Source organism: Hyla sarda, chromosome 1 (genome assembly GCF_029499605.1).
Source record: "Hyla sarda isolate aHylSar1 chromosome 1, aHylSar1.hap1, whole genome shotgun sequence".
NCBI lineage: Eukaryota > Metazoa > Chordata > Amphibia > Anura > Hylidae > Hyla > Hyla sarda.
The window spans coordinates 536,990,533-537,278,890 of record NC_079189.1 but is presented as its reverse complement, the minus strand read 5'-3'; the positions used below and the strand labels follow the sequence as shown (position 1 = coordinate 537,278,890).

General features: G+C 43.8%; 1 pseudogene; it reads left to right on the top strand.

The window, feature by feature from the left end:
• Window positions 1–149,894: 149,894 nt before the first annotated feature.
• LOC130344115 (U2 spliceosomal RNA) lies at window positions 149,895–150,098 on the top strand (annotated as a pseudogene).
• Window positions 150,099–288,358: the final 138,260 nt, after the last annotated feature.

The window sequence follows — 288,358 nt, the reverse complement described above, 5'->3', positions numbered from 1 at the left end:
GTCAGAGAGGTTGAGCCGTTGCTAGTGGATACGACCTGGTCACTACCGCCGCAGCAAGACCATCCCGCTTTACGGCGGGCTCTGGTGAAAACCAGTAGTGACTTAGAACCGGTCCACTAGCACTGTCCACGCCAATCCCTCTCTGGCACAGAGGATCCACTACCTGCCAGCCGGCATCGTGACAGTAGATCCGGCCATGGATCCCGCTGAAGTTCCTCTGCCAGTTGTCGCCGACCTCACCACGGTGATCACCCAGCAAGCCCAACAGATTGCCCAGCAAGCCCAACAGATTGCCCAGCAAGCCCAACAGATTGCCCAACGAAATCACCAGCTGGCATACTTGACCACCGTGACACTGCAACTTCAGTCACAGATGCAGCAGCTGCTGCCACAGACACAGCAGCTGCAACAACCATCTCCTCCGCCGGCTCCTGCAACTCCTCCGCAGCAACCGGCCGCTCCTAACCCCTGCTTGTCCCTGCCAGACAAATTTGATGAGGACTCTAGACTCCGCCGTGGTCTCCTTTCTGGAAAGGCCTTGTCTGGGGCCACACCACTCTGGGACCGCAATGATCCTGCCACAGCCACAGTCCAGTCCTTCTTCGCTGAGGTCCGTGGTGTCTTCGAGGAGCCTGCCCGAGCTTCTTCTGCCGAGACTGCCCTGCTGAACCTGGCCCAGGGTGTTTCTTCCGTTGGCGAATACGCCATTCAGTTCCGTGCTCTTGCTTCCGAGTTGTCCTGGAATAGTGAGGCTCTCTGCGCGACCTTTAAAAAAGGCCTATCCAGCAACATTAAAGATGTTCTGGCCGCACGAGAAACTCCTGCTAACCTACATGAACTCATTCATCTTGCCACTCGCATTGACATGCGTTTTTCCGGATGGCGTCTGGAGCTCCGCCTGGATATGGACTTTGTTCGCACGAGGCGTTTTTTCTCCCCGGCTCCTCTCTCCTCTGGTCCTCTGCAAACCGTTCCTGTGCCTCCCGCCGTGGAGGCTATGCAAGTTGACCGGTCTCGCTTGACACCTCAAGAGAGGTCACGACGCCGCATGGAGAATCTTTGCCTGTACTATGCCGGTACCGAACACTTCCTGAAGGATTGTCCTATCCGTCCTCCCCGCCTGGAAAGACGTACGCTGACTCCGCACAAAGGTGACACAGTTCTTGATGTCAACTCTGCTTCTCCACGCCTTACTGTGCCTGTGCGGATATCTGCCTCTACCTTCTCCTTCTCTACTATGGCCTTCTTGGATTCCGGATCTGCAGGAAAAATTTTTTTGGCCTCTCTTATCAACAGGTTCTACGTCCCTGTGACCAGTCTCGCCAGACCCCTCTACATCTATTGTGTTAACAATGAAAGATTGGACTGTCTCGTGCGTTTCCGCACAGAACCCCTCCTAATGTGCATCGGACCTCATCACGGAAAAATTGAGTTTTTTTTCCTCAGGTTCTTTGGCCCCAAGAAGAGGGGGAGACCCAAGGGGGGGGGGGGTACTGTTACGCCGAGCGCTCCGGGTCCCCGTTCCTCCCCGGAGCGCTCGCCTCATCCTCGTGGCTGCAGCGCCCCGGTCAGATCCACTGACCGGGTGCGCTGCGGTACCGCCTCCAGCCGGGGTGCGATTCGCGATGCGGGTGGCGCCCGCTCGCGATGCGCACCCCGGTCCCCGTACCTGACTCGCTCTCCGTCGGTCCTGTCCCGGCGCGCGCGGCCCCGCTCCCTAGGGCGCGCGCGCGCCGGGTCTCTGCAATTTAAAGGGCCAGTGCACCAATGTTGGTGCCTGGCCCAATCTTCCCAATTAGCTTAATTAGTTTCCACCTGTGCACTCCCTACTTATACCTCACTTCCCCTGCACTCCCTTGCCGGATCTTGTTGCACTTGTGCCTAGTGAAAGCGTTCCCTTGTTTGTTCTAAGCCCGTGTTCCAGACCTCCTGCCGTTGCCCCTGACTACGATCCTTGCTGCCTGCCCCGACCTTCTGCTACGTCCGACCTTGCTTCTGTCTACTCCCTTGTACCGCGCCTATCTTCAGCAGTCAGAGAGGTTGAGCCGTTGCTAGTGGATACGACCTGGTCACTACCGCCGCAGCAAGACCATCCCGCTTTGCGGCGGGCTCTGGTGAAAACCAGTAGTGACTTAGAACCGGTCCACTAGCACGGTCCACGCCAATCCCTCTCTGGCACAGAGGATCCACTACCTGCCAGCCGGCATCGTGACAGTATGCACTGATGAGGGCAGAAAAATGCGGTATAGTACGCTTAAAAAAACATATTTTTGCACAATACCAGCAGTACACAACAGTGCTGCTGCACAAAAAAGCTGTGTACTAAACACAAAATTGCACTCTGTCATAGACTATCAGGAATGGACTGCTTTGTATTATACCGTCTACCGACTAGTATAACCAGCAGATAATTTGTTGTGGAACAAAGACACAGAATTGCGCTGAAAAATTATTCCTGCCTCCTCTGCTAAGGTTTCTGAAGTTGAGGCAGCTTGTTGAAATGTATGAGGCAACACACAGCTCTCTGCCGCTCTCTGTAATACTGTGCCAAAGAAAGTGACTGAAAGGTTAATGGCTGCAGTAAAAATACTTTTCAGTGAAAAAAAACACTGCTCTCTGTCCACCAGAACGCTGATGTGACTAGGATGTGAAACGCTGCTGGAATGAGCTTTTCTGTGTAACACACACACAGTGATGTCCACCCTATCTCTATGCAGTGTAATGAATGATATGGCGAGCCGCAAATCGGCTGCCAAATATATATGGTTGGGACATCACAGTGGTGATTGGCTGCTGATAGGCTGCATCTTGCATGTGATTCAGGGTCATCTCCCTTCTTCCCTTCCCGCCTTGCCTTCCCGCCTTCCCAGCGTTCCTTGCCCAATGTACTGACATGTGGATCCACCATTTCAGATGTCCCGGAGCCTGCACCACAGTAAATGGAGTTTAATTAAGTTTGCACGATATACGCGATATTCGCATTCATTGTGAATCACATATTTCATGAAATTCATAACGAATTTGGGTTCATCAGCTTCGATTCGCTCATCTCTAGTGACTTCCAAACGAATGGGGCGATGTCTGATACTGCAGCTAATCCCAATCTACTTGAATATATGAATGCCCCTATATATTTCTGAAAAAGGAGCATCAAAGGGCCCCAAGTAGTCGAGCCTTCAGTGTAACCACGGGAAGACTTATGTTCACATGTTCCTTACTTGGGACAGATTTCACGCACAAAAAAACCACAGGAACTCTTATAGCATGAAATTCACACTCATAACCTGCCTAAAGATTTCACACACGGTTTACCTGAAGATTTTCATGTGTGAAATCTGAAGCAAGGAGAGTATGTGTGAACACACTCTTAAAGGGGGACTCCGGGGGAAAACTAATGTTTTCAAAATAAATGGTACCAGAAAGTTATACAGATTTTTAAATTACTTCTATTTAAATTCTTAATCCTTCCAGTACTTATCAGCTGCTGTGTGCTCCAGAGAAAGTTGTATAGTTCTTTCCAGTGTGACCACAGTGTCAGGAACTGTCCATAGTAAAAGCAAACCACCACAGTAAACCCCTCCTGCTCTGGACAGTTTCTGACACAAACAGAGGAGGCAACAGAGAGCATGTGGTCAGACTGGAAAGAACTACACAACTCTCTCTGTAGTATACAGCAGCTAATAAGTACTGAAAGGATTACGATTTTTAAATAGTAGTAATTTACAAATCTGTTTCACTTCTGCCAACAGTTGATTTGAAATCATTTTTTCCCCACCAGAGTACCCCTTTAAGGATATGGTCACATTTTGTGGATATGCGGATATTCAGCAACTGACCTCCAGCATATCTGCAGTTGACCTTAAATACATGTTTTGGTGTAGAAACAGTGCACAGTGTCTACAACTGACCTGCAGCAGATACCATAAGAATGAATTCTACTGTACACAGATGACACTCCTTAGATACCTTGCTGTAGTTATGAGTTACAGCACTTTCTATGCATTCATAATCTGAAGACATGGGGTTTCTTATTGTATTTGTCTTCTCTCTTTTCTGGCTCATGTTTCATATCTACATATCATTAGGAAATGTACTAAGCTTTGGCAGGTCATTCAACCGCAGTAGAACGGTTCTTGTCTTTTTATTCCTATTGGATTAATTATTTACCAGTTGAACAAACATTATCTGTCAGATTCACTTGCGGTTTCAGTGAAATTGTATTACTGAACTTGTGCGTGGAAGGAATGTCAAAAATGTAAAAAGGTCATAAGATCTTGTTATCAGGTGCTCTCGCTCAATGCATTTTCAATGGAGGGAAATCCTCTAGCTAAAGTCAACCCCTGCGGCCAGTTTTGTCTTAGTATGTGGGTGTTTTATCCAAATACCTTACCTCCTCCAGGTGAAAGTCAGATATGAACTTGTTGAAGAGCAGCTAAAAATGTTCTCATGGGAATGTAATAAACAACATCAATATTTTGTATGGTACAAGTGGTGGGATATATATATATATATATATATATATATATATATATATATATACATAAAGCAAAATCATCGGTAGTTGCAGTATCTTGTAATACCTTTTTTATTGGACTAACAAGATTTTGTAGAGACAAGCTTTCGGGATTCCTCCCTTTATCAAGTCATAAGCATTTCTGAGCTCACAAGGAGAACACACAGGTTCTATCTCACAAAATATGCAGGGGTTAAAACAACATTAGTGGAGAATGGACATTAAGTTGGGCCAACTTAATGTCCATTCTCCACTAATGTTGGCCCAACTTAATGTCCATTCTCCACTAATGTTGGCCCAACTTAATGTCCATTCTCCACTAATGTTGGCCCAACTTAATGTCCATTCTCCACTAATGTTGTTTTAACCCCTGCATATTTTGTGAGATAGAACCTGTGTGTTCTCCTTGTGAGCTCAGAAATGCTTATGACTTGATAAAGGGAGGAATCCCGAAAGCTTGTCTCTACAAAATCTTGTTAGTCTAATAAAAAAGGTATTACAAGATACTGCAACTACCGATGATTTAGCTTTTTGCATCACTGGACTAATACGGCTACTCCTAACTAATCTATATATACATATATATATATATATATATATATATATCTATAGAGAGAGAGAGAGAGAGAGAGAGAGAGAGAGAAAGAGAGAGAGAGAGAGTCTCTGACACATATAGAAAATATGTCATATTATAGTCAGCTGCATATTAATTTACTCATTCACTTCCCTCTAGGTAGTCGACCTCTTTAATATAATATTTGATAAATAACATTTGAATTGGTTGTCAGATGTATGACAGTTCCCATTTAATGCAATTTTAGCTAGTAGAAAAGGGTCGTTAGCCAATTTCTTCTAAAATGCAAAATTATTTTTTTGCAATCTAAAAAGAATATGCTTTTGAAAAATAGAAAAAGTAGCATAAATATCACGACACCCAACCTGAGTGATTTATATGGTCACCATCACAGCTTCAAGTAAAGTTGTCATATAGTTTTTGTTTGTTATAAAATGCAATTCCGCCTATTCCTCACCTCAAAAGGTTACTTTTACATTTCCAGGGCTGTACTTTTTACTAGGCACCTGAGGGCCTATGCCTAAGGTGGCAGTATGGGGGGGGGGGGGGGGAACTTGAGTGAGAAATTAAATTGAACCAGAAATAATAATATTTGATCTACATAAGTCAAAACTGCTAGGAATTTTACCTGAAGATTTGCAGTCACAGCCGCTCATCATGTTGTGGATTTTTGATTGACTTCACCACTTTCTATGGATAGGGGTGAATTTGGGGTGTATTTTCAAAAAAAATATGCATAAATAAAAAGAGAAAGCACAACTATACCAATAATGTTTAAATAATAATTATGATTCTCTATTGAACATATACAAAAAAATTTAAAATAAATACAATAAAAGAACAGCACCAAAACCAACCCCCACAAAAAAACACATACACCTAAGGCAAGAAGAAGGAAAATAAAAAAGAGTAGATTATGAACTACTCACAGGTAACAAAAAAGAGGGGGAAAAAGGACACATAGGAAAGTAGGCTACTATGAGACCAACAAAATCGTAAAGGCATAATAATGCAAAGTGGACATAAAAACAGCCAGCATACCGAATAAAACCCACCAAAAGATGTTACCAAATATGTGCCATGTGAGGATCCTTACCAAAGGGTGCATGTGATGCTAATAAAACTGTCATTAAGGATGATTGCTTACGGTATAAAATCAGCTTACGTGCCTTTTACACAAGATAATTATAGGCTGAATGAGGATTTACAGGAACACTTGTTGCGGATAATTGGCCGGTGAAATTTGGCCAATGGTCAGCCGATCAATGAGAACATTTTTATTTGTTGGTTGATTGAAACGTTTACAGAGGCCTGAAAATCATCCCTTGTAAATGGATGATGTACTGCTGTCAATGATGAAATTAAAGGGCCAGTGATTGATCATGTGTCCAAGTCTTCATTATAATTTAACCTTCTAAAGGTTTTTTAAAGAAGCGCTGATCAACAAGATTGACACTTCTTATTGTGACTTGCTCGCCCTGTCTAAAAGGACCTAAAAGTCTCTCTATAATGCAAATCTATGATTTGTCTGATCAGCTGAAGGGATTGGTGCTAATTATGTATACTCCCTGTGTACAGTTTGCAATGTGTGTGGAATAGTATAAGAGGATGAGACAGTAATATGAGTTATCATGATTGACTTCATTTTTAGAAGGTGTCTACACCGCCTTGCAGTAGACACGTTAAAAGGGGTATTCCAGGAAAAAACTTTTTTATATATATCAACTGGCAAATTTAAACAAGCAACAAAAAACGTGGTCTCAAATGGCTGGAGGTGCTCAACCCCAAATGCGGTTGTGCATTTATACTGGGGGAGCAGATCCTGCCCTTGTAGTCCGTTGCTAGGGGCGATCCCCAGCATAAAAATGCATACAATGGAGGATGCCTGCAGCGGACTACAAGTGCCACAATAGAATCCTACACCAGATAAACGGTGTGGATGTGTAACAATTAGAATACAATACAGGAAATACAGTGCACCCTTATTCCTGTATTGTATATATCAACTGGCTCCAGAAAGTTAAACAGATTTGTAAATAAATTCTATTAAAAAATCTTAATCCTTTCAGTACTTATGAGCTTCTGAAGTTAAGGTTGTTATTTTCTGTCTAAGTCCTCTCTGATTACACATGTCTCGGGAAACACCCAGTTTAGAAGCAAATTCCCATAGCAAACCTCTTCTAAACTGGGTGTTTCCCGAGACAAGTATCATCAGAGAGCACTTAGACAGAAAATAACAACCTTAACTTCAGAAGCTCATAAGTACTGAAAGGATTAAGAATTTTTAATAGCAGTAATTTACAAATCTGTTTAACTTTCTGGAGCCAGTTGACATATATAAAAAAGTTTTTTTTTCCTGGAATACCCCTTTAACCCCTTAAGGACTCAGGGTTTTTCCGTTTTTGCACTTTCGTTTTTTCCTCCTTACCTTTTAAAAATCATAACCCTTTCAATTTTCCACCTAAAAATTTATATTATGGCTTATTTTTTGCGTCGCCAATTCTACTTTGCAGTGACATTAGTCATTTTACCCCAAAATGCACGGCGAAACGGAAAAAAAATCATTGTGCGACAAAATCGAAAAAAAAACGCCATTTTGTAACTTTTGGGGGCTTCCGTTTCTACGCAGTGCATATTTTGGTAAAAATTACACTTTATCATTATTCTGTAGGTCCATACGGTTAAAATGATACCCTACTTATATAGGTTTGATTTTGTCGCACTTCTGGAAAAAATCATAACTACATGCAGGAAAATTTATACGTTTAAAAATGTCATCTTCTGACCCCTATAACTTTTTTATTTTTCCACGTACGGGGCGGTATGAGGACTCATTTTTTGCGCCGTGATCTGAAGTTTTTAGTGGTATGATTTTTGTTTTGATCTGACTTTTTGATCACTTTTTATTCATTTTTTAATGTTATAAAAAGTTACCAAAATACGCTTTTTTGGACTTTGGAATTTTTTTGCGCGTACGCCATTGTCCGTACGGTTTAAATAATGATATATTTTTATAGTTCGGACATTTACACACGCGGCGATACCACATATGTTTATTTTTATTTTTTTTTACACTGTTTTATTTTTTTTATGGGAAAAGGGGGGTGATTCAAACTTTTATTAGGGAAGGGGTTAAATGACCTTTATTAACACTTTTTTTTTACTTCTTTTTTGCAGTGTTATAGGTCCCATAGGGACCTATAACACTGCACACACTGATCTCTCATCCTGATCACAGGCGTGTATTAACACGCCTGTGATCAGCATTATCGGCGCTTGACTGCTCCTGCCTGGATCTCAGGCACGGAGCAGTCATTCGTCGATCGGACACCGAGGAGGCAGGTAAGAGCCCTCCCGGTGTCCGATCAGCTGTTCGGGACGCCGCGATTTCACCGCGGCGGTCCTGAACAGCCAGACTGAGCAGCCGGGATACTTTCAGTTTCACTTTAGAAGCGGCAGTCAGCTTTGACCGCCGCTTCTAAAGGGTTAATACCGCACATCGCCGCGATCGGCGATGTGTGGTATTAGCCGCGGGTCCCGGCCGTTGATTAGCGCCGGGACCCACGCTATATGATGCGGGATCGCGGCACGATCCCGCTTCATATCGCGGGAGCCGGCGCAGGACGTAAATATACGTCCTGCGTCGTTAAGGGGTTAAAATGTGCAAATGGGATTGAGGATTTAAGTTCCAGTGAAAACTTTCGCAACATCTTATGGCAAGTGTAAGGCTAAGTTTCCACTTGTTTTTTTTTTCTGGCAGTTTTTGAATACTGCCACTGCATTTTGTGAGCCAAAGTCAGAAGTGGATCCATAAGGGAGGAGAAGTGTAAGTCCTTCCTTTATATGTCCTATTCCTTTTGAATACACTTCTGACTTTGGCTCAAAATCTGCAGTGGCGGCTATCCAAAAACTGCCAAAAGAAAAACAAGTGGAAACTTAGCCTTATAGAGGTAGAAATGTTATGAAAATTATATAATAGCATAGCAGCATAAGTCCCTTTCTTCATATGTAGATGGTTGACAGCTGGTTGTGCAACCTGACCTGAAGTCTGCTTCATATCCAGAAGTAGGTAATGATCTGGCAGTGTTGGATCTTTGTGCTCGATCATAAATTAATTTTGGATATAGTCCCTCCTTTGGCCAATCCTCAAAAAGTGTCTGTACACCCTCCCTATCCACCAACTTACAAACTAGACACGGAAGACGCCAAGGGTAAGCTTGATGATCTGTGTTTGCTATAGTCTGGTTGACACAGTTCTAATAAGGCCACATTTTAGCATCAATATTAAGGCTGGAACACCCACACACATTTGTGACAAACAGAATCATGCCAACTGCTACTACAATATTGAGTGTAATCCACCAGTTCCTTTACATTAGCACATTAAAGAACCACAGCAAAACCCTCACTCTCACTTGGAACTCTACCTACCAGCCATAAGCTGGCAATACACATAAGATAAATTACATTGCATTGATTGATGACATTTTCCCAATGAAATATGTGTATCTCCATTCCTAGATTCTTTATTTCCCTATAGCTAGCCATACACCTGAGAATTTAATTGGTATAATGGTACAATGTGACCAATCAAAGCCATTTGATTGAAAGAGTATTAACAATTGGGACAAAACATACCAGGCAAAACTGGCAGATCAGTGCTGTGGCAAATGATCATCTGAAGATGGGTGATCAAGCCAAACACTGGCTTTTTCACATACAGTCGGCTAAAAAAGAAATGCAACATGAGGAATAAGACTTTTGCAGGCATAAGTCTTCCATCGGCCATCACAAACAATGTTTCGTGCATAATTTACATATGATGGTTGGACGAATTGGCTAAAATTGATGTATGCCCATCCATAGAGACTTGCTTTAGAGCATGGATGGCTTATTCCTTTCTTACAGTCATGGCCGTAAATGTTGGCACCCCTGAAATGTTTCTACAAAATGAAGTATTTCTCACAGAAAAGGATTGCAGTATTGTGTGTATTGGAACTAAACCAAAAAAGGAAGGAAAAAAAGCTAGTTGAATATAATGTCACCCAAACTCCAAAAATGGGCTGGACAAAATTATTGGCACCCTTTCAAAATTGTGGAAAAATAAGATTGTTTCAAGCGTGTGATGCTCCTTTAAATGTACTTGGGGCAAGTAACATGTGTGGGCAGTATAAAAATCACACCTGAAAACAGATAAAAAGGAGAGAAGTTCACTTAGTCTTTGCATTGTGTGTCTGTGTGCCACACTAAGCATGGACAACAGAAAGAGGAGAAGAGAACTGTCTGAGGACTTGAGAACCAAAATTGTGGAAACATATCAACAATCTCAAGGTTACAAGTCCATCTCCAGAGATCTCGATTTGCCTTTGTCCACAGTGCGCAACATTATCAAGAAGTTTGCAACCCCTGGCACTGTAGCTAATCTCCCTGGGCGTGGACAGAAGAGAAAAAATTGATGAAAGGTGTCAACACAGGATAGTCTCAATATTCAAGCTGTCCCACAGGCTTAGGGAGCATCAGTGTCAGCGCAAACTATCCATCAACATTTAAATTAAATTAAACTCTATGGCAGGAGACCCAGGAGGACCCCACTGCTGACACAGAGACATAAAAATTCAAAAATGAACTTGAGTAAGCCAAAATCCTTCTGGAAAAACGTCTTGTGGAGAGACCAAGATATAGCTTTTTGGTAAAGTACATCATTCTACTGTTTACCGTAAGCGAAAAGAGGCCTACAAAGAAAAGAACACAGTACTTACAGTGAAATATGGTGGAGGTTCAATTATGTTTTGGGGTTGTTTTGCCCCCTCTGGCACTGGGTGCCTTGAATGTGTTCAATGCATCATGAAATCTGAGGATTACCAATGGATTTTGGGTCGCACTGTACAGCCCAGTGTCAGAAAGCTGGGTTTGCGTCCGAGATCTTGGACAATGACTGATGAGTTCAGATCTAAATCCCATTGAACACCTGTGGAGAGATCTTGCTGTTGGGAAACGGTGCCCTTCCAATAAGAGAGACCTGGAGCAGTTTGCAAAGGAAGAGTGGTGCAACATGCCGGCTGAGAGGTGTAAGAAGCTTATTGATGGTTATAGGAAGCTACTGATTTCAGTTATTTTTTCCAAAGGGTGTGCAACCAAATATTAAGTTAAGGGTGCCAATAATTTTGTCCATCTTGTTTTTGGAGTCTGGTGTGACATTATGTCCAATTTGCTTTTTTTCCTCAATTTTTTGGTTTAGTTCCAATACATTCAAAGGGAATAAACATGTGTACAGCAAAACGTGTGTTACTGCAATCCTTTTCTGTGAGAAATAATTCATTTTGTTGAAAAATTTCAGGGGTGCCAACACTTACGGCCATGACTGTACATTACAATGACTATGAATTTCCAAGTATGTATGTTTGTGAGACTCAGCAGACATAATAGCACCACTGAATGAAACTTTAATGTCATTGTGGAGAAACCACAGTGCAGGTTAAGCAGCTGGAACATTTTATGTGTTATGGATATTAGAAGGCGCGGAGGAAAAGGTGGTCAGTAAAGGTTCTGGAAAAATAACCCCTACATAAAACTGGAAAAATAAAAACTTTATGGGGAAGATAAAACCTGTGCAGAGGAAAAGTTACCCATAGCAACCAATCAGATTGCTTCTTTAATTTTGCACAGGCCCTTTTAAATATGAAAGAAGCGATCTGATTGGTTGCTATGGGCAACTGGTCAACTTTTCCTCTACACAGGTTTTGATAAATCTCCCTCCATTCTGCTTAATTTTATTGTCAGTTGTCCTGGAGAAACCCCAGAACTCATTCAGTACTGAAGGACAATTATGGGGGACATTTATCAAAACCTGTGTAAAAGAAAAGTAGAGGTGTTGCCCATAGCTACCAATCAGATTGCTTCTTTCAGTAAAAAAAAAAAGGCCTCTGAGAAATTAAAGAAGAAATCTGATTGGTTGCTATGGGCAACTGCCCCATTTTTCCTCTACACAGGTTTCAATAAATTTCCCCCATTATTGTCTTTTAGTACTGGATGAGCTCAGGGCAAGTTAACCTGACCTAGGCGAAATGAACAGTACTATATAACAGCTTCATATTCCTATTAGTAGAATGCAGGAAAAAGAATACACATGATTTTAGTAGAAAATAAAGCGGGGAATGAGCGGATTAATAAAAGGCTATGAGCTACTGTATGTGACTCTCACAAGGATAAAAGGAAGGGCACGAGCTCTAATTTACTATAGTGTTCTTCTCGGTAACACAGTATTAGGAATTGTGGCCTATTATTCTTTCGGCTAAAAATAAACCTCACCTAAAGTAGACACCAGAGATTGTAAGTGCAATGACTTATAATAGTCATGTTTACACCTTCAATTCTTGCCCGACACGTTTATTATGTGCTGTAAAATCCTCTAATGTCTTGAGACATTACAAGTCATATCATCATCATCCTCCTGGTCAGAGGTAATAGGTTAATAACTAAAGTTCAACAAGTTTTACGCGAATCGGCAACCGCTCAAGCTTTACGTCTACGGTAGTGTTTCCAAACAGTGTAGCTCCAGCTGTTGCAAAACTACAACTATCAGCATGCCTGTACATCCTTCGGCTGTCCGGGCATGCTGGAAGTCGTAGTTTTGCACCAGCTGGAGAAGCAATGGGGGAGATTCTCAATTAATTTTGCGCCCAAAAAAATCAATTTTGTATCTATCACATTTTCAAAGAGCTTTGTGCCGCGGTTTACACTGTTCACCTCAGTTTTGTAAAAGTGGGCGTATCCACGTATATTGTCTGCTTTACATTATATTTTCAAAGGGGTGAGAGTCCAGTTTACATCAAAAATTTCACACCAGCTTTTTGAAATCACAGAAATGGTTGTAGTTTTATTGTTTTTTCTTTTTTTTTTTCTTTTTTTTTGGGGGGGGGGGGGTGTTATTTAAGTAATTATTTAAAAAAAAAAGAAATAATTATGATTGAAAAATATTATACTTTTTTTTTTTCTCTTGGTCACTGCGCCTGCACTCACATTTAAGCTCAGAAATGTTTTATTTATACAGTTATCGCTTGTCTGGGCAATAGTAAACTAGTAACCATGGAATATTTTGTGAGATGTTTCCGCCAGAAAATTTATGGGATGTAAAATATGGTGCAAAAATCGGCAAATATGGTGCCAAAAAATCCAATATGGCTGCAACAACAAAAAAATGTTGGGGTGAAAAACAACAAAAGTGGCGCGAAAATGAATTTTCACATATTTTCAAAGCAGCACAAAAGACCTTTGAAAATGTGAGGGGAAAAAAAAGGTGTGAATAATATCATTGGAACAGAAATGACAGTAGATTTTTGAGAATCTCCCCCACGGTTTGGAAAACACTGGTCTACAGCTTCCAAAAATCAACACAGGTGTTACGCCGAGCGCTCCGGGTCCCCGCTCCTCCCCGGAGCGCTCGCTACACTCTCTCCGCTGCAGCGCTCCGGTCAGATCCACTGACCCGGGGCGCTGCGATTCTGCTTCCAGCCGGGATGCGATTCGCGATGCGGGTAGCGCCCGCTCGCGATGCGCACCCCGGCTCCCGTACCTGACTCGCTCTCCCTCGGTCCTGTCCTGGCGCGCGCGGCCCCGCTCCCTAGGGCGCGCGCGCGCCGGGTCTTTGCGATTTAAAGGGCCACTGCGCCGCTGATTGGCGCAGTGATTCCAATTAGTGTCTTCACCTGTGCACTTCCCTATATCACCTCACTTCCCCTGCACTTCCCTGCCGGATCTTGTTGCCATTGTGCCAGTGAAAGCGTTCCTTGTATGTTCCTAGCCTGTGTTCCAGACCTCCTGCCGTTGCCCCTGACTACGATCCTTGCTGCCTGCCCCGACCTTCTGCTACGTCCGACCTTGCTTCTGTCTACTCCCTTGTACCGCGCCTATCTTCAGCAGCCAGAGAGGTTGAGCCGTTGCTAGTGGATACGACCTGGTCACTACCGCCGCAGCAAGACCATCCCGCTTTGCGGCGGGCTCTGGTGAAAACCAGTAGTGACTTAGAACCGATCCACTAGCACGGTCCACGCCAATCCCTCTCTGGCACAGAGGATCCACTACCCGCCAGCCGGCATCGTGACAGTAGATCCGGCCATGGATCCCGCTGAAGTTCCTCTGCCAGTTGTCGCTGACCACACCACGGTGGTCGCCCAGCAGTCACAACAGATAGCGCAACAAGGCCAACAGCTGTCTCAATTGACCGTTATGCTACAACAGTTACTACCACAGCTTCAGCAGTCATCTCCTCCGCCAGCTCCTGCACCTCCTCCGCAGCGAGTGGCCGCTCCTGGGCTACGCCTATCCTTGCCGGATAAATTTGATGGGGACTCTAAGTTTTGCCGTGGCTTTCTTTCCCAATGCTCCCTGCATCTGGAGATGATGTCGGACCTGTTTCCCACTGAAAGGTCTAAGGTGGCTTTCGTAGTCAGCCTTCTGTCCGGAAAAGCCCTGTCATGGGCCACACCGCTCTGGGACCGCAATGACCCCGTCACTGCCTCTGTACACTCCTTCTTCTCGGAAATCCGAAGTGTCTTTGAGGAACCTGCCCGAGCCTCTTCTGCTGAGACTGCCCTGTTGAACCTGGTCCAGGGTAATTCTTCCGTTGGCGAGTATGCCGTACAATTCCGTACTCTTGCTTCAGAATTGTCCTGGAATAATGAGGCCCTCTGCGCGACCTTTAAAAAAGGCCTATCCAGCAACATTAAAGATGTTCTGGCCGCACGAGAAATTCCTGCTAATCTACATGAACTTATTCACCTAGCCACTCGCATTGACATGCGTTTTTCCGAAAGGCGTCAGGAGCTCCGCCAAGATAAGGACTCTGTTCGCACGAGGCGTTTCTTCTCCTCGGCTCCTCTCTCCTCTGGTCCCCTGCAATCTGTTCCTGTGCCTCCCGCCGTGGAGGCTATGCAGGTCGACCGGTCTCGCCTGACACCTCAAGAGAGGACACGACGCCGCATGGAGAACCTCTGCCTGTACTGTGCTAGTACCGAACACTTCCTGAGGGATTGTCCTATCCGTCCTCCCCGCCTGGAAAGACGTACGCTGACTCCGCACAAAGGTGAGACAGTCCTTGATGTCTACTCTGCTTCTCCACGTCTTACTGTGCCTGTGCGGATGTCTGCCTCTGCCTTCTCCTTCTCTACCGTGGCCTTCTTGGACTCTGGATCTGCAGGAAATTTTATTTTGGCCTCTCTCGTCAACAGGTTCAACATCCCAGTGACCAGTCTCGCCAGACCCCTTTACATCAATTGTGTAAACAATGAAAGATTGGACTGTACCATACGCTTCCGCACGGAGCCCCTTCTAATGAGCATCGGATCTCATCACGAGAGGATTGAACTTTTGGTCCTCCCCAATTGCACCTCGGAAATTCTCCTTGGACTTCCCTGGCTTCAACTTCATTCCCCAACCCTGGATTGGTCCACTGGGGAGATCAAGAGTTGGGGGCCCTCTTGTTCCAAGGACTGTCTAAGACCGGTTCCCAGTAACCCTTGCCGTGACTCTGTGGTTCCCTCAGTAACCGGTCTCCCTAAGGCCTATATGGACTTCGCGGATGTTTTCTGCAAAAAACAAGCTGAGACTCTACCTCCTCACAGGCCTTATGATTGCCCTATCGACCTCCTCCCGGGTACTACTCCACCCCGGGGCAGAATTTATCCTCTCTCTGCCCCAGAGACTCTTGCCATGTCTGAGTATGTCCAGGAAAATTTAAAAAAGGGCTTTATCCGTAAATCCTCCTCTCCTGCCGGAGCTGGATTTTTCTTTGTGTCCAAAAAAGATGGCTCCCTACGTCCTTGCATTGACTACCGCGGTCTTAATAAAATCACGGTTAAGAACCGCTACCCCCTACCCCTCATCTCTGAACTCTTTGATCGCCTCCAAGGTGCCCACATCTTTACTAAATTGGACTTAAGAGGCGCCTATAACCTCATCCGCATCAGAGAGGGGGATGAGTGGAAAACGGCGTTTAACACCAGAGATGGACACTTTGAGTATCTGGTCATGCCCTTTGGCCTGTGCAACGCCCCTGCTGTCTTCCAAGACTTTGTCAATGAAATTTTTCGTGATCTGCTATACTCCTGTGTTGTTGTATATCTGGACGATATCCTAATTTTTTCTGCCAATCTAGAAGAACACCGCCAGCATGTCCGTATGGTTCTTCAGAGACTTCGTGACAATCAACTCTATGCCAAAATTGAGAAATGTCTGTTTGAATGCCAATCTCTTCCTTTTCTAGGATATTTGGTCTCTGGCCAGGGACTACAAATGGATCCAGACAAACTCTCTGCCGTCTTAGATTGGCCACGCCCCTCCGGACTCCGTGCTATCCAACGCTTTTTGGGGTTCGCCAATTATTACAGGCAATTTATTCCACATTTTTCTACCGTTGTGGCTCCTATCGTGGCTTTAACCAAAAAAAATGCCGATCCCAAGTCGTGGCCTCCTCAAGCGGAAGACGCCTTTAAACGACTCAAGTCTGCCTTTTCTTCGGCTCCCGTGCTCTCCAGACCTGACCCTTCCAAACCCTTCCTATTGGAGGTTGATGCCTCCTCAGTGGGAGCTGGAGCTGTTCTTTTACAAAAAAATTCTTCCGGGCATGCTGTCACTTGTGTTTTTTTTTCTAGGACCTTCTCTCCGGCGGAGAGGAACTACTCCATCGGGGATCGAGAGCTTCTAGCCATTAAATTAGCACTTGAGGAATGGAGGCATCTGCTGGAGGGATCAAGATTTCCAGTTATTATTTACACCGACCACAAGAACCTCTCCTACCTCCAGTCTGCCCAACGGCTGAATCCTCGCCAGGCCCGGTGGTCTCTGTTCTTTGCCCGATTTAATTTTGAGATTCACTTTCGTCCTGCCGATAAGAACATTAGGGCCGATGCTCTCTCTCGTTCCTCGGATGCCTCAGAAGTTGAACTCTCTCCGCAACACATCATTCCACCTGACTGCCTGATCTCCACTTCTCCAGCCTCCATCAGGCAAACTCCTCCAGGAAAGACCTTTGTTTCTCCACGCCAACGCCTCGGAATCCTCAAATGGGGTCACTCCTCCCATCTCGCAGGTCATGTGGGCATCAAGAAATCTGTGCAACTCATCTCCCGCTTCTATTGGTGGCCGACTCTGGAGACGGATGTTGTGGACTTTGTGCGAGCCTGCACTATCTGTGCCCGGGATAAGACTCCTCGCCAGAAGCCCGCTGGTTTTCTTCATCCCCTGCCTGTCCCCGAACAGCCTTGGTCTCTGATTGGTATGGATTTTATTACTGATTTACCCCCTTCCCGTGGCAACACTGTTATTTGGGTGGTCGTTGATCGATTCTCCAAAATGGCACATTTCATCCCTCTTCCTGGTCTTCCTTCAGCGCCTCAGTTGGCTAAACAATTTTTTGTACACATTTTTCGTCTTCACGGATTGCCTACGCAGATCGTCTCGGATAGAGGCGTCCAATTCGTGTCTAAATTCTGGAGGGCTCTCTGTAAACAACTCAAGATTAAATTAAATTTTTCTTCTGCATATCATCCCCAGTCCAATGGACAAGTAGAAAGAATTAACCAAGTCTTGGGTGATTATTTGCGACATTTTGTTTCCTCCCGCCAGGATGACTGGGCAGATCTCCTTCCATGGGCCGAATTCTCGTATAACTTCAGAGTCTCTGAATCTTCCTCCAAATCCCCATTTTTCGTGGTGTACGGCCGTCACCCTCTTCCCCCCCTCCCTACCCCCTTGCCCTCTGGTCTGCCCGCTGTGGATGAAATTTCTCGTGACCTTTCCATTATATGGAGAGAGACCCAAAATTCTCTCCTACAGGCTTCATCACGCATGAAGAGGTTCGCGGATAAGAAAAGAAGAGCTCCTCCCGTTTTTTCCCCTGGAGACAAGGTATGGCTCTCCGCTAAATATGTCCGCTTCCGTGTCCCTAGCTACAAGTTGGGACCACGCTATCTTGGTCCTTTCAAAATTTTGTGTCAAATTAATCCTGTCTCTTACAAACTTCTTCTTCCTCCTTCTCTTCGTATCCCTAATGCCTTTCACGTCTCTCTTCTTAAACCACTCATCCTCAACCGTTTTTCTCCCAAATCTGTTCCTCCCACTCCTGTTTCCGGCTCCTCGGACATCTTCTCTGTCAAAGAGATCTTAGCCTCTAAAAAGGTCAGAGGGAAAATTTTTTTTCTAGTGGACTGGGAGGGTTGTGGTCCTGAAGAGAGATCCTGGGAACCTGAGGACAACATCCTAGATAAAAGTCTGCTCCTCAGGTTCTCAGGCCCTAAAAAGAGGGGGAGACCCAAGGGGGGGGGTACTGTTACGCCGAGCGCTCCGGGTCCCCGCTCCTCCCCGGAGCGCTCGCTACACTCTCTCCGCTGCAGCGCTCCGGTCAGATCCACTGACCCGGGGCGCTGCGATTCTGCTTCCAGCCGGGATGCGATTCGCGATGCGGGTAGCGCCCGCTCGCGATGCGCACCCCGGCTCCCGTACCTGACTCGCTCTCCCTCGGTCCTGTCCCGGCGCGCGCGGCCCCGCTCCCTAGGGCGCGCGCGCGCCGGGTCTTTGCGATTTAAAGGGCCACTGCGCCGCTGATTGGCGCAGTGATTCCAATTAGTGTCTTCACCTGTGCACTTCCCTATATCACCTCACTTCCCCTGCACTTCCCTGCCGGATCTTGTTGCCATTGTGCCAGTGAAAGCGTTCCTTGTATGTTCCTAGCCTGTGTTCCAGACCTCCTGCCGTTGCCCCTGACTACGATCCTTGCTGCCTGCCCCGACCTTCTGCTACGTCCGACCTTGCTTCTGTCTACTCCCTTGTACCGCGCCTATCTTCAGCAGCCAGAGAGGTTGAGCCGTTGCTAGTGGATACGACCTGGTCACTACCGCCGCAGCAAGACCATCCCGCTTTGCGGCGGGCTCTGGTGAAAACCAGTAGTGACTTAGAACCGATCCACTAGCACGGTCCACGCCAATCCCTCTCTGGCACAGAGGATCCACTACCCGCCAGCCGGCATCGTGACAACAGGAATACAATATAAAAATGGCTTCATATTTTAACATAGTCTAAAGTACCTTTGAAGGTGTACAGCCTCAAAGGGATGGAAGTACTTAGAGTATGTTCGCACAGTGGAAAGTCTGCAGACAGCAGAAACCAGCTCTAGGACCGCTCGGAAATGCACCCTCTCCATGGGCATAAATGCATTTACAAGCAGATCCTGATAAAATAAATGACTTATCAATTCTTTTGGTGGAGGCTGGAATCGGGACATCTGATATGGAAATTCCACCATGTGCAAAGTGAAAGAAAATCCTATTGAAAGCAATGGGATTCTGCTGCAATGGAATTTTTGAGCTGAATTTTTCCTGGCGGATTCTGCTTGGAAATTCCACCATGTGAACATAGCCTTTTGGTGCGGATTTGTTGTTGGAGCATTGGAAAATATGTTAAGGTAAAAGTAAAATGAAAAAATGAAAAAAAAAGTAAATAAGGAAAATTTATCAAAAGTATCTAAATGAATTACTGTCTTTGTTGCCTATAACAACCAGAACTCAGCTTTCATTTCACTGCTACATTGCTATGAAATGAAAGCTGAGTTCTGGTTGCTATAGGCAACAAAGAGAGTAATTCATTTAGATACTTTTGATAAATCTTCCTTATTTACTTTTTTTGATCTTAATTCTTAAATTCTTAAATTCAAAAATTCTTAACATGTCATCCACACTGCTGCAAATTTTACACATTGGAAAATGTGCTACAAAAATCCTGATTCCGGCCTCCGCAGAAAAACTTGACAATGTTAATTCTTGTTGATCCACTTAGAAATGCACTGACGTCCATGGAGACAGCAAATTTCTGAGCGGTCCTAGTGTCCGCATGTTGTGCCGACGTCCGCTGTTTGCATAGTGTCAATATCTGCTGGAAATTTTTGGGGCGGACATTCACCTAAAATGTAACCGTGTGAATATAGCCTGAATATAGCCATCTGTCAATGTTTTGTTTTTCTCTTCATTGAGGCAGAGCTGCAGCTATGCTTCAGAGGGAAATGTTTACACGCAGAGCTGACGTTTCATCATTACACCTCTCATTCAGAGCTCCGTGGGAAATTTGTAAACCATTATTGAACATCAAAATATCCATTGTGATCAAAGCAAATGGGAAGCCTTAAAATGTAGCGTATGAGTCCTCGCTTCTATAAATATGTCATGAGTATTGCTGATCATGTGATCGTCTCGGGATAGTGATCATAGGTTACTAATTACTGGCTGAAGTGACATCATGACAATAAGTTTACTTTTTACTAGGTAAGGAGGATTGTGGAAGGGCTTTGATCTCGCCTTTTAAAGCTTTGTGGATGTAAATCCTAATAACAATCTCGGCTTTGCTACTTTACGAAGAGCTTTCTGGTTTTTCAGGACAACAATAGAATTTTCTCACTGTACATCTGAACATTAATTTTATAGTTATTGGATGTTAAAGGAGTATTTCAGATGCTATAATCTTTTATATTTTGCTGGGGCCGCAATGAAAAAATAAATCAACATATACTCACCTATCTCGCCTCCTTATACGCCCCCCCCCCCCCCATGATGTCATTTGATCCACCGCTGAACGCTCTTGCTTCTTCTCCCAAAATGGTCTTGTCTCAATCACTGGCTGCAGCGGTGTCTAAAATATTGTCATGATTTTAAAGATTCATACAAAGAAATCTTATTTGTTTTATATTAAAAGTAATGCAACTCTGAGATGCTTTTTTGCATTACATTATTTTACTTATAAACAAACATTAAACAAAGATCTTGAAAAGGGCGAGGAACTGGAACACAAAGCACATGTAAAAGCTGTACAATGTTTCATTAGATAGTTATTAAAAAGGGTCGCCTTACCATAAAAACCCCTGTACACATGTTCCACTAAGAATAAGCAGCTGCTGCACTGATGCACTTGGCCTGTCCATATATTCCATAAATAGCCATTTATTTCCACCTCTTAAGGACCCGGGGTTTTTCCGTTTTTGCATTTTTGTTTTTTCCTCCTTACCTTTAAAAAATCCTAACTCTTTCAATTCAAATCCACATGATGGCTTATATTTTGCGCCAGCAATTCTATTTTGTAATGGCGTTAGTCATTTTACCCAAAAATCTATGGCAAAATGGAAATAAAAAAAATAAAACAAAAATGCCATTTTGTAACTTTTGGGGGCTTCCGTTTCTACACGGTAAATTTTTCGGTAAAAATGACACATTCTCTTTACTCTGCGGGCCCATAAAATTAAAATGATACCCTACTTATATAGGTTTGATTTTGTCGTACTTCTGAAAAAAAAATCATAACTACATGCAGGAAAATGTATACGTTTAAAATTGTCATTTTCTGACCCCTATAACTTTTTTATTTTTCTGCGTATGGGGCGGAAAGAGGGCTCATTGCACCATGATCTGAAGTTTTAGCGATACCATTTTTGTATTGATTGCTTTTTATTCATTTTTTCATGATATAAAAAGTGACCAAAAATACGCTATTTTGGACTTTTGAATTTTTTTGCGTGTACGTTTTTGACCATGCGATTTAATTAATGATATATTTTTATAATTCGGACATTTTCGCATGGGGCGATACCACATATGTTTATTTTTATTTACACAGTTTTTTTTTAAATGGGGAAAAGGGGGTGATTCAAACTTTTATTAGGGAAGGGGTTAAATAATCTCTATTAACTTTTTTTTTCCACTTTTTTTTTTTTTTTTTTTTGCAATATTATAGCTCCCATAGGGGGCTATAACACTCCACACACTGATCTTTTACATTGATCAATGGTTTCTCATAGGAAACCATTGATGGATGATTCTGCCGCTTGACTGCTCATGCTTGGATCTCAGGCACTGAACAGTCATTCGGCGATCGGACACCAGGAGGCAAGTTAAGGGACCCTCCTGCTGTCCAACAGCTGTTCGGGATGCCGCAATTTCACCCCGGCGATCCTGAACAGCCCGCTGAGCTAGCCGGGAAGTTTACTTTCACTTTAAACACGACGTTGAACTTTGAACGCTGCGTCTAAAGCGTTAACATCATGCGGCACCGCGATCAGTGATGTGCGCTATTAGCCACGGGTCCCGCCGGGCCCGACCTGCGGGGCCACGAGCGGACTCAGGATATACAGGAACACCCTGGGTCCTTAAGAGGTTAATGGTTATGATGTAATACTACACTTCACCTGTAGGAGAAACACATGAGAAACACATGAATGGCTGCAACTCCCATTGGAAAATATTGGTGGTTTCAGGAGCTGCACTCCAGGCGATCAGCTGATCTTTTTTATGATGCATTTAACCCCTTAGGGACTCAGCCTATTTTCACCTTTAGGACAAATTTTCATTTTTGCTTCTCTTCTAAAAATCATAACGCTTTCAATTATGCACCTACAGACCTAAATAAGGGCTTGTTTTTTGCATCACCAATTCTACTTTTCAATGACATCACTTATTTTATAATATAACCTGCGTTGAAACAAAAAAAAAAAATAATTGTGTGGGATAAAAAAAAAAAAAAAAACAACACCATTTTGTAATTTGTTTTGGGGGCATCCGTTTCTACGCAGTGCAATGTTTGGTAAAAATGACAACTTATCTCTATTTTGCAGGTCCCTACGGTTACAAGGATAACCAATTTATATTGTTTTTATTTTAATATTTAAAAAAAACTATAAACTACATGCACCAAAATGAGTTAGTTTAAAATTGGCATCTTATGACCCCTATAACTTTTTTTATTTTTCCGTGTACAGGGTGGTATGAGGGCTCATTTTTTTGCAACGTCATCTTTAGTTCTTATCACTACCATTTTGTTTTGATGGGACTTTTTGATCACTTTTTATTAATATTTTTATGGTATATGAAGTGACCAAAAATGCACAATTTGGACTTTGGTATTTTTTTACGTGTACACCATCGACCGTGTGGTTTAGCTAACCTAATATTTTAATAGTATGGACATTTACGCACGCGGCGGTACCACATGTGATAACTTTCATGCTTTATTACATAATTTTATTTAAAAAAATGGAAAAGTTGGTGATTTAAACTTTTAATAGGGATGGGGTTGAAGGACAACTGCAGCGGAATTACACTTATCCCCTATCCACAGGATAGGGGATAAGTGTTTGATCGCGGGGGGGTCCGACCGCTGGGACCCCCCTCGATCGCCCTAACGGGGTGCCGGCATTAGTGCCCATGATGACGTAGCGTCGACCTAGAGGTCGACGGTGATGCCCCGTCTCCTCCCCGTCCCCATACAGTTCTATGGGGGATGCGGGGAGGCACGAATGCTGCCTCCCCGCATCTCCCATAGAGATGTATGGAGGAGGCGGGCCAGCCGCAATGTCATGCTGGGCTGGCACGCCCCCTGCACGGGAGAGCCGCGGCCCCGTACAGGAGATCGCCGGGGGCCCCAGCATTCGGACCTCCTGCGATCAAACACTTATCCCCTATCTTGTGGATAGGGGATAAGTGTTTGTACTGTTGCAGATGTCCTTTAATGAACTTTTATTAAAACATTTTTACACTTTTTTTTTTTAGCACCCATAGGGGGCTAAAACATGGAATCTTTTGATTGCATACACTGATCAGTGCTATGCCAATGGAAAGCACTGATCAGTGTAACCGGCGATCTGTTGCTCTAGCCTATTGCGCAGGCATGGAGCAGTAGATCGCCGATCGGACAACGGAAATGCAGGTGAGGACCCTCCTGACATCCGGTAAGCTGATTGGGACATCGCGATTTTGTCGCGATAGTCCCGTTTAGCTCCGCTGAGCTGCCGGGATTCCTTTACTTTTGTTTTTGACACCGCAATCAACTTTGATTGCGCTGTCTAAAGGGTTAATGCCGGGATTCCGCCCGATCGGCCGTGCCTGGAATTAGCCGTGGGTCCTGGCTGCCCGTAGGAATCGGGACCCACTGGGTTTAACCCATTCTTTGCCGGTGAGACCGGTTTAAACCCTTTATACCAGACCAGGGCGTACAGGTACGCCCTGAGTCCTTAAAGGGGTACTCCGGTGAAAAACTTTTTTTTTTCAAATCAACTGGTGCCAGAAAGTTAAACAGATTTGTAAATTACTTCTATTAAAAAATCTTAATCCTTCCTGTACTTATTAGCTGCTGAATACTACAGTGGAAATTCTTTTCCGTTTGAAACACAGTGCTGTCTGCTGACACCATGAGCACAGTGCTCTCTGCTGACATCTCTGTCAATTTTAGGAACTGTCCAGGGTAAAAGGAAATCCCCATAGCAAACATATGCTGTTCTGTACAGTTCATAAAATGGACAGAGATGTCTGATAAGATAAGATGTCTGATCGTGGGGGGCCCACTGCTGGGACCCGCCGCGATCTCCCTACTGCTCCCACATTCTATGCCGGGCTGCATCTCCAGTTTAGGAAACCTCTGGGTTTCCGGGACTGGGGGAGTGATGTGACGTCACGCCACGCCCCCTCCATTCATGTCTATGGGAGGGGGCGTGATGGCCATCGACATGAATGGAGGGGGCGTGGCGTGACGTCACGTCCCCAGTCCTTTGAATAGGGCAGTGATTTAGAACCTTTTTGAGCCCAAGTGCCCAAACCGTGATGCACACCAACTTTTTTCCCCTCAAAGTGCCCTCAAATAGAAATCATCCCCAGTCTGTGATGTCCCTCCCCCCCTTATCCCAAGCCCATGCAGTAAGTCCCCCTTCACACATAGTAATCATCCCCCGTCTGTGATGTCCCTCCACCCCCTATGCCCAGTTCGTGCAGTATTTCCTCCCTTCACACATAGAAATCATCCCCAGTCTTTGATGTCCCCAAATCAACCCCCAGCCCTTATCCCCAGCCCGTGCAGTATGTCCCCCTTCACACATAGAAATCATCCCCAGTCTTTGATGTCCCCCCCAACCCCCATCCCTTATCCCCAGCCCGTGCAGTATGTCCCCGTCACACATAGAAATCATCCTCAGTCTGTGATGTCCCCCCCAACCCCCACCCCTTATCCCCAGCCCGTGCAGTATGTCCCCTTCACATATAGAAATCATCCCCAGTCTGTGATGTCCACCCCCACTTATCCCCATCCCGTGCAGTATATCCCCCTTCACACATAGAAATCATCCCCAGTCTGTGATGTCGCCCCCCCCTTATCGCCAGCTTGTGCAGTATGTCCCCCTTCACACATAGAAATCATTAGGCTGGGGAGATGAGGAGCCATGTACATCCTCTCTCCCTTGCTCTGCCTTCTTTTCCCTGTGGAAAATGTTGTCCTCTGAAGGCAGAGCAGGGGGAGATGAGAAGCCATGTACGTCCTCTCTCCCCTGCTCTGCCTTCTTTCTGCCATGCAGACCTGCGTCCTCCAGGAGGGGGAGATGAGGGGGGCGTGGCTTGTTGCGTGGCTTATTTCTCCTGTGGAGACCTGCATCCTCCAGGAGGGGGAAGTGAGGGGGGCGTGGCCTGTTGCATGGCTTCTTTCTGCAATATACAGACCTGCATCCTCTAGGAGGGGGAGGTGAGGGGGCGTGGCTTGTTGCATGGCTTCTTTCTCCCTTGCAGACCTTCATCCTCTGCTCTGCCTTCCCTCCCCCCAGCTCTAGCTTCGGAAACCTTCAGAGAGCTGAGGGGAGGAGCGGTCGCAAGTCTGCAAGGGTCGCATTGCGAACTATGGCCGGGTGCCCACAGAGGGGGCTCGGCGTCCCCTCTTATTTGTTTATATAAAAGTGTTGGCACTGGAGGGGGGGGTTAGGCCACTAAAACAACATATTGCTTATCAGCATGGGCGAGTGTCTCTGAAAAACTTTGGAATATTATTTGTATGCACAGTGTGGAAAATATCTTAGTCTTGCACTATTGACTCACAGTATGCATTTTGCCATAACCCATTGTGATTTATATATGCTTGTATACATTAAGCATTGCCCCAAGCAACATATACTGTATGTATCTTTCAAAATTGGCACTATTCACTTTCACTTTGTAGTTATTATATTTTTGAATTTCTGCTTCTTACTTCACATTACAATTTTGTTATCTTTTTTATTTTTAACTATAAAGTGTATTGTATTTATACTAGTGTAGTGTGATTTATATGACTCAGTGTTTTTGCAATGTAGTATACATATATATATATATATATATATATATATATATATATATATATATATATATAGATTAGGAATTTAGCTCTAGGGATCACCCTTTTTGGTCAAAGGAACACATTTCTCCTCTCCAACAAGCAGGTCCACACCGATTTCTTTCAGACTGACACTCAGTTAGGTTTATTGGCAGGAAAACAAAATCAGTGACAGTTCACACTGGAACAAAATGAAAGTCCTGATATGCACAGCCGCCTGCTGTGTGTTACCAGAGAGCCACTGCTCTCTTTCAGGGAGTCCACGCTTGTGTCCTTCGCAGCCCTTGCTGTGCCCGCCTGGCAATGCACACAATGTCTCCCCCTCTAACAACCACTTCTGTCTAAGGGAGAGCCCAGATTATTCTGTTTTTCAGCTTTCACACGCTAGTAGCTAGCAGCTACGTTTTGCGAGTTACGCTAACCATTGCGAGTTACGCTACCATTGATTTAAATGGGTCCACGGACAGTCTGCAAATCTGACACTATTGCGAACTGGACCCATTCAAATCAATGATAGCGTAACTCGCAGCAGGTTTCCAGCAGCGTGAAACCCGCTGCTACTAATAGCGTGTGAATGCACCCTGAAACAGACTTCCCCTCTCTGCTGCCTCATTGATTAGGCCCGAGGTTGAGGTTTCTCCAGGATCAGCTCAGGAGATAAACCCTTTCCTTGCCACATTGTCACAATATATATGTACATATATTATGTTCTGTTATCCCCTGTCCCTGGGAGAGGAAAAATTATAAAACCCTTTAATAAAAAACATAACATTGAACTGGTGCAAAGTATGTATTACAAATGACCCACTAGCTAGTGATATAACACTTAGCCTTGGATAAACTGCCTGGGATATGTTTCTGAGTCTGGTGCCAAGTTTCTGTAGTTCTATAATATCTCTGTTACTATTTGTGCCCAGTAGTAACTGCAAAGAGCTACTGGTAAGGGAATACAGGTATTATCTTGAATTGCATTACAGATTTATTAAATAACCATTAAAGGTCTTTTCACACATACAGTAACCTGCGCATACACCATGCATAGGATTTGAAGCTGCAGATTTTAAGCTGTGTTTAGTCATTAAATCTGCAGCTTTAAATCCTGCCCATCAAATATGCACTAGATACTGTATGTGTGAATAGATGCTTAAAGTGAATCTGACCACTGATTCACCCGCACTAAACATAATACACAGAGTAATAGTGCAGGTGAACATGAGTAAAAATATGTATTACTCACTCCAAACCATCGTCCCATTGTAGACTTGGAGCCTCCTTTGCTAATATGCAAATATGCCCCATTGTGCAATGGAGGTGGAAGCCAGATCTCCGAGCTTCCCTACCTCCATCCTCTCTGCTGCCATATGCACACCTCTTTTCAGGGTGGTCACATCCAAATGACATGAAAAACATATTCCCACATGACCGCTCCAAAAAGGTTATGCTTATTCAGAGGTGGGCGCATATGTAGCTAGAGAGGGGACGGAGGCAGGGAACCTCAGAGAGCCGGTTCCTGCCTCCATTGCGCAGGAACATATTTACATAATAGAAACACAGGTTCTAAGTCTACAACGGGACCACAAATCGAAGTGAGTAATCATTTTGCTCAGGTTCACCTGCACTATAACCCTGTGTATTGGATTTAGTGCAGATGAACCAGCTACCAGATTGACTTTAATTGTGCTGAAGGACATGTATAATTTTTGTGACATTTTTCTTCTTGTCACTATACACAAAAAAAACCCAACATATTGAAATATTCCAGGCTTCACAGTAGCCACTACAGCAGAAAATATGGCTGACACCTCCTTTTTCTTGTAGCTCACTTATCTGCTTTGCTTTATAGACCGTGTCAGATGGGGCAGAGTCATCTTGGTATCATTAGAGGCTGGACAGGTTTATTACAGCTTTATTGGGTTTCTGGAGCTCTAGATATTCAGTCAGGAGAGCAATATAATACAACTAGATTACACTCTCCATGTCAGTGTTTCCCAACCAGGGTGCTTCCAGCTGTTGCAAAACAACAATTCCTAGCATGCTGGACAGCCTTTGACTGTCCGAGCATACCAAGAGTTGTAGTTATGCAACAGCTGGAGGCACCCTGATTTAAAAAACACTGCTCTATGTCACTCTCTGTGGGAGAAGATGTATTCCATCCCTTCATGGACACTGCAGATATCTATATGAATATCATGAATACACAAGTGCAGATTTCCAAATATAATACACCTTTCTTTAAATATATGAAAGCACAGAAATAGGATAATGCATGTATGCAGATATTGGACAAAAGGCCTGAAAGCAGCAAAGGTTGGAAAACATAATACATGCATTAAGAATAAAAACACTAACATCATATAATCCACTAGGGTATATAGACCATTGGGTCAGGTCCTGCAGCCATCGCATTGAGCCCACCCATTGGACAAACCCCCAAAACAGATTGCAAAGTGTTGGTGAAACCTATACAAAATAAATATAATAGTGCGTAAATAGGAAGGCAAGTAAAACATCACCATAAAAAGGGACATAAGTAGTTAAAGAAGAACCGACAAATATCGCCACCCGTGGCTTCCTCAGGGGTGATTATTGTAACAATCTATGGTATAGATAGATTACACATTTACACTTAAGAAATAAAACCAAAATTGAATAAATTTACATTTGTGCTCTTATGTGTCTCACATTGGCAGGGCTACCTGTTTTGCCCTGTACTCTAAGATGAAGGGAGAGGCAATCTACTGTACTTATACCCAGATTAGGCTTGTTTTCCAGTAAACAGTTGATAAGGGTAAATACCTTTCCTTCCTGCCCAGTCTTAAGTTACTTTCATTAATATTCAGCAAACAGAAGACTTTATTTGCTTAGCTGGTATGAGGAATTCCTTCTAACTTACTCTCATATTTCCTATCTGCAGCTATGATGCAAGTAGCTGATAATTCATGTGGAATGCGCCTAGAAAGGTGATGTAGATTCATAGGTGTAGCTGGTGCAATACCCTGGAAACCTTATCGCTACTGAGTGTTTTCCATAATAAAACATCACTGTTGCTGTCAATACAGACATACAGTCAGAAAAAAATAATGAGTAGTAGTATTATGAGGAGTTTATATTTATCCATTCACACTTTGCATTACCTTGACTTCTACATCATTAGAAAATGCAGGGGAAGGTCTCACTTTAGACGTAGGATTCTGAATGGGAGGTGAAATTCTGAAAATGATGAGCACTTCATCAAAATGATGCATGTGTGGCTTTGATTAATCCACAGATCTATAGGCTGGATTTACACTACAGAATTTCTGACCAGAATTTTGCTTAGGAATTTCAGTCAGAAATTCTGATGCAGAAGAATCCTATTGCTGGCAATGGGATTCCGCGGCACAGTGCACACTACGGAATTTCAGTGGTGGACATTCTGGCGCTGAAACGCCGCTTCCAATAGACTTGTCTTCTTTATTCTTCAGGTGAAATCCGCACTGAAGATGTTGCCATCTAGGGTGAAGTCAATGCCCGTGCAGTCCTTGAACCACTGATTCAGTTTGTGCTGGCAGCACTTGGAATCTCTGGAATGTGAGGACGAGATATGAGGATGGGATATGTGGTCGGGATGTAAGGACAGGATATGGGGTTGGGATGTTAGGACAGGATATGTGGTCAGGATGTGAGGATGGGATATGAGAGGATATTAGGACGGGCTATGAGGACAGGATATGATCATGGAATATGAGCACGGGATGTGAGAAGGGGATGTGAGGATGAGATATAAGGATGGGATATGAGGTTGGGATGTAAGGACGAGATATGAGGATGGGATATGTGGTCGGGATGTAAGGACAAGATATGGGGTTGGGATGTGAGGACAGGATATGTGGTCAGGATGTGAGGATGGGATATGAGAGGATATTAGGATGGGCTATGAGGACAGGATATAAGCATGGGATATGAGGACAAGATTTGTGGTCAGGATGTGAGGACGGGATGTGAGGATGGTATATGAGGATGGGAATTAGGACAGGCTATGAGGACGGGATGTGAGGAGGGGATATGAGGATGAGATATAAGGATGGGATATGAGGTTGGGATGTAAGGACGAGATATGAGGTCGATATGTGAGGACGGGATGTGAGGACGGGATATGAGAACAAGATATGAGGACAAGATATGAGGACGGGATATGAAGATGAGATATGAGGTCAGGTTTTAAGGTTGGGATATAAAAACAAGAGCTTCATTGTTGCTTTTCCTCTACAAAGTTTATGTAGTAAGACTGGGCGACACTGGCTACTGGTATTATGGGGTGTATACATATATATATATATATATTTTTTTTTTTATTACAGATATGGATGAGCAAATTACATATATTTGAATGTACTAATGTTACTTGATCAAACATTATCTTTAATTTAGTGGAAGTAGCCTACACATTTTCTTTTTAGCAACAATTTGTTGCCTTTTCGTGTTAGAGAAAGTGTAATAACACTTCATCAGTGTCTTCTCACTCACCTTCATACTACTAAGATTTGAAAGTGCTAAAAGAAAGCTTGATACTGATAATCAAGTCCTTGTCACTACTGAGGTGAAAATGCAAATTCTAACCCATAAGCGACAGAATTTACATATATGATGTGGTTACTGCTCCCAGAACATGATAGGCAGAGGAAGGTGGACAATTGTGGTACTTTGTATTTATAAAACCTCTTGTATTCTTTGAAACACATGTATTCAGATTGTATTTAGATTAGATGATTTTTTTTAGTAAGATAATGGATATGAAGAAATAATGACACTTACCATAGATGCTGTAAACCCGAACACATCTTTTATTCCAGATTGATGGCAGAGCATTATAGCAGACCAGCAAGGGCAGCTGATGCAAAGGTCTGTTTCGTAGTAGTTACTTTAGAGTACTCTTTATACTAAATGGCCCGTCGCATCAGCATAAGTCTTTAGTACAGATTTTTTAAAATTTTGTATTGGAAATTTCTATGGTGTATTCATGGGTCAAGCCCTGTGGAAAAAAGTGTGAGAACTCACCAAAGAGTTCCTCTCAAGGGTGGTCCTGCCAGACTCCTGCTAATGGGACAGTGTTCCTGCTGCGGAAAAAGTGCCTATGTGTTCCTGCAGGACTTGAGCCCTGGGTGTATTGCATAGTTCTGCCTATTGAATTTTCTGTTCATGTTGCTGTCAGATATTTTGTGTCCTTGTTGTCCTGTTATGTGTTTGTTGTTTGATAGCTGTTGCCACTGATATCTAATGGTAAGTTGCCATTTGTTTATACTTGATAAAAGCTTGCATGCATTTACTGTTCGACTGCTGATTGGTCCCACTATTCGAGTATATACTATATACTAAACTAAGTCCTGGGGGTATCTGATTACTATAGTATTAGAAAAGTGACTGCTGGGGTAAAGCCTGATTCTGCAGTCTAGCGACCCATCGGTGTTGTAACACCTAGATAGAGTATGCATTATTGATGCCTGTCTATATTATTTGTGGACATCTTCTATCTTCTATGAACTGTATAAAAAGAATCTGACAGCTCAGGATAAAAATAACCCAAGCCTATAGAAAGTTTTCATTAGCATGGTACACAAAATAGACATATAGGTCATCTACTCAGTTTTTGGTGTGTTACACGTCTGCTTAAAATAGATCTATTTTTAAAAGCAATGTTATGATTCTTTACGATCTAAGGTTTTTGTCCTGTCTACAATGCCAGAAGACAGAGGTGTGAAAGGCTTTATAATGTCTGCCTTTATAGTTCATATTGTGCATTAGTTACTGTATACATCTCATTTCTGAAAGAATTGTATTTCATACTGTGTAACCTGAATATTGTGTGATGACTTAAGGGGTTAGGTTAGTTCTATTTATAAGACACCGTTTCCTTAGATAGTTATGCACTTCCATTGCCTTTCTTTAACTGCATAGACTTTATGGTCTAGCTGTGGTTCCAATCCATTTACTTCTCAGACATTTTTTTATTTTATTGTTATGACAATAAACAAACAGCTGAAAGATATTACTGTAAAAGAAAAATCTGTTTATGACGTAAAAGACATTAACAAAGTGGAGTTACACATTAACTACATTCAATACTTAAATGAGGAATTCAAGACAATATAGTCGGTGGCATTTTTATTGTCCATATATATGTTTCTATTTGTTTAGATGTCTTGAGAAACTTTTGAAAGAGGTTATGAGAAGGTTAGTGTCACAAATGAAGATGCAGTCTGCGAAACAGCTGTGCAAAACTTATGATCATTTATTTTTAAGCATAAATTTACGATCATTTATGTTTAAGCAGTTGTCAAGGCATTAGGGATTGCCCCATCTTCGCTAGGGATTGGCTAAAAAAAATGGACTTACCTCCTGCGGCTCCCCTGATGCCTCCGGTATCCTGAAGATTGCAGTAGAGGCCGGGAGTTGGATACCAAAGGAAGTGGTGGAGGTAAGTCCAGTTGCAGGCATTCAGGACAGGTTAAAAAGAAAGTTGCATCCTGGAGTACTCCTTTAGTTTTTATTGTCCCCCAGCCACATCTAATTGTTTTATTCCCTGAAATACTCTTTTAAGCTGAGATTAGAATTCTAAGTAAACATTAGAAATACTGGTTGACAACACTGTGGAGAAAAGCAAATTTGTACCTCGAAGCTCTATGGTCTTAAATGCAAAATCTGTAACAGGGCCCCCCACCTACCAAGTGCTCAGAGGAAGATCACACAACTACTGTGTCATTTGCCAGCCATTTCATGGCAGAAACATCTGCTGTGGAAATTCAAATTCCATACTCTACAGAAAGAATGAATATGTCAATTATTTCTGCTGAACTCACTCAAAAATGCATTTCCGTCTATGGAGAAGGTGCATTTTCGAGCGGTCCTAGCGCTTGTGGTGCCAGATCCTGTTGCCTGTGGCAGGATTCTGGGCAAATATTCTGCCATGTGAATAGGGGTTCCTCAATGACTTCTATATACCTCAATGAAAGTATGGAAAGACAGAGAGTATATAGAAGTCCAATTAGTTTGGAAAAAGCAAGACCTCTCTTGCGACTTCAGCTTAGATATCTCCATTAGCATAGGTTGGGTGGAATGATCGACTGCCCCTGTTGAATAATGTAAGTCATTTTGATTGTTTCATGTATATATGTGAGTCGTATCACTTTGGAATTCTGAAATATTATAAAGTTATAACAGCTTTCCCTCTTCTGTAAAGATTTTCTACAAATTTCTGGTAGTGTCTATTGGAAATGATGCCCATTTATCCAAAAGAGCATTTATGAGGTTAGACATTGATGATGGATGAGAGAGCCTGGCTCACAACCCCTGTTCTAGTTCCTCCCAAAGATGTTAGATCGGGTTGAAGTCAGAGTTGTATGCAGGTCAAGTCCAGTTATTCCATTTCACCCACCCTTGCCTTTATGGACCTTGCTTTGTATCATGCTGGAACAGAAAATTTCCACAAAGGGTATGTTCACACAGTGGACTGTCTGCGGCATTTCACTGCAGCAGAGCCCCATTGATGTAATGGAAATGCATTGTCGCCTATCAGATGGCGCATTTTCGAGCGGTCCTAGCGCCCGCCAAATTCTTCTGGACGGTCTTAGCGCCTTCCAAATTCTTTAAATGTGCAGAAGGCCTGGACATTCCACACATATTTACATGGACAAAGTTGGAAACACACAAATGTCTCAATTATCTTTGCATGCAGCTGCTCAACCATGGAGACCCGTGTCATGAAGCACAAGATTTTGTACTTATTTTTATACCAGATGCAGTTTGGAACTCTGTGGTTATTGAGTCAGTGACTTTTATGCACTATGCGCCTAAGGACTCGGCAACCCTGCTTTGTAACCTTTCGTGGTCTCCACTCCCAGCTGATCATGAACGATCTAAGAGGTAAGATATATCACAAAGTGACTTGATTAAGTGGTGGCTCCTATTACAGTACGACGATGGAATTCAGTGAACCCTTCAGAGCGACCCATTCTTTCACAGAACTGCATTAGCAAGAACTGGAGTCTTTACACCTGTAGGAATAGGACTGAATGAAACATCTGAAATCAATGATAAAGATCCCAATACTTTTGTCCATGTATTATATATTCATCCCTTGGTGGCAGTTATGCTGCTATCTGTATACCTAATGTACAGGGTACAGAGGAGGCACCCTGCCTTTGCTAAAGGGCACTTTGGAATCTTAATTAAAGCCAGATGGTAATCAAACCTTATAATATGTCCTCAATGTACAATAACACAGAATTTTATAATGCAAAATAAAGAACCTGCCTAAGTGCTCTAGAAAGTTCAGGCCCTAAGGCTAGGATTCCACTTGGTTCTTTTTCTGGCAGTTTTTGGAATACTGCCACTGCAGTTTTAGAGCCAAAGTCAGAAGTGGATCCATAAGGGAGGAGAAGTGTAAGTCCTTCCTTTATATGTCCTATTCCTTTTGGATACACTTCTGGCTTTGGCTCAAAAACTGCAGTGGCAGCTATCCAAAAACTGCCACAAAAAAAACAAGTGGAATCCTAGCCTAAGAATTGTTTTCTCTGGTGGGCCCAATGAACCTTTTTCTCTCATTCTTTCAAATTCCCAACATTTAATAAATCTCATATGGATTCTTCATTGAAGGGGTTATCTAGAAATAAAAAAAATTTAGCTACTTTCTTTTTAAAACGCTCCATGTCTGTCTCCAGGTTGTGTGTGGTATTACAACTTGGCTCCATTCACTTCAATGGATATGAGCTGCAGAACCACGCCCAACATGGAGACAGATGGGGAGTGGTTTTTGAAAGAAATTAGCTCTGTTTTTCGATTCCTGGATAACCCCTTTAACGTCGCTTTTTTTTGTTTCTATACATTTTTTCTTCCACCGGCTTAAAGGAAATCTGTCATCAGTATCACCCACACTAACCTGTCCTACAGGCTTGTAGTGTGGGGGATACTGATCAAAATGATACAATGTCCTGAATGGCCCAGCCGTTGCACTGTTATTGCTGTTTTTCTTTTCATGTAAATGTTTATGTTTATGTAATTCCCGCAGCAAGCAACGAAGTGTGAGGATGCATGAAGGCATGAGGGCGAATGAGGCTGAAACTGATGCCGCTTCCAGGTGTACTCTGGAAGGGGCGCATGCACCACAGCGAAAACCTGCCGCAAGAACAGGGAGGGAGCTCCAGAAGATCACGGAGCTCCGGTCCTAACTCTGCCCATGCCCGAGGGACCTAATTTACATAAAAAGAAAAACAGCGATAACGGTGCAACGGCTGGGCCATTCAGGACATTGTAAGTATCATTTTGATCAATATCACCCGCACTACAAGTCTGTATGACAGGTTAGTGCGGGTGATACTGATGACAGATTTCCTTTAAGAATAGCAGAGGAAGCGGAGGGTTTGGCAAGCAAATCAGGTCTGCTCTTTCATTGGATTTGCAGAGAACACTTGTAACATCTTGTTGATTAGATTGCAGGTATAGTATAAGTGACTACAGTCTATAAAGTATAAAAATAAACCAATAATATGTAATACAAAACAAAAAGTAATTATATTACTGTCATTCCATTGTAGAAAACAGTAAAAGGCACTGTCTATAGGTAGTCCAATGGTACATGATAACCAAGGTTGTATACCATGTCAAGCTAAAAGAGATTTATGGAAATGTATTGCTAAAGTAAGTTAAAGCATCATTCTTTAACTTATAAACCACCTTATTTTTCCCTGTAAAATAATAAAGGCAAGAAGGTAGGAAGAAAAACATGGCATGCATATGAATAGTTGGCATCAAAAGCAAAAGGGTATCATGAAAACGTAGTGCCTTATGCTTTACAACATTAAATCAATGAATTCCTGCAGATCGTGTGCACTTTATAATGATGGAATGATTGCTATGTCTGGCAGTTTGTTTGGGTGTGGTAAAAGGACAAAGAAAAACATATCTGCAATAACTAGTAAAAGGCCATTTCTAAAATACTTCTCTGTCCCATTGTCAATTATCCTAAGAAGCTGAGGCATGGCTTTACTTTTCTGGTGCTTGCAGAACCAAACAGGTCCAAATTTGTGTAAAGTCCAAACAATTTACATGTTATTGTATATGAGTCCAATTTACATGTTACCTTATATACATATAGTTTTAGTAATGCATTCTATCAAAGGTTGCAGCTGCATCCCCCTTCTCTCTCATCCCCCTTCTTTCTATTTAATGTATAGGAGACTGAAGGAATTTACAGAAGGGCCTCCAGGCAGGAAGGGTAAGTATGGGCTGCTAGGAAGGAGTCACATTTCCCTATAGGTGAGGAAGATGTTACTTTTCCCTTTTAGGTTTGGGTCATTACAGATGTAAAAATACTAATAAGGTGTTTTTATTTAAAAACTATTTCAATTATGACTAGCAAAGTGGTCCCCAATCCAGTCCTCAAGGCCAACATTTTCTTCAGTTACTCCATTGAAATAAAACAGGGAAAATTCAAGTCCTGGACTATTTCTGGGCTTGGAGGATTGGGTTGGGTACCTCTGCACTAGGGAACCTGACTAAGCAATTGCCTAACTGCTGGTATATTACATTTCAAAACTTATGTAATTCTGGCAGAGCCATGTCCAAAGCAGCAGCTAGTCCTGGCACAGGTAATGAACAGTATAGTACCACTCTATACTGTAGGGAGGTGCTACTAGGCAGCAAATCACTACATGTACATAGTAATACAGAGGGTTTACCAGTCAAATGCCCACTCTGAAAGGTTGGATCATCCAGCTATTCACATAAGCCACAGATCCTAACTGTTTATGGTAATCTATGTTGAGTTTGGTCCCCATGGTCCAGGCAAGATCATTGTATGTTGAAAATATTTTAACCTAAGGCCATTGCAAGTGGAGGGATCACTGTATTAAGCTGATTTGAAAAAAAAAAAGACTGAAAGAAAAACCTGTTTACGGTTTTTTTAATTGACCTTCAATGACAAAATTGGACCTCATGAATTAATTACTTTCTAAGAAAAAGGTTTATTAACAACTCGGTCATCAGATGAAACCTGGAATGTGAATACTTGGTATGGGCAACACTGGCATTATATCAATGAGGTTAGGCATAGGCTCTTCTGCCGCAGTAATTCCTTACTTCCATTTCATATAAATTAGAATTTCTACAGTAAATGCTGCTGGTCCAAGTCCAAGTGGAGTCAGCCCAATGTCAATGCAGCTATCTTGTGTCCGGGAGGAATTGTGCTGCACACTACATATCAACTGACAGTAGCAAGATTATTGTGAATGACCTTCACTGAACAGCAATGCCATCAATGAGTAGTCAACCCATTGCTGTTATTAGATATACAGATGTAGCACTAATTTGGTTAGCTGTCCTATGTTTAGGTATATACAGTATCTCACTGGCCTCCCTGTGGGGCCTGTGGTTGAGTGTACTCTGGAAAGTGCCCAGTTTCATATTTGCTTTGATATTTATGCCGTTTAACATGTTTCCACTGTTTTATAATGTTTTACATGGTTTCAACTGTTGGTACCACTGTAATGTACCCAGCATGGCAGAGATTAATACACAGAAATGCAGTGTCCCACTGGGAGCCCTATGGGCTTGTTGGTTGGGTGCTGTCAGCAAAATGCAGAATTCTAAGGTAAGGTTCTCAAGAATTGTGATTCTATGATGAATGCAAGTATTTACTTAAAAAAATGGTGAGGTAACCGATCCTGTGGTGTTTTTGATAAGCTCTAGACACCAAGAAATGGCATTTCATTTTGTGTGATACATATACAACACTCAATAGGCACTGTAAATACTATAGAGCAAACAACAAGAGCTAATATGCGACCATAGCTACAATGTCTAAAGCAGGGAAGCTGAAACTAGCTGATATGCACTATATTTGTGGCCAAAGCAATAAAAACTAAGGCCGTAGTAACACAAATACAAACTAAGATACTGCATGATTTCTTCACTGCGTGTTTAAAATAAATAAATAAATAAAGACTGAAACTTAGGTACTGGTTGCAATAGGGTTAATTTTTGTAAAACCTCATCTACTGTACTTTTATGCTACTGTAATCTGCTGCAGATTTTACCAGATCTTCCATCTCCCATGGTGTCACCCAAAGTTATAGACGTAGATTGTTAAAAGTAGAAGAAAACTTGGCACTCAAGGTAGGTGAAATATAGGTGAATTCTTATTAGCAATCTTTTCTATAAAAGCTGATGTTTCGGTCCAATTCACTGACCTTCCTCAGAGTTCTGCAAAATTAACATATATACAAAAATTTGTGTGACAAAAGCATAATAAATAATACTAGAAATGCCGCTTACATATATCTCACAATTTGACTTAGGAGAATGTTCCTATATAGTATAGCTCTCTTTATCTCTCATGGGCATAATATACATAACATCGGTATAAAGTAAAAAGGCATAAAATATGCATGAATATAATAGAAAAAAATAGAAATAAAATACTGGTAAAGTAAAGAAAGTATATACAGTATATCATACAAGCTCCCATACATCCATGGTAGCACACATGATTCGGAGGAGAGTCCAGCAACAAGGTAGGTTTAGAGTCATCTGACTAATTTATAAGGAAGGTAGATAGGTAATGCAGTAAATCAGACAATGAATGCTAGTAGTCAATGTACGGTATGCTGTCCAAACAGGGTAAACCGTGCTATAGTGGATAAACATACTTACAGATTGCTGCGGAGGTAGCAGGATTATATTTAAAGGCTTATTCCAGTGATAATTTTTAATTTTTTTTCCATATCAACTGGCAAGGAAAAAGATTTGTAAATTACTTATTTGTGTACTTATCAGCTGCTGATGTTGAGTTGTACTTTTATGTCTGACAACTCAACTTCAGCGGCTGATAAGTATTGGTAGGATTAATATTTTTTTAAAGAAGTAATTTACAAATCTGTTTAACTTTCTGGAGCCACTTGATATACAAAAAAATATTTTTTTCACCGGAGTACCCCTTTAAGCCTCCTCCCCACTGCTGAAATTCACAGTAAATAAATCTTGTCCACTGCATAGTCAAGAATGAAGCACTGCATCTCACATTCACTTTTGCCAAAGTTGACTATTTTTAATTGCGCAATTTTTTTGCGCAAAAACTAACTGCACAAAAATATTGTGCCTAATTTCAGCCAATAAAATGTTAGGACTATGTGGGACATTTATCATTGGCTTTACACCACTTTAATGTTTTAAATGTCCCCGCAAATTTTGTGCAATTCTATTTTTTGTGCAATTTTTTTGTGAAATTTTTGGAAGAACAAATTTCAAAGTTGTCTACTGTTTGGTGCACCATACAACACTTTTTGCAGGGGAGCTGCATTTAATTAAATTTAGAAGTGTTTTTTTTTGCACAAAGCCTACTTTTTTTTGCGCAAACCTATACCACCTAATAGGACATGTACAAATGTGTCAAAGCACAAAGCTTAAAAGGGGTTATCCAGGAAATAAACTTATTTTTTATATATCCACTGGCTCCACAAAGTTAAACAGATTAGTAAATGATTTCTATTAAAAAAATCTTAATCCTTTCAGTACTTATGAGCTACTGAAGTTGAGTTGCTCTTTTCTGTCTAAGTGCTCTCTGATGACACGTGTCTCGGGAATCACCCAGTTTAGAAGCAAATCCCCATAGCAAACCTCTTCTACTCTATGCAGTTCCCAAGACAAGCAGAGATGTCAGCAGAGAGCACTGTTGCCAGACAGAAAAGAACAACTCAACTTCAGCAGCTGATAATTATTGGAAGGATAAAGATTTTTTAATATAAGTAATTTACAAATCTGTTTAACTTTCTGGAGCCAGTTGATATATATATATATATAAAAGTTTTCCCCTGGATAACCCCTTTAAACCAATGTCTGCCGCTCACTGGTTTCTATAATTGTGGAGAAATGATCAAGTCGTTGCACCATTTTGGTACATTTTGAAAAACTGTGTAAAAAAATACACTAAGTAAACAGGGGTAAAATCTCTACTACCTCACACCAACATTGATAAATGTCCCCCTATGTTTGGGCCACTTCCCTTTACTTATTTAACTAGTCTGAAAAGCACAGCAATTTGTGCTCTCTCTGTGATGTGACTTTCTGTCTCCTTTACACTAAGATTGTAAAGTCCCCATTGCTTCTCCTCCTCTCCCACAATGCACCCTGTCTTTGACATGAAGATTGGTGCAGTGGCATACATCGAACAAAGGGGGGCCCCTAGGAAATATCAAAATAAGAATCCTATTATGGTATGTGATTTTGCCCCCTACGAAAGAAAGGTCTGGTGTTTATTTGCCCTTGCTTTCCAAGACCGATTGGTCAATACTCCCCCCCCCACCCCCCCTCTATTATTTTGCTGACAGTGCAGTTCCTTGGAAAGAGGAGTTCTGTACAGCTTCTTCGTAATAGAAAAAGGAATTAAATCAACCCAAACAGGGACCCCTCTTTCCAAGTGCCCTATATTAACTATATGGTGTGCCACTATGGTACATATGCCCTTGGATTGGCAAGTTGTGAGATATGTTTCTATTATCGTATGTTATTTAAAGTGTGAATTCAGGAAGAAGACTGGTGCACATCTACAATCTTGCACAATGATCTAATTGCTTCTCAGCATAATTTCAAAAACTAACAGGTTGTTAGTATATACATTTTGATCAAAAAGTACAAAGCCCACTCGCCACGTCAAGGCCACCTATTTAGAGTGGGTCCCTAACGTCCCTAGCATAAAATGGCGTAGCACTGGGTGGCGACCACCACCGCCGCGACACCAGTGCCCACAGGGGGAACGACCCACTGGCAGAGCGGCCCCAATGCCACTCAAACCAGTCCATGGGTCGCACCTCCCCGCAGACACGGCGCCACGGCAGCAACAGACGCCACACAGCACCACACCAGTGGTAAAGTGTATCTATCATTTTCAAAAACTTTTATATAATGTAGATAATTACATTACAGTAGAATCTCCCAATAGCGGACACTCATGGGGAATGAAAAAGTGTCCGCTATTGAGAGATGTCCCTTATTCGGAAAAAAAGGCTCAAAAGTCTTCCTGAATGATGGAATACTGTCCTGTACTCACTACAGAGTGTAATTACCTATAAAACACAAAAAAAGCAATATTACAGTACAATCTCCCAGTGCAGTTTTACCATTTCATCCCCCCCTTTTATACCCTGTGCCATCTTATTCCCCCCCTTGCATTGTGCCAAATTATACTCCCATTACCCTGTGCCACATAATTTCCCCTTGATCCCCCTGAGCCATTTCATTCCCCCCCCCTTATTACCCTCTGTGTAAATTCATCACCCCCCTCTTTATGAAGTGGCACAGGGGGATAAAGGGGGAACGAAATGGCACAGGGTGGGGGGGGGAGTGGTAAAGAAGGGGTGATGAATTTTTGAATTTACATAGAGGGAAATTAAGGGGGAATGAAATAGCACAGGGGGTGTTGAACTGGAAATGATGTGACACATGGGGAATAAAGTGGCACGAGGGGGTTCAGGGAAGGAGGGGGGGGGGGGAAATGATGTGGCCGGCAGACGTTCAAAAGCAGGAGACCACTGGGGCTACTGCAGGGGGTGCAGCGGGGGCCATACTGGGGTATTGGCTGTACCCCCTGATGGTTGTTGCCCTGTGTACAAGGTAGGGCCGGCACATAAGCCTGGTTGTCCCCTATTGGGAGTGTTTTGTCCCCTAATGGGAGTGTTTTGTGCACTAATTGTCCCCGATAGGGTGTGTCCGTGTCCGGTATTGGGAATGTCCATTAATCTGAGGGGGCAAATACATTAAATCTTATGAGACTCTACCGAGGAATTAAAAACTGTCCACTATTGGGAAGTGTCCTCTATTGGGAGGTGTCCACTTAGGGAGATTCTACTGTATATGTATATTTGTTATATACATTGGTTAAAAAATGTGTATATTATTGAGTGAATTTTTTTTTGGTCACTGCATCTATTGCCTGTGTGTCTCTGCTAGGACAAAATGTGGGAAATGTGGGTGGGACAAGCAGGGCTCTGTACACTGAGGACAGGCCGGGCTCTATACACTGAGGACAAGCAGGGCTCTGTACACTGAGGACACGCAGGGCTCTGTACACTGAGGACACGCAGGGCTCTGTACACTGAGGACAAGAAGGGCTCTGTATACTGAGGACAAGCACGGCTCTGTGCACTGAGGACAAGCAGATCTCTGTACACTTAGGACAAGCAGGGCTCTGCACAGTGAGGACAAGCAGGGCTCTGCGCAGTGAGGACAAGCAGAGCTCTGTGCACTAAGGACAAGCAGGGCTCTGTACACTGAGGACAAGCAGGGCTCTGTGCACTGAGGACAAGCAGGGCTCTGTACACTGAGGACAAGCAGGGCTCTGTATACTGAGGACAAGCAGGGCTCTGTACACTGAGGACAATCAGTGCTCTGTATACTGAGGAAAAGCAGGGCTCTGTACACTGAGGACAAGCAGGACTCTGTACACTGAGGACAAGCAGGGTTCTGTGCAGTGAGGACAAGCAGAGCTCTGTGCACTGAGGACAAGCAGGGCTCTGTACACTGGGGACAATCAGGGCTCTGTATACTGAGGACAAGCCGGGCTCTGTATACTGAGGACAAGCAGGGCTTTGTGCACTGAGGCTCTGTGACACGCCTTAGGCTCACACAGCAGGATGATTGACAACCTGGGGTCTTGTCACAGCCCTGCTTGTCCTGCGCTCACGTGTATTTTGTCTGTGCACACAGGCAATAGCTATAGGAACAAGACAGCATTTTTTCACCTAGAAATATACACAGTTTTTTTTATATAATACAAATATACATATAATTTAAAAAAAAGTTTAGAAAATGACAGTGCCCATATAAAACAATTTAAAAAAAATGGTGGTTATGGGAAAGGAAAGATGGCCGTTTATGTTGTTGGCCACAGTATCTAACACAAGATTTTTTGGGGAAAAGCCTGTAGGCAGGCTACAAAAATGTGGTTGTGTCATCCCGAAGATTGCCACCGTGGAAACTGGCCTGTGTTCATCTGCAGTCCTCCTCTGCAGGAGAGGGCCACTGGCACCAATATGATGTTGCATTAGGTAAAAACACATCCAGGGTAAGGGCTCATTCATACAAGCGGATTTATTTGCAGGTTTCCCAGTGCGTGTTTGAAAGGGGGCAGGCTCTCTGCAGCTGTCCAGAGGTGATTTTCGGATGCGGAATTTCCAATACGGAAAATTCACCTCAAGTCCCATTGTAGCCAAAAGGGTCTGCGGCAGACAGCTGCGTGTGAACGAGCCCCAAAGGGGAACTTTTAAGTGCACCATGCTGTGCCCTGGCAGTCAAGAAGAATGCTGGGGAGTTGTCCTGGCATACCTGGGTCCCATCACTTCATCTGCCATTATATCCATATTGAAATGTATTAGAGGCCTAGTTCTAATAGAAGAGCCTGGATCTGATAGAAGAAAAACTTCCTCCCAGGAGTAGCTACAGCCGCCAGCTCTGAGAGACAGGCTTTGAAGAACTCATATCACCTTTTAGATAAAACCGCACATGTTCTCTTTCATCTGTGCATAGACCACAACAATCCCTTACACAGATGACTAAATTACACAGAGATCCTTCACAGTGTTCAAAGGTTAGTAATTATAGATTAGATAGAAAAGGGAAAATAACATTGTTACGTCTCCTCTGTCATATTGCTCATATTACAGATTGTTCATATCAGCTGGAGAGTCATTCTAGGAGGCCTCAGAGATGGCAGCCACAGATAGTAACAGGGCATAATAAAATAAGGCTCTGTTCACATCACGTCTGATCCTTTTGTTGACATTTTTCATTGCACTGAAAGGCTCTGACATACACCTCTGTATGTAGGCATCCTGTGGGATACCCATCACATAGGAAAATATGTATGTATACTGCACAGTATGGAATGGAATAATGCCGTCAACTACATTACTCCATACGATAACAAAAGGAGTGCATACCAACCTGACATGCCTAAGGCAAGTTTCACAGGAGTACATTATGAGTGCGTTTGTGTGTTAGTAAAAGGGGCAAGTATATAAACACCACTGTAGGTTTATTCAAAGCATCATAGGTAACAGTATAATAATTATTATTATTTTATTTATAGAACGCACACAGATTCTATAACACTATACACTAATTGGTCCCTGTCCCCATTGTGACTCACAATCTAAATTCACCTGTCAGTATGTTTTTGGAGTGTGGGAAGAAACCAATGTAAACACAGGAAGAATGTACAAACTAATTGCAGATGTTGTTATTGGTGGGATTAGAACTCAGGACCCCTATGCTGCAAGATAACAATAATAACCACTGAACCACCATGCTTCCTACCAACCCTCACTCAGTAATGCCTCTTACTTACTCCTAACTAGGTAAAGCCACCTTTTTTTGTCCAACTTTATAAAAATTGTACACCAAAGAAATTGTAGAGCTTACACTTAGATTAGTAAATATAAAATCCAATTTTTATTATAACATAACATAAAAATATGACATGGAACTTCACAGACAAGGTCTACCAATGTATACAATTGGAGCTTAGGGTCCAGTAATCTTAAATTATAGGCACGTTACCACATATATATCACATCCATATCTAGGAAAATATTATATCTCCCATAGCACTATAGTGTATATTTGTAAATATCCCATGCTTGTGCCTCTGATATAACGGAACACACTCCTATACAGGTGCAGGCAGGCCCACTGACCTAAAGCAATCCCACATATCAAGTGCATGAGAGCATAAAGTGCCGAAAATTCCTTACCCATTGTACTGGTACCTCACCGCTCCACTACTCCAACAGCTGCTGTTTCATATCCTTCTTCAGGGGATGGCAGTGTGTCTGTCTTCTTTTACCCCTTTTATATCGTGCAGCTCCAACCACTGCTTCCGGTGAGCTACACTCACTTCTCATGCAATGCACCTCGGCGTCTCTGCACTACTGCACATGTTCCAGCTCTCTCATAGCTGGACACGCACACAGCGCCTCAAGACATCCGAGCGCATCGCACTCCCGCTGTAATGTAAGATATCATATTACTTCTGGGGGAACTGCATTTACCAAAGTGCAAGTGCCTAAATAATCAATATTGCAAACAGTACATATGAACATATAAAGTGACAGTGCATGAGACCCGATTTACTCTAGAAACCTAATGGAGATCTTTTGTTAAACATTATCGGGGGTATTTATCAATTTTGCCTGTTGAAAGTTTCTTTTTACCCTTTTTTTTCACTTTGGTTTTCGTAGACATGCACCAAATTTATCATTTGGTGCAAGTTGTTAGTAATTTTGGCTCAAATGTTGAAATCAGCTGTTCACAGCGCCTTTTACACAGAACTTACCACCACAGAGGACAACGTATGTTACCCTGTAGAGCAGCCGTTTCGGAGTCCCCCCTGCAGTATATCAGCAAGCGACGTGAGTTATTTTCTTTTGAGGATTTATAGCCACCATGGGAAATGGATTTTACTTTCAACATTAATAGTTTTTTTTGGTTACTTTAGTGCTTTAACTTTCCTGAACCTGTGTGGCCATGTCCAATGCTGGCTCAACGGAGGGTGAAGGTCCCTCAGAGACAACTATGTCGCAGGATAGTATTGCGCAGCCCCGGAGGTGTTGCTGCTTTTACAAAAAAAAAAATTCATGTATTTTGACGCCTTTACATTTTCTGACATTGCTATGTGTGTTTTCCATGTGCAAAATTTCTTGGTGGTGAATTGCGCCAAAAAAAAACTAAAGGCGCAAATTATGAATTACTGATTAAAGTTAAAATCACACAGAGGACCGTGTGATTGTAAAAATGACAGTGGAGAAGATGCGCCAAACTTTGGCACAAAAAGACACTGCGCCAAAGTATTGCGCCAAAGTTATGGGAAAAAACACATAAATCCTTTGATAAATACCCCCCTATGGGAATAAGTTGGTAATATAAACCAGCATATTACATGAATCTCTAATCCATCCAAATACACAAATAATTATACTCTAATAATTCCACTATGGGAGAATACATAAATAATTTTTAAACAGGAATACAATATATTGGTCATAACATATATCTTATACCACTCTCTACCCCATTAATTGAAAATATTATATTTCTACTCATGTTATATTAAATAGAGTCATCACCAAAAATTAATCTCCAAATATAGTGACTATCATAGAAGTACACCAATGTTGGTGTCTAAAGTGCCCAATAATGTGACGTGACCATGTTTTTGGAGTGTGGGAAGAAACCAATGCAAACACAGGAAGAACATACAACTAATTGCAGATGTTGTCATTGGTGGGATTATAACTCAGGACCCCTTCGCTGCAAGATAACAGTAATAACCGCTGAGCCACCATGCTTCCTACGAACCCTCACTCAGTAATGCCTCTTACTTACTCCTAACTAGGTAAAGACACCTTTTTTTTGCCCTACTTTATAATAATGCCCCATTTTTTACCCCACTCAGTAATATGGTCCATTTTGTCCTACTTTATAATTATACCCCTTTCTTTTTTTCCCCCACTCAACAATGGTGCTCCCTTTGTGTCTCTGAAAGAAAAAAAAACAAAAAAAAAAAAAACTTTTACTCCCCTAACCTCTTTCCCAGAATAAGTTCTTCTTGTGGCTTCTTCTTCTCTGTGCCATCCTCTTGCAGGCTGCAGGCTGGTTCAGACCTACAACCTACAAAAAACTGGGTATCCTGGAGATTTTAGCAGTCTGTGTTAAAGGGGTACTCTGCCCCTAGACATCATATCCCCTATCCAAAGGATAGGGGATAAGATGTCTGATCGTGGGGGTCCCGCCGCTGGGGACCCCCCCACGATCTCCTTGCTGCATCTGGCATTCATTTACAGCGTTGGGTGCACCGCCTGAGGTTCGCAACGTCACGGCCGAGCCCCGCTCATGACGTCACAGCCACGCCCCCTCAATGTAAGTCTAAGGGAGACTTGCATTGAGGGGGCATGGCCATGACTAACAATGCCTCGGCCCCGCATTGTTAGTCATCCGGCACAGACCAAAGTTTGCTCTGTGCACCAGATATCTGGGGTGCCGCAGCTGAGATCGCCAGGGTCCCGAGTGGCAGGACCTCCGCGATCAAACATCTTATAGGAGATAACCCTTTACACCTCTGTCATCCTCACCCTGTCTTTAGTGTCTCATAGGCCTTAGGCTTAAACCAACCGATGTCCTATAAGAGTAAATGGAAAGGCTCTCTTCTTTGCCATAGTTTACCATTTAAAGTTATACTTTACCAGGCCACTGTGTAACAAAATCTTAGGCATGTGCCCATAAGCCAGGGACAGCCTTGGTTTCCCTGAGATGGCTATAAAGGAGATTTATCATTCTTTTCAATGTATGGCTTTTATATGACATTTTTTTTTAACTTACTTTTGCTTACATGCAACCTATTTATCAAATAGTCGCACTTTTGCTTACATGCAACCTATTTATCAAATAGTCGCACGACCTTGATAAATTGCACGTAAGCAAAACCCGGGAAACCCGCTAAGGCTGGGTTCACACTACGATTTTCAGAATACGATAACCGTATACGGTTTTCTGCAAATAAACGTATACGACAGTATCCGAAAACGTATGCATAGAGCATGCATTGTAAACCGTAATCCAAATGTTGTGTACGGTTGCATCCGTTTTGCCTCGGATACGATTTTGCTGATTTTTCAACCGTAGGCAAAAACGCTGTCGACCACGTTTTTGCCTCCGGTTGGAAAACCGTATGCGAACCGTATGCGGTTCTTTTAATATTGTTGTCTATAAGAACTGTACACAGAATTTCAGAATACGGTTGCACACGTTTTTTCTAATCTGTTTTTTGGAGTTGACACATGCGCAGAAGGAATTTCAATGGAACAATAGTAACTTTATTAAATTGCTTGAAAACTAATTCCAACAAAATAGCAAAACCGTAGGCAAAAACGGATGCAAATGGATAGAACCGTACATACGTTTTGGAACCGTATACGGGGAATAACCGTATTTGGAGTCATACGGTTGTATACGATTGCATACGGTTTTTGCCATACGTTTTTTAGCGGAAAACCGTATACGGTAACCGTATTTGAAAAACGTAGTGTGAACCCAGCCTTACAAAAGCATTTTATAAAGCAGAAAAGTTTTCCCTTATGTTAATAGCCAAAGTTCTTTATCTACCCTTTCTTACCAGTAGCGTTGCTAGAGAGTGACGGGGAGGGGGGCGTACCTCATTGGGTGACACCCTGACAGGCCTACCTGGCACTAAATAGCTGCACTTCAACTATCCCGCAACAACCCATCCACCCTCCTCAGAAATTAAAAAATATTAAAAACATACTATGAATATCCATACTCTGGATGCTTTTTTGTTTAATTTTGAGCCCCCATTTTGGAATGTTGGTGGGCGGAGTCTTGAGTTGCTGCGCTGAGGCCAGAGTTTACGTCAGGAAGGAAGACAGCGCAGCACCAACAGGCACATAAACAATAGTGAAGCCACAAAAAAAAAAAAAAAAAAAAGGCTCTGTACATTACCCACCCAAAAATGAGCATGAACAAAAAAGGAAAAATGTTTGTGCCACATATGGGTTATTTATGTAGTCTGTAAAAATTCTTACAAAATTATTTTGTGCCTTATTCTATTTTAACACAACATTAGTTTTAAAATTTAGTGGGTATGCCAGCATGTATATGTCCTAAAATTAACAAGGTGTGTACGAAGTGTGTATTTTCAACCTTAAAATTAATAGAGTCATTAGTTGTATAATATTTTTTTTCTATAATTAACATAAAAATTAATGTAGTAGCTTTGTTTCTTGATGCAGAACAAGAACAGTTGTTAAAGTGGGTGTTAATTTCCTTTTCTGTGGACGTATGCACTTTCTGTAAGCCAGGTTGGACCTGGAATACATATGCAACTTTTAAATGGAGATGCAACTTTTTTTCTTCATAAACAGTGACTATTGCATTTGATAAATACATGACCACTGCAAAGTAAAAAGAAAAAAATTACTACGTGAGCAGATTTCAGAAATGTGCTTTGGAATAAGCAAAAATCAAAGTATGTATAGAAAAGTACAATCAACTTTTTTATGCATAAAAAATCTACTATGGAGCTTGATAAATAATTACACCATTAATTCAGTATAAATGTTCATTATTTCAAGAATTTTATCAGTATTGCAGCTAGCCCTGATGTTTTACACACGTTGCATTCATAGTTTTGTACTCATAGCTGTAGACAGTTTAGACATATAAAATAAATAACAAAACATAGACCTGCATTTGCAAACCGAAGGCATTCTCATCAGTGAGATGTTGAGTGTACATAGCGTACACGGTGCAGTGAACCATAGTTAGGAATCAGCTCGTATGCTCCTTCGCTCGGTAGCAATTAAAAGCCTCCAGTGAGCGAGGAAATCACAATTAGTAATGCAGGAAGAATGGGAATGCTGATGAGATGCTAGAAAGTCACTTACTTGTTAATTCTGGGAATGCAGATGGAACATTTATTTAGTTATGCTACATTCGATTTGATTAAAAAAGGAATGGAAAAACAATTAGAACAAGGAGAACGACAATAGCCCACCCTGTCATTTGTAAGTATTATATGATTACATTAATGGACGCTAACAATACTGTAACTGCTTGGCATTACAAAATAAATGTATAGTGAAATAAGAGTCCATACATTGACCATATAGAGGTAGGTACTAGCACATCAGAGGTTCTGAAGACCATGTAGGTAATCACATACAGTTACATCTAGTGACTCACAGGTGACGTTTTCTTGATGTCTTTTTTTTTTTCTTCTCAACAAATATCTTAGGCGCTGCACATTTCCATCACATTCCTCACCTTTTCCTTCAGTACTCTGCACAGTAGGGAAACCAGGAAGACGCCACTAAATGTAACTGTATGTGAGCCTCTGGTAGGTAGATAGGTAATTTCAGCCCTATTATGTAGCAGTTCCCAGTAGATAGTTAGAGAATCCCCGCTATTAGTTAGAAGCCCCCAGAAGGTAAGTAGGGAATACTTCCTATATGGTAGATGTCTCTAGTAGATAACCCCCCCTATTAGGTAGAAGCCCCAATAGGTAGGTAGGAAATCCCCCCAATTAATTAGAATCCCCCAGTAGGTAGGTATGGAGTCCCCCCTATTAGGTAGAAGTCCCCAGTAGGTAAGTAGGCAACTCTCACCCCTCTCCCATTAAGGGAGATGGCCCTAGGAGGAAGGTAGTCAAATTATCAAAAATATCAAAACTATGACCTGTTGAATTGTAGACAAAGCCAATCAAAACAATTTACATCTGTTTCCGACTGTTTCCTCAGATATTAACAAGTTATTTTTATAACAAGATGACATTAACGCTTACCCTCTTACCCTCTTAAACCTTTGCCACCTGCCTTGACCTTCTGCTACGTTTGACTACGCTACAGCCTTATCCTTCGGTACCTCGCCTTGCCCAGTAACCTGTGTGGTCAAGTCATGTCGGAGGTAGCGACCTGGGTGTCGCCTGCAGCAAGCAAGCCCATCCTGCCTTGCAGCAGGCTCTAGTGAAGACCAGCTGCACCTTAGACTCTGCTCACCGATACGGTCCGAGTCATCAGCCACGCAGGTGGAGGATCCACTTCCAGGTTTGTGACAGCCTACATTCCGGTACGTGACAGCCATTGGGCTTTTGGAGAGAAAATTTGTCCAGAATTGAAGGCCACATGTGTTTACAAAGCCCCCATGGTGCAAGAACAATGGACCCCCCCACATGTGACCCCATTTTGGAAACTACACCCCTCACGAAACATAATAAGGAGTGCAGTGAGCATTTACACCCCACAGGTGTCTGACAGATTTTTGGAACAGTGGTCTGTGAAAATGAAAAATGAAATTTTTCACTTGCACAGCCCACTGTTCAAAAAATCTGTCAAACGCCAGTGGGGTGTTAATGCTAACTGCACCCCTTATGAAATTCTGTGAGGGGTGTAGTTTCCAAAATGGGGTCACATATGGGAGGGGGGTCCACTGTTCTGGTAGCACAGGGCTTTGTAAACGCACAAGGCCCCCGACTTCTATTCCAACCAAATTCTCTTTCCAAAAGCCCAATGGCGGTCCTTCTCTTCTGAGCATTGTAGTTCGCCCGCAGAGCACTTTACATCCACATATGGGGTATTTTCATACTCAGAAAAATTGTGTTACAAATTTTGGGGGCTTTTTCTCCTATGAACACTTGTAAAAATGAAAAATTTGGGATAACACCAGCATTTTTGTGAAAAAAATAAAATGTCCACGTCCAACTTTAGCGAAAATTTGTCAATCACCTGTGGGTTGTTAAGGCTCACCTTACCCCTTGTTACGTTCCTTGAGGTGTGTGGTTTTCAGTGTTTTATTTTTTTATTTTGCTGTTCTAGCATCATAGGGGCTTCCAAAATGCGACATGCCCCCCAAAAACTATTTCAGCAAAATTCGCTCTCCAAAATCCCATTGTCGCTCCTTCCCTTCTGAGCCCTCTAGTGCACCCACAGAGTACGTAACATCCCCATATGAGGTATTTCGTTACTTGAGAGAAATTGGGTTACAAATTTTCGGGGGATTTCTCTCCTTTTATCTCTTGTAAAAATAAAAAATAAATGGCTCTACAAGAACATGCGAGTGTAAAAATGAAGATTTAGAATTTTCTCCTTCACTTTGCTGCTGTTCCTGTAAAACACCTAAAGGGTTGACAAACATTTCTATAATGGGGTCATTTTTGGGGTATTTCTCACAGAAAAGCCCCTCAAATCCACTTCAAACTTAACTGGTCCCTGAAAAATTCAGATTTAGAATTTTTGGTGAAAATTTAGAAAATTGCTGCTATAATTTGAAGCCCTCTAATGTCTTCAAAAAGTCAAAACATGTCAAGTTTATGATACCATCATAAAGTAGTCATACTGTATATGTGAATTAATATATAATTTATTTGGAATGTCCATGTTCCTTACAAGCAGAAAGTTTCTAAGTTTCAAAATTTTCTAAATTTGGGGATTTTTCACCAAGAAAGGATGCAAGTAATGAAAAAAAATTACCAGTATGTTAAAGTAGAATATGTCACAAAAAAAAAACTATCTCGGAATCAGAATAAAAGGTAAAAGCATCCAAAAGTTATTAATGCATAAAGTGACAGTGGTCAGAATTGCAAAAAAGGGATGAGTCCTTAAAGGGGTACTCCTCCCCTAGACATCTTATCGCGGGGGTCCTGCCGCTGGGGACCCCCGGGATCTCGACTGCAGCACCCCGCTGTCTTTACTGCACAGAGCAAACTCGCTCTGTGCATAATGATGGGCGATACAGGGGTCGGAGCATTGTGATGTCATGGCTCCGCCCCTCGTGACATCACGGTCTGCCCCTCAATACAAGTCCACGCCCCCTCCCATAGAATTGCATTAAGGGGGCAGGCTGTGACGTCACGTGGGGTGGAGCCGTGATGTCACAATGCTCCGGTCCCTGTATCGCCCGTCATTATGCACAGAGCGAGCTTGCTCTGTGCAGTAAAGACAGCGGGATGCTGCAGCCGAGATACCGGGGTCCGCAGCGGCGGGACCCCCGCAATCTGACATCTTATCCCCTATGCTTTGGATAGGGGATAAGATTTCTTGGGGCAAAGTACCCCTTTGAGGTGAAAATGGGCTGAGTCCCTAAGGGGTTAAGGATGTAGTTTTGCAATATACAATAATTCACAGGTATTATAAAAGTATGCAGATTTATTAGTTATAAGGTTATAAACATAAATGAGTAATAAATACAATGATATATGCAAATGAATATCAATTAGATATGTTAGTAAACATTCCAAGTTTGTTAATTGACTACATAGAGTAGAACAATACATGTGAGTACTAAGTCACTTGTTACATTAAAACAAAAGTTACTAGGTTAGGAATATCATATAAGAATGAGGTTTATACATCACTCTGTCCAGAGGATACCTCATGATATCAAGATGGGCAATATCTAATCATAGACATCAATATGGAATGCTAAATACACTCCACCCCTTCTAACCAACTACACTACATGACTCCATGAATGGGCAAATCCATATAAGGATATATACATGGAAGAAATTTGATATACTTCCACCCCATTCTGGATTATTTTATACACGACTCTGGTAAGACTTTTAAGACTGATAGCAGAGATATATGACCTCGCTAGACTATATTTTAGGAGCAAGTTTCCTGTGTGGGAAATATACTTATAACACTGAGCTTTGCATTCTACCAGTATATAAAGCAATCGTTCAATGCTTTCTTATAGATCTGGAAAATAGACTCTTCTGCAGTTAGAATCTATAATACAGAACATCCTAAAACTATAATCTCAATATGGAGATAATTAGTTATTTTATTTAATTCATTTATTAATCTAAATGGTATAATTCCAACCACATTATCCAAATTAGTCATAATTAAATGGAATAACATTTTTGTGTCTCTTACCAAGTCTATGTAGGAAAGTTGAATGGTCCATCACAGCATAATGGATAGCCATTGGATCGGTATCGTGGGATCTTTACGGCCTGCTAGGATCTACGATATCATGGCTTTCATGGCTTCCATCTTGTGAATCTCTTTCAGTGGCAGACTTCTTTGTCTTTGTCTGTCTTTCTTATTTCCTTGTCTCTCTTTCTTTGCATCTAGTCAAATGGGTAATTAATTGTTATCTAGAATAACATTCACAAGACTGGCTAACTAACTTTGTACAAAAACTCATTATCAAAGTCTATACTTGAGACCTTCCCACCAGGTCTTAGCAATGCAAGCACCGAGCAATGCTCCCTGTGAGAACCATATATAAGATAATAGATATATACTGATGTCCTTTACAATACTATATGACAATATCAAATGTCCTACTGATTACCATATATATATATATTTATATATATAAAACTAATGTTCATTCGGATAAGACATAATTATTTCACAGTTTCTTATCTCAACCCCCCTTTTCTCCATTCATCCCCCTTTACCATGGGGGAATAGTAGTAGTGTCATCTAAGGAGTGTAACTAGCCCCCTTATCTGTCTTATCTAAACAGCCATAAATATCTAAGGAGACAAGAAGTAGTCTTCTCCCAGACTCGCACTTGTAGAGAAGAACTTTAGAATACACTGTGGTCTATTTAGAACATACAACATGGTGGAAACATCATGCTATTATTCTATTCAACATTGTGATTCATTTTTGGGGCCTACAATAGGTATGGCAGGTAAGAACTGTTCCTCCTTTGTGGATGACATTGCTGGACCATTTAGTACCATGTGTGTACAGTGTCTTGCTCCATCATTGCACATAACCACCAAGGGCACCCTAAAAGGCCATTAACAAGCACTTTCACATAGGGTGTGCCCAAGGGATCAGTAGCACCATCGCTAGTGTGGTCACACTTTAACTGTTCCAACCTACAAAGAGTAAGAGTTCCTGTGGAAGCCTTCTAACCATAGTGACCAGTAAGACTCAAACTAAGGCTTGAGGGCTACCAGCGTAAGCCATTCCATAGATCTTCTTTATTGCTCCCTCTCCCCTCCTTCTGGGCTGACTTCTTATGCCATCACATGTTGTTTTTATCACTCCTTTCTCTCCTTTGTAAGGTGGCAGAACCTTCTGGGCATTTCTTCCATGCATGCTAATTTACTATAATTGTGGAGTTGTGGAGTAGGATACCCTGATTGGGGACATGCAAACCAAAAATTCCCATGCGTAACTGATCTACGCCAAAACTATAAATACATCACAAAAATAGCATACAGAGATCATAATTAAGATGAAAATTGTTATTGACATAAATGCATTTGACATACAAGACAGAAATAAAATCACATAAAATGGTGCTGTGGAAACTGACAAAAGATGGGGCTATGCACGCTAGTAAGCCATGTGCAACATGCAAAAATTCAGCAGGGTATAAAAAACCTGCTCACTACTCTTTAACAGGAGGGAACTTAACAGCAGCATAATAACAGTTCACTACTCCTTTAAAAAAGGAGAACATAGCAGCAACATAGGTAAAGGTCATAATGGGAGGTATGTAAACCAACCTATAATCAATCACAGTAGTATAGCATCAATAATAGAATAAGGTGCATTAAGTAAGATATGTAGGCTGATCAATCATAGAACAAACATAAGTGCGAATTGGTACAAGATGTAAACATGGAGTACACTGGTTACCAATAGTAACAGCAAGTGCAGCGTGCTGGCCTCCAATACCCAACGTTTTGCTCCAAGGTTTCTTCCGACTTTTCACCTTAATTATGATCTCTGTGCCCTGATTGTGGAGTAGGATGCCCTGACAGATCAACACAGTACACAAGTAAAGGGATGGGACTAGACAGAGCTGGGCCATGGGGTTCTAAAGGGCTCCATCGCTCTAGTTAGTATGACTAAAATTACATCTCCTTAAAGATTATGACAATTTTTCTTACCATTACCATTATTAACTTTTTTTTAACACAATTTACCCCATAAACTGGCATCAACCGCTTGGTAAATTTGTGCCATTGTCTGCTAAGTGCTTGGGATGCATAACCTTTACATATCTACACTCGAGATAAGATAAACTCCCCTTTACAGGTCACCTGACTAACCCAGGAAGAAGTACAGTGCCGCCTACAAAAAATCTAAATAGACTAATTGCCAGGTCCAGATGGCATACACCCCCCGTGTTCTATAGGAATTAGGTACTGTAATAGACAGACCCCTATTTTTAATATTCATGGACTCTATAGTAACAGGGACTGTCCCACAGGACTGGCGCATGGCAAATGTGGTGTCAATATTTAAAAAGGAGACAAAAGGGGACCCCGGAAATTATAGGTCTGTTAGTTTACCCCTGTTGTATATAAATTGTTTGAGGGTTTTCTAAGAGATGCTATTTTGGAGTATCTTGATAGAAATAAATGTATGACATGATATCAGCATGGCTTTATGACGGATCGGTCCTGTCAAACTAACCTGATTAGCTTTTATGAGGAGGTGAGCTCCAGACTGGACCAAGGAGAATCGCTGGATGTTGCATACCTGGATTTTTCCAAAGCATTTGATATGGTGCCACATAAACGGTTGGTGCATAAAATGAGAAGGATTGGGCTGGGGGAGAATGTGTGTAAGTGGGTAAGTAACTGGCTCAGTGATAGGAAACAGAGGGTGGTTATTAATGGTACTTATTCTGATTGGGTGACTGTTATTAGTGGGGTACCACAGGGGTAAGTCTTGGGTCCTGTTCTATTTAATATATTTATTAATGACCTTGTAGAGGGGTTGAATAGTAAAGTAGCAATATTTGCAGATGATACTAAACTCTGTAAAGCGGTAAATACAATAGAGGACAGGGCACTGTTACAAATGGATCTGGATAGGTTGGAGGCTTGGGCTGGGAAGTGGCAGATGAGGTTCAACACTGATAAATGTAAGGTAATGCACATGGGGAGGAAAAATCCGGGCTGGGATTATGTATTAAATGGGAGCACACTTGGGACGACTGACGTGGACAAGGACTTGGGAGTTTTAGTTAAAAGTAAATTTAGCTGTAATGACCAGTGTCGGGCAGCTGCTGCCAAAGCAAATAAAATCATGGGGTGCATTTTGCCTTCCTCTGGATAAACTCAGTAGGGACTCATTAGGGATATAGGTTGAACTTGATGGACTCTGGTCTTTTTTCAACCTTATGAACTATGTTACTATGTTACTCCAGTAATCTGATGAAGGAGAAAAAAAAACTTGTGATCTCACTGCATTGAAAAAGTCAACATGTTAACTAAATTGTTGACTCCAATATCCACCAGAAGAATTGTGACCAATACACCATAATACTAGTTATAACTCAGTGCAACACAAGTTATTTCATGTACTTTCAATGCTATTGATATTAAAGTGTAAACTGTTCAGTGGTGAGTAACATAGTCAATAAAGAGTGTGGGGGACATCAGTAGCACGTGAGTCACAGTCGCATCATCCCACTAAACCACATCACGTTGGTCGGCTGCTGAATTCAGACACCTGGGTATTTCCATATCATTAGAACAAGGCCAGCAAAAAAGATGAAGGGATCATTTCTACAATCACTTCTAGCCTTTCATCTTTGGTAGAACATTGTTTTTCTTTTCTTTTTATGGATATATCAAAGCAGTGTTGAAAAGAGTGGAAATGGAAATTCTTCACTTTAGTTTTTTTTTAAAGTAAGGAGAGCGCTATTCACACTACTGTGTTTTCTAAACCTGCCGCCACTAATGAACTGGTCAGATATGATAGCTATCACCCTAAACACACTAAACATGCAGTGTCTTATGGGTAATTCACAAGGCTGATGCATTAATAAGATGTATTAAGATGCATTAATAGTGATGATACATCTTCTGACTAACAGGCAGCAGCTCTAAGTAAAAAAATTTGAAGACCGAGGATACCCCACACACTTTATTCAACAAGCAAGGAAAAACATTAGAATAGATATCATCTTCCCAAGCCCAATAAATAATGTGATTAGATCAGCTATATCTAGGAATTGGCAGATTATTGCCAATGATCCTGTATAGCTTATCACAGTCCACTGGTACCTTTTGTAGGTGTTGGAACTTGAAAGATTCTTTGGTTAGGGGTAGACTGGATAGTTGGCTGCAGAAGGTGACACCTGTGAGCAACCATACCGTAGGTGCGGTCAATTCTTGGTATCTCATTATATTCACTTAGGTCAGAATGAAGTAATAATTAAAGGGGTACTTCCCTGGAAAACATTTTATTATTTTTTTTTTTTTAAATCAACTGGTGCCAGAAAGTTAAACAGATTTGTAAATTACTTCTATTAAAAAATCTTAATCCTTCCAGTACTTATCAGCTGTTGTATGCTCCACAGGAAGTTCTTTTCTTTTTAAATGTCCTTTCCTTCTGAACACAGTGCTCTCTGCTGACACCTCTGTCCATTTTAGGAACTGTCCAGAGTAGGAGCAAAGCCCCATAGCAAACCTATCCTGCTCTGGACAGTTCCTAAAATGGACAGAGGTGTCAGCAGAGAGCACTGTGGTCAGGCAGAAAAGAAATTCAAAAAGAAAAGAACTTCCTGTGGAGCATACAATAGCTGATAAGTACAGGATGGATAAATATTTTTTAAATAGAAGTAATTTACAAATAGGTTTAACTTTCTGGCACCAGTTAATTAAAAAAATGTTTTCCAGGAGATTACCCCTTTATGGATTGTTTCATGTGGTGTACCTCCTATGCTATTGTTTGTGACTGTGGACGATTTTTATACAGGCAAAACGATTGGGTCATATTTTAAGCATTTTGGGGAACAGGTACGCTCCATACGAACAGGTGTGGGGTTACCGGGACATATGTGTGAGAGTCACGGAGGGGACTTTAAATCTATGCGATTTTGTAGGCGTGTGTGGGTCAGTGCATTAAACAATGGAGGTGATCATAACCAGGAGCTTCTGGAATAAGAAACAGATATTATTTGAAGAACGGAACCTCTTGGCCCACTTGGTTTAAATAGGAGAAGTGATATTATTTATGGCATATTTTGCCTTGTTTTGAAATAGTACTATAATGTCTGTTTGTAAAGTATTAATAAAGTTATTTAGTATTTAGGTATACTTAAGGGTTTGGGTGGGGATTAGTCATGTGATCATGTGAGGTGGCTGTTAAGAAGCTAGTGTATTAACGAAACAATTGTTGCCTTATATGTAACACCTACATTCAATAAAGTGAAATTGGACCAGGAAGAGTGTAACACCGCTTTATTTCTATATTTTAGATTTTATTTTATTAATCTTATATAAAAAAAGCTTCTGGGCATACTCAGAAGATTGCAAACTCCCATAGCGACTAAGACACTTAAAGGGGTATTCTGGGAAAAAACATTTTATCCCCTATCCAAAGGATAGGGGGATAAGATGTCTGATCGCGGGGGGCCTGCTGCTGAGACCCCCCGCCATCTCCCTGCAGTCCTGGAAACCTGGAGGTTTCCAAAACAGGAGATTCAGCACCCGCATAGAATGCGGGTGCTGAATCTCCAGTTTCGGAAACCTCCAGGTTTCCAGGACTGGGGACGTGACGTCACGCCACACCCCCTCCATTCATGTCTATGGGAAGGGGCATGGCGTGATGTCACGTCCCCAATCCTGGAAACCTGGAGGTTTCTGAAACTAGAGATTCAGCACCCGCATAGAATGCGGGTGCTGCAGGGAGATTGTGGGGGGTCCCAGCAGCGGGCCCCCCGCGACCAGACATCTTATCCCCTATCCTTTGGATAGGGGATAAAATGTTTTTGCCTGGAATACCCCTTTAAGGAAATATATATGATAGATTTTTGGTTTTAGGTAACTTTTTTCGCAGGTACAACAATGAACCAGACAGCTCTGAGTCGAATATTGTTTTAAGATAGAACAGAGTTGGTTTCCTGTAGGGTTCATGGGTTGCTGACTGGCTGTTTTCTCAATCACAGTTTTCTTTGCTGCCTTTCTCTTTCTGTAGATCTACTGATAAGCACTCAGAACCTGTGTGTGAAAGGAAAGGAAGCAGGAATTCCTTTTCGGAAAGGGTGACCAATCAATCCCAACCAAGCTTAGGACAGATGTTCTTGGCAGGACTCTACAGAGAGAACATTTTAAACCATGGATTACTGCCAAAGACACAATTAAAATTATTTTTTGGCCCTACATCCTCAACGTTTTTGTAAAAAAAAAAAAAAGTTGCATTGTGTGGTGTTAACACCTTTAGCAGGGGTGTTAGTGATTAGTGGAAGCCATTAAAAGGCTTGGCACTGCTCCCCACACCCACAGGTTTCCTTGCTGTCAGTCACTCCCTTCTCCTGTTATCAATCATAGCCGGGAACGCAGTTCTATTTCTTAATGACATTGGAAGTTAAGAGGGGCGTAGAGAAATCATAACAGTAACACAAGCTAAATGAAACCCTCTGGGTAAAATATATAGACACAGCTACCAGGGCGTGCGCTAGAATTCTTGTCATTTCTTAAATTTTTATTCCGAGAGCCCTGAAGGGAAAAAGTCACTTACTGCACATTAATTGTTTATTTTTTACACAAAGGCTCAGATGTAGTCAAGGTCAGGTAATAAAATTCTTTTAGCCTTTCTTTTATTGCTGTGCAGTCCTGTCGGAATGATCTGCTGGTTATATGTTGCAGATATTTATGGGCTTTTTCTTAAAGGGGTACTCCCCTGGAAAACATTTTTTTTTAATCAACTGGTGCAAGAAAGCTAAATAGATTTGTAAATTACTTCTATTTAAAAAAAATCTTAATTCTTCCAGTACTTATCAGCGGCTGTATGCTACAGAGGAAGTTCTTTTTCTTTTTGAATTTCTTTTCTATCTGACCACAGTGCTCTCTGCTGATACATCAGTCTATTTTTTTGAACTGTCTGGAGCAGGATAAGTTTGCTATGGGGATTGGCTCCTACTCTGGACAGTTCCTAAAATGGACAGATGTGTCAGCAGAGAGAATGTGGTCACACAGAAAGGAAAATTCAAAAAGATAAGAACTTCCTCTGTAGTATACAGCAGCTGATAAGTACTGGAAGGGTTAAGATTTTTAAATAGAAGTAACTTACAAATCTGTTTAATTTTCTGGCACCAGTTAATAAAAAAAAAAAAAAAAGTTTTCCAGTGTAGTACACCTTTACGCCTTTAGAGCGTAAGGTCCTCATGGGAAAGGGAAATACCCAAGGGAATAGCTAAGGGGGCTGCATATATATATATATATATATATATATATATATATATATATATTCCGTCACAAAAAGGGGTCTGCAGTCATTTTGTGAGATGGACTCCCAAGGCAGCAATGCCCCACCCACCCTCCATATTTTCTCATTAAAGGGGTACTCTGGTGGAAAACAAATGTTTTCAAATCAACTGGCTCCAGAAAGTATAACAGATTTGTACATTACTTCTATTTAAAAAAATCTTAATTCTTCCAGTACTTATCAGCTGCTGCATGCTCCTGAGGAAGTTGCGTAGTTCTTTCCAGTCTGATCACAGTGATCTCGGCTGATCCCTCTGTCCATGTCAGGAACTGTCCAAAGAAAAAAAGGTTTGCTATGGGAATTTTCTCCTGCTCTGGACAGTTCCTGACATGGACAGAGGTGGCAGCAGAGAGCACTGTTGTCAGACTGAAATGAACTGCACAACTTCCTCTGGAGCATACAGCAGCTAAGTACTGGAAGATTTTTAAATAGAAGTAATCTACAAATCTGTTTAACTTTCTGGCACCAGTTAATTTGAAAACATGTGTACCCCTTTAATATTTGTGATGGTTCTTTATATGTTTTGGTAATGAGATTGTTAGTATGGTGTGGTGTTGGGATTTGGCATGGCTTCCTGGAAAAGGACATGTGGGGGACCGGGACATCGTTAATTTTTCACAGCAGATTTTTTGGCAGTGGGTGGTCCTCCGAGTTGGAGTTGTGTTATTGGTCATATGACTGGCAGTAGCAGTTATGTCTGCTAATTGTAATTGGCATAGGAAAATGTGATCAGCTAAGAACAAACAGGTGTTCTTAGCTAGTTTCCATGGCTGTTTGGTTGGAGGACCTCGGGGTTGGTGTACCGGGGTTTAACTATTGTACCAATCACCCAATCACCTAAGTTCCAGTTGCTCTCCAACTGTTATAAAGCTATAACTCCCATCATGTCTGGAGATCCTCAGGCATTATGGGAGTTGTAGTTTTGCAACAGCTGGAGAGCCACAGATTAGGGTACATCATCACCTATCATCACTGCAAAACTAACAAGTGACTCCAGCTGATGGGACAGTCAGGAGAATACACAATGATATCAGTGACCTGAGTGATGTCTTCTCTGTTGTCTTTTCTTTTCTTCTTCATCTGGTCCAAACGCCAGGACTGTTATGATTTGGCAGGCTGGATGTGGATCCACTGTGTCAGCGAGGGATTGGCGTGGACCGTGTCGGTGGACCGGTTCTAGGGTTGCTACTGGTATTCACCAGAGCCCGCCGCAAAGCGGGATGGTCTTGCTGCGGCGGTAGCAACCAGGTCGTATCCACCGGCAACGGCTCAACCTCGCTGACTGCTGAGAAGGCGTGGGACAGAAGGACTAGGCAGAGGCAAGGTCAGACGTAGCAGAAGGTCGGGGCAGGCGGCAAGGTTCGTAGTCAATAGCAATAGCAAGAGGTCAGGTACACTGGTAAGGCAAACACTGTAACGCTTTCTCTGGCACAAAGGCAACAAGATCCGACAAGGAAGTGAAGGGGAAGTGAGAGTATATGAGCAGGGAACAGGTGGAGGCTAATTAGACTGATTGGGCCAGGCACCAATCATTGGTGCACTGGCCCTTTAAACTTTAGAGAGCTGGCGCGAGCGCGCCCTAAGGAGCGGAGCCGCGCGCGCCAGGACGAGACAGCCGGGGACCGGGACAGGTGAGAGACATGGGATGCGATTCGCGAGTGGGCGCGTCCCGCTATGTGAATCGCATCCCCGCCGGCAGTGTCAGTGCAGCGCTCCCGGTCAGCGGGTCTGACCGGGGCGCTGCAGAGAGAGAAACGCCGCAAGCGCTCCGCGGAGGAGCAGGGACCCGGAGCGCTCGGCGTAACAAGGACTTCTTCCAGCTCCATTTTCTCTGCAGAGTCTGATTACCGGACATCAACTCCTCACTTTGTGAGTAGATCCTCATCCTCTGTATGAAGACAATAATCATTATTATTCTGCTAAATACTGTACTCCCCTGAATATAATACTGCCAAACACTGTATCCCCTGAATATAAAACCACCATCCTCTGTACCTCTTGCATACAATACTGCCACCCACTGTACCCCCTAAATAAAATATTGCAACCTACTGTACCCCCTGAATATAATATTGCGACCTACTGTACCCCCTGAATATAATACTGCCTCCTACTGTACCCCCTGAATACAATATTGCCACCTACTGTACCCCTGAATATTATACTTTGACACACTGTAACCCCTGAATATAAAACTAACATCCACTGTACCTCCTGCATATAATACTGCCACCCACTGTACCTCCTGAATATAATACTGCCACCTACTGTACCCCCTGAATATAATACTGCCACCTACTGCACCCCCTGAATATAATATTGCCACCTACTATACCACCTGAATATAATACTGCCACAGACTGTATCCCCTGAATATAAAACTACCATCCACTGTACCTCCTGTATACAATACTGCCACCCACTGTACCCCTGCATACAATACTGCCACCTACTGTACCTCCTGAATATAATACTGCCTCATACTGTACCCCCTGAATATAATATTGCCACCTAGTGTACCCCTGAATAAAATATTGCCACCTACTGTACCCCTGAATGTAATACTTCCACACACTGTATCCCCCTGAATATAAAACTTCTATTTACTGTACCTCCTGTATATAATACTGCCATCCACTATACCCCCTGAATAATACTGCCTCCTACTGTACCTCTAAATATAATATTTTCACACACTGTATCACCTGAATATAAAACTACCATCCACTGTACCTCCTGCATATAATACTGCCACCTACTGTACCTACTGCATATAATACTGCCACCCACTGTACCCCCTGAATATAATACTGCCACCTACTGTACCCCTGAATATAATACTGCCTCCTACTGTACCCCTGAATATAATACTGCCTCCTACTGTACCCCCTGAATATAATACTGCCACCCACTGTGCCCCCTGAATATAATACTGCCTCCTACTGTACCTCCTGAATATAATACTGCCACCAACTGTACCCCTGAATATAACACTGCCACCCACTGTACCCCCTGGATATAATACTGCCTCCTACTGTACCCCCTGAATATAATACTGCCACCACCTGTACCCCCTGAATATAATACTGCCACATACAGTACATACACACATCATTCATACATACAGTACATACACACACATCATACATACACACGCCGCCTCTCCCCTCTCCCCACACATGCATAATACATATATAAACACACATCATACAGTACATGCACATCATGCATACACATATCATACTTACACCCGCCGCCTCCAGATCCCCCCGCATAATACACACATCATACATACATACATCTTGTTTACACACATCTATCATTCATACATACATACACATCATTCATACATCATACATACAGTACATACACACATCATTCATACATCATACATACAGTACATACACACACATCATTCATACATCATACATACAGTACATACACACACATCATTCATACATCATACATACTAGACTTGTGCACTAGAAAAATTTTCGTTTAATTTCGTTTCGTTTTTTCGTTTTGGAAAAAAATTTCGGTTCGGCAATATTTTCGGTTTAGATTTTTCGGATACATTCGGTATTCGGGTATTCGTGTTGTTTTTTTCGGATACATTCGGTATTCGGGTACATTCGGTAAATCTTTTTAGTCTTTTTTTTGGACTTTAGCGATCCTAATAAATAATGGAGATACCTTTTTTATTAAAATTTCGCAGGGTATCATAAAAAAATCATAATAAAAAAGATACAGTGGTGATGAAAAAAATTGTATCTAATGAAATGTATCTTTTTTATTATGAAATGTTTATTCATTTTTAAACAGGGATCAATTTATGTGAGCGGGTAAAGCACTAAAAATGTAGCCGACAATAATGAAAATGTAGTGTGTGCGTGTTTTTCACTTTTTTTAAAAACATTTTTTAGGTAGTACTACTACTCCCAGCATGGAACACACTCTTTCATGATGGGAGTAGTAGTTACCTGTACTAATTGACAGATTGCAGGGGTCCCTTGCGATCATCTTGTACAATGTATAGATGCGGCGGCTGCTCTTCTATGGTCCCCTGCACTCACGTATATGTACACATATTCATATTTCCCGCAGAGCTGTGATTGGCCAGATGGTTCCAGCCAATCACAGCTCTCTGTGAGAAATAGGAATATGTGTATATATACGGCTGTGCAGGGGACCATAGGAGAGCGGCCCCCGCATTCATACATTATACTGGAGGATCGCAGCGGGTGTCAGGAGTGATACCTGCAGTGATCTTTCCTTTACTACAAGTACTACCACTCCCAACATGGAGTACACTCTGCTCCATGCTGGGAGCTGTAGTACCTGTATTAATAGACAGATCGCAGCGGGTGTCAGAAGTTACACTCGCTGCCATATGTCTATTAATGCAGGTACTACAGCTCCCAGCATGGAGAAGAGTGTGCTCCATGTTGGGAGTATTAGTACCTGCAATAAGGGACAGATCCCAGGGATGTCACTCCTCCTGACACCCGCTGCGATCCTCCTGATGTCAATGTCGGGATCAGCTGTTCTCAGGGCTACAGAGCCAGGAGAACAGCTGACGCTGAGCCGTAGGTATACATCCTATATCTACTGCCCAGCAAGAACTTACAGTGAGCTTGCAATGTGTATACAGTATACACATTGCTGGCTCACTTAACCCCTTGCTGAGCTGTGCGCTATGCGCAAGCCCAGCAAGGGAAGAGTTAACTTACACTGCTGGACAGTGTAGGTTAACCCTTTGTGCGGTATACACTTTATACAGCTATCTATAGATAGCTGTATACAGTGTATACAGAAGACCAAGTCCAGCTTACTTCCCTCGAGTCCCGGGCCGGGTTCGTGTAGCTCCGCCCCCTAGTGATGATGTCATTAGGGGGCGGAGCTACAGAAGGGAACAAGGCTAGTTTATCTGAAGCTCTGTTCACATTGTACGTTTTGTATAATGTGAACAGACCCTTCTGGCAGTGTCTACCCAGACAGGGAGACTCCAGATGTTGCTAAACTACAACTCCCAGCATGCCCAGACAGCCAAAGGCTGTCTGGGCATGCTGGGAGTTGTAGTTTTGCACCAATTGGTGGCTCCCTGTTTGGGTAGACATTGCATCATGGGTGCTCTCCCCAGCGGACAGCGCCAAAAATGTCATAACCAATTTTTTGTTTTTTTTTTCTTCTCGTTTCAGATCCGTGTATGCAGAGGATTACTGCGGATTCGATGGATTACGGCGGATTATTTTTTTTCCCTTTAATAAAATGGTTAACGAGGGCTGTGGGGGAGTGTTTTTTTAAATAAAAGAATTTTTCCAATGTGTTGTGTTTTTTTTTAATTTTTATTAAATTTTCAGGGTTAGTAGCGGAAGCTGTCTTATTGACGGAATCCATTACTAGGCCAGGGCTTAGTGCTAGCCCCAAAAACAGCTAGCGCTAACCCCCAATTATTACCCTGGTACCCACCGCCACAGGGGTGCCGGGAAGAGCCGGTACCAACAGGCCCGGAGCGTCAAAAATGGCGCTCTTGGACCTAGGCGGTAACAGGCTGGTGTTATTTAGGCTGGGGAGGGCCAGTAACAACCTGGTAACGTCAGGCTGTTGCTGTTTGGTTGGTATTGTGCTGAGAATGAAAATACGGGGAACCCTATGCGTTTTTTTTTTTAATTTAAATAAAAAAATTTAAAAAAAAAACGCATAGGGTTCCCCGTATTTTCATTCTCAGCCAGATACCAACCAAACAGCAACAGCCTGACGTTACCAGGGTGGGCGAGGACCATTGTTACTGGCCCTCCCCAGCCTAAATAACGCCAGCCTGTTACCGCCTAGGCCCAGGAGCGCCATTTTGACGCTCCGGGCCTGTTGGTACCGGCTCTTCCCGGCACCCCTGTGGCGGTGGGTACCGGGGTAATAATTGGGGGTTAGCGCTAGCTGTTTTTGGGGCTAGCACTAAGCCCTGGCCTAGTAATGGATTCCGTCAATAAGACAGCGTCCACTACTAACCTTGAAAATTCAATAAAAAAATTAAAAAAACACAACACATTGGAAAAATTCTTTTATTTAAAAAAACACTCCCCCACAGCCCTCGTTAACCATTTTATTAAAGGAAAAAATAAATAATCCGCCGTAATCCATTGAATCCGCAGTAATCTTCTGCATACACGGATCTGAAACGAGAAGAAAAAAACACAAAAAATTGGTTATGACATTTTTGGCGCTGTCCGCTGGGGAGAGCACCCATGATGCAATGTCTACCCAAACAGGGAGCCACCAATTGGTGCAAAACTATAACTCCCAGCATGCCCAGACAGCCTTTGGCTGTCTGGGCATGCTGGGAGTTGTAGTTTAGCAACAGCTGGAGTCTCCCTGTCAGGGTAGACACTGCCAGAAGGGTCTGTTCACATTATACAAAACGTACAATGACTAATGACGTCATCACTAGGGGGCGGAGCTACACGAACCCCGCCCGGGACTCAAGGGAAGTAAGCTGGACTTCGTCTTCTGTATACACTGTATACAGCTATCTATAGATAGCTGTATACAGTGTATACCGCCCAAAGGGTTAACCTACACTGTCCAGCAGTGTAAGTTAACTCTTCCCTTGCTGGGCTTGCGCATAGCGCACAGCTCAGCAAGGGGTTAAGTGAGCCAGCAGTGTGTATACTGTATACACATTGCAAGCTCACTGTAAGTTCTTGCTGGGCAGTAGATATACGATGTATACCTACGGCTCAGCGTCAGCTGTTCTCCCGGCTCTGTAGCCCTGAGAACAGCTGATCCCGACATTCACATCAGGAGGATCGCAGGGGGTGTCAGGAGGAGTGACATCCCTGGGATCTGTCCCTTACTGCAGGTACTAATACTCCCAACATGGAGCACACTCTGCTCCATGCTGGGAGCTGTAGTACCTACATTAATAGACATATGGCAGCGAGTGTAACTTCTGACACCCGCTGCGATCTGTCTATTAATACAGGTACTACAGCTCCCAGCATGGAGCAGAGTGTACTCCATGTTGGGAGTATTAGTACTTGTAGTAAAGGAAAGATCACTGCGGGTATCACTCCTGACGCCCGCTGCGATCCTCCAGTATAATGTATGAATGCGGCGGCCGCTCTCCTATGGTCCCCTGCACGGCCGTATATATACACATATTCCTATTTCTCACAGAGAGCTGTGATTGGCTGGAACCATCTGGCCAATCACAGCTCTGCGGGAAATATGAATATGTGTATATATACGTGAGTGCAGGGGACCATAGAAGAGCAGCCGCCGCATCTATACATTATACAAGAGGATCGCAAGGGACCCCTGCAATCTGTCAATTAGTACAGGTAACTACTACTCCCATCATGGAAGAGTGTGTTCCATGCTGGGAGTAGTAGTACTACCTAAAAAATGTTTTAAAAAAAAGTGAAAAACACGCACACACTACATTTTTACTATTGTCGAATACATTTTTAGTGCTTTACCCGCTCACATAAATTGATCCCTGTTTAAAAATGAATAAACATTTCATAATAAAAAAGATACATTTAATTAGATACAATTTTTTCCATCACCACTGTATCTTTTTTATTATGATTTTTTTATGATACCCTACGAAATTTTTATAAAAAAGGTGTCTCCATAATTTTTTAGGATCGCTAAAGTCCAAAAAAAGAATAAAAAGATTTACAGAATGTACCCGAATACCGAATGTATCCGAAAAATCAAACTATATTCGGTCGTTTTCAGAAATAACGAATGTATTCGTTACTTTGCTATTCGTATTATCGTGGCTATTCGGGAATGTTCAAAATATGTTTTCGTGCATTCGGATCGGTCCGAATGCACGAAAACGGTAAAATTCGTTAATTTAGACATTCGTGCCGAACCGAATTGCACATGTCTAATACATACAGTACATTATTAATACATCATACATACAGTACATTTACACACACATACACATGCCGCCTCTGGACCACAAATTCTATGATTACCCCATGAACAAGCAGATGTCATTATTTAGGATGGCTTAACGTGTGCAGCCCACAAATCCTCCCCCTTGTGGACCTCAGATTCAATAGCTGCCTCCAACTCCCACTCCCCCCCCCCTCTCTCCTCCAGACCACAAATTCAATAACCCTCTCTACCCAAAACCCCACCCCCGCTCCTCCGGAACACAAATTCTATTCCACCTCCATGCCCATCAACCCCCACACCCCCGCACCTCTGTACCACAAATTCACCCCTTCGCTGCCACTCCACCGCTTCCTCATCTGCGGCTGCCATGAAGATCAGCGCTGAGGCCTGTTGGTGATCAGGTCTCGGTGGAGGTAGTGCTGCGCTGCTGTCAAGGGTGCATGCATGTAGTAGTATAGTGTAGTGGCAGGGGGGCCCTACGGGCTCACCGTGCTATGGGGCCCGGTCGCAATGGTGACCTTTGCGACCTCTATAGCTACGACACTGACTATTACTAGTACAGTGACTGCAGGTACAACGCACTACAAAACATTGAGGATGCTATGGGGGGTGCAGAGAGCTGGACCCTGCTCATGTAATATTTATGGCCATGGAAAGGCTCCTTTGTATAGAGCAATCAAAATCAAATTTTTATTGTCCTGTTTTTTTTTTGCTTAGATCGCATTATGGATGGGAATGGCAGTGACCTATATAGCAGTCATCAATCATGTCTAATAAAGAGCATGTAACAGAATTCTGGCAGAAGAAACCAAAGTAATTGTTCAGTAATAATGACTTCAGCTGATAATGACTCCATGCGGTGACTAAATCCATTCTCCAGGCAATAGGAACAGAATGATCATGAGCCGGCATCACATAAGTGCAACAAAAAACAGAAAGGCAACAACAACCAGGAGCAATAAAACGATATCAATGCAGCCACTAGAGATGAGCAAATTTACTGTGATTTGATTCGTCACAAACTTCTCGGCTCTGCGGTTGCTGACTTTAGCCTGCATAAATTAGTTCACGTTTCAGGTGCTCCGGTGGGCTGGAGACTCTCTCCTAGGACTGTATCCACCTTTTCTAGCACACTGGAGCACCTGAAAGCTGAACTAATTTATGCAAGCTAACGTCAGCAACTGCCGAGCCGAGAAGTTTGTGACTAATCACTGTAACTTTGCTCATCTCTAGCAGCCACAATAACAAGGGACCTGTAAGTAGGAGATGGTAAAAATGTCCCGGCATTTCTCAGATACAGAGCAGGTTTCCTCATGTGCTGTCATATAGGGACTCTGTGCTGCACTATAATATAAAGCATGTTCTCCCCTAGAGTACTCGTCATATCCCTCACAAAAATGTTATATGTTACTCAGTACCTTATTCTGGTCATGTACATATAAATAGCACCTATATTTCTCTCACAAATACCTTCTTAAATTGTCATTATTTGCTCTGGAGGGGACATGTCCTCACTCTGTATGACTCATCTTTCTTTCCAGTCAGCTGTGCTATGCTGAGTCTCTTCAGGACAGGAGTGCGCACAGTGCTACTCCCGCCCTCACTGACCATTGTGATAAGGTGGCAAGGAAAAGGTGTATTTCCTTGGCTCACCCTGAAGAATCTCACCTGCTTCTTAATTAATGAGGCAGCAGGGAAGGGAGGTGTATATAAGATGGAGAGTCAGTCTAATCTATGCTCTTACTGGGAAACAGCATGTCGCTGTAGGGGGAGACACTCGGACCCTGTTGAGGAAGCACACAGCTGAAGTGGTGAGTGGTCCAAGAAGTGGTGTGAACTGTGAGTAGCAGGTTGCAGGAGTCACATGTTTGACTGGCTGAGGGTAGCTCACCAGATAGTAGTCAGGGCATGCTGATATGTGTAGTCAGTGACCAGACGGTCTAGTATTTTATTTTGTTCCTGTGTTATGTTTGTTTTTCCCCTGCAACCTGTCTTAATAAAGCTGGCAAGGTGCCAGACTTGCATGACTAACCGTTGTTTGCGGGTTTGAGAGAAAACGTGTCCCGTGGCAAGTGACCAGGACAGTCCCAGAGCTAATCCTTGAGACAGAATGACACATTTTGGTGGAGGATGCGGGCACGCCATTGACAAGGGCAACCCATTGCCAAGGGCAACCAACGGGCGAGTTGGAGTGGAGCCATTGCTAGGAGCAACCCCCTGCAAGATTGCAAGTCAGAGGAGCCCAGCAGAGGAGTTTAAGCACAGGATGGTGTCTGTGGGGGAGCGTTACTAGGGGAAACTGATCGAGATATTTTTTTTTCTGGAAAAAGGACATCGGCAGGCTGTTGCTGGGGGCAACCGACGTGGACCACAACCGGTGGTCGCCAGGATGAAGCCGAGGTCCCCTGAGTTGTTGGTGGGCGGAATCCCACTGTGGGTGGACTTGGATTGTTGCCAGACTGTATCTCGGATTATGCCAGAAATAATTATCTTTGTGAAGTCCCACCCGGAGCCCGGTAAGACTGTTCAAATTACCTTTGATACATGTTTTGGGGAGGTAAGCAGTATTTCTGGCAGCTGTGGGATGCCGAGAGTGTACCTGAGAGTTCGCACCCAAAGGTTCCGGAAAACGTGAGGACTGGGGGGTCTCTACCGGACTGTGTGAATGGTGCTGTATATTGTGAATCCATGCAGGCTCATAATGTTTTTCTTGAAAAACTTATATTAATGTGTTCTGATGTAAAGAGTACTGTTGCCACCTCTTGCAGAACAAAAGAAAACCTGTGTGAGCTGGAAATAGAAGGTAAAAAGATGATGATTTTATTAGATCCAAAATGTGTAAAAAGTCTGGTAAAGACCAGCTGCAGAAATCCAGACCCTGCTGTAGTGTCTATACAAGCCGGTATCTGGGGTTATAAAACAGTTCATGTGTGTATTTCTACTCCCTATGGTACCATAAGTCATAAGGTTGCAATTGAGCCTACCTTAGAGTATGAAGTAGTGCTAAGGAAGGATTTTCCGTTTTTTAAGTAGTTGTGGGAAGATAGTCAGGTGACTAGATCAGGAACACCTGATAGGCTCACAACACTTGAGTTGCACAACATAGCAGGGTAAAGTCACTCTGCAGAGGCTGAGGACGGGGAGTGTCAGCAGACCCTAGGTACATCTCAGGTGGGAGTGTGCCAGACCACTAGGGGAGCTGAAGAACAGTCCGCGAGTCAAGATAAAGAGGTGACTGGAATAGAAGCTACGGAGATTGCTGTGGAAAAACCAAAACTCCGGAAGAGAGTACCGGTGGAGCTGGGGGCTGCACTTACGGTCACAGACAGAGTCCTAAGTGAAGGAGATGTGGCGTCTGGACCAGAGAGGGGTTGTAACCAGGAAGGTCGAACCGCTGGACCAGATATTGTTGCAGACCCAGGACCCCTAGTAGTTTTTGCCAGGCCATGGAGAGACTGTGACAAGACAAAAGAAAAGTCTGCCAAGGAGCCGAGAGACAGTTCAGAGGAACTGTTCGTCAATCACCCTGACTCGCTGGTGCCAAGAGCCATTGAAGTTGTTGCTAGGGGCAACGAACTTACTGTCAAGGAATTGCCGGTCCGACGGGAGTGTTAAGCAAGAGTCTCCAGAGTTGCCAAAGTGGTGGGAAAGGAAGAGTGCCAGGTGTCGATGGCACCTGTTGTTGATGATGATGATGAGGCACAAGTGGCCGCAACCCCGAAAAATGGGGAGACTTCATCTAGTGATGGAGAATTGCTGGGTCGAGTGTCTGACTGAGGACCAGAGGATGTCTCAAGTAGTGTTGAGCAGCATAGGCCATATTCGAATTCGCGATATTTTGCGAATAGATGGACGAATATTCGTCATATATTCGCTAAATTCGCATATTCGTAATATTCGCGTTTATATTCGCATATATGAAAATTCGCGTATGCGAAAATTAGCACGCTAGTCTCACACAGTAGTATTAGAGTCTTCTTTACACCACACAAGCTGGAAGCAGAGAGGGGTGATCACTGTGATGTGTACTGTGAAAAAAAAAAATATTCGTAATTACGAATATATAGTGCTATATTCGCGAATATTCACGAATTCGCGAATATGCGATATTCGCTAATAAAATTCGAATTGTGAATATTCGCGAGCAACACTAGTCTCAAGGTCTAACAGCGAGAGTGAGGAGACTGCTGTCAGTAAAAGGTCTCGGAAAAGACGAGCTGGCCTTGGAAAAAAACTGGAGCAGATCCAGAATCTGGAAGAATCCCTGCAGATGGTTTCTGTGAAGTTGACGGAGAAAGAAAAAGAGGTACATCGCTTGACAGAGGAGAGGGACAAATCGCTTGCTGACTTTAAGAAAGAGCAAGAAGCGAGGCTTCAGCTGGAAAAAGTCATGGATCACGACAGAAGTGAGTTTGTGGCTCTGCAGGATGAACTGTCCAGCTCCCAGGGTCTTGTGACCAGCAAGGAGAGTGAAGTGGAGAGTCTGGCCAAGCGGATGTCATTCCAGGAAGAAGAAGTGAGTCTTCTACATGGTGCATATCAGGCTCTGCGGAGTGATCACAAGGCTAGGCTGGTAGCCATGGAAAAAATAGAAAAAGAGAAGAATGACATGAAGATGGAAGTTGATGATCTTGCCAGCAATCTGGAGAGTGTCTCTACAGCTAAGAGACAACTTGAGGAAGAAGTCAAGGCGAAGACTGCCCTTGCACATGCTCATCAATCTACTCATCATGACAATGACTTGCTCCGTGAGCAGTATGAGGAGGCCCTGGAACAAGTTGAGACTCTGAAACATGAAAACAAGAACTTGCAACGGGAGAACTAGCTAAACAGATTGGTGAGAGTGGAAAATGTATCAAGGAGTTAGAGAAGACCAAGAAACAGTTGCTGGACAGTGAGAAGATGATCTCCGCAAAGCTCAAGAGTGAGCAGCTGAAATATATAAAGCTGGAAGATGACATGAAGATCTTAAAAGAGAGCCTGGAAGCGCAGAACGAAACGTGCAGAAGGTCCCACGTAGCTGCCTTGGTTTTGCTGGGAGCACAACTCTACGAGCAGGTGGCTGTGCTGGTGGACAATGAACAGTTGAGGAAACAATTGCTGTCTTCAGAAGATACTGTCAGGGACTTGACAGAGTTACTTGACAGTGAGAGGATGAAGTTCACTAAGCTCCAGTGTAAGCTGCGAAAATGCGAGAAAAAGGAAGGAGGACCGGCAAGTTCTAAAAGAGAGCAGAGACCAAGCTATGGTGGAATTGGCACAAGAAAGGCTTCTGGGGCAGAATTTACGGGATACAGGAATGCTTTCTTTGAAGCCCGGTAAAAAGTCCTCTAAAGCTAAGATTGAGGGGAAGCCCTGTAGGAAGTCCCCTGAAGCTAGGATTGAGCTGAAACCTGGTGGGAAATCCTCTAAGGTTGAGACTAAGGAGAAGTCCGGTGGGAAATCCTCTGAACCTGAGCAGACCAAAAATTCTGAACGTAATGCTGAGGCAGAGAAATCCTCTGAAGCAGAAGCTAAACCAGAGTCAACCTCCAAAAGCTGTGAGTAAAAAAAATGGCACAACTGAAGCTACAGGTGAAGAGAAGAGTAAGACTGAAGAAGCTGCAGAAAAGAGCCAAACCGTAGTAGAAACAGATTCTACACAAGAATCTGAAGGAGCCAAAGACTCTGAAGCCAAACCTGAGGAAGCTGGTGCCCCTGAAGAGAAAGCTGGAAGGGATGAGGTGAAACCATGTGAGAAATCCACTGAAGTCAAAACTGTGGTGAAACCAGGTGGGAAGTCCTCTAAAGTTGAAACTGAGATGGACCCGTGTTGGAGGTCCTCTGAAGCTACAGAGAACAAGACAGTGGTTGGTGAAGCCACTGAGGCTGAAAGATTCTCTGAAGCAGAGGCAGAGGTCCGGCAAGCCAGAAGAAGACAAAGGTTAGAAGAATTGGTCCTCTCGGTCCTTAATTTCAAGAACCCTGCCCACACCAAGGTGAAGAACCTGGTACTGGAGAGGTGTGACCGAGAGACTTGCAATTGGTGGCTGGTAAAAGTCTGGAAGAAGTCAAGGACTTCAGAGACTGTGGGACAAAAGTTGTCCAAGAGAAAGGAAAGCCAGATGGTTTCTGCCTTTCAAATACATGTGCTCCTTCTCGGTGGTCTGAGCAAAGGGGGGGGGGGGGGTATATGTGATAAGGTGGCAAGGAAAGGGTGTATTTCCTTGGCTCACCCTGAAGAATCTCACCTGCTTCTTAATTAATGAGGCAGCAGGGAAGGGAGGTGTATATAAGATGGAGAGTAAATCTAATCTGTGCTCTCCCTGGGAAACAGCATGTCGCTGTAGGGGGAGACACTCGGACCCTGTTGAGGAAGCACACAGCTGAAGTGGTGAGTGGTCCAAGAAGTGGTGTGAACTGTGAGTAGCAGGTTACAGGAGTCACATGTTTGACTGGCTGAGGGTAGCTCACCAGATAGTAGTCAGGGCATGCTGATATGTGTAGTCAGTGACCAGACGGTCTAGTATTTTATTTTGTTCCTGTGTTATGTTTGTTTTTCCCCTGCAACCTGTCTAAATAAAGCTGGCAAGGTGCCAGACTTGCATGACTAACCGTTGTCTGCGGGTTTATTGAATGGAAACGTGTCCCGTGGCAGTGTCCAGGACGGTCCCAGAGCTAATCCCTGAGACGGAATGTCACACCATGCATTCACTTACTTCTTGAGTCTACTGTGCTGTGCTGAGTCTCTTCATCAAATCACTGCATGCTACTCTGTAAACCCCCTCCTCCCTGTTTTCATGCTGTAGTCCCACAGAGGAGTACCAGTCCCACCCTCACTTCCTGGACTTTGCCTCTGCCTGTGCTTCAGCTAGGACAAAAATTATGCTGCAGCCAGACAGGATTATGTTTGTGGCGTCACGGCCCCGCCCCCCTCGTGGAGTCACGCCCTGCTGGCCCCTGCATCGTGAGTCATCAGGCACGGAGCAAACTTCGGCTCCGTGATGCAGATGACTAGGGGCTGCAGGAGAGATTGCAGGGGTCCCCAGTGGCTGGACCCCCGTTATCAGACATCTTATCCCCTATCCTTCGATAGGGGATAAGATGTCTAGGGACAGAGTAGCCCTTTAACAAGAAGGTTGAGCATAGATGTCATATGCTTGTGTTTATAAGAAAATGATGGCAAAACCACAATAAAACTGCAACATGTGAATGTTCTGTAAAGGGGTGATCCAGGATTAGAAAAAACATGCTGCATTCTTCCAGATACAGAGACACCCTTGTCCTCAGTTTGTGTGCGGTATTGCAGCTCAGTTCCATTTCAAAGGATTGGAGTCAGTGGCGGACTGACAGGCAGGTCCACTAGGACGCTGTCCTAAGGCTCGGCTGGGAAAAGGGCCCGCTGTCAGTCACCAGTCAATAAAAAAAAAAAAATCTAAATTGCCTGGGCCCGGCTCAGGGAAAGGGCCCGCCCTCTGCAGCCGCACAACCTACACCAACCCCTAACCCCCGCAGCCGCCGTGCGCTTATTCCACAACTACCATCCCTTCCCCCCCTTCCCGCCGGGCGCTACCTTTCATTACCCTGCACCGCTTTATCCACGCCACTGAGGACTTTGACAGCACCGCTGTGGCTGACTGGAAGATCGACGTCATGACGTCACAGGCGGCATCATAGAGAGGAGCTAGCGGAGCGGAGGGAGTCCGCTGCTCCTCTCTGTCAGGGAGAAGTCCTGTGCCACAGCCTCTGGGGCAGCTTCCAGGCCGCAGCGCACCATCACTCACCGCTGGAGTTGGTCCTGATCAGATCTGGACTGTGAGGTGAGAGGGAGAGGGGATTATTCTATTATGGGTAGTTGGGTATTATTCTATGGTGTGTGTGTGTGTGTGTGGGGGGGGTGGGTGGGGGGGTGGTATTCTATAGTGTGTGTGTGGGGGGGGGGGGTGGTATTCTATAGTGTGTGTGTGTGTGTGTGTGGGGTGGTGGTGGTATTCTATAGTGTGTGTGTGTGTGTGGGGGGGGGGGGTATTCTATAGTGTGTGTGTATGGGGGGGCGGTATTCTACATTGTGTGTGTGTGTTCGGAGGGGGGGGTGGTATTCTATAGTGTGTGTGTGTGGGGGGGTGGTATTCTAGTGTGTGTGTGTATGGGGGGTGGTATTCTATAGTGTGTGTGTGTGTGGGGGGGTGGTATTCTAGCGTGTGTGTGTGTGGGGGGTGGTATTCTATAGTGTGTGTGTGTGGGGGGGTGGTATTCTATAATGTGTGTGTGTGTGTGTGTGGGGGGGTGGTGGTGGTATTCTATAGTGTGTGTGTGTGTGTGTGGGGGGGGTGGTATTCTATAGTGTGTGTGTATGGGGGGGCGGTATTCTACATTGTGTGTGTGTGTTCGGAGGGGGGGTGGTATTCTATAGTGTGTGTGTGTGTGTGGGGGGGGTGGTATTCTAGTGTGTGTGTGTGTGTGTGGGGGGGGGTGGTATTCTATAGTGTGTGTGTGTGGGGGGGTGGTATTCTAGTGTGTGTGTGTGTGGGGGGGTGGTATTCTATAGTGTGTGTGTGTGTGGGGGGGTGGTATTCTATAATGTGTGTGTGTGTGTGTGGTGTGGGGGGGGGGGTGGTATTCTATAGTGTGTGTGTGTGGGGGGGGGGGGGTATTCTATAGTGTGTGTGTGTGGGGGGGGTGGTATTCTATAGTATGTGTGTGGGGGGGTGGTATTCTATAGTGTGTGTGTGTGGGGGGGTGGTATTCTATAGTGTGTGTGTGTGTGGGGGGGGGGTGGTATTCTATAGTGTGTGTGTGGGGGGGGGGTGGTATTCTATAGTGTGTGTGTGGGGGGGGGGGGTGGTATTCTATAGTGTGTGTGGGGGGGGGTATTCTATAGTGTGTGTGTGTGTGGGGGGTGGTATTCTATAGTGTGTGTGTGTGGGGGGGGGGGTGGTAGTATTTTTCTATAGTGTGTGTGTGGGGGGGTATTATTCTATAATGTGGGGGGTATTGGTATTATACTATGGTGTGTGTGTGTGTGGGGGGGGGATTATTCTATAATGTGGGGGGGGGGGGTTATTATTCTATAGTGTGTGTGTGTGTGTGGGGGGGGTTATTATTCTATAGTGTGTGTGTGGGGGGGGGGTGCTATTATTCTATAGTGTGTGTGGGGGTGCTATTATTCTATAGTGTGTGTGTGTGGGGTGCTATTATTCTATAGTGTGTGTGTGGGGGGGTGGGGTGCTATTATTCTATAGTGTGTGTGTGTGTGGGGTGGGGTGCTATTATTCTATAGTGTGTGTGTGGGGGGGGGTGGGGTGCTATTATTCTATAGTGTGTGTGTGTGGGGGGTGGTGCTATTATTCTATAGTGTGTGTGTGTGTGTGTGGGGGGGGGGTGCTATTATTCTATAGTGTGTGTGTGTGTGTGGGGGGGGGTGCTATTATTCTATAGTGTGTGTGTGTGTGTGTGTGTGTGCTATTATTCTATAGTGTGTGTGTGTGTGGGGGCGGTGCTATTATTCTATAGTGTGTGTGTGTGTGGGGGGGGGATTATTCTATTATGTGGGGGGGAATATTCCATAATGTGGGGGTATTATTCTATAGTGTGTGTGTGTGTGTGGCGGGGGGGGGGGGGGGGTGTTATTATTCTATAGTGTGTGTGTGGGGGGTTATTCTATAATGTGGGGGGGAATATTTCATAATGTGGGGGTATTATACTATAGTGTGTGTGTGTGTGTGGGGGGGGGTGCTATTATTCTATATTGTGTGTGTGTGTGTGGGGGATTATTCTATAATGTGGGGGGGGGGGATATTCCATAATGTGGAGGTATTATTCTATAGTGTGTGTGTGGGGGGGTGGGGGTGCTATTATTCCATAGTGTGTGGGTGTGTGTGTGGGGGGGGGGGGGGGGGGTATTATTCTATAGTGTGTGTGTGGGGGGGATTATTCCATAATGTTGGGGGGTATTCTATAGTGTGTGTGTGTGTGGGGGGATTATTCTATGATGTGGGGGGATTATTCTATAATGTGAGAAGGGAAGAAATTATGCATGTGAGGGGAGATAATTATGATTATTATAATCCTCCCCTCACATGTATGTATCATCTGCCCCTCACATATAATCTGATAATCCCCTCCTCACATGTATAATCCCCTCACATACAATCTGATTATGAGATTATATATGTGAGGAGGGGATTATCAAATTATACATGCGTGGGGATTATCAATGTGAGGAGGGGGTTATCAGACTATACATGTGAGGGGAGATGATACATATATTTGAGGGGAGGATTATAATAATCCCCTCCCTCACATGTATAATCCCCTCCTCACATGTTTAATCCCCTCCTCACATGTATAATTCCCTCCTCACATGTATATAATCCCCCACTCACATGTATAACCCCCTCCTCACATGTATAACCCCCTTCCTCACATGTATAACCCCCTTCCTCACATGTATAATCCCCTCCTCACATGTATAACCCCCTCCTCACATGTATATAATCCCCTCCTCACATGTATAATCCCCTCCTCACATGTATAACCCCCTCCTCACATGTATAATTCCCTCCTCACATGTATAATCCCCTCCTCACATGTATAACCCCCTCCTCACATGTATATAATCCCCTCCTCACATGTATAACCCCCTCCTAACATGTATAATCCCCTCCTCACATGTATAACCCCCCTCCTCACATGTATAACCCCCCTCCTCACATGTATAACCACCTCCTCACATGTATAACCCCCTCCACACATGTATAATCCCCTCCTCACATGTATAATCCCCTCCTCACATGTATAACCCCCTCCTCACATGTATAACCCCCTCCTCACATGTATTATCCCCTCCTCACATGTATAATCCCCTCCTCACATGTATAATCCCCTCCTCACATGTATAACCCCCTCCTCACATGTATAATCCCCTCCTCACATGTATAACCCCCTCCTCACATGTATAATTCCCTCCTCACATGTATAATTCCCTCCTCACATGTATAATCCCCTCCTCACATGTATAACCCCCTCCTCACATGTATATAATCCCCCCTCACATGTATAAACCCCTCCTCACATGTATAATCCCCCCTCACATGTATATAATCCCCCCTCACATGTATATAATCCCCCCTCACATGTATATAATCCCCCCTCACATGTATAACTTCCTCCTCACATGTATAATCCCCTCCTAACATGTATAATCCCCTCCTAACATGTATAACCCCCTCCTCACATGTATAACCCCCTCCACACATGTATATAATCCCCTCCTCACATGTATAACCCCCTCCTCACATGTATAACTCCATCCTAACATGTATAATCCCCTCCTTACATGTATAATCCCCTCCTCACATGTATATAATCCCCTCCTCACATGTATATAATCCCCTCCTCACATGTATATAATCCCCTCCTCACATGTATATAACCCCCTCCTCACATGTATAACTCCATCCTAACATGTATAATCCCCTGCTTACATGTATAATCCCCTCCTCACATGTATATAACCCCCTCCTCACATGTATAACTCCATCCTAACATGTATAATCCCCTGCTTACATGTATAATCCCCTCCTCACATGTATATAATCCCCTCCTCACATGTATATAATCCCCTCCTCACATGTATATAATCCCCTCCTCACATGTATAATTCCCTCCTCACATGTATAAGGCTCGGTTCACACTGATGAATCTCCAGAAGGAATTTCCGCCAGCGATCCCTTTAAGCGGCACTAAGACCATGCAGATCTTTCTGCAGATCCGCTCAGAAATGTCTGGCAGAAATTCCATCTGGAGATTCTTCAGTGTGAACCTAGTAATCAGATAATGTAATAAGTATTACTCCCTCCCCGTATGTATCCTGTACTGACCCTGCATTATACTTCTTGCTCTTAGATCCAGCATTAAATCTATGTGCATGTATGTTGAAACCATTGTATGTTTTTTTTTTTTTTTTTTTTTTTTTTGTTTCACAATGTTTTTATTGAATTTTATAAACATAAGAAATGTAACATATAACATATTATGACATCAGATGTGTCAGAGTTTACATATGAACATGCATAACAACCTTGACCGGTGGAGCATAATTGTTCATCTAAACAGTGTTATGCATATTCACAAAGGATCTATCAGGTCCAAAGGGACCTTAATTGAAATTTGAGAGCAAGAAAATAACAATAAGAAGGAAAACAATAAAACAATAAAATAGTGAGTCTCCATAACTTCTACAAAATCAATCAAAATTGCTGAATCAGACAGTTGTCTGGTATTTGGTAGAATTCAGAATCGAGGTGTCACAAGGGTCAGCCGTCTTATACACTCGAAGAACCTCTCTTTTGTGTGTAGTAAGCTAAATTGTATCATAACTTAGTTTAGATAGTAAGGGTCTATGGGGGTTTATAAAGCTTAATCCAGGATTCCCATGAGGCCGTACACTCATCTCTTTTTCCCTTTTGACCAAAAAATATTAGCTCATAGTTATAATGAGATAGCAGTGTATTTATTAATTCGTTAATGTGTGGAATCTCTTTTGATTTCCATTTGGAGGCTAGTAACATTTTATATGACAAACATATGTGTACAATCGGAGTTTGTATGTTTTTTGGGAGATCTTCCAGACCCAGAAGTAATAGAAGTAATTCATCTTTAGGTTGTGAGCAATGAGGGATCAATTTCAAAATCATACTTTTTACTTCTGAAACAAAGGTAACTATGGCCGGACAAGTGAGGAAGATATGTTTTAGGGAGCCTTGTTCCCCACAATCCCTCCAACATAGTGGTGACAGGTGAGGAAAAATCAAAGATAATTTTTTAGGTGTGTAGTACCATCTATTGACAAACTTGCAATGATGTTCCCATAAATTAGCACATACTGTTGCTTTTTTTATCTTTAAGGATGTATTCAGCCATTTAGATTCAGAGAAGGATTGTCCCAAGTCGGATTCCCATCGTACCATCCCCGAATTTTTGTTTAACCATTTGTCTTCATTAAAATAGGAATAAAAGTTTTTAAGTCCCTTTTCTTTCTCCTTTACAGGATCAAGGAACCAAGTATGGAGGCTTTTTGGGAGCGTAGAATAGGATTCAGGGAATTTTTGCAAGTGCTTCTGTAGAATGTTGTAATATTTTTTATCTGATTCGGGTATTTTGTAGTTTGACTGTAATTCATCAAATGATAGCATTTTGTTGTTCCTAAGTACATCAGAGATGTATTTAATGCCCAGATCCTCCCAATGTAGAATGTTCAGTTTAGGGAGAAAGAGCTGGAGAGATTGGAGTGGTATCGGGGAGTCCATGGTACCCTCAATTTTGTCAATGTTTATAATACTCGAACTCCACACTTTTCCCGCTATTGAGAGGGTTGGGGGAATTCCAGGTCTATTAAGTAATTGGAAGCGTGATTTATTTAATAGGGTAGTGCTCCAGTTCTCTATTTTAGTAATATTTGATTCAAGCTTAACCCATGGTTTCTGTTGTTCTAGGGGTATTAGCCATTCCAGGGATTGCCTGATAATAATAGATTTATAATAGGCATGATAATTGGGTAGTTCCATTCCTCCATGTTTAAAAGATTTTTGTAATGCCACTAGGGAAACTCTGGGTTTAGACTGACCCCATATAAATGATGTCATTTGTTTATTAAGACTGTTTAGTATGTTGGCTGGCACGTAAACTGGAAGGGATCGCATAACATATAAAACCCTGGGCATAATAAACATTTTGTATATGATGGAACGACCCATCCAACTCCATTCACCTTTCGTATATTTATCTAGAGAGGATTGGAGATCTGACTTTAGGGTGGAGAAATTTGTTTTCACCATGCACGAAATGTTTTTGTTTAAGATTATGCCTAAATATTTCATTTTCGGTGGGTCCCATTGGTATAAGAAGCGTCTCATTAATTGCTCCTTGGTGGGTGGGTCAATATGAATGCTTAAAATATTAGATTTAGGTTCATTGACTTTGTAATATGTGAGTTCGCCGAATCTGTGTAGAATATTTTGTACTATCGGGAGAGAAGTGAGAGGTTCAGATAGAGATAAGATTATGTCATCTGCGAATAATCCTATTTTCTGGCTTTCTTTAGATATAGGGATGCCTTTGATGGAAAGATTGTCTCTTATCATTTTTGCTAATGGTTCTAATGAGATAAGGAATAATAATGGAGATAGGGGGCAACCTTGCCTAGTTCCATTTGTTATCTGAAAAGGGACTGAAAGAATGCCATTGACCAGGACTGAGGCGCTCGGGTTGCTGTATAGGGCAAAGACGGATTTTATAATTTCATCAGGAAAGCCGAATGATTTCATTGCTTTAGACGCATAAGTCCAGTGGATCCTATCGAAAGCTTTCTCTGCATCTAATGATAAATATATGGATGGATGTTTATTTTTGTTTGACCAGTGAATTAAATCAATTATTTTCCTGACCCCATCATTTGCTTGTCTATTAATCATAAATCCTACTTGGTCATCGTGTATAATGTGGGACAGGACTAGCGAAATTCTATTAGCTAATATCCTAGCATAAATTTTCACATCATTATTTAGTAAGGATATGGGTCTAAAATTAGATGGCCATGACGGATCTTTCCCTGGTTTCGGAAGAGTCACTATAGTCGCCTCTAAAGATTCGTTAGGGAAATGTCCATTCAATTTTGATTCATTGAAGAATTGTTCCAAATAGGGGAGAAGTATGGACTCAAACGTTTTGTAATATTCTGACGTAAAACCATCTGGCCCAGGGGATTTATTTAGTTTCATGGAGGTAATGGCTTCTGATATTTCTTTTGGAGAGATAGGGTTGTTTAGTTCTGTAATGCAATTCTGTGGTAGTTGAGGGAGGTTGCATTTTTTCAAAAAGAGGTCTATTTTGTCTGGTAATTGGTTCTGAAGCCACCAAAATGTCATCCAAAAATAGGAAAAAGTGAGGACTAAAGAAGATATGTCATGTGCGATACTGTCTGCTAAGCCTGTGTATCTAAATCTGTCATATGTGATACTGTCTGCTGAGCCTATGTATCTAAATCTGTCATGTGCGATACTGTCTGCTAAGCCTATGTATCTAAATCTGTCATGTGTGATACTGTCTGCTGAGCCTATGTATCTAAATCTGTCATGTGTGATACTGTCTGCCGAGCCTATGTATCTAAATCTGTCATGTGTGATACTGTCTGCTGAGCCTCTGTATCTAAATCTGTCATGTGCAATACTGTCTGCTAAGCCTATGTATCTAAATCTGTCATGTGCGATACTGTCTGCTAAGCCTGTGTATCTAAATCTGTCATGTGCGATACTGTCTGCTAAGCCTATGTATCTAAATCTGTCATGTGTGATACTGTCTGCTGAGCCTATGTATCTAAATCTGTCATGTGTGATACTGTCTGCTGAGCCTATGTATCTAAATCTGTCATGTGTGATACTGTCTGCTGAGCCTGTGTATCTAAATCTGTCATTTGTGATACTGTCTGCTGAGCCTGTGTATTTAAATCCATTATGTGCGATACTGACTGCTGAGCCTGTGTATCCAAATCAGTTATGTGTGATACTGTCTGGTCAGCCTGTGTATCTAATCCTATCATGTGTCATACTACTGCTGAGCTTGGGGCTGGACTGGCCATGTGAGATAGGCCACAATAAGGGTCCCTGAGCGGAGGAGGGAGCAGTGGAGTCAGGAGGGTTTGAGGGTATGATGGGGTCAGAGGGGTCTGGAGTAGGACACAGTGGTCTTGGGACAGAGCAGTCTGGAGTAGGACACCGTGGTCTTGGGACAGAGCAGTCTGGAGTAGGACACAGTGGTCTTGGGACAGAGCAGTCTGGAGGAGGACACATTGGTTTTGGGAAAGAGCAGTTTGGAGGAGGACACATTGGTTTTGGGAAAGAGCAGTCTGGAGTAGGACACAGTGGTCTTGGGACAGAGCAGTCTGGAGTAGGACACAGTGGTCTTGGGACAGAGCAGTCTGGAGGAGGACACATTGGTTTTGGGACAGAGCAGTCTGGAGTACGACACAGTGGTCTTGGGACAGAGCAGTCTGGAGGAGGACACATTGGTTTTGGAAAAGAGCAGTCTGGAGGAGGACACATTGGTTTTGGGAAAGAGCAGTCTGGAGTAGGACACCGTGGTCTTGAGACAGAGCAGTCTGGAGTAGGACACAGTGGTCTTGGGACAGAGCAGTCTGGAGGAGGACACATTGGTTTTGGGAAAGAGCAGTCTGGAGGAGGACACATTGGTTTTGGGAAAGAGCAGTCTGGAGTAGGACACAGTGGTCTTGAGACAGAGCAGTCTGGAGGAGGACACATTGGTCTTGGGACAGAGCAGTCTGGAGTAGGACACCATGGTCTGGGGGGATAGAGCGGTCTGAAGGAGGACTAAGGGGTATGATGGGGGCAGAGTTTATAATTGCCCCCCACCCCTTCTTTTGTGCTAGGGATGTTTAGGGACCCGTTACTTACAGGTAGCCATGACGTGGCTTGCACTTCATGATGATCAGGAAAAAAACGTTAGTGTAATAATACATTTTGCTGAGGATCACTGTGCATGTTGTAGATGAGCAACCATTTCTGATTTTTTTTCCTCTATCTGAATTCACACACAAACACACACACACACACACACATTATATATATATATATATATATATATATATATATATATATAAATTTTTTATTTATTTTGGTGGAATGGGGGTGTGGCCAGGGCGGAGTATCACAGGGGGCCCTTGCTTTATTTGTTCCGGGGGCCCTGAATGTTGTCAGTCCGCCCCTGATTGGAGCCCAGTTGTAATACCACACCCCACCTAAGGACAGGTGTGATGCTGTTCCTAGAAGAAAGCAGACATGTTTGTTTGTTTGTTTTTAAATCCTTGATAACCCATTTAAAGTAAACCTGACACTTAAATGGGTGCACACTGCAGAATTTCTACCTGAAATTTCTAAGAGGAATTTATGTGCACATTCTACTTTTAGCAGCCTTCAATTGATTTAAAAGGTATTTTCCTACATAATTTACACTGCAGAATTTCCACTGTGAAAATTCTGGAATCTGTGTGGAATCTGCCAGGAACTGCATTGTCGTCAATGGGATCATGCATAAAGGGGTACTTATTATAATTATTATAATTCATTTTTTTTATTTTTTATTGACTGGTGCCAAAAATCTTAATCCTTCCAGTACTTATCAGCTGCTGTATACTACAGAGGAAGTTGAGTTGTTCTTTCCAGTCTAACCACAGTGCTCTCTGCTGACACCTCTGTCCATGTCAGGAACTGTTCAGAATAGAAGCAAACCTTTTCTGCTCCGAACAGTTCCTGACATGGACATAATTGTCAGCATAAAACACTGTGGTTAGACTGGAAAGAACTACACAACTTCCTCTGTAGTATACAGCAACTGATAAGTAGTGGAAGGATTAGGATTTATAAATAGAAGTAATTTACAAATCTGTATAATTTTCTGGCACCAGTTGATTTGACATTTTTTTTTTTTTTTTTGCACTGGAGTACCCCTTTAATGACACACAGACATAAAGCATGGTTTATGGAGACGTCTGCTGCAAGCGGAATCCACTGGGAAATTCAGCACTAAATTTCCGTAGTATGAACTAGCCCTAAGAAGCACATTGAAGAATATCACCTTCTCAGACTTCTATGGGCGCCCTATTGTGGTCCCTTTTTAGAGGCATAATAAGGCAGTGTTGGGTACATTAGCTTTTTTGGTTATTTTTTGCTCTTGACACCTTATAAAAGGAACCAAGACATCATTCTATACAGTTTTTATGAAATCTTTTCATGGGATGGTTAGTCAGTGAAGTTCAGCCTTATGTATTTACACAGGGGGATAAGAGAGGAAGCCATTACAGGACACATGGATATAATGAAGAAGAATTTCGGCCAAGTCCTGGGCCGTAGTTCAGCAAAGGGCACTCTGAGCAGGAAGCATTTACCCCGCATGACGTCAAGGAAACTTGGTGGAGTAGTGTTATTTTAGAGTACAAGAGAGCTCAGCAAAAAAAAATATTTTATTTATTTCAGCTGATAAATTTCCATTGTTGACAATAAACTTGAGGTTAATAATATAATTTTACCCTCAATTGTATTTAGAATTGTTAATGAAGTAAATTCTAGTTATAATCTATATAGGGCAGTGTTTTCGAAAAAGTGTGCCTCCAGCTGTTGCAAGACTACAACTCCCGGCATGCTGGGAGTTGTAGTTTTGCAACAGCTGGAGGCACACTTTTTCGAAAAAACTGCTATAGAGTGGTTAAGGCAGGGTCAGACATACTGGGGGTCGTATTCAAAACTCTTCAAGTAAAAAATGTTACATTTTGTGCCACAATTTTGGCGCAAAAAACTTCCCATCAGATATTCAAAGTGTTATTCAAAGTGTTTTACATGAGAATGATCCAAGGTTTACACTAGTCACACCAGCTTAGCGAAAGTGGGGGTGGTTATGTAAATTTCATGTTTTACATTATATTTTCAAAGGAGTGAGAGTCCATTTTACAACCAAAATTTCACACCAGCTACTTGCTAGTGTAGAAATCCCAGAAAAAAAGGTGTTTATTTATTTAACTGAAAAAGAAATAATTATTATTGGAAAATGTTAATAAAAAAATAATATATATATATATATATATATATATATATATATATATATATATATTATTAATTTAATATTTTTTTCATGGTCACTGCACCTGCACTCACATTTAACTCCTGGACATGTTTTATTTATACAGTTATGGCTTGTATGGGCATTGGTAATGATGGAATATTATGTGAGATGCGTCCTCCAGTATAACATAGTAACATAGTGCATAAGCTTGAAAAAAGACCAGAGTCCATCAAGTTCAACCTTTAACCCTAATGAGTCCCTACTGAGTTGATCCAGATGAAGGCAAAAAACTCTCATACTACAGAATAAATCCCTAGATCAACCTTCTGTACCTATAGATCTAGAATCCATAACCAGCAATGATATTATTCTCCAAAAATGCATCCAGACCCCTTTTGAACTCTTTTACAGAGTTCCCCATGACCACCTCCTCTGGCAGAAAATTCTCACTGCTCTTACAGTAAAGAACCCCTGTCTGTGCTGGTGTAGAAACATTCTTTCCTATAAACATAAACGATGCCCCCTTGTTATAGATACAGTCCTGTGTATAAATAGATGATGGGAGAGATCTCTGTACAGTCCCCTGATATATTTATACATAGTTATTAGGTCTACCCTAAGCCTTCTTTTTTCTAAACTAAATAACCCCAATTCTGATAATCTTTCTGGGTACTGTAGTCCTCCCATTCCCCGTATTACCCTGGTTGCCACTTCTTTGAACCCTCTCCAGCTCCACTATATCTTTCTTACACTGGTGCCCAGTACTGTACACAGTATTCTATGTGTGGTCTGACTAGTGATTTGTACAGCGGTAGAATTATTTCCTTGTCGTGGGCATCTATGCCCCTATTGAGGCACCCCATGATTTTATTTGCCTTGGCAGCAGTTGCCCAACACTGGTCACTACAGCTAAATTTACTTTTAACTAAGACCCCCGAGTCCTTTTCCATGTCAGTCATCCCAAATGTGCTCCTATTTAATGCATAATCCCAGCCCGGATTTTCTTCTCCATGGGCATTACCTTACATTTATCAGTGTTGAATAGTGTTGAGCAGCATAGGCCATATTCGAATTCACAATATTTCGCAGATATATGGACGAATATTCGTCATATATTCGCAAAATTCGCATATCCGCAATATTCGCTGCCTTTTTTACTATGCGCCATAAAATTTGCATGCGCATGTGCAATAACGCATGATAAAAGAGCTAAAAGAAGGGAGGGATCAATATGCGCGACGGGCGCCCTCCAGTCTGACACAGTAACTAGTATTGGAGCCTTGTTTACACCACAAGCTGGAAGCAGGGAGGGATGATCACTGTGATGTGTACTGTGAAAAAAAAGGGAATATTCGTAATTGCAAATATATAGCGCTATTTGCGAATTCACGAATATGCGATATTCATGATAAATATTTGCATTGAAAATATTCACGCACAACACTAGTGTTGAACCTCATCTGCCACTTCCCAGCCCATACCTTCAACCTATCCAGATCCATTTGTAACAATGCACTGTCTTCTATTGTGTTTACCGCTTTACAGAGTTTAGTATCATCTGCAAAGATTGCTACTTCATTATTCAACCCTTCTACAAGGTCATTAATGAATATATTAAATAGAACAGGACCCAAGACTGACCCCTGTGGTACCCAACTAGTAACAGTCACCCAATGAGAATAAAAATCATTAATAAACACTCTGTTTCCAATCACTGAGCCAGTTACTTACCCACTTGCACACATTCTCCCCCAACCCAATCTTCCTCATTTTATGCACCAACCTTTTATGTGGAACCATATCAGATACTTTGGAAAAATCCAGATATGCGACATCCAGCGATTGCCCCTGGTCCAGTCTGGAGCGCAACTCCTCATAAAAGCTGATCAGGTTAGTTTGACAGGATCGATCCGTCATAAAGCCATGCTGATATGGAGTCATACATTTATTTTTATCAAGATATTCCAAAATAGCATCTCTTAGAAAACCCTCAAGCAATTTACATGCAACGGAGATTAAACTAACAGGCCTATGATTCCCAGGATCACCTTTTGACCCATTTTTAAATGTTGGCACCACATTTGCCATGCGCCAGTCCTGGGGAACAGTCCCTGTCACTATAGAGTCCCTGAATATTAAAAATAGGATCTGTCTATTACATTACTTAATTCTTTTAGAACACAGGGGTGAATGCCATCTGGACCTGGTTATTTGTCCATTTTGATTTTTTGTAGGCGGCACAGTACTTCTTCCTGGGTTAGACAGGTGACCTGTACTGGGGAGTTTACCTTATCTCACTGTATTTCACTTGGCATTTAATTTTCCTCAGTGAATACAGTGGAGAAGAATTTGTTTAATATATTTACTTTTTTCCTGATCCCCGTTTATCATTTCTTCCTCATAATTTTTTAAAGGGCATACACTTAAATTTTTAACCTTTTTGCTATTTATATAGTGTGGTCAGACTGAAAAGAAATCCAAAAAGAAAAGAACTTCGGGGGAGATTTATCAAAACCTGTCCAGAGGAAAAGTTGGCCAGTTGCTTATAGCAACCAATCAGATCACTTCTTTCAGTTTGCAGAGGCCTTGTTAAAAATGAAAGAAGCGATGTTACGCCGAGCGCTCCGGGTCCCCGCTCCTCCCCGGAGCGCTCGCTTCACTCCCTCCGCTGCAGCGCTCCGGTCACGTCCTCTGACCCGGGGCGCTGCGATCCTGCTGCCAGCCGGGATGCGATTCGCGATGCGGGTAGCGCCCGCTCGCGATGCGCACCCCGGCTCCCCTACCTGACTCGCTCCCCGTCTGTTCTGTCCCGGCGCGCGCGGCCCCGCTCCCTAGGGCGCGCGCGCGCCGGGTCTCTGCGATTTAAAGGGCCACTGCGCCGCTGATTGGCGCAGTGGTTCCAATTAGGGTTTTCACCTGTGCACTTCCCTATATTACCTCACTTCCCTTGCACTCCCTTGCCGGATCTTGTTGCCTTAGTGCCAGTGAAAGCGTTCCTTGTGTGTTCCTTGCCTGTGTTTCCAGACCTTCTGCCGTTGCCCCTGACTACGATCCTTGCTGCCTGCCCCGACCTTCTGCTACGTCCGACCTTGCTTCTGCCTACTCCCTTGTACCGCGCCTATCTTCAGCAGCCAGAGAGGTGAGCCGTTGCTAGTGGATACGACCTGGTCACTACCGCCGCAGCAAGACCATCCCGCTTTGCGGCGGGCTCTGGTGAAAACCAGTAGTGGCTTAGAACCGGTCCACTAGCACGGTCCACGCCAATCCCTCTCTGGCACAGAGGGTCCACTACCTGCCAGCCGGCATCGTGACAGTAGATCCGGCCATGGATCCCGCTGAAGTTCCTCTGCCAGTTGTCGCTGACCTCACCACGGTGGTCGCCCAGCAGTCACAACAGATAGCGCAACAAGGCCAACAGCTGTCTCAACTGACCGTTATGCTACAACAGTTGCTACCACAGCTTCAGCAGTCATCTCCTCCGCCAGCTCCTGCACCTCCTCCGCAGCGAGTGGCCGCTCCTGGGATACGCTTATCCTTGCCGGATAAATTTGATGGGGACTCTAAGTTTTGCCGTGGCTTTCTTTCCCAATGTTCCCTGCATCTGGAGATGATGTCGGACCTGTTTCCCACTGAAAGGTCTAAGGTGGCTTTCGTAGTCAGTCTTCTGTCCGGAAAAGCCCTGTCATGGGCCACACCGCTCTGGGACCGCAATGACCCCGTCACTGCCTCTGTACACTCCTTCTTCTCGGAAATCCGAAGTGTCTTTGAGGAACCTGCCCGAGCCTCTTCTGCTGAGACTGCCCTGTTGAACCTGGTCCAGGGTAATTCTTCCGTTGGCGAGTATGCCGTACAATTCCGTACACTTGCTTCAGAATTGTCCTGGAATAATGAGGCCCTCTGCGCGACCTTCAAAAAAGGCCTATCCAGCAACATTAAAGATGTTCTGGCCGCACGAGAAATTCCTGCTAATCTACATGAACTTATTCACCTAGCCACTCGCATTGACATGCGTTTTTCTGAAAGGCGTCAGGAACTCCGCCAAGATATGGACTCTGTTCGCACGAGGCGTTTCGTCTCCTCGGCTCCTCTCTCCTCTGGTCCCCTGCAATCTGTTCCTGTGCCTCCCGCCGTGGAGGCTATGCAGGTCGACCGGTCTCGCCTGACACCTCAAGAGAGGACACGACGCCGTATGGAGAACCTCTGCCTGTACTGTGCTAGTACCGAACACTTCCTGAGGGATTGTCCTATCCGTCCTCCCCGCCTGGAAAGACGTACGCTGACTCCGCACAAAGGTGAGACAGTCCTTGATGTCTACTCTGCTTCTCCACGTCTTACTGTGCCTGTGCGGATGTCTGCCTCTGCCTTCTCCTTCTCTACAGTGGCCTTCTTGGACTCTGGATCTGCAGGAAATTTTATTTTGGCCTCTCTCGTCAACAGGTTCAACATCCCAGTGACCAGTCTCGCCAGACCCCTCTACATCAATTGTGTAAATAATGAAAGATTGGACTGTACCATACGTTTCCGCACGGAGCCCCTTCTTATGAGCATCGGATCTCATCATGAGAGGATTGAACTTTTGGTCCTCCCCAATTGCACCTCGGAGATTCTCCTTGGACTTCCCTGGCTTCAACTTCATTCCCCAACCCTGGATTGGTCCACTGGGGAGATCAAGAGTTGGGGGTCCTCTTGTTCCAAGAACTGTCTAAAACCGGTTCCCAGTAACCCTTGCCGTAACTCTGTGGTTCCTCCAGTAACCGGTCTCCCTAAGGCCTATATGGACTTCGCGGATGTTTTCTGCAAAAAACAAGCTGAGACTCTACCTCCTCACAGGCCTTATGATTGCCCTATCGACCTCCTCCCGGGTACTACTCCACCCCGGGGCAGAATTTATCCTCTCTCTGCCCCAGAGACTCTTGCCATGTCCGAATACGTCCAGGAGAATCTAAAAAAGGGCTTTATCCGTAAATCCTCCTCTCCTGCCGGAGCCGGATTTTTCTTTGTGTCCAAAAAAGATGGCTCCCTACGTCCTTGCATTGACTACCGCGGTCTTAATAAAATCACGGTTAAGAACCGCTACCCCTTACCCCTCATCTCTGAACTCTTTGATCGCCTCCAAGGTGCCCACATCTTCACTAAATTGGACTTAAGAGGCGCCTATAACCTCATCCGCATCAGAGAGGGGGACGAGTGGAAAACGGCATTTAACACCAGAGATGGACACTTTGAGTATCTGGTCATGCCCTTTGGACTGTGCAATGCCCCTGCCGTCTTCCAAGACTTTGTCAATGAAATTTTTCGTGATCTGTTATACTCCTGTGTTGTGGTATATCTGGACGATATCCTAATTTTTTCTGCCAATCTAGAAGAACACCGCCAGCATGTCCGTATGGTTCTTCAGAGACTTCGTGACAACCAACTCTATGCCAAAATTGAGAAATGTCTGTTTGAATGCCAATCTCTTCCTTTTCTAGGATATTTGGTCTCTGGCCAGGGACTACAGATGGATCCAGACAAACTCTCTGCCGTCTTAAATTGGCCACGCCCCTCCGGACTCCGTGCTATCCAACGCTTTTTGGGGTTCGCCAATTATTACAGGCAATTTATTCCACATTTTTCTACCATTGTGGCTCCTATCGTGGCTTTAACCAAGAAAAATGCTGATCCCAAGTCCTGGCCTCCTCAAGCAGAAGACTCCTTTAAACGACTCAAGTCTGCCTTTTCTTCGGCTCCCGTGCTCTCCAGACCTGACCCTTCCAAACCCTTCCTATTGGAGGTTGATGCCTCCTCAGTAGGAGCTGGAGCTGTTCTTCTACAAAAAAATCCTTCCGGGCATGCTGTCACTTGTGGTTTTTTCTCTAGGACCTTCTCTCCAGCGGAGAGGAACTACTCCATCGGGGATCGAGAGCTTCTAGCCATTAAATTAGCACTTGAGGAATGGAGGCATCTGCTGGAGGGATCAAGATTTCCTGTTATTATCTACACCGACCACAAGAACCTCTCCTACCTTCAGTCGGCCCAACGGCTGAATCCTCGCCAGGCCCGGTGGTCTCTGTTCTTTGCCCGATTTAATTTTGAGATTCACTTTCGTCCTGCCGATAAGAACATTAGGGCCGATGCTCTCTCTCGTTCCTCGGATGCCTCAGAAGTTGATCTCCCTCCGCAACACATCATTCCACCTGACTGCCTGATCTCCACTTCTCCTGCCTCCATCAGGCAGACTCCTCCAGGAAAGACCTTTGTTTCTCCACGCCAACGCCTCGGAATCCTCAAATGGGGTCACTCCTCCCATCTCGCAGGTCATGCGGGCATCAAGAAATCTGTGCAACTCATCTCCCGCTTCTATTGGTGGCCGACTCTGGAGACGGATGTTGGGGACTTTGTGCGAGCCTGCACTATCTGTGCCCGGGATAAGACTCCTCGCCAGAAGCCCGCTGGTTTTCTTCATCCTCTGCCTGTCCCCGAACAGCCTTGGTCTCTGATTGGTATGGATTTTATTACTGATTTACCCCCTTCCCGTGGCAACACCGTTATTTGGGTGGTCGTTGATCGATTCTCCAAAATGGCACATTTCATCCCTCTTCCTGGTCTTCCTTCTGCGCCTCAGTTGGCTAAACAATTTTTTGTACACATTTTTCGTCTTCACGGGTTGCCTACGCAGATTGTCTCGGATAGAGGGGTCCAATTCGTGTCTAAATTCTGGAGGGCTCTCTGTAAACAACTCAAGATTAAATTAAATTTTTCCTCTGCATATCATCCCCAGTCCAATGGACAAGTAGAAAGAATTAACCAGATCCTGGGTGATTATTTGCGACATTTTGTTTCCTCCCGCCAGGATGACTGGGCAGATCTCCTTCCATGGGCCGAATTTTCGTATAACTTCAGGGTCTCTGAATCTTCCTCCAAATCCCCATTTTTCGTGGTGTACGGCCGTCACCCTCTTCCCCCCCTCCCTACCCCCTTGCCCTCTGGTCTGCCCGCTGTGGATGAAATTTCTCGTGACCTTTCCATTATATGGAGAGAGACCCAAAATTCTCTCTTACAGGCTTCTTCACGCATGAAGAGGTTCGCGGATAAGAAAAGAAGAGCTCCCCCCGTTTTTTCCCCTGGAGACAAGGTATGGCTCTCCGCTAAATATGTCCGCTTCCGTGTCCCTAGCTACAAGTTGGGACCACGCTATCTTGGTCCTTTCAAAATTTTGTGTCAAATTAATCCTGTCTCTTATAAACTTCTTCTTCCTCCTTCTCTTCGTATCCCTAATGCCTTTCACGTCTCTCTTCTCAAACCACTCATCCTCAACCGTTTTTCTCCCAAATCTGTTCCTCCCACTCCTGTTTCCGGCTCCTCGGACGTCTTCTCGGTCAAGGAAATTTTGGCTGCCAAAAAGGTCAGAGGGAAAAATTTTTTTTTAGTAGACTGGGAGGGTTGTGGTCCTGAAGAGAGATCCTGGGAACCTGAGGACAACATCCTTGACAAAAGTCTGCTCCTCAGGTTCTCAGGCTCCAAGAAGAGGGGGAGACCCAAGGGGGGGGGTACTGTTACGCCGAGCGCTCCGGGTCCCCGCTCCTCCCCGGAGCGCTCGCTTCACTCCCTCCGCTGCAGCGCTCCGGTCACGTCCTCTGACCCGGGGCGCTGCGATCCTGCTGCCAGTCGGGATGCGATTCGCGATGCGGGTAGCGCCCGCTCGCGATGCGCACCCCGGCTCCCCTACCTGACTCGCTCCCCGTCTGTTCTGTCCCGGCGCGCGCGGCCCCGCTCCCTAGGGCGCGCGCGCGCCGGGTCTCTGCGATTTAAAGGGCCACTGCGCCGCTGATTGGCGCAGTGGTTCCAATTAGGGTTTTCACCTGTGCACTTCCCTATATTACCTCACTTCCCTTGCACTCCCTTGCCGGATCTTGTTGCCTTAGTGCCAGTGAAAGCGTTCCTTGTGTGTTCCTTGCCTGTGTTTCCAGACCTTCTGCCGTTGCCCCTGACTACGATCCTTGCTGCCTGCCCCGACCTTCTGCTACGTCCGACCTTGCTTCTGCCTACTCCCTTGTACCGCGCCTATCTTCAGCAGCCAGAGAGGTGAGCCGTTGCTAGTGGATACGACCTGGTCACTACCGCCGCAGCAAGACCATCCCGCTTTGCGGCGGGCTCTGGTGAAAACCAGTAGTGGCTTAGAACCGGTCCACTAGCACGGTCCACGCCAATCCCTCTCTGGCACAGAGGGTCCACTACCTGCCAGCCGGCATCGTGACAAGCGATCTGATTAGCTATGGGCAACTGGGCAACTTTTCCTCTGGACAAGTTTTGAGAAATCTCCCCCTTCCTCTGGAGCATCCTGCAGCTGATAAGTACTGGAAGGTTAAGATTTTTAAAAATAAGTAATATACAAATCTTTTTTAACTTTCTGGCACCAGTTTATTAAAAAAAAAAAAAAATGTTTTCCAGTGGAGTACTCCTTTACGGAAGTCATTTGTAAGAAAAAGGAGACTTGGGGACCCATAAGTTCATGTACAGGGGTAATTTCCTTTTTGTCTCTACTCCAGATTCATTGGCAGGTAAGTGTGTGCACATACATAGTTATCTCATAGCAATGCCAACATGAAAGTGCTAGCCACCAGCCCCCTTACTTTCTTAAAGGCGTTTGAGCATTTGGATCCCTTGCTAGTAAAAGGGTCAATCTACAATAAACTTATTAGAGGTAGTCCCGTTGCTAGGACCTACAACTATCTGATCTGCGGAAGGAATTGACATCGAGTGATCAATTCCCATACAGCCCCACCATGTGGATAACGTGAGAGAGAGAGAATTTTGTCTTTGCTGGAGATGAGAAACCTAAACAAGGGCCTCTCAGAATACTTATCTCTTTGGTGGCCTATGGTCAGAGTTAGGGCTGCCTTACTGTTGTGTTAGGGAGACTTCCCTGGATATATCCTTCAAGTATCATGTTGCAGGAACTATGCTGAGTGAGTAAAGGCTTCATTGGAACTTTTTGTAGCCCAGCTTTCCAGTTTTAAGAGGTACAGCTGCAGTACATAGTTATAAGGAGGATTTATGGTGGTATTACACAGACCTTTGCACATTTAGTATTACACAGGCCGAAAATAGGACTATTTTTAATCTGCTTAAAAGATCAGATGATGAACGAGCATTTTCCCTTTCATCGGTTGGTCACTGGACCTAATACACTGGGCAATTTTGGCCTATTCGGCCGTTAAACATAGGTCCACAAACAGCCCCATGTAGCCTGACGTTGTGCTGTCAAATGCTGACTACCAGACACTAGGCCTGGCTGGAAGACTTCATAGGGGCCCTAGGATAATAGCTACACAGACCTTGATTTTTCCTTGTCTCCACAGACTAGTTAAGAAAAAAAAAATATTTCTTTTTATTTGAACAGTTGTGTGTAGTTTAAGAAATTGTGTATGCAAAATTATAAATTGTGTGAATTTTTAGAAGGATGCTCAATGGGGAAAAGACATGCAACAGTTAACTTCCCACAACTTGCACCACCTAGGGTGGGGAGGATTATTGTGTAATTTGTTGAGCAAAAGTTTTGATTTTTAAACAAGTGATAAGTGAAACAAATCTATCTGTCCCACTTTTGCAAAAATACTAAATTGAAAAAGCGAGCGCAAGCTGCACAAAAACAGTCATAAGCAAGGTACACGGCCTTCTAAGCCGCAAGACCACTCAAAACAAGCACAAAAACAAATGTATAATAATAATAATGATAAATGTCCTCCAAAGGGTTGAAGACCTTCACAACTCCCTGCAATTTTTTTGGGAATCCTATAGAAAAGAAATGTATTAAGTACTACATCCTACATTTTTCTTCCTGTAATACAGGGGTAGAGAGGAGGCAGATAGTTGTGACTCACGAGAGTCTACATTGAATATAAATCAGCTGCAGAGGAGACATTTTACATCAATAAATAATAGGAATGATATTTTTGGTTAATAACAATTATTTTTCTCATTCACCCTATGACCGTGTGCTGCTCAGGGGTAGAAAAGAATATTTTATCCGAGCATATAAATCATCCTGTATCCACCGGGAATTGCTGCCTTTACCCGATCACTGTGTTGTGTAGAGGCAGCTGTATACTGTATGTTCTGTGTGTTTTCAAGTGAATATTCTGTTTACTTTACATTTCTAGGGTGAATGAAACAAGCTGTTTATGGTGCACTTGTGTACTGGTTTATCTCACAGTATGTTTTAACAGTATATATGTATCTATAAACAATATTATATATTTATGTATCTGGTGACTCTGTGGTTAGCATTAAAGGTTAGCCCCATCTCAGACAATCATGGGTGAGATTGGAAAACCCGTCAGAATGTGGGATTATGAAGCAGTTCAGTGATCTCTTCTATGCTGTTTCCATATTTCCCATAGATTAACAGATATGGAAATGGTGAAGAATAGGTTTGGGCCATTTACATAATTCAGGCACCTCTGTCTTCACCATCCAGGCAGGATCAGTTTGTAGGGGTGGAGTTGGGGTAGTGGGTTGTTATCCAGGGGCCAATGGAGCACTCTCTGTTCTACACATGCCCCGACTGCCTTGTCTTTTCTGAGCCTGTCCTGTGAAACAAACCTCAGGAGAAGCGGTGCTAATCCAAATTTGCATAAAAAGTGGAATTGTATATCAAGACAGGAGACATTCGCATTATGCTATTCTTTCTTTACTGTAGAATGTATAGCAGCAAAACATTAAACGTTTTTACAGTAAATATGAAGAAAAAACTTGATAGGTAGAGGTGTACAACCAAGAATGCTTGATTATGGAGCTCCTAATAGAACCCAATGAGCCCAATATTTACACTCAGTTTAGCAATAAGGTTTCCGTCTATCTGATTAATTTGGGTAGGATCACACCTGTGTATTTTCTGCTGCAGATCTGCCGTAGCAGATTTTGCTACCCTAAAGGAGATCTCTGTCGAAAATGTACTGATCCCCTAACCACAGTATAGTACTCCTTTAAATACTAAGGTATAAATAGTTAAAGGGGTATTCAGGGAATTTTTTAACTTGACTATGCTACAGGGGCTGTAACGTTAGTGTAGTTCATAATATAGTGTCTGTACCTGTATGTGACGGTTTTCTCACAATTCTTCAGTGATTTTCACCTCAATATTTATTTTTAACAGCATATAAAATGACTGCTGTCTCAGATTTTTCCCAGGTTGCAATGCGGCCGAGACCTGACTCACTAGTCAGCTGATGACAGGAAGCCTGTCTGCTTCAGTGGGTGGAGGAATCAATCTGCAACTAATGCAACAGCTGGAGGCACCCTGATTGAAAACCACAGGTCTTTGAATGGATGCAGCTCATTTATGTTTCAATGGGTGGGGTGGCTGATGTGTGGGAGAGAGGAAAATGGAATTGTGGGATTTGTAGTCAAAAAAAGAAAACTAAAACAGGAACTACCAGTTCACAAAAGGCTAGCCACAGTGTTATGGTAATCTCACAACATAGCCATTTAGCCCCAAGACAAGCACAGATCCTTCCTAAGCTTGTCCATTACTGTCTGCCAGGAATGTACTAAAATCACTGTATGGTGGATAACCCCTTTAAATGGGCTCTGTCAGATACAAAACCTTTTAATATGTTGTAAATCATGCAAAACCAATAGGTTTTGCAATTGCATTCATTAGGAAATGTTCAGTATTTCACACTGAAAAACCAGTCAAACAACTGCCCCCCCTGCCTGCTTGGACACATACTAGTCCTGCTGTGTCCATACATCATCACCTATGTCATGGACACACTTACTTGATTGACAGCTGTGAGTGCAGGGCTCACAGCTGGAGGAAAAATCCTCCAACTGTCAGCTTGTGTTCTGCTACTGTCAGTGAGGACAAGCTGGGAGTTGTAGTTTTGCTAATGCTAGGGGAGATGTGAGCAGACAGCATACTGAGGGAGGGGGCGGAGACCTGCACAGTGAGGCCACGCCCCCTCCCTTTGAGAGGAGTTCAGACTAGTGAGCTAAATTAAAAGTGTAATAAAAAAATAAATAAAGGTGCTAGACACAAAATAATTAGATGTACATGGTCAGGAAGAGGTACTGAGTGATATATTTAAAAAAAAATTTTTGTTGGTTCTGACGGGTACGCTTTAAGCAAATATTAAAACCTGTTATAATTAGGACACCCCAGACAACAAACTATATAAAAATCTAAATTTGTTTGGGCTGACCACATGTCCTCTTTCAGCTATACACTACCTCACCCAGAAATACCCCTAAAAGACCATAAATTGGAGATTTTACTATCCTAGGTGAAAGAAAATATAGATTTTATGAAAGTCAGGAGACAAGCATTATGCTATTCTTTCTTTACTGCAGAATGTATAGCAGAAAAAGATTGAAGGTTTTTACAGTAAATATGAAGAAAAAACTTGATAATGTAGGTACACCCAGGTGTACACTTAAGAATGCTACACATTAACAGGTAACCAATCAGAGTGTGACCTAGTTAATAAAAGGTACTGCGGAACATATAACTTCCCCTTTCTTAACTGCTTCGCTTAGACACAAAGAGAGAAGCGGGATGGACTTGCGGCAGGCGGCACCCAGGTTGCTAACCCTGGCACGGCTCAACCACACAGGCGACTGAGGAGATGTGAGGCACAGGAGGGATAAGGCAGGATAGCAGAAGGTCAGGGCAGGCGGCGCAGTAGCGCAGTCAGGAACGTAGCAAATGGTCAGTAGGCAAGCAGCAAGGAGCAAGGTCAGGTCACGGAGCAAAGGATCAGATACACAGCAAAGCAATACAGGAATGCTTTCTCTCAGGCTCAAAGCAACAAAGATCCAACAGGGAAGTGAGGAGGGTGGAGGAATTTATCAATGAGCCACAGGTGAATTACACTAATGAGCGTACTGGCCCTTTAAATCTTAAAGCTTCGGTGCATGTGCCCTAGGGGACAGTAACACACTCGCCAGAGCAGAGAGGCAGAGGCGGGGGCAGGAGAAACATCTGGTGAGTGACAGACTGGGGCTCGCATGCGGGCATGTCCCAAGACGCGAGTCCCAGCCCTCCCGGCAGCAGCAGGAAACAGGACCATGCGCTCACGGCCAGCATGTTTGTAACAGAGCTGGATGTGGATCCTCTATCTGTGTGGCTGATGACTTGGACCATATCGGGGAGCGGAGTCTAAGGTGCCGCTGGTCTTCACCAGAGCCCTCCACAATGCAGGATGGGCTTGCTGTGGCAGGCGACACCCAGGTCACTACCCCTGACATGGCTCGACCACACAGATAACTGGGCAAGGCGAGGTACTGAAGGAAGAAGCAGTAGCGTTGTCAACAAAGCAGATGGTCAAGGCAGGCGGCAAAGGTTCGTATTCAAAAAACGTAGCAGGAAGGTCTGTATACACGGGTATGGCAAACGGGCAATAGAAATGCTTTCTCTCAGGCAATAGGCACTGAAGATCCGGCAGGGAAGTGTGGGAGGTGCAACAACTTATAATGTGGTGTCAGGTGTATTCACTAATTATGAGCGTTACTGGTCATGCGCGGCAGGTCCCGGCTGCTGATAGCAGCCAGGGACCCGCCAGTAATGGCGGATATCCATGATTGTGTTGATGTCCACCATTAACCCCTCAGATGCCATGATCAATACAGCATCTGCAGCATTGTGGTCACCAAAATGGATGATCGGATTGCCCGCAGCACAGCTGCGGCGATCCGATCATCCAGAACGGCAGATGGAGGTCCCCTCACCAGAAGATGGCCGACAATACTGATCAGTGCTATGTCCTATGCATAGCACTGAACAGTATTAGCAATCAAATGATTGTCCCCTATGGATACTATTAAAGTGTAAAAATAAAAGTAAAAAAAAAGTAAGAAAAAGAAAGACAAATTTGAAAAAAAAAACCTCCCCCAATAAAAACGGAAATTGTCCCCTTTTCCCTATTTCACCCCCCAAAATTGTAAAAAAAAATATTTTATATGCATATTTGGTATTGTCGCATGCGTAAATATCTGAACTATTAAAATAAAATGTTAATGATACCATACGGTACGGTGTGAACGTAAAAAAAAAATGTCCAAAATTGCTGCTTTTTTTTTATAACATTTTTGTTCCAAAAAATTTTATAAAAATGTATTAAAAGTTTTATATAAGCAAATATGTTATCAATAAAAATTAAAAATCATGGCGCAAAAAACCTGCCCTCATACCGCCGCTTATACGGAAAAATAAAAAAGTTATAGGTCTTCAAAATAGGGGGATTTTAAACGTACTAATTTAGTTAAACAGTTTGCAATTTTTTTTAAGCGCAACAGTAATAGGAAAGTATGTTATCATGGATATCATTTTAATCGTATTGACCCAAAGAATAAAGAACACGTAATTTTTACCGTAAATCGTATGGTGTGAAAACGAAACCTTCCAAAATTTGCAAAATTGCGGTTTTCTTTTTAATTCCCCCACACAAATAGTATTTTTTGGGTTACGCCATACATTTTATGGTAAAGTGATTGATGGCATTACAACGGACAACTGGTCGCGCAAAAAACAAGCTCCGCCCTAAGGGACAAAGACGAGCGCGCTGGAGCTGAGACAAAAGGAGCTGCAGGAGCAGAGCGTGGTAATAGTCGGACTGGGATTCGCATGCGGGCATGTCCCGCGATGCGAATCCCGGCCCCGCTGGCGGTCAGGAACACGGGGACACTGCGTTCACGGCCGGTGCTTGCGGCCGGAGCACGGTGTGTAAGGAGTGTGCGGCCGGAGCGCATAACGTAACAAAGCTGCTATTTATTTCATGTCAATTTTTTTTTTCCTATTCTCATCAAAGAAAGAGAAAGTTATATGTTCCACAGTCTGATTGGTTACCCGTTAATATGTAGCATTCTTGGTTGTACACCTGTACCTATCAAGCTTTTTCTTCATATTTACTGTATTTACTGTATATTTACTTCATATTTACTGTAAAAGCCTTTAATGTTTTGCTGCTATACATTTTGCAGTCATGAAAGAATAGTATAATGCTCGTCTCCTGTCTTTCATAAAATCAATATTTTCCCGTCACCTAGGATAGGGAAATCTTCAATTTTCGGTCGGTTTTAAGGGTATTTCTGGGTGAGGTAGGGTATAGCTGAAAAAGGACCTGTGGTCAGTCTAAAAAAATGTAGATTTTTATATAGTTTGTTGTCTAGGGTGTCCTAATTACAACCCTTTTTCTTTTTTTTACTTTATTAAAATGCTTCCCTGTCCCCACGATATGGGGGTTTTGTTATCTGCTTAACTGTTTATACCTTAGTAATTAAAGGAGTATTATACTGTGGATTGGGATAAGTACATTTTTGACAAATATCTCCTTTAGGGTACATTCACACATGCATACTTTTGCTGCAGATTTGCTGCTGCAGATTTTGCTGCCCATTGACTACAATGGGTAGCAAAATCTGCTACAGCAGATCTGCAGCAGAAAATACACAGGTGTGATCCTACCCAAATTAATCAGATAGACGGGAACCTTATTGCTAAACTGAGTATGAATATTGGGTTCAGGGGGGGGGGTCTCCCTGAACATGATTAACACCCAATTTGGCAATAAAGTTCTTGTCCTTCTGACTATTCAGCAAAAAGTACAGACCAGTACTAAGTCATCCAAATAGAAAAACCCTTCAGGATCTTTGGGTCCTATATATCAGGAATAGGTGGGCATTGTGGAAAATAATAAAGGCACCTAGGCTATAAAATTGCAATAAAAGCTCAATCATTTATAATAATAATAATACTAGTAATAAAAATAATTTATAAAGCGCCAACAAATACCACAGCACTTTACAATTTTGGGGGTACAAATAAGGGCAAATGTCAGACATTGCAATATTACACACTAAAAAATTCAAACAGGAGGAGTGAGAGCCCCGCTAGCGAGAGCGTACAGACTACGAAGGATGGGGTTGAGACAGAAGGCAGACTGTGCATAACTGTGGATGTTGGGTAGAAGTCTGATGGTTTGGGATATTGTATTGTAGAGAAATGGTGCAGCACGAGTGAAGTCTTGGAGATGAGAATGAGAGGTTCGGATTATAGAAGATGTTAGTTTTAGACCATTAGCAGAGCGGAGAGAACGTGTAGGATGGTAGATGGAGATGAGGGAGGAGATGTTGGGAGGTGCAGCACTGTGGAAAGCTTTGTGGGTGAGAGTGAGGATTTTGTACTTTATTCTGGACTGAATAGGTCACCAGTGTAGTGACTGGCACAGGGGGGAGGCATCAGAGTAATGGCTGGAGAGGAAGATGAATCGGGCTGCAGCATTTAGGACTGAAGAGGGGAAGGTTTAGAGAAGGGAAGACTTATTAATAAAGTGTTACCATAGTCAAGGTGAGAAAAGGGGCGGATTCTGGAGGTGTTTTTGAGGTGAATCTGAAAGGGATTGAATATCGGAAGTGAAAAACAGAATAGGGAATATAAGACAGAGGGACCACAAATCCCCTTTCTATTTCCTGCAATTTGGTATTAAAATATTATTACTCATTTAAAAAAAATAATAATAATTAAACACCCCTCTTGTGGCTGGAAAGAACAAAAACTTCCTTCCACCTTCCTCCCCCTCCATTGTTCAAGCGATCAGTAGGCAATTCATAACCTGAGCCTCTATCTCCAGTTTTGTGTTCATAAATAACCCGTTGTATTATACTGTATTTCTCCACACACAACCAGATGTGTAAAATGTATGCAAATGAATGTGTCTATTCTAGTGACAAGTCATAATTAGCATATCAAGGCCCGGCTGTGATACTTTGTTTTTGCTAAGACGCCAGCCTGTGCTATACACGCTTTATAAATTTCACCTCTAGGAAATATTTAGGATTCTTAAAACAATGTAATTGTTTCCATAGCAACACATGAGTCAATCCCCAAGGGACGGACGAGAGATATATTTTTTATTATTTTATCCAGTGCTTAGCATTCAATGAAGCAAGAAATGATCGGTCTCACATAGACGGAACAGGCTGTTGGACGGCCGCAAAAATGATTTAATTGTGAAAAATGATCCTATAAAGCCATTGCTTATTCTCCAGGCTTCCAGCCGAACCTTTGTGAAATCTGCCTAGATCTTATGTTGGGAAAACAGCTTTAATATCTGTGAATGACAGCTCTGTTGCTATGATACATGACAAAGTCATTAAATATTCCGTACCCGAATCTGTCATGTTAACATACAGTCTTCTATGACCTGCTCATAGATCCTCTACAGCGTCAGCATTGGATATAGATAAAACAATAGACATTTGTGTGTTTTTATTTTAACTATAGTGTTGCCACATTATAACTACAGACACATTCTGCTATTAATATAAAGATTAGAGTCTTTACATTTTTCAAAATATGGAATACATAGAAGTAATCCCTATCACACTTTAAATAGGGCATGTGTTTTTAAATCCTTAAATCTAAAGAAAACATCACATTTTACAAAGGAAAACCTGTCAATAATGAACAGTGAGAAAATGCAGCATCCAAATGCTCTATAAACAGAAAAACAATCCCCTTTGGTTTCCTGTCATTCCCGTCTGTCTTTGTGCTCGCAGATGAGAAGATGGAGATCCCTGTGAGGGTATCATATCAGAAATAACAACCTGAATATTAAGCAAGACATTAAAGTGTCATTGTACACGAGTGTATTTTTAACTTTCCCAGTGTGCCGGTGATATCAGCCATCAGGTACCATTGTGTATAATGGAATGAAGTCATCAACGCTTTTATTTACCAATAAAGAATGATGCGGTCTTTGTTTCTTCTGCGCATTCAGTTTTTAATTTAGCCACGTGTAAATAACGTTTCATTTGTTGAATACCATTATAATCATTGGTGACACACTGCTGCATCCACTTCAATAGGAGGCATGTTTTGGCTGTGATAGGTGATTGGTGTGGTGTATTTTCCCCACTGGAAATAGAATAATCAAATGTGCAGGTTGTTCTTAAAGCTGTTATGCCAAGAGCCAAAGTTATCCCCTATTCACAGGATGGGGAATAAATAACTGATTGATGGGGTCCAACTGCTAAGACCCCAACCAATCACGGGAAAGAAGGCCAATTGTCACCCATATAAACAGAGCATCGGTGCACTTGCTAGACTGATACTCCATTCACTTCTTGTCTGACTTCACAATGTTTGGAAGCCCCATAAAGAACCAGTGGAACACTGGCCGTTCATACATGCTACCACTTTGTTTTACCAATTGTCATCCCTTCTTGGATTAACTGCAAGGGTATGTGCCCTGGGTGCTGAATTGCCTTGACCTGTGATATATATTTATACAGAGCTAGGGCATCAAACAGAACCTTTACCCCAAGTAAAAAAAATATAGGCTTTTCATTCCTTATCTTGTGGATAGGGGATCATTTTGGATTTTGGGATAGCCCCTTTAAGATCTATGTAAAATATGTATTTTATTATTTTCATCCCATATGTATTAAAACTAAGGTATAGTAGCAGTCAGTGCATTAAATCAGACTTATCCTGACTGCACTAGGGATAAATAGTAATGCAGTGTGGCTCTTTCAGTAGCCTTGACAGATTTATGGTGTTTATTGTGTGGTGCATTCAAGAGGGATTCCAGAGAATCTTTATTTAATTTAACTATGCTGAGTTGGCAGTTAAATAGAAAAAATATATATACTTACCCCCTCTCCCGCCCCCACTGCACCTGCTATTTCCATGTTGGTCCCCCACCAAGCTGCACTTTCTTGTCTCTGTCTCACACAAGGACCTTTCCATTTAGACAATCAAGCAGGACACAACTGCAGTGACTGATTGGCTGAGCGGGAATGGAAACAAATAAGGGCAGTGTGGTGGGGGACCAACAAAGAAATAATGGATGAGGCAGGAGTGCAAGGGGTAAGTATGTTTTTTTTTCTGTCTATCTATATATTTTGAATACCCCTTAAATTAAAATTATGTTTCACATCATTGTTCAATTCTTTCAGCCTTATGAATGTAGCTTCAGAATTTGAAAATCTTTTAAGAAAGATGTTTTTTCTTTTTTACTTTTCCTTCCAATATTTAACAGTTGTTTTCACTTCTCTTTTCCACCCCTAAATCTTTCATAGGGAGAGAAAAAGGGATTGTAGAAGTGTATTTTCCCCCACTTACAGTGTCCCTGTCCCTGGACAGAGATTGGTGAAAGAATAACTGCACACTTCTTCCCACTCGTTCTGAGACCCCAACTAACTAAATTTTTTGACGTGTTCCTTTAAAACTTTGACACATAATTTTAACCCTCAAGAGTTCACCCGTTCCCCTTCACATCTACTCGACCTGCATTTCTCTTTAAATGGATGAAAATAAAGCCTGAATTGGTGCTGGTGAGTGCCCTCATATCTTTTTTTGTTTTGATTATGTTTTGTAATCTTTGCACATATAGGACACATCCCTAATAAAGCTGCACATACATATTGAGTTATTGTCAGTTAAACACACTAATATCAGTGAAACTAGCTAACCATCTATTGAGTATGGCAGGTGTCTTAATAGGGGTACACAGGCTGAGATTTAAAAAAAAAATTGGCAATATGATGTATTAAGCCCCGGCCCCAGTCTTCATCCTGGTGTTGGGACTCAATACATCACATTGCCGCATGGCCAATCACTAGCCAAGGCAGGACACCACTCTGGACAACTTTCACTGAGCTGTACTGTGATGCATTGACCACCAGCACCAAAAAGTGAATCACATCAAGGACTTGGGCAGCGATACCAGAGGCACCGGGAGAGGGTAAGCAATGTCTGTCAACGGTTTACCCCCCCTGTCCTTGAACTTGCTTTGAACTCAGGGCCAGCTACAGCCATAGGCAGAGTAGGCTGCTGCCTAGAGCACCCCCTTGATGGGGGGCAACACCTGTGGCACAATTGTTTTGTGAAGGCAGAAGCGCTGTGCTGGCTCCTCTATCCAGCCATCCGGATAGAGGAGCCCTGCACTGCCACTGCACGCTCTTCCTTAGCACGATCATCCAGGGCTGCAGGACTGACCTTAGAATTGTTCTTACCTTTCCCTCTACCTTCCCCTCAAATCGGCATACTAGATGGTGAAGGTGAAGAACCTTTGATAATGTCACCATTTAGTGACCAGTTACATGTGGGGGCAGAGCTTAGCCGTGCAGCATAGGAGGGATAGTGGTTGAGGGACCTTTGATGCTGTGAAGGAGGTGGGGCTGAGCTAGAGTGGAGGTCACATTTTTTTCTGAACAGTCAATACTGTTGTGTCGTGTGTGAAGAAATCTACACCTCAGTGTCACCCCATTAGTAGGGTTATTACATGAGAAGGTGTGTCACCTCCGTAGTAAGGGGACTACACAAGGAGGTCGTTTGTTTCAGGGTGATTACATGAGTAGGAGGTTTGTTACAGTGTGTCACCCCAACAGTAAGGTACTTACATGAGTAGGAGGTTTGTTACAGTGTGTCACCCCAGTAGAAGGTGACTACATGAGGAGGTTTGTTACAGTGTGTCACCCCAGTTGTAAGGTGTGGCATGTCAAAGGGCAGAGCCAATTAGAAAGGTCAAGGGGGCAGCAAAATTACCTTTTGATTAGTGTGGCAAAAATCTGTGTTCCAGTCCTGTTTCAACACACAATTATTTGTTTCTGTAGTTTTGTATTTTTTGGCTACCATATGATAAAATACCTTTCTGTTCCACCTGTCTCGCCATAAAAAATAAACTTAAATGTCAACTACTAATACAGCTTGTCTCCTGCTGGACCTTTGATGCCCAATATCATGTAAGGGTGAGTGCCCATCCAATCCCTCCCTGAACTGTCATAACAATTCACCTTTCACACTACTCTGCATTTCTCCTTGATTTCCTTTTATGTGCTACAAGGTCCTTTAGGCCTCAAGAGCCAAAGCTCCTCTCTGCATCTCTATATGTGATATCCATGACACGCTCACTGTAGTAACCCTTACATATACATTATAAGCAGGTGCAGAGCATCAGCCATTGATATGTTGACATGTGTCAAGTCACGGAAATGCCTATTGATTCTAAAATGGACATGAATATTTGATACCGGTGCAGAGACGTCCTGTAGTAGATGACAGCGGACGTGGAAACAGGATTTGGCTTGTAATTATCAGCAGAGAAGAACTCAAAACGTTCCGCACATTTCCACTTGTCTGTCACTGACAATGTAGATGAACTTGGATGCCCTTAGTGTTCTCTGAAGCATTTTTTGCAGGCAAACTTGCCAATTTTTCTGATCTTGTGGAGGTTCATCTATAGTATATGGCAGTGCTTTCCAAACCATGTGGCTCCATCTGTTGCAGAACTACAATGCCCAGCATGCCCGGACAGCCAAAGGCTGTCCGGGCATGCTGGGCGTTGTAGTTTTGCAACAGCTGTGGGCACACTTTTTGGAAAACACTAGTGTATGAAAATATTCACTGTATGTTCATGACTGTCGGGTGAAGGTTGGTGGGAGGCAGGCCTGTACATCATTTAGGTTATTAACAATGAATCCATCAATCTTGAACTGTAAAATTTAGCATTATCAACATAATTCCTTGCAGGGGAAGACATATCATAGCTGCAGCCAATGCAGCAGCTCAGGGGTTCAGTATTAAAAGGGGTTGTCTCACCTCCTTGATTACTTCTCTCTTCTACTGCTGTCTGCTCCCACTTCTGGGATTGCTGGTGGACAGGCTGGGGTCAGAGCCAGGTGTCTTGCTTTTGTGTCTGACAGCTCCCAAGCTAAAGCTGGGTGCATTTACACCACATTTGCGAGATCACTGCCATTTAGCCCCAAGACAAGCACAGATCCTTCCTAAGCATGTCTAATACTGTCTGGTACAAAAGTACAAAAATCATCTAATGGTGGATAACCCCTTTAAACTCAAAGGGTTATTTATCCGTATGTGCTGTCAGAACAACCCAGATTACGAAAAGACCACAGGGTGGTCCAAAAATACCCTTGGGTTCCCAACTATCAAAATTTAAATAATATAGTGTTAATATTGTATATAGAGGACTTTATTAATTGGGTCCATAAACCAACTTAAATTTGTGAAAAGGAATCAAAGTGTGATTCCTTTTCACCAATTTAAGGGTGTTTATGGACCCAATTAATAAAGTCCTGTATATAAATTATTAACACTATATTATTTAAATTTTGATGGTTGGGAACCCAAGGGTATTTTTGGACCACCCTGTGGTCATATCGTAATTTATGAATTCGCCCTCCAACTGTTGGTCTCAATTTCAGATGTCAGAACTACCCAGGGCACTGTCATGGTTGGCCTTGCTTTATCTACAGCTTTAATGATTTTTTTTTTTTTTTTTAAAGAATACAAAATACAACAGATGAAATTTGAAATTTACAGAAGGATTTAAGATCAATTCATAATCCCGGGAGACGTAGAGGATTTGATAACATGTCCAGGATGCTTCCTGCAAGTCTCATCATGCTCCCAACAATGTCACTGCAAGGGCAGCAAACTGTGAGTGAATATGCTACAAGATCTTGTATCCCACTCATGACCTTTAGGAAGACACTGGACCTTTATGTAATGCTTATACTTACCACCATGTCCTCTTTAGTCCCGGAGGGCTGAGGTCATAGGGGACACTGATTACTTACATGTTACTTGTCTTTTTGGACAAGATAAGCAATATTTTTCCATTGAGGACCATGGAAAGCAGTAATTACATCCTGTCCATTCAGCTGCCTGCACGGACACATAGAGATATGGTGCTTTTGTTCCTGTCCTTTAAAAAAAATTAAAAAAAATTTACTATTTTTTGTTATAATTACTTACAGAAAGAATATAATCAACAGGAACCAATACAGGGGTCACAAACAGTGGCCATTGAGGCTGTTTTTTGCAGCCCACGATAACCCTAAACCCTGATAGTTCAGAAAAATAATGTCATCATTAGATGTTTGCTCAGATGACCATTCTTATCTGTACATGATGATATTCTCTCCTTATTGACACTTGAATCCCTATGGCAGTACCCAGTTTGGAGCTATAGAGCGTAGTGCTAGACATTTATGACATATACTATTGATAATGAGTTCCTTGCAAAACGCCTTGTCTATTATATTACAATAAGGCAGTATCCTTATTTAATCATCCCAGCAGAGTATTTGTGTTGTCCTTCAAGGGAGAACTGGCTCACTAACGTTGGTCTAACTACCTCAGGCGTCATCACTACATCCTGTTTTGGGACCCCACAGGATCCCAACCTTTACATGTATGTCTCAGATGTGAATATACATGGAACAGCAACTTAAAATTTTAATGTGGCCCCATAAAGTGGAGCAATTTGACAATGTAGCTCTTGGACCAGAAAAGTCAGTTCACCTTCAGAACCCCCTATTCATCAGTAGAAAGAAGCAGTGCATCTTGTTCTCACACTATGGATCCTACTCTGCAATAACCAACACCGTACTTGTCAAGTGCATATGGCTTTTACTGGTATTTTTGCTTTGCCTCACAACATAGCCTCATTCATTTGAATAAGGCTGAGATGTAGTACCAGACATAGCCACACCCACACAGATGGCACTGTGCTGGATATTGTGTTAAAGGGTCACTTTTAACTGGGCATCATAGTGCGACATGTGATCAGAAAGTGTAAATATTTCTACAAAGTTGGTTTAAAAAGGCAAATATCCCCTTTTTTATCTGACCTTAGGAGGTCTGAGCTATCTGATTTATATGCACAGAAGCAGGCAACAGATCGGAGCCAGGTCTCTGACTTATTTAGAGTGTGGTTTCCCAGTACCGCATTTCATACAGTACTAATTTATCTATGGGTCCCCGTAGCCAGAGTCCCTAGGACTTAGTATCTCTGTTAGTCAGTCCGCCCCTAGTCGCCTCTATTATAGTGTATAGATTTCTAATTTGTCCATACAATAATGTATATAGCATTATTTCTGCATATAAATGGTTAATTACTTGTTTCCATGGTGTTGCAGGGCCTTCGGGTCATGTGATGCGTTCCAAGCCTCATTCTGGATGCGTTCCAGGCCTCACTTTGGTATCTCTAGCCTCATTTTGGGTTTTGCAATGTATATAGATCCTGTGATGTAAGCAATCCCATGATACCATGTAAAGTGAGTGGCAGATGTTCAGACCAATCAGAATCGCCACGCCCCCTGCCCATATAAGGGAGCGGCGGCTATTTTATCGCTCACTTGTTCCTGGGATAGCAAGCAAGCAAGACCTGTATAGCAGTAATCACAGTGAGTTAGGCCTGAGCCTTGCGGCAACGACTGAATGATATAAATTATAGAGTGTGTCATCTCCTAAGCACTCTGCAGTATCACCGGACCCAATATTTCCCCTAAATTCTGACGGATCTGCACATCACTCCCTAAATTCAGAGGCTACAAGTTTAATGCAAGGTCCGCAACTTCTGCCAGTCACTAAGCAACCTAAGAACTGTTATATGAGACTGTTACTACGCATTAGATATTGCAAGCACTGCAGTAAAGTTATTCAAATTCACGTTAAATCTGCTTGTGGACCTTCAGTCATTTCATTGCACCTATCGCTTCTGGGAAGGGCGGCGATAGGCCGGAACACTGATTCAGCATACCAGCCCTCCCCCTAGCGTCACGAGTGACTGGGTTAATATTAACCCCTCATATACCAACACCATACCATCCCTACCATGCACCCCCAAGGGCTAACACAAGAGCACTTACCATACCATTACTATGAGATATGGATCTTGGCTCCAATACCAGAAAACGTTTAAAGTCTTGTGCCAATCGGATAAATCATTGTTTCTTCATGAACAGAGGGGGGAATAAATAAAAGCAGTCTGGTGTGCCCATAGCAACCAATCACATCCACTTATTTTACCAGGGAAATTAAGATATTAAGAAATGAAAGATGAGTTGTGATTGGTTGCTTTGGGAAAATCAGACAGTTTTTATTTTTCCACCTCAGAGTCTTCCAAAATGCAACTTTAGACAAACACTTTGAAAGACACCTAAAAATGCTTCCAAAAATGAGTTTCCAAACTGCTTTCAAAGAAAAGCATGTCACTCTGTTTTATGCAGTTTTGAGCAATCCCCAAATGAAATTTATGGGAGGCTTGGGTTGAACATTTTTAACCCCTTCCTGCAAATTGACGTTTATAAACGTCCTAAGTGCGGTCCCTGTCTATAACGCGGGGTCCCGGCGGGACCCCCGCGTCACAATGGGATGGTCCCGGCGCCTATTCACAGCCGGGACCCGCGGCTAATAGCGTGCGGCCGCGATAGTTCGGCCACGCACTATTAACCCTTCCGATGCGGCGCTCAAAGCTAAAGGCAAGGATGAAAAAACGAAAATGCAAAAACGTGAAATCGCTCAGTCCTTAAGGGGTTAAAGATGCTTTTTGGGTTGTATTTGAAGCTTTTGGGGGGGGGGGGGTTATGCCCACTTTAACAAACCCTAATAGTAAATTTGTCTTTGTTGCGCATAGCAGCTAATCTGAGCTTATCTTTTATACTTTAAACAGGTCTGAAATAAATGAAAGCTGCTCTCTGATTGGTTGCTATGGACAACTCAGACAGTTCTACTATTAGTGTATATTTCCAAAAAAACAGAGCCAAATCCTTCACTTTTATAAAAATATACAAATCTTTATTAGTGCAAACTCTTAAAAACACATTGGACCTCATTTATTAAGAGTGTCGGGTTTTTGCTAGTGGGAAATGTTGTTTCAGACCTGCAGGATTCATCTCTATTTACTGTTGGGAACAGTCGGGATCATTTTCTGACCAGCTTTTTCTAGGTGGAAATTTCCAGCCATTTATCCACAGGATTTTCTGTGAATTCAATAGTAAATAGGTCGGGTTGTGAAACTATGCCCCCTTTTGTGCCTGTCACGCCCCTTTGTGGCAGACCACACCCCCTTGTGGCGTGTTTGTCGGATTTTCCTGGCGCAGACATATCGCAGACACTCTGCGCTAAAATAACCAGACAAAAACTGGTTAGTTTTAACTTAGTAAATGAGGGCCAATATGTGAGGTACATTCAAATGAGATCCAACTAGCACAGAGAGGACAAGAAATCGGGTCATACCGGGAAAATAAGGCGGATCGGGGCTGTCCAAGACACCCACGATCCCCCTGAAGGAATAGGAGTGAGGTGGCAGGAGTGCCACCCCTCCTATCCCTGCTATTGGTTGGTCAGAAGCAACCGACCAATAGCAGATCGGGGGCGGCGGTTAAAGTTTGGTTCCCCCATTCTGCCCCTCCCACAGTAGTCTGGGCAGAACGGGGGAACTGTCCTGTGACCGACGCCGGAGGTCACTTACCATCGGCGGCGGTGATCGGCAGCGGGCGGCGATGACATGCGGCTGGCTCTTTGGTGCAGACTACGGAAGCCGGTCAGTTGCCAAGCAACATCTGGAGGGCTACAGTTTGGAGACCACTAAACTGTAGCCCTCCAGATGTTGCAAAACTACAACTCCCAGCATGCCTGGACAGCTGTTTGCTGTTTGGGCAAGCTGGGATTTGTAGTTTTGCAAAAGCTGGAGGGCTACAGTTTGGAGATCACTGTGCAGTGATCTCTAAACTGTGGCACTCTAGATCTTTCAAAACTACAACTCCCAGCAGTTTGCTGTCTAGGCATGCTGGGATTTGTAGTTTTGCAACAGCTGGAGGGCCACAGTTTGGAGATCACTGTGCGGTGGTTTCTAAACTGTGGCCCTCTAAATCTTGCAAAACTGCAGCTCCCAGCATGCACAAACAGCAAACGGCTGTCTTGCCATGCTGGGAGTTGTAGTTGCTTACCTCCCGCTGTTGCATAACTATATCTCCCAGCATTCCCTTAAGTGATCAGTACAGTGACCCCCCGACTTACGATGGCCCCGACATATGATCATTTCAACATACGATGGCCTCTCAGAGCCCATCGTATGTTGAAGGCAGCATCGACATACGATGCTGCTGTGTGTCGGGGCCATCGTAAAATCAGCTATCTGACAGCGCTGACAATTTCAGCAACTGACATATAGTTGTTTAATGTGCCCCGTTCTGCCTCCTGTTACTCACATGCTGTCCTGCTAACTCACGCAGGCTTCCACTGTGAGCTCCGTGTAAGCCCCGCCCCCCCCAGTGCAGCCATAGCCAATAGCCTGCAGCATCTTGCTGCAGGCATCCAATGGGCTGCTGGCTGCCCTCCCCTTCCTTTCCTATGGAGCTGTAGTCGGCAGGATCGTAATGGAGGACATTCTGTCCCCCCTGAAGGTATTTAAAGAACCGTACAGTACTGTATGCAATGTCACACATCACATACAATACATATACACACTATACATCTATGTTTCCCTATCAGTGTACCTCTAGCTGTTGCAAAACTATAACTTCCAGCATGCCCAGACAGTCAATGGCTGTACATGCATGCTGGGAGCTGTAGTTGTGCAACAGCTGGAGGCACCCTGGTTTGTTAAACGCTCCCCATACACTCCACATACAATGGTCATCCCAGAACCAATTATCAGTTTCCCGTAGAGATATATATTCAGCATACAATGGTTCCGAGGCCCCAGAACCAATTACCATTTTTACATAGACATATGTACTCAACATATGATGGTTTCAACATATGATGGTTCTCCTGGAACCAATTAATATCATATGTTGAGGGACCACTGTACATGCTGGGAGTTGTAGTTTTGCAACAGCTGGAGGCACACTGGTTGGAAAACCTTCAGTTAGTTAAGTTCTGTTATCTAATTCAGTATTTTCCAAACTGAAGGTTTTCCAACCAGTGTGCCTCCAGCTGTTGCAAAAGTACAACTCCCAGCATGCACGGTCTGTCAGTACATGAGTACATGCTGGGAGTTGTAGTTTTCCAACAACTGGAGGTTTGACCCCCCCCCCTCCCGATGTTTACAGTGAGTTTCCTGCTTCAAGTTTGAGCTGCGGCAAATTTTCCGCTGCAGCGCAAACTCCTAGAGGGAAACTCACCGTAAACCCTCGCCTGTGTGAATGTACCCTAAAAACACTACACTACACTAACAAATAATAAAGGGTAAAACACTACACATACATCTCCTTACACTGTCCTCCCCAATAAAAATGAATAATGTATCGTACAGCAGTGTTTCCAAAACGGAGCCTCCAGCTGTTGCAAAACAACAACTCCCAGCATTTCCAAACAGCCACTGACTGTCCAGGCATGCTGGAAGTTTAGCAACAGCTGGAGGCACCCTGTCTGGGAATCACTGGCGTAGAATACCCCTATGTCCACCCCTATGCAATCCCTAATTTAGTCCTCAAATGCGCATGGTGCTCTCTCACTTCGGAGCCCTGTCGTATTTCAAGGAAACAGTTTAGGGCCACATATGGGGTATCTCCGTACTCGGGAGAAATTGTATTACAAATTTTGGGGGGCTTTTTTCCTTTTACCCCTTATAAAAAGGAAAAATTTTACACTAACATGCTGGTGTTGTAACGCAATTTCTCCTGAGTACAGAAATACCCCATATGTGGGCGTAAAATGCTCTGCGGAGGCACACCAAGGCTCAGGAGTGAGAGCGCACTCTGTACATATGAGGCCTAAATTGATGATTAGCACAGGGGTGGCTGATTTTACAGCGGTTCTGACATAAACATAAAAAAATAAATACCCACATGTGACCCCATTTTGGATACTACACCCCATGTGCAAAAAATACCCATGTCCTAAAAGTGAAAATGGGCTGGGTACTTAAGGGGTTAATGGATTAATTTAAAAAAAATATATTTTTCTGTTTGGTAATGGATGGTGCGGATAGATAGTACTACATTCCACAATAGTGTATGATACACCATGAGTGTAAGTAAACCCTTTATAGTACCGCATCCTGGATATAATAATTCCCTTCCACTACATTATTGAGATATATAAGGACCATTTTTCTTTATATTCATTAATATCTATTTGGAAACATCTCAGATGTGGATTTTGAAGCTTCAGAAATGTTGAACTCTATACTACATGCCTCGGAGGTCAAACATCACATTATCATTCGAGGACATGTGCCATGAGACAGAACTAGGCCACATACAGTAATGGGCGACAAATGCGCTTCTGCTTGGAGCTAATGTTGTGTGTCGCTCCCAAGATATGCAAGAAAAAGAGCAGGTTTAGTGCAAGATGCTGCTACTCTTATCATGGCTCGGGATGATATATTGACATTATCTGGATATTATGCACTGTTTCCTGCTTTATGTTATTGTTTTTGGTATTTTGGCTTTAGGCTCCTTTAGAAAAATAACGTGAGATAAGATTATATTCGTGGCGATGCCGGCCAGTGATGGCCAAAGCAATGTTATTCTTACGTGCTTGTTATGTTTGTCACGTTCTGTACATCGCTAGCATAGTTTTGGTATGAGATATATGCATAGCTATTCAATGACAATATTTTGCTCCATTTTTAAGATAATTTTCCTCATTCTGTTCAGGCTTTTTTACTGTTGTATGTGTTTCTGGGAAAACAGGGTGGTGAACCAATATGGCGCCTGTTACGCCGAGCGCTCCGGGTCCCCGCTCCTCCCCGGAGCGCTCGCAACATCCTCGCATTTGCAGCGCCCCGGTCAGACCTGCTGACCGGGTGCGCTGCAATACCTCTCTCAGCCCGGATGCGATTCGCGATGCGGGAGGCGCCCGCTCGCGATGCGCATCCCGGCTCCCGTACCTGACTCGCTCTCCGTCGGTCTTGTCCCGGCGCGCGCGGCCCCGCTCCTTAGGGCGCGCGCGCGCCGGGTCTCTGCAATTTAAAGGGCCACTGCGCCACTGATTGGCGCAGCTGGCTTAATTAGTGTGTTCACCTGTGCACTCCCTATTTATACCTCACTTCCCCTGCACTCCCTCGCCGGATCTTGTTGCCATTGTGCCAGTGAAAGCGTTTCCTTGTGTGTTCCTAGCCTGTGTTCCAGACCTCCTGCCGTTGCCCCTGACTACGATCCTTGCTGCCTGCCCTGACCTTCTGCTACGTCCGACCTTGCTCTTGTCTACTCCCTTGTACCGCGCCTATCTTCAGCAGTCAGAGAGGTTGAGCCGTTGCTGGTGGATACGACCTGGTTGCTACCGCCGCTGCAAGACCATCCCGCTTTGCGGCGGGCTCTGGTGAATACCAGTAGCAACTTAGAACCGGTCCACCAGCACGGTCCACGCCAATCCCTCTCTGGCACAGAGGATCCACCTCCAGCCAGCCGAATCGTGACAGTAGATCCGGCCATGGATCCCGCTGAAGTTCCACTGCCAGTTGTCGCCGACCTCACCACGGTGGTCGCCCAGCAGTCGCAACAGATAGCGCAACAAGGCCACCAGCTGTCTCAACTGACCGTGATGCTACAGCAGCTACTACCACAGCTTCAGCAATCATCTCCTCCGCCAGCTCCTGCACCTCCTCCGCAGCGAGTGGCCGCTTCCGGCCTACGATTATCCTTGCCGGATAAATTTGATGGGGACTCTAAGTTTTGCCGTGGCTTTCTTTCGCAATGTTCCCTGCACTTGGAGATGATGTCGGACCAGTTTCCTACTGAAAGGTCTAAGGTGGCTTTCGTAGTCAGCCTTCTGTCTGGGAAAGCTCTGTCATGGGCCACACCGCTCTGGGACCGCAATGACCCCGTCACTGCCTCTGTACACTCCTTCTTCACGGAGATTCGAAGTGTCTTTGAGGAACCTGCCCGAGCCTCTTTTGCTGAGACTGCCCTGCTGAACCTGGTCCAGGGTAATTCTTCTGTTGGCGAGTACGCCATCCAATTCCGTACTCTTGCCTCCGAATTATCCTGGAATAATGAGGCCCTCTGCGCGACCTTTAAAAAAGGCCTATCCAGCAACATTAAAGATGAGCTGGCCGCACGAGAAATTCCTGCTAACCTGCATGAACTTATTCATCTGGCCACCCGCATTGACATGCGTTTTTCCGAAAGGCGTCAGGAGCTCCGCCAGGATATGGACTTTGTTCGCACGAGGCATTTTTTCTCCCCGGCTCCTCTCTCCTCTGGTCCTCTGCAATCCGTTCCTGTGCCTCCCGCCGTGGAGGCTATGCAAGTTGACCGGTCTCGCTTGACACCCCAAGAGAGGACACAACGCCGCATGGAGAATCTGTGCCTGTACCGAACACTTCTTGAAGGATTGTCCTATCCGTCCTCCCCGCCTGGAAAGACGTACGCTGACTCCGCACAAAGGTGAGACAGTTCTTGATGTCAACTCTGCTTCTCCACGCCTTACTGTGCCTGTGCGGATATCTTCCTCTACCTTCTCCTTCTCTACTATGGCCTTCTTGGATTCCGGATCTGCAGGAAATTTTATTTTGGCCTCTCTCATCAACAGGTTCAACATCCCGGTGACCAGTCTCGCCAGACCCCTCTACATCAATTCTGTTAACAATGAAAGATTGGACTGTACCGTGCGTTACCGCACGGAACCTCTCCTAATGTGCATCGGACCTCATCACGAAAAAATTGAATTTTTGGTCCTCTCCAACTGCACTTCCGAAATTCTTCTTGGATTACCGTGGCTTCAACGCCATTCCCCAACCCTTGATTGGTCCACAGGAGAAATCAAGAACTGGGGTACTTCTTGTTTCAAGGACTGTCTTAAACCGGTTCCCAGTACTCCCTGCCGTGACCCTGTGGTTCCCCCTGTAACCGGTCTTCCTAAGGCTTATATGGACTATGCTGACGTGTTTTGCAAAAAGCAAGCTGAGACTTTACCTCCTCACAGGCCTTATGACTGTCCTATTGACCTCCTCCCGGGTACTACCCCACCCCGGGGCAGAATCTATCCTCTGTCTGCTCCAGAGACTCTTGCCATGTCAGAGTACATCCAGGAAAATTTAAAAAAGGGGTTTATCCGCAAATCCTCCTCTCCTGCCGGAGCTGGATTTTTTTTTGTGTCCAAAAAAGATGGCTCCCTACGTCCTTGCATTGATTACCGCGGACTTAATAAAATCACGGTAAAGAACCGCTACCCCCTACCTCTTATCTCGGAACTCTTTGATCGCCTACAAGGTGCCCACATCTTTACCAAACTGGACTTAAGAGGTGCTTATAATCTCATCCGCATCAGGGAGGGGGACGAATGGAAGACTGCATTTAACACCAGAGATGGACACTTTGAGTATTTGGTCATGCCCTTTGGCCTGTGCAACGCCCCTGCCGTCTTCCAAGACTTTGTTAATGAAATTTTTCGTGATCTCTTATATTCCTGTGTTGTGGTTTATCTGGACGATATTCTGATTTTTTTCTGCCAACTTAGAAGAACACCGCCAGCATGTCCGCATGGTTCTTCAGAGACTTCGAGACAATCAACTTTATGCCAAAATGGAGAAATGTCTGTTTGAATGTCAATCTCTTCCTTTCCTAGGATACTTGGTCTCTGGCCAGGGACTACAAATGGACCCAGATGAACTCTCTGCTGTCTTAGATTGGCCACGCCCCTCCGGACTCCGTGCTATCCAACGTTTTTTGGGGTTCGCCAATTATTACAGACAATTTATTCCACACTTTTCCACTATTGTGGCTCCTATCGTGGCTTTAACCAAGAAAAATGCCAATCCCAAGTCCTGGTCTCCCCAAGCGGAAGACGCATTTAAACGTCTCAAGTCTGCCTTTTCTTCTGCTCCCGTGCTCTCCAGACCTGACCCATCTAAACCCTTCCTATTGGAGGTAGATGCCTCCTCAGTGGGAGCTGGAGCTGTCCTTCTACAAAAAAATTCTTCCGGGCATGCTGTTACTTGTGGTTTTTTTTCTAGGACCTTCTCTCCGGCGGAGAGAAACTGCTCCATTGGGGATCGAGAACTACTGGCCATTAAATTGGCGCTTGAGGAATGGAGGCATCTGCTGGAGGGATCAAAATTTCCAGTTATCATATACACCGATCACAAGAATCTCTCCTATCTCCAGTCTGCCCTACGGCTGAATTCTCGCCAGGCCAGGTGGTCGTTGTTCTTTGCCCGTTTTAACTTTGAAATTCATTTTCGCCCTGCCGACAAGAACATTAGGGCCGATGCCCTCTCTCGTTCCTCGGATGCCTCGGAAGTAGAGCTCTCTCCGCAACACATCATTCCTCCTGACTGTCTGATCTCCACTTCTCCAGCCTCCATCAGGCAAACTCCTCCAGGGAAGACCTTTGTTTCTCCACGCCAGCGTCTCGGGATTCTCAAATGGGGTCACTCCTCCCACCTTGCAGGCCATGCGGGCATCAAAAAGTCCTTGCAACTCATCTCTCGTTTCTATTGGTGGCCGACTCTGGAAACAGATGTTGTGGATTTTGTGCGGGCCTGTACTGTCTGTGCCCGGGATAAGACTCCTCGCCAGAAGCCTGCTGGTCTCCTTCATCCTCTGCCTGTCCCCGAACAGCCTTGGTCACTGATTGGTATGGACTTTATTACAGACTTACCCCCATCCCGTGGCAACACTGTTGTTTGGGTGGTCGTTGATCGATTTTCCAATATGGCACATTTTATTCCTCTTCCTGGTCTTCCTTCAGCGCCTCAGTTGGCAAAACAATTTTTTGTACACATTTTTCGTCTTCACGGTTTGCCCACGCAGATCGTCTCGGATAGAGGCGTCCAATTCGTGTCTAAATTCTGGAGGGCCCTCTGTAAACAGCTCAAGATTAAATTAAACTTCTCTTCTTCTTATCATCCCCAATCCAATGGGCAAGTAGAAAGAATTAACCAGGTCCTGGGTGACTATTTACGGCATTTTGTTTCCTCCCGCCAGGATGACTGGGCAGATCTTCTACCATGGGCCGAATTCTCATACAACTTCAGAGTCTCCGAATCTTCTGCTAAGTCCCCATTTTTCGTGGTGTACGGCCGTCACCCTCTTCCCCCCCTCCCTACTCCCTTGCCCTCTGGTTTGCCCGCTGTGGATGAAGTGACTCGTGATCTTTCCACCATATGGAAAGAGACCCAAAATTCTCTTTTACAGGCTTCATCCCGCATGAAAAGGTTTGCCGATAAGAAAAGAAGAACTCCCCCCATTTTTGCTCCCGGAGACAAGGTATGGCTCTCCGCTAAATATTTCCGCTTTCGTGTCCCCAGTTACAAACTGGGACCACGCTATCTTGGTCTTTTCAAAGTCTTGTGCCAGATTAACCCTGTCTCTTACAAACTCCTTCTTCCTCCTTCTCTTCGTATTCCCAATGCCTTCCACGTCTCTCTCCTTAAACCACTCATCATTAACTGCTTCTCTCCCAAACTTGTTTCCCCCACTCCTGTTTCCGGTTCTTCTGACGTCTTCTCCGTGAAGGAGATTCTGGCCTCCAAGACGATCAGAGGGAAAAAAAATTTCTTGGTGGATTGGGAAGGCTGTGGTCCAGAAGAGAGATCCTGGGAACCTGAGGACAACATCCTAGACAAAAGTCTAGTCCTCAGGTTCTCAGGCTCCAAGAAGAGGGGGAGACCCAAGGGGGGGGGGGTACTGTTACGCCGAGCGCTCCGGGTCCCCGCTCCTCCCCGGAGCGCTCGCAACATCCTCGCATTTGCAGCGCCCCGGTCAGACCTGCTCACCGGGTGCGCTGCAATACCTCTCTCAGCCCGGATGCGATTCGCGATGCGGGAGGCGCCCGCTCGCGATGCGCATCCCGGCTCCCGTACCTGACTCGCTCTCCGTCGGTCTTGTCCCGGCACGCGCGGCCCCGCTCCTTAGGGCGCGCGCGCGCCGGGTCTCTGCAATTTAAAGGGCCACTGCGCCACTGATTGGCGCAGCTGGCTTAATTAGTGTGTTCACCTGTGCACTCCCTATTTATACCTCACTTCCCCTGCACTCCCTCGCCGGATCTTGTTGCCATTGTGCCAGTGAAAGCGTTTCCTTGTGTGTTCCTAGCCTGTGTTCCAGACCTCCTGCCATTGCCCCTGACTACGATCCTTGCTGCCTGCCCTGACCTTCTGCTACGTCCGACCTTGCTCTTGTCTACTCCCTTGTACCGCGCCTATCTTCAGCAGTCAGAGAGGTTGAGCCGTTGCTGGTGGATACGACCTGGTTGCTACCGCCGCTGCAAGACCATCCCGCTTTGCGGCGGGCTCTGGTGAATACCAGTAGCAACTTAGAACCGGTCCACCAGCACGGTCCACGCCAATCCCTCTCTGGCACAGAGGATCCACCTCCAGCCAGCCGAATCGTGACAGCGCCATTACTGCTCCCACAGCGACAGTCCTATTGTTAGTTATGTACTAATAAGGATATGTAAATCAAGCCTTTTAAGTGTCTTGTGGCGTATTTTATTTAGCATGCACATTTTTGGCCATGTAAATGGATACAATGTAAAATAAAATATGTTGGTCAAGTGCTGTCAAAAAGTCAATGTGACAGTGAACTGGTGATTTCCTATGCCACCCCTGTGCCATCTGTGCATGCAATGGGCATCTTTTGTCCCACAGAATCACCCTACTGCCCCTGGCTTAAAAGCTTAAATTTCCAGTTTTGTGCGGCTGCAGCAAACATTTCCCATAAGTACCCGCAATAGTGTGCTGCTGTGTGGGCTGCACATTTTTAACATTTATCTTTAATCATTTAACCCAACCAACCCAATCCTCGCCCCCCGCCCCCCCCCCCATACCTTACACACATTGAAGAAGAGAGTCACGGCTGGAAGAAGTTGCCATTGCCATATGAGTCAAATAGAGAAGACAAGGCAAGGATTGATTACTTTGAGGCTGGAATTCCACTTGTTTTTTTTTTTTTTTTTTTTTTTTTTGTGGGGGGGAATGCCAATAAAAATGACAATTCAGCCGCATGGCGTTTTTTCGTCCAAAAAACGCTGCGGACAGATGTTAGCTGTAAATCAATGAGAAATCACAAAATTCTTTTTCCACTTGGCATTCTTCCTTTTGCCATTTTTTCACTCTTTTTTTGGCGTTTTTCAGGTCCTTGGCGGTTTTGCAAAATTGCAGCATGTTGAGCCTATGGCATTTTTTTCCCCCTGAAATTGTGGCGTTTTTCTCCCGTAGAAGTCTGTGGGAGTAAAAAAATGCCAAGAAAAACGCCATGTGGGTTTTAACTTTGGCGTTTTTGCAGGCTGTTTTTATTCTCTTGGCAATCCAAAAGAGTGATGGAGATACCTTTTTTAATAACATTTCGGAGGGTACCATTAAAATAAAAATCTAAAGAAAGATACAGTAGTGATGGAAAAAATTGTATTTAACGAAATTAATCTTTTTATAACAACATTTTTATTAATTTTTAAACAGGGATCAATTTATGTGGGCGGGCAGGGCACTAAAAATATAGCTGACAAAAAGAAAAAATGTGTGCATGTTTTTCACTTTTTTCTTATTTTTTTAGGTGGTACTACTACTCCCAGCATGGAACACACTGTTCCATGATGGGAGTAGTAGTACCTGTACTAATTGACAGATCGGCCATTGCGATCCTCCTGTATAATGTATAATGCGGCTCTTCTATGGTCCCCTGCACTTCCGTATATATACACATATTCATATTTCCCACAGAGAGCTGTGATTGGCCAGATGTTTCCAGCCAATCACAGCTGTCTGTGGGAAATATGAATAGGTGTATATATATACGTCAGTGCAGGGGACCATAGAAGAGCGGCCGCATCTATACATTATACAGGAAGATCACAGCGGGTGTCAGGAGTGACACTTGCTGTGATTTTTCCTTAACTGCAGGCACTACTGCTACTAACATGGAACAGAGTGTGATCCATGATGGGAGATGGGAGTAGTAGTACCTGCAGTTAAGGAAAGATCACAGCAAGTGTCACTCCTGACACCTGCTGCGATCGTCCTATCTATTGCAGAGATACGGAGCGGCTCTATACAGTACTCGCATCTCTTCTCTGTACTCCGGCCAGTGATGTGAATAGAACATCACTCATTCATATTTCCCTGTGAGAGTTGTGATTGGCTGCAACCATGCGGCCAAACACCACTCTGGGCGGGATTAAAAATTAATTAAATGTTTATTATAAAAAATAAAAATTTCCTTAAATACATTTTTCCCATCCCTACTGCATTTTTTATTTTATTTTTTGGTACCCAACACATTTTGAAAAAAAAACTAAAAACAAAGGGGACAAAAATGCTATTTCAACTCAAATGCAAAAACACCATAAAAAATACCAGAAATAACGTCAGACGCAGGAAATTGCACTGGCATTTTTTTTTCAGTAAAAAAAAAAGCTGGAAAAAAACCCAAGTGGAATCCTAGCCTTAGAGACGTCACGGCAATACCAAGTATGTTTATTTGTATTTTATTTTTTTAAATTTATTTAGTAAAATGGAAAAAGAATGGTAATTTTATTTTTTATTAAGGAAGGGTTTTTTTGTACAATTTTAGAAACTTTTTTTATTTTTTGCTTTATACTTTTTAAGTCCCCATAGGGGACATTTACATGCAATCATTAGATTACATTTACTGTTCAATTGTATACATATTGGCTATTGGCTCTCAAGGCTGTATCACTGCATTGTTGATCCGGCGGCTGGAGGCAGGTAAGGAGACACTCCACCGTCATTTTAGCTTATCGGATCCCTGCGATCATGTGATGAGCTCCACTCAGCTACCCTCATCTTTCACTTTGACTATAGAAGCCATGATCGGCAACACAGCGTCTAAAGGATTAATCACGGCTGCCCGTCATCAATGGTGAGGTCTCGGCTACTATTAGCTCCTGCCCATTAACCCTTTAACCGTTTAATATCCATCATAATCCTATATAGCCTAAAAAATATTTATGAAGAGGGACGGCATATTTATAAAAAGCGAAGGCATATACATGAAGAGGGATGGCATGATTCCAGCCACAGTAGGTAGCCAAAAAAATGTCACCCAGACACTACATTTCATACGGACCACAAAATGGTCGAATGCTAAGAAAATAGCATGGTCGACAGTATGGGTCCTCAAAGAAACTTTAGGACTTCTAGCGCGGGAAGCAAGGGAAGTTCTTGATGTATTCACATTACAATCTGTGATAACAATATGCAGCAAAGTCAAACATATGTCTAAGAACTGGAGTACCCCTTTAACTAAACTAAAGGAAAGGTAAGGGTGGACACATTTGTATCATGCTTACATTATAGCAGAAGGTTAGCATGAATTTTATTAATAGATGTAAATTCATCTCGAGAGATCTTCTGTTAAATCTAAAGGGGAAAGTCAGGGGTATTGCAATAGAAGGTGACATCTCTGTATAAAATAACTGTTAGAACAAGTGATTTAAAGGGACTGAGTTCTGCAGACTGTCACTTTAACCAACGATGAAGAGGACAGAATTAGTCGGCTTTTACAAACAGTTTATCCTTGAAAGTATACAACCTTTTCTGGCCTGATCTTGTGTTTAAGAGAGCTCAGGATCTATGTAAACTGTGGGGGCAGATGTGTATTTTGCTCTGGGACTGTTCAGTCTGCATAGTAAACATGGATCTGACTGTAAAAACAGAAGAGTAAAAGGATTGCACAGCGTTACCCTTCAATGACAGAGCTTCTTGTTTTTCTGTATGTGCTGTGTATTTCTCTTTTTAGGTTTTCTTTGTATAACTAGTCTTGTGTGCAATACAGCCACACAATGGCACATCAGGACAGAACTGGTGGTACTGCCACCAGGGGCCCGGGCCAGGTTAAGCATTAAAAAGGGGCCCCTTGCTGTTGTGGTAGCCCTTGGGGGGTGTATGGTAGTGGTGGTATGGTATAGGTATGTGAGGGGTTAATGTTAACCCTATAGTTCGTGACGCCAGGCTGTGGGCTGGTATGCTGAGGTAATGCTCCGGCCTATCGCCGCCCTTCCCAGTAGCGATAGGTGCATGAAATGACTGAAGGTCCACAAGGAGATTGAACTTGAACAACTTTACTTAAGTGCTTGCGATACATCCAATGCACAGTAACAGTCTCATACAAACAGTCCTTATATTGCTCAGTGACTGACAGTTGTTGCGGACCTTGAGCTATGTATACAGTCTCTGAATTTAGGGTAGATATTTGCAGATCCGTCCGGATTTAGGGGTATTATTAGGTCCGGTGATGCTGCAGAGTGTCTGGGAATTGATACACTCTAGATTTTGAATGATTCAGCAATTGCCGCAAGGCTCGGGCCTCACTCACTGCGTTAGTTGCTGTACAGGTCCTTCTCATTTGACAGCCCAGGAACAAGAGAGCGAGAACACGGCCGCCGCTCCCTTATATGGGCAGGAGGCGGGGCGAATCAGATTGATCCGAACATCTGTCACTCACCATTACAGAGAGTAATGGGATTGCTTACATCACAGGGCCTCCAAAGGTCCTTAAGCAGAATACCATAGAGTTTATCTAGTCACGTTACCCGCAGGTCCTACAACGCTATGGAACAGGTAATTAACTGTTTATTTACATATATATCACTATATTTACATTAACCTTAAATAAATTACTGGTCTATGAGCTGGACCCGAGGCGACAAGGAGTAAACTACATCACAGGGATCCCTACGTCCTAGGGACTCTGGCTATGGGGACCCACACATACATAGGTACCGTAAAAGATGCGGTACCGGGACACCACAAACCCCCTTACTTAAGATAAGTCGGCCTCGACGTCTGTCCCCTGAGACAGAGGGACTAGGACTAGAAAAGGATGCTATAGAACAGGTTGATCTGTACTTTTGCTATGCATCCTAAGTAGACTAAACACATTTACAATTCTTTTGATACCTTTCCTAGTATCTTAGGCAATTTGAAATTTATCTAGACATTTTAAAGAAGCTAGACATTTAGTGCTATCTAGACATTTAAAGAAGCTATCTATCCTTTAGTTTCCAGCTTCCTATACAACTTTATCAAACTTATGATACATTTTGAGGCTTATTAGACAATTAGGTAGCTATCTGACATGTAGTTGCTAGCTCCTAAGACACTTTATTAGCTCTCTATACATTTTTATGAGGCTAAACTGAACATTAGCACATACTTCTATACATAAGGCTAACTAGACATTAGTACAGCTTTCTATACAGTTAGCTTCAATCTGACTAGGCATTTGTATTATCTCACACATTTTATTCGCCAACAATAAGTTACCTGTTAGTTAGTACACAAAAGGTATACTGGCTAGCCGGAAGCTAGGTCACAGTAAGGGTGGCTGCTAGGGTCTATCGACTAAACGCTACTAATCCCTAGAGCACTTTCAAAACAACCTACTAGGTTATTCTTAGAATTACGTGTTTATTTTTGTATTAGCAAGAGCATCTACTGGCCAGGCAGAGCATCTCACACACGCAATGAATAAAGAAAAGAAGTGTACCTAACAGTGGCAGGAATTGGGTATCAATATGCTACAATTCCTTAGTGTTTTCTTAAGTGAGATATTTATTTTGAATTATGTACTAGAGAAATTTGAGGTAGTACAATTAAGTGAGTAATCTAGGGTACTGTAAAGCGATTGGCAGAGCATTGAAGTGGGTTATCAAAGGTACCATGTGTGCAGGTACTAAATGTGAGTCCTGGTACCTTATGGGTAGCTTGCCCTGTGTAGTCCTTTGAGACTGCCGCAACACCACCTCAGAGTCATCAGGAGTTCCTTCACTTGAGGATTCTTCAAGAACTTCAGTCCCCGAGGGATCAGCTGGAGGGCTGGAAATGGAAGCAACATCTTCGGTTGAACTGAGGGGTTCTCTTAAGACAGATGGAGTAGTGGCTTCAATGTCCGGAACAGTCACTGGAGCAGGACTGATGTTGGGTGTAGCAACCAATGGTGGTTGACAGGGGGCAACAGATACGGGCAACTGACTGGGTGGTGCAACCAGCATCGGCTGACTGGATGGAGCTGGAAACGGTATGCCCAAATACATGGTGGGCTGCTGAGATGGGAACAAAGGAACGTCCATAGTGGGATGAATTCCCTCTCCCGGCATGTATTCTCTCACTGGTCTTGGTGGAGGTCGAGTAGAAGAAGCAGAAGGATCAGAAGGAGTAGGAGGAGATGGGCCAAGCATATCTTCTTTCCGGCACACTTTTATCCTATTCCTGTGAACCACCTGTGGCTCGAACCCGTCTTTTTGTATCTCGTACACGTCCGTTTCAGGATAAGGAACCGCAGTGATGGTGTATAGCTCCGTCTCCCACAGGGAGTCCAATTTATGGGTTCTAGGAAATTTTCTGAGCCACACTTTATCTCCAAGCTGTAAGGGCTGAGCCAAAGCATGTCGATTATAGTCTTTCTGCTGTTGTTCATGGACTTCACCCATTTTCTTCTCAACGATGTCCTTGGCTTCCTCAATTCTTCATCGATGCTCTGACACCCAATCTTGGGAAGCCTGAGGAGAATGGTTGAATGGTGCCTGTAGCCCGAAGGTTCGCTCCTTTGGCAATTGGCCGTGTTGGCCCATCATCAAGAAAAAGGGTGTATACCCCGTAGAGAAGTGAACAGTGTTGTTGTAAATTTCCAGGAGTTCTGGCAGCAGCTGAGGCCACTCTTCGTGCTTCGAGACAGAGGCTGCTCTGAGCATCTGGATGAACACTTGATTGATCCTCTCACAGAGTCAATTCCCTTGGGGATGGTAGGCCGTCGTTCGGAGCTTCTTGCAATCATGCAACCGGCAAAGTTCCTGGAACAACTGGGCTTCAAAGGCGGTTCCCCAATCCGTGAAAACTGATTCGGGACACCCCAACGGTTGGATCCAATGCCGATAGAAGAGTTGAGTCGCAGTCTTGGCGGTAAGATCCTTGACGGGGACCACAACCGCCCACTTGGAATAATGATCCACCATTGTTAAAGCATGACAATAGCCAGATCGAGTGGGGGCCAGCTTCACATGGTCCAAGGCAACATTTTGATTCGGTCTTCCTGTACAGATGGGATGCAAAGGGGCTCTTGCGTCCCTCCGGGGGTTCTTTATCACGTTGCACATGGAGCACTCGGCACACCATTTCTCGATGTCTCCCGCATCCCAATCCAGTAAAATCTCCTTCTGACGGTGATCTCCGTCTTATGGACCCCGAAGTGTCCGGATTGATCATGATAGGCATTCAGAACCATAGCTGCATCCCTCCTGGGAACCACAATCTGGTGTATGCGGTCTCCTGAGACCGGGTCCAGGGAATTTCGGTAGACCAACCCCTTGTGCAGGAACAGGCGATTTCTCTGCTGCCACAGCCACTTCAATTCAAAGTCTCCGTGGGCCTTGCGCACCCGAGTAGGCACCTTCTTGTGGAGGCAATAGTCGAGGAGGTCCCCGATAACTCTGCTCTCATCCTGAAGTGTCTTCCAGGTGGACAGATCTTCAGAGACTTTGGGAGATTCAGGTCCGTCACCCGCCTGGGCAGTTAGAGCATTCTGGCTCACGAACCTTCGGTAGAAGGGAGGCATTTCTACATCTTCCCACACATCTTCAGTAGGGGGTGCTTCTCCTGGGGCCATGCGAGAAAGTACATCCGCATTAACATTGTTTTTTTCCGCTGCGGTACTTGATGTTAACATCATAGTTGGCCAACCGAGAGGCCCAACGCTGTTCAAGAGCTCCCAACTTAGCAGTGTTCAAATGGGCCAAGGGGTTGTTATCAGTGTAGACCGTGAAAGGAGTAGCAGCCAGATAGTCTTTAAACTTCTCAGTAATAGCCCAAACCAGGGCCAGGAGTTCCAGCTTGAAGGAGCTATAGTTAGCATCATTCTTCTCAGCACCTCGAAGATGCCGGCTGGCATAGGCAATCACCCTCTCCTTGCCATCTTGCACTTGAGATAAGACCGCCCCCAGACCTTCAAAGCTAGCGTCTGTGTATAAACGGAACGGCAGGCTGTAGTCAGGATACGCCAATATAGGGGGTTCCATGAGGAGGTACTGCAAGGCTCGAAAGGCATCTTGTTGCTCTTCGGCCCACTGTATGGGAAGCCTCGCATTATAATTATCCCGGGCAGTCCCTCTCAGTAATTCGGTCAAGGGTCCAGCAATTTGAGCAAAATGAGGGATGAAACGCCGGTAATATCCAGCAAACCCCAGGAAACTTTGGACGTCTCGCACCGTCCTGGGTGTAAGCCACTCTTTCACAGCACTCACTTTGTCTGGATCAGGCTGGACTCCTTGAGCACTGACGACATGTCCTAATTAGTGCACTTGTGGCTTTAGCAAGTGACATTTGGAAGGTTTAACCTTGAGTCCATGTCGGATAAGAACTTGGAAAACTTCTTTCAGGTGATCCAGGTGTTCCTGATATGTTCAAGACTAGACTATGACGTCATCTAAATACAACAACACACTCTGGAAGTTATGGTGCCCTAAACATCGCTCCATTAGGCGTTGGAAAGTAGCTGGTGCATTGCACAGTCCAAAGGGCATACTTTTGAACTCGAAGAGACCCATGGGGGTCACAAATGCGGTCTTCTCTCTGTCCTCTTCTACCATTGGCACCTGCCAGTAGCCGCTCGTCAGATCCAGTGTGGAAAAGTAGGCGGCAGACCCCAACGCAGTCAAGGATTCTTCGATGTGTGGGAGAGGATAGGCATCCTTATGAGTTATGTTGTTCAGTTTCCGGTAATCCACGCAAAAGCGGATGGTGCCATCTTTCTTTTTCACCAAGACCAAAAGGTGCAGCCCATGGACTCTGGCTTTCCTGGATGATCTCGGCCTCTTTCATCTCCACGAGCATTTTCTTTTTGGTCTGATACATCCCAGGAGACACGGGGCGATATCTCTCTTTAATGGGTGGATTGTCTCCGGTGAGAATCCTATGTTTGATCATGGTGGTCCTGCCAAAGTCTGTGGGAAATTTGCTGAAAGCTTCTTGATGTTTCTTAGCCACCTGGATGACTCCTTCCACCTGTCCCTTGGGGGTATCTTCGTCTCCTATCTGATCTGTAGTTGGTTCCACCAAGGTTCCGCAGGGTTCTGGTCAGGTCCTCGTTGGACCACCTGTGACTTCGAGACTACATCTCGGACATCTAGATGGTGTAAAGTAGCCACTGGGCTGTACTTGGGTAGTTGGACAGCAACTTGAGAGAGATTGATAAGTCTCACTGGGACCTTCCCATTCCGTACGGTTACCAGGCTTCTAGCAGCTCGCACCAAGGGACAATCTTCCAGCAGAAGGGGCTCCAAGAGCGCTTGGTAATCTTGATTTTTCACCCCGGGTCGGGCACGGCACCAAATAACTGTCTCTGTCTGTGGCTGTAGACTAATGGCTCGGATATCTTGAATCCTTACTCGACAGATTTCTCCATAATGATTTACGAACTTCTGTTCTGCTTGGAGGATTTTGAGGTGGTGTTGGGCAGCTCGCCGTCCGGGGGGTGACAAGTGAGGGAGAGATGCATGCAGTGCACAGACAATATAATCAAAACAGTGCCTCATAATATTCATGCCTAAAATGAAATTGGCTGCTCCCTCATCTCTAACATTTGTGACAATCACCCCTTGTCTTCCTAACACATGTTTTCCCACCTGCACCGTGGGCTCTCAGTAACCATGCCTGGGTACTGGTTTCCAGTTCCCTGCAATTACTCTGAAGTCCGCTTCCTGAGGGTCACACAACCTTTCTGGGCCCCAGTACTTATAGAAAAACCCCTGTGGAATAGTGGATACCTGAGACCCCGTATCTTTCAGAGCTTGTAACCGGACACCTTCAATCATCACCTGTACATAAGGACAAGCAGCTACATACATAGACAGTCCCTTCTTGTCGCTGGTTTATTCTGGACCTTCAACCTCTACTCCTGGGGTGCGGTCCTTTACCCCAGGGAACGCCCGTTTAAAGCTCAGCATTGACTCTTCCAGTGTCCATTCTTGTTACAATAACTACAGACAGGTCTCTGGCTCCCAGGTGGTCTCACAGGAGGAATACTAGGTGGAGTGACAGGGCGAGGGTCAGCCTTCTTAGGTGGTGGTGTTGCAGATCTGAAAAGATTTGGCTGTACCGCCATTTCTTTAACCCCTTCCCGACCCATGACATACATGTACGTCATGGGTCGGCTTCCATTATATAACGCAGGGCCGCGTCATAGCGGGTCGGGCCCGGCACCTAGCAACGGCCGGGACCCGTGGCTAATAGCTCGCAGCAGTGATCACGGTGCCGCGCGCTATTAACCCTTTAGACGCGGCGTTCAAAGTTGAACGCCGCATCTAAAGTGAAAGTAAACTAATGCCAGTTATCTCAGGGAGCTGTTCGGGATCGCCGCGGCAAAATCACGGCATCCCGAACAGCTTACAGGACAGCCGGAGGATCCCTACCTGTCTCCTCACTGTCCGATCGCCGAATGACTGCTCAGTGCCTGAGATCCAGGCATGAGCAGTCAAGCGGCAGAATCATTGATCACTGGTTTCTTATTAGAAATCAGTGATCAGTGTAAGAGATCAGTCTGTGCAGTGTTATAGCCCCCTATGGGAGCTATAACACTGCAAAAGAAAAGTGAATAAAGATCATTTAACCCCTTCCCTAATAAAAGTTTGAATCACCCCCCTTTTCCCATTTAAAAAAAACAGTGTAAATAAAAATAAAAATAAACATATGTGGTATCGCCGCGTGCGGAAATGTCTGATTTATAAAAATATATCGTTAATTAAACTGCATGGTTAATGACGTACGCGCCAAGAAATTCCAAAGTCCAAAATAGCGTATTTTTGGTCTCTTTTTATATCATGAAAAAATGAATAAAAAGCAATCTAAAAGTCTGATCATTACAAAAATTATACCGCTAAAAACTTCAGATCCCGACACAAAAAATTAGCCCTCATACCGCCCCATACGCAGTAGAATAAAAAAAAGTTATAGGGGTTAGAAGAGAAGAATTTTAAATGTATAAATTTTCCTGCATGTAGTTATGATTTTTTCCAGAAGTACGACAAAATCAAATCTACATAAGTAGGGTATCCTTTTAATTGTATGGACCTACAGAATAAAGATAATGTGTCATTTTTACCGAAAAATGTACTGCATAGAAACGGAAGCCCCCAAAAGTTACAAAATGGTGTTTTTTCTTCAATTTTGTAGCACAATGATTTTTTTTTCCGTTTCGCTGTAGATTTTTGGGTAAAATGACTGATGTCATTACAAAGTAGAATTGGTGGCCCAAAAAATATGCAATCATATGGATTTTTAGGTACAAAATTGAAAGAGTTATGGTTTTTAAAGGTAAGGAGGAAAAAACAAAAGTGCAAAAACGGAAAAACCCTGGGTCATGGGTCGTGAAGGGGTTAAAGGCCTTGGCTAACTGTTCAATGTCCTGTTTAATATCTTGTAAGTCAGCTGTCCAAGGACTAGAAGAAGGTGTTGGTGGGGCAGATTGAGAAGGGACAGACGGCTGGGGCGCGGGTCCCGGAGATTCAGCAGCGGGGACACTAATCTCCTCTGCCTGAGGGATTTTGCACAGCCAGCATCCTAAGTTGGGCCTTGTCCCATTTGTTTAGCGCCCCTTCTATAAAACGGTACATCAGTACTCGATTGCCCTGATCGGGCGTGATGCCGTCCAACTTCTGTACCGCCTCTAATGCGCTCTGCAAAGCCACTGCATATGCTCGGAGGGTCTCACCTGGCTTCTGGCATCATTCATAGAGTGTGAGGCGTACCTCCGAGGGGGAGTGAGATTCAAACACTTGAGAAAGTCCTTCAAAAATCTGTCCCACTGTGGCATTATCAGCCACTGGCCAGGTGCGAAGTTCTTCCAAGGCGCGTCCCTGGAGTTGTCCCAGAAGCAGTTGTACCTGTTGATGAGGGGGAAATGCATAAAATGCAAAGAGGCCGTAGAATTTTTCTTTAAAGTGTCTTAATGTAAAAGGGTCACCATTGTAGGTGGGAAGCACAGGATTCCCCAAGAAGACAGGTGCAGCAACCAGGGCTCCCAACACATAGGGAGAAACTGAAGGTAGACTAGTTGGGTCCTATTCCACCTGTGCTGGAGGTCTTGCTGGCATCACAGGCAAAGCACGTTCGAGAGCATTGGTGAAGGTGGCAACATTCTTCTGGCTTGGGGTGGAGACCCCACTGGTGGGGCCACTGGAGCATCGCCCCCTTGCTGTTCAGGTGGGGACTGTGGGACTCCAGGTTCTGACATTTCTGTATTTGGTACGCTGGCTCTTTAAATAGATCTTGGATTCCTATGTTCCAAAGAAATACGTAGTTGTTCTTTAATCTGGAACTTGAGAGCGTAGATTTCAAATTTGAGAGCGGTGACCTGAAACTCAACAGCCTTTAATTGAAATTTGAGTGCGTTTATCGGCAGCTGAAGCGACTCTATATAGGACTTCAATTTGGCAATCTGATGTCTCAGAGTCCCGTACTGTTCCGGTCCCTCGCAGCTTCCAGCCCACTGTCGCACTCTGCGCCTCTTCCCGTCCTGAGCTGTCTCTCTTTGTTGGTTTCTGGCACTAGGCTCCAACAAAATGACCACCGCGGCACAGAGAGCTTCGGTGGGCGGGGTCTCTGGATCACGTGCACCGGGATGTCCCGCGCTAACTTGAAGCTCCGCTGTACTATTCGCCTCCCCCCTTACTTTACATGCTCACTTCCTCCACACGGCACCGTGTGCGCAACCCCTTACTCCGGAGTATAAATCACAGTACATTAATAAAGTTCACTTCTTGGGGGGGGGGGGGGGGGGGGAGTACACTTTCACTAGTGGCAATAGTAGGCACACACCCGAATCCTGTTCGTGATGCCAAAAAGGCTTTGTGGTAGCCCTGGGGGGTGTATGGTAGTGGTGGTATGGTATCGGTATGTGAGGAGTTAATGTTAAAGGGGTATTCCAGGCCCAAACTGTTTTTTATATATCAACTGTCTTCGGAAAGTTAAACAGATTTGTAAATTACTTCTATTAAAAAATCTTAATCCTTCCAATAGTTATTAGCTTCTGAAGTTGAGTTGTTGTTTTCTGTCTAACTGCTCTCTGATAACTCACGACCCGGGAGCTGTGCAGTTCCTATGGGGATATTCTCCAATCATGCACAGCTCCCGGGACGTGACATCATCATTGAGCAGTTAGACAGAAAACTTCAGAAGCTAATAACTATTGGAAGGATTAAGATTTTTTTAATAGAAGTAATTTACAAATATGTTTAACTTTCCGGAGCCAGTTGATATATATAAAAAAAAGGTTTTGCCTGGAATACCCCATTAACCCTATAGTTCGTGACGCCAGGCTGTGGGCTGGTATGCTGAGGTAATGCTCCGGCCTATCGCCGCCCTTCCCAGTAACGATAGGTGCATGAAATGACTGAAGGTCCACAAGGAGATTGAACTTGAACTTGAACAACTTTACTTAAGTGCTTGCGATACATCCAAGGCACAGTAACAGTCTCATACAAACAGTCCTTATGTTGCTTAGTGACTGACAGTTGTTGCGGACCTTGAGCTATGTATACAGTCTCTGATTTTAGGGAAGATATTTGCAGATCTGTCCGGATTTAGGGGTATCATTAGGTCCGCTGATGCTGCCGAGTGTCTGGGAATTGATACACTCTAGATTTTGAATGATTCAGCCGTTGCCGCAAGGCTCTGGCCTAACTCACTGCTTTAGTTGCTGTACAGGTCCTTCTTGTTTGACAGCCCAGGAACAAGAGAGCGAGAACATGGCCGCCGCCCCCTTATATGGGCAGGGGGCGGGGCGAATCCAATTGGTCCGAACGTCTGTCACTCACCATTACAGAGAGTAATGGGATTGCTTACGTCACAGGGCCTCCAAAGGTCCTTAAGCAGAATACCATAGAGTTTACCTAGTCACGTGACCCGCAGGTCCTACAACGCTATGGAACAGGTAATTAACTGTTTATTTACATATATATCACTATATTTACATTAACCTTAAATAAATTACTGGTCTATGAGCTGGAATAGAGGCGACAAGGGGTAGGCTACACAACAGGGATCCCTACGTCCTAGGGACTCTGGCTATGGGGACCCACACATACATAGGTACTGTATAAGATGCGGTACCGGGACACCACACTGTCCTTTCTGTCCCCTTTCCTTGCACTGTCTAAGGGCCCAGACAGTCCGGCAGTATGGGGCTCCCAAATTTCTGATGGCGGTTGTGTAGCCCCACACAGGTCTGGTTCACATCCGTAATGCGAACATCAATGAAAATGCACACGTAATGGGGGAATGACGGAATGCACATAATGGTAGAATTCTAAAGTGTAATACAAAGCGACTGAAAGTTGTCATCCTAGAACATTTATAGGAAAGAATATGTAGTGTAAAAAATGCTTTTTAATGTCATGCTCTATCCATGACCATCATACCTCATAACTATGACTGGGTGATATTCAGTTCAAGCTAAAAGTTAATTCATTGCATAACAAAAAAGTTATGCAACCTCTTATAGAGACCGAGGTTATACATTTTCCATTGTTTCTCCTATTTCTTTCCTGATGCAGCCCAGAATAGGTTATACCCCCATCTTCCATTGTGCTTTATGGAGGTCAGGTGTGTAGTAGCCCAGTTAAAAGGTAACATTCCAGTTAGTGTGACCTCAGTGGTTCAGCCTACTCACACAGCTGTCCGCCAGTCTATAGCACCGCTGCTCTTGTGTGTGGCCCATGTGTCTCCAACTGGTTCTCTGCAAATGCCAAGGATATGCAGTGTGGGTGGTAGGGGGGCTGCTGTCCTGTTTCTATCTCTGTGCTCCTTCTATTCCCTGCCATCAAACAACTTACACTAACAGTTTATGTAGATGTCAGAATTGAGCTGATCTTGCATTGTATAGTTGGTTCACACCTAAAACCTACTATCAAACCACCGCAACATCATGGTACATATAAGTTGTTGTGCCCACGAGCAGAATAAGTGAATTAGTTCAGGGCAGCTAAGAGTAGTAGTCCTTCTGTCCAAGTCTCTAGTATGGTCACAGGTAGTTTTATGACTCTCCTTAGAAACCTTCTGGGAGTCTGCACGAATGGAAGTCCTTGACTTTGGGGTATACTTTGGTGAGTTGTCTGGGGGGAGTGGGTGTGTGCCTGTGATAGTGTGTGCAATTGATTAAAAGGGTAGTCCAGTGAACTGAACTTATCAGATTCTTTACATAGGGTAATAGAAAAGTTTCTGTTTTACAAGGGGTCTGACCGCTGAGACCCCCAGCGATCTCCTGTATTGGGCCCAGTTTACTTACCCATCCTTGGCGCACTCTGCCCCCCCCCTTTTTTTCCAGATGACAAGAGTGACAGCTTGCACAGCCAATTACCAGAAGGGTATCACGGCGCAATGTCTGTGTAGAATTCATCTGGAATATTCTGCACAGACTCCAATGAGATTCTAACGATTTCAATGGGATTCTGCTGCACTGTTCGCTCTGTGGAATTTCCCTATTCTGGTGTCCACAAAAAGAATAGACTTTTTTTATTCCTTTTGCGTATTTCAATCAGAAATACATTGCCATCTATGAGGTGGCACATTTCTGAGCAGTCCTAACGCCCGCCAGATTATTGAAATGTGCAAACTGTCCACACATGTTTTCCGTGTGTGAAAATTCTACATATTTTATACTATGTAAACATGGTGGATGGGGCTTCCCCCCGTGATTAAACACTTATCCCCTTTCATGTGGGTAGGGGATAGGTGTCTGAAAAGTTCAGTTCCTCAGACTACCCCTTTAAGCCCAGACATGAGTATAACTTGCAAAACAGTGGGGAGTCACAATTTTGGATAGGAAGAGGATTGCAGCCGAGAACTGATGCAGAAAATTGGAGGCACCCCGTGAATGCTGGAGATTAGTAAAGGTTTATTTTATTTTTTTATATTCTGTTAAGTGAGAAGAGTCCTAACTCCCTTCCCCCTGCCTGTGTAACCCCTTGAAAATTAAGTGTAAAGTTCTTTTTTCATCCATTTTAATTATATTTTTGGGCCATTAACACTGCTACTAATTGTATAATTGCAAAAGCAAAAAATAAATAAATAAATAAAAAAAGGTCGACATTTATCATTGTCTTTAGACTTCTTGTGTCTAGAGAAGGCACAAAAAAAGGCGCAAGCAGGATTTGCGCCTTTTTTGCACCATTTGGTTTACACATTTCTGCTGATTTTGAGTTGCAGTACACTGATTTTGGCAATACACATTATATGGACGGGTTTTATGAACTGTGCCTTTTTCGTGAAAAGGCGCAAAGCCACTGAAAAGTCTCTAAAACTACACCAGCCCAGACTTGGCTTTTTGGTGTATGTGTGGAGAGAAATTTCAGAAAATGTGACCTGCACAAAAGTAATCAAATGCTCTGTGAACATTTAATACATTTGGAGCTCCTACTCATTACCTGCACACACAAAAAAGGTGTAAAAAATGCTTCACTTACACCTACAATGATAAATGTCGGACAAAAAGTCTGAAAAATGTTTCTAAAGATGCAAAAACGGTTATAAATGGAAGCTGAGCTCTGAACACCGAAGAGAATCTTAAAGATGTACTCTGCCCCTAGACATCTTATCCCCTATCCAAAGGATAGGGGACAAGATGTCTGATCGCGGGGTCCCGCCACTGGTTCAGGGGATGGAGTATTGTCACGTCACACCCCGCCTCCTCAATGCAAGTCTATAGAAGCAGGTGTGACGACCTTACAGAAAAACGTAGCTGAGCAGCTCTCCCATAGAGATTTATAGAGGTGGCGGGGGCCATGATGCACCACTCCCGGGGAGAGCCGGGGCTCCACACTGGAGATTGCAGGGTGGCCCCTGCAGTCGGATCCCACACGATCTAAAACTTATTCCCTATCCTGTGGATAGGGGATTAGTTTTTCTTAAATTTTAAGTAAGAGACATCTCCTTTAATATAAGACTCTGGATACAAAAGACTTTTAGGAAGGGGAATTTATTCCATTCATGTGTTTGTCTCAAAAAATGCAACAGAAGCTGCAAGTGTGAATCCAGCTTTTACCAAGAGTGGAGAGCTAATTCCAAGAGAAGTTCTTATGTAGGAGGCCTTGGCAAAGCTTGCATTATCTACAGTGACCACAAACTTCTCCTCCCCCTTCAGTAGAGATGGGCATCCTTAGTTGTGGGATCCCATAGCAGCTTCTGTGCCAGCTACCCTGGTAGTTACGCCTGTGACTGTTCTTCATGCACAATAATTAACACAGGTTTTCCAAGTATTCCTCATCAGCTGAAGGACTAATAAAACGCTTGCAAACAGGTTCTGTACACAGACATTATTAAACTGAACTGTCGGCACTGAATCAGGTAAACACCTAAGGTTGTTACAAATCATATATTTCCTATTTTGTGCCTTGTATAGATAACATTTTCTGCTACAACATATGCTATATGGTACAAGAGAAGTGGCTTCTATTACAGCTCTGTACAAGGTCTAAGTTATAGGCAACCATTATACAGTACATTACCCACAGAAGGGGGGTGTATCCCTAAAAATGCTCCTCTCAGTGCCTCTGATTTAATGTTTAAATAAAGATTGCAAACATGTTTGTTATGATTTTTGTGGATTGGAAAGTGGGTCACAACTGGTTTTGTGCTGGATTGACTGGAGTGCGGAGTCTGAGGACCTTTGGACTTTGCTGCAGTATGTCACCAGGTCACAGCAGCTTCAACAGGACAGGAATGCGGACAAAAGAACAGACTTAGAATAGTACTACAAATACCAGTTAACATGAGACCGTACACTGAACAACTGTGTTTCCACGGGGGTGTTAGGAGAAATACCTTATCACTTTGTGACGCCAGGGCACCGTTATCCTATACATAGTCCGAGGTTGGAGACAGCTTCTCCTGGGCCAGACGCGGGGAGTAAAAGAAAACACCAAAGTCAGGTTACAGATAACTGTCTTTACTGAGCTGGTGCAGATGGTAATACACAGACAGTTGGTTTTGGGTGAGAGAATGCAGCGTAACACCTTGGGAGCCCTGTTACCTTGCTGGGACTTGTGGTGCTTTCACCAAACGGATTTATACTGACTTGTAAGACGGCAGGGTCCTGCCAAGGTACTGAAGCCTTCTTCCCCAGAGCATGAACTTCCACAGTACGGGAAAGCAGTAAACCAGCCTGAGCACTTTGGAAAAATATTGCCTGGCAGGTCAATTAAAATATACTATTCATATCCATGTATAAGATATTTCACTGAGTAAAACTATTCATTTTAACAATGTAACTGCCTATATAACAGATACCCTCATGCTGCCATTTCCATTGAGATACAATAACTTGCACTCAGCTATACGCTGCTGATATCCAGTGTTTACCACACGGCACCAGATGCTTTATTCTATTCACATCCTGTGAACTTGTGATGTGGGTTCTTGCTGGATAACTGCAGTGTCATGCTGAGATAAACTGGCATAAGTATGGTGTTCAGTGCTGCCAGGGTGTATTGTCAGCGGCACTACAGGACTGCAAAATAGACTAAGCTCTTAATATTTACTCTCCAAATCCAGACCCACAACAATAAAAAAATGACATAAAATATATATAAGCAATAATGAATGCAAGGCAAATGGAAGATATCTGCTCTGGCATAAACCAAGGTCACCCAGGGAACATTATGGAAACAAAATAATTTTTTTATATATTTTTTTTCTAAAGTAAAGTTTTATTATTAAAGGTTTTCACAACAAAATACAGAAGAGTCTGCAATGCACTATTCAGCAGTCGGCACAATATATACAAATATATATATATATATATATATATATATATATATATATATATATAAGGATAATAATGCTAGAATAGAAAGGAAATGTCAAAATGGTCATAAATAATACAACCTGAAAGAGCAATGCATAGGGCAACAGTGAAAGGAATGATGAAAAGACAAGGACACGGGGCAAAAAGAGAATAATTTTACATTGTATACTAATTTTCATAAGCTATAAATAGCTACATGCATAGATAGTAAAGGGTCCCACCAACTTTATTATCAGCAGCGCTCAATCACGTCACAGTGAATGCTGTCATTATGGGGGAATTGTGGCTAGCACGGTTGGGGGGCAAAGGGACATGGTTTTCGGCGACCAGTAATAGGGACATGGTATTGGAAGTGGTGCACCGAAGTGAAAAGTTTGGGCCTTAAACCAAGTATTTAGGATGCAATTGTCCGAAACTTATTTGCCATGACCACTTTATTTATTATAATTATTATTATTATTTTTTATAGTTTTTGTAGGGGATATTATTTTATTACACAGACTGGGCAGATAACTTAAAAATAACTAATTAAGGGATAGGGGTACAAGAAGAAGGGAAAGGGGGTAGGAAGTGCTCTCTTTATCTCATCATCCTATATGTAACACAGTCATCCACACACATAACCCATACATTGCCCATCCCAAGACATCTCCATGGACAATCAGAACAGTTACAGTTTATTTGCATTGCAATCAGTTCTTGTCCTTTGATGTCTTCTGGAGTGGGGGATCCTCTTTGTTGTCCCATATTGTGTTGACAGATGTCCCTCCAAGTTCCTTGAGAACCACACCTTTGTGGGCTGACCGGAAGATTTGCAGTGCATTGTGGTCAACACCGCAGGGGCTGCATTTATGGCTTTACTATAGGAGGTAACAGGAACAGTAGCTCACCTCCATTCTTATCACTCAGGTGCAAGGATTATCATATGGCTTTGAACAGGATAAAAGCAAATGATTGTCTAATCAGCTGTTTGCATCAACCACCATTCCTGGAGCCAGTCCTGCCGACACCCTACACCCACTCCATCCATGAAATTCCACTGCAGTCCATTGTTATGCCATTATATTTGAGTCCATAATAAAAACACATCACATATACATTAGTGTGGCCAATGTTGGCTCCAACACTGGATAACCCTTACTACACAATACACACACAGAAGGAATAGGATATGCAACACAGAAAACTGACATATGCCCTGACATAGCTCAATGCTCTGCATTTGACCCAAAACTACTAGTTTTGGGTCAGCTGTAGAGCATTAGGCTGTGACAGGGCATGCTAGGAGTTGTAATACTAGTTTTGGGTCAGCTGCAAAGCATTGGGCTGTGACTAGGGTTGCCAACTGACAGCTATTTTACCGGCACAGACGGTATTTTGGCCACTCTGCGGGTATTTTTATATTAAAAATACCGGCTATGCAATGGCCGGTATTTATCCATCCAATTCTCCAGCTCCCGGAATGTTGCACCATATACTATACCAGTGGTTCCCAACCAGAGCACCTCCAGCTGTTGCAAAACTACTACTCCAGGCATGCTGGGAGTTGTAGTTTTGCAACAGCTGGAGGCACTCCTGGTTGGGAAACATTGACCTTTACCATGTACTACTATATTATAGTCCAACATGCTGGGAGTTGTAGTTTTCGTTTGGGGCAGCTGCTGAGCCTCAGGCAGTATCAGGGCATGCTGGGAGTTGTAATAAGTAACTAACTGCAACTCCTGAATTTCATTAAAAAATGTGATAAAAAAGTCACATCAAAACAAAAATGTTACTGTTAAAAACTATAGATCGGGGCGCAAAAAAGTGAGCCCTCATACAGGACCTTATAAGGATAAGTAAAAAAGTTAGTTATAGGGGTCAGAATAGGACAAAATCACCCCCGCATATGTTTATCCTGTGATGTCACGCATTTTTAATTAATTATGCAAATTAGAATGGCCGGTAATTTTTTGCAAGAAAGGTGGCAACCCTAGCTGTGACAGCATGCTGGGAGTTGTAATACTAGTTTTGGGTCAACTGCAAAGCCATAGGTTGTGTCAGGACCTGCTGGTAATTGCAGTTAGTTACAACTTCCAGAATGCCCTAGCACAGCCAACCCAAACCAAAACTACAACTCTCAACATGTTGCATTATGACTTATACTATACTACTATAAAGTTCAACATGCTGGGATGTCGTTTTTTTGTAGCAGTATATTGGGGGGGGGGGATAAAGAGCGATTATATATATATATATATATATATATATATATATATATATACCGTATTTATCAGCGTATAACACGCACTTTTTAGGCTAAAATTTTTAGCCTAAAGTCTGTGTGCGTGTTATACGCCGATACACCCCCAGGAAAGGCAGGGGGAGAGAGGCCGTCGCTGCCCGCTTCTCTCCCCATGCCTTTTCTGGGGTCTAGAGCGCTGCTGTCGGCCCTTCTCACCCCCTGGTTATCTCCGACAGCCAGGGGGAGAGAAGGGTCAGCGGCACCCATTGCCGGCGCCGCTGCCCCGTTGCCTCCCCCCATCCCCGGTGGCATAATTACCTGAGTCGGGTCCGCGCTGCTGCAGGCCTCCGGCGTGCGTCCCCGGCGTCATTGCTATGCGCTGAACGGCGCGGCGCATGACGTCAGTGCGCCGCGCCGTGCATAGCAACGGGGATGGGTGCCGCTGCCCCTTCTCTCCCCCTGGCTGTCGGCGCCGCTTCTCTCCCCCTGGCTATCGGCGCCGGCACAGTCAGGGGGACAGAACGGGCAGCGGCGCCGATAACCAGGGGGTGAGAAGGGCCGACAGCAGCGCTCTAGACCCCAGGAAAGGCAGGGGGAGAGAAGCGGGCAGCGACGGCCTCTCTCCCCCTGCCTTTCCTGGGGGTATATCGGGGCATACACGCGCACACACGCACCCTCATTTTACCATGGATATTTGGGTAAAAAACTTTTTTTACCCAAATATCCTTGGTAAAATGAGGGTGCGTGTTATAGGCCGGTGCGTGGTATACCCCGATAAATACGGTATATATATATATATATATATATATATATATATATATGTGTATATATATATATATATTGGAGTGTATGATGTGTATACATAGGATGGGGGATATTTACTGCATATTCGGGACTGCTGTGTCCGTCCACACCTCCTCTCTGTTCTCCCTGATGGCTCCAGGTGTTGCTCCATTGTCTTCCTCCTCTTTCATATGCGGTTCCAGCACTCGATGGACTCGGTTACGGCTGTCTGAAGGTGGTGGGTGCCACTGGATAGATATGTATGAGATAGAAAAATATGAGCTTGACAGGTAGGTATAAGACTAATAGATATGAGATATATAGATAGATATGAGACATTAATAGGAGATATATAAAAGATTCTTATACGTAAGCAAGTAAAATAGTGTTATAATGTCCTAGTACAGGATATAACCCTGTACAGTACTTAGGCCCTGTCAGGTTGAGTCCCTCATTGTCCTAGGGACTCTCCTGTAGTGTCTCTCCCAGTATTGAAGCTAGTGTGGTAACTGCCTTTGGGGGTAGTGTAGTTGGGGTGTTGCTTCGGTATATGAGGGGTTAATTTAACCCCTGTCACTCGTGATGCCAGGGTGGGGGTTAATACGCTGAGGTAAATCTTCGGCCTATCGCCACCCTTCCCAGAAACGATAGGTGCGTGCTTAAATGAATGAAGGTCCACCATAGAGGTGAACTTGAACTTGCATAAACTTTACTGAGGTACTTGCGGTACATCCAATTAACAGCAACAGTCTTAGCAATACAGTCTCTATACAGCACGGCAGTGATTGACAGATGCTGAGGACCATTGATTTATCCAAAGGATTATTAGAATTAGGATTGGTGCAGAGATCCCTCCGGATTTAGGGGTCTGTTTAGGTCCGGCAATCTTGCGTAGTTAACAGGTGTTGAGATAACTCACAGTTTTGTAAAGATGGCCGTTGCCGCAAGGCTTGGGACTAGTCACTGCTGATGACAGCTGTGCAGATCCTCCTTCATCAGCAGACCACGAGGAAAGAGAACCCGAGTAATGGCCGCCGCTCCCTTATATGGGCAGGGCCGTTTTGGATTGGTCCGTTACAATGCATGGTGGGCGATCACCTGACTTCCTCCATAGGTCCTTGAACCAGAAAACCATAGAGTTTTTGGAACGCATCACGTGACCCGCAGGTCCTGTGATGCCACAGTAAGGTAAGTACACTATTTACACATTGAATTTGAATAATTTTAACTATTAAAGGGGTGACATGGGGCTAACTATTGATGAGGACCCCACCGGTACCTAGGGACTCTGACTTTGGGGACCTCACCACAAGGTAACGGATGTAATACGGTACCGGGACACCACACTAGTGTTACTGTGTATAGTCAGTATAATGTTATGTACTATGTGTATGAAGTATAAAGGACCTTTGGAGGTATCACATGTTATGTTCACATGATGTGTTATGTTACCCAGAGAGCACCAGTTGACCACCTGACCTGCAGCTTGACCTATGGGCTTCTTGCTCAGCCCCCTTTATGAGAGGGGGAGCCATTACAATCTGTCTCTTTTATCATTCACTGCTCTTATCACTCCTGCTGAGGAACAGCAAAGCACAGACATCACAGATCCTGTGTCCAGTACACCTGGAGGCCATAAAGCCTGCACACCAGCCACATTGTCAGTAAGTCAACTTATCTATGTCTGCTGTCTCTACCAAAGTCAAGTCACTAGTCAAGTCAATTATAGTCAGAGTGGCTGTATTGAAGTCTGACCCAAAAGTACTGCAAGTCCCAGCAAGCTGCAAGGCCCTTTCCGTGTGACTGGTCGACTCTCTGGGATTCTGGCCTAGCTGTAAAGACTATAACAACTGCCTGACCTCAGTAAAGCCTCCGTTAACCATAACCTGATCGTGGACTCTTCTTGCCCTGCCTAACCTTGGGATAACTGGGATATCGTTTGGGTGGTTACCGATCCTCAAAAACCACTCTGGCATCACGGACATTATGGATTAATAACACCTTGCTCCTGGGCTATACCATCTGCCCCATCCACCTACACCCTTCACACCCCGTGGTCACACCACAACTTTGGCGTCACCACAGTGTTTTCCTCAGTTATGGGTCGGGCCCTTCCTTTACATATGTTTTTCAGTACAGGGTCTGTAATGACCTAAGCCACATTATGTTGTATCATGTGTAACACATGTTTGTGAGAAGGGCTACAAACAGGGATGCAGGTGTCCTGATATCTTGGTGTGATCTACTGTGAACCTGATTTGGGTTCAGTTCTTTGACTTCCTACACGAATACAAGGAAAATGGCTAATTTTCCTCTCAGGAAGTCGGCCGGAGGGGGCAGGAAAGCTGTGTCAATACAGACTGAGGGCAGAGGGTTTCCTTATCTGCCGGGATTGTTTCATGCTCTAAATATTATGCAATGTGCTGCAGAGATGTTTTCCTAACCAAACGCTCTTACTGTTGACATCTCAGCAGGGAGAGAAGAGAACTTTGATGTAAAATCCATATCAAAAGCAAAATAACGGGAGACAATCCTATCTCAAGCACGGGAGATGCCAAAGACAATTACACTGGGCCGGTTAATGCCTTAGTCACGGCCAAATTGCTCGGCATATTCATCCTCTGTGTGCAGTACGTGGCCCAGGGATAATGCTGAGATTTCTGAGTTTAACAGACGGATTTATTGCTGATGTTTCTGTAGTAAACTGATGAGTCCAATATACAAAGCAAGCATAATGTAATATAATATATTCAATAATACTGGAAGGGATAAGCTATAAACCTCACCAGTCGTGAATATAGATTATCTGCTGAAATAAACCCTGTAACAGCACCCAAAGTGGTAACTGTGCTTGTACTAGTACACTTGTAAATTGCTTCTATTTAAAAATCTTAATCCTTCCAGTACTTATCAGCTGCTGTATGCTCCAGAGGAAGTTATTTTCTTTTTGAATTTCTTTTCTGTCTGACCACAGTGCTCTCTGCTGACACCTCTGTCCATTTCAGGAACTGTCCAGAACAGGAGCAAATCCCCATAGCGAACCTCTCCTGCTCTGGACAGTTCCTGACATGGACAGAGGTGTCAGCAGAGAGCACTGTGTGGTGTCGCGGTACAGGACCTGGTCCTGTCCCTGTCTAAAGTCCCCTCAGCTAGAGTCCCTCTATTCCACAGGGCTCTCCTGCAGGGCTTGCCCCTTGGTCACCTCATATAAATATATTTTTTATATAGTATATAAATGTATAGGGCCTACCCAGGTCACATGGTATATCATAATGGTTGTATAGATATTTACGACCTTCCAGGGTCATGTGATGATGTCATGTGATGTACCCAGAGTTCTCTGGGTTAAGGACTTACAGGCTTTTCAACCAATGGGATTAGTCCAGCCCCCTTAGTATATAAGGGGCTGCAGTTACTAAATTTGCTCTCTTAGTTCCTGCTCTTAGTTCCGGACTATCAAGCAAGCACAATCCGCAAATCAGCATATCTTCATTCATCTCAACTAGGCCAAAACCTAAAGAACCAGCATGCCACTAAAACGTGAGTTATAAAGCTCAACCTACAAATCCTGTGTGACTACTATTTCACTCAAATCTCATAATTAGCAGCACTGTGACCTGCTTAAAGCTAAAGATCACGGGTCCCAGCAAAGCCTGTGAGGAACCTGCATCCCGGTTACCTCAAGAGAAACTGTACAATTGTAAAGACTGTTGCATAAAAGTTCAAGTAAAAGTTTCCAGTTATCTCATAAAATCTGCTGTGGACATTCCGTTTATTTTACCTGCCGTTCGTGGGCTGGTTGGCGGCAGGACATCCAATACTAAAGCAAATCGCACCCTGGCGTCATGACAATTAAGGGTTAACACCACCAGACCCTGTAATATCATTGCAACACCCTGGTTACCACAACTGTGGGCAGACAGAAAAGAAATGAAAAAAGAAAAGAACTTCCTGTGGAGCTTACAGCAGCTGATAAGTACTGGAAGGATTAAGATTTTTAAATAGAAGCAATTTACAAATCTGTTTAACTTTCTGGCACCAGTCGATTTATAAAAAAAATGCAAGTCTAACGCAAATCTAAGTTGTATGCGGATTTCGCTGTATTATACCCCTATACAAAATTTGCAAGAGAAATTGACATGCTATGAATTTAAAAAAAATCTGCATCGTATGTAAACTTCTGCACACATTTCTGCAGTATGTGCAGGAGATCTGAAAGTCCCGTCTACATGTATTGTACTGTGATCCGCTGTGGATGTTACCTGCTTTAAAGGGGTTATCCAGGAAAAAAAAATTTTTTATATATCAACTGGTTCCAGAAAGTTAAACAGATTTGTAAATTACGTCTATTTAAAAATCTTAATCCTTTCAGTACTTATGAGCTTCTGAAGTTAAGGTTGTTCTTTTCTGTCTAAGTGCTCTCTGATGACACGTGTCTCGGGAAACGCCCAGTTTAGAAGCAAATCTCCATAGCAAACCTCTTCTAAACTGGGCGTTTCCCGAGACAGGTGTCATCAGAGAGGACTTAGACAGAAAAGAACAACCTAAACTTCAGAAGCTCATAAGTACTGAAAGGATTAAGATTTTTTAATAGAAGTAATTTACAAATCTGTTTAACCTTCTGGAGCCAGTTGATATATATAAAAAAGTTTTTTCCTGGATAACCCCTTTAATCTGCAGGTAAAATTGACATCGATTGCATCCTGTGCGTATTTACCCTTACGCTGGATTCACTCGTAGCAAAAATGCTAATGATGTTACCCGAATCTGTGCAGACGTCTCCAGCAATGACGTAGGTCCAGTGCTTCCCAACTAGGGTTCCTCCAGCTGTTGCAACACTACAACTCCCAGCATGCCCGGACAGCCAAAGGCTGTCCGGGCATGCTGGAAGTTGTAATGTTGCAACAGCTAGAGACACCTTGATTGAAAAACACTGAAGTGGGGTGTAGCAGGTTATCTGCATCTGCTGTAGTTCTGCAGATAATACGATTAAAAAAATAAAAAATAAAATAAATAAAAAAACAACAACACTAGAATTAATTAAAGTCCAAATTAGTAGCAGAAAATGTTCACAGCATGCCGATGAGATTTGGAATACCTTATCCACTTGCCTCCTAGTAAATTCAGCCGCAGATAATAACCTGCACCAATCTGCAGTATGTCCGTCTTGTGTGGCCCTAACTTACAGCTACTTATTTACCAGCAAGTAAGGGCCACACAAGACGGACATACTGCAGACTAGTGCAGGTTATTATCTGCGGCTGAATTTACCAGGAGGCTTGTGAATGCAATACACCCAAATGCATGCAATAGGTAGATGCTAGTGCCCTCTAGTGGATCATTTAGTAGTCGGTTAAGCTGTTTATTTCAGCCATGACTAAAGCTTTGTTCATATGTCTTTATAACCATTGTGTATATTAAATGAGTTTTCCCAACTGACAAATTTCGCCCCTATTGACAGGATAGGGCATAAATGGCTGATCGTGGGAGGTTAAAGGGGTACTCCAGTGGAAAACCATTTATTTTAAATCAACTAGTGCCAGAAAGTTAAACAGATTTGTAAATTACTTCTATTAAAAAATCTTAATCCTTCCATCAGCTGCTGTATACTACAAAGACATTTCTTTTCTTTTTTTAATTTATTTTCTGTCTGACCTCAGTGCTCTCTGCTGACACCTCTGTCCAGAGCGGGATAGGTTTGCTATGGGGATTTGCTCCTACTCTGGACAGGCTCTCTCCCTGACTTGAGGAAGAGGGGTGCAGACCCCCTCGAAACGCATTGTCAACCCTTTCAAACTGCAATAAAAGAACGCTGTTTACCCTACATCTGGAATCATCTGCATCGCTTCTCTGCCTTTTGGCTAAGATCAAGTGTAGTATTTGTTCTTATCAGTTTCTGCCAGTGGATGGGAAACGCTGGTGTGGGACTGGTGGGGATGGGTGCTGCATGGAGGGGGCAGGTGTACCGGGGCATTTTGGGGCTGGTTCTGAGGAATCAGCTCGATGGCTGCCCTGATGTGACCTGTTTCCTCCAGGTCTCGCCATGAGGTAGAGGGGTGTAGAGCCGAGGTACGTCTGTGCCTCGGGGAGTGGTGACCCTGAGGTGCCGAAACTCACTGGGTGTTATAAAGCACTGAGTGAACGCACTGCACCATTACTCTTCACCTTTGGCACTCCCCCTTGGTATCCCGGCCTTCTGGCTAGGATCGGGGAAATTTTTATAGATCCAGCCGGATGACCGGGCAGTATATCAGCACTCGTCCCCTTATTTATTATTTTTATGTCTTGTCACTGTGCCACGTTTGTGTCTTTATATGTACACAGGATTGTCAGGATGCGGTAGCCCTCCTGGCGGTCTAGGGGAGGTGTGTGTGGCCTTTTGGTTCCTCACCTCCCTGCAACCCCTGGGCATCTTTGCTTCGGTCAAGATGCCATCAGTATACAGCTCCTTGGCTGATACCTTGGTTAACGCCTAGGTTGAAGCCAGGAGCATTTGTGGCCCCTTAGTAGCTTGGCGAAAAGGGGCATCGAACCTGGATCCTTGCAGGTGCCTTCTGGCCCGGAGGTGAAGGGTAGGTTTGTTGGGGGGCCTCTCTCCTGTTGGAGAAGGGCTTAGCAATAGACCACATCCTTTGTGGACGTTTTTTTTTTGTGTGACACGTTTGCACTTTTTCTTGCACTTTGGGTGATAGAGAGCACTTGCCTCGGATCTTAAAAAAAAAAAAAAAAAATCATCTGCCATCATTTACTCCATCTCCGGACCCAGCAAGTGTCAAAATAGTGTGTAATTTTTCTACAAGGATCTCTCAACTCTAGACAGTGGTGTCAGCAGAGAGCACTGTGATAAGACAGAAAATAACTTTCTCTGTAGTATACAGCAGCTGATAAGTACTGGAAGGATTAAGATTTTTTTTAATAGAAGTAATTTACAAATCTGATGAACTTTCTGGCACCAGTTTATTTAAAATAAATTGTTTTCTACCGGAGTACCCATTTAAGTATTACCAACATGTCATGTATTTAGGATTAATATTGCACAAGGTATTAATTAGTTCATTGTGAATTGCTACAAATGTTTTCTTATGGTATATCCACAAATAATGGCCTGTTTGGGTGGGGGTTGGGGATCTTAGTGCACTTACTGTTGTCATAAGCATGCTCTGCCATTCAATGCTATCGTATACAAGAGTGGTTCTATACAATCCCCCGGAATTTAGGCTTCAGCAATAGTGTTGAGCGCAAATATTAGAAATGCAAATTTTTACCACAAATATCGTCACTTTGTTATTTCCCGAATATTTAGAGTATAGTTATATATTCGTAATGACAAAAAATGTGTTTATTTGAATGCAAATTTATGCAAATATTTATGCGAATATCGGCACTTCCAGACTGGACACTGATCCCTCCCTTCTTTTAGGTGAAATATAGAATTGTGCATGTGCACTATGCGAATTTCATTACAAATTTTGGCATGAAAAAAAAAAAAAGAGAATGACCATAGCGAATATGCAAATTTTGCAAACATAGGATGAATATTCGTCCATATATTTGCAAAATATCACAAATTCAAATAAGGTCCATGCCGCTCATCACCATTTAGCAACAGCTAGTGGGCTAGCATGTGCAATACTCTACTTTTATGCTACAATCAGGGGCGTAACTATAGGGGGTGCAGAGGTAGCAGTCACACAGGGCCCTGGTGCCCTAGGGGGCTCCAAATCACATCTGCCCCATAAAAGACCAGTATTATAATTGGTAAATTGGGCCCAGAAACAACAAGTTACGTTTCTGGCTACAATGCATCTGTATCTGCTTGTGCATTAAAATCATCTTTGCCCTTTTACCTCCAGGCCGGGAATTATAATGTCCTGTCTGGTCTCTGTCTGGTATCATTGCATAGATTCGCCCTACAGGCAGCAGCCTGTGTCATAATCCATGCTGACTAGTTGCCATTCCAGAAACTGAAATTACACAACGTTTATGTCACCCATAGGATTCTGTGGATCCATATTGTATTCTCAATGAAGATTCAAAGCATGTTCCTATGCATGCTGTATTATGGAAGCATAATGGCCCAGATTTAGCAAACTGTGTGAGAGAAAAAAATAGAGAGATTTTCCCACATGAACCAATCACAGCTCAGGTTTCACTTTACCTCAGCTAGTTACCTGAACTGGGATTGGTTGCTGGAGGAAAATAACTCAAATTTTTCACTCACACAGTTTTATAAATCTAGGCCATTAATATGAGGACCGAGATCTCCAACTTTGGCAGTATGTGATGGAGGCGAAAAAAGCTGGCAAGGATGGCTAGGGGTATGCTTCTTGCTTGCGCAGTGACAGGCATATTTAGGGTGGCCACATGGCCGGTATTTTACTGGCACAGACGGTATTTGGTCACCCTGCTGGTATTTTTAGATAAAAAAAATGGCATTGGCCGGTATTCATCCAACCATACTATACCAGTGTTTCCCAACCAGGGGTGTCATCAGCTGTTGCAAAACTACAACTCCCAGCATGCCCGGACAGCCAACGGCTGTCCGGGCATGCTGGGAGTTGTAGTTTTGCAACAGATGGTGGCACCCCTGGTTGGGAAACATTGACCTATAGTAAATACTATATATAGTCCAACATGCTGGAAGTTGTAGTTTTCATTTGGGGCAGCTGCTGAGCCACAGGCTGTATCAGGGCATGCTGGGAGTTGTAGTTAGTAACTAACTGCAACTCACATATTTAATTTAAAAAAGCAATCAAAAAGTCACATCAAGGGTGCGTTCCCACCTGGCGTATACGCAGCATATTTCACGCTGCGCAAAATATACGGCAGCAGTGGGAAATACGCTGCATATTTCATGCTCACTATACACACAGGGCTTTCCAGCGGCATGTGTGCAGTAAGTTTTGGAGGCGGAGTCGCGCATCACAGTCACGCCAGCACACGGCCCCGCCTCCAAAACTCACTACACACATAGGGCTGCTGCCGGAAAGCCCTGTGTGTATAGTGAGAAAGGGATATGCAGCGTATTTCCCGCTGCTGCCGGAAATTTTGCGCAGCGTGAAATACGCTGCGTATACGACAGGTGGGAACGCACCCCAAAACAAAAATGGTACTATTAAAAACTACAGATTGGGGTGCAAAAAACAAGCCGTCATACAGGTCCATATAAGGAGAAATAAAAAAGTTATAGGGGGTCAGAATAGGACAAAATTTCCCCTGCATATGTGTATCCTGTGATGTCACGCATATTTAATTAAATTATGCAAAGTAGCATGGCCGGTATTGTTTTGCAAGAAAGGTGGCAACCCTAGGCATATTCGGGGACATTTATCATCGTTGCTTTGGTAAGCAAGTTCTGTAGTCATTTTTTTCTTGCTATTTTTTTGCTTATGTATGACATTTATCATACTATCACAGGGGGTTGATAAATTTGGCTTACATGAGCAAAAACCAAGAAATTACTTTTAAACACCATTTTTTTTTAGCACACATAAGCAAAAACCAAATAATGACTACAGAACAACACTTTGCAGCTTTGGAAAAAATGTGTGTGTATATATAATGTGTGTGTGTGTTTATTAAATTTTTTTAACACTGTTTTTTCTCCCTAAATGTACTTACTCATTTTTTTTTTTTGTTACTTCTTCTACAGATCCGTGTATCCTGTGGACTCCTTCGGATTCGGTGGTCTACTTCGACGACCAGCGTTTTTCTTTGCTTGATGTTAATAAAATGGTTAACGAGGGCTTGCGGGGGAGTGTTTTTTTGTAATAAAATTTTTTAAAACCTGTTTTTTTTTTTTTTTCTTACTGGACAGGCTTAGTAGTGGAAGCTGATTTACAGACAGAGTCCATTACTAAGCCGGGCTTAGCGTTAGCCACAAAAACAGCTAGCGCTAACCCCCAATTATTACCCCGGTACCCAACACTATAGGGGTGCCGGGAAGAGCCGGTACCAACAGGCCCGGAGCATCAAAAATGGCGCTCCTGGGCCTAGGCAGTAACAGGCTGGCGTTATTTAAGCTGGGGAGGGCCAGTAACAATGGTCCTCGCCCACCCTGGTAGCAGCAGGCTGTTACTGTTTGGTTGTTATTTCGCTGAGAATAAAAAAAGGGGGGACCCTATGTGTTTTTTTTTATATTTAATTATTTATTTAAAAAAAAAAAAACGCATAGGGTCCCCTCTATTTTTATTCTCAGCCAAATACCAACCAAACAGTAACAGCCTGACGTTACCAGGGTGGACGAGGACCATTGTTATTGGCCCTCCCCAGCCTAAATAACGCCAGCCTGTTACCGCCTAGGCCCAGGAGCGCCATTTTTGACGCTCCGGGCCTGTTGGTACCGGCTCTTCCCGGCACCCCTGTGGCATTGGGTACAGGGGTAATAATTGGGGGTTAGCGGTAGCTGTTTTTGTGGCTAACGCTAAGCCCAGCTTAGTAATAGACTCCATCTATAAGACAGCTTCCACTACTAAGCCTGTCAAGTAAAGGAAAAAACACAACAGGTTTATAAAAAATTTTATTACAAAAAACACTCCCCCACAAGCCCTTGTTAACCATTTTATTAAAATCAAACAGTGCAGCCGCCCGGGCTCCTCATACTGCCTCCCCGCTACCCTCACTTAATAATGATGGGGACACTGATATACATCCCCCCCCCTTGTCTCCTGCCCGCGCCGCTCAGCTCCCGCTGCTACAAGACTACAACTCCCAGCATGTCCTCACTGTAAGGGCATGCTGGGACTTGTAGTCTTGCTACAGTTAGCAGACAGATGGGAGTTGTGTGGCGCTGGCAGGTGAGAGGGGGGGGGGGGGTGGGATGTAAATCACTGCAGTGTCCCTGTAGCGAAGTGAGGGTAGCGGGGAGAAAGTATGTCGGAGCCCGGGCGGCAGTAGCTTTTCCTGCTCCATGTTGGAGCTGGAGTAAATTTAGTTAATTTTTACGGCCGTTGCAACATTTTATTGCGCAGCTGCGACTGTCGCAGTTAATAAATACATTTTGAAAAATTAACTACGTTTGCAAGTTTGAATTTTCTTGCTTTTCTAGTTCTTCACGCAAATTGTTGCACGAAAACACACAGTCGCAGTTTCGACAATTATAGTAAAGAAAACCTGTCTAAACCCCTTGATAAATGTCTGTCATTGTGCATGATTATGCGGCAGGAACTGCAGCGGCATATTCCCAATTGACGACATAATGACATTTTTTACATTCGGTTTTCCATCCTGACATGAATTGTCCTCAAAGGGATGTGGTGTACACAAGTGATGAGCGGCAGGGGCCATATTCGAATATGTAATATTTGGCGCATGTATGGATAAATATTCGTCCTACATTCACGAAATTCGCATTTTCGCTATGTTTGTTCTCTTTTTCCCATGCGAAAATTTGTAATGAAATTTGCATAGTGCGCATGCGGGATTATATCTTTCACCTAAAAGAAGGGAGAGATCAGTGTCCATTCTGGAAGTGCCGATATTCGCATAAAAAAAAAAGAATATGAATATTTGTCATTACAAATATATGGGGGAGATTTATGAAAACCTGTCCAGAGAAAAAGTTGCTGAGTTTCCTATATCAACCAATCAGCTTCCCTCTTTCATTTTTAACAAGGCCTCTGCAAAATGAAAGAAGCGATCTGATTGGTTGCTATGGGCAACTCAGCAACTTTTCCTCTGGACAGATTTTGATAAATCTCCCTCTATATCTCTATATTCTAAATATCCGCAAAATCACGAAGTGCCGATATTTGCAGTAAAAAATTGCGTTTAGAATATTCGCACTCAACACTATTGTTCACCTGTCCAACCAGGTTAAGACCTACCTCAGCAGTGCCCTTTATCTGACAGACACCATGAACCCAGACTCCATGGACTTCTGGGTCACCAGATTAGATCATTTGCCAGAACATGCCCAGTTTGTTACACATTTGGCCCACAATAGTTGCACTATGAATAATGTGTTGCAAAAAAAAATATATATATATATATTTATACCGGTCATGCTAATTCGCATAATTAATTATATATATGCGTAACATCAAAGGATACACATATGCAGGGGAATTTTGTCCTACTCTGACCCCTCTAACTTTTTATTTCTCCTTATATGGACCTGTATGAGGGCTAATTTTTTGCGCCCCAATCTGTAGTTTTTAACAGTACCATTTTTCTTTTGATGTGACTTTCTGATCGTTTTCTTTTTTTTTTTTTTTTATATTAAAGGGGTATTTTGGACAAAAACATTTTATCCACTATCTAAAGGATAGGGGATAAGATGTCTGATCGCTGGGGGCCCGCCGCTGGGACCCCCCGCGATCTCCCTGCAGCACCCACATTCTATGCGGGGCTGCGTCTCCAGTTTCGGAAACCTCAGGGTTTCTGGGACTTGGGACGTGATGTCACGCCACTCCCTGCCTCCTCCGTTCATGTCTATGGGAGGGGGCGTGACCGCCGTCACTAACTACAACTCCCAGCATGTTGGATTATATAGTAGTATGTAGTATTGGTCAATGTTCCCCAACCAGGGGTGCCTCCAGCTGTTGCAAAACTACAACTCCCAGCATGCCCGAAAAGCCGTTGGCTCTCCGGGCATGCTGGGAGTTGTAGTTTTGCAATAGCTGGAGGCACTCTGGTTGGGAAACACTGGTATAGTATATGGTGCAAAATTCCGGGAGTTGGAGGATTGGTTGGATAAATACTGTCCACTGCATGGCCGGTATTTTTAATATAATAATACCGGCAGGGTGACCAAAATACCTGGCTAAGGCTGGGTTCACACCACGTTTTGTACTTACGGTTCCATAGACGGCTGGGGGGAGGGGGGAATCGCGGCGCCCGCACTCAGCCGTATTTGGGAACCGTATTTAATGCATGTCTCTGAGCCGACCGGAGTGAACCGCATCCTCCGGTCAGCTTCGTGTTCTGCGGCCGTATGCGGTTTCCCGACTGTAGGCAATAACGCGGTTGACCACGTTTTTGCCTGCGGTCGGGAAACCGCATACAGCCGATAATGCAGCCGACCGGAGGCTGCGGTTCACTCCGGTCGGCTCATAGAGATGCATTAAAAACGGTTCCCGAATACGGCTGAGTGCGGGTGCAGCGATTAAGCCCCGCCCCTCTCCTCCCAGCCGTATACGGAACCGTAAGTACAAAACGTGGTGTGAACCCAGCCTTAGCCGGTAAAATACCAGCCAGGTGGTAACCCTAGTCATGATACAATCAATGAGGGGTATGTATGAAGGCTTTTACACTGTTTTTGACTGTTTTGTCACTATTTTCTTTATATGTTACTTTTTTGCGACAAACAGTTGCGCAAAATGGTTTAGAACATTATCACTGAATTGTCGGTGTTAGTCGTGATTTCAGTGAAAATTGTGCTTTGGTTCAGAATTCGTTAAGATCAACTTTTCGTTTGGGCGCAATCATGTTCGTTAAGTCGCAAACTTACACCAAGAAAAAAAAATTACAGAAAAGTAGCTACAACAATAGAAGGTAGAACATTCAAACACTGACCAAAGTGTGTAACAAATGTTTTTTTATATTTAAATATTTTGTGTTTCCTCCAAGAAATAATAATGTAGCAGTTACACAAAGACAAATTATTATTTTTTTTAGTTTAAATAAAAATGTTTTACACTATTTTTTTTTATATGCTTTAGGAACGTCACATAACTTTTTTATGTATTATTTTTAAACATACAAAAAGGACCTAGCTGTGTAAGATTTGTCTTTGTGAACCTTGCAAAATTCAAAGGTCAAATTTAACACTTTTCAGCTGCTGCTACACAGCCAGAAATTTTTGCCTGGAATTCTGGGGCAGGAGTCTGCACCTTTTCTAGGGCTGCATTTGTGCCAAAATTACAAACTTGCGTGCAACAATTGATAATTTTGGCGCAACTACACTCCGTTTGAGGCAAAAAAAACATACATAAAATCACACATTGTAACATCATTATTGATACATATCACCCCACCCCCCAATGTCTGGCTCTGAATGTACAAGCTCCTTTGCCATGTGGTTTACTCACTACAACACATGTCCATGACGTAGGACTGTGCATCACCCCAAGGCTCAGGTAGTTTTGTAGATGATGGCCTTGGCTGTAATGACTGTAGTTGAGATGGTTTGTTCCCACAGGAAGACTTTCTGAGGAGCTCAACCCTACATCTCACATCCCAGCAATTACAGGAAGAGGCCAGGATGCAGATGAATGTGGAAGCTGTAATTTACTCTAATTACATCTCCTTAATCTTCTCCTCAGATTGGAGGTTTCAGCTGCTGTAGACCTCTGCACAGTAACTATCCTGGCATCTACATGACAGAAATATATTTATCAGACGTCCACATAGCTGCAAGTAACATTGGCGCGCCCAGACATGGCGGGAAGCATCAAGATCTGCCAGAGTGACAGGGCGACCCAAAATGAAAGATTATACCATCCAGCCAATACTGAGATTGCATTTTACTAGGAGATTTTATTGTATGCTTTTTATTGTGTCAGGTTCATTTTCCACTATTTTTTTTGTGCAAAAACTGCCACACTGCATTTTTTTGCAGGCAGATTTCCTTAGGGAGTCAACATGGAATTATAGGTTTGGTGTTTTTCCCCTGCTTTTGGGTGTTTTTGGGATCACTGGCCATTTCCCAAAAATGCAGCATGCGGAGAATATGGCATTTTTTGCTGCAAAAAACGCCAAGTGCCAAAATCTACTGAGGTAAGTAGTGATGCATAGCATTACTACTTACCTGCATCAACCATACGGTATACAAAAATGCGTAGCGTCGTATACTGTAATGGAGCCTGGACTATAGTGATGGTAGTTCTTGCTTCTAGTATGGCTGAGCTGTGCCCACAGCTGTAGAGCCACAAGTACAGCTTATGCTAAACAGTAGGTATACATTGTGTATCTCCTGTCTAACATGAACATTCAGTAAAGTAGCGATCTGAATAGATCACTGGTTTACTGTAACCCCCTGCTGGGCAATAAAGAAGTAGCATAGTTGCACAACTAAAAAATTTTTTTAACATACAGTAAATTAGTGCTCTATAAAGATTGCTGTTTTTATGTAACCCCTTGCTGGGTTGAGCACTAGTCGTGGGCCCAGGAAAGACAGCGTTAACTCGTTTGGGTGGTAACGCAGAGAGTTGTAGTTTTGCAACAGTTGCGGGCTCACTGTTTGAGAAACATTGGCATAAAGAATCTGTTCACATTTAATATATATATATATATATATATATTTTTTTTTTTTTTTTTTTTAAAGGTCATGTTTGATAAACAAGATTTGAACAGAATCTTATTCACCACCCTCAGACAGAGATGGGCCTACACAAGACCATGCCAGAGCAGGAACCAAAGTGGGTAAATGGACTTCTGCTCACTGTATCCTGCATACCCCTCCCCACTGCTCGGCACAATGTAAAAAGAAAGCAACAAATACTGCAGTTAAATAGGTATATAAAAAAAAAACTGCAGTATTTTTTGCACTGCCTGCACTAACATACATGTTGCCATAGACTTGAAAGAAACACATAATGAGTTTTAAAAAAAGTCAGTTTTTCATACATATTTTACTGCAGTATTTTTGCACTGTGTAGAATTGATACAAGTCTAATACGGTGAAGCTGAATTCCAAGACCTGAATATTTGTTGTGTTAACAGTTTTTTATATCGCCGTGGTTGCAACAATATGGCAAGTAGTCACGTAGCTTGGCCTATGAGCAGTCCCCTGTACAGTCTCAGCAATTGTCATCCATATAAACTGTGGAATTCTCAGGGTTGGTACTTGTTACAGGGAGGGCGCTCATTGTTTCCTGGTGGGTGTTCCTCCATTATTAGGTAGCACACTGGTGACTAGCTTGTTTGGACACCACAGTGGGCCCCTTATAATACTCACTGCAACTATTGTGCACATTATAAATGGCTGGAGTTATTCCAATCATTACATCACACAACATGTCCTATATTTAAAATATCCAGAGAAGAAAAAGGGGGGCTCAACCAAACATAATTAATATGTAAGGGGTGCTACAAACAGCAAAACCACATTAATACAGCACAAAGAGAAAATTAGATCACTGCATAAAGTACACACCCAAATGAATAATGTTAAATATGCATAAATCTTTATTGTATACAAAACACAAATATAGAATTAGATTAAACAACAAGGACATCTAAAAACAAAAGGCTAAAAAAATGAGCAAACCACAACATGGGAAGGGGCCTTGAACCCCCTTACCCAACCTGTCCTGCAAAGGTAACAAAGATCAGCCTGCTACTTCAAGGTTGCACATTAAAGAACAATATAGGTACATTATAAACCAAGATAATAAATATCAATGTGCATACAAAATAATTGACAAAGTGTTAAACAATATAAATGGCAAACCACAGACGGAGGAGCAGCTAGATACATGTGCAGGACAGGACAGCCAGGGTCCACGTGTTCTGTACTCCATAGTGACTTCCTCAGGGGTGTTGTCGTGTGTCCATGTCTCTCTTATATATTGTACATTTCTAATCACAATACCTGACAGGTGGCGTGTCAAGCTATCTGTCTCAGATGGTGGCGGGCGCACGCCATATCACCGCGTGCACTTCTACCCTCCATGTGACTTGTGGGCACTTTCGCCCACTGTCAGTAAACGTGCGCAAAATGGGCATGTGCCAACTATATGTTCGGCGTTCTGTGCTCGAGAGATATCGGAAAAAATTCATACTGCGCATGCTCCAGTGGCGCTAGTAATATGCGCATGCGCTGGCTCCTTTACACTTACCTTGCTCTCAAGGTTACCATAATTATTTAACACCAAACATTCTTTGTTGACATATATCGCTATTGTCTTAGGTTATGTGTAATACGATCTATTCATCTGTATTGAGTCATCTGAGGTGATACTCTATGCCCGAATGTTTCTAGCGCATGCGCATTACATCACTGTTTATTTGCGTTGACAAATACATAACATGCTAAGTGTAACTGAGCCAGCGCATGTGCAAATTACTAGCGCCACTGGCGCATGCGCAGTACGTTTTTGTTCCGATATATCTCGCGAGCACAGAACGCCGAACATATAGTCAGCGCATGCGCATTTTGCGCATGTTTACTGATAGTGGGCGGAAGTGCCCACAAGTCACATGGAGGGCGGAAGTACGAGCAAGGACATGGCGTGCATCCACCACCATCTGAGACAGATAGCTGTCAGGTATTGTGATTAGAAATGTACAACATATAAGAGAGACCTGGACACACCACAACACCCCTGAGGAAGTCACTATGGAGTGACGGAACGCGTGGGGTCCTGGCTGTCCTGTCCTGCACATGTATCTAGATGCTCCTCCGTCTGTGGTTTGCCATTTATATTGTTTAACACTTTGTCAATTATTTTGTATGCACATTGGCATCATCTTGGCTTATTATGTACCTGTATTGTTCTTTAATGTGCAACCTTGAAGTAGCAGGCTGATCTTTGTTACCTTTACAGGACAGGTTGGGTAGGGGGTTCATGGCCCCATCCCATGTTGTGGTTTGCTCATTTTTTGAGCCTTTTAATTGTTTTTAGATGTCCTTGTTGTCTAATCTAATTCTATATTTGTATTTTGTATACAATAAATATTTTTGCATTTTTAATGTTATTCATTTGGGTGTGTACTTTATGCAGTGATCTCTTTTTCTCTTTGTGCTCTATATTTAAAATATGACTTCAGTATAGTGAAAAGAGATGCCCATCACTAGTAGGCATTGCCATGGGTCCCATGGGACAGAGAGGACCTGACTGTGGTTGCGTGGTCTGTCTGTATGAGCCCTAATGCTGCTGATCTCAAACCTCCCCTTCTCCTGCACTATGCTGTCGGTGCAGCAGAACTCAATCTCAAGGGGCATTCCACATTACAGACCCAAAAGTGCTCCTTGTGCTGATGTCATTCCTCTACACAGCTCTAGCTTTGGTTATAGGAAGGAACCACCAAGGTAATGAGGTCACAGAACATGCCATTTTTTATTCATATTTTTATTCTTAAAGTGTAAGAATAAATAACTTAAGCGGTCCTGTGTGTTTGCATAAGGACTAAAAAAAAAAAAACTATTTCTTGACACTACCTTACATGTATTTGGCATTTTCAGTTTTACCCCTCTCCAGACTCAGTCTTAGCTTCCCCTGAGCACCCCCAGATATTTTCCCCAGCTGCTTAGATCTTTGCAATAGTCAGGAAACACACATAACTGGAGATCCTGCCTCTCTACCTCTCTGTAGTGCACCCTCTGAAGTAGCAGCAGCATGGAAGACATTAAAGAGCAATAATACGCAGCCAAACTTGTCAGTCAAGCACTGGGGTAACTCAACAGGGTCTCTGTTTCTAGCTCTCTCCCTGTGCTTCCTTTTTCTTCTTGACTCAGCCCGCCCCCCCCCCCCCCCCTCTTTTTTAAATAGACATATATGGGCATTGTAACCTGATCTCAGTGAAACTGAAAATCTGTATTCCCTCTGCATAGTGATTTAGGAGTGAGGGGGAATGGAGGGGAAGGGCCCTAATAAGTAGAGAAGGAGGCTTTATTCAGATTAGAGTTTCCTAAATTGCTTTAACTAATGACATTTACACTTTAATTATTTGGTGACCACTGTCTTTTGATGGTGTAGGTCCTCTGTCCTCGGTCACAATCAGCTTCCACACCAAGCACAACAGCATGAATGTCCATGTCACTGTGGCAGTCTTGTAATGTAGGGTTTGTAATGCTCTAGCAAGTGCCCACAGATTACACAATGATGACCTTTCCTAAGCATTGATCATCATTCAAAATCCACCAAAAAGCCTAATTAAATACTGCAATTTTCTCATAAGTTAAAATCCTGCACATATGTGTCATTTAAATCTTGTTCTCTCATGAAATTCCCTCTACTGCTCACAAGAATGACAAAAATTCAATGGGAAGTTTATTGAGGTTGTGCTCTTGCTGCCATGCAATCATAGGTGTTCCTCTAGCCTAGGCGGAACAAGATACACCCTAGTAAACGCTGCTGCCATTGCTACTATCCATTGTTATTAATATCTAATTAATACAGGGCAAACAACCAGCTTTATAGAAAGGAATAAATGACTGTCTGATAGAGGAAAAAGAATGTCTGCACAGCAAGAAGAATCCAAATTTCTCATGGCGTGAGAAGGGTCCTCTGAAGATCAGCTGATCAGTGGATGCTCTGCTGCAGAGATACCCTGGGATCAACTGTATCCTGGCACAAAGTCTACAAATCCACTGCAGCGCCCCCCACAGGAGATATGAAGCATTACATAGATTTCATTAAAATGAACATGCAATGATTGGACATACCAGGTCTTTTTGTAACCCATGTCCTTTCTGGCTAATTTAGTGTTTTCCAACCAGTGTGCTTCTAGCTATGGCAAAACTATAACTCCCAGCTGAAGGCTGTCCAGGCATTCTGGGATTTGCAGTTTTTCTAGAGCTCTGAGCACACTGGTTGGGAAATAGTGGGCTAGTAGATGAGCCCTGTAAAAGCCCAGTGCAGTCGTTTTTGGATACATTTTTGCATTCACGTTTTTTGCATGCGATACCTTGGTTGTGGTTTCCCAGTAACCATTCCAAGAATAGCATCTGATTCTTTTCTAATGGCTCATATTCATTCCTCCACACCTGGAGAATGTAGCCTAGGTCTGTATACAGTGAATAAAGATGAAAAGATCAGAGCTGCACCTTTTCTGCATAACTGAATAGAGTATATTGGGCATTGCAGAGCTGTTATAGCGCTTCAGGACAATTGCAGAATAATGTAATAGTTGTAGACATACAGTAATCTTATTGCTTTTGCTCTATTTTTTTGAAGAAGAAGACAAATATGCATTTTTGTCTCGAGGCGCTGCAGGGATAAGGCTTCAGTTTAGTTTGCAGGCCTCCATCTTATTGGTATTACAGTAGTGAGTTTCTGTCCTCTCAGATAGGCATTAATGAACATTTAACTATCTGATTCCTATTATTGTCCCCACATGACAGATAATGTTCTCCCTAACACAGATATTGTTATCACTCATCACAGATACTGTTCTCCCCATCACCGATAACATTCTCCCCCATCACAGATAACGTTCTCCCAATCACAAATTATGTTCTCCCCATCACAGATCAGATAACAATCTTCCATACCCCAGATAATATTCTCCCTATCACAGATATTGTCACGATGCCGGCTGGCGGGTAGTGGATCCTCTGTGCCAGAGAGGGATTGGCGTGGACCGTGATAGTGGATCGGTTCTAAGTCACTACTGGTTTTCACCAGAGCCCGCCGCAAAGCGGGATGGTCTTGCTGCGGCGGTAGTGACCAGGTCGTATCCACTAGCAACGGCTCAACCTCTCTGGCTGCTGAAGATAGGCGCGGTACAAGGGAGTAGACAGAAGCAAGGTCGGACGTAGCAGAAGGTCGGGGCAGGCAGCAAGGATCGTAGTCAGGGGCAACGGCAGGAGGTCTGGAACACAGGCTAGGAACATACAAGGAACGCTTTCACTGGCACAATGGCAACAAGATCCGGCAGGGAAGTGCAGGGGAAGTGAGGTGATATAGGGAAGTGCACAGGTGAAGACACTAATTGGAATCACTGCGCCAATCAGCGGCGCAGTGGCCCTTTAAATCGCAAAGACCCGGCGCGCGCGCGCCCTAGGGAGCGGGGCCGCGCGCGCCGGGACAGGACCGAGGGAGAGCGAGTCAGGTACGGGAGCCGGGGTGCGCATCGCGAGCGGGCGCTACCCGCATCGCGAATCGCATCCCGGCTGGAAGCAGAATCGCAGCGCCCCGGGTCAGTGGATCTGACCGGAGCGCTGCAGCGGAGAGAGTGTAGCGAGCGCTCCGGGGAGGAGCGGGGACCCGGAGCGCTCGGCGTAACAGTACCCCCCCCCTTGGGTCTCCCCCTCTTTTTAGGGCCTGAGAACCTGAGGAGCAGACTTTTATCTAGGATGTTGTCCTCAGGTTCCCAGGATCTCTCTTCAGGACCACAACCCTCCCAGTCCACTAGAAAAAAAGTTTTCCCTCTGACCTTTTTAGAGGCTAAGATCTCTTTGACAGAGAAGATGTCCGAGGAGCCGGAAACAGGAGTGGGAGGAACAGATTTGGGAGAAAAACGGTTGAGGATGAGTGGTTTAAGAAGAGAGACGTGAAAGGCATTAGGGATACGAAGAGAAGGAGGAAGAAGAAGTTTGTAAGAGACAGGATTAATTTGACACAAAATTTTGAAAGGACCAAGATAGCGTGGTCCCAACTTGTAGCTAGGGACACGGAAGCGGACATATTTAGCGGAGAGCCATACCTTGTCTCCAGGGGAAAAAACGGGAGGAGCTCTTCTTTTCTTATCCGCGAACCTCTTCATGCGTGATGAAGCCTGTAGGAGAGAATTTTGGGTCTCTCTCCATATAATGGAAAGGTCACGAGAAATTTCATCCACAGCGGGCAGACCAGAGGGCAAGGGGGTAGGGAGGGGGGGAAGAGGGTGACGGCCGTACACCACGAAAAATGGGGATTTGGAGGAAGATTCAGAGACTCTGAAGTTATACGAGAATTCGGCCCATGGAAGGAGATCTGCCCAGTCATCCTGGCGGGAGGAAACAAAATGTCGCAAATAATCACCCAAGACTTGGTTAATTCTTTCTACTTGTCCATTGGACTGGGGATGATATGCAGAAGAAAAATTTAATTTAATCTTGAGTTGTTTACAGAGAGCCCTCCAGAATTTAGACACGAATTGGACGCCTCTATCCGAGACGATCTGCGTAGGCAATCCGTGAAGACGAAAAATGTGTACAAAAAATTGTTTAGCCAACTGAGGCGCTGAAGGAAGACCAGGAAGAGGGATGAAATGTGCCATTTTGGAGAATCGATCAACGACCACCCAAATAACAGTGTTGCCACGGGAAGGGGGTAAATCAGTAATAAAATCCATACCAATCAGAGACCAAGGCTGTTCGGGGACAGGCAGGGGATGAAGAAAACCAGCGGGCTTCTGGCGAGGAGTCTTATCCCGGGCACAGATAGTGCAGGCTCGCACAAAGTCCACAACATCCGTCTCCAGAGTCGGCCACCAATAGAAGCGGGAGATGAGTTGCACAGATTTCTTGATGCCCACATGACCAGCGAGATGGGAGGAGTGACCCCATTTGAGGATTCCGAGGCGTTGGCGTGGAGAAACAAAGGTCTTTCCTGGAGGAGTTTGCCTGATGGAGGCTGGAGAAGTGGAGATCAGGCAGTCAGGTGGAATGATGTGTTGCGGAGAGAGTTCAACTTCTGAGGCATCCGAGGAACGAGAGAGAGCATCGGCCCTAATGTTCTTATCGGCAGGACGAAAGTGAATCTCAAAATTAAATCGGGCAAAGAACAGAGACCACCGGGCCTGGCGAGGATTCAGCCGTTGGGCAGACTGGAGGTAGGAGAGGTTCTTGTGGTCGGTGTAAATAATAACTGGAAATCTTGATCCCTCCAGCAGATGCCTCCATTCCTCAAGTGCTAATTTAATGGCTAGAAGCTCTCGATCCCCGATGGAGTAGTTCCTCTCCGCCGGAGAGAAGGTCCTAGAAAAAAAACCACAAGTGACAGCATGCCCGGAAGAATTTTTTTGTAAAAGAACTGCTCCAGCTCCCACTGAGGAGGCATCAACCTCCAATAGGAAGGGTTTGGAAGGGTCAGGTCTGGAGAGCACGGGAGCCGAAGAAAAGGCAGACTTGAGTCGTTTAAAGGCGTCTTCCGCTTGAGGAGGCCACGACTTGGGATCGGCATTTTTTTTGGTTAAAGCCACGATAGGAGCCACAACGGTAGAAAAATGTGGAATAAATTGCCTGTAATAATTGGCGAACCCCAAAAAGCGTTGGATAGCACGGAGTCCGGAGGGGCGTGGCCAATCTAAGACGGCAGAGAGTTTGTCTGGATCCATTTGTAGTCCCTGGCCAGAGACCAAATATCCTAGAAAAGGAAGAGATTGGCATTCAAACAGACATTTCTCAATTTTGGCATAGAGTTGATTGTCACGAAGTCTCTGAAGAACCATACGGACATGCTGGCGGTGTTCTTCTAGATTGGCAGAAAAAATTAGGATATCGTCCAGATATACAACAACACAGGAGTATAGCAGATCACGAAAAATTTCATTGACAAAGTCTTGGAAGACAGCAGGGGCGTTGCACAGGCCAAAGGGCATGACCAGATACTCAAAGTGTCCATCTCTGGTGTTAAACGCCGTTTTCCACTCATCCCCCTCTCTGATGCGGATGAGGTTATAGGCGCCTCTTAAGTCCAATTTAGTAAAGATGTGGGCACCTTGGAGGCGATCAAAGAGTTCAGAGATGAGGGGTAGGGGGTAGCGGTTCTTAACCGTGATTTTATTAAGACCGCGGTAGTCAATGCAAGGACGTAGGGAGCCATCTTTTTTGGACACAAAGAAAAATCCAGCTCCGGCAGGAGAGGAGGATTTACGGATAAAGCCCTTTTTTAAATTTTCCTGGACATACTCAGACATGGCAAGAGTCTCTGGGGCAGAGAGAGGATAAATTCTGCCCCGGGGTGGAGTAGTACCCGGGAGGAGGTCGATAGGGCAATCATAAGGCCTGTGAGGAGGTAGAGTCTCAGCTTGTTTTTTGCAGAAAACATCCGCGAAGTCCATATAGGCCTTAGGGAGACCGGTTACTGAGGGAACCACAGAGTCACGGCAAGGGTTACTGGGAACCGGTCTTAGACAGTCCTTGGAACAAGAGGGCCCCCAACTCTTGATCTCCCCAGTGGACCAATCCAGGGTTGGGGAATGAAGTTGAAGCCAGGGAAGTCCAAGGAGAATTTCCGAGGTGCAATTGGGGAGGACCAAAAGTTCAATCCTCTCGTGATGAGATCCGATGCTCATTAGAAGGGGCTCCGTGCGGAAGCGTATGGTACAGTCCAATCTTTCATTGTTTACACAATTGATGTAAAGGGGTCTGGCGAGACTGGTCACTGGGATGTTGAACCTGTTGACGAGAGAGGCCAAAATAAAATTTCCTGCAGATCCAGAGTCCAAGAAGGCCACGGTAGAGAAGGAGAAGGCAGAGGCAGACATCCGCACAGGCACAGTAAGACGTGGAGAAGCAGAGTAGACATCAAGGACTGTCTCACCTTTGTGCGGAGTCAGCGTACGTCTTTCCAGGCGGGGAGGACGGATAGGACAATCCCTCAGGAAGTGTTCGGTACTAGCACAGTACAGGCAGAGGTTCTCCATGCGGCGTCGTGTCCTCTCTTGAGGTGTCAGGCGAGACCGGTCGACCTGCATAGCCTCCACGGCGGGAGGTACAGGAACAGATTGCAGGGGACCAGAGGAGAGAGGAGCCGAGGAGAAGAAACGCCTCGTGCGAACAGAGTCCATATCTTGGCGGAGCTCCTGACGCCTTTCGGAAAAACGCATGTCAATGCGAGTGGCTAGGTGAATAAGTTCATGTAGATTAGCAGGAATTTCTCGTGCGGCCAGAACATCTTTAATGTTGCTGGATAGGCCTTTTTTAAAGGTCGCGCAGAGGGCCTCATTATTCCAGGACAATTCTGAAGCAAGAGTACGGAATTGTACGGCATACTCGCCAACGGAAGAATTACCCTGGACCAGGTTCAACAGGGCAGTCTCAGCAGAAGAGGCTCGGGCAGGTTCCTCAAAGACACTTCGGATTTCCGAGAAGAAGGAGTGTACAGAGGCAGTGACGGGGTCATTGCGGTCCCAGAGTGGTGTGGCCCATGACAGGGCTTTTCCGGACAGAAGGCTGACTACGAAAGCCACCTTAGACCTTTCAGTGGGAAACAGGTCCGACATCATCTCCAGATGCAGGGAACATTGGGAAAGAAAGCCACGGCAAAACTTAGAGTCCCCATCAAATTTATCCGGCAAGGATAGGCGTAGCCCAGGAGCGGCCACTCGCTGCGGAGGAGGTGCAGGAGCTGGCGGAGGAGATGACTGCTGAAGCTGTGGTAGTAACTGTTGTAGCATAACGGTCAGTTGAGACAGCTGTTGGCCTTGTTGCGCTATCTGTTGTGACTGCTGGGCGACCACCGTGGTGAGGTCAGCGACAACTGGCAGAGGAACTTCAGCGGGATCCATGGCCGGATCTACTGTCACGATGCCGGCTGGCGGGTAGTGGATCCTCTGTGCCAGAGAGGGATTGGCGTGGACCGTGATAGTGGATCGGTTCTAAGTCACTACTGGTTTTCACCAGAGCCCGCCGCAAAGCGGGATGGTCTTGCTGCGGCGGTAGTGACCAGGTCGTATCCACTAGCAACGGCTCAACCTCTCTGGCTGCTGAAGATAGGCGCGGTACAAGGGAGTAGACAGAAGCAAGGTCGGACGTAGCAGAAGGTCGGGGCAGGCAGCAAGGATCGTAGTCAGGGGCAACGGCAGGAGGTCTGGAACACAGGCTAGGAACATACAAGGAACGCTTTCACTGGCACAATGGCAACAAGATCCGGCAGGGAAGTGCAGGGGAAGTGAGGTGATATAGGGAAGTGCACAGGTGAAGACACTAATTGGAATCACTGCGCCAATCAGCGGCGCAGTGGCCCTTTAAATCGCAAAGACCCGGCGCGCGCGCGCCCTAGGGAGCGGGGCCGCGCGCGCCGGGACAGGACCGAGGGAGAGCGAGTCAGGTACGGGAGCCGGGGTGCGCATCGCGAGCGGGCGCTACCCGCATCGCGAATCGCATCCCGGCTGGAAGCAGAATCGCAGCGCCCCGGGTCAGTGGATCTGACCGGAGCGCTGCAGCGGAGAGAGTGTAGCGAGCGCTCCGGGGAGGAGCGGGGACCCGGAGCGCTCGGCGTAACAGATATTGTTATCACTCATCACAGATATTATCACTCATCACAGATACTGTTTTCCCCATCACAGATAACATTCTCCCCATCACAGATCACGTTCTCCCCATCACAGATCACGTTCTCCCCCATCACAGATAACGTTCTTCCTATTCACAGATATTGTTCTCCCTCATCACAGATACTGTTCTCCCCATATAACAGATATTGTTCCCTTTCATCACAGATAATGTTCTCCTCCCTAATCACCCCCCCCCTCAGCCAGCATGAAAAGGATTTTACATTTAGAAAACTGTATTTTTTTTATTTCCCAAAAATGCAATTTTTTCCGGAGAAACTTTTTATCTCTACTTCTTATTTATTGGATCTCCCTTTTCTAGTCCAAATAATGACAGACTATAATCTTGTAGTGTTCAAGCAGGACAAAAAATATTTTGAAATTGCTGCTGTTTGGTGGCAGATTAAAGATACATTGGTAAACCTAGAAAATGAGTTTGTGCCATTATCTGTTATTTTATGCAGCATGTTTTTTGTGATTATTTCATCTATTTGTGTTACTTATACATTTAAATAAAGTTCAATATCATGAAAGATGGTGACAGTGTGGCATCAGGTGATCTTCTGGGGGATGGTGGTCCCTGTTTTGGTGGGTATCCCAGAGAAGAAAATGCCTGAGAAAGCCCACAGTGTTGATATGCATTGGGCCTGTGCTCACCACCTTGACAATGGACTGTGAGACTTTTACTGATACTGCATTATTTGCATATACTTTGCCTGATATTGCTCACCACATTTCCTTTTTGGGGGTGTCCACATGTCAACTCAAGTAGGTGCTAGTTTTTTTCCAATGTTAGAATGATACCTCATTGAATTCTTAAAGTGCTTTCAAATATGTGTATGTATGTATGTATATATATATATATATATATATATATATATATATATATATTTTTTTTTTTTTTTACCAGTCTATTGCGTGTATTAGGCCAATGGGTATTCTGTTCAGTCTCATTTTTAAAGCCTTTATAAAGGATATTTATAAGTCCCTCTTTGTCTTTTGCATGTTGCTTTTGTGAAAAGTTCCTCATGCAAGAACAAATCTTAAAGCTTCATCAGACTCAATTTATAGCCGACTGACAATAGAGTCTATTTCTTAAAAAAAAAAAAAAAATCGAACAACCTATAATGCCTTAAAGAGTACCTGATAGGTACTATTTTTTTCATCCCCTCATTATTAATTCCCCCCACCCTGATAACACCCCCCCCCCCCTCTTCCTTTATTTTTGTTATATTTAATAAATAAAAACAACTTATCCCCTCTCCTGTGGATAGGGTATAAGTAGCTGATCGCGGGGGTCGGGGATGGCGATCTCTTTTTGGTCTCTTTGCGGCGCTCCAATAGAAATGAATGGAGTGTGTTCCGCCTGCAGCACACTCTCCTCACTGAGTGCCAGGCCCGTTCAGGAGATCACAGGAGGTCCCAGTGGTCGGACCCACCGCTATCAGCCCCATCCTGTGGATAGAGGATTAGTACATTTTCAATGGATATCTCCTTTAATGATTAAATGTCTTATCTGTACATTGACAACATATGTTTGGATAAAATTTAAAGAAATGCATATGTTCTGTGTAGATGGATGGTAGGCTCTCTGGATAATTTTCTCTGGTGGGCCTGAAAACCCAATCCAAAAATGAAAATAATAATAGTAATAATAATATATAAGACATAAATGAATGTTCTGAACATTTGGCCACCCTTTGTAAGATCCAGTATTACTATATAATAATAGTATAAGTCTGTTCACTGATGAGAATAAATGTATATACAGGTATGTGCTAATTTTATTTTAAACCCTAATGCCAAAAATACCCCAAAGGACTGTATTATATTTATAGAACTGAGCTGAACTTCGTGACATTTCCCAGCTTCCCGCTCTCTGACGTTTCATACACAATTCTTTTGGCTCCTAGCCTCACATTTCTTTGAAGAATCCCAGTCTGGGACCTGAGGAATCTGAAGTTTAAGGTAACAGTAAGGAAAAAACAAACATTGCTTATTCCTGTCACTTACTGAACCTAGGATTCCCCGGCATCCTACATGTATTTTGTGGACTTTTTGCACATTAAAATTTTTTGAGTTTCAAAGAATACATGCTATGAGGGAAAGTTCCAGTTTATTTGTAGCTTTTAGATTCCCCTTGGATGAATTTACTGTAAAACATTAGGATTAGAAGTTAATGGTTTCTAAAAGTTGAATGTGGTTAATCATATTTATTCAATAGAATGCTTAATATTCTGTATATTGTCTAACTAAAGGGGTATTTGCACCCCAATCATTTATGTCCTATCGACAGGGTATGCCAGAAATGACTGTTGTGTGTAGGCCCCAAATCGGTAGGCCCCCTCATCTGTTGGGAAAATGAGGATCCAGTGACCCCCATTTTCCTATTCCCAGCAACTGAGACTGCACTTGTGCATGGCAGTCTGCTTTTGTTATGGAAAGTGTCTGTTTGCAACCAACTCTACATTGAAGTTGATGAAGAATTCAACATCCAAAATGTTGGTGACTATGGGTCAACGATCCCTCTTTTACAAAGAGGAGAGCCCAAGAAACTGCTTTTCAACAATGCTTATGTCATGTTTTTTCTGGTGGGTCCCAGGTATCCCAGGCCAGCACTTTCTTTAACTTTATTTAACAAAACCCTTTAAAATGGACCTGTCAGCAGGAAAACATAAGCTCATGGCTAGATAGGTCTAGTTATTATAATTATAAGCACACCTTTTTTATTTCAATAGCGTTTAATAGTGCCAAGAAAAAAGCCTTTTTGTTAAAGGACATCTTTAGTGCAAAATAACTTATCACCTATTCGAAAGATAGGGTATAAGTTATAGATCGCGGGGGTCAGAGTGCTGGGGACCCCCCGTGATCTTCTGTACAGGGCCGCGGTATTATGCTGGAAAGGGGGGGTTCTGTCCCCGCATGACGCGACGGCCTCCATGTACCCCATAGAGATACATGAAGGGGACGTGTCTGCCGTGGCTGGGGATGACACTACACTTCCTGTAGACTGCCGCGGCCCTGTTGATCTCAGGGGGGGGGGGGGGGATAAGTTATATTGCACTACAGATGTCCTTTAATATATAAATAAGGCTCAAGTGTCCAGAAGGCGCTACCCAGGATGGCAAGAAGCCAGGTAAATCCAATCCATGTCTTTTTTATCTAATGACTGTCAGTGAAACAGGGTAGACAGATAAAAGGAGGCTGGGGAGCAGTGATTAAGGGAAAATGGGGCGGATGATCATGGACTCTTGTCATGCTGGAGAGCACCCCATGGCACTTGAGCCTCATTTATATATTAACAAAAAGAATTATATCTCGGTGCAGGAGAACACTATGGAAATAAAAATGGCATGCTCTGAATCTTGATGATAATCCCTACCTAGTCATGGGCTTATATTTACCTTTGTTTTGCTGGTGATACACCCGCTTTAAAAGGTGATCAGTCACCAGTTTCATGCTGCCTGAATCATCAGTAGCATGAAAAAATAACAGAGTCCCTCTGTACAATGATACATAATTCACTCTGAAATGCTTTGTCATTTTAGAGTAACCATAAATAAATCACCACTGGGAAAGGGCATCTGAGTTATTTGGGTGATCCTTGGTGCCTCCTCCCCATGCCACTGTCCCTGATAGATCAAATTCTTGCTATAGTCAAATAGGGAGAGACCCATAAATGAGGTCCGACAGAGTGAGGAGAAGCCAATGGGGAGTGCCCTGATGACCCATCAGCCCCTGGAGTTTCTGACTGTTGGCGAAACCCCAGAACGATTCAAAGTAACTCATATATCATTGTGCAGAGCAAGGCCATCAGCGTTTTATGCTGTGCGCAATTCGGGCAGCATGAAACTGGTGACAGGTTCCCTTTAACATGGTTAAACTGGTTAATTTGCAACAAAAACTTAATTTCACATAGTTCATTCTAACTTTAAAAATAAAAAAATGATATCCTGGAGGTCTGAAAGTAGACATTAAAAATAATAGTTGCCAGGGAAACTGCCCACACAAGTTGAAGGTAATGAAGCTACATTTACTTTTGGCTATTTAGCTACAGCTTTCATTAATACTCTGCATTCTTTCTATCTGGTTTGAAACACCTAACAATGTTTTATTTTTTATTTTTTAAATAATAATACATGCTTACATTCTACCTCAGTAAATTATTGTGATGTTTTTTTTTTTCTGCAGTTACTGTAAAGCTTCACCTTGGGGGTGACTTCAGATCTCATATTAAAGAACTGCAGAGAGGTCCCATTGTATCAAACATTGTTTTAAAGTATAAAATATTGGATCCGTTTAAACCCATTATCAAGAAATTAAAGGGGTTCTCCGGTTAAATAGAATTGATGTTCTATTCTTAGGATTTGTATGGGATTAGCTGGGATCTGAAATGTAACAAACCTCCATATAGGCCCTTTTAAAGGGGCTTGTGTGAGTTCTTCAGCCCCTTCATTGTTTTTGCATGTTTAACACAATTAAGTGATACAAAATATATATTTTTTTAATATAAATAAGTAATGATGCTTTTTGTCAAATAAGCTAAGATATTGACAATATGTTCATTAGAAAAGTATAAGCTGTGTTAAAAGAGCCTTCTTGGAAGGTGCAAATCATTTTTTACCGCTCCTTTGATGTATTTCCTGACTTTCTGCCACCGGTAAAAGTAATTAGGAAAATCCTGAATCACTAATGTAAAGTTTATAATGACTCTAAAAAGGAGCTTCACCTACAAGTGGGCAAAGTTTGCTTTGCCCACTTGCAGCTTATGTGCTACGCTGTTTATACAATTGAGAGTTATGTAAATGTGGCTGTTTTCAGTTCCTGAACCCCCTTAATTGACTACAAGGACAGGGATATTTGTGGGTGTCAGAGGTGGGATTCACATCTATCAGACATTTATGTCTTTAATATCCAGAATGGATATCAACTGGCTCCAGAAAGTTAAACAGATCTGTAAATTACTTCTATTAAAACATTTTAAACCTACCAGTACTTATCAGCTGCTGAAGTTGAGTTGTTCTTTTCTGTCTGATAACAGTTCTCTCTGCTGACACCTCTTGCTGTCTCAGGAACTGCACAGAGCATGAGATGTTTGAATTGGGGATTTGCTGCTACTCTGGACAGTTGCTGAGACAGACAGAGGTGTCAGCAGAGAGCACTGTTGTCAGATAGAAAAGAACAACTCAACTTCAGCAGCTGATACGTACTGGAAGGATTAAGATTTTTTTTAATAGAAGTAATTTACAAATCTGTTTAACTTTCTGGAGCTAGTTGATATGAATTATTATTATTTTTTTCATGGAACATTCCTTTAAATCCCTTGTCTTGGTTAATGACAGACCTGTCAATAATTGGTTAGAACCACCCACTGGATTCTTAAGAATTAAATCAGCCGGAATTTAAATAGGTTTTAAATATTTCCCTTCAAAACTATCTGTCAGCTTCTCCTGCTCTCAAAACGGGCTCCCTTTTTAATGGAATGTATTACCTATTTTTCTGATTAGAACCAGATAATGAAATCTGTTTGTTTTTTTTACGTTTTATTTACATATTGTAACATTTTATATTTTATTTTTTGTGGTTTCAACAGGATCTACGGCAGGACCCATGAACATAGGCGACAATACACAGGACCTGTCCCATTCACATAGATTGAAAATGTTACTGGGCATTTTCTGTGACCTTTTGTGAGGTTATCATACAGGAAGGGGAAGCTGATCTGTTATCTATATACAGGTGTCTGTGATGAAGGGCACTGCTGGGAAGTATTCTGTACAAAACAGGAAGCCTCAGCTCAGCTTTAGGCCTAGTGGCCATCATCAAAGATTCTTAAGAGATATGGTTACCCATGGACATAAACAATAGGATATTTTCTGATGACCCATCCCTTTAAGTAGAGAAAGTGTTCTATCTCCATGTGAATAATTAGTTACAGTGAAATTAGTCACTATATACATCCATGAGAACCTGTAATCACTGGCTGAGAATGTGTGGGAAAAAAAAGGATGTCAGGTGGCCAAGAGGTATTTTCATCTGTACTGGATGTGTTCTATTCTTGTCTCTAATGAGATTTGGCATTGCCCTGCCCTCTTTATATATACTAAGCATTCCCACACATTCAACCTGTGGCAATGAAACGTGCTTAGCACTAGGCATCCATGGCTGCAATATTTTAAAATCTTACTTTCAGTTGACATGAACCATACATACCCTTCTGTTGTGAACTAAAAGGGGTACTCCGGTAGAAAACTTTTTTTTTTTTTAATCAACTGGTGCCATAAAGTTAAACAGATTTGTAAATTACTTCTATTAAAAAATCTTAATCCTTCCAGTATTTATTAGCTGCTGAATACTACAGAGGAAATTATTTTTTTTTGGAACAAAGTGCTCTCTGCTGACATCGCTAGCACAGTGCTCTCTGTTGACATCTCTGTACATTTTAAGAACTGTCCAGAGTAGGAGAAAATCCCCATAGCAAACATTTGCTGCTCTGGACAGTTCCTAAAATGGACAGAGATATCAGCAGAGAGTACTGTGCTCGTAATGTCAGCAGAGAGCTCTGTGTTCCAAAAAAAAAAAAAAAGAATTTCCAGTATTCAGCAGCTAATAAGTACTGGAAGGATTAAGATTTTTTTTAAAAGAAGTAATTTACAAATCTGTTTAACTTTCTGCCACCAGTTGATTTAAAAAAAAAAAAAAAAAAAGTTTTCCACCAGAGTACCCCTTTAAAATGTTCTCTAGAACACTGTTTCCCAAATGTCGCCCTCTAGTTCCCCCAACAGGTCAGGATTTCCTTAGTCTTTCACAGGTGATATTATTATAGTCAGTGAATTAGGCATTAGCAGTTATATCCCTTGTGAAAGACTAAGGAAAACAGGACCTGTTGGGGTACTTGAGGACTGTGCTTGGCAAACAGTGCTCTAGAACCATAGGGTTCCTGATGTAGCATGATTTAGTAAGTAGGGGTGGTATGACGGGTAGGTGGAATAAAAAACTTTTTTTTTAAGGGAGAGGGACACAACAACTGAAGATTTCTGGTGGATACATTCTTGAAACTCCAGGCTGGGCAATGGGCACAATGGGCAGAGTCAAAGAGAGTCATACAACAACTAAGTTCCTGTTATTGAGTGCAATGGCCATTCTAAGTCAATAGAATTAAAGGGGTATTCCAGGAAAAAAAAAATTCTTTTAAATCAACTGGCTCCAGAAAGTTAAACAGATTTGTGAATTACTTCTATTAAAAAATCTTAATCCTTCCAATAATTATCAGCTGCTGAAGTTGAGTTATTTTCTGTCTGGCAACATTGCTCTCTGCTGACATCTCTGCTGGTCTCGGGAACTGCACAGAGTAAAAGAGGTTTGCTATGAGGATTTTATTTTACTCTGGACAGTTCCCGAGACAGGTGTCATCAGAGAGCACTGAGACAGAAAAGAACTCAACTTCAGCTGCTCATAAGTTCTGAAAGGATTAAGTAAATAATTTACAAATCTAGAAGGGGATTGTAGAGGCTCTTACCAATCTGTTAACCCGCGTCCTGAGCTGCCCAAATGACACCTACTAGCAAAAATACAATATTACAAATCTGTTTAACTTTCTGGAGCCAGATATATATGTTTTTTTTTCTTCTGGATAACCCTTTTAAGTTCTTTATTCCCTGCCTTTCATATAAGAGAGGCTTCATTAAAGGGGTACTTTGGTAGAATTTTTTTTTCAAATCAACTTATGCCAGAAAGTCAAACAGATTTGTAAATTACTTCTATTTCAAAATCTTAATCCTTCCAGGATTTATCAGCTGCTGTATGCTGCAGAGGAAGTTGTATAATTCTTTCCAGTCTGACCACAGTGCTCTCTGCTGACACCTCTGTCCATGTCAGGAACTGTTCGGAGTAGGAGAGGTTTGCTATGGGGATTTGATTGTACTGTGGACAGTTCCTGACATGGACAGAGAGGCAGCAAAGAGCACTGTGGTCAGACTGGAAAGAACTATACAACTTCCCCTGGAGCATCCAGCAGCTGATTATTAATGGAAGGATTAAGATTTTTTAATAAAAGTAATTTACAAATCTGTATAACTTTCTAGCACCAGTTGATTAGAATTTTTTTTTTCCCACCGGAGTACCCCTTTAATTGTAGAGTTAACCTTAACCAACACAAGAACGCTCGGCCCTGTACTTTATGGCCCCAAGGTTGATGAGTTGTACCCCTTTAGTGTGGGCATTACATGAATATACATTTTTGTTCTGCACTTCTTTACATTGGGATTTTGGTCTGCAAATTGTTGTCCTTGGGTATACACAAACAGTAACACATCTAAAAGCAAAGTATAGAAAGGACATTGTCATAAGTGACTGATTTAACATGTTTTTCAAAGGTGTGCGCTGTATGTTCCCTGGCACGTACAACTCCCCTCCAGCGTGGGACATGTCCTGTATTTGTAGACACAGGTGAACGTGCCTTCTTCTGGGTCATATGTGAGGAAGTGGACACTGCTTCTAAAAACTCAACACAGTGACAATGTTGTTTTCCCTGTTGTGCTAAATTAAGATCTCGCTGACTCTTTCATGCTTCCTTTTTAAGAGGAATAAACATTTCCCAGGCCCACAGGGCAGAAGCATTTATTCCCAGGTTCCCAAAAGCACTAAAAGCGCCATGTAACAAGCAGCTGTGGCTGAGACCTGCCTATATCTTGACTCAGCGGGTTACATAAAAACACACAAGTCTTGTTGAGGCAGGTTCAGTATCTGCCATTCAGGAACTCCCCACAGTACACAGAAACTAGCTGGGGAAGCCTCCAATTTAGGAAGTTGTTGTGTGTTTTAGGATACTAAGGGTATGTTCACACGGGCGGAATGCACACACGGAATATTCAGCTGCTGCAACAGAGTCCCATTGATTTCAATAGGATTCTGCTGGATTGTTCACATATCAGAATTTCCGCACCAGATGTTTCTGCTGTAGAAATTCTGATTCAACATATCTATTCTTTCTGCGGAGTCCGCAAGGAGATGCATTGTTGTCTGTGGTCCTGGCACCCACCATATCAGGCAAATGTGTGGCATGTCCACATTTTCCTAATGTGTGAACCAAGCCTGGGGGGGGGGGGGGGGGCTTATGTTATCAACTGGCATGCACCTACTAAATTGCATGAGTTGTGTTTTTTTATTTTGTGTATTGACTTGCTCGAAAGTTATCATCTAATTTTCATGTTCTAAAAAGAAAAGAGGAGGGGAGGCTCAAGCATAATGCATATCCTATCACAAAAAGAGGGGTGCTATCCGGCATGAACAATACACAATGCGAAAAAGACCAAGCTGAAATGCCAAAATGGATGCACACCCACATTTAAAATGGCTCAATGGAGCCATAATACAACAACAGTGGGACCAGTAATGATCACCAAAGGACATGGGTGAAAAATACAGGGGTTCCTCCTAAACCTCAACAACGCTATACAATCTCAGTACACATGCTATGTGGTAAACACCCCAATGTCCTATGCACGGCAGTTTGAAGGAATTTGGGGGCCCCAAGCAAAATGGACATGGAGGCCCCCCCCCCCTTGATGTTCACGCACGTGCCGGCGTCAAGGGCCGGCATCAGGATGTAGTAACGCCGACCCTTGAATGCTGGGAGCGCAACGTGAGTGAACGTCCATACGAGGCCCCCACATTAGGTTCAGCACAGTTCCCCCCCACGTTAGGTGCAGCACAGTTCCCCCCCCCCCCCCACGTTAGGTGCAGCAGAGTCCCCCCCCCCCACGTTAGGTGCAGCAGAGTTCCCCCCCCCCACGTTAGGTGCAGCAGAGTTCCCCACATTAGGTGGAGCATAGTTCTCCCCACATTAGGTGCAGTATAGTTCTCCCCACATTAGGTGCAGTATAGTTCTCCCCACATTAGGTGCAGTATTGTCCCCCCACATTAGGTGCAGTATTGTTCCCCCACATTAGGTGCAGTATAGTCCCCCCACATTAGGTTGGCAGTATAGTTTACCCCACATTAGGTGTAGTATGTTCCCCCACAGACATACAGCCTCCAGCCATACAGTGTATGGCTGGAGGCTGTATGCCTGTTTACTGCCCTACTTCAGTGTTCTGACCACTGCTCCATTTGTCCGGCCACGATACAAGTCCCGGGACTGGAGGAGCAGTGGTCGGAGCACTAAAGCTGATGTGCCGCTGGTCACTTACCATGCTGGCCAGCGCATGTCCTGTTCGCTGCTCCGCGTTGCTTTCCAATGGGCGCACGCACGGGATGGGGCAATTGCCCCGTTCCCCCCCCCCCCCCTGGATCTGCCACTGCATGCATTATATACACACACACACAATACACATAACATACTATACATGCATGCTTCATACACACACACAACACACTGTATACATTACATACTGTACATGCATCATACACACTGGCTAATGTGGTGCCAATCTTCAAGAAGGGCTCTAGGTCTTCGCCAGGCAATTATAGACCGGTAAGTCTAACGTGCATTGTGGGTAAATTGTTTGAAGGACTTATAAGGGATTACATACAGGAATACATAGGGGATAATAGTATTATAAGTGATAACCAGCATGGGTTTACTAAGGATAGAAGTTGTCAAAACAATCTAATTTGCTTTTATGAAGAGGTGAGTAGAAGCCTTGACAGAGGAATGGCTGTGGATATAGTGTTTCTGGATTTTGCCAAAGCGTTTGATACTGTCCCTCACAGACGTCTGACAGGTAAGTTAAGGTCCTTGGGCTTGGAAACTTTAGTTTGTAACTGGATTGAACACTGGCTCATGGATCGTACCCAGAGAGTGGTGGTCAATGATTCGTACTCTGATTGGTCCCAGGTTATTAGTGGTGTACCCCAAGGTTCAGTACTGGGCCCGCTGCTGTTTAATTTATTTATCAATGATATAGAGGATAGTATTAACTGCTCTCTTTCTATCTTTGCAGATGACACCAAGCTTTGTAGCACGGTACAGTCTATAGAGGATGTGCATAAGTTACAAGATGACTTGGATAGACTAAGTGTCTGGGCATCCACTTGGCAAATGAGGTTCAATGTGGATAAATGTAAAGTTCTGCATCTGGGTACTAATAACCTGCATGCGTCGTATGTCTTAGGGGGGATTAAACTGGCAGAGTCACTGGTAGAGAAGGATCTGGGTGTACTTGAAGATCACAGACTACAGAATAGCATGCAATGTCAGGCTGCTGCTTCCAAAGCCGGCAGGATATTGTCATGTATCAAAAGAGGCATGGACTCAAGGGACAGGGACATAATACTCCCCCTTTATAAAGCATTGGTACGGCCTCACCTGGAATCTGCTGTTCAGTTTTGGTCGCCTGTTCATAAAAGGGACACTGCTGAGTTGGAAAGGGTGCAGAGACGCGCGACTAAACTAATATGGGGCATGGAACATCTTAGCTATGAGGAGCGATTAAAGGAGTTACAATTGTTTAGTCTTGAGAAGAGACGTTTAAGGGGGGATATGATAAACGTATATAAGTATATAAATGGTCCATACAAAAAATATGGAGAAAAACTGTTCCAGGTTAAACCCCCCCAAAGGACGAGGGGGCATTCCCTCCGTCTGGAGAAGAAAAGGTCTACTCTAAAGGGGCGACATGCCTTCTTTACCGTGAGGACTGTGAATTTATGGAACGGTCTACCTCAGGAACTGGTCATAGCAGGAACAATTAACAGCTTTAAAACAGGGTTAGATACATTCCTGGAACAAAATAACATTAATGCTTATGCAGAATTATAAAACTATATCCCTTTCCCTTATCCCCTTACACCCTTCCCTTCAATTCCCTGGTTGGACTTGATGGACGTATGTCTTTTTTCAACCATACTAACTATGTAACTATGTAACACTGTACACATTACATACTGTACATGCATCATACACACACACTGTACACATTACATACTATACATGCATCATACACACACACTGTACACATTAAATACTATACATGCATCATACACATACACTGTACATGCATCATACACACACATACTGTACATATTACATACTGTACATGCATCATACACATACACTGTACACATTACATACTATACATGCATCATGCACTGTACACATTACATACTATACATGCATCATACACATACACTGTACATGCATCATAAACAACACATACTGTACACATTACATACTGTACATGCATCATACACACAGTACGCATTACATACTGTACATGCATCATACACACATAACACACTGTACACATTACATACTGTACATGCATCATACACACAGTACACATTACATACTGTACATGCATCATACACACAGTACGCATTACATACTGTACATGCATCATACACACATAACACACTGTACACATTACATACTGTACATGCATCACACACACTGTACACATTACCTACTGTACATGCATCATACACACACTGTACACATTACATACTGCACATGCATCATACACTGTACACATTACATACTGTACATGCATCATACACACATACTGTACACATTACATACTATACATGCTTCATACACACACTGTACACATTACATACTGTACATGCTTCATACACACACACTGTACACATTATATACTGTACATGCTTCATACACTGTACACATTACATACTGTACATGCATCATACACACAACACACACTGTACACATTACATATTGTACATGCTTAATACATACTGTACATGCTTCATACATGCACACAAAGTACACAGTACATACTGTACACATTACATACTGTACATGCTTCATACTCACACAGATAGAATAGATCAGTGTTTCCCAACCAGGATGCCTACAGAGGTTGCAAAACTACAACTCCCAGCAAGCCCAGACAGCCTTTGGCTGTCTGGGCATGCTGGGAGTTGTAGTTTTGCAACAACTGGAGGCACCCTGGTTGGGAAACACTGGTATAGATACACACATGCACTTTACATATAGTCATCCACAGTAGTAACACACACAGGCACAGTACATAGACATACACATATGTACACATATATATATATATATATATATATATATATCTCCACACACACATGCTTATGCATATATATATATATATATATATATATATATATATATATATATGCAGGGACACCTACTGTAGTCAGGCCCCATGTTGTACAGCCTCTGCGGTCTCCTCTCCTCACAGCTCTCTCCTCCCCCTCCCCCTCCTCCTGCTCAGATGGCTGAAGGCTGAGAGAAGAGTCCGGGCTGAGGGAAGATACCAAGTGCAGCGGGGGTGGGGGTGAGCGTGATTGTGGTGAGGTGAGAAGAACTCCAAAGCTGCAAATTAGTTTATTTAAAAAAAATGTCAGACATTTGGGGGCCCTCTTGTTTGGGTGCCTGGGGCCCGGAGCACAAACTCCAAGAGCAGTATTGTTAATCGCTACAGGACGGGCAAGCACTGGCTGTGCTCAGGGGGCCCCCGGCCAGCTCGGGGCCCCAAGCAATTGCTTGGTTTGCCTGTCCTGTAGCGACGGGCCTGGTCCTATGAGCACCTGTTGTAGTAACACACAGAATAATGAAGTACAGGCACAATACTCCAAAGGTATGTATATATATATATATATATATATATATATATATATATATATACATATATACACACATATATATACATACACACACAGAGAAAATAATAGCTATAAAATATACATAGTCACCAAGGTGTGCAAACCACGGACGAAGGAAAGGAGGAACGATGTACCGATCAGCCCATGTCCACAGGGGAGACCCCATGCATTCAGTCACTAAATGTGACTTCCTCAGGGGTGTAGTCAACACTCCACCCCTGAGGAAGTCACATTTGGTGACAGAACGTTTGGGGTCTCCCCTGTGGACATGGGCTGATCAGGACATCGTTCCTCCTTTCCTCCATCTGTGGTTTACACAACTTGGTGACTATGTATATTCTATAGCTATTATTTTCTCCACTATATTATATATATAATATATTACACCTTCTGTCCTTTCGAGTATTGCGCCTATACTTCATTATTTTGTGTGTTACTACAACAGGTGCTCATAGGACATTGGGGTGTTTACCACATAGCATGTGTACTGAGATTGTATAGCGTTATTGAGGTTTAGGAGGAACCCCTGTATTTTTCACCCATGTCCAGTGGTGATCATTACTGGTCCCACTGTTGTATTGTGGCTCCATTGACCATTTTAAATGTTTCTAATTGTGTCTTGTTTTGCTATGTGTGGTATTCTGTATCAATAAAAGCTTATTTTTGCACTATACATTGTTCTGGGTGTGCATCCATTTAGGCATTTCAGCTTGGTCTTTTTCTAATTTTCATGTTGTCCGCACTGGCTTGGTCATTTTTCTTGCTGTGGTTTGCAGATGCGCCAAAATTATCGTTTGCCTAATAATTTTTAATTTTTTTTTTTAAATATTACTATAGTGATTGGCTGGAGTGGGAATGTGTGTGCTACCTGTCATTTACACAAATTTAAGGGACCTATGCCATATGCTAAATTCAGGTAAAACACGCTGAGTGTAGCAGACTTTGCATTACACAAAAATCTGTGCTCATGAACAATCTCCCCTCCCCTTAGGAATCACACAATGCCCCAAATTTTATTTCACTATTATGTCTTTTCCAATATACTTTGTCCCTCATTGGTCAATTGGATTAGAAAAGTAGTAAATGCAGTAAAATGTGCAAAAATATGGAAATCTACAGTATTTTTATACAGATCCTTTGTAAACCATTGTAAGTTGAGATAGAATGTTTAAATAAAATGTTTGTAAATATTTGTAGGCTGTTTGTAAATACATTGCATTATATATCCTATTCGGATGATGACTTTCTATACCAGTGTTTCCCAAACAGGGTGTCTCCATCTGTTGCAAAACTACAACTCTTAGCATGCCCGAACAGCCAAAGGCTGTTCGGGCATGCTGGGAGTTGTAGTTTTGCAACAGATGGAGACACCTCAATTGGAAATTACTATTCTAAGCTATAGTCCACAGTTGCAATCTTAATTCTGCTGTTGGCTGTTGTAACAGATGAGAAGCTTACTCACCGCACACCTAACAATTTAGCTCTTATAAAGCAGTGTGCAGGTTTTTTTTTTTTTTTTTTTTTTTTTTTTTTTTAATACATAAGATCATAAATAACACATAAGATGTAAGATCACATAAGATCTCAACTGGCTCCAGAAAGTTAAACAGATTTGTAGATTACTTCTATAAAAAAAATCTTAATCCTTTCAGTACTTATGAGCTGCTGAAGTTGAGTTCTTTTCTGTCTAAGTGCTCTCTGATGACATGTGTCTCGGGAATTGCCCAGTTTAAAAGCAAATCCCCATAGCAAAGCTTTTCTACTCTGTGCAGTTCCTGAGACAAGCAGAGATGTCAGCAGAGAGCACTGTTGCCAGACAAAAAACAACTACTCAGCTTCAGTAGCTGATAATTATTGAAAGGATTAAGATTTTTTTTAATAGAGGTAATTTACAAATCTGCAAAACAAAACAGGGGATTTGCAGCTCACAATTAACTAGCCAAGGTAAGGAGGTTGTACACCTACACCTGGTGTTGGAATTAAAATAGAAAAATTTAAACAGTAACCAACCCCTCAAGGCCAGCATCAGTTGCCTGATACATAGATGAAAAATATTGATAATGACTGCATCGTGCTTCAATTATAACATGAAAATATAAAATTTATTTCAAATAAAAAAAAAGTTTACGTTTTTTTAACAGTTGGTCCTCAAAGCACAGGGCCCTTGTGCCAAGGAAAATAATATATAAAATAGATTACATTACATAAAATGTCAATATAAACAAACACTGATAGCTAACATTGGGGATTTCAACAATATGATATCACTTTTGATAATCCAGCCTCCGGTAATTCGGAAATGAACTCAAGTTCTATATATGGTAAAGGTTCCAAAATGATGGAAATAGAAAGGATATGTTATAGTTACCAGCCTGCAATAAGTCCCGACAGCATGTCACCTTGAGTTAAAACGTGAAGTCTGCACAATTGAGATGGTATCAGACACTGGTGTCAGGATCCGGACTGGCAGTAGGAAGCAATAGCTGGTGGTGGATCCGTTGTGCAAGAGAGGAGATGACGTGGGCCGTACCAGGGGAACGGAGTCTAAGGGGTTACTGGTTTTCACCAGAGCCCGCTGCAAAACGGGATGGTCTTGCTGCGGCAGGTAACCCCCAGGTCGTTCCACCCAGTAGTGATTCAACCTCTCTCTTGTGCCTGCGATAAGGCAAGGTACAAGAGGATCAGGCAAAGGCGTAGTCAGACGTAGCAAATGGTCAGGGCAGGCAGCAACGGTTCACAGGCAGTAGTCAGTAGCAACGGGTTTGGGAACAGGCAGGGTAACACAGGAACAAGGAACGCTTTCACTCAGGCACAAGGCAACAAAGATCCAGCAGGAGGCTGTGGGAGGAGATGGTACTTATAGGCAGTGCACAGGTGCAGGCCTAATTAAGTCAAAGCAGAAACCTTTAACCCTAAATTAACCACTTTGGACAGGGCACCAGTGCATCACTGGTGCACTGTCCCTTTAAATTTAAGAGTCCCGGCACGCGCAGGGAAGCGCACGCCGAGACCGCGTGACCGGAGCGCGGCCTGGGGACACACGCTGTGAGCGCACCGAGGCAAGCAGGGTGCCCGGAGCGCTCAGCGTAACAGTACCCCCCCTTAGGTCTCCCCCTCTTTTTGGTACCCAAGAACTTGAGGATGAGACTGCGGTCCAGGATGTTCTCCTCCAGCTCCCAAGATCTCTCTTCAGGACCGCAGCCCTCTCAGTCGACCAGAAATATTTTTTTTTCCCCTGACCTACTTAGAGGCCAGGATCTCCCGCACAGAAAAGATATCTGAAGTGCCAGACACAGGGGTAGGAGCGACATCTCTTTGGGAGAAGCGGTTGAAAACCGCCGGCTTCAGGAGGGAGATGTGAAAGCAGTTGGGAATTCTTAGAGTGGAAGGGAGGTGGAGCTGGTAGCAAACTGGATTGATCCTCTTTTTGAGCGGGTGGGTCCCAAATAGCGTGGACCCAGTTTATAACTTGGGACCTTGAAACGGATGTACCTCAAAGATAGCCATGCCTTGTCTTCGGGGGTAAAGACTGGAGGAGCCCGACGTTTTTTATCCGCCTGGACCTTCATGCGGGATGAGGCCTGTTGGAGAGAGAGACGTGTCTTGCGCCAGATGGAGGCAAAGTCCCGTACTAGGTCGTCTACTGCAGGTACATCGGAGGTGGAAGACAAGGGCAGAGGCGGCAGAGGATGACGGCCGTAAACCACAAAGAAGGGAGACTTGTTGGAAGCAAAAGAGTCCTTGTAGTTATAAGAGAACTCTGCCCATGGAAGAAGATCGACCCAATCGTCATGGTGGGAGGAGACGAAGTGACGAAGATAGCCACCCAGAATTTGGTTCACACGCTCCACCTGACCGTTGGTTTGGGGGTGATATGAGGAGGAAAAGTCCACCTTGATCTTTAACTGTCCACAGAGGGCTCTCATGAATTTAGACACAAATTGTACACCTCTGTCAGACACAATATGGGAAGGAAGACCATGTAAACGGAAAATGTGCTGTAAGAACTGTTTTGCCAACTGTGGCACAGATGGTAAAGCTGGTAAAGGAATAAAGTGCGCCATCTTGGAGAAGCGGTCCACGACAACCCAGATTAACGTCTTGCCATCAGATGGTGGAAGATTAGTGACGAAGTCCATGGCAATGTGAGACCATGGAGATTCCGGAACTGGAAGAGGCTGGAGCAGACCAGCAGGTTTCTGGCAAGGGGTCTTGTCTCTGACGCACACAGAACAGGCTTGCACAAATTTGGTGATGTCCCTCTCCAAGGATGGCCACCAGAATTTTCTGGAAATTAGCTGAAGGGTTTTCCGAACACCTGGATGGCCAGCCACTAACGAAGAGAGTCCCCATTTGAGAATCCTCAAATGTAGACGAGGTGGCACAAAAGACTTGCCTGGAGGAAGAGGACAAAGATCCACAGGAGCAATGGAAATGAGGCGCTCTGGAGGAATGATATGTTGAGGAGAAGTCTCATCACCTACAACATCAGAAGAGCGTTATAGTGCATCTGCTCTGATGTTTTTGCTTGCTGGATGGAAGTGAATCAAGAAATGAAAGCGTGCAAAGAAAAGAGACCAGCGGGCCTGGCTGGGATTAAGTCTCTGTGCAGACTGGAGATAAGATAGATTTTTGTGATCTGTGTAGATGCTCACTGAATGGGTAGAGCCCTCGAGGATGCCTCCATTACTCTAATGCCAATTTAATGGCCAACAGCTCTCTGTCACCTATCGAGTAATTCCTCTCGGCAGGAGAAAATGTCTTGGAAAAGAAACCGCATGTTACAGTCTTTCCTTTTGGTGACTTCTGGCTCCAGCTCCTACGGAGGAGGCGTCCACTTCCAAGGAGAAAGGTTTAGAATGGTCTGGTGAGAACTGGTGCGGAGGCGAATGCGGCTTTCAAGGACTGGAAGGCTTCCTTGGCCTGGGAAGACCATAACTTGGGATTGGCTTCTTTTTTTGTCAAGGCCACGATGGGAGCCACAAGGGTGGAATAGTGTGGAATGAACTGCCTATATTAGTTGGCAAAGCCCAGGAACCTTTGTATGGCACGTAGACCGGAGGGGCGCGGCCAGTCCAGTACTGCAAGAAAGTTTAGCCGGGTCCATCTGTAGGCCTTGGGCAGAAATTATGTACCCAAGGAAAGGTAGACTGGTCTGCTCAAATAGGCACTTTTCAATCTTGGCATAGAGGCGGTTCCTCCTCAGGCGGGACAGGACTCATTTCACATGTAACCAGTGTTGTTCCAGACTGGATGAGAAGATGAGGATGTCATCTAGGTAGACCACCACACAGGTGTAGAGCAGGTCCCTGAAGATGTCATTCACAAATTTCTGAAAGACATCTGGTGCGTTACGGAGACCAAAGGGCATCACCAGCTACTCAAAATGGCCATCCCGTGTGTTGAAGGCGGTCTTCCACTCATCACCCTCTCTTATGCGGATCAGGTTGTAAGCCCCACGGAGATCCAACTTGATAAAGATTCTGGCCCCACGCAGACGATCAAAGAGCTCAGAGATCAAGGGGTGGGGACAGCGATTCTTGACTGTGATCTTATTAAGACCTCTGTAGTCAATGCATGGACAAGGGGGCCGTCCTTCTTGGTGAAGAACCCTGCTCCTGCTGGTGAGGAAGACTTCCTTATAAATCCCCTTTGCAAATTCTCTTTGATGTATTCTGACATGGCAAGAGTCTATGGTGGTGAGAGGGGATAGATTCTACCCCGTGGTGGAGTAGTCCCTGGCAACAAGTCAATGGGACGGTCATAAGGTCTGTGAGGAGGAAGAACCTCGTCTTGCTTCTTACAGAAGACATCAGCAAAACTGTGATATGACTCTGGCAAACATGGTGGAGGAGAAGCAGCGGAGGTAGGCTTGACAGGAACAGGCTTTAGACAGCGGCTGAAGCAAGAAGGACCCCAACTTAGGATCTCTCCGGAGGTCCAATCCAGGACAGGATAATGGCGTTGGAGCCAAGGCAGACCCAGGAGGAGTTCAGAGGAGCAAAAGGGGAGGACAAAATAGAACTCCAGTTTGTCTGTATGAAGAATCCCAATGTCCATCTGGAGTGGAAGAGTACAGAACTGCACTGTAGCAGTGAGTCTCTCTCCATTGACTGTGGAGATACTGAAGGGCTTGAGAAGACGAACCACAGGAATATGATACTTGTCAATCAAGGAAGCATGGATGAAGTTGCCGGCAGAACCGGAGTTCAGAAAAGCGACTGCAGTGAAGGGTGACTTGGTGGGTACGGATAGCCGCACAGATACAGTAAGACGTGGAGAGGAGGAATCCACACCTAGTAACGCCTCTCCCACGTTTACTAGGTGCGTGCGTTTCCCGAACGCGGTGGACGGAGAGGACAATCTTTCAGGAAGTGCTCTGAGCTGGCACAGTATATACACAAATTCTCGCTTCTACGGCGGCTCCTTTCTTGAGGGGTCAGGCGAGACCGGTCCACTTGCATGGCTTCCGGGAGGCCCAGAAGAGGGTTGCAGTGGACGCTGGAAAACCGGTGCCAGACTAGGATAGCATCTAGGACGAGCTCTCTCCCTTTCCTGATGAAGTTCCTCTTATCTCTCGGAGAAACGCTTGTCAATCCTAGTGGCCAAATGTATGAGGTCACTAAGAGAAGATGGTATATCACGTGCGGCTAAGACATCCTTTATCTCACTGCTTAGTCCCTCTTTGAAGGTGGCACAAAGTGCTTCATTATTCCAATTCGGCTCTGAGGCCAGGGTACGGAATTGGATGGCGTATTCACCCACTGTAGAGCTTCCTTGAGTCAAATTCAGAAGTGCTGTCTCAGCTGAGGAAGCCCGGGCTGGCTCCTCAAACAAACTCCGAAATTCCTGGCAGAAGGACTGGACGGAGGAAGTGGCTGGATCCATGCGTTCCCACAATGGTGTAGCCCAGGCCAGGGTCTTCCCGGTTAGAAAACTAACTATAAAGGCCACCTTGGCACGTTCAGATGGGAACTGGTCGGCCATAAGGGATGCAGGGAGCATTGAGACAGGAAGCTGCGACACTGCTTGGAGTCACCGTCATATTTTTCCGGCAAGGACAGACGGACTCTGGAGCTGCAGGAAGCGGCAGCAGGCTGTGGAGGTGACACTGGAGCTGGTGGTGGCGACGGTTGCTGCTGGGCAGACAGGAGTTGCTGCAACAAGGCGGACAACTGATTAATTTGTTGTCCCTGCTGCGCAATTTGCTGCAACTGCTGGACCACCATAGCAGAAAGGTCAGCGACGCTCGGCAGAGGTACCTCAGTGGGATCCATGGCCGGATCTTACTGTCAGGATCCGGACTGGCAGTAGGTAGCAATAGCTGGTAGTGGATCCGCTGTGCCAGAGAGGAGATGACGTGGGCCGTACCAGGGGAACGGAGTCTAAGGGGTTACTGATTTTCACCAGAGCCCACCACAAAGCGGGATGGTCTTGCTGCGGCAGGTAACCCCCAGGTCGTTCCACCCAGTAGCGATTCAACCTCTCTCTTGTGCCTGCGATAAGGCAAGGTACAAGAGGATCAGGCAAAGGCGTAGTCAGACGTAGCAAATGGTCAGGGCAGGCAGCAACGGTTCACAGGCGGTAGTCAGTAGCAACGGGTTTGGGAACAGGCAGGGTAACACAGGAACAAGGAACGCTTTCACTCAGGCACAAGACAACAAAGATCCGGCAGGAGGCTGTGGGAGGAGATGGTAATTTTAGGCAGTGCACAGGTGCAGGCCTAATTAAGTCAAAGCAGAAACCTTTAACCCTAAATTAACCACTTTGGACAGGCACCAATCACTGGTGCACTGTCCCTTTAAATTTAAGAGTCCCGGCACGCGCACGCCCTATAGAGCGGGGACGTGCGCGCCGAGACCACGTGACCGGAGCGCTGCCTGGGGACACACGCTGTGAGCGCACCGAGGCAAGCAGGGTGCCCGGAGCACTCAGCGTAACAGCTGGCATGCGTCTTCACTGCGGTCTGCCTGCCCCAGACCAGCTGAAATGGTAGCAGCTTTCGGAGTTGTTCGCTGTAGATGGTAACAAGCAATGTAGCAGGTGCGGATCTCTAGGTAACTCGATGGTAAGTGACGTCACAGGCGCTGGACAACAGTGCCTGGAAGCTGATCTCAGGAACAATCAGCTGGTTTGCAGAGCTGGATCGGAAATCTCCGGTGTGGAGTCAGGTATCGGTGATGTGAAAATAATATCTGTACATCTAGACACGTTTCAGGGCTTTCATATGCTTGAACACGGCCCTTTCCTCAGTAAGCTTGTATGAGGAAAGGGCCGTGTTCAAGCATATGAGAGCCCTGAAACGCGTTTAGGTGTACAGATATTATTTTCACATCACCGATACCTGACTCCACACCGGAGATTTCCGATCCAGCTCTGCAAACCAGCTTATTGTTCCTGAGACCAGCTTCCAGGCACTGTTGCCCAGCGCCTGTGACGTCACTTACCATCGAGTTATCTAGAGGTTCGTACCTGCTACATCGCTTGTTACCATCGACAGCGAACAACTCCGAAAGCGGCTACCATTTCAGCTGGTCTGTGGCAGGCAGACCGCCGCGAAGAAGCATGCCAGAGTCTGATACTATCTCAATTGTGCGGACTTTACGTTTTAACTCAAGGTGACATGCTGTCGGGACTTATTGCAGACTGGTAACTATAACATATCCTTTCTATTTCCATCATTTTGGAACCTTTACCATATATGGGACTTGAGCTCATTTTCGAATTACCGGAGGCCGGCATTTCCCAATGCTAGCTATCGGTGTTTGTTTATATTGACATTTTATGTAATATAATCTATTTTACATATTATTTTCCTCTGCACAAGGACCCTGTGCTTTGAGGACCAACTGTTAAAACATTTTTTAAATTTGAAATAAATTTTATATTTTCATGTTATAATTGAAGCACGATCCAGACATTATTATCAATATTTTTCATCTATGTATCAGGCAACTGATGCTGGCCTTGAGGGGTTGGTTACTGTTTAAATTTTGCTAATTTACAAATCTGTTTAACTTTCTGGAGCCAGTTGATATAAAAAAAATTTTTTTCCTGGAATACCCGTTTAAGTACTAAGTCATGTACTGTACCTTTAAGGGATTGTGGCAGAGTGACCAGGTGACCTGGACCTATGTAGTGTAGGGGGGGAGCTGCTCAGATGTGTGGAGAGTTGAGTTTCAGTTAGGAGAGGGTTAGAGAGGAGTTCATGAGTGGAGTGCAGGTACCGTGAGGAGAAGAAAATCTAAATATTCTACAGCCATGACAATCTTAGGAAGGCTCCGGCACACAGGTAAATATCAAAGCCTGGCAGTAAGCAAAGCCCTTGGAGAAAATCACATCTTCAGTCAGTTAGTCAGGTTAAATCTCTGAAGCTGCTAATAAATTAAAAGCTGCAGCAACAGCAACTAAAACACCCAGCAAGGCGACATGCTCCCCAGGTCACACTCTGCACATCCCTCTGCCTAAAGCTTGTATTGTCAAGGATTGCCATTTCAGTGACAGTAAAGGTAGTTATTAGTAATCTTGCATCAGTGTATTAATTACCACGCGCCTGGCCCAGGAGAAGCTATCTCATCCTCGAACCGTGGAGGTTAATGGTGCCCTGGCGTCACAAACTTTATCTTACACCCTAACAATTAGTGACACAGCCTTGTATCCACACCATATTCACTACATCTCTCTCTCTTTCTCTCTCTCTCTCATATATATATATATATATATATATATATATATAAAAATATATATATATATATATATATATATATACACAGAGAACATAGTATGACACTCAGCAGTTAAATATTAAAACTCCATTCTTCTTTTGTTGCACCCACTGATTTGTTTTTCTATTATTCTGTGAATTAAAAAAAGGGCTGCCCCATCTTATAAAGTAATGAGCACTTTATGATCGATGGGTGCCTAACCTCCTGGACACTCAATGATCACGAAAATGAAGCATGCTGGGAGTTGAAGTTTTGGAGCAGCTGGAGGCACCCTGGTTGGGAAACACTGTGTTGTACCATAATGTTAGTGTGAACAGAGCCTTTTCAATATTATTTTACAGCATTTCATATATTTTACTATATTCTTTTCCATTTTTTGTGTTTTTTTTTCTATAGCAAATCATAATTCCAAAATGTTCACCTTTCATATTTCACAACTGTATTCTTTCCTTCCCTTTTCACTGTTGACTTAACATTTAGTTCAGGTTACTGAATATTCTCCATTAAACTGCTATTATCTTGAATAGTTTTGTTGTTCCTTTTTACATTCTTTCGAAGGTGTGTTGGTAAACGCAGAAGAAGTTAATATTAGTTACTGCTAGTTTGACATTATGGTAACACCAGAGCCAAAACCTCTAATAAAAAAAACAAGAGATCGGATGCACTCAAAGATGTAAAACATTCCTGTATCTAATAACTGTACAGCCAATGACCTATGAAGGTAAGGACATTGACTTTATTTTTAGCTATTTCTGTCTGCTGACGTTTGTTATAGTAACGACTTAAATTATCTATATCAGTGTTTTCCAACCAGTGTGCCTCCAGCTGTTGCAAAACTACAACTCCCAGCATGCCCAGACAGCGGAAGGCTGTCCGAGCATGCTGGGAGTCGTTGTTTTGCAACAGCTGGAGGCACACTGGTTGGGAAACACTGATCTATATAATAGTTTCCGAGCCTATTTTCTTTCAACTCTGCATTGTTCCTTTGCTATTTCTCCTGACAGTAATTGAATAAAATGGCAACTGGCACTGTTCTCGCATAAAAAAATTTTTTATTATTTTATTTTAAAAAGAGAATGGGAGAGCTGAAATGTCCAACTTGCAACCAGCTTAAATGCACAACAGATCTGTATAATAGCCAAGGACGCTTAAATGGGTACTCCACTGGAACTTATTTATTTTTTAAACCAATTGGTGCCAGAAAGTTGAACAGATTTGTAAATTACTTCTATTTAAAAATCTTAATCCTTCCAGTACTTATCAGCTGCTGTATGCTCCAGAGAAAATTATTTTCTTTTTAAATTTCCTTTCTGTCTGACCATAGTTCTCTCTGCTGTCCAGAGCAGGATGTATTTGCTATGGGGATTTGCTCCTGCTCTAGACCGTTCCTGACGTGGAAAGAGGTTTCAGCAGAGAGCACTGTGGTCAGACAGAAAGGAAATTCAAAAATAAAAGAACTTCCTCTGGAGCATACATCAGCTGATAAGTACTGGAAGGATTGATATTTTTAAATAGAAGTAATTTACAAATCTGTATAACTTTCTGGCACCAGTTGATTTAAAAAATAATGTTTTCCAGCGGAGTACCCCTTTAAGCCGGATTCACACGGCGAAAAATGTGCAGAATTCCCGCACAGAAAATATGTACAGACATTCCGCACATTTGACTAATCGGGCAGGCATTAGGACCGCTCGGAAGTGCTCCGTCTCATAGACGGCAATCCGCAGAAATAATAGACATGTCTATTCTTTCTGTGGATGGTGGAATCTGAATTTCCGTGGTAGAAACATCTTGAGCAGAAATTCTACCGCATGAACAGTGGGGCAGAAATCAATGGGACTCTGCTGCTGCAGAATGTTCGTGCGGAGAATTCCGCACGGACATTCTGCCATGTGAACATACCCTTACATGCAACCAGCTCAGCCCTGCTATGAATGCACAGATTATTGCTATTTTTATCACATGCTATTTATATATTGTTGCATAGTGTTTGAGGAGTATTGGGTGAAACACGTGCACTGCCAAATATATATTCAGATGAATAGCCCTGCCCTTGAAATCTTCAATCAAAATAGTTCATCCTTCCTATTCACGTGAACTATATTTATTTGGAAAGGATCTAAAAGTGTAATAAAGACTGCTTATTTTCCTGGAGCCTTTTAGGAATTCATTAGAGCACAATCCTTCCTGTTTTATTAAAAGATTTGCTGTATCATTGTTAATAAGCAGCTATAAGGATAGGAGAGACGCAACTTGGCATCAATGATTAAACTAGAGGGGAAATGTTGGCATCGACCGCCATATAACTAAACCACCATGTCATGCAGTCCTTGGAATCATATGCTGTTCCTGCATCATCATGTGAGGTGTATACTGTATTTTATTAACCACACGTAACAGTTAAAGGAGACAAAAATATCCCAAGGTCAATAATCGACCTGTTACAAAATAAAGCCGCTAAACTGTTACCTAACACAAAAACAAACATTTTACTTTGTATGTCAAAATGTTATTGGTTAAAAGCATGGGTGTACATAGTAGGTGGGAAATCTACAAAGCGTGCCCTCTACTGTGTTCTTTCTAAGATCCCCCTAGATATGGGCATATAAGAATAAAGTGAGTTTTATCCCTGGTCAGAGATGGCAACATTAAAGGACATCTGCAGCGAAAAAAACGTATCCCCTATCCACAGGGGATGTGTCTGATCAGGGGGGGCCCGACTGCTGGGACCCCCCTGCAATCTCCCGAACGGGGCCCCGGGAATGGAGGAGCGGAGCATCAAGGAGGAGGATGGTAAGTTACCTGCACGTCATCTTCAGTGCTCCGACCACCGCTCCTACGGTCCTGGGACCTACCGTTATGGCCTATAGGCCATAGCAGTAGATTGTGACCCCTGACTGGAGGAGCGGTGGACGGAGCACTGAAGTGGGGCAGTACACAAGCATACAGCCTCCAGCCATACACTGTATATGGCTGAAGGCTGTATGTCTATGGGGGTCTATACTGCACCTAATGTGGGGAACTATACTGCACCTAATGTGGGGGAGCATACTGCACCTAATGTAAGGGAACTATACTGCACCTAATGTGGGTGTCACACCGAGCGCTCCGGGTCCCTCTCTTCCCCCGGAGCGCTCGCGGCGTACGGCTCCTGATTGCAGTGCCCCTGTCAGACTCGCTGACCGGGAGCGCTGCTCTGTTTCCCCAGCGGGGATGCAATCCTCGCGGCGGGACGTGCCTGCCCACGGGTCACATCCCGTTCTGTTCACCTGCCCCGTCCTCCTTCTGTTCAGTCCTGGAGCACGCGGTCCTGCTCTCTAGGGTGCGCACGCAGCGGGTCTCTCAGATTTAAAGGGCCAGTGCACCATTAATTGGTGCCTGGCCCAATCAGTTCCAATCACTCCAACACATATAAACCCACTTCCCCTTCCTGTCCTCACCGGATCTTGATGCCCTCGTGCCAGTGAAAGCGTTTTGTGAGCCATTGCCTGTGTATCCAGACCCTTGCCGTTGCCCCTGACTACGAACCGTTGCCACCTGCCTTGACCTTCTGCTACGTCTGACCTTGCCTTTGCCTTGCCCTTGTGTCCCGCGCCAGTCTCAGCCGCCAGAGGGGTTGAGTCGCTACTGGGTGGAACGACCTGGGGGTTACATGCCGCAGCAAGTCCATCCCGCTTTGCGGCGGGCTCTTGTGAAAACCAGTAACCCCTTAGATTCCGTTCCCCTGTTACGGCCCACGCCATCGCCCCTCTTGCACAGAGGATCCACTACCCGTGTCCACCCCGCATACCAGTCCGGATCCTGACAGTAGATCCGGCCATGGATCCCGCTGTGGTGCCGCTGCCCTAACCTAATTATCGCTGACCTAACCTCCGTAGTCGCCCAGCAATCTCAGCAGATCGCCCAACAAGGACAACAGCTGACTCAGTTGACTGCCATGCTTCAGCAGCTTCTGCCTCCACAGCAGAAGCAACCATCTCCTCCGCCAGCTCCTGCTTCTCCTCCGCAGCGAGTGGCCACTTCTAGACTTTGCCTGTCCCTACCTGATAAGTTTGATGGGGACTCAAAGCTGTGCCATGGGTTCCTGTCCCAGTGTTCCCTACACCTGGAGATGATGTCGGACCAGTTTCCCACAGAATGGTCTAAGGTGGCGTTCGTGGTAAGCCTGCTGTCTGGAAAGGCCTTGTCCTGGGCCACACTGCTTTGGGACCGCAACGATCCTGTCACTGATACTATTCAGTCCTTCTTCTCCGAAGTACACAGTGTCTTTGAGGTGCCAGCCCGGGCCTCCTCAGCCGAGACGGCTCTATTGAATCTTGTCCAAGGGAACTCTTCAGTGGGCAAATACGCCATACAGTTCCGCAACCACGCCTCTGAGCTAGTCTGGAACAATAAGGCCCTCTGCGCGACCTTCAAGAAAGGTTTATACAGCCACATCAAAGATGTTCTGGCCGCACGAGAGATTCCTGCTACCCTGTCTGAACTCATCCATTTGGCCACCCGCATTGACATGCGTTTCTCAGAAAGACACCAGGAGCTTCGCCAGGAAAAGGATCTTGTTCGCACCAGGCGGTTTCCTCACTTGGAACCTCTCTTCCAGTGTCCTGTTCCTGTGCCTTCTGCCGAGGAGGCTTTGCAAGTGGATCGGTCTCGCCTGACCCAACAAGAGAGGACTCGCCGCAGGAACGAAAACTTGTGCCTGTACTGTGCTAGTACCGAACATTTCCTGAAGGACTGTCCTATTCATCCTCCACGTCAGGGAAATGCACGCACCAAGTTAACGTGGGAGAGGCGTTGCTAAGGGTGGGTTCACACTACGTTTTGTCCCATACGGGAGCGCATACGGCAGGAGGGAGCTAAAAGCTCGCGCTCCCGTATGTAACCGTATGCGCTCCCGTATGCCATTCACTTCAATGAGCCGACCGGAGTGAAACGTTCGGTCCGGTCGGCTCATTTTTCCGCCGTATGCGCTTTTACAACCGGACCTAAAACCGTGGTTGACCACGGTTTTAGGTCCGGTTGTAAAAGCGCATACGGCGCAAAAATGAGCCGACCGGACCGAACGTTTCACTCCGGTCGGCTCATTGAAGTGAATGACATACGGGAGCGCATACGGTCACATACGGGAGCGCGAGGTTTTAGCTCCCTCCTGCCGTATGCGCTCCCGTATGGGACAAAACGTAGTGTGAACCCAGCCTAAGTGTGAATTCTTCCTCTCCACGACTGACTATACCTGTGCAGATTTCTCTTCCCGCAAATACGAATACTTCCTTCTCCGCTGTGGCCTTTTTGGACTCTTGTTCAGCAGGAAATTTCATTGAAGCCTCTCTCATCAACAGATTCAATATTCCTGTTACCCGTCTCGTCAAGCCTCTCTTCATTTCATCAGTGAATGGAGAAAAACTGGTCTGCACCGTGCCTTACCGCACAGAATCGCTGCTCATGAGCATTGGAGTTCTCCATCATGAAAATATTGAATTCTTTGTACTGCCCAACTGTACTTCTGAAATTCTTCTTGGCTTGCCCTGGCTCCAGCATCACGCAACTATCCTCGACTGGGCCACTGGGGACATCAAAAGTTGGAGATCTTCCTGCCACAAGCGATATCTCAAGTCACTTCCTACCAGCCAAGTCTCCATCACTATATCATTGCCAGGCCTTCCAAAAGGCCTATCAGGACCATTCTGACGTCTTTTGTAAAAAGCAAGCAGAGGTCTTACCACCACACAGACCCTATGACTGCCCTATCGACTTGCTTCCTGGTACCACACCGCCCCGTGGCAGGATTTACCCACTCTCCGCTCCAGAAACGCAAGCCATGTCTGAATATGTTCAGGAAAACCTAAAAAGAGGCTTTATCCGAAAATCTTCTTCTCCAGCCGGAGCTGGATTCTTCTTTGTTGCCAAAAAAGACGGATCTCTACGCCCTTGTATAGACTACCGCGGTCTTAATAAAATCACAGTGAAAAAACGCTATCCTCTGCCACTCATCTCAGAACTCTTTGACCGACTGTGTGGAGCAAACATTTTCACAAACTTGATCTAAGGGGCGCATATAACCTCATTCGAATTCGTGAGGGTGACGAGTGGAAAACCGCATTTAACACTAGAGATGGACACTTTGAATATCTTGTCATGCCATTTGGACTTTGCAATGCCCTTGCAGTCTTTCAAGATTTTGTTAATGACATTTTTCGGGACTTGCTGTATACCTGCGTGGTAGTCTACTCAGATGACATTCTAATCTTTTCCTCCAACCTAGAGGAACACCGTCTCCATGTCCGTCAAGTACTCCAGCGTCTTCGTGAAAATCATCTGTACGCCAAATTAGAAAAATGTCTTTTTGAACGCAGCAGCCTTCCTTTCCTGGGATACTTAGTCTTGGGTCAGGGTCTTCAAATGAACCCTGACAAACTCTCTGCGGTATTGGATTGGCAACGCCCCTCTGGACTCCGTGCTATCCAACGCTTTCTTGGATTCGCTAACTATTACTGTCAGTTCATCCCCCACTTCTCCACCATTGTTGCTCCTATTGTGGCACTGACTAAGAAAAATGTGAATCCAAGATCTTGGCCTCCCCATGCGGATGAAGCTTTTAACCTTCTCAAGACCGCCTTCGCCTCAGCACCGGTCCTGTCCAGGCCTGATCCTACGAAGCCTTTTTTCCTTGAGGTTGACACCTCCTCGGTCGGAGCTGGAGCCATTCTTCTTCAAAAAAACGCTTCTGGAAAAAACATCACTTGCGTTTTTTCTCTCCAAAACCTTCTCTCCTGCAGAAAAAAACTATTCCATTGGAGACCGTGAACTTCTGGCCATTAAGTTGGCGCTAGAGGAATGGAGACATCTCTTGGAAGGATCCATTCGCCCTATCACCATCTACACGGACCACGAAAATGTATCTTATCTCCAGTACACCCAACGGTAAAATCCTCGCCAGGCTAGATGGTCATTGTTTTTTGCCCGCTTCAATTTTGAAATACGCTTCCGTCCTGCTGACAAGAATGTCAGGGCTGATGCTCTATCTCGTTCCACCGATGCCTCCGAGTCTGAAGCTCCTCTACAGCACATTATACCACCTGAGTGCCTGATCTCCTCTGCTCCAGCCTCTCTGGTGCAAATTCCTCCTGGAAAGACTTTTGTCCCTCCATGTCTTCGTCTCAAGATCCTCAAATGGGGTCACTCCTCTCTTTTTGCGGGCCACGCTGGAATAAAAAAATCCATTCAGTAAATTTCCCAACTATATTGGTGGTCTTCCCTGGAGAAGGATGTGTCTGATTTTGTTCTGGCTTGTACAGTTTGTGCCCGTGATAAAACTCCTCGCCAGAAGCCTGCAGGTTTTCTCCTTCCTCTGCCAGTGCCCGAACAGCCATGGTCCCATATTGCTATGGATTTCATCACTGATCTACCATCTTTTCATGGCAACACAGTCCTTTGGGTGGTCGTTGATCGTTTTTCTAAAATGGCTAATTTTGTCCCTCTGCCAGGTCTTCCGCACCACAATTGGCGTAACAATTTTTTCTTCAAATTTTTCGTCTCCACGGGCGTGGGGCACATCGTCTCTGACAGAGGTGTTCAATTTGTTTCAAAATTCTGGAGGGCACTCTGCAGCCAATTAAAAATCAAATAACATTTTTCTTCTGCTTACCACCCACAATCCAACGGTCAAGTGGAAAGAGTGAACCAGATACTTGGTGACTACCTGCGACATTTTGTTTCATCCCGTCAAGATGATTGGGTCGACCTTCTGCCTTGGGCCGAATTTTCCTACAATTTAAAAAACTCTGAATCCTCTTCTAAGTCTCCATTTTTTGTGGTGCACGGCCGTCACCCTCTTCCCCCCCCTCCCCATACCCACTTCTTTTGGAGTTCCTGCCTTGGATGAAGTGACTCAAAATTTTTCTTCTATTTGGCGTGACACTCGAAAGTCTCTTCTAATGGCGTCTTCCCGTATGAAGAGACACGCCGACAAGAAGAGAAGAGTTCCTCCTGTTTTTTCCCCCGGTGACAAGGTATGGCTTTCTGCTAAGTACATACGATTCCGGGTACCCAGTTACAAGTTGGGCCCTCGATTTTTAGGCCCATTCAAAGTCAAAAAACAAATTAACCCTGTCTCTTTTCAACTTCATCTTCCCCCCTCTCTCCGTATCCCTAATTCTTTCCATGTTTCTTTGCTCAAGCCTGTTGTTTTTAACCGTTTCTCTCCCAAGGTCACTGTTCCTACTCCTGTCTCTGGCTCCTCCGATGTATTCTCTGTCAATGAGATCCTCGCCTCTAAAGTTGTCCGAGGTAAAAGATTTTTCTAATAGACTGGGAGAATTGTGGTCCTGAAGAGAGGTCCTGGGAGCCTGAGGCCAATATTTTGGACAAGGAACTCATCCACAAATTCCTTGGTTCCAAAAAGAGGGGGAGACCCAAGGGGGGGGGGTACTGTCACGCCGAGCGCTCCGGGTCCCTCTCTTCCCCGGAGCGCTCGCAGCGTTCGGCTCCTGTTTGCAGCGCCCCGGTCAGACTCGCTGACCGGGAGCGCTGCTCTGTTTCCCCCGGCGGGGATGCGATCCGCACATCGGGACGTGCCTGCCCGCGGGTCGCATCCCGTTCTGTTCACCTGCCCCGACCCACTTCTGTTCAGTCTGTTCAGTCCCGGCGCACACGGTCCCGCTCTCTAGGGCGCGCGCTCCGGGTCTCTCAGATTTAAAGGGCCAGTGCACAATTAATTGGTGCCTGGCCCAATCAGTTTCAATCACTCCCAAACACATATAAACCCACTTCCCCTTCCTGTCCTCATGCCAGTGAAAGCGTTTCGTGAGCCATTGCCTGTGTATCCAGACCCTTGCCATTGCCCCTGACTACTGTTGCCGCCTGCCTTGACCTTCTGCTAAGTCTGACCTTGCCTTTGTCTTGTCCTTGTGTCCCACGCCAGTCTCAGCCGCCAGAGGGGTTGAGTCGCTACCGGGTGGTTACCTGCCGCAGCAAATCCATCCCGCTTTGCGGCGGGCTCTTGTGAAAACCAGTAACCCCTTAGATTCCGTTCCCCTGGTACGGCCCACACTATCGCCCCTCTGGCACAGAGGATCCACTACCCGTGTCCACCCCGCATACCAGTCCGGATCCTGACAATGGGAGAACTATACTGCACCTAATGTGGGGGAACATACTGCACCTAATGTAAGGGAACTATACTGCACCTAATGTGGGGGAACTATACTGCACCTAATGTGGGGGAACTATACTGCACCTAATATGGGAACATTATACTGCACCTAATGTGGGGGAACTATACTGCCCCCAATGTGGGGGAACTATACTTCCCCTAATGTGTGGGAACTATACTGCCCCTAATGTGGGGGAACTATACTGCCTACCTAATGTGGGGGAACTATACTGCCAACTTAATGTGGGGGAACTATGCTGTCAACCTAATGTGGGGGAACTATGCTGCCAACCTAATGTGGGGGAACTATACTAAAATATTAAATTGTATTATTCTGATCCCTGTAACTCTCTTATTTTTCTGTATATGGGGATGTATGAGGGTCATTTTTTGCGCTGTGATTTGAAGTTCTTATCGGTACCATTTTTGTTTTGATAAGAATTTTCAATTGCATTTTAGATATTTTTTTAATGGTATTTGAAGTGACCAAAAATGTGCAAATCTGGTTAGTGCGCTATTACGACTTTTGGGGCCCCACTTTTGATTTTGCCCAGGGCCACGCTAAGCCTAAAACCAGCCCTACGCTTTGCTCAGTGAGCACGATAGACACGCTCCCCCTCCACACAGCTCTATAGGAGAGGCGGGGAGGCACGAACGCTGCATCCCCGCCTCTCCCATAGAGATATATGGAGGGGGGGGGGGGTGTCAGCTGCAACGTCATGCTGTGGCCAACACACCTCCTGCACAGAAGAGCCGCGGCCCCGTGCAGGAGATCATGAGGGTCCTAGCTTTCAGACATTTATCCCCTATCCTGTGGAAAGAAGAAGTTTTTTTCACTGCAGATTTCCTTTAAACCAAATAGCTATATAACCAGTTCTATACAAAATGAAACCCTGGGTGGCAAGTAGAGTACCTGGATGATGGCACCTACAGTACGGTGTCTGGGTAAGGCTATGTTCACACAGTGGAATTTCTTCACGCAAGAATTGCACCTGAAATGTTTCTGTTATTTACTGTACGTATATTCATTTCAGTGGGATTCTGCTGTCCCATTCACACAGCCAACATTCTGCAGTGGGCATTCTGCCGTGGAAATTCCGCTTTTTGCATTCCGCAAAGATATAAGATCTGTCTCAATATTTTCTGAGAACACAGAAATTCCATCACAATTCTGGCAGAATTCCATAATTCCGTTCAGCAAGCTTTGCTGAACGGATTTTTTTTTTTTTTTGCAGAATTGTGGAAATTTTGCATACATACCCTAGCAAGGGATTAAGGTAACAGCAGAGCAAGTCTCATGCTCCTGTGGGCCAGGTGCAGTGATGAGAGAGCCAGTCCACACCTGTTGGTAGGAGTTCCCCAGAGGCACACGTTGGTGATGGTATCCTGGCTTAATGTGTAGGGTGTAGTGCAGATGGAGTCCAAGATACTGGGACTCAAGCAGTTGCATTGCAAATGGGCAACTTTACTGAAGAAAGTAATTTTATATACCAAATGGAGGTAGAAAAGCTTTAACACCGGGTTTATTCGGGAATAAAAAAAAAAAACATGGCTACTTTTGTCCAGAAACAGCACACCTGTCCTCAGGTTGTTATTCGCTTTAATGAAACGGAGCTGCATTACCACACACAACCTGAGGACAAGATTGGCGCTGTTTTGGGAAGAAAGCAGCTATAAAGTTTTTTTCTAATCCTGTATAATCCCTTAAATGCAGTTACAGGTGGTTGCTCGTGGGAAAGAGTTAACCTGTGCAGATTGTGAGAGAATTATTAGGCTGGAGCTCCCTCATGGTAAAAAAAAATTAGATAGTAGATTCAGATGTGAGGTGGTTATCCAGATTTCTCTTCTTAGGGTCTATTCACATGGATGGAATTTCCACCGGTGGAATTCTGCCTGAAACAAAAGCCCATTACACTTCTATGGGATGGTATTCCGCCAGCGGGATTTCTGAAGTGTCAACAGGAGTACGGAATCCCATAGAAATGTACTGTATTCATTTCAGGCGGAATTCTGCCAGCGGAAATTCTGCCATGTGAATAGACCCTTAGTTTGCAGAATCAGTGGATACAGCTTTAGAGTAGGCAGAAGTAACACTAGAGATAGCTCTGAGGTGGTACTACAGTGGGGATCAAAAGTTTGGGCACCCCAGGTAAAAATTTGTATTAATGTTCATAAAGAAGCCAAGGAAAGATTGAACAATCTCCAAATTACAGATTATACATTCTTATAATATGTCAACAAAAGTTAGATTTTATTTCCATCATTTACACTTTCAAAATAACAGAAAACAAAAAGATGGCACCCTGCAGAGTTAATATCTTGTACTGCCCCCTTTGGCAAGTATCACAGCTTGTAAACGCTTTTTGTAGCCAGCCAAGAGTCTTTCAATTCTCGTTTGAGGTATCTTTGCCCATTCTTCCTTACAAAAGTCTTCCAGTTCTTTGAGATTTCTGTCCGTCGCGCACTGCTCTTTTAAGGTCTATCCATACATTTTCAATTATGTTGAGGTCAGGAGATTGTGAAGGCCATGGCAAAACCTTCAGTTTACACCTCTTGATGTAATCCCCCGTGGATTTCGAAGTGTGTTTAGGATCATTATCCATTTTTAGAAGCCATCCTCTCTTTAACTTCAGCTTTTTCACAGATGGCATCAAGTTAGCATCCAAAATTTGCTCAAATTTTATTGAATCCATTTTTCCTTCTACTCGTGAGATGTTTCCTGTGCCACTGGCTGCAATACAACCCCAAAGCATGATTCATCCACCCCCATGCTTAACAGTTGGACAGAGGTTATTTTGATTAAATTCTGTTCCCCTTCTTCTCCAAATGTACCTTTGCTCATTCCGGCCAAAAAGTTAAATTTTAACCTCATCGGTCCATAGAACTTGTTTCCAAAATGCTTCAGGCTTGTCTATATGTTCATTTGAAAAGTTCAAACGCTGATTTTTGTGGTGAGGACGTAGAAGACGTTTTCTTCTGATGACTCTTCCATGAAGACCATATTTGTACAAGTATCTCTTTATAGTGGAATAGTTTACCACAACTCCAGTGTCTGCCAGATCTTTCTGGAGGGATTGTGCAGTCAAACGTGGGGTTTGAATTGTTTTTCTCACAATCCTGCAAGCTGTTCTGTCTGATGTTTTTCTTGGTCTTACAGATCTTGCTTTAACTTCCACTGTTCCTGATGACTAACATTTCTTAATTACATTCCGAACAGAGGGTATTGACATCTGAAAACGTTTTGCTATCTTCTTATAGGCTTCTCCAGCTTTGTGAGCATCAACTATTTTCAGTTTCTGATTTCTAGACAACTGCTTAGAAGAACCCAAGGTGCTGATTGTTGGGGCAAGGTCAGATGAGTCTGGGCATTTAAAACCTTTGAGATTGACATCACCTGGTCTTCCCAGATGATGATTGAGAACAATCCATGACACTGGCAGGTCTCAGCTTTGCAAAGGGGGCAGTGCATGCCATAAATTCTGCAGGGTGCCCAAACGATTGCAGACACCATTTTTTTGTTTTCTGTTATTTTGAAAGTGTAAATGATGGAAATAAAATTTAACTTTTGTTGACATATTATAAGAATGTCTAATCTGTAATTTGATGCCTTTTGGAGATTTTTCCATCTTTCCTTGGCTTCTTTATGCACATTAATACAAATTTTTACCTGGGGTGCCAAAACTTTTGATCCCCACTGTAACTGTAACTAATCTTTAAATTACTTATCCGATGTCTATACAATGTCTATAAAAAAATCACATTCACTCTCCCCATAATACTGTCATATGGATCAGACGTAATACTGAAATAATATGCTACCAAATAATGCAAAGTGGTATTAACTTGCTTTTGGGTGTTTCAACCTTAGGAGCCCACTAGGAAAAGGTAGCCTGGACATCTGCCATGTCTACTGAGGTAGTGAACCTTTAGGTTCTTCCAATTTTACTAAGGGATTAACTAAGGAGTCTGAGGCCATGTTCACATGTCGGAATCTCTGCTGCAGCGGAATCTCTGCGCCAAATTTCAATGCGGAGTCCTGTTGAATTCAATGGGATTTTGCTGCGCTGTGCACATGGCGGAATTTCCATGCCAGATGTTTCCGGCAAGGAAATTCCAAATTCCCTGGCCGCAGAAAGAATGAATGTGTCCATTCTTTCTGCGGACATGGAAAATGGAATTTCCGTGCTCGAAACATCTTGCACAGAAATTCTGCCGTGTGCACAATGCAGTAGAATCCCATTGAATACAACACGACTCTGCTGCAGCGAAATCTCTGTGCGGAATTTCAACCCCCACAAGGACTTTCGTACAGAGTATTCCCAAGGTGCAACCCTCGGAGCAGTCTCTTTAAGCAAAAGCTGACACGTGGTTGAGTTAAAGACACTGTTTTGTGGTACCAAGGAAGTTAAAAGTAGATGGACTAGGAAAGGTCAGAGCTGGCAGAATTGTTTCTACACAAGTTTCAGGTAGAAGGTCAGGACTATCGGAGTGCTAGTAGTATAGAGTGTAAACAAGTGGTCACTTAGTATAGGTAAATATTCCCATTTCATGTTTTACATCTACAGCAATATTAGGTGATACAGAGATAGCAGTCGTACAAAGACCCTGGTATCTATGGGCCCTATAAAACAAGCCAATGTGCTCTGTAAATGAGCGCCAATCTTGTAGATCGCTCGATTATTCGCTTCATTGGTTCGGAATTCACTGAAATATTCCGCACAGACATTGCGCTGCAGCAATGGGATTTTGCTGTACTGTGCACATATTGGAATTTCCATGGCAGACTAGTCTACTCTTTTTGCGGATTTCACTCTGAAATGCATCATTGTCTATGAGACCGCACATTTCCGAGCGGTCCTAGCGCCCGCCGGATAGGGCAGTTGTGGGAGATGTCCACCTATGTTTTCTAGGCGGACATTCAGCACATTTTAAGCTGTGTAAACATGGCCTAATAGGGATGAGCGATGGTTTTTAAGCAGGGTAAAAAAAAAAGGATGAGCTTTGGTTGTTCATTGGCTGATTTCTGGCCCTATTACACAGAATGATATTGTCCTTTCCACTTCATATTCACTCTGTGTAATAGGGCCCTATGGAGACTCAAATACTTTTCTACTAGGAGAAGACACCAGTATTTATATATAAATTTTGCATTTGGGTTTAAGTTCTCCCTCTTTAATATTCCCCCGTGGTAAATTTTTTCTGAAATTGATTTAAATCAATAGAATTAAGGGAACTCTTCCTAAAGGTTTAGCGATCATTATACACATAAGCTGCAGTGAATGTGATCACTATACCTTGTTCCTAGGAAGTTCCTGTGTACAGTAAAGAGCACATTGTTTGGTGACATAATGTTCAGGACACTTCCACCCATTAAAGCTAATTTGACACGTTCATTGCCCGATGAGATACAATGTATAGGGACAATATCACAGTTGGACATACATCATTTTCCTTCCTTTTTGGAGACCTGCATTTCCAGATCAAGAAGACATTCGGATGTGCAGGAACATCCACATGATGTGCTCATTGTAGATACACAATGTATACTGAGAAAGAAAAAACGTGGAAGTGTCATTCTAAATGTGGGTATAAATGACATTGAGGAAAACTAAAAAAAAAATGTATTGATTCTGGGAGAACGGGATCTACAGTATTTAATCTCACAAACGATTCAGCAATTGTTCAGGTGACCTGGCCTACAATAGATTGAGCCATGTGAAGGCTAATTAAACAATCAACATTCATTGTCATTTCCCTGTCTGTCTGTGTTAAAGGGGTACTCCAAGAGAGAGAAAAATGCTTTCAAATCAACTGGTGCCATAAGATTTTTTAAACAGAAGTGATACAAATCTATATAACTTTCTGGCACCAGTTGATTTGAATTTTTTTTTTCTTCTGGAGTGTTCCTTTAAAGGATGAACTAGAAGGGTTTTTGAAGAGTCAGAACAGTTCTGTCAGCAATGAGGAGGATGACTTTTTACCCAGACAGGGTCTGACAGGGGCATGATAGCGATTACCGATCATGAGGATCATTGCTCGTTTAATCAGTCTTTAAAAGGTTCAATCAAAATGCAGGGTTGGTCGCATGAATGATCACTGGGTAGTTTGTGCAGCTTTTTAATTTCCTCATTGACAGTTACACATCACCTGTTTACACAGGACAATATGTGACCGATTATGGTTATCTAAATGATTGCATGAAAGCCGCAATCAGCCAAGGAACAAGTGTTTTCCCCTTTATTAGCAGATGGCTGGCCCTTTTAGGGTTTGTTCACAGGTTACATAGTTACATAGTATGGTCGCAAAAAGACATACATCCATGAAGTTCAACCAAAGAATTGAAGGGAGGGAATATGGTGGGATGGAGGGGAAGGGATGTGATTATATTTCTGCATAAGCATTAATGTTATTTTGTTCTAGGAATGTATCTAACCCTGTTTTAAAGCTTTCAACTGTTTCTGCTGTGACCAGTTCCTGAGGTAGACTGTTCCATAAGTTCACAGTTCTCAAGGTAAAAAAGGTGTCGCCCCTTGAGACTAAACCTTTTCTTCTCCAGATGGAGGGAGTGCCCCCTTGTCCTTTGAGGGGATTCAACCTGGAACAGTTTTTCCCCATATTTTTTGTATGGGCAATTTATATACTTATATACAGTGATCATATCCCCCCTTAAACGTCTCTTCTCAAGACTAAACAAATGTAATTCTTTTAATCTTTCCTCATAGCTAAGATGTTCCATGCCCCATATCAGTTTAGTCGCGCATCTCTGCACCTTCTCCAGCTCCATAATGTCCTTTTTAAAAACTGGTGACCAAAACTGAACAGCATATTCCAGGTGAGGCCATACCAATGCTTTATAGATGGGTAGTATTATATCCCTGTCCCTCTAGTCCATGCCTCTTTTGATACACAACAATATCCTGCTGGCCTTACAAGTGGCTGCCTGACACTGCATGCTATTCTGTAGTCTATGATCTACAAGTACACTTAGATCCTTCTCTAACATTGACTCTCCCAGTTTAACATAACCCCCCCCCCCCCCAAAGACATATGATGCACGCAGATGTTTAATACCCAGATGTTCAGGTTTTTAATTCTTGAAAGCAAAGCCAGTGACAGATCAGAAATGGGGGAAACGTATAAAGGAAAGGTTGAAACTTTTTTTTTTTTTATCCAATCCTGTCTTTGTAAAGGAAACTAACAGACTGTGTATCTGCATTAAACCCATTACACAAGGGTATAGTGCGGGTGAACAGGAGTACAATGAGCTACAACTTACAGAAATTGTTTCAGGCATTCCAAAGATATGGACCCCATTGCTTTACAGCTAACTCTGTCCAGTGTGCAATGGAGGTGAGGAGCCAGCTTTCTGCACTTGCCCAAAGAACTGGCTCCACTGAAGCCTCGCTAAACCTGACTTTCTAAAATGTGATAGTCAAGAAAATAACTATGCATGAAATGGGCAGACATAAAGAATCGAGGCTAGGTAGCACGGAAATCCGGCTCCCTGCCTCCATTGCGCACTAAAGAGATTAAAGGGATACAAAACAATTTTTTTTCATATCAACTGGTGCCAGAAAGTTAAACAGATTTGTAAATTACTTCTATTAAAAAACATGAGTCAGACTCCAGTCGTGATGATAAAAGACAGGTTTAATTCAGATGTATCGATACAAATGGGTGAAAATCTTACAGCCTGAAAATTCAGCCAAAGAGTCACACCTAGTGTAGACTGGCACTGTCTTTTTTATGCATACAAAGACGTTATTGGATTGGCTGGAGGCTGATGATAGAACAATACCTTACTGCCAATCACAGTGTTCCAGTACAATTTACTTCTGATAAGGGTGAATAGCTCAAGTGGAGCTGTTTGGATTAGATTCATGGGACCCATCTTAGCTGCAGTAAGAATATATTGAAACATAGTAAAACATAGATATCACACTTAAATATATAATTTTCCCAAGACTTAATCCTTCCAGTTGAGTTATTTTTGTCTGACCAAAGTGCTCTCTGCTGAAGCCTCTGTCTGTGTCAGGAGCTGTCCAGAGTAGGAACACATCCCCATAGCAAACCTCTCCTGCTCTGGACAGTTCCTGACATGGACAGAGGTGTCAGCAGAGAGCACTGTGGTCAGACTGGAAAGAACAACTCAACTTCTTGTGAATCATACAGCAGCTAATAAGTACTGGAAGGAATAAAATGTTTAAATATAAGCAATTTGCAAATCTGTTTAACTTTCTAACCAGCTGATTTGAAACAAATTTAAGCTGTAAAGCAGCGGGCTCCATATCTTTGGAATGGCTGAATCAATTTCTGTAAGTTATAGCTCTTGGTACTTCTGTTCACCCGCACTATACCCCAGTGTATTGTCACGATTCGGCTAGCTGGTTGTGGATCCACTGTGTCAGGGAGGGATTGTCGTGGACCGTGCCGCTGGACCGGTTCTAAGAGGCTACTGGTGTTCACCAGAGCCCGCCGCAAAGCGGGATGGTCTTGCTGCGGCGGTAGCAACCAGGTCGTATCCACTAGCAACGGCTCAACCTCGCTGACTGCTGAGAAGGCGTGGGACAGAAGGACTAGGCAGAGGCAAAGTCAGACGTAGCAGAAGGTCGGGGCAGGCGGCAAGGTTCGTAGTCAAAATGGATAGCAGGAGATCAGGTAACACAGGCTTGGACAACACTAAACGCTTTCACTGGCACAAGGCAACAAGATCTGGCAAGGAAGTGCAGGGGAAGTGAGGTGATATAGCCAGGGAGCAGGTGGAAGCTAATTAGGCTAATTGGGCCAGGCACCAATCATTGGTGCACTGGCCCTTTAAGTCTCAGAGAGCTGGCGCGCGCGCGCCCTAGAGAGCGGAGCCGCGCGCCAGCACATGACAGCCGGGGACCGGGACGGGTAAGTGACTTGGGATGTGATTCGCGAGCGGGCGCGTCCCGCTATGCGAATCGCATCCCCGCCGGCAATGTCAGTGCAGCGCTCCCGGTCAGCGGGTCTGACCGGGGCGCTGCAGGGAGAGAGACGCCGTGAGCGCTCCTGGGAGGAGCAGGGACCCGGAGCGCTCGGCGTAACAGTACCCCCCCCTTAGGTCTCCCCCTTTTTTTGTCCGGCAACTGCTTCACATGGGACGAGGACACCGGGAGTGATAGTAGGGTTTCCTCAAAGGCAGGCAGTACAGCAGGAGTGGGAATGGGGAGGGAGGGCAGAGGGTGAAGCTTGGCACGGGGCAGGGTGTCACCAGGACGGGGGCCAAGAGGAGGCAAGGCACAGTCCTGATAAGCCTTGGGGAGACCAGGTGTAGGAGGAGGTACTGAGGCTTGCCTGATGGGACTGGGAGGAGAGGAGAGGCATTTGTGGCAAGCAGAGCCCCAATTCTTGATCTCCCCGGTGGTCCAGTCAAGGGTGGGAGAATGAAGCTGGAGCCATGGCAGACCGAGGAGGACTTCGGAGGTGCAGTTGGGAAGGACGAAAAATTCAATTTTTTCGTGATGGGGTCCAATGCACATTAAGAGGGGTTTTGTGCGGTAACGCACGGTGCAATCCAATCTAACTCCGTTGACCGCGGAAATGTAGAGCGGCTTGACGAGACGGGTCACCGGGATGCAGAACTTATTCACCAAAGAATCCAGAATAAAATTCCCAGAGGCACCGGAGTCCAAGCAGGCCACGGCTGAGAGGGAGGAGTTGGCAGAAGGAGAAATCCGCACGGGCACCGTGAGACGTGGAAAAGCAGACTTCGAACCAAGAGACGCCACACCCACGTGAGCTGGGTGCGTGCATGCGTTTCCTAGACGTGGAGGACAAATAGGGCAATCCACCAAGAAATGTTCGGTACTGGCACAGTACAGAAAAAGATTGTCTTCCCTACGGCGATTCCTCTCTTCCTGGGTCAGGCGAGACCGATCCACTTGCATGGCCTCCTCGGCGGGAGGCACAGGCGTAGATTGCAAAGGATACTGTGGGAGAGGTGCCCAGAGATCTAGATCTTTTTCCTGGCGGAGCTCCTGGTGTCTCTCAGAAAAACGCATGTCAATGCGGGTGGCCAAATGGATAAGTTCTTGCAGGTTGGCAGGAATCTCTCGTGCGGCCAGCACATCCTTGATGTTACTGGATAGGCCTTTTTTAAAGGTCGCGCAGAGAGCCTCATTATTCCAAGATAATTCGGAAGCGAGAGTACGAAATTGGATGGCGTACTCGCCTACTGAAGAATTACCCTGGACCAGGTTCAGCAGGGCAGTCTCGGCAGAAGAAGCTCGGGCTGGTTCCTCGAAGACACTACGGACTTCAGCGAAGAAGGACTGGACTGTGGCTGTGGCAGGATCATTGCGGTCCCAGAGCGGTGTGGCCCAAGACAAGGCCTTTCCAGAAAGAAGGCTCACTACGAACGCCACCTTAGACCGTTCTGTAGGAAATAGGTCCAACAACATCTCCATATGCAGGGAACATTGAGACAAAAATCCACGGCAGAGTCTAGAGTCCCCATCAAATTTGTCGGGCAGGGACAAGCAGAGGCTAGGAGAGGCCACTCGCTGCGGAGGAGGTCCAGGAGCTGGCGGAGGAGATGGTTGCTGCTGTAGCAGAGGCAGAAGTTGCTGTAACGTGGCGGTCAACTGCGACAGCTGCTGTCCTTGTTGGGCAATTTGCTGGGATTGCTGAGCGACCACCGTGGTAAGGTCAGCGAGACTTGGCAGCGGCACCTCAGCGGGATCCATGGCCGGATCTACTGTCACGATTCGGCTAGCTGGTTGTGGATCCACTATGTCAGCGAGGGATTGGCGTGGACCGTGCCGGTGGACCGGTTCTAAGAGGCTACTGGTGTTCACCAAAGCTCGCCGCAAAGCGGGATGGTCTTGTTGCGGCGGTAGCAACCAGGTCGTATCCACTAGCAATGGCTCAACCTCGCTGACTGCTGAGAAGGCGTGGGACAGAAGGACTAGGCAGAGGCAAGGTCAGACGTAGCAGAAGGTCGGGGCAGGCGGCAAGGTTCGTAGTCAAAATGGATAGCAGGAGATCAGGTAACACAGGCTTTAGACAACACTAAACGCTTTCACTGGCACAAGGCAACAAGATCCGGCAAGGAAGTGCAGGGGAAGTGAGGTGATATAGCCAGGGAGCAGGTGGAAGCTAATTAGGCTAATTGGGCCAGGCACCAATCATTGGTGCACTGGCCCTTTAAGTCTCAGAGAGCTGGCGCGCGCGCGCCCTAGAGAGCGGAGCCGCGCGCGCCAGCACATGACAGCCGGGGACCGGGACGGGTAAGTGACTTGGGATGCGATTCGCGAGCGGGCGCGTCCCGCTATGCGAATCGCATCCCCGCCGGCAATGTCAGTGCAGCGCTCCTGGTCAGCGGGTCTGACCGGGGCGCTGCAGGGAGAGAGACGCCGTGAGCGCTCCGGGGAGGAGCAGGGACCCAGAGCGCTCGGCGTAACATGTATTGGGTTAAGAGTGGGTGAACAGCCTGTACGTTTTCCCTTTAATTAACTGCAATTAAAAACCTGAACATGTGAACACAACCTTTAAGCCAGTTATCTAGAGTGAACACTCATTTGCCTGGTACTCGGCCTTTACAGCCAGGATTCTACAGAAATGGGTCCATAGAGAAACATGTAGACAACTACAGAGACAGGATGCCAGGAGATCTTGATCAAAACAATAATTATGGTTGAAACAAGAGAGTAATGCCTTTTGGAGTGATGCCATTTGGAACAAAATACTAGATAGAGGAGCAGGATGCCCTTTGGGAAGGATACCAGAAAGTGGAATGTGATGCCTCTTGGAAAAGAATACTAGATAAAGAAGAGTCACATTCCTTGGAACAGAGAGAGTATCTGAAATGCCACTTGGAACAGGATACTGTCATAATTCTAATTTGATCGGTACTAATAGCCCGACAATACAACACAGAGAAGGGGACAATAATGCCATTTATAACAGGATAACAGGAGCAGGAGAGTAATGCAACGTAGAGCAGGACACATACAACAGGATAGGGATATCACCAGGAATGGAAAAGAGATAGCAGGAATGGAACAGGTGGCAGTAGCAGAATACCAAGATACCAGGTACAAGACAAAAATGGCACTCATACCAGGATACCAAGAATGGGAAAGTGATGCCACCTAGAAGAAAGAAAACCAGGAACAGAACAGGAATGCTAGTTGGAACATGACAGGAATAGGGCAAGGGTGATAGGTAGAATGTGATACAAGAACAAGACAAGACAACACCGTGGAACAGCATCTCCAGAACAGAATAGGGAATTTATTTGGAATAAGATCTGAAGAGCAGGCGCCTTTTTTATTATGGCTGTTTAGTACATGATAAGTAACATTACATTACATTCTATTGTGTTGGCATGAGTTTGAGCAAATCTATAAAAAAAAAAGTATTTCCATTTTGTGTTCTTACACTGTAAAATACAACAATACAGGAAACAAAAATTATTTTGTTTCTTCCCTTTTTAAAGATTTTTTTCTTCTTAAATGACTCATAAACAGCTTGTATATTTATGATATATTTCTTTGCAACCTAACAATAGGAATGAAAAGCCTATTGCAGGAATGTCTCTCGAATGAGCCAATATTAAACTATTAGACAGCTTGAATCATCCATTTTAATTCAGCACAAGTCACTTGTTCTGCTGTCTCCATGGTAACAAGTCAATACGTAAAGAGCGTTTAAGTAGTAAAGAACTGACACCACCGAGCATTAAAGTAGTAAGGAAATTCAAGGAGGTCTGACACCACCGATGACTCCAAGAACATAGAAATGCTTCAGTTCACTGCTCCTTTCATGTGATGTCAACTGGTGTGTCTAATTCTCTCCTACGAGAGCTCGCAGCCATTACAGCATTTACAGCTCATCTCCGGGATCTCCTCTCAAGGGAAATTAAAGCTTAGTAAATGTCTGTCATTTCATACAGATACAGAATATAAAACCCCAAACCTAGTAAGATTTTCATTTCACAAAAACCTCATTGGTAATGTTAAATATGGAGTCCCTAGAAAACAAATGAGATGCAATTCATGAGCAGTTAACAGAAATCTATGTATATACAATTTTATGTATGTTCCAGCATAACTTCTAAATGGTTGGAGATATTTTAGTGAAGCTTGGTACACGTGGTACTTATATGTAATTAAAAAATATAGTATTGTTTAAATAACCCTTACCCACTCCCAATTGCGAGGATCTGGGTTTCTGTCTAAAGTCCCATGCAAGTCTATGGGACTTCCAGTACCTTACTCCACAAGCTCCACTCTGCATTTCCTGGTGAATGTGTTGGCCAGTTAGCAAGCAACAACCTTCCCGCAAGCTAAACCCCTTCTATTTTCGGCTCTTTTTTGGGGGGCTGAAGGCCAAAAAACAGTTTTCGACCCATAGACTTACATGACAGGTATTTCAACCACACTTTCTTCCTCACAGCTCAGCCCCACCTTACTCCATAAGCTCTGCAACACCAGGTGAATGTGTCGGTCCAGCTTGCAAGCCACACCCCCTCACACAAGCCACCACCACAAAGCCACACCCCTTCTATTTTCCGCATACAATCTTATTATCACAGCTCAGCCCCAACTGAGGATGGGATAAGAGGACTGGATATGAGGACTAAATATAAGGACAAGATAAAAGGTTGTGAGATCGGCATATCAGATTCAGATATAAGGACGAGGTATGAGGAAGGGGTATAAGGTCGGGATATGAGGTTGGAATATAAGGTCAGGATAGAAGGACATGATATAAGGTTTGGATATGAGGACAGAATATCAGGTCAGCATATATGGTTGAGATATAAAGTCGGGATAGAAGGACGGGATATCAGGTTGGGCTTTGAGGACAGGAGCATTATTGTTGCTTTTCCTCTACCACAAGTTTTAGGTAGGAAGACCTGGCAACACTGGGTACTCTACTAGTGTTGTATAAAATAGTATAGGCCTGCTTGAAATAACTACCAGCAAAAAAGTATATTATAGTGTGGAAGAAAAACGTGGCACATCTTTCTTTTACAGGGAAATCTCTCCAAAAGACCACCTGTCTAAGAAGATCGCTATATTATTCAGACAAGATTCCTCATGACAGATTTTTTATATCAACTAATTGGGTGGATATCAATGCAATACTGGGCGATTGATTTTAAAAAGTTTTACTGTTAAGGGTATCGTGACTCCTTCTGTATTCTGTGCAGACATTGTAGAGTAAAGGGCCACACACGGGCAGGTATATTTGTGTGTCCTTACTATGATTACTGACAGCTGTCATTTCAGTCACACCCACTGACAGGCCAGAACCTGTGGCGGCAATACAGGTGCCAAAACATCATATCCATATGAAAATGGCCTTAAGCATATGCTGGGAAGCGTGTAATTTCAGCAAATGTTATCCTATGGGCAGAAATGCCTACATTATACAAAATAATGCATGAATGCAAATTTGACCCAATGTGATATTATTCAAATACATTTGTCTCAAACATAATTTTTAGATGGCTCTGCCTAACACAAGAAAAGTTTCATTCATTTTTCTCTCGCTTCCTTTTTTTTGTATTCCTTACATATTAGTACAACATTTTTAATAAAGCCAAATGAGATTTCACGTTGTGAGTGAACAGTATTTAGTGACTTTTATATCCCTTTTTCTTGATTATCTTAGGTTATCAATATACTTTTGATGAACTTTTTGTTTTCGCTTTGTTTTTGTTAATTGTTTTTGTCTCTTTAAGTATTTTTTTCTCTTATTTGTTGTGTTATTTGGAATTAAAAAACTATAAAGAATAAAAAAAATGTCATCAGCAGTATGTTAGTAGAAGATAAATACTAAGTAGTTTGTATTGTTAATATTCAATTTCCTATTCTGTATATGTTAATTAGTTGATATTTTAATTATAGATGTAAGCATGATTGGAGTTGTAGTTTTGCAACAGCTGAAGAGTTGCAGATTGGGGGATGCAGCCTTATATTAAACGGGATACATAGAAAGACAAAAAGGTACCCACGCTCACAGCAAGGAAACAGCAGACCGACTTCTATGGCATCTCGGACAGATCCGACTTCAGGCTGACAGCAGGGCGCTCAGAGTGGAGGCGACTGCCAGCAAAGTTTCGCGCAGATTGCGCTTCTTCCGGCCACACTGAGCGCCCTGCTGTCAGCCTGAAGTCGGATCTGTCCGAGATGCCATAGAAGTCGGTCTGCTGTTTCCTTGCGGTGAGTGCGTGTACCTTTTTATCTATCTATGTATGCAATTGATTGACTTTGGTTTTTTTTGCACTTTCGTTTTTTCCTCCTTACCTCTTAAAAATCATAACCCTTTCAATTTTCCACCTAAAAATCCATATTATGGCTTATTTTTTGCATCACCAATTCTACTTTGCAGTGACATTAGTCATTTTACCCAAAAATTCACGGCAAAACAGAAAAAAAAATCATTGTGCGACAAAATCGAAGAAAAAAAACAATTTTGTAACTTTTGGGGGCTTCTGTTTCTACGCAGTGCATATTTCAGTAAAAATGACACCTTATCATTATTGTGTAGGTCCATACGGTTAAAATGATACCCTACTTATATAGGTTTGATTTTGTCGTACTTCTGGAAAAAATCATAACTACATGCAGGAAAATTTATAGGTTTAAAAATGTAATCTTCTGACCCCTATAACTTTTTTTATTTTTCCACGTACAGGGCGGTATGAGGACTCATTTTTTGTGCCGTGATCTGAAGTTTTTATCGGTATGATTTTTGTTTTGATCTGACTTTTTGATCACTTTTTAATCATTTTTTAATGGTATAAAAAGTGACCAAAATACACTTTTTTGGACTTTCTTGGAATTTTTTTTACGTGTACTTCATTGACCGTGCGGTTTAATTAATCATATATTTTTATAGTTCGGACATTTACGCACGCGGCGATACCACATATGTTTACTTTTATTTTTATTTACACTGTTTTACCGTATTTATCGGGGTATACCACGCACCGGCCTATAACACGCACCCTCATTTTACCAAGGATATTTGGGTAAAAAAAGTTTTTTACCCAAATATCCATGGTAAAATGAGGGTGCGTGTGTGCGCGTGTATACCCCGATATACCCCCAGGAAAGGCAGGGGGAGAGAGGCCGTCGCTGCCCGCTTCTCTCCCCCTGCCTTTCCTGGGGTCTAGAGCCCTGCTGCCGGCCCTTCTCTCCCCCTGGCTATCGGCACCGCTGCCCGTTCTGTCCCCCTGACTATCGGTACCGGCGCCCTATTGCCGGCGCCGATAGCCAGGGGGAGAGAAGCGGCGCCGACAGCAAGGGGGAAAGAAGGGGCAGCGGCACCCATTGCCGGCGCCGCTGCCCCGCTGCCTCCCCCCATCCCCGGTGGCATAATTACCTGGGTCGGGTCCGCGCTGCTGCAGGCCTCCGGCGTGCGTCCCCTGCATCGTTGCTATGCACGGCGCGGCGCACTGACGTCATGCGCCGCGCCGTGCAGCGCATAGCAACGAAGAAGGGGATGCACGCCGGAGGCCTGCAGCAGCGTGGACCCGACTCAGGTAATTATGCCACCGGGGATGGGGGGAGGCAACGGGGCAGCGGCGCCGGCAATGGGTGCCGCTGCCCCTTCTCTCCCCCTGGCTGTCGGCGCCGGTACCGATAGTCAGGGGGACAGAACGGGCAGCGGCGCTGATAGCCAGGGGGTGAGAAGGGCTGGCAGCAGGGCTCTAGACCCCAGGGAAGGCAGGGGGAGAGAAGCGGGCAGCGACGGCCTCTCTCCCCTGCCTTTCCTGGGGCGGTATCGGCGTATAACACGCACATAGACTTTAGGCTAAAAATTTTAGCCTAAAAAGTGCGTGTTATACGCCGATAAATACGGTATTTTTTTTTTATGGGAAAAGGGGGTGATTCAAACTTTTATTAGGGAAGGGGTTAAATGACCTTTATTAACACTTTTTTTTAACTTTTTTTTTGCAGTGTTATAGGTCCCTAGCCGGGATACTTTTACTTTCACTTTAAAAGCGGCGGTCAGCTTTGACCACCGCTTCTAAAGGGTTAAAGGGGTATTCCAGGCAAAAACTTTTTTTTATATATCAACTGGCTCCGGAAAGTTAAACAGATTTGTAAATTACTTCTATTAAAAAATCTTAATCCTTCCAATAGTTATTAGCTTCTGAAGTTTTCTGTCTAACTGCTCAATGATTATGTCACGTCACAGGAGCTGTGCATGATGGGAGAATATCCCCATAGAAGCTGGACAGCTCCCGGGACGTGAGTCATCAGAAAGCAGTTAGACAGAAAACAGCAACTCAACTTCAGAAGCTAATAACTATTGGAAGGATTAAGATTATTAATAGAAGTAATTTACAAATCTGTTTAACTTTCCGGAGCCAGTTGATATATAAAAAAAAAGATCGGCGATGTGTGGTATTAGCCGCGGGTCCCGGCTGTTGATGAGCGCCGGGACTGACGTGACGTGATGCGGGGTCGCAGCGCGACCCCGCTTCATATCGCGGGATCCGGCACAGGACGTAAATATACGTCCTGCGTCGTTAAGGGGTTAAAGGGGTACTCCGGTGGAAAACTATTTTTTTTTAAAAATCAACTGGCTCCAGAAAGTTAAACAGATTTGTAAATTACTACTATTAAAAAATCTTTATCCTTCCTGGACTTATTAGTTGCTGAATACTCCAGAGGAAATTGTTTTCTTTTTGGAACACAGTGCTCTTTTCTGACATCATGAGCACAGTGCTCTCTGCTGATATCTCTGTCCAATTAAGGAACTTTCCAGAGCAGCATATGTTTGCTATGGGGATTTTCTCCTACGCTGGACAGTTCTTAAAATGGACAGAGATGTCAGCAGAGAGCACTGTGCTTGTGATTTAGCAGAGAGCTCTGTGTTCCAAAAAGAAAATAATTTCTTCTGTAGTATTCAGCAGCTAATAAGTACTGGAAGGATTAAGATTTTTATTTTTATAGAAATGATATACATATTTGTTTAACTTTCTGGCACCAGTTGATTAAAAAAAAATAAAAAAAAATTTCCACCGGAGTAACCCTTTAAGTTTTAAGCTTGCTACAGCAAGCTTCCCTTGTGGCAGAATTCTAAAATTTCACTCGATGACAATGAGACAGGGATGCATTATTATGACTTGACTCAATGTTCTTCAAAATTAATGTTCATCCTTCTAAAAAAAAATTTAATCGAAGTATATGTAGGTCCAAAATTCTTGGCTGAGCAAGCATTTCTGGTGGAAAACAATTTGTTTCATATCAACTGGTTTGAGAAAGTTAAACAGATTTGTAAATTACTTCTATTAAAAAAAATCTTGATCCTTCCCCTTCTTATCAGCTGCTGTATGCTCCACAGGAAGTTTAGTATTTCTTTTCTGTCTGACCACAGTGCTCTCTGCTGACACCTCTGTCTGTGTCAGGAACTGTCCAGAGGAGCAAATCCACATAGAAAAACCTCTCCTGCTCCAGACAGTTTCTGACATGGAAAGAGGTGTCAGCAGAGAGCACTGTGGCAGACAGAAAGAGCTACACAACTTCCTCTGGAGCATACAGCAGCTGATAAGTACTTACGTTCTCAGATATCTTGAGACTATGGGGGCGATTTACCAAAACCTGTCCAGAGTAAAAGTTGCTAAGTTGCTCATAGCAACCAATCAAATCACTTCTTTTATTTTTGAAAAGGCCTGTGAAAAATTAAAGAAGCAATCTGATTGGCAACTCAGCAACTTTTACTCTGATAAATCTCCCCCTATGTCATTTTTAACAATTGACTGCAAAAAAAGTGGTTGCATGATCTGATCTTCTACATTATATTAGAAAAAATTGAGAAGCTGCTATTTTCACTTTGCATCAGCTTTCTATCTCTGGAATTTATTCAGGAATTAGGGAAAAAAACACTAATAGGAGCAGCTCACCGATTTATTGGACACAGCTCTGTGCCATTCACATACCACTGGAAGTCGTAATTTCTTGCATCAGAAAACCGTGAAATAAAAGTTTAGAGTCTACAAAACCTGATCTAATATTCAGCAAAACAATCGCCTGTCACCAGCAGCTGCCTTCCAATCTCCTTAAAGGGCTACTCCGGTGGAAAACTTTTTTTTTTTTTAATCAACTGGTGCCAGAAAGTTAAGCAAATTTGTAAATTACTTCTATTAAAAATCTTAATCTTTCCAGTACTTATTAGCTGCTGAATACTACAGAGGAAATTCTTTTCTTTTTGGAACACAGAGCTCTCTGCTGAATCACAAGCACAGTGTTCTTTTTCTGACATATCTGTCCATTTTAAGAACTGTCCAGAGTAGGAGAAAATCCCCATAGCAAACATATGCTTCTCTGGACAGTTCCTAAAATGGACAGAGATGTCAGCAGAGAGCACTGTGCTCGTGATGTCAGCAGAGAGCACTGTGTTCCAAAAAGAAAATAATTTTCTCTGTAGTATTCAGCAGCTAATAAGTACTGGAAGCATTAAGATTTTTTAATAGAAGCAATTTACAAATCTGTTTAACTTTCTGGCACCAGTTGAGAAAAAAAAAAGTGCAGTGTGTATGAGGCATCCTAATAAGGTTTCCTACCATGTCTGTGTTCCATGAACTGAGTGGTCTAAGTGCCAGAAAAAAATATTTGAAATCCAGCACATGGGGTATGGTAGTGAACCCTAAGTAGTCATCAGGGCCGGGAGCAGGGTGCAACTAGTCACAGTGTCTAGCCTGTAATGGGGCTCTGCCGGTGTGACTGATAGGCAAAGAGGCTTCTACATCACTTGGTGCTAGGACATGGAAGCTTCTTAGCCTGTCAATCAGAGTGCAGTTACAGAGAGCTGTGACTAGTTGCCCCCCGAAGACTACTTAGGGTTAATAAGCATACTCACACGCCGTATTAAAAGTTTTTTTTTTTTTCTGGCACTTAGACTGCTCAGTTCACGGAACACAGACATGGTAGGAAACCTTATTATGATGGCCTCTTACACACTGCACTTGGTGTTATAGCCTAAATCTTAATGACAGGTTCCCTTTAATATGTTACATTTATATTTGTATTTATAGCAGGAATATTTGCCGCCTTCCCTGTGACCAGACCATATGCTAGAATTGTTATTTTGTTTTTGACATTTAGCCATCCCTATGTAACTTACAGCCTTTTTGATGTTGCATCCAAACTACACAAACTCACCTGTTCAAATATCCTGCACCAGTCAGATGTTGGAGCTGGCAGCTTTATTAATTGTCTTAGAATTATCCTTATTGCCAAGATTTGTCTAGTTGAACTGATTTTTTTTTTTCTTGTAGGTGGGGGGTCAGTTTCTTGTTCAGTTGGGGGTCCGTTGGTGTGACCCAGGTGCTGGTGCCATGGGTGGGTCATTAAAAAGTCACTCTACATAATGCACCAACAGCACTGGTACAAAAATAAATGCCCTGTCATAAAAATAATGCGAGTAGCTTCATATAATACATGCACAAACTGCTATAGATAAGCCCCCTTTCTCAATTCCTGCAATCCTGTTCATTCTTCAGTGCCACCTCAAAATGTTGTCTAGAGGGGTGCCAGAGAGCGAAGTAATGGAGTAATCTGGGTTCTGAATTTAGGGAGAATCTGGTTTGAGGTCAGTATTAAGGGAGAGCTAGGGTTTGTACTAACTCAGGAGCTCTGGGGGTGTATATTGATTTAAGAGGTCAGGATTGTAAAGTATATTTATTGAGTGTGTATAGGATCTGTACTTGTGTTGAGGTGCGTTCAAGGGGATCTATCATTTTTTAGAGTGTAATTAAGAGGTCAGGTGCATCTGTGGTGTCCCAGCACCAAAGGCTCTGGGCTAGAGATTGCCACGGATAACCTTGCTGACTGTTTACTGGGTCCACTGTTTCATTATTTCACTTTGTTATATTGTGTTATATTGCTATATTATGTATTTAATTATGCACTCTATCCTTAAGAGATCGAGTCTGTGTGACAAGGTGACCCTGACAATGGAAGACCCCCAAACCTAGCCCTTAAAGTAGTGTAGGGGGGGAGGAGAGTTCAATTAGTGAGGAGCTGTAGTTCAGTGCAGTTTAGTGTGTTTAGTAAAGAGGAGGAGTCAGTGAGAGGAGAGCATGTTCCAGCTAGCAAGCTGAGGAGAAGCCTAAGGGAGGAGAAGTCTAGTAAATTCCACAGTGATGCAAAATCTCAGGAAAAGACTCCGATGCGCAGGTGAATTGTCAAGGCCTGGCAGTAAGCAAAATTCTGTAGGAGAAATCTCTACTTCACTCAGTTTGCTCTGCCACTAACCTACAGGCTACATTCAACTGTCACTAAAACTGCCAGCAAGGCAATAGGCTCCCCGGGTTCCACTCTGCCCATCTCACTGCACAAACGTCTGTGTTGTAAAAGACCTGCAGCTTCTCCCATCAGTAAAGAAACGATTATCCGCTGTCAAATCCTTGGACTGTGTAGGTTAACAGTGTCCTGGCTTCACGAACTGACATTCATACCATACACCCTGCATCCAGTCAGTAGCACTAGTGCACCACACATGCACTATTTGGGCCTTAAATACCATAGGCTGGGGGAAAGTGGTATATTAATAGGTCGATGTAAGCCCTTTCAGAATCTACCTAATGTCCCTTCTCAAAAATTGGCCATATGCCTAATAGTGCATATGGCCTAGGATTGTTATTGTATGACAAACCCTATAAACCCACATGTACTAAAAACTGCTGACACCTGTAAGTTCAGTTGAGACCTCTTTGTGACAACCACTCAAAAAGCATTGTCAATGGTCTTTCAGAGGGGTGGTCATTTGAAAGAAGATGCTCAGTATGGAAAATATATGATACAAATGGAAATCTGTTACAGGAAATCTGATTTAGATAAAGAGGTGGATGTCTGGAGAGGATGTACTGTAAATCACAGTGGTCTGGTGACCAATAGACCCCATCCAGCTGTGGTCTCACAGGGAGGTGCTTCTCAGATAACTTTTCCCATTGCTCCATGTTTTTTACATATCAGATGCAGAATCACTTTTGAGGATATTATGTGATGGGTCATCCTATCTAATCCTGCAGCTGCATAGACCAAAATAAGAGTTATGACTAAATGGGATTTCCTCCCGGGCTGTGGTTAGGGTTTCCTAACATGTCATGTGGAGGACAGAGCATCTGAGGTCATTACACTTCACAGCATTGTTCTCTGAGAGGCTACGTGAAGTACATGGGTGCGAGCGGGAGCCCTCAGAGTTCCTGAAGTTCCTATTTCTCACTATTGAAATATGCTTGTATTCCTATAAAAATAAACACTAAGGGTATCAACGGAGACCTCCGCCATTGTCCTACTGCATTGTCAACACTATGGTCAGGTTTGGACTTTGTGTTATGGGGCTGCACTACTACAATAAAAACATTTAGGCTGATATATTTGGGTTTAATAAGCTAATTTCTGGTAGTCAATAGGAAAATCTGAAGTTTTCTAAAAATAAATAATAAATAAAATATAATAGATCCAAACTAGTTCAGTTGTATTTCTTCAGTTGTATTTTTTTTTTCAAAAAGCAATATGCTATAGTTGTGCCATGTTTTAGGAGATTTTGCACATATAAAGACCAGGATAAATACTATAGCTAAATCTAAACAAAACGTGAACACGATTCTGATGATGTTTACATCTATCTGGCATTTTAAATTTTTTTTTTTTTTTTTAACTATGATCATATCACATATTTGTTTTACAAGAAGAATATGTATACAACCATGTAGCCTTTTATCTTTAGGGGGTGCAAAGATTGCAGTGAGTTCTGGGTCTGGAGATTGAGGGGGCCCTAGACACTAGAAGTACAAACGCCACATGGTAGTTGGGTGGTCAACTGTTATACTAACTAGATACCTTTTTTGATACTTCCACCATAGATGTGTGTCAATGATTAACATAGATATGATATACAGTTAACATCCATTAGCCTGATCCAGCAGACAAGGTTAGAATTGAGGTTCAGTGTTTAGCACTGTTTGCGTTGCAATGCTGGGGTTCTAGGTTCAAGTCCCACCAAGGTCAACATATGTGTTTCCCTTTTCACTCCAAAAACATTCATAAAAGTGTTTACCAATTTTTCTTCTTATATTTGTCGCTAAAAAGTCGCAGTTGCGACTACACATTTTTATTTGCGACAATCATTCTTCAGAGCGAGAAAAGCAAAAATAATGATTTCAGCTTTTGCAAGCAACTTTCACAAATCAGCTTACGGCAGTTAGAGATTTATAAAATGAGAATGTCGCAAAAAAGTCACAATAAAGTAAAAGTTTGCTTACATTTACTCCAGGAAAATCCTGGCTTAACCTTCTTAGCGGTAATCCAGAGCGTGACTTGGGGTTAATTTTCCCTGCCAGGAGCGGTAACCCTGAGTCACGCTCGGGGTAGAATTGCAGAGTTTCCGGCCGGGCTGCACCATATATCACAAAAGCAATCGAATCGCTTTTTTTGCTTTTTGCGCTATAGCGATACGGCCCCCAGGAAAACATGCGATTATCTGCTCGGGTCGGCTCCCGTGGCGGGGGCCGGCCAGAGCAGGTAAAGACAAATACTAAAAGTCAGTTTTTCCCAACCAGGGGGCCTCCAGTTGTTGTAAAACTACAACTCTCAGCATGCCCGAACAGCCAAAGGCTGTCCGGGCATGCTGGGAGTAGTAGTTTCAGAACAGCTGGAGGCACCCTGGTAGAAAAACACTGAGCTAAGTGTAAAAGGCCACCAGGAGGAAAATAGAAAAACACTTCTGTTTACCTACTTTCGGTTCCTGCAGATGCCGTTCCCCTCCGTGCGCTCCGGTCCCTGGGGGGGGGGATGTGACAGGGGGGAGGGGAATGTGACGTGTAGGGGGGGGATGTGACAAGGGGGGAAGAATGTGACAAGGGGGGGAAGAATGTGACAAAGGGGGGGGGAAGAATGTGACAAAGGGGGGGGGGGGAATGTGACAAAGGGGGGGAAGAATGTGACAAAGGGGGGGGGGGGAGAATGTGACATGGAGGGAGGAAGAATGTGACAGAGGGGGGGGATGTGACAGGGGGGAGGGGAATGTGACATGGAGGGGGGGATGTGACAAGAGGGGAAGAATGTGACAAGGGGGAGGAGAATGTGACAAGGGAGGGGGGAGAATGTGACAAGGGGGGAATGTGACAAGGGGGGGATGTGACAAGGGGGAGGAGAATGTGATAAGGGGGGGAATGTGACAAGGGGGGTGTGACAAGGGGGAGGAGAATGTGATAAGGGGGGGAAATGTGACAAGGGAGGGGGAATGTGACGGGGGAGATGTGAAATGGGCGGGTGGAGATGTGAAATTTCAATGCAAAAAACTGTACCCCTTTTGGTACAAATTTCCACACATAATTATACTGCCAGGGAGGTTAATAGAATACCTCACCTACTTTTGCTTACCTCTGGCAGATTTCAAGATTTTGCTTACGCGCGACAAATTTATTAAGGCAGTGCAACATCATAATGAATTTGTCGCACTTAAGCAAAACGGCAGTCAAAAAAAATAATAACTAAAAACAAGAGGACTAAAGCAAGGTTTTATAAATGTCCCCCACTGTGAGCCCCAGTGGGGGCAAGGACCAATTTGAGTGTACAGTGCTACAGAATCTGTGTGTGCAGAATATACTAAATATTATCCAAACATTTTAAACCAACTACACTTTTTAATATGTCTTCTGCTCAAATTTTTGGGGCCATTTTTGTGTCAGAGCTTTGACAAACTGGAGGACCCTCCGGTAGGCTAGTCTGGGCTATCAGACATAATCTGGCCATACACATGATTGCTTTTGGCAAAAAGCTCTTTGACTGAATGCTGCATGTCCAGCCAAAATCAGTATAACTACTTAGGAGCAACAGGCAGAAAACAATAGGATATATATATATATATATATATATATATATATATATATATATATATTTATATATATATCTATAATCAAGTATTTCTACAAATGTTCTCTATATTTCAGAAATGTCAAAGCAAAAAAAAAAAAAACTTTAAGAAATATAAAATAATTTCAATAAAAACAAAGTCTGTGGAAGTATTTACATCCTACAATTGGAGAATCCTGTTTCCTATTGTATCTTATCTGACCCTGTTTCTGCAATCCTGTACTTAATAAATGTTGTGAAAACAACAGAAGACCAAAGAAGAACTTGGAATGTCGCCCAGTGCAAGAAAAGCAACCCTGAGTTTGCTCCTTTACTAAACTAATTTCCTTGTTGTTGTATATTAGGAACATTGCATTTTACTTAGTAAACATATGAAAATGAATCTGCGATTAAATATTATTAGTCTTTTGATCTTTCATGGCTCCAGTGATGACAGTTGCTCTTTAGTGCACTGAGAAAATTACACATCCTTGTTTTGGATAAAGACAGTACACACAAATCTGTATGAGCTTTTCACCAGCCAGTATCTGTGTAGATGTGTCCATATATGAAGGGCCTTAAGGTGCAAGGAGAGTGGAGAATAGTGTATTAATGAAGGGATTAGATTCTTTGGAAAGGATACATGAAAATGAAATGTAATGTAATTGGTCTACACAAAGCCTGAAAGGGTCCAGAACAAAATCTTTGTTTGTTGTCAGTGATGTTCTTGTTAGAAACCAAAGTGGGGTCCACTGGTGATTTTAGTACTCTCGTTCAACAACATTAAGGTCACATATGTCACAGGTACTTGGAGTAGGCTCAACTGGAACCCAGAGTTTCACCAGAGTTTCTATAGTGAATTGTAAAGTAGAGTTGCTGCACTGATGTTGTATAGTCTATATCCCCTAGGTAGATGGCCCTTGGTGTTATGTTTGCAGTAGTAACCAAGACACTGGAACTCAAAGGGTGTTACAGCATCATGGGTATCTTTTACTGGAGGCACATATCTTGAACAGTATCAACAATAACAGTATCCAAAGTAGTAGATGGTACTGAGTGATTGTGGAGTCTAGATGTTCACATGAGCAGTTCCTGAGTTGGCAGGTTCCCTAAAGATCTGTAGGTTGGCACTCATTACAACACATTCATCTGGCCAGTTCAGAGGTCCATAAAGGCACAGATTCTAAAGGATCCTAAAAATCATTATCCTCTCAGTCTTTGGAAAAGTTCAGAAAAAAGAAATAAGTCCTTCACATCAGTGTAAAGTCCTCCTTACGCAGGATATCTGTAGTCATAAGCATAGTGGCCTGTATTGATACTTGTGATCCTGGTAGGCAACAATGCTCAAACTTCAGATTGTAAAACAGCAGCAACTTTACTAAAAGACCCTATAGCCTAGAGTCTTTGGTCTATGCGGCCGAGTAAAAATAGACTTATATATGCTTAATAAAATAAACCCACCCTACCCTAGATGCTGGAAGATTGTAGTAGGTTCTAGGGAATTATTAGGAATACTACAGTAATGCTATATACCAGAGGTGGTAGCAGAAAGTGAATGTGAATGCATGTAAATGGGTTTAAATGGGCACTGTCAGATTCAAAAACTTTTTATATGTTGCACATCTTGGCAAAACTAGTTTTTTTTAGTATACCTCATACGAAAATTGTATTTCCTTTTTATTGAAATTATGGCTTATAAAATCATGGCTTTGTCCAAGCTGAGGTGCAGGCATGGAAAAAATCCAGTAAGTGAGGGTGGGCTAGCATTCCTCTGTGATCTCTCCTGTCTCATAGGACAGGAGTGAGCGCAGATGAGTAGAGGAGTCCTATCAGACAGAAGAGAGCACAGAGGAGTCCTATCAGACAGGAGAGAGCACAGAGGAGTACTATCAAACAGGAGAGGCCACAGAGGAGTCCTATCAGACAGGAGAGAGGACAGAGGAGTGCTATAAGACAGGAGAGAGGACAGAGGAGTCCTATCAGAAAGGAGAGGACAGAGGAGTCCTATCAGACAGGAGAGAGCACAGAGGAGTCCTATAAAACAGGAGAGATCCCAGAGGAGTCCTATCAGACAGGAGAGAGCACATAGGAGTACTATCAGACAGGAGATAACACAGAGGAGTCCTATCAGACAGGAGAGAGCAAAGAGGCGTGCTTTCAGACAGGAGAGAGCACAGAGGAGTCCTATCAGACAGGAGAGAGCACAGAGGAGTCCTATCAGACAGGAGAGAGCACAGAGGAGTACTATCAGACAGGAGAGGCAACAGAGGAGTCCTATCAGACAGGAGAGAGGACAGAGGAGTGATATCAGACAGGATAGAGCACAGAGGAATCCTATCAGACAAGAGAGGACAGAGGAGTCCTATCAGACAGGAGAGAGCACAGAGGAGTCCTATAAGACAGGCGAGATCACAGAGGAGTCCTATCAGACAGGAGAGAGAACAGAGGAGTCCTATCAGACAGGAGAGAGCACAAAGGAGTCCCATCAGACAGGAGAGAGCACAGAGGAGTCCTATCAGACAGGAGAGAGCACAAAGGAGTCCTTTCAGACAGGAGAGAACACAGAGGAGTACTATCAGACAGGAGAGGACAGATGAGTCCTATCAGACAGGAGAGAGGACAGAGGAGTCCTATAAAACAGGAGAGATCACAGAGGAGTCCTATCAGATAGGAGAGAGCACAGAGGAGTACTATCAGACAGGAGAGAACACAGAGGAGTCCTATCAGATAGGAGAGAGCACAGAGGAGCGCTATCAGACTGGAGAGAACACAGAGGAGTCATATTCGAGGAGTCCTATTCAGAGGAGTGATATCAGACACGATAGAGCACAGAGGAATCCTATCAGACAGGAGAGGACAGAGGAGTCCTATCAGACAGGAGAGGGCACAGAGGAGTCCTGTAAGACAGGCGAGATCACAGAGGAGTCCTATCAGACAGGAGAGACAACAGAGGAGTCCTATCAGACAGGAGAGAGCACAAAGGAGTCCTATCAGACAGGAGAGAGCACAGAGGAGTCCTATCAGACAGGAGAGAGCACAAAGGAGTCCTTTCAGACAGGAGAGAGCACAGAGGAGTACTATCAGACAGGAGAGGACAGATGAGTCCTATCAGACAGGAGAGAGGACAGAGGAGTCCTATAAAACAGGAGAGATCACAGAGGAGTCCTATCAGATAGGAGAGAGCACAGAGGAGTACTATCAGACAGGAGAGAACACAGAGGAGTCCTATCAGATAGGAGAGAGCACAGAGGAGCGCTATCAGACTGGAGAGAACACAGAGGAGTCCTATTCGACAGGAGAGAGCACAGAAGATTGCTATCAGACAAGAGAGAACACAGAGGAGTCCTATCAGACAGGAGAGAGCATAGAGGAGTCCTATCAGACAGGGAAGAGCACAGAGGAGTGCTATCAGACAGGAGAGAGCACAGAGGAGTCCTATCAGACAGGAGAGAGCACAGAGGAGTAATATCAGACAGGAGAGAGCACAGAGGAGTACTATCAGACAGGAGAGGACACAGAGGAGTCCTATCAGGCAGGAGAGAGGACAGAGGAGTGCTATCAGACAGGAGAGAGCACAGAGGAGTCCTATAAGACAGGAGAGATCACAGAGGAGTCCTATCAGACAGGAGAGAGCACAGAGGAGTCCTATCAGACAAGAGAGAGCACAAAGGAGTCCTATCAGACTGGAGAGAGCACAGAGGAGTCCTATCAGACAGGAGAGAGCACAAATGAGTCCTATCAGACAGGTGAGAGCACAGAGGGGTGCTATCAGACAGGAGAGAACACAGAGGAGTCCTATCAGACAGGAGAGAACACAGATGAGTCCTATAAGACAGGAGAGAGCACGGAGGAGTGCTTTCAGACAGGAGAGAGCACATAGTAGTCCTATCAGACAGGAGAGAGCACAGAGGAGTCCTACCAGACAGGAGAGAGCACAGAGGAGTCCTATCAGACAGGAGAGAGCACAGATACATTTTACCAGACAGGAGAGAGCACAGAGAAGTCCTATCAGACAGGAGAGAGCACAGAGGAGTCCTATCAGACAGAAGAGAGCACAGAGGAGTGCTATTAGACAAGAGAGAACACAGAGGAGTCCTATCAGACAGGAGAGAGCACAGAGGAGTGCTATCAAACAGGAGAGAGCACAGAAGAGTCCTATCAGACAGGAGAGAGCACAGAGGAGTCCTATCAGACAGGAGAGAGCACAGATGAGTCCTATCAGACAGAAGAGAGCACAGAGGAGTCCTATCAGACAAGAGAGAACACAGAGGAGTCCTATCAGACAGGAGAGAGCACAGAGGAGTGCTATCAAACAGGAGAGAGCACAGAGGAGTCCTATCAGACAGGAGAGAGCACAAAGGAGTCCTATCCAACAGGAGAGAGCACAGAGGAGTCCTATCAGACAGGAGAGAGCACAAAAAAGTCCTATCAGACAGGAGAGAACACAGAGGAGTCCTATCAGACAGGAGAGAGCACAGAGGAGTCCTATCAGACAGGAGAGAGCACTGAGGAGTGCTTTCAGACAGGAGAGAGCACAGAGGAGTCCTATCAGACAGGAGAGAGCACAGATGAATCCTACCAGACAGGAGAGAGCACAGAGGAGTCCTATCAGACAGGAGAGAGCACAGAGGAGTCCTAGCAGACAGGAGAGAGCACAGAGGAGTGCTATCAGACAAGAGAGAACCCAGAGGAGTCCTATCAGACAGGAGAGAGCACAGAGGAGTGCTATCTGACAGGGAAGAGCACAGAGGAGTGCTATCAGACAGAAGAGAGCACAGAGGAGTCCTATCAGACAGGAGAGAGCACAGATGAGTCCTATCAGACAGAAGAGAGCACAGAGGAGTCCTATCAGACAGGAGAGAGCACAAAAAGTCCTATCAGAACGGAGAGAGCACAGAGGAGTCCTATCAGACAGGAGTGAGCACAAAGGAGTCCAATCAGAAAGGAGAGATCACAGAGGAGTCCTATCCAACAGGAGAGAGCACAGATGAGTCCTATCAGACAGGAGAGAACACAGAGGAGCCCTATCAGACAGGAGAGAGCACAGAGGAGTCCTATCAGACAGGAGAGAGCACGGAGGAGTGCTTTCAGACAAAAGAGAGCACAGAGGAGTCCTATCAGACAGGAGAGAGCACAGATGAATCCTACCAGACAGGAGAGAGCACAGAGGAGTCCTATAAGACAGGAGAGAGCACAGAGGAGTCCTAGCAGACAGGAGAGAGCACAGAGGAGTGCTATCAGACAAGAGAGAACACAGAGGAGTCCTATCAGACAGGAGAGAGCACAGAGGAGTGCTATCAGACAGGGAAGAGCACAGAGGAGTGCTATCAGACAGGAGAGAGCACAGAGGAGTCCTATCAGACAGGAGAGAGCACAGAGGAGTCCTATCAGACAGGAGAGAGCACAAAGGAGTCCTATCAGACAGGAGAGAGCACAGAGGGGTGCTATCAGACAGGAGAGAACACAGAGGAGTCCTATCAGACAGGAGAGAGCACAGAGGAGTCCTATCAAACAGGAGAGAGCACAGAGGAGTGCTTTCAGACAGGAGAGAGCACAGAGGAGTTCTATCAGACAGGAGAGAGCACAGAGGAGTACTACCAGACAGGAGAGGTCACAGAGGAGTCCTATCAGCCAGGAGAGAGGACAGAGGAGTGCTATCAGACAGGAGATGGCACAGAGGAGTGCTATCAGACAGGAGAGAGCACAGAGGAGTCCTATCAGACAGGAGAGGACAGATGAGTCCTATCAGACAGGAGAGAGCACAGAAGAGTCCTATAAAACAGGAGAGAGCACAGAGGAGTACTATCAGATAGGAGAGAACACAGAGGAGTCCTATCAGATAGGAGAGAGCACAGGAGTGCTATCAGACAGGAGAGAACACAGAGGAGTCCTATCAGACAGGAGAGAGCACAGAGGAGTCCTATCAGAAAGGAGAGAGCACAGAGGAGTGCTATCAGACAGGAGAGAGCACAGAGGAGTCCTATCAGACAGGAGAGAGCACAGAGGAGTTCTATCAGATGGGAGAGAGCACAGAGGAGTGCTTTCAGACAGGAGAGAGCACAGAGGAGTCCTATCAGACAGGAGAGAGCACAGAGGAGTCCTATCAGACAGGAGAGAGCACAGATGAATCCTACCGGACAGGAGAGAGCACAGAGGAGTCCTATCAGACAGGAGAGAGCACAGAGGCGTCCTATCAGACAGGAGAGAGCACAGAAGAGTGCTATCAGACAAGAGAGAACACAGAGGAGTCCTATCCGACAGGAGAGAGCACAGAGGAGTCCTATCAGACAGGGAAAAGCACAGAGGAGTGCTATCAGACAGGAGAGAGCACAGAGGAGTCCTATCAGACTGGAGAGAGCACAGATGAGTCCTATCAGACAGGAGAGAGCACAGAGGAGTACTATCAGACAGGAGTGGCCACAGAGGAGTCCTATCAGACAGGAGAGAGGACAGAGGAGTGCTATCAGACAGGAGAGAGCACAGAGGAGTCCTATCAGACAGGAAAGGACAGAGGAGTCCTATCAGACAGGAGAGAGCACAGAGGAGTCCTATAAGGCATGAGAGTTCACAGAAGAGTCCTATCAGACAGGAGAGAGCACAGAGGAGTCCTATCAGACAGGAGAGAGCACAGAAGAGTGATATCAGACAAGAGGGAACACAGAGGAGTCCTATCAGACAGGAGAGAGCACAGAGGAGTCCTATCAGACAGGGAAAAGCACAGAGGAGTGCTATCAGACAGGAGAGAGCACAGAGGAGTCCTATCAGACTGGAGAGAGCACAGATGAGTCCTATCAGACAGGAGAGAGCACAGAGGAGTACTATCAGACAGGAGTGGCCACAGAGGAGTCCTATCAGACAGGAGAGAGGGCAGAGAAGTGCTATCAGTCAGGAGAGAGCACAGAGGATTCCTATCAGACAGGAGAGAGCACAGAGGAGTCCTATAAGACATGAGAGATCACAGAGGAGTCCTATCAGACAGGAGAGAGCACAGAGGAGTCCTTTCAGACAGGAGAGAGCACAAAGGAGTCCTATCAGACAGGAGAAAGCACATAGGAGTCCTATCAGACAGGAGAGAACACAAAGGAGTCCTATCAGACAGGAGAGAGCACAGAGGGGTGCTATCAGACAGGATAGAACACAGAGGAGTCATATCAGTCAGGAGAGAGCACAGAGGAGTACTATCAGACAGAAGAGGTCACAGAGGAGTCCTATCAGACAAGAGAGAGGACAGAGGAGTGCTATCAGACAGGAGAGAGCACAGAGGAGTCCTATCAGACAAGAGAGGACAGATGAGTCCTATCAGACAGGAGAGAGCACAGAGGAGTCCTATAAGACAGGAGAGATCACAGAGGAGTCCTATCAGACAGGAGAGATCACAGAGGAGTCCTATCTGACAGGAGAGAGCACAGATGAGTGCTTTCAGACAGGAGAGAGCACAGAGGAGTGCTATCAGACAGGAGAGAACACAGAGGAGTCCTATCAGACAGGAGAGAGTACAGAGGAGTACTATCAGACAGGAGAGAGCATTGAGGAGTGCTAGCCCACCCTCACTTACTGGAGTTTGTCCATGCCTGTACTTTTGCCTGGACAAAGCCACAATTTTATAAGCCATGATTTCTGTAAAAAGGAAATAAAATTTTCTTATGAAGTGTATTAGAAAGGTTTTTGTATCTGACAGTTGCCATTTAACTCCTTATTGTCATCTGCCATTATCTGATAAAATAGGAAAGTTCAATTAAGCAACTTAAGGATACGTTCACTCATGCATATTTTGCTGCAGATTTTCTGCTGATTTTGCTACCCATTGATTAATGGATAGAAAAATCTGCTTCAGAAAATAAGGGCTAGTTCACATGATTTCGTTGTTAGCAGCGAGTGCCCTGCTCAGAGTTTGAATGGGGGGGTCTCTCCGCGGCAGACCCCACTGAAGTCAATGGGGTCTGTGGCTGATTTTCCGCAACAGAAAGTCCTCTGCCAGAAGTCTTCCATGGAGAGAAACTCCCAGCGCAAAACACGCTGCTAACTCATAATGAAATCTGCCCGTGTGAATGAGCCATTCATAAACAGAGCATTCTACATACAGTAAGGTAAATTCATGTGATGCTTCATCAAACCATTTGAAATAAACTTCTACCGGGACACTGCACTTGACCAGCCCAGACCTAAGTCCCCCTACCATTATTATAATGAACAGAGACAACTGAAGTACAAGCGTCACTTGTCTGGGTGCACTACAAGACTGCCTAAGTTGATGTGTACTGTTACAAAAAAAAATTATTCTTCAAAAAGGAAGTTTCCCCTGTGGGCTTGGACTAAGTAGGCCTCATGTTGGCCTGGGGCCTCACTTTAGTTCATGCCAAGTATTGGCAACAGAATAACCTTTGGAGGGCTTGTGGCATGTCGCACAGTTTAGGGCCTAAGCAGGCAATAGTTCAGTATGTTTAATTTCTAATTCTACTGTCTAAAAGAGACTGTTTCATGCTTGGTGTGTAACTGTGACATTTACAATCAGAATATTAGTCACCTGTCCCAATTACAGGCATAAAGAAGTGTATAGCAATAACTTGGCTGCAGGATTACTTTTAGTTACCAGGGCATACAGTACCTATAGGGCATCAGAGCTCTTAACAAGCTTCTTGACCTAACCAAAAGTTAGCAAAATAGGCCAATTTTATGTTGTGTTTTAATAGTTTAAATTTATGTTATTTTGTTATCATTCTACTATTACACCCTGCTTCAGATGGCAGGATGGGACTCCTTCAATAGGCCCATGGCTCTTATGACAGCTAGTCTGCACCCCAGAGGAATGGTAATAAGGTGACTGGGGAATCCATGTCTAAGGGCTTTGATAGCGTGGTCAATAGTAGAGGTGTAGTAGAGAAGTAGATGGGGACTGGAGGAATTAAGGGTTAACACTAAATGACAGGATGCAATTAAAGGAGCAGTCAAGTTTAGAAAAATGTATCCTCTATCAGATCACTGGGACTCCCCCATGATTTCCTGCCTGATGTTCCAGCTTTTCCCATGCACAAAGCTGTGGTCAACACCCACCCTCCATGCATTTCTATGGGAGAGCCGGAGATACACGAGTACAGTGCTTCGGGTCTCCCATAGAGATGAATGGAAGGTGCTGGGATGCCGAGCAGGAGATCATGGGGGTCCCAGCAGTCTGACCACCCAAGAGCTGACACTTATCCCCTATCATTTTGATAGGGGATACATTTTCCAAAATTGATTAACTCCTTTAATACTGTCTAATACCTCTCTGTTCTATAATGTTTCTACATAATTTGGTCATTGATAGGATTTTGGTACCCGGGAGGGTAATGGTGTCTGGGGTGTTGCGGTGATAGTGTAGGGTATATTGTTATTAACCCTAAATTGTCGAGACACCAGGGTGCGGTTTCCTCAATGTACTAATCCTACTGCCAACCGTCCCACAAACGGCAGGGAGAAATAACGGAATGTCCACAGCAGATTTTATGAAGTTAACTTGAAGTAACTTCACTGCATATTTTATGCAACGGCATGGAAGATGGAACATAACAGTCTTTGCGAGACAGAACCGCTGTACAGGTTCCTCACAGGTTTGCTGGGACTCTGGGATTAATGAGCTTTGGTGCTAGCCACTGTGCTACTATTTTTAGGAGATTTGAGTTTCTAGTAGTCACACAGAATTTGTAGGATTGAGCTTGGAGTAACTCACGGTTTTGTGGCTGCTGGACTTTAGGCTTGAGGCCTAGCTTGATTTGAGATTTGTGCTGAGATGTGCTTGCTTGATGATCCGGAACTAAGAGAGAGAATTTAGTGGCAGAAGCCCCTTATATATTTAGGGGGTGGGACAAAGTTCATTGGTCATCAGACCTGTAAATCCTGACCCAGTTAACTCTGGGTATCACATGACCTAAAGGTCCTTAAACCATAGTACAATTTAATTAAAGGCATGTGACCTCTAAGGTCCTATACAGAGGTGTTCCTATATAACATAATATATATATATATATATATATATATATATATATACATTAAAAACCATTTATATGAGGCGACTAGGGGTTAGTCCTACAGGAGAGCCCTATTGACATGGAGGGACTCTGGCTGAGGGGATTTTAGACAAAGGGACAGGACCAGGTCCTGTACCGGGACACCACAGGATTATACACTGCTTGTGCCATTGATGTTGTGTCTCATGAAGACTGGGGAGATGAGCCATCCATGCTTGTTATTATTATACTGTACATCATGGGGAGAGGGGAATATGGCACGACGAACAAGTCTGGTCCACTTTATAATAATCGTCTGATGCCCATGTTATCAGCAGCAGACATCTGCCGTTAATGACAAACATCGGTGATCGCTTCAATGTTTCATTTGAATGGTTAAATGCCATGATCAATAGCGATTGCAGTATCTAAACATTAAATGCATGTAATCCCTGTGTCTTGGGGTCCCATCGGCACCCCCGCGATGCAATCGCAGGGTGCTGATGGGTTGTTGGGGAAGCCCAGGGCCTTACATGGTCTTTGGCCTCTTCATTGGCTCTGCTATTGGTTTTCTAGCCATTACTTCTCTTCTCTTGTTTCTTGCTCAGATCCTCAACTTTAGAAACTGATCGTTGATTTGCTGACTAATATATTCCACCCCATCACAGGTTCCACTGTCATAAAACAGTCAGCATTATTCATTTCACTTCTCAATGGTTTTAATGTTATTTCCAATTACTGTATAGTGCATATCCAGACATATTAGTTGTGATTTTTGATACATGCAGTTTAGATGCCAGTGTTTCCATACAGAATAGAATCACAGTGTGTGTTTCCAATAAATGACTTGAAAAGCTTTGTGAGTAGTATACTTGACATGAAATAGCTTTGTCGATTGAGAACTTTTCAGTTGCATTGCTATATCAAGCGTTGCTTAGGCAGCGTGGAAATACGTCAGAGATGAGTCGTTTTGTTTTGTGCCTTGCAAGGTCAGTGGTAATATCTCTCACTAAGTATTGAAAATCATAATGACACATTAAATAGCGTTACTGTCCAAGAACATGGTCATATAATGAGAAGGCAATTTGTTTCCTTCTGTCTCTTGGGTAATTGCTCTCAGCTCTGGATATGAGATGTTAGAAAAGAGAAGATTAAGTGGCGGCTAAAGAAGTGGCTGACATCATGTTCTATCTGTCCTGTAATTAATGGGGAATTGGTTTGCTGAATTTTACTGTGTGTTTCCTAACCTTTACAAAAAGTTAAATAAAAGGCACATGACCACAAAGATCCTCCTTTTCGCTCCAAAATCCCCTCATCCAACCCAAACCTTGAGTAAACAATACAACTGAACTGGCTTAATGTAGAGATGGTACAAGGTAAGTTAAGTAAAGAAAATGTAAGCAAATCTCCAGGACCTGATGGACTACATCCAAGAGTTCTTAGAGAGGTAAGTTCAGTAATATCTGTACCCTTGTTCATGATATTTAGAGATTCTCTGGTGTCTGTTATTGTGCCAAGGGACTGGCGCAAGGCGAATGTGGTACCAATCTTCAAGAAGGGCTCTAGGTCTTCGCCAGGAAATTATAGACGGGTAAGTTTAACGTGCATTGTGGGTAAATTGTTTGAAGGACTTATAAATGATTACATACAGGAATACATAGGGGATAATAGTATTATAAGTGATAGCCAGCATGGGTTTACTAAGGATAGAAGTTGTCAAACCAATCTAATTTGCTTTTATGAAGATGTGAGTAGAAGCCTTGACAGAGAAATGGCTGTGGATATAGTGTTTCTGGATTTTGCTAAAGCATTTGATACTGTCCCTCATAGACGTCTGACAGGTAAGTTAAGGTCTTTGGGTTGGAAACTTTAGTTTGTAACTGGATTGAACACTGGCTCATGGATCGTACCCAGAGAGTGGTGGTCAATGATTCGTACTCTGATTGGTCCCCGGTTATTAGTGGTGTACCCCAAGGTTCAGTACTGGGCCCGCTGTTGTTTAATTTATTTTTCAATGATACAGAGGATGGTATTAACAGCTCTGTTTCTATCTTTGCAGATGACACCAAGCTTTGTAGCACGGTACAGTCTATAGAGGATGTGCATGAGTTACAAGATGACTTGGATAGACTAAGTGTCTGAGCATCCACTTGGCAAATGAGGTTCAATGTGGATAAATGTAAAGTTATGCATCTGGGTACTAATAACATGCATGCGTCGTATGTCTTAGGGGGGATTAAACTGGTAGTCACTGGTAGAGAAGGATCTGGGTGTACTTGTAGATCACAGACTTCAGAATAGCATGCAATGTCAGGCTGCTGCTTCCAAAGCCAGCAGGATATTGTCATGTATCAAAAGAGGTATGGACTCAAGGGACAGGGACATAATACTCCCCCTTTATAAAACATTGGTACGGCCTCACCTGGAATATGTGTTACGCCGAGCGCTCCGGGTCCCTACTCCTCCCCGGAGTGCTCGCGGCGTTCTCCTCTCTGCAGCGCCCCGGTCAGACCCGCTGACCGGGAGCGCTGCACTGTCACTGCCGGCGGGGATGCGATCCGCGTAGCGGGACGCGCCCGCCCGCGGGTCGCATCCCAATCTACTCACCTGTCCCGTTCCCCGGCTGTCACGACCTGGCGTGCGCAGCTCCGCTCTCTAGGGCGTGCGCGCGCCGGCTCTCTAAGATTTAAAGGGCCAGTGCACCACTAATTGGTGCCTGACCCAATCAGTGTCAATTAGCTTCCCTGCTCCTTGTGTATATTTACCCACTTCCTCTTCCTGTCCTTGCCGGATCTTGTTACCTCAGTGCCTAGTGAAAGCGTTTTGTGAGTGCCCTTACCAGTGTTACCAGACCTTCTGCCGTTGCCCTTGACTACGAACCTTGCCGCCTGCCCTGACTTTCTGCTATGTCTGACCTCGCCCTTGTCTAGTCCTCCTGTACCACACCAGTCTCAGCAGTCAGTGAGGTTGAGCCGCTACCGGTGGACACGACCAGGTTGCTACCGCCGCAGCAAGACCATCCCGCTTTGCGGCGGGCTCTGGTAAAAACCAGTAGCAACTTAGAACCGGTCCTCCGGTACGGTCCACACCAATCCCTCTCTGACACAGAGGATCCACCATCAGCCTGCCGAATCGTGACAATATGCTGTTCAGTTTTGGTCGCCTGTCCATAAAAGGGACACTGCGGAGCTGGAAAGGGTGCAGAGACGTGCGACTAAACTAATATGGGGCATGGAACATTTTAGCTATGAGGAGCGATTAAAGGAGATACAATTGTTTAGTCTTGAGAAGAGACGTTTAAGGGGGGATATGATAAACGTATATAAGTATATAAATGGCCCATACAAAAAATGTTCTATACAATGTTCTATACTAGTTCTTGTTTGTCCTCAAACCATATATTGTTGAGCTCCCTATTTCTTCCATTATTTTAGATAAGAATTGATCACAGATTGTTCTGAACCCAACAGGGCTATAGGCACTCCATGCTGAAGACCACACTCCAGTATTGTGAAGATTATGGCTACTAGTTTTCACTTCTGGATCAAATTCTACTGATACTAAGGTCAGGACAAAAGTAACTGAAACAGAACAAAAAGAAGGACAATAAATAATACATTGCCCACATAAAAAAAAAAAAAAAAAAAAAAAACAGGGTAGAGGAACAGGCAGGTAGTTCATCTTTTCCTGCAATCTGAACTGGACTTTTAAAGAAAAGTAGGGCAAGTAAAAAGGTACAAGGTAAGGCCACTTGGGACAAAGATGCTGCAGATGTTCTACAGTGAAAAATCTGTAGTATATCCATAGGTAAATGTGCACCCAATTGTGGTTAGGCCCACCTACCTCGAGTAGGCTTCTTAAAGCCCCATCTGCCTCAATCAAACACATGCACTGAATGCTTTGGGAACCATCCTATTGTTTAGGTGACTTTTTACTACATACCCTTTATTGTGTAAATATGAACATACGTTAATGCTTCCTCTATAAGAACTCTGTTGGCTGCTAAGGTGGTCCACACGTCAAGTTTTACAGCATCATCATATGGGTATGTTTATTGTTAACGTATTAGCTAAGCTCTGTATGAACCTTGAGGAAAAAATGCAGGAACTCCATTCCCATACATTCCTGCAGGACTTGAGCCCTGCCTATAGGGGTAGATTGAGTGGCACTTTAGATTCTACCTATCAGATAAACCAGGCGTATAACTGTGTATGAATTTGTAATGTTTGTCTGCTCTAGCAAAATAAAGTGAAACAATATATAACTTTTTTTTTTTTTGTAATCTACTGCTTCCTGCTACTTTCACTTGTCCCTGTTGCCTCATTCCAACAGTAATGAGATCAAGAATAGACATAATTCACACAATACAGACTTTTTATATAAATATTAATTCTTTCATAGAAACTCTTCTCCAAATGCCATTCATAGACACCTGCTTACTGTACCTATTAGGGAAAAGCGAATCCAATCTGACGAATCCAAATTCGTTACGAATTTAAGGAAAAACTAGATTTGAAACGAATGCGAATATCGCCACGATTCGATTGTGTGAATTGCTTCATTAAACTCCATTCAGTCCGGTTCAGGCTCCAGGGCATCTAAAATGATGTATCCATATGTGAGGTTTGGCGGGATGACCCTGAATCACATGTAGCATGCAGCCTATCATCAGCCAATCACCCCTGTGATGTCAATATATAATCAGCAGCCATCTTGCGGCCAGTCTCATCGGCGTTCTATTGCAGAGAGAGAGGGACAGAGAGCAGTGTGTATTGCACAGAAAAGCATTTTTACAGCAGCAATTCACCTCCCAGTCACATCAGCTTTCTATTGCAGAGAGGGACAGAGAGGAGTGTGTTGCACAGAAAAGCTTTTTTACAACAGCGATTCACCTCAAGCCCAAATACAGCCTAGAAGCACTGATAGGGAAGGGAGTGAGATTGAGAGAGAAAGTGCAATTTTGGGTGTAGTACACAGCAACTGTGTGCTGCAGCACTGGCATGTACAACAACTGAAAAGCTAATAGTAGCCAGCCAGTTAGGGTGAGCAGAGCACTAAAAGCGTATTGTCCTCTATTAACTTTAACCTGTGCGTACATCTAAGTGGTGTACCATTTTGTTCCTGTTAAATACTTAGGGGCCTAGATACTGTGAAAGGCCAGCCAAAAGTACACACCTGCTGGTGTTGTAGACAAATACTGTTTTAAGCATACTGGAGCGCATTGTCCTCCCCTCATAAGTGCATGCCACATACATCTAAGTGGTGTACCATTTTGTTCCTTTTAAAGTCTTAAGGGCCTAGATACTGGGGCCTAGATACTGTGAAAGGCCAGCTAAAAGTACACACATGCTGGTGTTGTAGACAAATACTGTTTTAAGCGTACTGGAGCGCATTGTCTTCCACTCATAAGTGCAAATTACATATGTACATCTAAGTGGTGTACCATTTTGTTCCTGTTAAAGACTTAGGGGCCTAGATACTGCAAAAGGCCAGCCAAAAGTACACACCTGCTGGTGTTGTAGACAAATACTGTTTTACGCGTACTGCAGCGCATAGTTCCCCCCCCCCCTATAAGTGCATACCACATACGTACATCTAAGTGGTGTACCATTTTGTTCCTGTTAAGGTCTTAAGGGCCTAGATACTGTGAAAGGCCAGCCAAAAGTATACACCTGCTGGTGTTGTAGATAAATACTGCTTTAAGGGCCTGGTGTTGTAGACAAATACTGTTTTAAGCATACCGGAGCGCATTGTCCTCCCCTCATAAGTGCATACCACATATGTAAATGTAAGTTGTGTACCATTTTGTTCCTGTTAAAGTCTTAAGGGCCTAGATACTGTGAAAGGCCAGCTAAAAGTACACACATGCTGGTGTTGTAGATAAATACTGCTTTAAGGGTACTGGAGCGCATTGTCCTCCTCTCATAAGTGCATACCACATACGTACAGCTAAGTGGTGTACCATTTTATTTTTGTTAAAGTCTTAAGGGCCTAGATACTGTGAAAGGCCAGCCAAAAGTACACACCTGCTGGTGTTGTAGACAAATACTGTTTTAAGCGTAGTGGAGCATATTGTACTCCCCTCATATACTCACTAATTATGTCAGGCAGATAAGTGCCAGGATGTGAACAGAGGATTGGCAGAGGCCTAAATTCATCAGGCAGAGGTCAAGAGGGCAAGTGGCAGCAGGAGTCACAGCAAGAGGCCTGAGCTAGTGGTCGTGTCTCGACCAGCAACCCATCTGCCATCCTCGATTGGTTATCACGGTCATTCACTTCATTACAACTGACATCTGACACCCCCAGTCAACAGTCCAGTGGGTTCCTCAGACACAACCCTCAAATGGCATGGCCCGGGAGCAGTCCCTGTCCTCCCATTGCCTCTGTCCTATGCTGTTCCCTCCCCCACAGAAGTATCTTATGCTGTGGGTTCAGCTCCACCATTTGGTGAGGATGATCTACTAGTGGACAGTCAGCAGCTACTGCCATGCCAAGAAGTGGAGGAGACAACCGCCTCTTCTTCCGATAGGTGGGCAAGTAGTAATTAGGAGAGTGGCATGGAAAATTATGTTGCGAGTGTTCAGAAGAACACACTGTTGAGGAACCTGAGGAGGACATCAGTGATGTGCAGACGTAACTCGATGAAGATGAAGTCGATCGCACTTGGGTGCGGAAAGGGCTTCCTCATAATCAGGAAAAGAGAGTTGCAGGTTGTCCGTGAGGCAGCAGCTGAGCCATCAAGGTGGTAGCATGGTTGGCAGTCAGCATGGTGGCAGGAGGGAATGTCTGGAGCCAAACGTGCCCGGGGCAGCCTACCTTCTCGGGAGGTAGTGGAACAGCGGTTCCTGATGTCGGTGGCAGTAGCAGTCAATTAGTGTGGACTGTTGGTGGGAAAATCAGCAACTCGGCGGTGTGGCAGTTTTTCATCAAGCACCCGGAGGATGTTAACCTGGCAACATGCAAGATGTGTCAGCAGAAGGTGGAGCGTGGCTAGGGTCCCAATGTTAGCACAACGGCCCTGCATCAACATATGCAGCATCACCATAAAGCGGCCTTGGAGAATCCTGGCTCCGATGTGGTGGTCCAGCCTGCTGCATTACTCAGTGGCACTCGCTCCCTGTTTCTGCCAGCCAAGACTCCATCACCTAAGCCGAAGGGAGCTGTGTGTCATACCCATCTTCTGTCGCTCCAGATGCTCCTGCTCCTCCTACTTCGAGTCAGTCATTCCGCCAGCAATCCATCGGCGAAGCCATATCCAAGAGACAACAGTATGCGCCCACTCATCCAACGGCGCAGAAGCTGAATGTGCTTCTGTTCAAGTTGCTGGTGCAGCAGTCCCTCCCTTTTCAAGTGGTGGACTCTGCACCTTTCAGAGAACTGATGGCTTGTGCCGAGCTGAGGTGGAGAGTCCCAAGCTGTTATTTCTTTGCGAAGAAGGCAGTACCAGCCCTACACAATTTTGTGGAATAGAAGGTGGGCCAGTCCTTGAGCCTGTCGGTGTGTACCAAAGTGCACGACAGCGCCCACATGTGGAGCTGTAACTACGGACAGGGACAATACATGTCCTTTATGGGGCCCACTGGGTGAATGTGGTTCCTGCACAGCCCCAACACCAACTTGGACAGGTCACGCCGCTTCCGCCTCCATGCTCTCAGGCCATTGGTTCTGTGACAGTGTGCGACACCACCTTCTCATCCTCCACCATGTCCCCAGCCTCCACTGCATGGACAAGTCTCAGTGCCCCTCCAGCATACCATGATGGCAGGGCACGGCAGTGTCATACTGTTCTTCACATGATTTGGCGAACAGAGTCAAAGAGGGGAGGAACTGCTAAACTGCTAAAAGTCATTCATCAAGAAATTGAATCATGGATTTCTCCACGAAATCTGGAAATGGGAATCATGGGGACCGACAACGAGAACAACACCTTGTCTGCTATGTGACAAGGAAGCCTTAGACATGTGGCTTGCATGGCACACGTGTTCAATCTGGTTGTCAGGTGGTTCCTGAAGTGTTCTCCCCATCTGCAAGACATCCTATTAATGGGAAGGAAACTTTGCATGTACTTCAGTCAATCGTACACCACAAAGCACACCCTCCTTGAGCTGCAGCGTCAGAATCATATGCCCCAAAATAGTCTGATTTGCGACGTTTCCACACATTGGAATTCCACCCTCCATATGTTGGACCGACTATACGAACAGAGAAAAGCCATCACCAATTTCTTGATGATCCAAGCAGATAGGGGGACTTCCCTGTGTAACCAGTGGTAGCTCATATGGGACACCTGCCATTTGCTCAGGCCCTTTGAGGAATACACATTCTTATTCAGGCGACAGGATTACGGGATGAACAATGTCATTCCACTGCTTAATGTACTACAACACGTGTTGGAAATGATGGCTGGTCAGGGCATTGGAGACGTGGCGCCTACATCTCACGGCCACATGATCCCTGTGGGGGAAGAAATGGAGGAGTGGCACAGTGGAGCACAGTTTACGCTTTGCAAGATGAGCGGTTTTTCTAGTCATCTGACAGGAGAGGAGGAGCAGGAGCAGCTAGAGGAGCTAGAGGGTTATGAGGAAGGCGAGACAGAGGACCCAGACACACCATGGCAGTATGCAGTGGAGATGGAGGCAGGGAGTCCCTCTGAGTCACTTGCACAAATGGCCCAATGCATTCTCACTTGCTTGCGTAGTGACTGCCAAATTGTTACCAGTTGGCAGTGGGATGACTTCTGGCTCTCCACCTTATTGGACCCTCGACCCTCGCTACCAGCACTTTTTTAAAACCACTGAGAGGGAGGACATACTGACCTACTATAGAGACATCCTACATAGTCAGTTGGCCAATGCCTATCTGCGCCATCGTCCATCCTCTCGCAGGTCTGACTCAGGGGGGCCCTCTGCACTCACCTTCCACTGCCATGGCTGCTGGGGAGGGGTGGGGTGGCAGGAGCAGTACCAGCTCAATCAGCAGCAGCCTGAGTCTACAGTCGCTGAGGAGTAGCTTTCTTCACCCGCATAGTGAAGCAACTCATCAGCAGCAGGTAGACCTGGAGCAAGACCTGAACCAGCAGGTGGTGGCATACCTTGACATGCCCATGCCAACACACCTTGAAGATCTGCTGGACTTCTGGGCAGCCAAACTTGATTTGTGGCTGCAACTAGCAGAGTTTGCCCTGGAAATGCTGCCCTGCCCGGCCAGTAATGTGCCATCAGAGCGGGTGTTTAGTGCGGCGGGGACCACAGTAACCCCAAGGAGAACTCGTCTGTCCATGAAAAATGTGGAGAGACTGACCTTTGTGAAGATGAACTAGGCATGGATCAGCCAGGATTTCCACCCACCAATGCCTGATGCATCAGAGTTGATTGACCATGGTGCCACACCAACACTTCACAAATATGGATAGTGCAAAACATGTTTAAGGTGCTGCTCCCCAGTTACAGACATTCCTCTGCATCAGACCACAAGTAAGTATTGAGGATATGCATTAGCTAAAATATAACTTTTCTTAGGATCATATATGTACCCAAATTTTTTTTTAAATCAAACAAAAGGAAAGGTGTGCAAAAAAACACCATGTGCTACCTACACCACCAAGTATTGATGTGATGCAAAAACCTCTAAAAGGTGGAAGGGAACAACCTATGGTCCATTGTAACCAGTGGGGGTAAAAACTTCTCCTGGAAGGCCCTACTCTCACATTATTAATTCCCTTCTTAGCAAGTGTTACTCACCCTAAAAAGGGCAACCCCATACAGGAACCTCTCCTTATTTCCACCTACAAACGCTATTTCACAGTGTTTTTAGGTGGAAATAGGGAGAGTTTTCTGTGTGGGGGTCACCCTTTTTAGGGCGAGTAATACTTGCCAAGATGGGAATTAATAGGACGAGAGTAGGGCCTTACAGGGGAATTTTTTACCCCCACCTGCTACAATGGACAATACATTGTTCCCTTCCACATTTTCGAGGAAAGTGCTACTCGTCTTAAAAAGGGGGCAGCCCCCCACAGGAACCAATCCCTATTTCCACCTAAAAACCCTGGGAAATAGGGAGAGGTTCCTGTGTGGGGCCGCCCTCCTCATGCTTCCTCCATCTCCAGGCTGTGTCACTGTACTGCCATGTGGTCTCCTCATGCTGCTGGCACATTAAATAATACTTTTTAGGTTCATCTGTTTGAAATCTTCAATTTAAATATTAAAAAAATATATTTCATCTTTTCAATTTTGAGGCCCTGTGGTCTCGTCAGGCTGTTGCCACCTCCAGGCTGTGTCATTCAGCCATTATATGGTCTTCTCATGCTGCCAACAACTCCACGCTGTGTCATTCAGCCACTATATGGTCTCCTCATGCTGCCAACACCTCCACGCTCTGTCATTCAGCCACTATATGGTCTCCTCATACTGATACCACCTCCACGCTTTGTCATTCAGCCACTATATGGTGTCCTCATGCTGTCAAAACCTCCACGCTGTGTCATTCAGGCACTATTTGGTCTCCTCATGCTGCCGCCACCTCCATGCTGTCATTCAGCCACTATATGTTCTCCTCATACTGATGCCACCTCCAGGCTCTGTCATTGTGCCGATATTTCATACTGAATAACAGTATTATTTCCCTAACCCAGCACACACCCTATGTGTGTAACAGCAAGGCAAAGTGTTCTACCCCCCTATTGATGCTCTCTGTAGGCCAGAAATAGCCGTTTTTAATACAGATTTGCTGCAAATAATTTCAGACTGAACCACATTTTTGGGGGGAAAATTCGGCAAATCGGCCAAATCCAATTTTTCAAAAATTTGCTCATCTCTAGTACTTATCGGTAAATCCCATCCTGCCCACGCGGACAACACCATCTAAAAAAATCCATCTGACGACCCTGAGGCCAGCTGCTCATCACCATTATTTACATGGAAATCTTCATTTAACAGTATTTCTTCCTTGCAGAAATACTAGAAGGCAATATAGAGGAGTAGAAAAATGCTATATAGAGAAGTCACATCTTTTCTTGTAGAGGTGTTACAGCCCTCACATGTTTTTCTGAACCCTGCCAAATTTATGAAGTATCATATGGAACTCCAAATGTGAAAGACTTGTATCAGTACATAAGTGTATTTTTAACTTGCTATGTTTCTCTGACATAACACAGCAGGATACGTTAGATGTGTACTGCTCCACTGAGAACACTATAAGGAAATGATATCATGGCTTTGATGGTGTGACTGACACAATGTGATCTCAGCAGGTGACTGCAATGATATCGTACAAGAAATGACAATGTAACAACCTCTTTACTTAATCTCCTTTGTGATCTTAATGTCAAACGTTAAGTTCTCATAACTCGAGGAACATTCCTTTATGGGAAATAGGACATATATACTGTATACGATTGTTAACTTACCAGAAATATCCGAAAATCGCCTGCTGCCATTAATCGTAGCTGTCTGCACTCCGCCGAATATGATATGTCGTCGTATCCTGTTAAGGGGAGCAACAGACCCTATTCACTTTTATGACTAAATGGAGTCACACCTAGTGACATATTCGGGACATATTTTCTATTTTAAGAGGACTCATAACAGGGGTTGTTGTGCTTTAGTGTTGAGCGTGAATATTCGAAATGTGAATTTGTACTGTGAATATCGCCGCTTTGTGATTTCGCACATATTTAGAATATAGCGATATATATTTGTAATGATGAATATTAGTTTTTTTTTTTTTTTCACAGTACACATCACAACAATGATCATCCCTCCCTGCTTCCAGCTTGTGGTCCAAAGAAGGTTCCAATATTATTTACTGTGTGAGTCGGTGTGGAGTGCGAATATTTCTTTTATGCGAATATGCAAATATTCACGAATATCGGCACTTCCAGAGGACACTGATCACTCCCTTCTTTTAGGTGGAAGATATAAATGTGCATGCACACTATGCAAATATTCGTCCAGACTTCGAATATGGCCCCTGCTGCTCATCACTATTGTACTTTTCAAATAGCAAATACATCCCAAAAGGAGTCACTAGGTAACTCCTTTCAGCCATAGAAGTTAATGGGGTCCACTACTTCCATTAACAGTATACATCGGCATCCCGTTTTTGGCAGGGTGCTGATATATATGATTAATGGGGTCAGGAAGGTAGTGTGTTCGCACCCTATTTCACAGCAAAATCTTCTGCACTGACATTTGATTAAAGGGGTTATCCACCATAAGGTGATTTTACTAACTACCTGCCAGACAGTAATGGACATGCTTAGGAAGGATCTGCACTTGTCTTGAGGCTAAATGGCTGTGTTCTGAATTTGCTATAAAATTGCTATAACACTGCTGATTTCTTTCCTTCCCACCAAGCGGTCACTGAACCCATTGAAGCAGACAGACTCCTTTTATCACCTGACTAGTGATGTAATATCTCGGGCCGCACTGTAACCTGGGAAACCTGTATGCTGTTAAAAATAAACATCGAGAAAAAGATCACATAAGAATTGCAAGACCACCATTAAAGGGGTTATCCACCATAAGGTGATTTTAGTACGTATCTGGCAGACAGTAATGGACATGCTTAGGAAGGATCTGCTTTTGTCTTTGGGCTAAATGGCTATGTTGTGAGATTTCCATAATACTGTGGCTAGCTGTTTGGGAACTAGCATTTCCTGTTTGACTTTTCTTTTTTTGACTACAAATCCCAAAATGCCATCTTCCTCCCTCCCACACATCAGCCACCCCACCCATTGAAACATAAATGAGCTGCATCCATTCAAATCAGTGTGGTTTTCAATCAGGGTGCCTCCAGCTGTAAGTTGCAGATTGATCTCTCTTCCTCCAAGCGATCGCTCCAGAAAATGAAGCAGACAGGCTCCCTGTCATTTGACTAGTGAGTCAGGTCTCATTGCAAGCTGGAAAAAATCTGAGACAACAGTCATTTTGTATGCTGGTAAAAATACATTTTGCAGTGAAAATCACAGAATTGTGAGAAAACCGTCACACACAGGTACAGACACTATATTATGAACTACACTAACTTTACAGCCCCTGTAGCATAGTCAAATAAAAAAAAATTCCCGAAATACTCCTTTAACCCCTTAAGGACGAAGGGCGTACAGGTACGCCTTTGCTCCCTGGTACTTAAGGACCAAGGGCGTACCTGTATGCCTGTGGGAATTTCGGTCATACGGGTCTATGGTGACCCAGAATATAACGGGGATCGCGGTTGACCAAGACACCCACAATCCCCCTGAAGGCATAGGAGTGAGGTGGCAGAGGTGCCACCCCTCCTATCCCTGCTATTGGTGGTCTAGACGCGACCACCAATAGCAGATCCGGGGCAGGGGGCTTTACTTTCGGTTTCCCCATTCTGCCCACCCACAATAGGCGGGGCAGAATGGGGAACCGACAAAGGACCGGCGCCGACGTCCACTTACCCCACGGGCGAGGCTGTGGACGACGATCGGTGGAGGAGATTGGAGTGCGGCGATGTCGTGCGGCTGGCTCCCTGGATCCGACGGAAGCCGGTAAGTTGCCTAGCAACATCTGGAGGATACAGTTTGAGACCACTATACAGTGGTCTCTAAACTGTAACCCTCCAGATGTTGCAAAACTACAACTGCCAGCATGCCCAGACAGCTGTTAGGGCATGCAGGGATTTGTAGTTTTGCAACAGCTGGAGGGCCCCAGTTTGGAGATCACTGGCAGTGATCTCTAACTGTGGCCCTCCAGATGTTGCAAAGCTGCAACTCCTAGCATGCCCAAACAGCAGTTTGCTGTCAGGGCAAGCTGGGATTTGTAGTTTTGCAACAGTTGGAGGTCCACAATTTTGAGATATCTAAATTGTAGCCCTCCAGATGTTGCAAAACTGCAAATCCCTGCATGCCCTAACAGCAAACAGCTGTCTCTAAATGCTGGGAGTTGTAGTTGTGCACCTCCAGCTGTTGCATAAATACATCTCCCAGCACGCCCTTAGGCGATCAGTACATGCTGGGAATTGTAGTTTTGCAACAGCTGGAGGCACACTGGTTGGTAAATACTGAGTTACGTAACAGAACCTAACTGAAGGTTTTCCAACCAGTGTGCCTCCAGCTGTTGCAAAAGTACAACTCCCAGCAGGGAGTTGTAGTTTTGAAACAGCTGGAGGTCCCCCCCCCCCCCCCACCATGTAAATGTACCGGGTACAATCACACAGGCAGGTTTACAGTAAGTTTCCTGCTTCAAGTATGAGCTGCGGCAAATTTTTCGCCGCAGCGCATACTCCTAGCGGTAAGCTCACTGTAAACCGCCGCCAGTGTGAATGTACCTTAAAAACACTACACTACACTAACAAAATAAAGGGTAAAACACAACATATACACCCCCTTACACTGTCCCCCCAATAAAAATGAAAAACATATTGTACCGCAGTGTTTCCAAAACAGAGCCTTCAGCTGTTGCAAAACATCAACTCCCAGCATTTCCGGACAGCCACTGACTGTCCAGGCATGCTGGGAGTTTAGCAACAGCTGGAGGCACCCTGTTTGGGAATCACTGGTGTAGAATACCCCTATGTCCACCCTATACAATCCTTGATTTAGTCTTCAAATGCGCATGGCGCTCTCTCACTTCGGAGCCCTGTCGTATTTCAAGGAAACAGTTTAGGGCCACATATGGGGTATTTCCGTACTTGGGAGAAATTGCACTACACATTTTGGGGGGCTTTTTCTCCTTTCACCCCTTATGAAAAAGAAAAGTTGGGGTCTACACCAGCCTGTTAGTGTAAAAAAAAAAAAAAAATTACACTAACATGCTGGTGTTGTCCTTTACTTTTTATTTTCACAAGAGGTAAAAGGAAAAAAAGACATGCAAAATTTGTAACGCAATTTCTCCTGAGTACGGAAATACCCCATATGTGGGCGTAAAATTATTTTCGGACACACAACAAGGCTCAGGAGTGAGAGCGCACCATGTACATTTGAGGCCTAAATTGGTGATTTGCACAGGGGTGGCTGATTTTACAGCAGTTCTGACATAAATTCAAAAAAATAAATACCCACATGTGACCCCATTTTGGAAACTGCACCCCTCATGTAATGTAATAAGGGGTACAGTGAGCATTTACGCCCCACAGGGGTCTGACAGATTTTTGGAACAGTGGTCCGTGAAAATGAAAATTGTAATTTTTCATTTGCACAGCCCACTGTTTCAAAGATCTGTCAAACGCCAGTGGGGTGTAAATGCTCACTGCACCCCTTATTAAATTCAGTGAGGGATGTTGTTTCCAAAATGGGGTCACATGTGGGGGGGGGGGTCCACTGTTCTGGCACCACGGGGGGCTTTTTAAACGCACTTGGCCCCTGACTTCCATTCCAAACAAATTCCCTTTTCAAAAGCTTAATGGCGCTCCTTCTCTTCTGAGCATTGTAGTGCGCCAGCAGAGCACTTGACGTCCACACATGGGGTATGTCCATACTCAGAATTTTGGGGGTAATTTTCTCCTATTACCCCTTGTAAAAATGTAAAATTTGGGGAAAAAACTGCATTTTTGTGAATTTTTTTTTTTCATTTACACATTCTACTTTAACAAAAAGTCGTGAAATACCTGTGAGGTGTTAAGGCTCCCTGTACCCCTCGTTACATTCCTTGAGGGGTGTAGTTTCCAAAATATTATGCCATGTGTTTTTTTTATTGCTGTTCTGGCACGATAGGGGCTTTCTAAATGTGACATGCCCCCCAAAAACCATTTCCGAAAAACTCACTCTCCAAAATCCCATTGTCGCTCCCTCCCTCCCTTCTGAGCCCTCTACAGCGCCAACATACACATATGAGGTATTTTCTTACTCGAAAGAAATTGGGTTATAAATTTTGAGAGGATTTTTTTCCTTTTACCTCTTGTAAAAATTCAAAAACTGGGTCTACAAGAAGTGTAAAAAAATTAAGATTTTGAATTTTCACTTTGCTGCTATTCCTGTGAAACACCTAAAGAGTTAACACACTTACTGAATGTCATTTTGAATACTTTGAGGGGTGCCGTTTTTATAATGGGGCCATTTGTGGGGTATTTTTTAATATGAAGGCCCTTCAAATCCACTTCAAACCTGAACTGGTCCATGAAAAATTCCGATTTTGAAAATTTGGTGAAAAATTGGAAAATTATTGCTGAACTTTGAAGCCCTCTGATGCCTTCCAAAAGTAAAAACATGTCAACTTTATGATGCAAACTTAAAGTAGACATATTGTATTTGTGAATCAAAATATAATGTATTTAGAATGTTTATTTTCCTTACAAGCAGAGAGCTTAAAAATTAGAAAAATGCAACATTTTCAATTATTTCATCAAATTTTGGAATTTTTCACTAAGAAATGGTGCAAGTATCGACAAAATTTTACCAATAACATTAAGTAGAATATGTCACAAAAAAACAATCTCGGAATCAGAATGATAGGTAAAAGCATCCCAGAGTTATTAATGCTTAAAGTGAAAGTGGTCAGATGTGCAAAAAACGCTCTGGTCCTACAGTGAAAATTGGCCTGGTCCTTAAGGGGTTAAGCAAATAAATTCAAAAGTTAAAATCTACAACAAATCTATGGTTTTTCCATGACGGAAAATGACATATTGCAGATTTAAATATACACACCACATACATTTCCATAGCACGTGGATGAGGTTTGTTGCAATCTCATCCACTTACTGTAATATGCTGCAGATTTTATTTAGAATTGTGTGGCATAGTGGTAGTACTGTAGCATTATACAACATAGTTAAATCACATAGCTCTTGGGATTGTATTTGCACTTGAAAGCTGGTTGTAAATTGCACCAGTAACTTCTGTTCAGCATGAGATAACAATTTAACCCAAAAGCTAATTCCAGCCTTATATATAATGCAATGCTTAGCAGGAGGGTCAGATGCAGTACAGCTGGTGAAGAACGATCAGCAGAGGCCTCCGGCTGATGTTTGTCTGCTGGAATCTTATAGAACAGATCTGTAGAATACATGCTACTTATTGGGAAACTATTTGGTGCATTCTTTTGATCAGACTTTATTTCCTTGAATACTGAATTATTAAGTTGTTTGAATGGAGGTCAATTGATTACAGCTCTCTGCAATGTTCAGAAGTCCTATAAAGCGGGCAAGGAGTGGTGATCAAACATGCACGTTGCTGCTCCATGTGGGGTACAACTGACCCTCCTTCTTTGGATTGATGCTGATCCCACAATTTAGCTGGTTATCCCTAGTGATGTCGCGAACATAACATTTTTGGTTCGCGGACGGCGAACGCGAACTTCCGCAAATGTCCGCAAACCGGGCGAACCGCCATTGACTTCAATGGGCAGGCGAATTTTAAAACCCACAGGGACTCTTACTGGCCACAATAGTGATTTAAAAGTTGTTTCAAGGGGACTAATACCTGAACTGCGGCGTGCCGGAGGGGGATCCATGGCAAAACTCACATGGAAAATGACATAGTTGATGCAGAGTCTGGTTTTAATCCATAAAGGGCATAAATCACCTATTATTCCTAAATTCTTTGGAATAACGTGCTTTAGCCCCCTTTAGGCAGCACATAGAGACCCCCTTTAGGTATCATATAGTTAGATCCCCCCTTTAGGCAGCACATAGATTCCCCCATATTAGGCAGCACATAGTTAGAGCCCCCCTTTAGGCAGCACATAGTTAGAGCCTCCCTTTAGGCAGCACATAGAGCCCCCTTTAGGCAGCACATATTTAGATCCCCCCTTTAGGCAGCACATAGATTCCACCATATTAGGCAGCACTGGTTTTATTTCACAGCCAAAAAAGGCTGTTTTTATTGGAACAACTGTCACACCAAATGTGATTTGCACACATGTTACACTAGTGCTTTAGGAGTAAAGTGGATCCTGAATACACCACCTAGCAGCAACCTAGCTATCGTTTTCCCTATTACAGCAGGAGTGTCTTCTCTGTCCCTCCACTTTCTAAGCCTGCAGCATGCCGAATGAAGGTAAAATGGCATCCGTGCAAGAGGTAGGAGGGTCTGGAAGGGAGGGACTGCTGCTAATTGGCTGTAATGTGTCTGCTGACTGACTCACAGGGTCAAAGTTTACCGCAATGTTAAAGTATAGGGGGCGAATCGAACTTCACATATGTTCGCCCGGTGATGCGAACGCGAACATGCTAAGTTCGCCGGCGAACAATTTGCGACATCTCTAGTTGTCACTTATTCTGTAGATAGGGGATAACTTTTAATCCTGGGATAACCCTTATATATGTTTTATACGTTGAACATCTTGGCATAACATTAACCCCTTGGGGATGGAGGGTTTCCCAGTTTTTGCAGTTTTTACCTTTTAAAAATCATATCCCTTTCAATTTTGCAGCTAAAAATCCATATGATGGCTTATTTTTTGCGCCTCCAATTCTAATTTGGAATGACTTCAGTCATTTTACTCCAAAATCTACAGCGAAACGGAAAGAAAAATCATTGTGCGACAAAATAGAAGAAAAAATGCCATTTTATACATTTTTGGGGCTTCCGTTTCTACACAGTACATTTTTTGGTAAAAATAACACCTTATCTTTATTCTTTAGTTCCATACGATTAAAATGATACCCTACTTATATAGGTTTGATTTTGTCGTACTTGTGGAAAAAATCATAACTACATGCAGGAAAATGTATACGTTTAAAATTGTCATCTTCTGACCCCTATAACTTTTTTATTTTTCTGCGTATGGGGGCTCATTCTTGGGCCGTGATCTGAACTTTTTAGCGGTACCATTTTTGTAATGATCAGATTTTTCATTTTTTCATGATATAAAAAGTGACCAAAAATACGCTATTTTGGACTTTGGAATTTTTTTTGCGTGTACGCCATTGACCGTGCGGTTTACTTAACTTGATAATATGTTTATAAATCGGAAATTTCCACACACGGCGATACCACATATGTTTATTTTTATTTACACTGTTTTTTTTAAATTGGGAAAAGGGGGGTGATTCAAACTTTTATTAGGGAAGGGGTTAAATGATCTTTTTTCACTTTTTTTTTTCACTTTTTTTTTGCAATGTTATAGCTCCCATAGGGAGCTATACACTGCACACATTGATCTTTTACATTGACCAATGGTTTCTCATAGGAAACCATTGATCAAAGATTCTGCCGCTTGACTGCTCATGCCTGGATCTCAGGCACTGAGCAGTCATTCGACGATCGGACAGCATAAAGGAAGGTAGGGACCCTCCTGCTGTCTTTCCAGCTGTTCGGGATGCCGTGATTTAATCATGGTGATCCCGAACAGCCCCCTGAGCTAACTGGCAGTACTTTACTTTCACTTTAGACCCGTAAAAGGGTTAATAGCGTGCGGCACTGCGATCAATGCAGTGCGCTATTAGCCACGAGTAACGGCTGTTGTTAGAGGCCGGGCTATGACGTGTCGCCCCGCGTTATAGAAAGGGAGTGGGCTGAGGGCTTATAGACTTGCATTTAGAGGGCGTGTCCAGTGGAGAACCCCTTTAATCTTTCTAATAAACTTCATAAAAATGTTAATCTCCTTTTTATAGAAATCATGGCTTATAAAAAAGAACACTTGGGGTCCCCATACCATCCATAAAATAATCCGTTCCGGCTACAGCATCATCTTTGTCCCAGCGGAAGCACAGGCAGGGACAAAGTCGAGTAAGTGAGGGCGGGACTAGCACTCCTCTGTGCTCACTCCTGTCATGTCAATGAGACGTCTGTCTGAAAACACAATGGAGGGGGTTACAGAGCAGCCTCCAGTGATTGGATGAAGAGACCCAGCACAGTACAGCAGGCTCAGAGAAAAAGTGAATGGATCAGAGTGAGGACGGGCTCAGTGCTTGCCTCAGAAATGCCCCTTCCTGAGCAGTGGATGTCAGAATGAGTGAGCAGCAGAACAGAGGGATTTGTCAGCCAAATATAGATGCTAAACACATTAAAAAAGACATATAAAGCATCTGCATGACCAAGTGAGCAACTTATATGGGCATTATTTTTTCTGTATGCTTTAAATTTTACAAAGTTAAAAGGATATATGTATAAAACAAGACACAGGAAGAAAAGAGAGCTCGGCCTAAATGACCTTTATTACATAAGAAAAATCTAATAGATGAAATAGAAATTCACTATGCAAAATACATAGAGATTTTATCATAAATGCACCAATTTTTTAATATGTTAAGGTGACTTAACGAGTTATTACAGCACCTGAAAAAAATTCTGAAAGCAAGTTAAAGAAAGATTTAAAGGAGAATTCATACTCACCTGCCTTGATTTCCTGCCAATGCTGTTAGGATAGGGCTGTAATACCCATTTAAAGGGGTATTCTGGTGGAAAACAATTATTTTTTTAATCGACTGGTGCCAGAATGTTAAACAAATTTGTAAATTACTATTGAAAAATCTTAATCCTTCCAGTACTTATCAGCTGCTGTATGCTCCAGAGGAATTTCTTTTCTTTTTGGAGTTCTTTTCTGTATTACCACTGTGCTCTCTGCTAGGGATCGACTGATAGCGATTTTTTAGGCCCGATACCGATACTCTGTGGAGGTTGGAGCCGATAGCTGATAACTTATACCGATCTTCCGGTATAAGTTATCGGCTATCCATCCCCCCCCCCCCCCAGGCGACACCGCTGCAGATCATTGATTTAAAGCGGGTGCTTTAAATAAATGAACTGCAGTGGCTTTTGCGGTGCCAGAGACCGCCGCCACCACCCGCTTCTCTCCCCCTGCCTGTCCTGGGGACCTCCTGAGTCCTATCAACGACACAACCACCGCCCTCCCCACCACCGCACCGCGCCATGCAGCACCCTCCTACCGCGCCACCCCCCCCCCACCGCACCGCCCCCCCCCCCCCCCCCCCACCGCACCGCCCCGGCCACAGACCACCACCGCCACTGCCCCATTACCTCCCCCATCCATAGTTTTATAATTCCCTGTTCCCGGGGTCCGCGCTACTTCTTGCTCCAGCTGCATCCTCCTGAGCTGTCACTGTGTGCACTGACGGTGATGTCGCATTGAGGACGTCACTCGTCATTGTGCAGCGCAGGATGCCGCAGGAGACAGAAATTGTAGCCCGGGCCCCGGGAACAGGTGATTATAAAACCAAGGATGGGGGAGGCAACGGGGCAGCACCGGCGGTGGTCTGTGGCCAGGGCGGGGCAGGGCGGTGCAGTGGAGGGGGGTGCGGTAGTGGGGGGTGCGGCTCGGTGCGGTGGTGGGGGGTGCGGTGGGGGGGTGCGGTAGTGGGGGGTGCGGGTCGGTGCGGTGGTGGGGGGTGCGGTGGGGGGGGGTGTCGCTGTGACAGGATGGGGGCGGTGGGGAGGGGGGCATTATCGGATTATCGGCAAGGTAATTACCAATACAGATAATGTCCAAAATTGTGAATATCGGCCGATAATATCTGCCAAACCAATTATCGGTTGATCCCTACTCTCTGCTGACACCTCTGTCTATGTCAGGAACTGTCCAGAGTAGGAGCGAATCCCCATAGCAAACCTCTCCTGCTCCGGACAGTTTCTGACATGGACAGAGGTGTCAGCAGAGAGCACTGTGGTCAGACAATAAAGAAATTCAAAAATAAAAGAACTTCCCCTGGAGCATACAGCAGCTGATAAGTACTGGAAGGAATAACATTTTTTTAATAGAAGTAATTTACAAATCTGTTTAACTTTCTGGCACCAGTTGATTTAAAAAAAAAAATGCCACCCTTTTAAAGGGGTATCCTGGAACACATTTCCAAGGTGATCATGAGGATCTGACTCCTTGGGCTTCAATTCATCATCAGAGGAGCAAATAGCAAAAATGCCTTTTTAAAGATTTTTGCAACAACATATGGCGCACCCTAACATATTCCTGTGTAGAGCTCCATGTACGTGTACAATATGAACACAGTGACCACGCGAACCCTTACTACATTATGCCTCAGGCCATGTTCAATCGGCGTAACTTTCTGCACATTTCAATAAACTGGCAGGCACTAGGACCGCTCGAAAATGTGCCATCTCATAAACAGCGATGCATTTCCGAGCGAAATCCGCAAAATGAATAGACAAGTCTATTCTTTTTGTGGCAGAATCCCATTGAAGTCAATGGGACTCTGCTGCAGCTGAATGTCTGTGCAGAATATTCCTGCAGAATTTCGCATGGACATTCCTCCTTATAGTGAACATACCCTTATAGTGATGCAGGATTTTTAATGAGTAGACCAGTGTTTTCCAAACAGTGTGTCTCCAGCTGTTGCAAAACTATAACTCCCAGCATGCCCGGACAGCCAAAGGCTGTCCGGGCATGCTGGGAGTTGTAGTTTTGAAACAGCTGGAGGCACACTGTTTGGAAAACACTGCAGTAGACCCTCTCTTTTTATTTTTTTATTTTTTTACTCATTTACAGATAAATTGCTTGTTAAGCAAATTGACAACAATGATCAACATCAAGAGATAAGAAGAAAAAAACAAAAAATATACCCCTAAGAGCTTCTATAGAAAGGGCAATGCTGGGAAAAAGGAAACCGAGGATGCGTTCAGCACGACCGATTTCCTCCCAGGAAACATGACAACTAATGAAAAGCAACAAAACCTTCATTGCTATTTCTGTGAGTAGAGTGCTTCCCCTGTGCATGGGAATACTCCGCTGCGAATCTCTCCATGGTTCCGTCTATCCACAATAGCTGGAGATTCCGAGATTATGCCAAACACTCAGGGGTTACAAATCATCAACTGGGCATAATAGCCATTGTTGTCCTATCGTATGGGAGAAAGGATTTGAATGGTGGAAAAGAGGAGTGTGCCGCTTTCTTTCTCCTCCACGCAGTGATATCGTGAAAGTCAAATAATGGATGAGACAGCGAAGCTTTTCTTGTAGACAGAAAGAACAAAAGCAATTCAGTGATATGGGATTTATATGTGGAATGATTGCCAGCTCTTATAATTGTAGGATTTTTATGTATTAAAGGGACAATATTCAAAGTCTATGGGACTGCTAGAATTACAGCAGCTATCTCTGGTTGTCCAACAGAGCTTGAATGGAATCAACTGCTGTTCTATACATTAAGAAAGCAGGGCCGGTTCTGCCAACAGGCAAAATAGGCAGCCGCCTAGAGCCCTCTTGATGGGGGCACTGCTTTGCTCGCTGCAAAGAAGTTTGCAACCAGCCAGCTTCTGAAGCAAGAACGGCCGTTGTGTGAGCAGGGGGTTTGTTACAATGTGTCGCTCCAGAAGTAAGGATATTACATGAGAAGTAAGGTTGTTACAGTGTGTCACCCCAGTAGTAAAGTGATTACATGAGGAGGAGGTTTGTTACAGTGTGTCACTCCAGTAGTAATGTGGGGCGTGTCAAAGGGTGGAGTCAAGGGGGGGGGGGGGGCAAAATTAGCTTTCACCTAAGGTGGTAAAAATCCTTGCACCAGCCCTGTAAGGAAGGCATAGGACCAACACTTATGTAATCGGTGGGCTACCAGCAGCCAAGCGCTACCGATCAGAAGTTTAACACTAGAGTTGAGAAAGCTTTCCGAAGGTTCGGCACGGCGGGCTTGCCGAACTTTCCAAAAGTGTTCGATTTGCAACTTAACTCTTTTAACACAGCAAAGCGATTAGCTGATTTACTATAACATCTTGCTGGGTTGAGCACTTTAAAGGGGTTCTCTGGTGCTTAGACATCTTATCCCCTATCCAAAGGATAGGGGATAAGATGCCTGATCTCGGGAGTCCCGCCGCTGGGGACCACCGGAATCTTGCACGCGGCACCCCGTTTGTAATCAGTCCCCGGAGCGTGTTCGCTCCGGGTCTGATTATCGATGACCACAAGGCCTCCGCCCCCGTGTGACGTCATGCTCCGCCCCTCAATGCAAGCCTATGGGAGGGGGCGTGATAGCTGTCACGCCCCCTCCCGTAGGCTTGCATTGAGGGGCGGAGCGTGACGTTACACAGTGGCGTCACACGCCGCCGGCCTTGTGGTCGTCGGTAATCAGACCCGGAGCGAACATGCTCCGGGGACTGATTACAAACGGGGTGCCGCGTGCAAGATCCCTGGGGTCCCCAGCGGCGGGACTCCTGTGATCAGGCATCTTAGCCCCTATCCTTTGGATAGGGGATAAGATGTCTAAGCACCTGAGAACCCCTTGCTAGTTAACTCATTTGGGGAGTTTACATTATACAGCCCTCTATGTGGCTGTGTAATGTATACAGGAACTGAGTGATACTGACCATCTCGTTGCTGTTCTTGGCCTGCATAGTCTAATGCAAGTGCTGCTGTTGGTCACTGCAGTCTAATGCAAATATGACCCTTGATTGACAGCGTAAATTCTGTACCAGTCAGTCCACAGTCTAGTGTAAGCACTGTCTCCCTTCAATGCACAGCGTAGTGTAAATGTTGTCCAAGGTCACTGCACAGTCTAGTTTAAATGCTGCAGGGAACTGAGTGATACTTACCATCTCGTTGCTGGACGGGCCTCTTCTTGTGTAGCTCCACCTCCTCTTGACAGCATTGCTAGAGGTGGAGCTACACAAGAAGAGGCCCAGACCAGTGAAGAGATGGTAAATATCACTCTCTTGACTGTATACATACAAGGAGTTGACTAGTGCTAATTAACTTCTTTGTTGCTGGGTTTACCTATACTCATGGCTGTCAGCTGCAAGCACAGCTCAGCCTCGACATTGCCAGGTCCGCGTGATCCAAACTTGGCAATGTTAGAAAGTTTGGCAAGCCTCGAACTCCCAGAAGTTTGGATCAAATCCAGGTTCAGAGAGTTCAGCTTGCTCAACTCTGTTGAACACCTATCCCATGGTGTAAAAAGTTTTGATAATGCTAAACTAGGGCTGGACTAAGGTCATTGCTAGTGTTGCTCGCGAATATTCGCAATGCGAATTTTATTCGCGAATATCGCATATTCGCGAATTCGCAAATATTCGCGAATATAGCGCTATATATTCGTAATTACAAATATTCGTTTTTTGTTTGTTTTGTACACATCAAAGTGATCATCCTTCTCTGCTTCCAGCTTGTGTGATGTAAAGAAGGCTCTAATACTACTGTGTGAGACTGGTGTGTAACATTTTCGCATATGCGAAAAGTTGCATATGCTAATTTTCGCATATGCAAATTTTCACTTATGCAAATTTTTGTATATGCAAATTTTCGCATATGGTAATTTTCGCATACGCGGATTTTCGCATATGCAAAAATAAAACGGGAATGTTACAAATATGCGAATATTTGACGAATATTCATCCATATATTCGCGAATATTCGCGAATTCGAATATTGCCTATGCCGCTCAACACTAGTCATTGCACAGTCTAGTTTAAATGCTGCTCCTGGTCAATGCACAGTCTAGGGTAAATGCCACCCTTGGTCACTGCATAGTCTAGTGCAAGTGCTTCTGTTGGTCACTGCAGTCTAATGCAAATATGACCCTTGATTGACAGCGTAAATTCTGTACCAGTCAGTCCACAGTCTAGTGTAAGCACTGTCTCCAGTCAATGCACAGCGTAGTGTAAATGTTTCCAAGGTCACTGCACAGTCTAGTGTAAATGCTGCATCCTGTTAGTGCATATGTGGTGTCAAAGCACCAAAGGCTATCCTGTGGCTTCAGACTTCCTCGGGTAGACCTGTGGCATAGGTAACAAAAGGACTGAATGTTATTACTATTATGTTCAAGCACTTTATTAGAAGTTTGATATATTTTCACAAGTATTGTTATTTCTATATCTGTAATTTATATACATATATATATATATATATATATATATATATATATATATATATATAGGTGCTATACCTTTAAGAGAGGAGCTGTGTAAACCCAGGTGACCCTGCCTGTCAATGGGAACTCCTAAATTTGTGGCCATATAGTGTAGTGTGAGCACCAGTGTGGTAAAGGTGTGAGGTGTGTGGAGAGGTCTTATCCAGTCATTCTGCAAAAATTACCTGCACGGTGGAAGTTCATGCCCTGGCGAAGAAAGCAACAGGACCTTTTCAGAACCCTAGCGACTTGGAACACCCTTCAGTCCTATCTCAAGTTAGTATCAATCTATAAGGTGAAAAGCACCACAAGTCCCAGAAATGCAACAGGGCTCCCAAGGGGTTTCACTGCATCCTCTCCATGTTGAAGGTCTCCAGACATGTTCACATGTTCACTTTTTTTCTCCCTCCATGACTTTAAGGATTGTATCTTGGACAAATAGTATCATATGCCTCACTCTTGATATCCCCGTTATCATAATCCAATCTGGAACAAGGATTTGGTGGGCCACTAAAATGGTTGCAGTACTTTGCTATACATTTGGCCCAGAAGGGGCCACATCTTTTTTTTTTTTCATGAAATGGCCTCTGTCTAACCAGCCATCACACCTTTTGTAACTATTAATATTATTGTTTTAGTGCATCTTAATTAAATAAATAAATAATTTTTTTTTTAAATAATATTGATCAATCCCTTAAAGGGGTACTCCCACCCCAGACATCTTATCCCTTATCCAAAGGATAGGGGATAAGATGTATGATCGCGGTGGTCCCGCCACTGCACCCACCTGTGTTCTCACCGGAACCGCTGGAGGGTCTGAGTCGCGACCCCAGGAACGGGACTCCGCCCCCGTGTGACGTCACGCCCGTCCCCTCAATGCAAGTCTATTGGAGGGGGCGAGATCAAAGAGCTGTCGAAGGACACCAGAAACAAAATTGTAGACCTGCACCAGGCTGGGAAGACTGAATCTGCAATAGGCAAGAAGCTTGGTGTGAAGAAATCAACTGTGGGAGCAATTATTAGAAAATGGAAGACATACAAGACCACTAATAATCTCCCTTGATCTGGGGCTCCATGCAAGATCTCACCCTGTGGTGTCAGAATGATCATAAGAACGGTGAGCAAAATCCCAGAACCACACGGGGGGGGGGGGGGGGGGGGGGAGGGGACCTAGTGAATGACCTGCAGAGAGCTGGGACCAAAGTAGCAAAGGCTACCATCAGTAACACGCCACGCAGCTAGGGACTCAAATCATGCAGTGCCAGACGTGTCCCCCTTCTTAAGCCAGTACATGTCCGGGCCCATCTGAAGTTTCCTAGAGAGCATTTGGATGATCAGGAAGAGTATTGGGAGAATGTCATATGGTTAGATGAAACCAAAGTAGAACTTTTTGGTAAAAACTGAACTCGTCGTGTTTGGAGAAGCAAGAATGCTGAGTTGCATCCAAAGAACACCATAACTACTGTGAAGCATGGGGTGGAAACATCATGCTTTGTGGCTGTTTTTCTGCAAAGGGACCAGAACGAATTATCTGTGTAAAGGAAATAATTAATGAGGCCATGTATCATGAGCCTTTGAGTGAAAACCTCCTTCCATCAGCAAGGGCATTGAAGATGAAATGTGGCTGGGTCTTTCAGCATGACAATGATCCCAAACACACCACCCGGGCAACAAAGAGCATTTCAAGGTACTGGAGTGGTCTAGCCAGTCTCCAGATCTCAACCCCATAAAAAACCTTTGGAGGGAGTTGAAAGTCTGTGTTGCCCAGCGACAGCTCCAAAACAACACTGCTCTAGAAGAGATCTGCATGGAGGAATGGGCCCAGCAACAGTGTGTATTGAGATGAACTTTTGTTATTGACCAAATACTTATCTTCCACCGTAATTTGCTAATTGTTTTTTTCTTCTCATTATGTCTCTCATAGTTGAGGTATACCTATGATGAAAATTACAGGCCTCTCTCATCTTTGTACTCCAGGGAAGTTAAGGAGAATAAATATGCCCCAAAGCCACCACAATACCTGTTCTGTGTCCCCTGTAGTTATTCATGTGATTTTGGCAGCTCCTTTGGCCCCTGATGTCTCCTAAATACTTTTTCCTTGTTTGCTGTACAGAGACTACAACTCCCAGAATTCAGCGCAGGTCTGTGTAATGGCTGCCAGACAACTGCTTTCACTATCTGTGTGCAGGCTTACACTGCAGATCACGCACACACGGACACACACTGGGGGAGATTTATCAAACTGTCTGAGAGAAAAAGTGGAGGAATTTTCCCACAGCAACCAGCTAACAAGCTTAGGTAAAGTGAAAGCTGAGCTGTGATTGGCAGCATATGGGGAAATCTCTCCACTTTCTTTCTCACACAGTTTGATAAATCTGTGCCATTGTACATGTCTTTTCTTTTAAACTATGCCTCCTCCTGCTACAAATCTTTCTGAATGGCAGCATATTCAAAAGAAAAACAGCAGCTATGTGCTCAGTTGTGACTAAGAATCTTCACCGCTTTTCTCTCACACGGGGGGGGGTTGAGGTGGCTGTACAGCCAGAGCTCTAGCCCAATCAGAAATCAGACATAGATCAGGTGATGTTGTCTTGATGGGAGGGGCTGCTCTCACTGAGGAGACAACGTGGATCTAAAAAATGAATTTTTCTCTCACTTCCTGCATGTAAGTAACAGCTGAAAGAGGAAAACTGTTGTATAAAGCTAATGTATTATATTTAGACAAATTGATAGGCTGGTGAGAGGGAAAGAATGGGCTATGGATTTAGTTCCCTGGAGTACCCCTTTAAGAGGTTAAGTGGGAGAACTTGCACAATTGGTGGCTGACTAAATACTTTTTTGCCCCACTGTATATAGATAAGCCCCAAAGTAAAGGATGGTGGTCCGAATTAAAAGAATACTACGGACAAAATTAGACCTAACAGTGGGCAACTAGCCTCTTTGCCCACTAGATGTGGAGAAGAGCAGTTCTTTAGAAGCCCAGGACCCCAGGCCCTGCCTCTCTGACTGTCCGGATGACTCCTTGACTGGATCACAAAGCTATTTATTGTAAGTAAAGAGCAGCTTCTTTTTCAACAAAGAAATTCCTAAAATGGGCTTGTGAAACCCTAGTGCACTGTGTGCAGCTTCACAAGCCTATTCTAGGCAACAATTTCACTTTACAAATACTCTTAACTTGACCAATCTACAAAGGTCATTCTGAAAACATTGAACCGGTTTCAAGGCGTGTAGCTTTCCTGCGCTCTCTGGTGTTTATTATGTAACATATTTTACAAGCTTGTCTCTACCAAAATTGTGTTAGTGATATTTTATTGCATTTCATTAAATTGTTTTTATTTTATATTCTCTCTCTCATAATGCTGCCCATGAATTCCCACAATAAATATCTTACAATACGTGCTTACAAATTTACATAAATCACTGAACACAACATTGTAATAACTCGTAGTAACAGCCGCCCACATCCAATGTGTAGTGTGTCATTTTTCCTTTTCTTTTCTAATAAATCCTTATTGTTATTATCATGGTCACAGTCATAATATCTGTGAGCAGCTATTAAATGTACAATGTGTTCACCATGCCTACTGCCATTGTGATGAATTACTATCAGAAAAGATTAAAGATTTGTAGGTCAATGATATACGTATCTGAATATTATCGAAGTACTATGAATGTGTGTCCATACCTGGATGAACTGATAATGGATAAACCTTGATCTCTCTCTCTCTTTTTTTCTAGTGTTTTTAGGCCTAAGTACATGCAAAGTAGCTAATTTCCACAAGGAAAATACTTAAAGGGTTACTCCACTGGCCAGCCTTCCGGCTGCGTTTGGAACTAATGTTCCGAATGGTGTGCGCACTGCAGGGGTCAGCCACGCCCCCTCATGCAAGCCTATGGAAGGGGGCATGGCGGTCGTTACGGCCCCTCCCATAGACTTGTATTGGGGGCGTGGCATAATGCCACAAGGGGGTGTGGCGGACCCCCGCAGTGCGCACACAGCATTCAGAACTAAATTTTCCGAACTCAGCCAGAAGGCTGACCAGTGGATTACCCCTTTAAGACATGGTCTGGGATTATATGCCTAAACAGAATCTCTTCCAAAAGAGGGAGAAACCATTATATTGACATCTGTTTTTGGGGTCCTTGTCCCTTCAATGTGAGACTAGAGGAGACACACTACACTCATAGGCCTAAGTCTTGAGCATGCTCCTGGTCCTCCACTGGTCTCTGCTTCTCTCAGTACTGTGTTGTCCTGACCTTACAGGACCTGCCATCTCAGCCAATCAATGGAGCATAAGTGTCCCACCTAATTTACTGATTGGCTGAGCTGAGGTTATGTGGGTTGTGATGACAAAGAACCCAGAAGAAACGAAGACCAGTGGAGCACCAGGAGCAATGGTGCTGCAGGTGCAGTGAATGGGACAAGGTGAGCATAGTACGATTGTTAGTTTTCAAACCCCCAGCCTTTGAGCTAATTTTTTTCCCTGGACAACCTCTTAAAGGGGTACTCCGGTGGAAAAACTTTTTTTTTTTTTTTTTAAATGAACTGGTTCCAGAAAGTTAAACAGATTTGTAAATTACTTCTATTAAATAATCTTAATCCTTTTAGTACTTTTAGCAGCTGTATGCTACAGAGGAAATTCTTAGCTTTTTGAATTTTTTTTTGTGTTGTCCACAGTGCTCTCTGCTGACACCTCTGTCTGTGTCAGGAACTGTCCAGAGTAGCATAGGTTTGCTATGGGGATTTTCTCCTGCTCTGGACAGTTCCTGATACGGGCATCAGGTGTCAGCAGAGAGCACTGTGAACAACACAAAATAAAAAATAAAAATAAAGATTTTTATCTGCAGCAAACAGCTGCTAAGAAGTACTAAAAGGATTAAGATTTTTTAATAGAAGTAATTTACAAATCTGTTTAACTTTCTGGCACCAGTCCATTTGAAAAAAAAAAGTTTGCCACCGGAGTACCCCTTTAAAGAATTATTCAAAGCTGCAGTACTGGATATAAGATTAAGGCTAGATCCATGGGGGTCTCAGTGTTTAGACCAATCCCCCCCCTCCCCCCAACCGCCACCACCACCATCACTGCCACCAAGTTAATATTGATTACCCAGTGGATAGGTGATAATCATTGAAGGCCAAACTATCATTTTAGGAGGCCGAAGAGTAGACATGAAGACCCTCCTTGATGACCTTCTGGGTGCTTCTCCCCACTACATCTAAGCTAGCCAATTTTGTACACACTGTTGAGGACTATTCAAACCATTCATGAGATGATGCAAACCTGAGACAGACCATGCAACTGCTAAGGGGCCTGTGGTAAGAGGGAGCTCAGCCCTGATTGGTCCCATCCGCTCTGGTATTGGTAGTAAATAGCCATGCAGGAATTCCCTCTCTAGCAGAACAAGGCCTAAGGTTCACAGATAATAGACTAGACCCTTCAGTCTTATATGGAAAAACCTGATACCATATTAGATTTCATTTTGATCTCTGCAATGGGATCCGCTTTCTTCTGCTGTGTGTGTGACTAAGCACTGGTTTCATAGCAATGGGCCCATCTTCTCTGGAATTTAATAGCAAGAGCCAATTCAGTTCTCCCCTCCCTAGCCAGCCAGTCAAGAACCAAGATTTTGAAAATAGAGGGTAAAAAACAATAGACACATTAGTCAGGGACGTACTGGGGTACTGGTGCCTAGGGGGGCCCAAAAGCACATCTCTCCAGTTAGAGACCAGTATTATAATTGGCTCATGGGGCCCTGTTGCAGATTTTGAGTGGGGCCTTGGGTGGCAAAGCCTGGTGACATAAAAGAAAGAATTGAGATCTCAGAAATGTGACCCCCTGTATTTATTCTACTAAAATCCTACTAGATAAAGATAATTCAAAGGATTTTATACATATTTTAAATTAGGACTTTATAAATCCCATAAGCCGGATAGCCAATGTGCTGCTGGTACCTAACCTTTTTCTATTGAGGTCTATGAACGTTCTTGTTGCCTGCTTCCCATCCTTGCTACTGCATTTGATTCTAGTGTAAGTGAATCTGCAGAATACAATGTTACGGCATGTCATTTTATATCAAGAGAACTAATCTTTTTCAATCCCCTAGTGGAAAATGTGGAACCAAAAACAAAGGGACATTGGTATTTTATTGTGAAACCACTGACTACTGCTGGTGACAGCAGTTTATGGGAAGTGCTGATACAGAATTACAATGTGACAATTACACTGCTCATTCACAAGACACGTGGGTTCTGTGAGCCAGCTGCTAGAATATTCATAGAATCATCAGTATATGCCGATGTCCCTTATGAGATCAAAGTTATGTATTAGAAAAGAACACATCCATACATTGTATCTGAAAGACTTAATTCATCCCCTAATAAGTTCCCCATATTAACAGAATTAAATTGGTATATTTGTAACACATACTTTTAGTGGCGTAGAGAGAGTTGTCAGTGCCCAGGGCAAGGCAAGAATTTACACCCCCTAACCTGTTGACCATTAGCACTCCCTGAGTCCCTACCATGGTGAATAAACTCAGGGATCTAGACAAACTTCAACTCTATCCATACTTCAATCCATACCTCTATACATGTGTCTACAACCTCTGCTCTCCAAACCAACCTACCATCACTTCCTTACCCACTACCCTTTCTATCTAGATATTAAAACAAAACACACAATATGATTATAACAAACTCACCTAGAGCTGTAAGAGACCTTCAAACATGAAAGAGCGCACATATAGACAAGAAAAGCTATGCTGCTGTTAATACATAGAGTATGAGGTTAGCCAGCCCGAAAAATATTTTCTTGCTAAACATATATATATATATATATATATATATATATATATATATATATATATATTTATTACAGTACATATATTACATAAACACAAAAAGCATTTTTTTTTACTTACATTTGTTTTCCCTTAGTCCTTACAGCAATAAAAGTGGGGTGTTTCTTACCTGTGATGGAATATTTATTGATTTCCAGCCCAAGTATATTAAACTAATCATTAACAATCACCTATAAAAAGGCTCCCCGCCACAGGCAGAGTGTTTTACAGCAAGAAAAACAAAAAAGAATAAGGGCAGGAAATTTGTGTGCTGCTGTTAGGACTAAGGGAAAGCAAATTTATTTTAGAAGGTTTCACACATGCCAAGTGATTGATTATATAAGCTGTGCTAAGAGACTGTGGTAAGAGACTGTTACCTTGCCTTATGGATGATGCACCACGTACATTAACCCCTTAAGGACATTGAACGTCCTGGTGCCCTGGTACTTAATGCACCAGGACATACATTCATGTCCTGTGCATGATCTGGATCAGCATCTGCTCCCGCCTTATGCTCGGCAGATCCCGGCTGCTATCAGATATTGATCTTGTTGATGCCCACCATTAACCCTTGTATGCCATGATCAATACTGATGATGGCATCTACTGCATTAGCAGGGTTGGGGGAACTCCTCTGACAACCCGCTGCATAATTGATGGAATTCAATGGGTCATAATGGCCATCGGAGGTCCCCTTACCTGCCTCCCGGCGGCTCAGATTATATCCTACACTCTGGTCTGCCTTCTAGCACACCAGAGAAGAAGATCACCAATAATACTGTTCACTGCTATACATGAAAAACTACAGACCATGGCACAAAAAATTAGCCCTCATACAGCCCACAAACAGAAGTGCATGGAGTTCTTAGGCAATACATCCTTAGCAAGTGACATGTTGCTCAGATCAACTAAAAAGGTAAAATATCTCCTTGAAAAAAGCAACAAACTGACATGTGGGGTCCTTTAGGCTTCTGCAAAACACAGTAGTATGCAGGTAAGAAGAATATCTTACAAAGTGGCAACCAATGGATCATAATAATATTCTGAGAACAAAAACACTCTATGCTTCTGTAGGAAGTTGGAGGCATACAAAAACATGGTATGGCCTTATTGACGTCTGGGTTCTATATTACCACATAATACAACTTAGAACATGTACAGATCCATAAAATGGTCATGTACATTTTTTTTCTAATCAAAGCCCAACAAATTACTGCAGGTCTGGTTTTAAGAGGTTACAAGAGTATGGGTGTTCTCTACAGTATGTGTCTCTCTTCCTTCTAGAGGAAGACTATTTCACATATTTTTTTCCAGTGGAGCATTACGTGACACTATGTTCTGCTATATACATGATGCCCACATCTTTACATTATATCTTGTTTTTTTTTGCAATTATATATTTTTACAGCAAAAGATAATAGTAGACCAGGCCAAATGACAGAAGTGCTCATCTCATGGTACATTGTAACAAACTGAGCTACAGTACATCTATACAATATATCTGGATTCTCTATTCGCTCAAGTTAGAAAAGGACCTTGTTTAGGTTTTATAGCAGCTATATGTTGCACAACTCTTTTGTTCCAGGTTTTCTTGTCAAGACTACCATTCACCACTTCCTTTTTATGAGTTACTTTCTGAGTAGAATTAATCCTGGCTGGATAATATAGTACAATATTTGGGTATGGCTTCCTTCCCTGCTGAGCATTTCTTGCTGCATGCTCAATGACTATTGTCATCTTTTTTAGTTCTTTTCTTTGAATATTTTACTAGTACAGACAGTAAATCTGAATTACTCATACAAACCACTTTTTACTATACAGAATGTGTAAATACTATAAGGGAGGTAAAAAAAAATCTGTCTGGCTTTGAGTAACATTAATGGGGTCTTCTGACGCAATTGTTGTGCATCATGGTAGTTTTGGTTCTCTGACTGGCTTTGGGACAAGACACATTAAAAAGGAACTATAAGCTTTTAAAGTTTACAAGAGTTTTCACACAATAAAAAACCCCTTTTAAGAAGCTGACATGGTGACCAGATGATAGCTGTAGGTATGGCTTCTTACACCACTGGAAGCACTCAGATCAATGGCTGTCCGTCAGTGCATGGATATGCTGGGTTCACAAGCTTGACTCATAGAGGAAGCCCTGAAAAGACTTAACCCCTGAATGATGCCCATATTACATATTAGGGCATAGGGTCTGGGGTATATACATCTACGGTCGTGTGGGGGAGTATTGAGCAGACTCAGCTACGGCCCACCACTAATGAAGCCCATAAATGATCATGCTCATGGCAGTCATTTAACCCGCTAAATGCCATGATCAAAACCAATGGCGGAATTTAGGGGGATGTCTGATAGGTGCACAATCTGTCAGACCTCTGATTGGCCTTATTTTAATGCAATTGTATGATGCGGATAAGTTACCATGGCAGTCAGAGTCCTGAAGATCTCTGTGCCTGCCATGGTAACTCTACTAATACAGTCTGATGATAGAAATAAAAAGAAATGTTATTGTTGCATGAAGATATGTCCACCCCATTCAAAGATAAATGGTATTGAACCTTCACAATGAACTTTGTGCATGGAAAAAATCCCAAATGCTGAATATTGGTCACAATACATCTCAGAAAATGTCTTAGAAAAAGCAATCAACATTCCTTAATAATGAACCCTCCCACAGCTGTGTCGACTGAAAAACAAAAAGTTATAGGGATCGAAATAGGTAAATTTTAAGCACATTTATTAAAAAAAACAATGTTTCACTTTTTTTTTAAAAAAGTGTATGTTGTATGTTTGTGTATGGCTGTAACTGTATCCATGATCCATGGAATAAAGATAATGAGGGTCATTTACTAAAAGTAGAGTGTAGTTTTTGTTGTGGGCTTTTATTCCTGACAGGTATTTTACACGGTATTTACTATTTCCCTAGGTTTTGCACTTTTCTCTACGTTTTGCTTTTTTTTTTTTTTCACATGCTCTTAACTGTCGGATTTTTCAGAGCTCAAATCCACTACATTTTATGTGAGAACATCAGTAAATATGTTGGGATTTTTCAAGACTGTTGGGGGCACGCCCCTTTTGTCGGGAGCACATCCTTTTCTCCCGTGAACATGCCCTCTTTTCGGGTTTTTCTTGTAAAAGTTAGATTTTTTTTTTTTTTTTTTTTAAACCTGAGAAAAAGGAGTCAGGATCCCATTAGTAAATAACTCCAAATGTGTTGATTTTGCTGTAAAGTGCATTAGTGCATTGCAGAAACCCCCCAACCCCTCCACCCCTCCACCCCCCCAACCCCCTAGTTGCAAAATTGCATTTTTTTCTTAAATCTTATCCACGTCTTACATAGATTTTGGGGAGTTTTGCCGTATTATGGTGTAATGAAAGATGTTAAAGTACAAATGGCCATGAAAAAAAGAAAGTTTTTTGATACTTTCGTTATAAGCTCTGGTATGCACTATGTATGCACTTCATGGGGCTAATACTTTTTTTCAAACTCAGGAGCTACAGGAAACAGGGGATAAGTATATATTTTTCCAGCAGCTCCAGCAATATTAAGATTATTTTAGAACACTAGAATGCCCCTTTAAAGGATAGAAGGTGTCCCATGCTGGACACCAGGGAGGAATCCCAGCAGTTGATAGGGGATACATTTTTGTGCACGATAGTTGACCTTTGTGGGAACAGTCTGTGCTCCAGTGCACAAAGCAAGGTCCATAAAGGCATTGGTGGGAGAGTTTGGTGTGGTAGAACCAGGGCCGGATTAACGTAGGGGCGGATGGAGCTGCCGCTCCAGGCCCCTACATGAAAATAGGCCCAGTGGCCTGCACAGACGGCCCGCATAGGCCGCCCGGCACCCGCGATAAATATGATGACAGAAAAAGAGGGCCGGCACTGCTTCTTACTTAGGGCCCTGGGTCACTGCAGGCCGCTGCAGCACTGTTTTCTTTTTATAAATAGTTAGCCTCCGGCCCTTTAAGGTGAGTGCAGGGGCCGAGGGATGCTCCCCCCCCCCCCCCCCACACTCCTCTGTGTGCAGGCTGCAGCCCTATTGGAGCAGGCAGCTGCTTTGCTTCCTGTTCCATTGCTGACTTCATCACCCGCCTGCGTCGAAGGGGAACAGGAAGACTTCCCCTGCCCACGCTGCGGCCCTCCATACAACAGGTAATTTTCTGGGAGGAAAAGGTTGAGGGGCAAATTGCTGTTTTGGGGGTCAGTGGGAGTTAAATGGGCAATTTCTTAATGTTTCCTGACCAGGGTGCCTCCAGCAGTTTTAAAAATACAACTCCCAGCATGCCTTTGGCTGTCCAGACATGCTGGGAGTTGTAGTTTTGCAACACTTTATCTATCTATCTCCTATCTATCTATTTATCTATCTCTCATATCTATCTATCTATCTCATAACTATCTCTCATATCTATCTCCTATCTATCTATCTATCTATCTATCTAATTTCTATCTTATATCTCAGTGTTTGCTGACCATGGTGCCTCCAGCTGTTGCAAAACTATAACTCCCAGCATGCCTTTGGCTGCCCAGACATGCTGGGAGTTGTAGTTTTGCAACACTTTATCTATCTATCTCCTATCTATCTCATATCTATCTATCTATATCATATCTATCTATCTCATATCTATCAATTTCTCATATCTATCTATCTCCTATCTATCTACCTATCTATCTATCTATCTATCTATCTATCTATCTCCTATCTATCTATCTCAGTGTTTGCTGACCATGGTGCCTCCAGCTGTTGCAAAACTATAACTCCCAGCATGCCTTTGGCTGTCCAGACATGCTGGGAGTTGTAGTTTTGCAACACTTTCTCTATCTATCTCCTATCTATCTATCTATCTATCTATCTCATATATATATATATATATATATATATATATATATATATATATATATATCTCATATCTATCAATTTCTCATATCTATCTATCTATCTATCTATCTATCTCCTATCTATCTATCTCCTATCTATCTATCTATCTATCTCAGTGTTTGCTGACCATGGTGCCTCCAGCTGTTGCAAAACTATAACTCCCAGCATGCATTTGGCTTTCCAGGCATGCTGAAAGTTATAGTTTAGCAACAGCTGGAGGCACCCGGGTTAGGAAATACTGATCTATCTATGTATCTAATATCTATATTATATCTGTGTTTCCAATATACCATTGTACCCAGTATACCAGTGTACCCAATATACCAGTGTACCCAGTGATACAGTGTACCCAATATACCAGTGTACCCAATATACCAGTGTACCCAGTGATACAGTGTACCCAGTGATACAGTGTACCCAATATACCAGTGTACCCAATATACCAGTGTACCCAATATACCAATGTACCCAATATACCAGTGTACCCAATGATAGTGTTCCCAATATACCAGTATACCCAATATACCAGTGTACCCAGTGATACAGTATACCCAATATACCAGTGTACCCAGTGATACAGTGTACCCAGTAATACAATGTACCCAATATACCAGTGTACCCAATATACCAGTGTACCCAGTGATACAGTGTACTCTCCCCAGGGCACCGGCTGCTCTTCTGCCCCACATAGTGGATAGTCCTGATGGGCAGGGGCATATACTGTCACTGGGGTCCGGGGGCATATACTGTCACTGGGGTCCGGGTATATATACTGTCACTGGGGTCCGGGTATATATACTGTCACTGGGGTCCGGGTATATATACTGTCACTGGGGTCCGGGTATATATACTGTCACTGGGGTCCGGGTATATATACTGTCACTGGGGTCCGGGTATATATACTGTCACTGGGGTCCGGGTATATATACTGTCACTGGGGTCCGGGTATATATACTGTCACTGGGGTCCGGGTATATATACTGTCACTGGGGTCCGGGCATATACTGTCACTGGGGTCCGGGCATATACTGTCACTGGGGTCTGGGCATATACTGTCACTGGGGTCCGGGCATATACTGTCACTGGGGTACGGGCATATACTGTCACTGGGGTACGGGCATATACTGTCACTGGGGTCCGGGCATATACTGTCACTGGGGTCCGGGCATATACTGTCACTGGGGTCCGGGCATATACTGTCACTGGGGTCCGGGCATATACTGTCACTGGGGTCCGGGCATATACTGTCACTGGGGTCCGGGCATATTCCTCTTTCCTTCCTCATTAAACTAAAGGGCTCTTGTTTTTCTAGTCCTGTGTTTTCAAATATATTTTTTTATAGATAATGTGGAAGTTAGTAGGTTGGGGGGGGCCTTGAGTTGTGTAAGGGGCCCCAACATTTCTGATGGCAGCCCTGGTCTTGTATATAATCACTTATATGGTATACAGACCCTGTGTACAGCTGGTAACTTTTGCTATATGGGCACTGTGTGGGGGAATACTAGTCTGTGTATATTGGTTTTATTCAGTACAGTAAGGCGGTATTATCCAGTTATTGTGTGATTTATATATATTTCCTCCTTCTATACTGGTATTCTTGTGTGGTGGTATATATTTCCTCCTTGTATACTGGTATTCTTGGTCATGGAAAATTATCTTACCTACGTTAACTTGTTATATATTTTCTTTTCTTTTATTTTGTGTGTAGGTTGGGGCATTAGGAGGGATTTGGGTGGGATAGGGGCGTGGCAGAGATGTGGCCATGGGCGGAGCCTCACAGGGGGCCCTTGCTTTATTTGGTCCGAGGGCCCTGAGTGTTGTCAGTCGGCCCCTGCCTGGGTGGTCACATGGGCTGGGTAACCTCCTGACCAGCGTGACTCACGTCACGGTATTGTAGGACTCTCCTCCCCCCTGTCAGAAAGAGGATGGTATGTGCTGCTTTCCTGCCTGGCCCACGCCCATCAAAAATTTTTACTGTATGACAGCGGCTGAGGTCCCACCGGCGGTCCTTGTTCTCTGCTTCTGAAGTCCCCCAAAAAGGTACCACCACCAGTCATGAACTGACTTGCAATTCAGGTACATAGAAAAGCTAGGTGACAATTTCTCACCTAGATTTTCCATGCTCCTGAATGGCATGCCTGCTTATAAATGCTCAGTTATTATAGGCAGACATGCCATTCAGGAGCATGGAAAACTAGGTGAGAAATTGTCACCTAGCTTTTCTGTGTACCTGAATGGCAATGGTGCTTATCATAGCTCAGCTATTATAGCTGGATTTACCTATAACCTTTCTGTCATATCTGTCTATTCTATGGTAAGCAGATATGCCATTCAGGAGCCCAGAAAAGCTAGGTGACAATTTCTCACCTAGCTTTTTCATTCTCCTGAATGGCATATCTGCTTATAATAGCTCAGCTATTTTAGACAGATTTGACTAAAGGCTATAGGTAAATCCTATAATAACTGAGCTATTATAAGCAGATATGCCATTCAGAAGCATGAAAAATCTAAGCGAGAAATTGTCACCCAGCTTTTCTGTGCTCCTTAGTGCCATTTCTGCTCAGATTTGTCTATAATTAATAGTAGGTTATCCTTATAGGCTATAAGCAGCAATGGCATTCAGGAGCACAGAAAAGCTAGGTGATGAGTTCTCACCTACCTTTTTTATGCTCCTGAATGGCATATCTACTTATAATAGCACAGCTATTATAGACAGATTGGCCTAGAAGTTATAGACAGGTGTGCTTGACCCCTTCCTGCGAAAAAAAAGTAATAATAAAATTTAATTAACCCTTTCCCTAATAAAAGTTGAATGACCTCCCTTTTCTAATTTTTCAAAGAAACATTTTTTATACAAAAAAAAAAAAAAAAAAAGTGATATCGCTGCTTATAATGTTGAGTAATCTGCATGGTCAATGGCCCAATTTGGGTATTGTTGTAATCGTATGGACCTACAAAATAAAGCTAATGGGAGAGACTTATCAAAACCTGTGTAGAGTAGTGGTGCAGGTGCCCATAGCAACCAATCAGATCGCTTCTTTCATTTTTTTAAAAGCCTCTGAAAAATGCGATCTGATTGGTTGCTATGGGCAACTGCACCACTCTTCCTCACAGGTTTTGATAAATCTCCCCCAATGTGGGACTGTTTGCAAAAAGTGCACTGTCTAGAAAGACCCCAAAATTGCATTTTTATTCAAGTTTGTCCCACAAATATTTGTCATTGCAAAGTATAATTGGTGACGCAAAAAAACAAGCCCTTATATGAGTCTGTAGGTAGAAAAAGAAGAGTTATGTCTAGAGATGAGCGAATCGGAGCTGACGATCCAGAATTCATTACGAATTTCAGAAAATATACGATTTGCAACTAATGCGAATATCGCTGCGATTCTATCGCACAAATCGCTTCATTAAACTCTATTTACTGCGGTGCAGGGCCCAGGGCATATAAAATGGCCGATCCACATGTCAGTATATGGGGCAAGGAATGCTGGGAAGGCGGGAAGGGAGGTAGACATGATGACCCTGAATCACATGCAGGATGTAGCCAGTCACCCCTGTGATGTCACAGCCCTATATAATCGCAGCCATCTTGCGGACAGTCACTTCATTATATTACACTGCAGAAGGATCATAGGACGCAGAGCCTGTGTGTGTTACAGCAGAGAAAAGCGCAGTCCTCCTAACATCCTCCTAGTAACATCAGATAAAAGAAGCGATCTGATTGGTTGCTGTGGGCAACTCAGCAACCAGCATATTCATCTATCCTGGTAATTTAATGTGCATAACGTGACGGATGCGCTTTATTTGTGTTAAACAAAATTGCTTTGTGTTGCTTTTTCATTTTATATATTTCGATAAAAAGGCCCATCAAAATCTTCAGCACCAGGCCCATGATCCTCTTAATCCGGCCCTGGGTAGAACATGACTGACCGTATAAGTGATTACAGTGTAGTAATGACTCACATGTGACGTCTTCCCTGATTGGAGTCGATCACCTTTCCTTTTGCTTGTTCATCCAGCCCAAACTTTCATGCCATTTTTTTTCCAGCTACAGCTCATTTCTGCAAACTTTGCCAGACAAACATCTTAGGCTCTGCACTTCTCTAGCACACTCCTTAACTTAATACCATCTATAGTGCCCCAAACAGTAATAATGCCCACCTTGGTGTCCTGCATAGTGTAGTGGGTTGATAAGTAGGTTGGAGGAGGAAGTAAGTTGGTCTCCTCAATAGGTGGTTAGGTTGCTCCTGTAGGTAGGCAGGTGCCCCCTAGAATGCAGTTTTCCCAGAACATACAGTTTGTGCACCATTAGGTAGTTTCCCCCTGTATATGGACCCCAATAGTTGGATTTCCCAGTATATAGGACTCAGTAGGTAGGTTCTTTAGGATACAGACCCCAAATAGGTAGGCTCTCCAGTATATAGGCCCAGAGTAACCAATTTCCCAGTTTTTAGCCCAAAGTAGATAGTTTCCCCAGTATTTCAGCCCCTAGTAGGTAGTTTCCCCCTGTAGCAAGGCCCCAGTAAGTAGTTTTGCCTGTTGATAGGTGCCATTGCCCAATTACATATATAAATAAATAATAATAATAATAAAAACCTACGTACCTTCTTCCTGTTCCTTTCGCAGTCATCAGCATGCTCTTGTTTATCTTATAGGCCACAGGCAGCCTCATGCCTGCAGCTACTAGACGCCTGAAGCATGTCTTCTTTGATAAGGAAGAAGATGCTCCAGACCTCCAGTGGCCGCAGACCTGTAATGTAGAAGACAAGCAATACTTTGAAATGTAAGTGTGTTAGAATACACCTACAGCTAAATGCTCTACTTACCCATGTAGTATTCACCACAGTATTTAACTGTCTGGGCAACTTAATGAGACCTATAAACGTGAAAGAGCTTACGGGGGCAGCTAAAATCATAAACAAATCCCCCTTGCATATTCCCTTGCTCCAGTGGTAGCTGTTATAACTGGGGGGGGGGACCAACTCCATATACATGCTTATGGATTTAGAATGGCATGTCCTAAAAGCTCCTGTAGGTGTAATGTGTAGGTGTCCGAATACTTTTATCCATATTATCTTAAAGGGGTTATCCACCATAAGGTGATTTTAGTACGTACCTGGCAGGCAGTAATGGACATGCTTAGGAAGGATCTGCGCTTGTCTTGGGTCTAAATGGCTATGTTGTGAGATTACCATAATACTGTGGCTAGCTTTTTGTGAACTGGTATTTCCTGTTTCAGTTTTTTTATTTTTTACTTCAAATCCCATAATTCTATTTTCCTCCCTCCCACACATTAGCCACCTCACCCATTGAAACACATGAGCTGTGGTTTTCAATCAGGGTGCCTACAGCTGTTGCATTAGTTGCAGGTTGATCTCTCTCCCACCAAGCGATCGCCCCACCCATTGAAGCAGACAGGCTCCCTGTCATCAGCTGACTAGTGAGTCAGGTCTCGGCCGCATTGCAAGCTGGGAAGAATCTGAGACAGCAATCATTTTGTATGCTGTTAAAAATAAATATTGGGGTTAAAATCCCAGAAGAATTGTGAGAAAACCGTCACACACAGGTACAGACACTATATTATTAACTACTCACTCTAACTTTACAGCCCCTGTAGCATAGTCAAATAAAAAAAAATCCTGGAATACCCCTTTAAGGACACGGTTGCCAATGAACAAGGACAAACGTCTAGTTCCTGTGCCCTTAGTTATTTTGTGCTGGTGGTTGGCATAAAATAAGAAATACAAATACAAGCCATCATCTTCCATCATCAGTTCCTCTTTGCCTCCTTTAGAATGTTGACACTTTTTTTTTAATAAAGAAAATGACAATGCAGGATTTTCACATTTCCTCTTTGTTTTCTTCATTAACAATAACATGTGTTATTCAGAACATTAATTGGATTCACAGTAACCAAGAAGATGACGTTCACGTGGTATCTACTCGTGCATGAGACATGAGTCAAGAGCGTCTGCTGACACTGTGATTCCTGCGGTAGAGAACAGATGTCAGGTGAAATACATGGGCATACTGCAATAACAGCCCATAGAACGTTCCTCATCCTTATCTAGATTGTCACATGTCAGATGCACCATTCCTCATAATCACATGAAGTTATGATTAATAATGATAAAAAAGCAAAATACAAGTGCCTCGTGACTGTTAAATTTGTAAATTAATCGGAATTTTAAAAAAATCCTATAGACATTCCTGCAGCTCCCGATCCAGCATCACGTCACTCCTTAGTCCCTGCCAGAAGTGCCCCAATAAGTCCTGTACTCTCTGCACTAGACCAATACAGCCAATCACTTGCCTCAGTAGTCATGAGTTTTGGGTGTTTTTCTTCTCTCCACGCCTTCTAAGAGCAATAGCTTTTTAATTCTTTCATCTCCAGAGCCACATGAGGCTTTTTTTTATTTATTTATTTATTTATTTATTTTTTTGGGGGGGGGGGCAACTTATACTTGTTAGGAAACCCTTAATTTTTTCTCAATGAGACACCTGAGAAAGGTCTAATTGAGAAACAGATACATAGCTATCTGTCACATGGATGGGTGAATATATAACCTTTTTTCATGCCTATTTTGGAGTGCTGCTTCCCTGCTTTTTTGGATTTCTGTGAGACTGGGTTTGGAGTCTAGCCCTGAGTTGAAGAACACTCTATTGGACCTGGAGTTCGACATTTGTCATCCGTATTTTTTTTTTAAGCCATTTGGAAACAACTCTTGTTGTGTCCTAGAGACCTATTAAGAGTTTTGATTATTCGGGCTGAATGTTTAGACCCCAAACAATCACTAGAACAAACCAGGATAACTGCACACATTCTCTCCTGACTTTGTGTCAAGTGACCTGGATGGACTTGCAATGTAAGTCTAAGGGGCTGCCCAGGTCTCATAGACACAGAGCAAGGATAGGAGGAGCGCACGGTTACCTGCTTCTCTTCCAGTTCATGTCCTAGGGACATATCAAAAGTCACATGTACACTTTTTTTTTCTGGCAGTTTTTGGAATACTGCCACTGCAGTTTGTGTGCCAAAGTCAGAAGTGGATCCATAAGGGAGGAGAAGTATAAGTCCTTCCTTTATATGTCCTATTCCTTATGAATAAATTTCTGGCTTTGGCTCAAAAACTGCAGTGGTAGTTTTCCAAAAAAGGGGAAACTTAGGCTAAAGGAGTTGTCATCAGAGTAGAAAAGGTCCTACCTGTTCTGGTCCTGGTCAACTTTGAAGTTCACTGCTCCAAGATGAGAGAAGGCTGTTGCCTGTCATGATTATCAGATGTGGACATGGTTTCACTGATTTTGCAGTGACATCATGCAGCTATTTGATATCACATGTGGGCATGGTTGCCCTTTAAACAAGTGTGATTGGCACCCCCACTGTCTCGGAGTGGTATACTTCTGAGACAACCAAGGAGCATAAGTGAAATTTGGGTAGAAGAATAGGTAGGACCTTTTCTGCTCCCTGGAAAACCACTTTAGGGTCAGTACAATTACAACCCAATTTGTATAGTTTTTGTTATGTTTTACTACTTTAATCAAATCTATTGACAAGTATCTTATTGCCCAAACATGCATTCATTGGGAGGGGATAGCATGAACTGGATGTGGAAATGTAAGAGTTTACCCACAAAAAATGGAAGGGTCAAAGGGAGAGGAGACAAAAGAGGAGGAACCACTCAATGTTGCATGAAATGACAAAATTGAGCATTAGGCTCCTCATTATAGGTACCACCAGAGGGCGGTAAATGCAGGAGACAGTGATTCTCGCAAAGACTGTGGGAGGCAGGCTGTGTGTGTGAGGTCAGGGTGGGGGCCCTCTATATAGCCTGTGTAGGCACCATTAAGTCATACATTACTTATCCTGTATTATACTCCAGAGATGTACTGTTCTGCTGGTGGGCTCACTGGGGGACATGTATCATTATTTGTGTATGGTAGAAGCATTTTACCCCTTTTCCCGAATTCTAAATTATGTGCAGAAGCGCTAAATTTATCAATCAAGTGCAATGAGCTTCATAAATTGCGGGTAAATATAGTGATCTCCTAAATCCACTCTTTGGAAAATAGAATCAATGATTTAGAGCATCTTGCTACGTTAAGTCCAAGATGGCTTCTATTTGCGCAAAAAAACATCTCTTGCGGCAAAATTTTTGGTGTAAAAAAAAAGTACGCAGTTAATAAATCCATGTGTACTATAGATGTCACTCCAAGGTACCCTGATTTAGCCACATCTGGAGGACATGCTCTACCAAAACGTGCGCAAAAAAATTGCGCAAAAAAAGGGCTTGCGCAAAATTTTGCGCAAAAAAATACACACAAAACCGTGGTAAAATCTTTGATACATGTCCCCCACTGTGTACATACATTACATACCTTATTCAACACTGATCCTTACTTGCATCTTAATAAGACCGCACTGTATCTGCTACAATCAATTAGTGTCTCTTATCTGTTCTATGTGGTGTAGCCTGTACCATATAGACTCACTCAGAGGACGCAAGTCTAGGGCAGGCACACTGGAGGGGTGCAAGGAAAAGTATGGGTAAATGTCAACCAAAAGAGAGTAGAGCACTGGTGCTGGTCGTTTCAGGGATAAGAGTACATGCATCGCACTCATGAGTCATGACATACACTTATTGGCAGAGATGGAGTCAGCACAGCAAGGTGTCAGGCACTAGAGTGACAGGCTTCTTCTAGTGCTCACGCCTTGACTCCTCCTTCCTCTGTTAGTATAGAAAGCAAACCCAGATCTGGAGCCACACACCCCTTCTGCAGTACTATAACTTAGCCATCAGTCCCAATTTTTAAGTTGCTACTGCGGTTACAACTAAGGGACATGCCATCATTATCCGTCCCCCCAGTATGATTTCCCTTGGGAAGGGGAGTATGCGTCCCCCCCCCACCCCCCCCAGTTACTAAGCCCATAAGTCAGGGACACCTTAGACGTAAGAAACGTTAAGTATATTTTACTAGACATCAATTTACATTTTTAATGCCATTTCTACTTATTACTTAGTTTTTTCCTCACATCTGTGCTTTATCCAAATCTCATGAATTTTGTATAATCAACAGAAGCTGAATGTTCAAGTTCACAGACAAATAAGCATGACTAATCAGATGGTACCATATATTACCGCAAAAAACTCTAAAAATACACAGAGACTTTCTGTTTTTAATATTGCCAGATATTTTACAGATTACAAATAGAATTCAAAGTTCTGAAGTCATGGTGATGAGGATTTTGAGTACATGCAGAGGAAGGGAAGTGAACATAACAAAACTTTTTGAGCTTGGTTGTCTCACGCCGAGTGCTCCGGGTCCCACCGCTTCCCCGGAGCGCTCGCGGTGTGCCCGTGTATGCAGCGCTCCGGTCGGCACCGCTGACCGTGAGCGCTGCTTCCATGTCTCCGGTGGGGACGCGATCCGAGGTACGGGACGTGCCCGCTCTCGGATCGCGCCCCGTGTCTCTCACCTGCCCCATCATCCTGTTCAGTCCCGACGTGCGCGAGCGCCGGGTCTTTCAGATTTAAAGGGCCAGTGCACCATTAATTGGTGCCTAGCCCAATTAGTCCCAAGCACTCCCTACACTATATAAACCCACTTCCCCTTCCTGTCCTTGCCGGATCTTGTTGCCTAGTGCCCTGTGAAAGCGTTTCTGTGTGTTCCATTGCCAGTGTACCCAGACCCTTGCCGTTGCCCCTGACTATGAACCGTTGCTGCCTGCCCAGACCTTCTGCTACGTCCGACCATGCTCTAGCCTTGTCCCTGTGTACCGCGCCTGTCACAGCCGTCAGTGAGGTTGAGTCGCTATCGGGTGGAACGACCTGGGGGTTACCTGCCGCTGCAAGTCCATCCCACTTTGCGGCGGGCTCTGGTGAAAACCAGTAACCCCTTAGATTCTGTTCCCATGGTACGGCCTACACCATCACCTCACTGACACAGAGGATCCACCACCCGTGTCCTCCCTGCATACCAGTCCGGATCCTTACAGTGTGGAAAGAAAAAAATATAAACCACACCAGTTCATACATGTTATTGTTAATAACAGTTCATAGCTAGTGAATAAGCTGATCCTCGTGGGTGTGGCTTCTCTAAACACATAATAATAACTTATGCAGGACTGAATGGAAAATTATATAATGCATGGTTGCATCAAGTTTGCCAGAGTTGGCAACAGGGGATTCCCAGCTCAGCGATGACCATTTGTCAAGGCATCACTCCGATTCATTTAAACACTTATCATAATCTGACATAACCGGAAACACAAACCTATTCATGAAATTAATTGCCAGACATGGAAGTCCTGAAACCTGCACAATAGGGGCCATCCACCACCTTAACTCCACATGTTGTTGCAACTGTTGATCAACAGAAAACAATGTGCCTTCACCCTACCTGCTAAACTACCACTAAAAGGGCATATAGGCAGGATGTCACCAATCCAAATGGGAATAGAAGGAGACCACCAACTATCACAAGAAAGTCCCTGAAATTTCCTCCCTTATGCTTGTCACTGTCACCAATTAGACCCCCTCCCATCTCGCCTAGCAGCTTTTATAATACTGCCACACAATGTGCCCCTGAATAGAATATTGCCACACACTGTGCCTCTGAGTATAATACTGCCACACACTGCCTCTGAGTATAATACTGCCACACACTGTGCCTCTGAGTATAATACTGCCACACACTGTGCCTCTGAGTATAATACTGCCACACACTGTGCCTCTGAGTGTAAGACTGCCACACACTGTACCAATAAGTAGAATGCTGCCCACACTGTGCCCCTGAGTATAATATTGCCACACTGTCCCCCTGAGTAGAATACTGCCACACACTGTGCCCATGAGTAAAATACTGTCATGAATATAATATTGCCACATTATTATGTTATGTGTTTTACCCTTCAGTATGCTACATACAAAAAAATGATCCACATTACACAGAGGCAGCAGTGTTTCTGTGGGCAAATATTTCCCAAGCTTTAGGCCAAACCCAGCTTCTACTGGTTCAGCTCGCTCCTCACAATTCAAGAGATTAATATTACAAGCTAAGGTTTCTAGATTTCTAGAGGTTGGATGTTGATCCAGGGATTTCTTCTGATTCTGCCATTTTTGAGTCAGGAGCGCATTTTTTCCTTTTATGGGTAGCTGTCATATGCCTCATAATAATTTTTGCCATCCTATTTATCAACAGTAACTGTAAGTTTCTATTTTTTTTAAACCTATTTTCAACCTTATCAGCTATATATGTAGCTATATTTCCAGCCTCAATGAACATATGCTTGATAACAACTGTCAATGATGAGGTAAAGTCCTATACCAAAGAAAAAATATGCCTTTTTTAGTGCGTCATGACACCACCATACTGCTAGCCACCTTGATAGGTGGTACCCTCATCACATCACATCCACCTCTTTGTTTTGTAAAAGAATTACCACCTGTGAAGACCACCTCCTTGTGCATAGTTTACAACCTGTAAATCCACACCAACCGAAAATAAGCCCCCATTTTCCAATGGCACATGTTCTCTATCACTCTGTATGTATAGGGAAGGAACTCCAAAGTCTTGTTCACATGTATTCGAATCTGTAAGCATTGTGGATACAAAGTTCATGGTTAGATCTGCTATCTACTGACAATGTCTGTGTATGGGGTATTTTACTGTGGATTTTCCTAGTGAAAACCCTGATGTTGTGAACCTACCCTGTCCCCATTTCAGTTTGACATACAGTAGCCATGTAATCCCAGTAAAGTTTCTGTACTGGCCCCTCTTAGCAATGTCATACCTTTTATAAAGATGAGTTGTTGACACAAGATTGGTTTGGCAAACAAAACCAAAAGATCTGTTGTGCACATTATTTATATTGGCTTTGCTCCTTACTTCTATGCATGTGTTCACTTGCAAGCTTGATGCAAAAGCTTATTTGGTATTAGTGTTGAGTACGGATATTTGTAATGCAAATTTTTATTGCGAATAGAGGAAATATTTCACAAATATTTAGAATATAGTGCTATACATTCGTAATGCCGAATATTCGTTTTTTTGTGTATTTTTTTCACATGCAAATTTTTTGGCAAATTTTCCTTGCAAATTTTTGCATGGAAAAAAAAGTGAATGAACATAGCGAATATGCGAATTTCGCAAACATAGGACAAATAATCGTCAATATTTTAGCGAAATATCCCGAATTCGAATATGGCCCTGGCCGCTCATCACTATTTGGCATAAGATTTGCAGATGTTATCTTTATTGTCCATAAATACATTAAAAGGGTATTCCGGGCAAAAACATCTTATCGTGGGGGGGGCTGCTGCTGGGACCCCCCACGATCTCCCTGCAGCACCCGCATTCTATGTTAATTCTAAATGTTAAGGGGGCAATAAATGACAAAAATAAAGCATTTAAACTACTAAAACAGGACGGCAGTGAAGAAGCATTAAAAAGATATAGAGAAAAATGTAAAATATATAAAAAAAAACTGATAAAAGCCGCAAAAATAGAGACAGAAAGACTCATTGCCAAAGAGAGTAAAACTAATCCCAAAATGTTTTTTAACTATATAAATAGCAAAAAGGTTAAAAATGAAAGTGTAGGCCCTTTAAAAAATGATGAGGAGGAAATTATAAACGGGGATCAGGAAAAAGCTAATATATTAAACAAATTCTTCTCCACTGTATTCACAGAGGAAAATGAAATGCCAGGTGAAATACAGCAAGATAAGGTAAACTCCCCAGTACAGGTCACCTGTCTAACCCAAGGAAGAAGTACAGTGCCGCCTACAAAAAATCTAAATGGACAAATCACCAGGTCCAGATAGCATTCATGTTCTAAGGGAATTAATTAATGTAATAGACAGACCCCTATTTTTTTATATTCAGGGACTCTATAGTAACAGGGACTGTTCCCCAGGACTGCCACATGGCATATGCGGTCCCAATATTTAAAAAGGGGTCAAAAGGTGACCCCAGGAATTATAGGCCTGTTAGTTTAACCTCCGTTGTATGTAAATTATTTGAGGGTTTTCTAAGGGCTGCTATTTTGGAGTATCTTGATAAAAATAAATGTATGGCTCCATATTAGCATGGCTTTATGAGGGATCGGTCCTGTCAAAATAACCTGATCAGCTTTAATGAGGAGGTGAGCTCCAGACTGGACCAGGGGCAATCACTGGATGCCGTATATATCTGGATCTTTCCAAAGCATTTGATACAGTGCCACATAAAAGGTTGATGCAGAAAATGTGTGCAAGTGTGTAAGTAACTGGCTAAGTGATAGGAAACAGAGGGTGGTTATTAATGGTACTTATTCTGATTGGGTGAATGTTACTAGTGGGGTCACAGGGGTCAGTCTTGGGTCCTGTTCTATTTAATATATTCATTGATGACCTTGTAGAGGGGTTGAATAGTAAAGTAGCAATCTTTGCAGATGATACTAAACTCTGTAAAGTGGTAAACACAATAGAGGACAGTGCACTATTACAAATGGATCTGGATAGGTTGGAGGTTTGGGCTGTGAAGTCGCAGATGAGGTTCAACACGGATAAATGTAAGTTAATGCACATGGGGAGGAAAAATCCGGGCTGGGATTTTGTATTAAATGGGAGCACACTTGGGATGACTGATGTGGAAAAGGACTTAGTTAATAGTAAATTTAGCTGTAGTGACCAGTGTCAGGCAGCTGCTGCCAAGGCAAATA